The 275,157-nt window shown below is 33.2% G+C and overlaps 1 protein-coding gene and 1 pseudogene across 8 annotated transcripts; one reads left to right on the top strand and one right to left on the bottom strand.

The window, feature by feature from the left end:
- Positions 1-9,660: 9,660 nt before the first annotated feature.
- LOC117161884 (5S ribosomal RNA) lies at positions 9,661-9,771 on the top strand (annotated as a pseudogene).
- Positions 9,772-61,062: 51,291 nt separating this feature from the next.
- On the bottom strand, positions 61,063-255,968 carry LOC117161860 (octopamine receptor beta-2R). 8 transcript variants are annotated; one of them, XR_013059890.1, is made up of 7 exons: positions 255,368-255,968; positions 196,176-196,240; positions 142,139-142,179; positions 83,225-84,560; positions 80,904-81,134; positions 66,682-67,289; positions 61,063-66,186 (listed from the first exon to the last, which is right to left on the bottom strand). XR_013059890.1 is itself a non-coding variant. In XM_076623751.1 (7 exons), exons 5-7 carry the CDS (start codon positions 84,214-84,216, stop codon positions 67,199-67,201), a joined length of 1,314 nt encoding a protein of 437 aa, XP_076479866.1. In that variant the 5' UTR covers positions 84,217-84,560; positions 142,139-142,179; positions 196,176-196,240; positions 243,709-243,762; positions 255,368-255,968; the 3' UTR covers positions 61,063-67,198. The 8 variants fall into 8 exon arrangements, 7 of the variants coding, with proteins under 7 accessions (XP_076479866.1, XP_076479865.1, XP_076479867.1 ...); XM_076623751.1 differs by adding an exon at positions 243,709-243,762 and having other exon boundaries at positions 61,063-67,289; XM_076623750.1 differs by adding an exon at positions 198,387-198,487 and having other exon boundaries at positions 61,063-67,289.
- Positions 255,969-275,157: the final 19,189 nt, after the last annotated feature.

Genomic DNA, 275,157 nt, shown 5'->3' with positions numbered 1-275,157 from the left:
ACGCCGATGATGTTCGTTTGAACATCAGCTACCACGAAATGCCCGTCTTAGGGACATGTTTAGATTAATCACAATGGTGCCGTATGTTGCGATTCGCGTCCCGTTGGCCGCGAACAGTAGCCTTGGGTAGTAACGCACTCACGATCCTGATGCCAAAGATGGGACCGTCAGGATAAGTTCCCGGGTACTTTGTACCTTGAGGCCCCCGCTTACGTGAGTCCCATCTGGAACTGCCGAGCACGGTTAGCAGGTCGCCGGCCGGTAGTGACCTGGCCGTACATCTACACGATATGATGATGGCAATGACTTCGTATGGTACCATGGATGTCGAACGTAAGCCAAGAAGGCGCGGGTGGTGCTGCAACCTCTGAGGACGCAAAAGCCGGAGGGATCAACGCCGGAGAAACAGAGCACAGAAATGAAAGAAAGGAAAAGGATTGAGGAAGAAGAGAAGGAAACAAAATAGGAATCCCGACCAGCACCTGATACAACCAGGCCGATACCTGATATAAGTGAGCAAGCAGTGGACATAGTAAGAAAGGTCCTAACGTTCTGTCTTGACCCAAGCAAGAAGATAAATAAGGATCAGGCCGCAACAATTATCAGGACGGGCCGCAGGGACTCCGAGGAGACCAATTGGATAATAGAAGTAGCCCCCCCCCCTCCCAGGTAAGAGAAAAGCTATTAAAGGGAAAGGTGTATATCTCGTAGAATGCATGCAAGGTCCGCGATTTTATTGCCGTCAGCCGCTGCTATAAATGCCAAGGCTATGGGCACGTGCCAAAATATTGCCGCGTCGATTACGAAATCTGCAATAATAGCCAGAACTGACTATGAAAAAAAAGCATAAACAAGAACAGAACAGGACATGGGAGAAAAAGGGGAATATGGATCCTGCAGGATAACATGCAGCGATCCAAAACTGTCCCCTACGAGATCAGGACGCAGATGAAAGCTGATGGCGATGAAATCTTGCTGATGCAAGAGCCATACAGCATCGACGAAAAGATACCTGGACTCGGACCAGGAGTCGCGATCGCCTGTCGAGGATCGAAATACGACCCGCCAACTGCAAAATCACCGTTGTGGTGCAGCAAGAATATAGACGACAGAGCAGAAGCCCTAGAGGCCATTAAAGCTCAATACGGCCTCCACGTCCTTAATCTGCCAGGGCAGGCCTATACATTCGAGACAACTCAAGGGCGATCGAACAGGTAACAAAGAACCCTGGGGTATCAAATGTAGAACGGTCACGGGTAAACTCAGGAGAGAAGAAACAGTATCGACCCTACGGACGCCACAAGGGGATACTTCCAACTGGCGAACGATCGCAGCGGCGATGTTGTCCGCCCTCCTACCCGACGACCAAGAAGAAACAGATACGCCGGAGCACGCAGAGATCAGGCGTAGCACGACAACCCCTCCGAATGTCGAAGACACCTCAGAGTTTCGGCTTGAAGAACTCAGCGGCGCTGTGAAACGGCTGACGAAGGGGAAATTGTCCTGGTCACGACCTAATCGAAGCGGAGACAATACAACGCGCCTGGAGGGGGGATCCATCAAGATCTCCTTAGGTTCATGAATGGCTGCCTCACCTGGGGGGGTCTTCCCGAGAAGATGGAAAGTGGGGAATGTTATCACCATCCCGAAGGGATCGGATCGGGGCAGAAGTAGTCCGAAGTCCTACAGGCCAATCTGCCTGCTTTCTATAGTGGGAAAATTGCTGTAAAGACTGATGGCTACTAGAACGGCGACCATTTTCCACGAGCACGTGATGTTCTCGGATCGGATTCAGCAGCCTCGCAAGAGTGGCCAAGGCGAACACTCAGCCATGCGTATGTCACGTAATTTTTAGGGTTGGTTGGTGAAAATAAAATATAGTTGAGTCGTAACACAACTATTAACTTTGTTTTAATCAACCTTTATTATGAATTCAGCAATCACAATGTAACACGCACTGAATTAACATAAATCACAATTCACTCCAACCACGTTATGTAAGACTTAGTTACAACAATACATTAAGTACGCGACTTATAAGGGTAGAGACCGATATAGATATGTTAACTATTCTAAGGATACAGAATAAGTGAAGTTTTACTGACGATACTGTGTCTGAGGAAAGCTAGGGGTGGGTGTGTCTAAGGACACGGGACTATCGGATTTGTTGATGACAATTTTGGTTAAGGAAGTGAGGGCAGTAGACACCGTCTCCGATTGGATAATAGGACGGTTGGTGGATCAGGAAGGGTTTTAGCCGCCCTCGCGAGAAAGTTGCCAACGGAACATACCAGATGTGGAGAAAACCAACTTTCTAAGCTAACACGTGGTAGACAATAAACGTAAAGGGAAATTTAAGACAGGAAATACTCGCTTGGTCCGAAGGACCTTAACTATAAAAATGCCAAGGCCCCTGGTGGGCACTTAAGACTATTGAGGGTGCGCGCCAAGGATATGCAGACATCTGGGTGCCATCCTGTCCGTGGTGTGTGGCCTGGTCTCTGATATGAATTGACGTTACACGTATCTTATACAAATGGGTGTTCGAGCCGATAACCACATATGCTGTAGCCTGCTGGAGCGACCTGTTGAATGGGAAAACGAGGAACATGCTGATAAGGTCACAGAGGATGGCACTCCCCCAAGTGACGAAGGCCTACAGAACAATGTTATAAGAAAATAAGAGGACAAGACGAAGCAAACAACGAGAGAGCAATCGTCAGAGAAGCCATTGAAAAGTGGCAAGAACGCTGGCAGGCTACACGGAAGGGTAGAACAACCTTCGAATACTTCAACAGTATCAAGGATAAGCTTGAGAACTATTCAGATCTTAAGAATATGATCAATTTGATTGATGAATGAGTAACAACGGGATCTGCTTAAATCATGCAAATTACAGAAAAGTTAAAATTTTTTAACAAATGTAACACATGTAATATTATGTAGATTCTTGAATATTATAGCGATAACTTCAATGATAACTCATAAATAAATATACTGTAAGAATAGTAAAGAATTTTAACTTAATTACAGGTATAAAATATATAATTCAACTATGCTCTTACAAAATAATTGTGCTTCAATTTAGATACTTACATTTAATTTTTCTGATCTGTTGTCATTTTTTTAGGGCTTTCGATGTTTGGGTCTCCAGAAACTTATATATGGACTTTATAAAATTCAGGTAAACCTATTCCTCAGTGAGGCACATCATCATAAATCTTCTTTTACTGGTATAGTGAGTCCATTTTTTTTATTTTTATTACAAAATGCATGTAATCATGCGTTTCCATTTTTATTAGTACAGATTTATTCAATAATGTACTATACTCTTTTATGAACGAATGCTTACAAACTGATAGCTTGATATGGTACTCGTCGTATTAAAAATGTAATCAAGATGATCGAGCCGAGATTTTTATTTATACGGGCAGTATGCGTGTAGGAAACGGTAAAAATCACTGCGTCTTTGCCTGCGATTGAACTGAAATTTGAAATATTTTGGGTCATACAACCTTTTTTTTCTTTTTTTTTTGTACGTGGAGAAATCCTCATGGACACTCCGCTGCTGGAATAATCGCGTAACAGCAGAGTAGTGTCGGACTCCTACCGACTAAAACTCCACGTTGACCATCCTACGCGTATGACAGGGGTGCTCCAGGAACCTCTTATGAATTAACTTCTGTTGCACCCCCTTCTCGCGTTCTCTTGTTCGAGCCGGCTATTGAGTAGGCGTTAGGGGGAGGTCGTTGCCCCTAGCGCTGTCACTTCTTCTGGTCGTAGTCCGTTGGGGTGGCAGTTGGCGGGGCGGCTCTGGGTCGTCTGACTGCCATCCTTCTCCAGCGTCTTACCCTGCAGGGGTGAGAGTTTTTCTTTCTCTCCCTTTCCGCTCGCTCCTTCGCGAGCATAACTCGCTCGCAGAAGAGGCGGACGGCCTCGTATTCCTGTGCCCCTCTCATTATCGCTTCCACGATAGCTGAGGGGGTCAGTATTTCGCCTATGGCGTGTCGCAGGGTGTAGCGGGGCAGCTCCACGCCGGGCAGAGCTCCAGGGTGTGTTGGGCTGTGTCCCTGCCCTCCCCGCAGTGGTGACAGATGTCCGTTGTCTCCCGTCCGATCTTCTTCAGGAACTCGCCGAACACGCCGTGTCCGGTGAGCACCTGTGTCATCCTGAATGTGAGTGGGAGGCCGTGGCGGCTCCTCCATACCTCCCAGTTTGGTAGGACCGCATCCGCGCCTCGGTGTTCGCTTCTCCCGTTGATCAGTTGGGATCGCCACAGGTTCCATGTGTCCCCCTCGGCGGTTCCTGTGTCGTTTGGAGCCGCCTGCTCGGTGGGGTCTTCTCCCGGGTGCCATTCCCTCCGGCGGGTGTGTCTCTTTTTGAGCGCCAGCGCCCGCAGCTCCTACGGGTGGGACGCGGCTAGGGTGGACGCCGACGCGTGAGACACCGTCCGGTATCCCCTAATGATTCTGATGGCGGTCACTCTGTGCAGCCTTCTCAGGAGCAGAATGCTGCGACGGCTTGCCATCAGGTCGTCCGCCCATACTGAGGCTCCGTACATCACTCGTGACCGAACGACGCTCTCGTAAAGTCGGTGCTGTTCGGTAGTAGGCCGCACAGGGCATTAGCAGCCGCTGACACTTTCGGGATCAGTGAGTCGAAGTGCGGCTCGAACGTCCACTGACTGTCGATGGTGAGTCCCAGGTACTACATCTGTGATCCCACCCGGACGGTTTCACCTGCCATGTTTATGCATAGGCCGGGCGGTGGTGTCCCTCGCCTCTTCTTGTCAAAGAACCAGGTGGCCTCCGACTTCGCAGGGGAGACTCTCAGGCCCAGTTCGTTCACGGCACGGGTCGTACAGGCCGTTGCAATTTCGCCAATGCGCAGCGTCTCGTGCCAGCCACGACCTTCGACCAGGATTAGGGTGTCGTCCGCATAGCATATCATGGCCGCGCCTGGGGATAGCGGGCATCGCAGTACCTCGTCGTACGCAACGTTCCATAGTATGGGGCCCAGCACCGAGCCCTGCGGGACGCCACGCCCGACGGATCGCTTTTCCTCTCCTTCCTTACTGGTGTAACACACCCACCTGTCGTCGAGGCAGGCTCGGATCAATCGGACGAGGTAGCTGGGAACCTCGAAGTGCTCCAGGGCCGTCACTATCCTGTCCCATGGCATGGTGTTGAACGCGTTGACGATGTCCAGGGAAACCGCCAGCGCCACCCCTTTCCGGGAGACCATGTCCTCCGCAATCGCTCGTACGCGTCTGACCGCGTTAATCGTCGAGCGCCCCTTCCGGAAGCCGTGCTGGCTTTCGTGCAAACTTGGCACTTGGCCCGCTATGTGTCGTTCCAAGCTGGCGGCGACTACCCTCTCGAGTAGTTTGCCGACCTCGTCCAGTAGGCATATCGGCCGGTACGCTGACGGCGAGGTCGTAGGTCGGCCCTCTTTATGGAGCAGGACCAGCCTCGCCGTCCGCCACGCCCGGGGGTGGACTCCCTCCCTCAGGCATCTTGTGAAGAGGTGCCGGAATCTGGGGGCCATGACTCCCATCACTTCCCCCCAGATCCGCCCAGGGATTCCGTCCGGGTCCAGTGCCACGTTGCGGGCGGTCATTCTTCTGGTTGCCTCCCATATCTCCTCCTCCGTGACTTCCCAGTCGTCCCTCCATTCCAGCGGTCGTGTCGTTTCCCGTAGCCATTCCACCACTCTGTTTTCTTGTGGGGGAAAGAGCGTTCCGGTGATCCGCGTCAGCAGCGCAGGTTCCATTTCTGCCGTTGTCAGGGGGCCCTTCGCGCGTAGTTTCTGTGCCTGTCACCTGTTCACCGTCCTGTATGGCCTCCCCCATGGGTCCGACTCGACTGTTTCGACCAGTTCGGACCAGGCACGGTCCTTCGCTTTTTTAATTTCCTTTTGTAGCGAGCGCCGTAGCGCGCGGTACGCCCGGTAGCGCAAGGAGACTTCTTCTTCGTCGCGTCGTCGCCAGCGGCGGGCCCTTAGGTACTGTTTTCGGGCCCGGACACATCTCGTCCTCAGTTCCGCGATGTCGGGGTTCCACCAGTAAACTGCTCTGCTTCGCACCGTGCCCGGTGTGGCCCGTGGCATGGATGCGTCGCAGATTGCTGTCATGGCTTGGCGGAGGTTCTCGGCCTCCTCTTCCACGTCTGCTTCGGTCGTCGTTGTCGAGGCCTCCCAGCTCCAAGCTGTTGCTATAGCAGCCGCTCGGAGTAGATCTTCATTCCTCTCCTTTATTTTCCATCTCGGCGATGGGCGCGCGCGTCTCCCCCTCGGCGGGCCTCGCCCGTCGTTTGTCGTAGGCATTCCAGGTCCAGGTGTGTCCACCTCCATGAATATGTAGAGGTGGTCCGACAGCGTCTCGACCCCTTCGGCCACTCTCCAGCCTGAGATCCGCCTGAATGCCTCGGGGGAGGCCCATGTTATGTCAACAATGGAGCTCCCTCTGCACGTCACGCAGGTACTGGTCGAGCCCCTGTTCATTAACAGAAGTCCAAGTCCCGCGGCCCAGTTTGATAGCGTGCGGCCGCGCGCGTTGGTCCTGGCGTTTCCCCATTCCGTGGAGTGCGCGTTGAAGTCTCCTAGGACGAGCACTTGTCGGGGGAGTCGTCGCCTGACGCAGTCGCCAACTCCGTCTAGGAATTCCTCGAACGCTGCCCGTCCGCTGTTAGGTGACACGTACACCCCCACCACCATCATCCCTGCCCACTCGACCGCGGCGTACCCGTTGCCGCGTTGCAGCAGGGCTCCGTGGGCGAACGCCCCGGGCGTTGATGTCCAGGTGACTGCACCCATTCCGTCCGTGTCTCCGACCCACTCCGGGGCATCCAGAACTCTGTATGGTTCCGCCACCACCGCTAGGGCGACCGTGCTCTCCCGGATGGTTTGGTGGAGCAGGTCTTGTGCTCGCCTTGACCTTCCCAGGTTGGTCTGGAGGATGCGCATTCTCAGTTCTTTGGTGTTCTTTCCTTGTTTGTGGCTTCCTCCGTGCCTACCTCCTTGTTCGTGGGCTTAGGGTCGCTTTGCGACGGGGAGCCTTTCTCGCTGCCTCTTGCAGCCGTGGATCCGCGGGCGGCTCCTTCCGTTCCTTTCTTCGAGGGGGCGCAGGCCGGTCCCCCCATCCTGTGCACCGACGGTGCTCCAAGCGCCTCGCAGAGCAGGCATTTCGGGCTCGCAGTAGTGCATGCTCTCGCCTGGTGCCCTGGTTCGCCGCATCTGAAGCACAGGTGCCCGTTGTCCTCCTTGGCGGTGCAGGTCTTCCCCGTGTGTCCTATCCCGAGGCACCTGTAGCACTGTAACGGTCTCCGTTCGATGGCTTCGACCTTCGCCGTCGACCAGCCTATGGCGACCTTTCCAGCCTGGGCCAGTTTCCTCACTGCACTGGCGGGGCCTCGTATCCACACGGTGCCAAGTCCGTTCCGGGCGGGGCGGATTTCTCCCAGCCGGATGTCCTCCGGCTTGCAGCCGCTCTCCCTCGCCAGGGTGTTCTGGATTTCCGCCTTGGTGGCCGCCATGTCTATCAGGGACACCCTTGCCTCCGCGGCTCGGAAGGGTGTCGCCACGCGGACCTCGTTCGGGTCCAGAGCCCGCGTCAGCTGTGCTGCGAGCGCTGCGGCCTTCTCCCTTCCCTGGTCCTCGGGGACCTCTAAGATGACGCCTCCGGCGATGGTCTTCCGCATCCTCATCGTGTTGATGCCGATCTCGGTCAGGGAGACACTGTCCTTGGCCGCAGCCAGCACCTCCGCGTAGGATTGGCTCGATTTGTCCGTCAGGGTGATTGTTACCGCTGACGTTCGCGGTGCGCGCGGGAGGGGCCCCCTGCCTCCCCCTCTTCATGCGTTCTCCAATCCACTCTCCGGAGTTTTCCTCTGGCTCTCCGCCCCTGTCTCGGGGATCAGCTTCGCCGGCTGCTTCTTCCCTGCCTCCTTCTTCTTTCCGCTTCTTTTCCTTCCGACGGTCTGCCATTCGGTGACAGCCGTTCGGCCTCCCTTGGGCGCTGGGTCGCTTGGAGCTCCAGGCTCCATCCCTCTCGTGTTCGCGGCAGGGGCAACCTCCTTTCCTTCTCCTTTTTTTGTTCTCTGTAGTTGTTCCTCCAGTCGGTGTAGCAAGGATCTCATCTTCTCTACATGGTGTTCGACTGCAGCGAGACGCGCCCTATAGCTGCTCTCATCCGCGGTGGAGCGCGAGGCCGGCTCTTTTCGGAGTGCCTCTACCGCCGCCTCCAGTGTTGCTATGCGTCCTTGCGCTATAGCGAGTGCGTCGGTGACAGGGTCCGTTCTCCTCACTATCTCTGTCACGCCCGCGGTGATGGTTCTCGCCGCCTCCTTCAGGGTTTTCCCCTGCGTACCCTTGTGGCTGCGGGGTGCCTCGGCAGCCTTGGCCACCTCGGCGGCCCGGCGAATCAGTTCGGTTCCTATGTCCGCCGTTGTGGCTGTCCTCATTTCTTCAGCCGGGTTCGCGGGGAGTACGGGGGATTCGTTGGCCTTCTTTCTCTTCGCTCGGGGTGCTTCTCTGGCGGGGGTTTCCTCCTCCTCTGTTGTTTCCTCAGTCCATATTCCCTCCTTGTCCAGCGTGAAGCGGGAGGGTCTCTCCTTTGGCGGCATTGCCTTCGTCATGCTCCTGGTGCTAACGTGTGGCGGCTCCGCAGCCAGTTCCGTTTCCCTCCGTCCCCTAGCGTTTTCCTCTACCTCCTTCTCTTTCGCCATGGTTGCGTCTGTTTCCCCGTTGGGCGGGAAATGTCGCTCGGTCAGCACTTGCCACTCTGCCAGTCGCTGTCACTTTCAAGTGGCCCGCGCCAATATGGCTGCGTCCGGGTAGTTCCTCGAGTAGCCCGTGTAGCGGCGCTGTTGCCACGCGTCCTAATATGGCTTCTCTACCGTCCTAACCTCACACTTGGTTGGTTTTGCTTTATCTCCTTGTCCGAGCCGGACTTCCCGTATCCACACCCGCTTTGCGTTCAGAGGCACTAGTCCTCCACTCTGGTTACCTCCCTTGCCCAGGCTCTCCAGTTTTCCGGAGATTTCGATTACGCTCGCAGCTCCGTCCTCTCTACGTCTGCCTCCCATATATCCCCACCCTGGGTCATACAACCTACCGCTTCTGAGGTCGATCGCGCCTTTACATTTTAGGTTTCCCTATATTTCCTCAGATAACTATTATCCAGTTTTCGTTTTTCTTCATGAGTACTTTCTTGGTGGATGCAGATTCGGATGAATTCACGTGTGACGGAATATATCAATCTAGTCAGGTTACATATCTATATGTATACATTTTTCTGAGTGTATTTGGACATTTCATTCGACAGAACGCAAATTCGTCCGAATACACACATCCACACTGTTTCGTCACGTATACATGTATTAATCCGATTAGAAGCGAGAGCAAAATGGATACACAGAAAACAGCCTTAGACTCTACTTTCACCTCTACTTTCAAACTATTCCACCAACTCATAGTCATAGATTCATGATATTCTGCTTAGTGTGGACATCATTTTTCAACTACCGAAATGTATTTGTTACGTCGCGTGATATAAACCGTGCGACGTCCCTCGTTATTTGACCGCTAAGGGTCCGCTGACCGTTAGTCAGACCGTCAATAAACCTAAGGACCCACCCAAAATACTGTAGTATCATGGATTGGGCCAACGCCCATGCCGCGCTGAGTGCACTCGTTCCGTCAGATCACGAAAGTTAAGCAGCGCCGGGCACGGATAGTACTTGGATGGCCTGGGAACTCCGTGTGGCGTTGGCGAAGCGTGCTGGGTCCGCCGCGCCCCCTGATAGGGTTCGGGCTTGGACGCTGGCGGCTCAGCGCCTCGGGGCCGCCAAGCAGTCCGGTAGGGAACCGGGCTCCCTGGCACAGCGGCTCCGGCGACGAGGCGCGGTGTAACATGGCCATACACCGCTCCATCAGCGGTGGCATTGAGCGTGGGGGGGGGGGGCGGTGTGTCGCTCACACCAGCTCTCGGGCCTCTCTCGATCGCAGCGGACGGTCATCGTGGAGGTTGTCACGTAAAGTTGGTACTTGGATGATAACAAGAAGGCTGAGTCGTAACCCAACTGCTAATTTTTCTTTATAAAACTACAAGGACTGTACAACAACTAGAAGGAGAACAAGTACTACTCGAGCTAGGTGAAGTCTCGGTTTATATACGCTTTGGATTTAGGATGTTGAGTAGGCTATGATGATAAGGTGACGTGTCCAAAGGAGTCCGAAGGTCGGGGGTCGAAGCCTTTATCTATGACGTGGACTGAGGTGTGTCATAGCTTCTGTGTAGCCGGAGATGCGTCGAAGGTCAGGAGTCGAAGCCTTTATCTATGATGTGGACTAAGATGCGTCGCGGCGTTGGCGTCCGACAGTCGGGAGTCGATGTCTTTTCTCTGAGAGATAATTGGTGTCACAAGGTCTTAGTCGGTTGGAGTCCGACACTACCACGCTGCTTTCCCCAGAAGCGGCCTGGCGTCCGTGCGGATTTCCTCCACGTACATATAAAAAAAAAAGTGTCGTAAACACCTTCAACCTCTTTAAAACTTATACAGAGTGGCTCGATGCAAATTCACAATACCTTAAAGTGAGAAAGTGACGGATGCTGCCGCCAAACCACCAGACTAAAACTGATATGTTTCGAGGGGGCTTTTCAAGCTTTTTGGGGAGCACGAGGCGGCTACGGGTTCTCAGGCCGTAGTATCAAGCCCTGGGACACCCCGATGAATCTGATATTCTCTTATATCCGTGTAGTGGCTGGTCGATGCCTTTGGCACCCGCTAGTTCGCCGATTCGGTGCGGAGAACTTCGGAGAAGTTGGTGGGCCCGTATCTGCCAAGACCACACACGTTCCCTTCTTGTGGGGCTCCCCGTCACCCTGCACCAGTCTTGACCGGGGCAGGCCGGGAAGATCGAAGCTCGGAAGGCTCCGGGTCCCGATGGAATCCCGGCCGGCCTGTGGAAGGATGTCGGCGGGGTCTTGGCCCTTCACTACAAAAAGTTACGTAAAAATACCGTATTACACCATATATGATACCAAGCATCCCTCAGGAAAAACACACGGGGGACGGCAGTAGTAATAAAAAATGACATTAAACATCACTTACACAGCCAAATTAGTAAGGAACATATACAACCAATCAGCGTTACTGTACAAACTAGCAGCAACTATTTACAGCTGTCAGCAGTATATGTACCGCCGCGACACAAAATTACATCACAAATGTGGGAAGAGTACTTTCAACACTTAGGTGAAAAGTATATCGCAGCTGGAGACTACAACTCAAAGCACACAGTATGGGGATCAAGAGTCACTACACCACGAGGTAGAATCTTGGAAAACTACATTAGAAACAATAACCTCAATATATTATCCACGGGAAGACCGACATAGTGGCCGACAAACATGAGCAAAATACCTACTTGATTTTGCAGTTACAAAGGGACTAAACGCAAATAAAATAAACGTAGCACCCAGCTTTGAGCTTACCTCTGATCATACACCTATAATAATTACATACAGAAACAAACCAATACTTTACTTTAATCAACTGCAACATCCCATTGAAAACACCTGAACACATCGATCAAGCAGTAACAACATTTACAGAAACTATTCAAGAAGCAGCATGGGCAACCACTATACCTGAATCAACCAACAGACAAACAAAAATAATTCCATTAGACATTCTCGAAAAAATTAGAGAAAAAAGAAAAGCGAAAGCAAAATGGCAAAAACATAGAACAAAAGAAAACAAAAAACACCTAAACAAACTTGCGAAGGAAATAAAAAACAAAATAAAAGAACACAACAACAACGAGTTCACAAAGTTCATTGAGTCACTATCTGCACACGAGAACTACAACTACTCCCTATGGAAAGCCACAAAAAAAAATAAAGAAGACAATAAAACTGGACCCAGCAATCAGAAGAGCAGATAACACATGGGTAAGAAGCAACAAAGAACAAGTTGAAGAATTTTCCAACCACCTATGCAACACATTTACACCGCATAATATCAACAACAGCAACCACAATAGTTATACGGACGAGGATGCGCTAACCACTAGTACATCAACTGACAAACACTACACCATACCTAAAACAACAGCACAAGAAAGTATAAACATAATCGAAAAAACAAAAAATAATAAAACACCAGGAATCGACCTAATCAATGTCAAAATCCTGGAAAACCTTCCGTCAAAAGCGATAAGACAAATCACAATAACATTTAACGCAATACTAAGAATTCAATACTTTCCTAAACGTTGGAAATTGGCACAGATCAGAATGTTACCTAAACCAGGCAAAGACCCACATCAAACTACATCATACAGTCCAATATCATTACTTCCTGTGTTCTCTAAAATACTAGAGAAAGTAATTTACGACCGCATAAAGCCAATAATATAGAAGGAAAAATTAATATCGGATCACCAATTCGGATTCAGAAACAAACACTCCACTATAGAGCAAATGTATAGACTGGTCAACGAAATAATACCAGCACTAGAAAACAAGCAATACTGTACAGGCCTCTTTATGGACATAGAGAAAGCATTCGACAAAATAAACCACGAAAGCCAGAAGGCTTTTGTAGAAACAAACAATCAGGAAACAATTCCCGGAGCAAATATACCAATTAATAAAATCCTACTTAAGCAGCAGAACCTTCGTAATAAAAATCAAGGACACATACTCCGAAGTCAAAGATATCAAGGCAGGGGTTCCGCAAGGAAGCGTCTTAGGACCAATTCTATACACACTATACACGGCTAACATACCAACAACTACCAATAGCAAAATACTGACATTCGCGGACGACACAGCGGTACTAGTCAGGCACACTAACCCTGTAGCAGCAGTCACATTACTACAAGAACATATCACAAAAATAGAAAAGTGGCTACAAGTTAAACAAATTAAAGCAAACCCCAGTAAATGCAACCATATTACATTCACACTGCGAAAACAGATACCACCAAACATCTTTCTTAACGGCACGCACATAATACAAACAAGGCAAGTCAAATACCTAGGTCTCCACATAGATACACAACTCACATGGAAACAGCATACTAAATCAATAATAGACAAAATACAGACAACAAGGAGACAAATGTATTGGCTAACAAGTCGAAAATCCAAACTAAGTATAGAAAATAAATTAAAAATATACAAAATGATCATAAAACCAATCTGGACGTACGGAATACCACTATGGGGAGCGGCAGTAATGAGCCATATAACCAAAATAGAGACAATGCAAGCAAAAATAATAATAGTAAACGTCCCGTGGTACGTTAGAAACGAGGACATTCGGAAAGACCTGGGAATACCAACGGTCAAGGAGGAGATTAGCAGATGTGTAAGAAGGTACAGAGAAAGAATAGCAACGCACTCGAACCGGCTGGCAACGGAAACGATCAACACATCAAGCATAGAAAGAAGACTGAAAAGCAAACATCCAACAGATCTCACAAAGGACATAACCTAACAAACACGAAGATGGTACCCCGCTGGGGGTAGCCACCCACATGATAATCAGACAGCCAAAAAATTCTACTAAATGTCCAAATCGGACAAATTGTGAATGTAAACAATTAAATAAAAAAAAAGCAATTATGAAAACTAGACAAGCCAAAGAAAAAGAAATCGAATAATAATTATTTAAACAAAATACATGAAAATTTTACATAATTAAACATCTATTTATTTATAAACGTAAATTGAGCAGAGGATTATCTGGGTATCTCATATCTCCGGCGCACTAGGTTCCACCAGAAAAGGGAATCCTCGTACTATTACTGGACGTGATTCTGTAAAGCTTTTTTTTTTATTCAATTTATTTTTATTTAGATAGTCAATTAAACGCATGTAACCCCCCCCCCCTCCCCAGACCATTCTTATCACATGCGACGTTATCGGTTTAATGTGGAATAAACTACTAGCGCCATTGGAACGGTAGGAATTATAATTAGGTTCAATGGTTGACAATTACAATCGGAATATTGCCGGTACGGCAGACTATTTGTACCTCAGCGGTATCTTTACGTCGTTAATTATATTTTTTATATAGATATAACAGTATGTAAATGTATGTGTGCGTATTTGTTGAATATTTTCCTTTGAAGGGTTTTGCTAGACGTTGAAATTTGAAATTTTCCAATCTCTTTACAACCATTGACTAAGTTGGTAGTAACTATTCTGTAAAGAGAACTAAAGCAGGAAACTAGACACACTTGTACGCAAGATTAGAATACTGTTTTATCGTCCATCGATAACATTTACTTATCTTAGTCAATGTTAATACACAATTAATAAGAAAATCCTATACCTTCTGATAATATTCCATATGAATTTTTAATTCCAATTAAATTCTTTACTTTTCATCTAAAAAGCAAGAAGAATTTTGTATTAGTTTATTCAATTACAAATGACTATAATATAACAATTATGTAATAATTTATTATATTGTAATCAAACTGTAGAAATTTTATTTGTATTTAAACTGTTACATTACATTCTTTTTCACACGTTCGAAATATTTCATCCTCTATTAATTTTAAATTACTTTTAATAAATAGTTACCAATAGAACACTGTACCCAGTAAACGAAAAATTAAATAAATAATACATTTTCACGTGTTTTAAAGACTAATAGTAAGAAACAAAATTTCAATCAATCAATATAATTTACAGCATTCTTAAATCTATTAGGTATAAAGACAAATGTTGTTGACAGCAACACGTAAGAAACAAAACGTACCTTTATTTTTAAAATATTGATATAATTTCAATTATTGAAATATTTTTCATTCATTTAATCGTTTCTCCTTATTTTTCGATCTTTTCGATTCTGTAATTATTCTAAGTATTGATTCTGTTAATCTTTAATTTTGAAGTTTTAGAGCTATTGATACGAGATTTATATTTATAACAATTGAACTGTTCGAGACCATTGAAACGGATAAGGATTTATGACACTGCTGAGTGGGTCCTCAGAGGGGTCTAGGCCTGAAAAAATTCTTGAAGAGACAACAATACCATAAACAACTCAGTAAGAGAAGCAAATTTTCACGTTTAACTTTCACACCCATCTTGAGCGACCAACTGCCGGGCAGATGCGAGCGCTTAGTCATTAATAGCTGTTATTTTCCGTCTTACGAGAATCAAGGATCAAGGCCTGGTCGCCACACAAGAAGGGCAGAGGTGCCAAGGAGTCATCAGAAACAGGGTTGTACCCGCGCCTTACGACATGTCCAGATGTTGATATGACCACCGGACACAGCGAGCCAGATTCATCGAGCAGCTACCAACAGTCAGTCGTAGAGTACGCTCTCCTCCCTCTCACGAGGTTCAACGGTCGCGGTCTGTCCGACTGACACGACACAACAGTTGATATTGATATTATATAAGTAAGATGTATATGAGGGGCAGTCCCTTGTTAGACACGTATCCAATAAATTTATAAAATCGAAAATCCAAAAAATTTATATAGTCCACTTTGTAATGTCTGTCTGGCCCGCAATTCTTTTCCTCCGTCAACCTGCTCACAACTGCGATCGTATTTCAACAATATTTACGTAAATACGTATTTTTATAAATAAAATCAGAAAAATGGAAGTTATGCAGTCAATTACGAAATATAATAATGAGTATTATATTTCTGCATTTTTATACTTCCGAATTTCTTATAAATGAATAAAAACCCGTTGTTTAGTAGCAAGTTTTTTATATGTATTATAAATTAAAGTATTAATGAGCAAGTAGAACAGATTATATCGATAATTTCAACATAATTTTTGCTTAGTTAAAACATAGTTGCCTACGAATTTTATTGCCTGTCATTATACTTACAATCATCTTTCGAATTAGGTATATCATAAGAAGTACAGATACGTCATAAAAGACACTAAAAGACGCCAATTGTAAGATAACTCAATTTAATTAAAATTTGCTGTAAATTGTACAACTAAAAATAGAAAATTCTTTCCTACATATTATAATATGTATATATATCACATATCTATATCCTAATATTATCCAATATGTATGTATATTACAATATGAGTAATAATATCTATTCTTAGTACCAATGATAATTTATCGAGAATAAAGATTCGCTCTCATAAATCGTACGAATCTTTTGTTCTTTACTTTATATTACCTACATCCTGCATAACTTATTATTCAGTGGGTTTTGTTAATGAAAAATGCTCTGCAATGTTATCGACTGCCTTCCTAATTTAATTGAATATATCTAGAATTATTACGGTACTGGATTATCAGAGAATAGTATATAGTTCTCTGATATAGGAAAAATGTAAAGCTCAATGATTTTTATGAAGATAAATTTCAGTTTTTATGAGAATTCTTACCCTCCCTATTTATTTTGTTCACCAACTATTAACTAAGAATTATTAAAGAAATATTCGTTTCAAAAATGTAAAAAACGTTCGCAGTGAATTAAATACGTAATTTTGTTTAATGGTTTCCTGAATTTTAGTTTTATTCCAATCCTAAAAGGCATCATTAAATTTGAAATACCCTGGAATTATTTACCTACGTAAAATAAAATATTGTCATATATGTATAACATATCAAAACTTTTTTTTATTTGGAAGTAGTTTACAATCAATTCTCATTGAGAATTATAAGTAAATCATATTGGCGTGGTACTATAACGTGAATAATAAATGATTATCGTATGTTTGATTCTAGCTGAATCTAATTTTTAAATCTAGAGGGTAATGTCTTTTTAGCCTGCGGATCTGATCCGTCGCGTCAAGTAATTGAGTAACTAGTGCGTTTTGGTGGTTGTTAACCCGTTCCCGTACCATTTAGTTGGACGAAACAGACCAGACTGATGCTCGTAAACAGGAACTAACATTCAGTTACTATCGTAAAGGGCAAAAAAACAGTCCGCGAGCTCGGCTTGTTATGTTTACGTTTGGCCCAAGTATCTGGTCGCGAGTCAGACTCGCGATATTCATGATTGGGCCAAAATCTTCATCGCGAGTCTAACTCGCTAAAGTACAGGAAGGGGTTCATTCTTATGTTATATCTATTACTGAATTTGGATAAATATCAAAACTTAAAAATAAATAAATATATATGGTATTTAAACAAACTTAATATCTAATACACTATGTATTATACGTAAGTATCCAAACTTTTTATATTTTTTTGCTGATAATATTTGAATTTTACTAAAATGTACAAATCAATACAATACTTACATTATATCCAGTCTGTTTTCGTTATATTCTCTTTTTCTCTAGCTTTTATTCTCTTATTTATATATCACTTTCCCTCTCCTACCCTGAATTATTTTTCCTACCCTAGATTCTATTAACACTGTTCTTATCATCTCCCTGTTCCCTCCGTTCTACTTTTCAACTATCTGATATTTCTTCTTTCCTGACCTGTTCTTCTCTTTTCCTTTTCCATATAATTTCATTTAATCTTGCCAGGTTTCTTTTCCAGTTTCGTTTACCATATCTACTCAATTTGAATCTTTACTTCCTGTCATTCTACCGTAATTTAGATGTAATACGTTTCTTTTATCAATATGGCATTAGCATTCTGATTTTAATTTACAATATTCTCCAATCAAATTCACAATTTAATTTCCTTCCCTTTAAAAAGTTTTGTTTAAACACACCTTATCTATCAAAAGTTTGCAGGTCCTTATTTGTGTGCATTTAATTTCTTTCCAACTCCTATACGTCGCTATACGCTTGAATAATTTTCAAAAAAGACGTAACGCGCTTGCACATTGCATCGAACAAGAACAAATTACATTCGTCCTGCGGCGGAAAAAGGAATTCCAAGAGGAAGGAAAGTATTTCGCTTAAACGAGAAAAAAAAATGATTCACGAGCGAAACTTGCCTACGCCGGCTATTTCTGAAGTAAAAAGGTAAAATTCATCGCACATATAAAAAAACAAGAACTTTGTATTCTATCACCGTTTCATGATCAGAAAATAAAAGGAAAAGGGAAATAGGGAAAATGTTAAAGAGAACAGAGAAACTTGCCACAAATGAATTCTAATTCTACCAAATGTCCAAATTGGACAAATTGTGTATGTAAAGAATTAAATAAAAAAAAAAGACAAATGAATTCTCAAATACCTTTTTTCTGTTCATGTTTAGAATCGCAATCGCAAAAATTCCAAAAGTCTGGTTTACATAACGAATCCTTCTATCTTCTTCGAGAGTGGTGAATCTTTCTAGGAAAAGTACAATCGTTAAACAAACGGTCCTGCCGTTTATTAAATTTACAAGTAAAATAAAGATTTGGTTTTAAATTCAAGTTTTATTTAGATAACAAATCGAAAAGACAGGATAAATAAAATTTGTTTGAGAGAAGAAAATAGCATTTTAAATTAAACTGTACTTTCCTTTATTACATTTATAAATAAAAATTTATATTACAAATAAATTTTTGAAATTGTTGCGTGAAATAGTAAATGTTTATATCTATTTGTATAGACGTTATTCTCTTAGTTTATTGTTTAAATGATATGGAAGTATGTTATTATTATTAACAATGGTTTTTCATAACATTCACTTATTAATCTCTTACTGTGCTCAAAAATAAAAAGAAAGAAACAAAGTTAAACTTAATATAAAAGATAATTAACTATGTAATAGATAATTTTGTACTCTTCTCTTGTAATTTTATCTAGATTTTTGTACCGACTTCAGAAAAGAAGGAAGGTATCCGTGATCAACACGTATACTTCTTTTTTTAACTATTCTTTTTAATACTAATATATTGTATGTGCTTTTCCAGGTTTTTACTCCTTTTTCTTTAAATTCTGTTACAAACACGTTTCAAGTTTCAAGCTTTAGCTTTTATTAATATGTTTAGTATTAATAAGATTATTTTTATAAACTCAACATTATTATTAAATATTCCATAAAAATACTTGACTTTCTTTAAACAACCTTCTTTGAGACATATTTTTCACTTTACCTCTGCGTATATTTTACTTTACTCTCAGGACAAATAGTGTGAAGATTTCTTGGACAGATATTTTATTAAATTCTTAGATGGCAAAGCTCCTGTATTATGAACTTTAAACAACAAACATTCATAATATAATCTGGTAAGGACAATATGTTTCTGATATTTTTGTGATTCTTGTAAATCACTAAATTATTAAGTGTTTCATATAATTTTTAAACTCTCTGCAATTTTCTGTGACAGGTATTTTAATTGAAACCCATATTTTATATCTTTAACGACAAATTTCTTATATCATTGTATACAACGCACACTTTCGATTTCACTTTAGTTCAAGTTTCTGAAATTTACCCAATTATACTTTCTAAGCTTTTTACGATCGTTTTTCTTTTAAAATCATATATTTCATTTCTTACATATGTACTTCTTTAATTTCGTAATTAATATGTAAATCTTTAATTTCGTAAGTCATTCTATGATTTTCTTTGTTGAATGTAATATTCTATAGAGATTTACCTCTTTTGTGATTTATGTGTGTGTGTATATGTGTCTTTGGAAATTATTAATCGCTAGATGCAGTAGAATATTCCGTATCCGAAGCTCCATTATTCGAAAATTTCGCTATCGGAACAGAGTGTCTGTTAATAGCAAATATCTTGTCCTGTTACAAACTCTAGTATTATACATTGTATAATATATTATTATACTTACCATTATTATACTTGTATTTTAGGTAGAAAATTATGAAGAAGTCGTACTGTAATGATTTTATCCTTTATAATGATAAATGCTGCGCGTAATGGTGTATTATAATTCGATTACATGTTAAGATCAATATGTACTAATAAAACCGGCATTTGTTATTGTCAAATCTTGTAGAATTATTTTATTATTAAATAAGCTCTTTGTTTTCAAATCCTCTGATTTCTGAATTATAAGATAGACGATGGATGAGCCTCGATCAGACCATTGAGCGAGTCAGATATATTTGTAAAATTCTTTTTCATGTACACATTTTTTATTTATTTAATTTGTACTTTACAATTTACGCAGTTAGATGTATTTGTAAAATGAACATCATCGTTCCGCTTCAGTGGTTTAGTGCACAAATGTTCGTGAAATAATTGTTTGGCTACATTTACGAATTAATTACAATTAAGGAAAGCAACGACATTTGCTGCGCACCAGGCGGGTCTCATCTGTAGATAACACAAGGAGCATCGATGCTTCTGACTACACAAGTGTTTAGTTAAACAAATCAGTCAATCCAGCGAAAGCTGTGGCAGAAGATGTATGCGTAACGTACGCGGCGTTTGTACCGTAGATTGTCTTATTCCCGATTAAGGAACAAGCAATTGTTATGGATACAATCGATGACGTTTTCATCAAGGAATGTACAATGGCAATCACTAAAGCAATTTCTCCGGTTAATATCAGATTAATGTCTGTAGAATCTGGAACGACAGAATTTGTACGTATCTTGTTAGCCAACAACACGCAAGTGATATAGTATGAATCTTTCCTAGACTAATTATTGGTTATATATGATTAGACCTTTCTAAGATGCAAATAGATAGTCTCGAAGTACAAATGCAATTATTTTATTCCGATTCTTTTTATTGTTTATTGTATATCATACAAGTCTTTTGATCGAAACGAAGTAAGTGAGATCTGCCCGAAATTGATCGATCAATTAGTTTTCCATCTATCATACACGTCATTCAATTCAAAAAGTTAGTATAAGTAATAAGAAGAATAGAAATGTAAAAAAATTACATACGTATTTCGAGACTATATTTACATCCAAAAGAGGTCTCATATAATTACTGTTGTTGAGGTAAAAAAAATTCATAAAAGTCTCTGCTTCTACTGTTGTTACACGAGAATCTCTCCTTAATGTAAATATCAATATTGATACTCACGTTTCACTGTTTCGTATTCGCTCATTTTCAAGGTTAACCACATTACAGATGTTATCAAATGTCTATCCAATTATTCACCATACTACGATCGGAAAAAAAATTTGACAGCTACGGGCATAAGGTACACCTCGCAAATAATATTTACAGGAGTAGGTATGAACGAAACGAATTTCTCCCATATTTTAAGTTCTTAACGACTAGCATAGAAATTAGTGATATAACTAAATTACCCAATTGTATACAAATTGATCGCGACAATGTTACTTATTGGATTTATATTTTAGCCGATAATCCAAAATGTTTCACTTGCAAAAAAGACAACAATTTAGCCAAACAATGTCCAAACGTTACTATAACCACAGAATACTCGTTACCCGTTAAGTCAGAAGATATTAGTTACGAAGAAACTGTAGCTATAGGTGACACTCTCGAAGTTGCTGAATTTGATGTCGACATTCACGGAGAAGATGACAAAAGTCCTCTGTCAAATACCGAGTCTTGTTCTACCAACATGAAAACTTCGTGCAATTTATATCTCTCATCAGACGATTCCGATACCAAGGTTAATCACGAATAGATTACTACAAGCAAACTTATAAATAGAAAAAAGACGATAAAAATCACGAACAAATGCAATTAGTAGCGATCAGGAACTAGATATTGAGTTATCTGAGGCTTTGTTTCAGTTAAAGACATTCTGACTCAACACGAAAATACTATTGTTTTGAATTACACCAACCAAAGCAATTTTCTTCTCAGCAATCTTAACCATCTTGACGTAGCTAGGAAGCTTATCGACGACATTAAAGTACTGAGCAACATGTTGCGGGTCGTCTATCCGTATCCCAAGCCTAACACATCATAATACATGATAGAATAGAGTAACTAGAATTATCAAAAAATGGGAAAATCGTACACTGACCAGGATACCACTCTTCAGCCAACTTAATTACCTGAACACTTCTATTATGAATTTTCTTATCGTCATTGACTCCCTAAGTGTAATTAGATCGCTACAGAAACAACTTTTCGTTATAGTCTGAATAGATAATTCATTGAAATAGCCAGGGTGTTGTTTAGGTTACGGAGTTGTTAATCAAGCGAATCCACTATTGTTAATTGCATTGGTTGCCGAATGAAATAGGCGCGAGGACAAACCAACGTATGGCTATTGAAGGGAGCCGCTAGAAACGTTTAGTAGTAGGCTTCGTAACATTCAGCTAATGAAACAAACACCTAGAGTGACAAAAGTATACTGTGGTAGCACTCGACCACGGAACTTTCCAACGGCTTCGTAACACAAAGCGCTATACCTTCAAAACATAAGGCCGACATGCCTAATGTACCATCGATATCCCTACGGTTCTTTCGCCGAATATTCGGAAGATTGCATACGTGGCAACCGTGGCGGACATCTAATAAACGCGTGCGTAGTGGGGATATCGAAGTGCAACAAAGAAAAGAATCCGTTTGGTTTCGAACCAAAGATTCATTCTGCCCCGAGCTGCAAAGCGCGAAAGGTTAAGCGTCATAGCGAAGCAAACACAATTAGAGAAACGGATTATTGACTCTTGATAGTTAATTGTTAATAGTTTAATAAACTTCATTGTTGAACATCAAGAGTATTTCTTGTGGGCACCTTCACCAACGACCACCTTACTACCGTTGTGGGTTTCATGGATTGGATATTACGATTGAGCAAAACGTTATATAGTAAAGAACAATATATATATATTCTATGAGTCGGGAAATAAAACTGCTGAGTGTAATAGTCGCGATATTTATGTTAGACTCTAAATCACAAAATAAGAAATTTCGAAAAGAATATTGCAACTTAAATTTAATAAAGTTTCGATTACGACAGAGCAAGAATCTAATCCTTCTCGTTTTTCACACAAACGAGAGAGCAGAAGACAAAGAATAACGTGAGATAATGCCTAACAGTAATTCGACGTACTACTATATGGTTGCTGAAGAAAATTCAACAGGGACTTCGATACCCTATCTCGCAGCAAAGTTCTTGTTCAATTAATCCGCTTAGCCCTTATCATTATCCTTTTTATGGACCTACAAATTGAGGAAAAGGAGTAGTGGGGGATAGGAGTCTGTGCTCTACGCGGAATTTTCGTAGGAAGGATTCTTAATTCGCGTTGATCCTGAATTTTTTAGAATCTAATCCGAGCGTATAATCTTCAAATAAAGAAATTATATGACGCGAATGTAATAATATGTTACCTATCTAGCAGTAATATCCAGATTTTTATTAAGTTCGTCTGCATACGAGCTCATATTGAAGTTACTGGCAATAAGAAGGTAGACTTGCTTGCAAAAGAAGCGACGAAGAAAATACCTATAGTAGACATCAGAGTTTCTCTTACCGACTTATTTACTGATCCCAAAATTCAGGCGACATCTTGACTATATAAACCATATCTTGTTTAAGGCAATTAATAGATAAATATAAGTTACATTAAAATAATTTTTCTAGATTGATAAAAATGCTTATGACGTTAACGGAATCAGTGATATTTAAATAATAAATTCATATGTAGTGGTATGTATACATATAATATATATATCTGAACTATTATATTTTGTGTAGCCTGCTGATTCCTGAGAAATATAATAAATGTGCTATTGTGATTTCAAAATGTTTTATATAACACATACGATACGAACATAAAAGTTTCTATGGGAAGTGATCAAATACTTTCGAATAATAATATATATTGTTACGAGTTGTTACAAGTTTTCTCATTTTAAAAATATTCCCGTGATTGATCCGTGGGAATTTGTCGTTGTTTGCATGTGGTGTCAACTAATAAAAACTACACGAAGGGCCATTTCGTACTGGAGACTATAACTAAAGCTAAAACTATGCTAAACTACAGTCTATGATTAACTAAACTTATTCTTAAAAACGGGCAACTTTCGGTTAACACCTTCCAGTATATCCGTAACGCGATGTCTTTACAATAGAAGTAAAGAAGTTGGTAGCTACTGGACGAAGACTCGATAATGGGGTAGAAAATCTCGTTAAGTTAAACAATCGATACTTCGAAGTACCGAGAACTGGTACTTAAGCATCGAACTACCGAAGTTGAGTACCCAAGTGCCATTAGGTTAGGTACCGAGTATTTGGTTTCCAAAAGATCCATATTTGGGAAACGATATTATGATACTTGTTAAACACAAACGCTTAAACCGAACGAAGTGTAACCTCAAATAAATGGAATTTCTCTAGATGCTATATATTGGCTGCAGGTCGACCTTCTAAAGCTATTGGTAAATGACGATGTAAAAATCCATTATATTTGACACTATCACGAATTCGGCCTATTGCGTTTTTTAATAACTATTTTAATAATATTCGGATTCAGCGCAATTTCTGCTGATTATTAATGTTGTTTATTACATTGTATAAGGAGGGATAATTTAAATAATTGAATTCTATGAATTCTTGCTCATGCCAAAAAGCAATTTAGTTTGGAGGATATTTTAATAAATTATACTTTTGAAGAAAAATAACAAAACTAATGAACATCTCCTGAGATAGTTTTTTGGCATGAACAACTAAGTACGTAGTTTCTTACATGAAATAATGAAAGTCGTGGATCACCGCATAAAAAATGTGATACTATTTAAAAAAACGCAGTTAACAGTCACATGTCTTCATGTGCCCTATGTAATTTTATAATAATGTAAAATCGCGGGATTAATTGTTTCATTTTGATTATGATTGGCTATTTCATGGTCTAAGGAATAATTTGCTGTTTCCTTATTAATATTGTGTTATTTACTCTCTACCTTTTTTCGACAGATCTCCACTGAACCGGAGGTGTAAAATTCGTTTGTACTGGCGAAGATAAAACATTTCTTTCCATCTTGTACAATTATACGATATTGTTACAAAGAAACTATTGACATATTTTCAAGCTGCACTAAATGGTTCATATGTATTTTCGAAGAATAAGCAACACGATATTTAAATCATTCCCTCTTACACAAAGTAACAAATACAGACATAGTGCTACGCCAGGATATTGATATAAGTAACAGTAGTCTTACTTGAAACCCGTATTCCCAGTTCTCTGATATGAATTGCTAAAATTGTTTCTTGGTACATTTCATCGAATATAATGTACGAAGATTACGAGGTACGTTTGAAACCTAAGATCTGAGACACGAAAATGATTCACAGAGAGATAAAGAGAGAGAGAGAGAGAGAGAGAAAATTTCAAGGAAGGTCTGTTCTTGTAGGAATTCGATGCAGCAATTACTCGCGAATGCCTCGGCTTCAATTTCTCCTCGAGATACCAACCACTCTGGAACTAACAAAAAATCGAAGAAGTTTGTTTACGCGTGGAAAGATGGGATAGCAATCTGATGACGAAGAAACGAAGAGATTTGATGGAACTTTGTGAAGCTTCTATCTAGTAAAAAATCTATGTATGTATGATGAATTTTCATTTGATAAAATGTACAAGTACTATACATATGTCCATGTATTCGTATAAATAGAAAAAAACGCAATCGAAATTCAGTGAAATAAATATCTCTACGATATTGGTACAACGTATAGAAACTTTAGGATTATAAGAGTTGGAAAATGACACGTGAAAAAACTGTTAGAACAGTATCTTATTTTTAATAAATCTCTAAATATTAGAAGCATTATAGATAATACAACTTTGCATTATATACAACACAACTGTTGTTTCATCAACTAGGATGAGATCACGAATGCGGAATCAGAAATGTCTTTTAGGTAACAATGAGGTGATTGTTTGAATGTTGAGTGAATAATAGGAGGAAGACGAGTGATCAATAGGACCGAGTGGCGAAAGAGAGAGAGAGGGAGAAAGTGAGAGAGAGAAAGAGAGAGTAACGAGAATATGACTAAAATTTGCGTTAGACATTTTTTTCTGCACTAAACACTTATCTATTATAAGGCATACACTTACAGTAAAGAACACTAGACACACACGGTCACTATTGTAATAAACAGTCGTAAAACCAACCGACACAAATCAAATTTATAAGATATACAGGTTGGTTGGTAACTGGTGGTACAAGCGGAAAGGGGGTGATTCTATGAGAAAAAAGAAGTCGAAAATATAGAGTAACAATTTTTTCTTTTAATTTTTTTCCTTTTTAAATTTTTCCATAGAGACAACGATCTACAGTGAGATCCGTTATAACGTACCGCACGCGTACCGAGCGAAAATTCAAAGTCGATTTTCTCGAAAACAAAGCCTCAAACGAAAAATTTTTATTGTATACTTTCGACTTCTTTTTTCGAGTAGAATCACCCCCTTTCCGCTTGTACCACCAGTTACCAACCATCCTGCATAGTGCTTTCTGACTTTCATGACTCGACTAGTATTTGTAAGGGTATCGATTTATTTTAATATCGAAGTATTTGTAAAGAGATTTTCGAAACGTTAGTATTCATTCGGAGATTTGAAAAGGGTTTCTGAAGATCGAATATTTCGTAAATACAATGATTCAAATCTTACAAAGTGAACCTTGGATATCGTGCTTGATTCGGATTTATAAGCACATATCGAACCTTGTCACTATCCTATTCTGTGCAAAAATAAATATATCCTTATAGAAAGTTCATTCAAATCAACAACAACAGTCAGTCAGTCAACAGGCAATCAGTTCCAACATTTTCCCCCACTTGGTCATTTTTCTACCGTTCCGTTAGCTCACAATCATGCCACTCTATTCATTGTTGATTACATATTCATCCTTCTTTCCTCTGCCACATCGTAGCATCGTAGCAATCGTCGCCGTCGTCTTCGTCTTCGTTGTCGTTGTCGCCGTTCGAAAATCAGATTTCTTCACGCGATCACGTCGCTTCATTCGCGGCTGTTACATTGGCTAGCCTGTACTTGCAAATATGGTATGAGATGGTCCGTGAAAATTCGATTACCGCGCCAGCTTTCCAGCTGCATAAACAAACTCGATTTACATATTTTCTTTTCTTCTCGCATGCCGTGTTCTGTCAGCTCACGTAAATTCGATGCGTCATGCCCGCACGCAACAAGAATGAACGAAAAAGGCGAAGAAAACCGGAAGAGACGGCGTCCATGCTACTCTATGTAATCCCTTGGCGAGTGAGAAATACCTGAACGCTGCAAGAATCCTAATGAGCTGCTCTTCATTCCGCGGCTGTCAAGGGTGGCTAAATGGAAAATAAATGATAACTAGGACGGGCGCCGTGACGCCTTCGAGAAGACTCTTGTTTCACGATAGTGTTTTCCATTTGATGTTCTTTGGGTGGATTTTTTAAACATTTCCTCTGTTACATATTAAACAGTGTCTGAAACACAAGTCATCAGTTATATTACAGGGAGCTATTCACATTTTATTTAGTAATATATTTAAAAATTTTCCATGTATATTAATATCATAAGTGACCTTTAATTTCACAATAAGCTTTTTTTAACGTGGTGTGAATCTTAAAATGACACTCTGGAGTTCATGGGAGCGTAGTGTGAGACTCTTAGACATAGTGAGGTAGGCATAGGTTATATTATAGTTGATTATTCAGAGAGAACTGGTTATTCCGATTGACTAGCTGAGAGAACAAAGCAAGCAAAACAAATGTGACATCACACAGAGAGACAGGTGACTAATCAGCTCGCGGCACTACTATTTTACTTTATCTCTTTACCTGCTTCATTGCTTAGGCTAAAAACATAGCGAGCCGGTTTAGGTCGTGGTGTATCGGATTATTCAGCTGACTGTCAAGTTAAGTCTGCGTAAAATTTACATAGCACGATTGTTCTGTGGCGGCACTCAACAGCAAATACCACCACTCGACACTAACTTCCACCGGACAACGGTAGCGCAGTGGTTAACACCTTAGGTTACGAAAATCCCGGCGCCCATAGTCCGATTTTTCTTCCGCGCATCTAAATTAGAAGAAAAATAGCAGCGACATCTACGGCCAGCAGCCTACAAGTATCACGGACAACATTATACCACCTCAGTTTCGTCGACTAGAATTTACTTCGATTCGAACGACAGGCTAGAATATACTTTTTACTTTTCAGTTAAGAATAAATCAGTTTTTTAATTGACGTGTTAGGAGGTAGTAAAGACAGTGAGAATAATAGTTCAGGAGTTAAATCATGGTTTTTAACAAATACTGTTTGAAAGAATCAATATAGAGGTCATTCAATTAACGCGGAAAGGTTGGATTTTAGCGAGTTTTACTACTTATACATGAGGTGGTGTTAGATGTAAGTGTCCAAGAAATACTCTCGATATTCAACAATATAATTTATTTAACAATCAACAGTCAACAACCAACAATCAACAATCCTCGCTTGTCGACTGTTTGCTTCGCTGTTACACTTAACCCTTCGCACTTCGCTGTTCAAATACGAATGAACCTTTGGATAGATTCTTTTCTTTTGTTGCTCCTTGATATTCCCACTACGCACGCATTCGTTAGACGTCCGCGACCGTTATCGCATACGCATTCCTCCGAATAATCGACGGAAGGACCGAAGGGATATAGATAGTACATCAGGCATATCGGCCTTACGCTTTGATGATATTACGCTTTGTGTCGCGAAGCCGTCCGAAAGTTCCGTCGTCGAGTGCCACCACATATAAGAAAATAAATTGTTCTGAAAAGTTTTATGAATATTTAAGAATGAACTCAGATACATTTAATTACATTGTGAAACTAACGGCTTCAAAAATGCAAAATCTAAAATATTTTTTCGTATTTTTAGATATTTACGGGTTGTGCGCCTTTCAGTTAGTCTTTTTTTTCGTGGAGGAAACCTTCATAGGCACCCCGCCCCTTCTAGGGAGAGGGCACCGGGTAGTGCCGGATTCGTACCAGCTAAAACATCCACGGTGATCGTCCTGACGATTGGTAGAAGAGCCCCGAGGCCATCTTTTCATATTGCTGCTGGGATACTCCTTCGTCTTCTCCCTGATGGTGTAATCGGGAGTCATCCTTGGTTTATTGGGCCATTAGGAGGGACCACTCCTCCTGACGCCAAGCTGCCTAGGCCGTCGTGCAAGTCCGAAGGAGAGACCAGACCCTCTTTGGCGTGACGGCACTCTCGGTGGGTGTTGTCCTCTCACCCTTTTTTTCTTAGCGCGCTCCTTCGCGAGCATGACTTGCTCGCAGTAGGAGCGGACGGCGATGTACTTCTGTTGCTCCCTCAGCATGGCTTCTACAATCGCCTCGAGGGCTAATCTCTCGCCGATTGCGAGTCGTAGGACACGGCGCGGTTCCTCCCACGCCGGGCAGAGCTCTAGCGTGTGCTGTGCCGTGTCTTCCTCTTTCTCGCAGTGGTGGCACGTACTAGTTACCTCCCGCCGAATCCTTAGCAGGAACTCCTCGAACGCATCGTGCCCGGTGAGCACCTGCATCATCCTGTATGTCAGTGGAAGCCCGTCGCGATCTCTCCAGGCCTCCCAGGTCGGTAGGACCGCTATAACAGCCCAATGAGACCGCACCGTATCCTCGGCGGCGAACTGACTACGCCACCGTTCCGAAGTCTCGAGCCTTGCCTTCCCCCGGACGTCGCGGACCGACTGACCGGCAGAGGGCGTATCCCCGCCCGAGCACAGGCCCTGCAGTTGATGGTATACCCGTCGGAGCGCTAGGGCCTGGAGGTCGAACGGAGGAGACGCCGCCAGGACAGTCGCCGACGTATATGATATTGTTCGGTATCCCCTTACGATCCTGATGGCGGTCGTTTTATGAAGCCTCCTCAATAAGAGTAGACTGCGTCGACTTTTCATCAAATCCTATGCCCATCCTTTCAGTTAGTCTGGAAATACTTTAATGACTTCTAACAAAAGCCAAGCTGTGTTTTTCCTGATTCATAATGTAAATTATCATTTCATTATGTATAATTATATGATTGTACATCAACCAGACAACTTTTTTACTTTTTTCATAATAACATTAATCAGCACAAAAATTTTCATTAATGCGAAAATAAGTGCAGCCCGTTTTGGAATCAACCCGAATTTTAAAAAATCGGGAACATCTAAGGAATGTTACCGGACTGCAGGTTCCATAATCGGAAATTAGCCAGACTGCTTCTTTCTGAGTTTTACGATAGTATTGATTAGTATGTCAAATTTCATCCTTGCGAAAAGAGATCCAACGCACTTATATTTTTGACCCATCGATTCCATCGGAAATGAATAGCCAGACTATTGATTTATTAACTAGCAACATTAACTATGTTTAGATAAATATAAATGGTGTTTGGCAAATAAGTGTTAAAAGATATTCATTGTCTCTTGCATTAGGATGAAACTACGTTTCCTTAATCCACGTACAGTGTAGAACACTACGCATATCACCTAATTACCAAACTGACGAAACAAGATTATTTGAGGTTAGTTAAAGCCACTAGTTAATTGAGTCTCCTCTCTGTGTGACGTTACATTTGTTTTACTTGATATGTTCTCTCAGTCAGCTGAATATTTAGCAATGACGTAGTATTCACTGTGACCTAAACCTGCTCGCTATGTTTTTATCCTTACCAATTAAAAACACCATTGTGGGGAATTCAATGATGGACACATCCGGTGTTCTCCCGCGCTACGGCCTCTTGCAATATCTCGCATCGCAGGAATTTCTCGAACTGGTCCAATGTATAAGCATTATACTTGCCAACATATTACAATCGTATTCCTTTACAGTTTAAAATATCCTCGCCGACTTCTCTCACTGCTCGAAAGCCTGACTCGTATGATAATAATCCCATAAACGTCACATTAAATAGTCCCTACAAATTTAAAAGTGGGTTAATCGAAAATTTTAGTGGGATTCGCGATTTTTCGTTTTAACTGCGACTGCCATTTACTTGCCATCGATTGCCATCTGCGGATTCTATTTCAAAAGAGTTTGTAACTAATGATAACAATCTGAATGATAATGATGACAATCTGAAGATCTGTACAGTTAATCTCGCGGTTCGCATATTGTGCAAGTTTTGTATTGAACTTTTTATTAGATGTTTAGTTTGTACACATAAGTGTTCTTTTTTTTCTTTTTATCAAGATTCCGAGTGGACGGAAGGGAAAATTGCAAGAATTAAGGATTAACCAATTAGAAGAACTATTACGTAAACCTGATTTGGTAGTGACTGGTAGTAAGGTTGAACTGACTGCGCGTTTGTTACAAGCTAATCCGAGTATTGTAAAATCTCTTCCGGCTGGTACAGAGGAAGTTTATGCAAGACCTTTGGAAGATGCAGCAGCCGAAAGTTCTATAAGTAACTTGGATATGTAAATTTTGGAAATGACGCGTGCGGAAATAACAGCCATGCAACGCAAGCAAGAGGCTCCATGCGCAAAAAAGCGAGAGTGAAATTCACAACATGGGCAAGAGTTGCAATTTACACAACCTACAGAGGGTGCTATTACTCTTTCCATGCTTCCGACGATCAGAATCAAGATGATTGCTAATCTTTTGGTTGAATTTCCTGGCGGACCTAAAGATAATTTTCGTAATTGGAAGTAACAGTTGAAATTACTGCGAGATACTTACCGCCTGGAAGACAATAGTGTCAGAATTTTAATGGATTTATGCTTACGTGGAAAAGCGGCAAAATGGTTTCATTCGATCATTTGAGAATGATGGTTGCGGATCTCCTTGACAAGTTGTACGCGTTTTTTATGATCGACCAAGTAAAGCAACGTTGCGCAAAGAATTCGAAAGACGAGTCTTTTTGCGAATATTATTTCGACAGAGTTATGCTGATGAATGAAGTCACCGTCCACCAAGAAGAACTCGTTGTTTTTATAATCGATGGATTCCCAGATATCTGGTTAAGAGATCAGGCAAGAACGCATCGTTTATACAGAAACATTTCGTTTGCCGAGTCACCTAGAAACAATCGAGGCCGCAAGGAGGTGACAAACCCGTGGATTTCGAAGACTTTGCAAAAGGAGGAAACGTTTACATCCACGAGGGAAGCACCTCTACGTGCAACGGATACACCAGCGTGTACAAGGAAAGTTGATTACTATAATTGTAACGAATTGAAATGAACTAATCTCTATGCGACACCGTGCATGCTCATGTGTGCTTCCGTAACCACCATGCTACGGCGCAACACGGCATCCGTCCTGCTCGACGGTTCCGTGATCTGAGCCGGCGCTAGGGGCTAGCCAATCCTGGATCCCACTTTGCTCTCTTTAACCTTTTTTCTGCACACAGAAGAAAAGACATACATGTAAGGACATTCATACCATGTACCATGATCGTACCCTTGATAGTTTTTTGGGCTATCAATTCCTGTAAGGAAAGGATTACTCCGAGCCGTCGTGGTCGTCACCTTGCATCGTGATCCACGGCTTGATCCGATCAGCAGCGACAACTGTCCAGTATCATCTTACCCCTTCCCGCATATCCTCTAGGTCATAGCGTTCATTCGGCAAAACGGTCCGAATCCGGGACGGTCCTTTGAATTTCGGAAGTAACTTTTGGCTTGCGCCCGTCACAAGTTCACTGATCCGCAGTACCAGCACTAATTCTCCTGCGGTACACGTCTGGGCATCTCCCCTACTCTTGTCATACCGTTCCTTCTGCGTCCGCTAGTTCTTCATGATATGCCGTGCAACATCTTTTTTGACAGTTGGTTTAATAAAAGGTGTAATATTTATCTTTTTTCTTCCACGCATCTAAATTAGAAGAAACACAGCAGTACCCCAGCAGCGACATCTACAACCAGCAGCTACAATTACCACGGACAACACTTACACCTCACGAGTATCAGGACTGGCCGAAATGTAGGTGATAAAACGTGAAAACCTCCCTTGAGGACCCGTGTCAGTCATCGGAGTTCGCGACGGACTGGACACCGATAATCTGATCACTCTCCATCATCGAACCGTTACTGATCGGTTTCGGTCAGTCGCCGAGCAAATGTCGAAAGGTCCAGATCCGGGATTCTTCAAATGAACGTGACTCTTCTTTTTTTGAAACCATTAAGCGCTCTCCCTATAATTTTGATATACGAGAAAATATGATGTTTTGACGTTATACTATATATTGAAAGATAAATTTTTGTTTTCTGAGAAATGCTTAGCATTAGAACTTGATATTCTCTCCTTTTCCCGTGCCCCTTCATTTAATTGTTTTGCAACCATATAGTGCATTTAGGAGTTATGCGGCTCAGAATAACAGGGCCTTTTAACAAAAGCTCAGTAAGGAACCCAAGATTGGCTTCTTTCTCCCTATTGTCCTCCAATTAATCAAAAATATCTCCGCTGCATTTCCTTACTGTCGTGCTGTTGTATGCTTTATCATGTTATAAATAATAATAAATTCTCCTTTGCTACAATTACCATTAATTCTTTCCATCTGTCTTGTACGTTCAGTATTCTTCTTAGCATATTCAATTCCCCAGGTCTTAACTTTTTGAATTCTAATGTCTTCAGGTAAATTGTACTTTGCGACGACTGAAACAATTCTGATCTTATGAGACCCACGCAGCGATTTCACAAAGATCATATAAGAGCGTTCCTGGAATTATGCATTCTGATTATTCCGAATTGATTTTTACTGATCGTATAAAATTCCAATCAGCATGCGTGTTAATTGTCACATACTTCCTTTTCTTGTGTCTTTTCCTGTAGCGGCTGTGATATACCTGCGCTGAATGATTAGGAAAAGGTTGCGAAATTTCGTTTCTTATTCGCTACGCCAATTAGTACCGATCAGTTTCTAAAGATCGAGTTTATGACACTTTCGACTATTGGAACGGGACAAATATTGAAAGTGTAAAAAGCATTGTAAGAAAGCGTTAGCAATAGCTAGAATTAAACTAGTGCTCTTACTCAAAAATGCCTCTTGTATTCGAATACGCGTGTCACAAAAATACTTACAAATATCTTCGCGTATGTTTCTTCGGATAGAACATTTATTAATGTTATATATGAACCTATGAACCATTGCAAGAATCTAGCAGGAGTTACTAAAAGAAAAAAAGTGTAGACGAAACATAATAATACATATAATACGTATATTTACAAGAAGCAGACAAATCAATCCATTTTACCATACTTTGATTTAAGAGTGAATCAAAGTGGTATATTTGCCTGGGATCTGTTTAAAACGATCCATTTTCGTCAAATTATTTCTGATATCGTGGCTTTGATTAATTCATTCATAATTTATTTTTCATCACAAGTAACTAATGAAGGAATATATTGAATCTACACACATCGATTTTGACGAAACTTACATACAAAGCAGTTCTCATAAATTTATATCTGCATTTAGTGACATTCTATAGTCAGAGATGTTTCGGGAAAAATCCTTACAAATCCGGAATTCATACACATACGTTAAATGGTTGAACGGTTACCATAACACAGAGTGAGAGAAAATTATGCGTTAAACAATTATCGTCGAATGCCAAAAAAACAAAGAAATCTAAAAACTATCTACCAAGTTGGTACATATTTTATACACACAAATTTACATGAATATGGAGTAATATCTAGCAAAAAAATTAACAAAAAGATGGGAATTTTTAATATCATATTTAAATAAATAATTTCTGGGAAATATTTTCTGTGTGGCTAGATTCTCCATTTCAAGAAGCACAATTTAAAAAAATCTTTTTTCTACGTCCTCAAGCGTCAGAGATATTCAAAAAAATATATATTCCACCCTCAACTTTCAGGAATATTATTATCCCTTTAATGTAGATGACAGCGGATGTAAAAAAAAAATGCGTGGAGAATACTTTTTCGAGATCTATTTTTCATATATTTAGATACGTTCCATCAAAATCGATATGTTCTAAATTCGAGATGTTCCCTTGTAAGTTAAGTCTAGATCAAAAAGATTATAATATTTCGAATATACCTATACAAATTTAGATTGATATATAGACTGTTATAGTTAATTCAAACAGTTATAAGAAAGTGATAATTGTTTCCAGAAATTTATTTCGAAATTTGCAATCTTTTTGTATCTTAATTGATTATTTATAATGGTGTCAATCATTACAATAAGTTCAATATTATAATGTTTAGAAAGAATTGATTTGTTTTAGAAATTTTTTGTAATTTGATTTGATTTTCTTAAATTATATACAATCGAAATCTCAATCGTATATTTCTGTGAATATCTATTACATCTTTTTTCTTACAGCCTTAAGGATTCGTTATTTTAAAGTGTTGCAGTTATACGGGACAATCTACCTGCTGATAGTTGGAAGTTTCATATATACAGTGAGAGACAAAAGTATTCGTACAGTTAGAATATAGAAATAAAGAAAGCAGTATTTCCTATATTATTATTTATAGTCGCCTATATAGTCCTACATTATATTTCTGTGAATAGACTATAGTAGCCCTATATTATATTTAATATAGCCGCAGACATTTACGATAACAAATATACATAAATAGAAGTCAATTACTATAGTTAAGTACTGCAATTACTGTTGTAAGTACTGCAAAGTTATTATTGTAAATATCTATGAATAACATATTGCTACATATATTTAAATACATTTAATATATAGAAAATATTTCTCTTTTTATTTCCACATTCCAATTGCACCAATACTTTTATTTCTCGCCGTATATACAAAACTTCAAACTACCAGTAGGTAAGTCGTCTCGTATAACTGCAATGTTTTAAAATAACGAATCGTTGAAACTGTAAGAAGAAAGATATGATATTCACATAAACAGATTGTAGAATATAAATAAGATCGAGAATTCGATCTCCTACGTAAACATAAAATGCAATTATCGTATACAATACATTCTCCAGAATTTCGTGCTTCTACCCGTTTTCAATAGCGTTATTTGGAACGTTGCTCGAAAATCGACTGACTTAGATTCATTCGTTTCCGTTTCCAATACGGAATTCTTTTCGTTTCTCTACATAGACGACCTGGTTTCAAACCAGAAGGATTCTCGCGGTTGCTGAGATGCCTTTTTTGTGTTTCCCGTGCGCAAATCTCCAGAATTCCGTCTACTCGCTACGAGTTATACCTTGGGAAGATAAACAGAAGATGAGATGGGAAAATTTTGACAAGATCTTTCACAGAATATTTACTCGAACAAGAATTTCGGTCATAACGATGCAACGCGTGTTTTATCCGCTTGTACTATTTGTTTGTTGAATAATTGATAATTACAATGCTCGTTTATTCTTCGTAACGCGTTCGACCTTTTATCTGTTGGAGAAATTTTTCAAGAGGAACACCTTTAGAAAATTCCTCGGGTATCGCGCAGCAAGATTGCTTCGATAAAGTTTAAGATCGTGTTGCTGAAAATAACTGTCATTTAACATTTTTCCATAGCGTTCGAGCTTGAAATGCGTTTTACGATATGTGCAACGAGACCTGCGCAGAAGAGGTAGTTTTGCATGCTAATCAGTGCGAAGAATCAACCCTCTCCGCTTCACCAAGGTCACATATTTCAGCCTCATCGGCTCTCTACTGACGTAAATGAGCTTCTTACTTAAGCATTCTGAGTTTTCGATATTCGGTATCGATCTGGCCAGTTTGTCTCTTCGAGCTTCGACGATTCTTCAAGTCATTTAATCGGGTCTTGACTTTCAATGTCGAGAAAATGGTGTTGAAATAACGCTTATCGATCTTTTGTATGAAAGGAGTAATAAAAGGTAACGTGTAAAAGGTGTTAAATAAGAATATTCAGGATTTTTATTGTTAAACTACATACGTTGAAATATGACACTGATGAAAAAATCATGAAAATATAAATTACGAATATCTGGATAGTCTTCTTTAATTCATTAATATTAATAATGAAATTTTATAAGTCACAAGTAACAAATTACTAGTGATACGAAGATTCTCTTACGTAATCAGGACAAGTTTGACCCCGCAACAAGTGAAATTTTAATTTCTCTATACTATCTAACGTAACGTTGTAAAATTATAACAGAGAAGCCTACAATTTATAACTCAACATTTGTCGATTCACTAATATTTGTTACATAATATGTGTTAGTAATATTTATATAATAACATTTATTCACATAATATTTGTTAGCAAATTATTATGCAAGAGGATCCTGATGTAACAATATTATCTAAGTTTAGTGCAATGAAGTTTCATTTTGCATTTCCTTCTTTTTTTAAAATTATAGTACCGTTAGAATAGTTATATTTTGTTTATGATGAAACGTGTTAACTGGTAACTGTTAGAAAGAATGTATTATATATAAGGTGTTTGACTAGAATCAAATCTATATCCTTTTTGTTTGTAATAATTATAAAACAACCCAAATGTGACTTTCTGACAACTTTTCAAGAATATCTACTGTTATTCTACATATGTACGAAATACATGTATACTCTTATTTACGATTATGTGAACACTTACAACGTAAGTAAATTATTAGCAAGTTATGAAGACCTTAACAAGCCTTAAAATCATTCTCTCGTATGAAATGATATAATATTATACTATATTATTATAACAGTCTCATCAATTTTTTTGATATGACACAATTAATTTCTGTCTTGCATATACTTATTTGTCGATAATAATTTTGACCAATATTGGCAATCGTATAATTATTATTATATTTGTTGCTATTCAGTTCTACGTATGTTACGAACAATTGTACAATACAGACATTGACCTTATAGACTACTTGAAGTTACAAAGAATTTAAATTAGAAAACCGTGGAGGTCGACACATATTACAAATTATTTCTATAATGAATATTAAATTTTCATCAATTAACGTTAAGTTTTTTAACGTGCAAAAGCATTCGCAATCTAGTTATGAAATTACAGCTAAAGGTCAGATGAGCATACATATTTTTCCACGGAGACGTACCCAGGAAAAAGTTTGTCCAAGGGAAATTTATTCTTTCATTTTGAAATATTTCGACTCGCAAAATTGCCCCTTTCACAGTTCCACCATTTAATTTCGAGCAACCCTGCATATTAACGAGAATCTCTATGGTCGAGAAATGTTCCTGAAAATAAAAATTAGCCGGCGGAGAAAGTTGGCTACCAAGGTACAAAGAGAATTGAGTTCATCCTTGGGCAACAAACAAACCAGTTGATGCTTTCTCATCAGACCACTTGGAACTTAATAACATTCAGCATTACCACTTAATACGATTACCTTCACGAAAACTGCATGTATCGGAGCCACGTAATTATACCAGTATTGTGAGCGAGCTGTTACAAGAGATGAATACTGTCTCTCTTGTTTGTTCATTAATCTTCTACCCCCTTCGTCTGTCTCACAACTTAACATTTTCCCATTACTATGTATTTGCTTGCCTCATCAAAGTTTCGCTAATCTTTCTCTCTCTCTCTCTCTCTCTCTCTCTCTCTCTTTCTATTTATCTATCTATCTTTAATTTGCTTCACATTCAGAAATGTAACGGAACTTTGACTAATAGTATCTTTGATGTATATCCCTTTTCTTATACTCCAAGGTATTTTATTAATAGCTCATCTTGTCAGCCATGCATACCATTGTATACTTTTGACTATTATATTTATTTTGTAGCAAAATTAAAACAAAAATTTCTATATATATGTCGGGTTGGTGCTGGGATTAGGGTTATGGGCGTTTGATGAATCTTCACTGGAATTAGCCATCGTTGTGGTACAATGAAGATAGAGTTTATTAACACAAATATGGATACAACCGATTTGACAATTAACTGCGGCGATTAGGCACTCGTAACACTAATGACAATGGCCTCAGGTTCGATAACGAATCCGCGGTCAACGTGATGGCTTATTTATTACTTTCGTCAAAGTCTAAGTTGGATTATATGTTAAGACGTGAAATTCACATCAATAACGTCAATTCACATCAGAGACCAGGCCACACACCGCGGGCAGGATGGCGCCCAGATGTCTACACATCCTTGGCGCGTACCCTCAATAGTCTTATGTCGATCTTGGAATTTTCATAGTTAAGGTCCTTCAGACCAAGCGAGTATCTCTTGTCTTAGGTTTCCTTTTACGTTTATTGTTTACTACGGGTTAACATGGAAAGTTGGTTTTCCTCACGTCTGGTATGTTCCGTTAGCAACTTCCTCACGAGGGCGGCTAAACCCTTCCTGGTCCACCAACCGTCTTATTATCCAATCGGAGACGGTGTCTACTGCCCTCACTTCCTTAACCAAAATTGTCATCAACAAATCCGATCTCAGTTCGCTGTGGAGTGCCGAAGTGTGCAAACGTGTCTCTAGTGCCCAGCGTAGTCCGAAAACAACACGTGTCGCCCAACCGTCGAAAGAGAACACAGCTAAGTGTCCCTTACCCTTTAGGGAGAAGAAAATCCCACGCACCTAACACCAACCCGAATACTAGCCTCACAGCCTCACGACTAGTTGTTCATTCCGAATTAACTAGCTCGATGATGGCCCAGCAACCGCGACCAGGCTCTCCGGAGCAGTCTCGCAGCTACCCCGTGCTACCCCCCCCGTGGCAGAAGTGTAGCAGAACTCTCCGCACTAACGACGCCAATACTACAAAGAAAAGGAAAATAGAAACAACAACGCAAATAAACACACACAACAGATTCGCCGTATTGGAATCCTCAAACGACGCCATGGAAATCGTAGAACCGCCACCAAACCAACACTCACAGAGAATCCCCCCTCCCCCACCAATATTTGTGGACGACGTCATCGACATACAGACAATGACCAAGTCCCTAGAGAGAGATATCAGCAAGGAGGAATATAACCTTAAGATAAGCAACAACAAAGTAAAAATACTGCCGACGAACACAGAAGCTTACAGAAAACTCACCAAGACACTCAGGACCCTGAACGCCAACTTCCACACCTACCAACTCAAACAGGAAAGGCCTTTCCGGGTGGTCCTACGAAACATACACCACTCAGCAGACATAGACGAACTCAAATACGAACTCTCAAAACTCGGCCACGAAGTCATCAACGTAAGTAATATAAGGCATAGAGTCTCGAAAGACCCGTTATCCTTATTCTTCCTAGACATTAAACAAAAGCCGAACAATAAGGAAATCTGCAACATCAGTCGCCTAATGAACGCGATAGTAAAGATCGAACCACCGCTCGTGAAAAAAGAAATAGTGCAATGCAAAAGGTGCCAAAGGTACGGTCATACGCAGAAATACTGCAACCATACTTTCCGCTGCGTTAAATGCGCAGGCACTCACTCCACTGACCAGTGCCCCAAATCACCGGAAACCCCAGCGAAATGCATCCACTGCCAAGGGGACCACCCTGCCAACTACAAAGGCTGCCCAGCATATAAAACACTATACACGAACAGGTACCCTAAGCTCAGAGCAAAAGAGGTATCCAACCAAACACCCAGCCCGCCGAAATTCACGACTACCCCAACCCCCTCAACCAACCAAACACCCAGTCCTACCAAATTCATCTCCACCTCAACCTCCTATGCCCAAGCAGTACAAGGCATCCAAAATAACCTGAACAGCCAAAGGAACCTTCCCCAAAACAGTGTCCCCAACCCACCTAACACAGACAACTCCTCAAGGCTTGAAAAGCTAATAGAGAAACAATCAGAGCAAATAAATCACTTGCTATTGCTACTAACACTCATCGTGGAAAAATTAGCACGCCCCGACTCAAAATAAAACCAAGGCGCATAGCACTCTGGAACGCCAACGGTCTAGCGCAACACAAACTTGAACTAGAACTCTTCTTAAAACACCAGCAAATCGACGCAATGCTCGTATCGGAAACCCACTTCACCGACAAGAGCTACCTGAAAATAAATGGTTACAAATTCTACCATACCCAACACCCCAGCGGAAAGGCCCACGGTGGCACCGGAATAATAATCAAAGCAAGTATTAAGCACTACGAACTTCCATCATTCCAGAAAGACTACCTCCAAGCAACAAACGTAGCAATAGAAGACTGTCATGGCTCAATCGCCACCTCAGCAGTATACTGCCCTCCCAGACACTCCATCGCCAAAGAAGACTTTGATAACTTCCTGGACACCCTGGGCAATAGATTCATAGTTGGAGGAGACTATAACGCCAAGCACATCCAATGGAGCAGCAGACTGGTTACAGCAAGAGGCAAAAACCTCTTAAACAGCATAATAAACAACAACCTCAACTACCTCACCACATACGAACCCACATACTGGCCCACTGACACCAACAAAATACCCGACCTTCTCGACTTCTTCATAACTAAAAATATCCCATCAAGACACGTCCAGATCAACTCCTCGGCTGATCTCTCCTCTGATCATTCTCCCGTGATAGCAACAGTCAGTTCAACAATCATCGAGAATACACCTAATGGCTCCATTCACAACCAACACACCAACTGGCAGCTCTTCAGAGAAGTCTTTACACACACAACCTCAGCCTTCACCCCACTAAAAACAAAGGAAGATATCGAAGCAGCCACGGAATACTTAAACACGAGCATAATAAACGCAATCCGCCTCTCCACACCGACAAAGCCATCTAACAGCAAACAAGAATATCCCCAATACATACTAAAAAAAATAGCAGAAAAACGTAGACTAAGAAGAGTATGGCAGACCCATAGAACACCGGAGGACAAACGCAAACTAAACAACGCAACTAGAAAGCTATCCAGAACCTTAAAAAACTATAAAAACGACTGTTTCCATAAATACCTCGCCAGCTTATCCCCCACAGCCGACGCCAACTACTCACTATGGAAGGCCTCCAGAAAACTCACACGCCCCCCACAAATAATCCCACCTATCCGCCGTCCGCAAGGTGGATGGGCGCGAAGCCCTATAGAAAAAGCCGACCTGTTTGCTAAACACTTGTCAAAAGTATTCAAACCCCATTCCCCCAAAGCCGCCGCGGACGTTACTGAATACCTGCACACCCCCTTCCAAATGTCCCCTCCTATCGAACCCTTCTCCTCTGCAGAGACTATAGAAACAATCAGTCGTCTAAACCCCAAGAAAGCAGCAGGACACGACCTAATAGGCAATAAAGCAATCAAGGAACTTCCCACAAAAGGGATAGCACTCATCACATCGATTTTTAATGCTATCCTTCACCTGGAACACTATCCTAAGGCCTGGAAAATCTCATTGATTACCCTCATCTCTAAACCCGGTAAACCGATATACGAAACCTGCTCTTATCGCCCAATTAGTCTTTTACCTACCCTGTCCAAACTATTCGAGAAGATGCTCACGAACTGACTCCTTCCAATCCTAGAGAACTTGAAAACACTCCCAGATCACCAATTCGGCTTCCGAAAACATCATTCTACAGTAGAGCAAATCCACCGCTTAACTCATACGATCAGCCAAACACTCGAAAAGAAAAAATATTGCTCAGCGGTTTTCTTAGACATCCAACAGGCATTCGACAAAGTATGGCATGAAGAGCTACTATACAAGCTTAAAAAGATCCTACCTCACCTCTACTACTCCATCCTAAAATCTTACCTAACCAATAGACAATTCATGGTCAAATGCCTAGACGCCACTTCCGCAACATTCCCAATAGAAGCCGGCATACCCCAAGGTAGTGTCCTCGGACCCCTACTGTACTTCATCTACACTGCCGACCTACCTATATCAAACGATATAACAATAGCGACATTTGCAGACGACACAGCGCTATTAGCTACCCACGCAGACCCGGTAATAGCCTCATCCACTCTCCAGCGAAGTCTCGATTCCATGGAAAAGTGGTTTCACAAATGGGGCTTCAAAGTCAACGAAAAGAAATCCTCACATGTAACCTTCACGCTCCGAAAACAAACCTGCCCCCAGGTCACCATCAACAATGCAACAGTTCCTAGCAGGGACACAGTCCGATACCTGGGCATGACCCTGGACAGGAGACTAACGTGGAAGACACACATCTCAGATAAAACGAAGCAACTAAAGAACAAACTAAAAAAACTCTATTGGCTCACGGGCCGACGCTCCAAACTAAACATACAGAATAAAATTACCCTCTACAAGACCGTAATAAAACCTGTCTGGACCTACGGAATCCAACTATGGGGAACAGCAAGTAACTCCAACATTGAAATACTCCAACGCTTTCAATCGAAAACGCTAAGATACCTAATTGACGCACCTTGGTATGTAACCAATGAAACAATACACCGCGACCTCAAGATTCCCACCGTCAAAGAGGAAATAGCAAAATATAGCGACAGATATAGCAAAAGAATCAACAAACACCGAAACCCCCTAATCACTGGACTACTCGATACGACGGACCAGATTCGCAGGCTGAAGAGGCACTACCCGCTAGACCTAAACGTTAGATTCATATAATTATCCAAATTAAGCATATGCACTTACTTATAATACTTATAAATTATACCTATCTATAATAAGTATTAACTTATTGTAAATAAACAGCCATGTCACTGCGCCACGCCAGAAAAATTACTGAAAATTCTCAACGCGAGAATTGATTGTAACTTCAACAAATAAATAAAAAAAAAAAAAAAACAAATCCGATAGTCCCGCGTCCTTAGACACACCTACCCCTAGCTTTCCTCAGACACAGTATCGTCAGTAAAACTTCACTTATTCTGTATCTTTAGAATAGTCAACATATCTTTACCGGTCTCTACCCTTATAACAGTCGCGTACTTAGCGTATCAGTGTAACTAAGTTTTACATAACGTGGTTGGAGTGAATTGTGATTTATGTTAATTCAGTGTGTATTCCATTGTGATTGCTGAATTCATAATAAAGTTTAATTAAAACAAAATTAATAGTTGTGTTACGACTCAGCTATTTTATTTTATCATCCAACCCTCAAGTTTACGTTACAAGACCGTACGCGAGAGAGTGTCTCTCCGTCACGGTGACACTGCAGAGGAAAACTATGATGAGGTATGTGTAAGGGCACGAGATCATCGGATTCGTGGAGAAAAGTCTTCGTTCGGAAAGTGAGGGAAATTGACGTTGCTGTTAATTGGTCAATTTCCATGTTGGTTGTTAGAGAAGGATGCCAGCCGCCCTTGAGGGAAAGTTGCTAGCGGGAAGCGTCTTTCGTGAGAAAAATAGATTTCCCCTATCTGTCCGTAGTTGGAACAAGGATTGTTTGTCTGTTCGAAGGACCTCAGTTAACAAAATTTTAAGATTTATAGCGAGTCCTCAAGCTAGCTGAACATGTACTGTTAGGATGCGTCGACATCTGGTAATCATCTCACCCGGAGAATAGGGTCTGCGTGTAGCGAGCCACGGTTGGAATGTTTACTGTGCCGCTACAACTATTTCTTTTAAGGAGAATTACTCCATACCTTTGTTAGACAAAACGTTCATCCCGTGACCACGGCTACGTTCGGCAACTGACTGTCGCCTCGAGCCCAAGCTCACTATCACAAATCTCGAACAAATACAATCGGATTGAATGATGACAATTGCTTAATTACGGCTATGGTAGAATCTAGATTAAAATGTTAAGGGACTTTCCCAAAATTCCAAAGGGATGGCTCCGGTGTCCTTTCATCTCCGACATATATATATATATAACTTGATTTTCCTACAAAACCAATATAGCGGTCAGGAGTATACCATGGCATAAATGAAAAAAAAGATGAGCTATTAATAGAGTACCTTAGATTGTTTAGAGTATAACGGAAAAGACAAATATATATAATAAATAATTATATATATTATATATATTATTATATGTAAACACTGTAACAACCTCTCACTTTCAGAAGCAACTTTCACCAGGGACCGCCAAGTTCTATTATGAATTTAAAAAATGTGAATATTTGTTAAAAATCACGTGACACCACAGTAATCACTGATCGTTATCGTGTTAAACTATTTGGGAAGTTCTTAGCTTTTCCAGAAGTGAAACGTGGTTATTTATTATAAACCTTGAAATATTTATTAACATTTATTTATTATTTATTTATTATTTTATATTTGTTAATTTAGTTGCAAAAGTAATGAATTGCTGAATTTAGCAAACTTTTCTAGACAAACGCTGGTTGTTTAATGAAAGGAGTGTTTTTTAATCAAAAAAGTTTCGTATCGATGAAAAGTACGCTAAGAATGTTGCACTTAGTTGATTAGAGAAAATGAAATGCTTCAAAATTCTGCAAAGAGCGCTTGAACAAATCAATTTCTAAAGAAAGACAAAAAATTCTTCAAGAGAACAATCGGGAAGTTACATAACGAGTTGTCACCATAGAAAATAGTGCATGAATTTCTGAATAGTGCATGAATGAATGAATAGTTCATGAATAAAAGTAAATTACTTTCATATTCTTCGCAATTTTGTAACGAACTTTTCAAAATATTCTACTCATACTTCTCTCTGTCTTTATTGTCAAATTTTAGTTAAACTTTAGTCATAGATTCTGAGAAATGCTTATCTTTTGAACACATTAAGCCGGTTTAATCTATAAATACTGATATATGTATGTACATGAAACTGTTTATTTTTTCTTTTTTTTTTTTATTTATTTGTTAAAATTACAATCAATTCTCGCGTTGAGAAATACTGTTTATTTAATGTTTCAAGACAGAGCAATATTATAGATTCAATTTTGTCTTATTAACAGTTGTTATCAGGCAATCCAACCTACAGCTGGTGAGATGATAACTATCAATACTTCAATACTTGTGATCATAAGATGTTGTTGAGAAACAGTGTTACTTAATTAATTCTTAAATAAATTAATAAATTCCATTTTATTTTGTTTCTTAAATCATCACATCTGTTGAGTGTTTGATAAGTTGTATGATGTCTTGTGGACTATATCATATTGTCTACTTTGACAAAATAATTACTGTTACGCCGGGCGACTCTCTACCTGGCCCAGGTCACACACCGCGGGCCAGACGGACACCAGATGTTCGCTCTTCCGTACGGCGTACCCTCAATAGCCTTAAGCATCCGTCATAAACCCGAGTCACTTGCCTGCAAAGGTCCTTTAAACAAAACAAACATCTGGTTCCGAGGAATTTCTAAACACTATTGTCTACCACGGCTGGACAAGGGAAAGTTGGTTTTTCTCACGCACGCTGCAACTTTCCTCCCACTAACCACTTTCTGTCGAGGGCAGTTAAGACCCTTCGTTTAACCAATTAAAAACGAAGCCTATTCCCTCACTCTCCTAAATAACATCGGTCCCGTGCGCTAGACACACTCATCCTTAGCTTTCCTCGGACACAGCATCGTCACTCAGCTTCACTTCTTCTACATCGTTGGAAAAGTCAACTACTAAGTATACGCTAATGCCCAACGGGGCAGTCTAAGCATAACGCGAGAGTCGGTCTCGGTATTGTCGAGCCTACATTTCCTCTCCTAAATCTCATAGTGCTACGTCCACTAATACACTAAATCTAATTATAAGAGCCCTGCTCTAACGCACATATCTATCTTAGCTTCGTGCGACAAGTTGTTAATTACTTATTTCTCTCCGTCAGTGTAATCTAAGTGCTGGAAACATATAATTTATAATTCTGTGAATCACAGGGTTATACAACCTCAATCACCCCTATTATCTCAACGGAAATCAGGGGATCGATCAACTCGTGGTGTCGATTGTTATAATCGTAACGGGGATTTACGACCCCCGTTGACGTCTCTCCTTGCGATTACGTCTCCCCGCGATTGGTCGAAATTACAATTATATCTAACAAATATTATTTAATAATACATTCAGTCACTAAATTCTGAATGATTTCACATATTTGTGAAATTGTGTATTTAACGTGTCAATCTAATACATATAATAATGAAAGGGAAGCACTTTGTAATATAATAATTTTCAGAATTTATTTGTCTAACTCCTGTCAATGATTAAATTCACTACTTTGGGGCAATTGTGCTCTACAAGTCTTCGAATTAAATCAAAGAACCGACTTAATTATGGTCCATTAAAATCCTCATGTATTACCCACTTAATCACTGCATACTTATAAAATATTCAATTTATCTTTCATCTACCTTGGGAAAATTCTTGTTAACAAGCATTGTACAACAAACCACATTCCCTTTACATAATTACATATCAAGTATGATCCAAATTGCGTGCATATTCCATAGTAAACGCCTTAATCTAATTGTAAAGTCTTAGCGATATTAATGTCGTAAAGTTAAATACTGTTTATTAATTATTCCTAAATTATATATAACTAGATGGTTTATGCTTAAACAAAGAATATGAATATTTTTCTGAATACAACTAAAGCAATTGAATCTAAACTGAGATTCTTGTGCATTCTATGTGTCTTTACATCTTTAAATCTCTCATAATTGTGCATAATTATATATGTATGTATAAGTAAAAAATAAAATTTTTTTAAATTTTCGTTTCTTCACAAATTTTACGACTAATGTTCTATATCATAAAAGAGAAAGAAAAATAATTAGCAAGTAAGTTATGATATCAAAAATAGATTCAAAATATTATTTAAAGAATTTTATTATTAAAAACTTTCATAGAATTTTGAATATTGCACATTAAACATACTTCATACCGCAAAAAAGGATAAAAAATCTTAGTTTCATTTCTACTGTTAGAAATTATTATAGCGATGAAAGAATTACAAAAAATGATACTTTTATCCTTTTACAAATCGTAAATCTTTTATTCACTTAAAAATTTTGCGCGCGGTAGCCTGAATTGCAGAAAAAGAGAGATACATATATTCTTTTAGCACGTAATACTTGACATGATTAATATTTCTTCGTAATTTACGAATAGCGTATAGGTATATTATCAATTTGTCCTTATTGTGCGCATAATCAATAATAATTATTTGAACTTGATCAATCTTATAATTAGTCACTTGTAGAAATTTTGCTACTTTTCTAGTTTTCACTAGAACAACGAAAACACGAGATTTTCAGAAAGTTTTATACATAAATAAAATCTTGAATAAATTTATTTGTAAATTTATTTGCTGAGCAAAAAATAAGAAATAAAAATGGACATGCTTAAAATAGCAGCCTGGAACTCTAACGGCCTACAACAAAGGGCCCTAGAAACTAAAACATTCCTGTACAACAATAATATCGACATACTATTCGTATCAGAAACACACTTCACTACAAAACGTTTCATAAAGATACCGTACTACACCATATATGATACCAAGCATCCCTCGGGAAAAGCACACGGAGGGACCGCAGTAGAAATAAAAAATGACATTAAACATCACTTACACAGCCAAATTAGTAAGGAACATATACAAGCAACCACCGTTACCGTACAGACTAACAGCAACCAACTGCAGTTGTCAGCAGTATACGTACCGCCGCGACACAAAATCACAACGCAAATGTGGGAAGACTACTTCCGACACTTAGGTGAGAAGTATATCGCAGCTGGAGACTACAACTCAAAGTACACAGTATGGGGATCAAGAATCACTACACCATGAGGTAGAACCTTGGAAAACTACATTAGAAACAATAACTGGCCGACAGACATGAGCAAAATACCTGACCTACTTGATTTTGCAGTTACAAAGGGACTAAACGCAAATAAACTAAACGTAGCATTCAGCTTTGAGCTTACCTCTGATCATACACCTATAATAATTACATACAGAAACAAACCAATACTTTACAGGAATTCAGAGACACTATGCAGTAAAACCACCAAATGGCAAACATTTAAAGAAATAATTGAGAGCAAAATCAACTGCAACATCCCATTGAAAACACCTGAACACATCGATCAAGCAGTAACAACATTTACAGAAACTATTCAAGAAGCAGCATGGGCAACCACTATACCTGAATCAACCAACAGACAAACAAAAATAATTCCATTAGACATTCTCGAAAAAATTAGAGAAAAAAGAAAAGCGAAAGCAAAATGGCAAAAACATAGAACAAAAGAAAACAAAAAACACCTAAACAAACTTGCGAAGGAAATAAAAAACAAAATAAAAGAACACAACAACAACGAGTTCACAAAGTTCATTGAGTCACTATCTGCACACGAGAACTACAACTACTCCCTATGGAAAGCCACAAAAAAAAATAAAGAAGACAATAAAACTGGACCCAGCAATCAGAAGAGCAGATAACACATGGGTAAGAAGCAACAAAGAACAAGTTGAAGAATTTTCCAACCACCTATGCAACACATTTACACCGCATAATATCAACAACAGCAACCACAATAGTTATACGGACGAGGATGCGCTAACCACTAGTACATCAACTGACAAACACTACACCATACCTAAAACAACAGCACAAGAAATTAGAAACATAATCGAAAAAACAAAAATAATAAAGCACCAGGAATCGACCTAATCAATGGCAAAATCCTGAAAAACCGTCCGCCAAAAGCGATAAGACAAATCACAATAACATTTAACGCAATACTAAGAATTCAATACTTTCCTAAACGTTGGAAATTGGCACAGATCAGTATGTTACTTAAACCAGGCAAAGACCCACATCAAACTACATCATACAGTCCAATATCATTACTTCCTGTGTTCTCTAAAATACTAGAGAAAGTAATTTACGACCGCATAAAGCCAATAATATAGAAGGAAAAATTAATACCGGATCACCAATTCGGATTCAGAAACAAACACTCCACTATAGAGCAAATGCACAGACTGGTCAACGAAATAATACCAGCACTAGAAAACAAGCAATACTGTACAGCCCTCTTTATGGACATAGAGAAAGCATTCGACAAAATAAACCACGAAAGCCTTCTACAAACAACCAGGAAACAATTCCCGGAGCAAATATACCAATTAATAAAATCCTACTTAAGCAGCAGAACCTTCGTAATAAAAATCAAGGATACATACTCCGAAGTCAAAGATATCAAGGCAGGGGTTCCCCAAGGAAGCGTCTTAGGACCAATTCTATACACACTATACACGGCTAACATACCAACAACTACCAATAGCAAAATACTGACATTCGCGGACGACACAGCGGTACTAGTCAGGCACACTAACCCTGTAACAGCAATCACATTACTACAAGAACATATCACAAAAATAGAAAAGTGGCTACAAGTTAAACAAATTAAAGCAAACCCCAGTAAATGCAACCATATTACATTCACACTGCGAAAACAGATACCACCAAACATCTTTCTTAACGGCATGCACATAATACAAACAAGGCAAGTCAAATACCTAGGACTCCACATAGATACACAACTCACATGGAAACAGCATACTAAATCAATAATAGACAAAATACAGACAACAAGGAGACAAATATATTGGCTAACAAGTCGAAAATCCAAACTAAGTATAGAAAATAAATTAAAAATATACAAAATGATCATAAAACTAATCTGGACGTACGGAATACCACTATGGGGAACGGCAGCAATGAGCCATATAACCAAAATAGAGACAATGCAAGCAAAAATAATAATAGTAAACGCCCCATGGTACGTTAGAAACGAAGACATTCGGAAAGACCTGGGAATACCAACGGTCAAGGAGGAGATTAGCAGATGTGTAAGAAGGTACAGAGAAAGAATAGCAACGCACTCGAACCGGCTGGCAGTGGAAACGATCAACACATCAAGCATAGAAAGAAGACTAAAAAGGAAACACCCAACAGATCTCACAAAGGATATAACCTAACAAACACGAAGATGGTATCCAGCTGGGGGTAGCCACCCACATGATAATCAAACAGCCAAAAAATTCTACCAAATGTCCAAATCGGACAAATTGTGAATGTAAACAACTAAATATAAAAAAAAAAAACGTTTGCCCAGAATTCTTCTTTCAGAGCCTAATTTCAAATGTTCAACTCTTCTTTCTACCTTTTACACTCAGAATTACTTGAGATTATAAACATTCATGTATCCACATTCCAATTGCCATATTCTTTAATTCAATTCTCCTCTCTTTCTTTCCTTTTTATTGATATCTTACTTTTTCCCTTACTACTGCTATTTGATCCATTTTCTATCTGTTGAACCAAAATAAATAAATATTTTGAGAAGTTTCGTAAAACATCAATACATAGTACACTTAAATATGCTCTTTTTATTATTCTCTTTCATATTATGTTTTTCTCTTATTTCTTTTTGTATTTTGTTTTTCTCCTTTTAACTATTGATATATTATCCATTTTCTGCCTTTATAAGTTTTAGCCATAGATCTACCTCTAGAAACAGAAGTCAACAACTTCGGAAAATCTCGTAAAACACTAATAGTTCGCTCAAAAATATCCCCTTTTACTTAAATAATCAAATATACTCCATTCTATCGAAACATCACAGAATCTTTACACTCTTTCAAATTCAACATACCAGACGTAACTTATACCATAAAAGAACACCTAAAAACTCAGCCTACAACATCACAAATTCCTCGACACAACAACCAAACACAAGAAAAGGAACTCGTTTTTATCTCCTCGTCCGTAAAAAGTACTCGGCCCCGAAAAAATGGACGTAAAGGAGAAAAAATTGAGGCAAAAGGTAAAAAAGAATGCAGCTCGCAATTAAGTGTCCTCGGTACGGCCTGCAATCAAAGAGGCTGGCTTCGCGGAATTGTAACTGCACCGCATGCCAGCTGCTGCATTAGCTACATGCAGCTCGAAGCGGCTCGGCATCTGTAGTGGGGTTGCTGCAATGCGCAACGGCCACGCCAGGACCACACCGTTTTACCCAGCGTGTTTAGGAATTTCATTAAACGTTTCATATGACGAATTAGCCTCTTGAGATGAGGAGAATGGGAGAAAGGACGAGGGGTAGGTTGATAATTAAGACAGTTTTATAGCGAGTGTTCGAAATGAGGGAAAAGGTTTCTTATGATGCTATATCTCGACGAGTGAAAAAAGTAAATTTGAAGAAAAAAGGCCGAGGATGGAGAAGCCTGTGTTGTCCAAATTTTCATTCAGGATATTTTCTAGAAAAATGTGGACTTTTAAGATATAGCTTTCTTGCCTCTTAGTTTGAATTATTGAAAATAAAAATGTGATAGGAAAATTTTTGTAGATATATATATATATATATATATATATATATATATATATATACATATATATATATATACATATATATATATATGTATATATATATATATATATATATATATACATATATATATATATACATATATATATGTATATATATATATATATATATATATATATACACATATATATATATATACATATATATATATACATATATATATACATATATATTATAGTTTATACAATGAGGTGTGTAGTTGTATAAATAATCGGACATTTCATGAAAATCGATATCTGGTCGTCGTGTACAATTCTAGGTAATAGTAGGGCAGAGGTTTCTTACGGTACAAGTGGTAACGAGTAAAACGAGTGTATTTCCAGAAAAAATATTAGTGTATTGTGTACAAATATGAAGAAGAATTCTAATAACGGATATTTTTTAGTAGATAGTTTTCTTTATGACTGGGTTGAATTGTTGAAAATAATTTTGATTAAATTTTAAAAATGCATTTTGTTTTTTTTTTAGAAAAATATGAGCAAATTTTCAGCAATTTGTGTGTATTATGTAATGATTGGAAGTGTAATAACAGAAAAGAGACTATATAATCCACCATTTCCAAGATATATTTTGAGCGAATCTGCAAAATGGAATACAACATGATATGAAGATATTCTGTTTGTAACCTTAAGATTATATTACACGTTTAGTGGAGTGTAATGAAGCGTAGGAATTCTAGAACATTATCAAATGATATTAATTTATAACGAACAATAGATAGGCACACGAACATTCTGTTTTAATAAGACCAAAATTATTACGTTTATGGTTTTCGTATTATTGAATCATCTGATTCATTTTTTTAAACTTGATGCAGAGAAATGAGTTTTGTCGAACGAATATGTTACTATTCCATTAGATTATTCAGGGTCCTGTTGAATAATATATACAAGTGAGCATAAGGTGATTCCTTATAAGAAAAAAGGAAAAGTAAAAAAGGAAAAAGATACGTAATAAAATTTTTTCATTCCAGGAATGTTTCAGTTCACTTGATAAATTTTTAATCTCCATTTTTTTGGATACATATCCTATACAAAAATTTTGTTCCCCATTTTCTTCTTATTTTTTCATAACGAATCAACTCACGTCTGCTTGTACATGTTATTTGTCTGAATTCGGCATAGAGAATTACATACTTGCGACAAATAAAAATCGTCGTCCGCTCGCGGTAGATATATGTATACACATTTGTATACATTATTTTTTTTTAATTTATTAAAATTTACAATCAATTCTCGCAATGAGAATTTTCAGTAATTTTTTCTGCCGTATACATACACATATGGCATATACATTATATACAATTGTCGCACATCTGACAGTGATCGTTACTTTGTAATATGCATGTAAATATACAGGATTCGGCCGAATAACATGTAAAAGCGGACATGTGACTCCTTGTGGAAAAATAACAAATCATTCGAAAAAATATCATTCTATATATAAAATAAGAAACTAAGTAGGGAAGTGATATATAAATGTACATAAGGAGGAATTAATGTAAGGAATGATATACATATATGTATGTACAGTGCACACATAAAAGTTCACTTTCTAGAATTTTCAATCACAAGAATTATAATAAATTTTTAAGATAGTTTTACTGTTCGAATCGAATATGAGTAGGTTTTGATCATTCAATTAGATATCCGAAATATGTTAATACAATGCAATATTATTTCTACAGTTTTACGAACATATAAAGTTTCTAACAATTCCAAAATCAATAAACGTTTCGCCTACTGTAAATACAAAATTAAGAAATGCGCGAGAAAACGATAATAAAATAAGATAAAACAAGATTTACATTTATTTCAGAAAAAGAGATTTAATGAGTCTAGAAATCTGAACCAACAGTAACGGTTAAATCGTGACTGTGTCTGCGATGACGACTAGTTAAACAAATCTCTGGGGAAAAACGTCCAAAAATTGAGTCGTGACTAATTGTGTGAAATCAACATGGAAGACAACAAAGTTCGCGTTCGTGTGAGACAGAAAGAGATGAGTGGACTGTCTCTGTCTCTGTGGGAGACATTCGTAGTACGTTACGCACATGGAAAACGAGGATCTTGTTTCCCATGTTGATTTTTCCCGACTCAATCTTGAGGTGATTTTCTCTAGGCTTCGGTATATGAGCGTCGAGACCTGTTTATATGATCGCGTGCGCGATCGTGCGGCCAACGGGAAAAAGCGGCGGTCTTCGACTGGCACGCGAAGAGAAAGTCTATCTTATTATAACATTTTTCGATTAGACTATTCCTAAAGTTTTTTTGCTTGTTTTCTTTCTTCTGAAGAATCCCGATCCTTTTGACATAGTTTTTTAAAGTAATATCCGTATTTAAACCAAAACTTACTGTCCAGTAATCATAAACGTTGAAATGCTGCAATAACTTTCATCTAATAGTATTTGCAATTCTATATGCCCCTATATTGTTAAAAACACATAAGTTCTCTCTTCACAGCTCACTGGAATTTTATATATGTACGTACCTGTATTCCGAAAAACTGAAATTCGTTCAACCATTCGTTTCACTATATATGATAAAAATCGCAATCGAGTAGATTTCGAAGAAACAATTTTTATTTCGACTGATCTTCATTTAAATATGTTATAACAAAAAGAAGTAATGGACATTTAAAATACAATCGTATATCCAGCTACAATACCGTGATCGCTATACAATGACAATTTATACACTTACTATTTACATACAAGACATTCACATGTTTTTATTTTTTATATTATCTTCGTCCTTTCTTATCATTGATTTAGTCCTCGTTTTATTGCGATAATATTCATCGATCGTTACGACTATTATTATCAATTATCGTTACAATTATCATTATTATCTTTATATCGTAAACGTAGCACGTTGACGCTTGTACACACGAAATTGAACGACGCGATGCAGGCGAAATTCCGCAATGTGAAAATCGCACGTCACATGATCATGCTTTTTTTTGTTGTGTGACGCGCGTTTGATTGTCTATAGTATGTATTTCGTACGATTACATCTAAATTTCTTTCCTCCTATTATCATTTCAATCGCTTCTTTCACGCAGTATGGGCGAAAGCACGCAATTTTTTAAACATAGAGAAACTGCAAGATTTCAAAATTGCGAATTTTTTAAAGGAAATTATAAAATTCCGATGAGTAATAAAAATTTTATTTAAAATTTGGTGTCAGATAATATTTAAAATAAATATGATTGTTTGAATTAGTAAGAAATTATGAAATGTTGAATTTTGACATCAAAATAAGATTTATTTATTTGTTATGCTTTTCGTATTAAATATCTAGCGTAATAACGTCCAAAATATCAGCGTAATTTATTTCGATAAGAATTTATATGAGAACGAATGATTTTTGTATTGAGAGCTTGCAATTTCTGCAGTTTGATGTGCGTACTCTTTAATTACGTCACATGTCAAGAAGAATTATCTTCAGTGGTATGTAGTATGAGTATCCATGTAACATAAAAGGGAAAGAAACAGAAGAAAAATGTTCGAAATAATGTATCACAACTCTAAACATTATACATACAGTAAATATTTGCACAACTAAGAATTTAACAATATGTTTAAGAGCACGATATCAAACAATTTTATGGGCCATATAAAAAAATGCAACAATAATTCTTTACTAAACTAACTCCTTCATAACACTATATGACTCAAAAATACCCACATGTATCCTTCCTTTGAGTTTTAATACTCCTTCGTTTGTATAAGTACATCTGCATTAAACAATTTATATATCCTAGTAACAATTCAAAAGTTTCTAAGTTTCAAATTAAAAAACGTATAATCATCGGCGTGCGAAAGAAATATTTCAATTGCAGAAAGTTAAAAGTCCAATTAAAAGTAATCTTTCTTTAGCACAGAAAAAGAAGATAATTGAAAGATTCTACAGAAATAGTTGGCAAGAAATATTTTTATGTTTAAAAATTTATATAATTTCATAATTTAAAATTTATCCAGGCAATCACTTGTGAATTTTTCAACGCCACATATCGTAACAAATTAACACTTATTGGTCTCAACACGAAGTAAATTCATTAAATAACATAAATTAAATGACATTTTCCTATGATCCCCTTGAACTTTAATTCTGTATAAATTTAGTGGTGATAAAACTTCATTCTTCTCGACCCGTGACTCGTCTCTCCATCATTACAAAACTTTTAGCCACCATCTTGTAACTTTCTTGTCTCGTACAATGTATTTATTGTGACACATTTAAAATACCTATGCTAGAAAGTATGTTTCAGATTTCGAGATCTGGTCGACTGCCTCAAGGGAAAAAAAATTAAAACAAAAAGAATTACAGCCTGTCTCTGCATTTCTTTTTCGCGATACCGTACTCACCTTTTGTATATTAGCGAAAAGTCTGTTGTATTCGCGAAGCATTCTATTCTCTTCTCTCTTTTTACGATTTGTCGCACTCTTACCATACGAAGGAACAATTATGAACGATTACCTCGCGACGATTCGAAACATTTTATTTTATTTATCACACACAATTATCGCTTATTATTGCTTGCTCATCGTTCTGAATCATGAAGATTCAGCGTGAACGAGAAAATGGTTGCTATATACATGTATTACTTTGATGATAGCTACGGTGGAAGTTGGTAACTTGCTCTCTTATTTTCAGCTTTGCTTCATCTTTTAACACGTTGGTTTCCACGAAAATTTTATATATCTATGTATTTTACCCTGGGAGTTGCGATATATCGAAATATACTACGCCATAACATTTAATTTTTGTAAAATATTATATTGCCCTTGCGCACTTTTTCTGACAATGTTATCTATCTAAGTCAGTCACATCTTAGAAAATTCGTTAATCCATGAAGTTTATCTTATTTTAATCATTCTAATAAATTTAGTAACTTGGCAACCAACGTGTAAAAAATAGTTTATTTTAATACCTTTATTTTTTATGAACTACAAAAATTTATCAACATAATTTAGTTAAGGGTAATTAGATTTGAAAAATATAAAACAAGAATCTTTGTTCCTATATTTAGGTTCAGTTCTTTAAATGTTTCTTTCCAGCTTTGACGAAGTTTGTATTTATCAATATTTACATATTTAACCACGTTTTGTTTGAAATTCTGATTTCCCACTTTTGTAAATTTATAATAATTATTAATGCTAAAACTATCGATCTGCAATATGAATCGAAATATATAACAAATAGATGATATAGTATATAATAATATTTCCATTTCAATAAAAAACGGCGCTAATTGTGTCAAAATTACTTGTCTACTTTCAGTAATTGAAAAAATAAAAAAATCTAAAACTTATTTTGACGGATTTTTTAATTTGTGCGTTAAATAAATAAATCTCTATTATTTGATATCTCACATGTTTGGAATTCAACCCACGAAATGGGGTATTGGAAAGACCCTACAAAATACTAAAATACATTTTGTAGTAGAATTTTATTTGTCTTTCTCCTCTTCCAAAGTACAAATTTATGAGAAAATACAAAAAGATAAGGAAATTTCATACTATTCGTTTATTAAATTCCACAGAAGTATGCCGAGTAAAATCTGTGTTTTAATCTTGTGTCCATTTAAAAAAGCACGAGAAAAAATAAAAAAGTTTCATTCAGCTCATTCATTAAATTTTATAGTTCAATGCCCAATAAAAGCTCTTTGCTAAAGAACACTTAGAAGAGTACAAGAAAAAAAAAGAAAAAATTCATAAAACTTGCTCATCAAACAGTTTCCCAGTTGTCAAACGAAATCCATATTTGGTATCTGTACGTTTATAAAGATACAAAAGAAAACAGGAAAATTCTATGAAGCTCATTGAGCCAATTTTACATTCAGAGAAACGAAAGAAATAGAAAAATTCCATAAAATTGGTCCACTCAATTTTACAGTTAAAAAATTCTCTATTTGTTAAATCACATTTCGAGAAGCACGAGAAAAAATAAAAGAATTTTATAAAATTCGTTCGTTCTATCTCATGATAAATAATTCAACAAAATCTCTACGGTCTCCTTTTCATTTTTCAAATAAATTCAGACACGAAATAAAGAATACTCTATTCTGTTGAGGTTCCAAAGATTAATCAATCACCAAATTACTTTCCTTCCACCGCAACCGCGATTCTACCAACGTAATCACATTCCCATCAACACTCGCATTGTTACACCTACGTAGAAACCGGAAAGAGAAAACTTGAATTCGACGAACGCAGATGTACGTACGGCGAAATTAATCCACGCCTTCGTCAATTTACTCTATCAAGATATTACTTCACGCTTTACGCAATCTGCCGGTCGGGTTTCTGAAGAATTGAAGCGTACTTGTTTCTTTTTTTCTCAGCTCTTCAGCAATTGAATTTCGCCCGCACCAGTCCTCGTCGCCTAGATCCGACTGATGATTCTAATTAACACTTAGAATTATCTGTATTGGGGGCTTGTTGCGCTTATCGATCCGTTTAATCTTTCCTATCTTATGACCGTAAAAGAAAATTATGTCCAATTCATGTAACTTGATGATTTCTTTCTTTCTGATCTTTTAGAAATATTCGTGGACCGATCGAGTTCTGATTAATTTAATCCTCCCATTCCTAACGATGCCTATAGTCGCCGTTTATGCAAGGATCAGTGAATACGAATGTCAACTGTAGTCGATATTGCGTCTATATAATGAACCGTGAAGAGCTGGAAAAATGATTAATTCAGCTACGATTCTTGAATTTTCTATGTTTCAATTTCGCTTTTATTTCGATCGAAAAAAAGACTTTTAATGTTTTGAAACTATTTTTATTATAAAATTGAAACGAGAAATCACACATATTAATAAAAATTCATACTTAGTTTCCTCAAACTTAAGAAATTTTCTAGCCACGCAAAAAAAGTCAAAATTTATTCGAATAGCGAATAGCAAATAAAGATAAACAAAGTAATCATTACTCGCGAATCACGAATAATTGTATTCATTCACAGAATTTATTCGTCTTCACCAGTACTACGATTTATTTGTATCCGTGGAGCGAATAAAGATAACTCGCTGAACATAATTACTAAATTTGTAATCAATCTTTAGCAAACCAATGCATAGCAGAACAAAAGCGTGTAAACATAAATATTTGCGCTATTTACAGATAAATATACGGATAATAAATAACAATTAGCAAGCTTTAATAGCAAATAGCGAGGAATAAGATATTCGCGAATAAAAGTTTCGAATCATTTAATTAATTAATTAATTATTAATTTATTATTTACTCGAATAATTATCTAGATAAAGGTTTATTCGAACAATGCCTCGTTTTGTGTCTTATTTGTATATGTGACACTGTGACACTTTCGGTCAATAAGCATGCTTATCTTTATAATTGTATTAAGTCTATCAGAAATAACCAGCCAGACTCGCATTCCTTCTTTTAATCATTACCTAATCATCTTTTCAACTTTGTACTTATACTAATGTCGCCTGTAATAATCAGCATAAAGGTAATGACTTATTCTGTACTAATCAAACGACATCTGTACTTGTATTTTGATTTTGTGTTTAAGTACTAAAAATATGGTTCTTTGAGGTTAGGTTGGAGGAAATAAATTATTGGTGCATCTATTAATTTCTTTAAAGTTTGAGGTTAGTTCTTTGTTTAACTTTTTCATTGCGGAAAGTGTATATTTGTATTTTTTTGTATAGATAACTAGGACTTTTGATTAATTTTGCAATGGTTAAAATTACGTAACTTTTTCGTTACTTTTGTATTTATAAATATAAATAATTTATTAATATTTTAGGAATTATATACATGTTTGAAATACACGTGTACTTAATGGCAGATTTTCAAAGTGGTTTTTCTCGAAACTGAAGCCTCATAGACAGAAACTTTATTCTTTATTTTCTTACTTATTTTCTTATGACGAATCATCTTTTTCTCGGTTATGCCTTTAATTACTGGATATCCTGTGTATGTTTGCATGTTATGTGTATTACATGCAGTTTTTCACTTACACATTTGCCATAAATATTATATAAACATCCACAGTCTACTAATGTATTTTAATGTTGTGAACCATAGTTTTCTCATTGACAATTGAACTTTGTCAACAGTTTTCTCTAATGGAAGATTTTGTGAAAAGTAGTTGCTAAAAATAGTTTATTCACAAAAACATAGTCAATTCTTTGGCATATACGTATTGTAACGAATCTATTTTTGGTCGTTTACGTTGTTTTATTAGATCTTTTTACTAACTCCGAGGATTTTCACAGTTTGTCCAGAAGGGACATTCGGTAAATTGTTATAGCAGTAAGTATATTTATATCACGTACATGTTTCACCAATATGAAGTATGTGTACATTAGGTGCAACTTTACAGTTTTTACTTTTTACTTTACTTTTAAGTTGCAGTAGCAATAGATCGGAGAAGGTAGCTGAAGTATTTCTTATGTAGCCTTTAGTTATGTTAAACGGCGAATTTGGCCTTAAAAATTGTTATGGAATTAAAATTTCGAAATTAAATTAGAAAATTAGAAAATTATCCTTCATCGAGTTCTATATTTCTTTTTGAACAGACTTTCGAGAGAATTTTTTCAAGTCTAAAATAGTCGATATTTTTTTAGATTAAAATGTTAAACTAAAACGACTTAACATATTACAAGTAACTTACAAGTATCACATATATATTCTATTCTATACATTCTAAACTTTCTTTGGCCTTAAACAGTTGAAAAAATTAAGGTGAGAGTGAAACGAAATTAAAGTAAATCGAAATTAAATTGAAAAGTTGACAAATTATGTTTTATCGAATATTTTCAACTCTTTTTAAATTCAATAACATTTATTTCGACTAATTTTTCGAGCTTTTTTAATTCAAATGTTAAACTAAAAGGAATTTATAAAAACTTGCAAGTATACATTCGTTGTCCTTTCGATTATAAAAATTGGGAAAATTATCATAGAACTAAAATTTTGAAATAGAATTAAAAATTTTTAAAATAATTTTTTCATAAAATATTTATATATTAGGTACTGAAAACTTTAGATTAATTTTTTCAAACATTTAGTCGTTCTAAACAAATCTTTACTTAATTTAAAAAAAGATATATAATATATCGGAAAAATTATGATATAACAGAAAGTAAATGGAAAATTAAGACTTTACCGTCTAGAGAATATCGGTTATTTCGTTTGAAATTAAGTAAAATTTGAAAGAAATTTTCAAATCTGTAAAACTGAAAACTTCAATTAATGAACAGAGAGATATATGAATAATTAAAAAATATAGATATATTTGTTTTATATACACGAAATCACACTTCAACTGGTTAGTCGTTAATTTCAGACCAAAATAGTTTCGATCCAAATATTCAACAAACACGACTTGCAAATCTTTTCTTTCTTTCCGGTCAATCAGTAATCATATGAAATACTACAGTGTAAATTTTGTCCAATAACTGGTATAAAATGTGCAATATACAGTCGTAAAGAGCTCATAAAAGACGACGTCGTATTGCGTCTATTCGTTTATGAAGCCAGTCAGCGAACTTGATTGTTTGATCCGTAAGGGTACCCGTTTTTGTCACCCGTTTCATTAATATGTATTAAACAAGGAATCGCTGTAAGCTTATTATACGCACCACGATTTCAGGCAAAATAAATTTCAGGAGAAAGGTTTTAAAAATAAGAGAAACAAATCATATTAAAATTTTAAATAACCAGACGTTTTATTATACTAAATTTATAAATAAAAATTCTTGTATTTTAATTGATGAACAAAATGAGTGCTTGCAAGAATTGCTAGAAAGGAGAATGCTAAAAAAAGTTACATTTGTCGTGTGTTTTATTATCATAAATGAAAGAATATAAACCACCAAGACTTGAGTAACAAACTATATCAAAATTTTTAATAAAATTTTGTTTATTTCAAATTTATGATTAAAAAAAGAACAATAATAATCAAGTTACCAAAAAATTTATTTCTTTGAGAAATTAGATTCGTCGAGTATTTTATTACTGCGAATTAAACAATTTTTTAGCAGGTTTCAAAATATATAAAAAATTGTATAATGTTCTTTTATCCTTTTCGTTTCCTTTATCTCGCGAGTCTTTTACGAAAATGGAGATCGATGAATAGGTAATTAATTAAACATTTAAATGATTGTATTGAGGCAATCTCTCTCTTTTTATAAATTTCACTAATAAGGGAGTTAATCATTAATTAATGCATATTTGCGAGGCGTTCTCCAAATCGCTTTATTATTTTATGGAAGTAAGGCTATTTTTATATTCCGTTTCATATTACTTTTAAATATCTGTGTGTCTCATTCAACTGCGATTTTAATTCTTCATAGAAGTAGAATTGATTAAACTCCTGCAATTTTTACGGAATAAAGATTGCTATTAACATTGTCGAATAAAAGAACTGTATTCTGATTATAACAGAAATAATAACAGAATGTTCATTTTATTTATTAATTTAATAATTAATTAAAATTGTTCAAATCCTTATGAACAATTATTTTCTTTTTAGTTAATTTATTTTAATAATGAGCTGTATATCATTAAAATTGTCAACATTTCATTCATTTAAACTTTATATTTTTATCATAAAATATATGATGCGCGTTGACATATATTTGTTACGAATTGAAATTAATTAAAAAGGATTAAATTTAATTATATTACTTGTAATATTAATATTATCCTATTTAGATTAGTTCGTAAAATACATAGTATATTACTTTAATAAAAAGAAGGAAAACAATATTTGACAATTGAAATATAATCAAGTTTTATTTTTGGCAGGCTAATACAAGAAATGAATATGAAACTATAAAAAGGTTCCAGAACGTATTTTTTCAGAACACATTTTTTCTTTTCTTCACTAAAAATGATTTCACGTACATGTGAGATATGTATGCATAGGTATGCAGCAAATTTTTCTTTAATATTAAACCTTGCAGATATTTTAGAAACAAATGGTCATCAAAATTTACAAAAAATGCAACATGAGCATGTAAATTATCAAATTAAAAGTACTTAATAAAACAAATTGAAACTTCGTTCATAACGCAAATATTTAAATATTATATAATATTAAATTAAAATTAAATATTAAATATTATAATAAATTTCCTACTTCTTTTTATTAACTTTAATTGTTTCCAAGATTAACAAAACTAACAAGAAGCAAAGTAACAAAGTTTTCTTAATACATCGAAACATTATAAAAAAACGACAACTTATTATAAATTCATACATGAAATAAAATTAAATTATCTCGCGATCTTACAATTGAGAAATAATCATACCTGGAGCATTAACTCCATAACAAAAAATAAACGAAAACGCATTTCAACGTACTAAATTCGTGAATTAATATTAGATACAGAATTTTCTTCCGACACATTGTTCATCGCTGGTTTATTTTACATATGCAATTGTTGACACGTAGCCCATTTTTTTTACAAACTAAACACTAGTCGTTTATATGAGAGAAAAGCTTTTTTCTGGCTATCGATTATCGCGTTACTGAAACGATGTACATATATTTACAAATTATTTACAGCGGACGTTAATACGCGAATTCTATCACAGAGAAACGATGAATCAAAATTAAAAAAAAAAAAAAAAAGGAAGAAACATTAGAAGAGACAAAAGACAAAAAAGTCATACAATATCATAGATAAGATTATCAGACTTTGATTTATTGCTGATCAATCGACGTGACTATTAACGAAGCATAAATTAAACGAAATATTCCACTGACAATGAGTTAATATCAATTAACAACTAAAGGACACGCACATCGACGAATTAAAATATAATGAAATCTTACCTAACCATACTCTAATAAAAAAAGTTATTGCATTGTACAATATCTCTCGACTTTATCTTTATTTTTAAAAGCTCCTTTGATTATGTTAGTACGAGCTTTCGATAATTTCAAATCGACCTTTTTCTATCGATTAAATGGCACACTTTACTATCAATTTAATCGTTCAAGATTCCTTATTCAAACTGTTTTTCGGTACATCGAAATGGCGTAGATGCAGAATTTCGCGTGGGGATTTCAGGGTGCCTTCGCTAATTTACAGTGTGAATTATTCAGTCCACAACAGGGAATGGCTTTTTAATTGATTTGTGACTCGTTTTACGTCCTGCGTAAAAGTTGGGCCATTCTTCTCGAAAATTTCGAGAAACGAAAATTTTATTAAGATTCGAATGTTTATAACATAACGATTTGATCTATTTAGATATTGATAAACTCTTATTCTTTTAAAATTAACAGGAAATATTGATCACAGAGAGTTAAATATTAATGTTTTATAATATCAAAATGTTCGAATTGAAATGGCATTATGTTATTGGTGAATTTATTCTGGATAAAGCGCAATTTGTTTGCCTTTTATTAAATATTTAGAGTTTTATTAAACGTTTATAGGATTTCGCTGCTTTGGTTTACCAATAGATGGTCATATGTTTATTATTATTACTAATCTTTTAAATCCTATTCATGTTTTATCCTAAACGTCTTGAAACATAAATCGTTAGATTCGCCGAATGGAAATTTTATTATTTTCGAATGTGTGAATATTTTGATAGTTTAATATAATTGTAAAATTGTGCTGTTGCTATTTTTGAGATGACTAGGAGCTAAACAAATATTATTAACCGTACAAGAAAAATAAATAAATACTCCTGACAGAAAAACAAAGACTATAATCACATCATCTAATTAATTATCTACATAATACTTAATATTCAAATAAAATTTGCGACGATAAAAAATATATATTTTTTGTACATAAATATTCGTTATTTGAACTAACATTAAAACGAATTGCATTCATGGTCCGATTATACAGATGCTATTGCAGAAATTTGATTGTTAAGTCCAATATACACATAATTAAACAGGTCAATATTTTTTTCGAATAAGATTAAATAAATAATCGACGGGAAAGTTTAACGAGCTATAATTATTTCTGTATTGCATTTTAATTTTAAAAGCAGCCATTATACTTTCTTCGAAGGAAGACATATTTCAACTATAAAATGAAGAAAAAATAAAAATATCACAAAATCTATAAAAATCTTCGCAACATGTTATAAATTCTCTACATAAAATATCATAACAACAATGAACGATAAAATATACAATAAAATACAGAAAAGAATTAAAAAACAATTTTTCCGATGTTATCGGTTACCAACATTATCTCGATCATCTACTACCAACGATTTTAAAACACGGCGCCTTTCCAAAGCGTAAACAACAAAATAAATAGCTTTTCGACGATGAATAGCACTAATCAAACAATAACGATAACAATAACGACGATCACTTTGGAATTATATATCACATCATAATTTTCTTTTAAGAAAAAGAAAATACGCAATACCGTTGAAACGTCGGGATCATGTCATGCAACGTGTCATGTAATAACATTATCGGTGAGCAATAATACTAATTGCATTAAAAATAACAAAGACTACACTGTTCATTTCTTTTGTCTTTTCTTCGAATATAGGTCAGAAACGACACTAAAGTCGACTATTACTTAACATCGAACCTTGAATCTCATTATCGACCGCCTAACATCAGGCACAGCGAGCTCTCACTATTAAAAACGATTCTATTCACTTCGTCTTCGAATAAATGGTTATAAAACCGCGTAGTCGACTTCATTGGTTATCTAAATATATTACATATTAACTCTCGAGCTGCCAATCAAATCCATTACATTAATAAACATTTACTTGCTTCGAAGCTTCGATAATTCATTATTCTTTATAATTTATCTTTCTTGTAACTTCTTCAATCATATTGACAAACGATTTCAAGTGGAATTCGAGTTATCTACGAATCGAACAGCACACTTGGCCACCCAATACGACACAGAGTTTTTTTAAGAATTGAAAAAAAAGTTAGGCGAAGATGTCTTGAGGAGCTTAACGAATCGACAAGACATCTTTTTGAAGAAAATCTTCGTTCTTTCTTTCTTGCATGCCTTTCAAAACATGGTTTCTTGTAAGTTTCTCCAAGATCGTTCCCTGATCTATCGATCGATCGATTCCAGCGTGATACGCGTGCCTTTCTTTTCGCTAGAATGTCGCTTAAAAGTACAATAGTATCGATAGTATTGGCAATGCGATGTGACCTACGCGATTACCGCGCTTTTATCTGCCCTCAGTGTGCATCTCTGTGATCGTTTCGCGATGGTATATGATCTTCGTGCCTCTGTGTTCTCTGGCCACGCGTGCTACCGGTTTCTTCAGCCGTCTTGTATAATAATGTCTCCTTTCTGGCGTGATAAATATTTGAATTTAGTTTCTTCCTCTATCATTACTTTTTTAGGAAGTTTTGAGGTTTCGATGTTTCAAACGGTATCTGTGTTATTGTGACTCTTTCGAAGGAACTGACTACTATTTTCTGCATGGCTTCGGCATATTCTCATATATGACAAATTTTGAGGTAAATTAGAAAATAATGGAACCTAAGATGTGGCTAAAATATAAATATGTTAACGTTTCAATAAATAGTTTCATAGGAAACTTTAAGGTTTAAAAATGATAATATATACTGCCAGCCACAAATATCAGCTATAATAATATTAATTACTATATATAGGACACCTATGTCAGTATATCTATTGAAAAGCTCTATCAAATATTATTCTACTTTATATTAGAGGGCACACATAATATGAATAAAATAATAGATCTATAACAAAATATTTAGAATTTGTACTAAATATCAGTTGATGTCTTAATACTTATGGCCGGCGGTGTATACGCACCATTGCTAATTGCTGATTGACCGTGTTTGATTCACGTTTTTGATTATCCATTCCCATAATCCTTGCCAGATTTATTACATACAAATGTCTCTTTTGTGAATATATCTTTGAATGTTTCTTCAACTGACTGAATAAACATGCGTGCACCGGGCTTAAAGCAAACCTTTGAAAAGTCTTTTATCCATTACCAAGCAATCCAAAATGCACATGATTTAATATACGAGCACTGTGTTGAAACCGTAAGCACGCGAGGTAACCAAATATGTTTAAAAACGCGAGTTACTTGATGAGATTCGTCTTCCGTGAATTGTTGGCAAGATGGCGAAGAATCTCTCGATGCAGGCTACACGTTACGTATATAGTCGACGATTATACGCGTCGTTTTATTTGTTGCATGTGTAGGCGACAATGCGGATGTATAATTAGGTGGGTGTGTACGTATCTATGCGTGTCTTTTTGTTTTCTTCTTTTTGTTTTCCATTACGGATGCAGTTCACAGTATAAACTCGCTCTCCTCTCAGAGGCTGCTACCGTACTCGCTCGATCTTCGTCGGTCAATGTGCTTTATGTACGTCTCCGAGTATATGCTCTTAGTGCGGTCGTCGTACCTGCAAGCAAAAAAAGACAGTGGCACCAATACGTTTTGTTCGCTTCGACGATGTTCATGCGGTTCCAGGTTTGGGATAGTTTGTTTGCAAGTATTATTGTTTAGGATTTTGGGTTGACGGAATCAAGAGGATTTTAGTTGTTCTTTTTGTTTCTTTGTGACACAGACTAAATTTATATGAAGACCACAGGGGAAAATGTTATATTTTTCGCTTTTTATATAGGAGTTGTTAACCAATCTCAGTTTTCCTCTTACATGACTGAACTAACTTAGTAGATAAATTTTACATAAAATTGTAGCTAATACTTCATATAACAAAAATCTATGAACTATTAATATTATTAGCCTGTAAATTATTGCATAAATCCTTTTTTATTTGTTGACAGTTTTCCATAATTGTTGTATACAAAACTTTGTAGATTTATCGTTTAATTTTATATCTTCAGGCCTAAATGACTGTTCTCCTCTTTTTTAATTATATCATACAATAGTACTTCATTTGTTGGAATTTTAGTTAATGCTCGATTAACTGAATTTTTACTGGCTGAATTTAGTTATTTGAATATGAACCCCTATTATGTGACGGCAAAATATTAGGTAGTCGGCAAAATTGGTGAGCTCCTATTGTATAAATTCCAATTATATAAGTTGTTTGTTTCCCAACAAGTTCAAATAGATGAAGTACTACTGTATTAAAGCACTTCATTCAACCACCAAATAACATAAAAATTAGGAAATTTCCACAAAGAAAATTATATAATACATTTTATCTGTCGTCTTCATATATTATTAACTATATCTATAAGTTCCATTCTATATTAACTATTCTTTAATTTCATAAGAGAATATTGTATAAATATTTTGAAGAAAAATGATATTCTTTTCTAAAATACATTTTTGAGAGCTGGAACTTTTATGCGCATATAGAAACATTTGCAAAGAAAAGAAAACATGTTATTCTAGAAGGAGGAAAATATTGTAAGTTATTACACATACATACACATACATGCATATATCACATTGCTTTCGCTCTGTAATTTTTGCATCTTCAAAATTATATCGATGCATTATCCGAATTCACTATACTCAATTATCACATTCATATGTGAAACGAATTCAATTATTATTATGATCTATCATTATTGTCAACTAGGTATATAAATTGATAATGTTAATTGCATTATGTATTTATACTTTCATTACAATATTATGAAACTATTCCTATAATGTATATAAGATATAAATATTAAATATATGTAATATACAAATATAATATATGTATAATTATAGATGTTATAGTTATGTTTGTTATTTAAATTTGGCTGTGTGATTTCATTTACAAATTTGAATAGCATACAAATTATGCACATGTCATACAAAAAGACACATCACAGCATTAATGCTTTAAATTAGTATAAATTATGAAAATTATCATTTGTTGTCTTTTTATATATACGAATATGTTTCATTACATTAACTTGATTCTATCTAATTTAATTTGTCCTGATTATACGTATATTTATGTAGTAACATTGAGTGATAAAATGATAGGTTTGATAATATTCGACTCGTCTTATTTGTTCTTTATTTACATTACCGATCGTTATGTCTTTAATTACTAACTCTAAATTAAATTTAATCAAATATATTTAGAGATTGTATTAACTTCTAATCGATTCATTTATATAACATCTAGTACTTTTATAATTATTACCTCTTTATATCATAACCTTAAAAGAAGATACAATTTAGTTAGAAGGAAGATTTTACAATTCTAACAATGTTGGACTCAAACGCGATCTACTTCCGCCAATGCAAATTGCTGATATGTGTTCGCGTTATGCGCAGCTCCCGAATAATTCATTTTATACTGCAGTTGCTTTACAGTCGAATTTTCAATGGTCGTTAGAACCTAATGAAGTATTAGCCGTAAATATTTTATCATTAATATCGTTTCATTAATTTTACACCGAAGCACCTGTTTTAATTCGGTTATCTTAACAGTATTTAATACTATTCAATAATGTCAATTTGTAAATAATAATCTATCTTTTTGATTATGATTCCATTAACACTTATTTAAATCAGAATTGGCTATTCAATGCTGTAGTATCGTGACTGATGCAAAATGCTAAATCATTATATAACGTGAATGAAAAAGATCTACTATTACAGTTTCAAACATATTTTTAGGAAGATATTTTCAAGGTTGCCAGTATTAAAAATGGTTTGACGTAAGAAATTACACGTGTTAAACAAATTTAGCATTAGCACTGCGTAGAAACTTCTAAATATTACTTTTATGGAAATAAAAATCGAACGAATACATTAAATTTTATTTATATAAAACTAAATCTAATTTAGTTAGAAGTTTAAACTTTCAAATACATTAAGTACACGAAGTATATCTATCTGCATAACATTTAACAAAACCAGTTCATTCAAAAAAGCAGAATTGGTATTAAATGAAATTGATGATAAGGAACCGGCCAAGAAAAACCATTTCTATACAAGTATTCTTTTCTTTCATCACTTGTTTTAAACTGTAGATCGAAATTGTTTTAAACAATCTAATTACTAGACCGCGGATATTTATGTAAATTCGTATTTTCATGAATACAGTTAAAAGCAATGTTAACTATAGAAAAATTTGTTTCATCCATCAAATATTATAACAAATTATGTAAATGTTATACAGTTCTCTATCTTTAAATCCTCCGTAAATGTATAAACATCCGCTATTAATTATATTATTATAGTCTATTAATTATTATAGTCTATTAATTATTAATAGTATGTTTGGAACAAATATAATCTAAAATAAGAATAGATAAAAATGCTTCATCGAGAGTAAGGACAAAACAGAAAAATAAAATTCGAAGAATACACAGAAATGCAACGCTGAAATCGTGCGTTCGTTTCAAGGTTATTAAAATATCAAGCAAAAATTTCGTAATCGAGCCTTTAATGCTCGAAAAAGCTCGAGGCTGTCCTCATTTCTCTTTTCCTTTTCTTGTTTCGAGAAAATTCACTTTAGGAGAGGGTTAGAGAGATGCGCTAGATAGGAAAAAGTACGCGTTCCTTGAGTTACGCTCGCATTCGTGTGAAAAAGTCGAGCATCCGGTTCTCAACTCGTCCTACTTTCACCGCACGAAATTAAAAGTAATGTCCTTCTCTTTCTTCCCTGGCCGCATCTAATCATCCCATTTTATGGCGGCCCTTTGACTTGAACGGTGTTGAAGATTTCTGTAGTGATTTCCAAGCTCTAAATAATCCGGATGAATAGTTAAAAAAGGGTGAGACATCGACGAGACTGCTCTTCTTAGAAACGGGGTAGCCCGTCTATATTAAAGAAACTTTCTGTTTGAAGGCAGCACTTTTAGTCAATATTCCTTTCGTTTTACTATTTTAGATTATATATTATAATTTGGAAATATTTTTAGTTTATGCAACTTGGTCTTATTTCATAATTATATGAATAGCAGAGATGTATCGAGTAGAATTTTGGCCGACTAACCGACTAATCGAATGATCAGCTTTCAAGAAGCTGGCTTATCGGCCGACTACTTGTCTTTACCGATTATTTTCAAATAACACTACAAAACTCGTCAAGTTTATGATTGTTTAGTGTTACGCGCCCAAAGAAAAAATTTTCGAACATTTTTTACTATGGTTATTTTATTATGGCTTGTTTCTTCGTTTTAAAAAGTACTTGTTACGATAAAATGAAGAAATAATGACCAAAGTACCTAATTAATTGGTACTTATTTAATTTATTTCAATAAATACTCATTATTATTTTTAATCTTTTATGTAATAATTATGCTACACATAAATATGTGCCTATAAGTAAGTATACTACGTATTAAAAAATATAAAAATTATGTTAATGCCAGTAAAGACAGAACATTGTATTTTTTTTTCTATGACTTATCGAGTTATCAATAAATATGGTAAATTATTACTACAAGAAATATACTAAAAATTTAGGGCCGATTAATCGGCCTTTTTTGCCAGCTAGTCGTCGACCATAAAAGTAATCTGACAGTCGGTTTAACCGATACTAGTATATCCCTAATAAATAGAGAAAATTACATTTTTACGTGATTTAAAAAGTGTAGAGTCATTATAAAGTGGTTATAAAAAAGTACTTGCGCACGCCTTTGCTTTTTAATGAAGCATTTCTTTAGCAGATCCTACATTTCATTTTCGCAATATCAATTTTTTGTAGTTATATAAAAGTACTACTAAATAATATAGAATTTAATATAGCTTAATTATAATTTAATGGAGCTAATTAATTAATATAAAAATGATATGTAAATATATATGTATAATGGTTTACAAATACTTTTTGTAGTCTCTGTAGATACATATATATTTACACATATGTGTACTGCACAAAAGCATATAAACATATCATTCCACGTCGACGTTTGTAATTATCAAATTTTGGAGAATCAGTTTATTATTGGGCAATCTCTTTGTTTCCAGATTCTTCCATTTCTGAAATATAAAACTAATAGAAAGAGTTTCGAACTTAATACAAGTAATAATGTTTATAAACAGTAAAAATATGTAGTGGTATATATACTAAAGAGTTAAAATACATTAGTACCAATATCTTTTCAGAAGATAATTTAAGCTTATGGTTTATTAACTCTCTTGTGATATTTATGAGTGACGGTATATCAACATCAGTAATCAAACGCGTCAAAATGTTGAATTCCGAAGATTTTATGTTTGTTTTTCATTTTGGGATTAATAAAAAGTAGATGCTTTTGGAAAAACGAATGCTAACTTTTATTGAGATAAAAATATAATTATATATGAGTAAGTATATAATATATTATATATATTATAATTATATACATGTGGGTGATTTTACAGAAATGCAGATTTTCTGTGACTCTCACATATGAAAGCTTTTAAAAGCGTTAAAACGCATTATATTTGCATGACAGAGAAAGATAACAACTGTAAATTCATAGGCGAGCTATGAAGAATTATCAAATTAATTTATTTATATTAAAAAATTACCTTTTATGCGTGAAGTTCTCAGTTTCCTGCCATGTTTACATGGAAGTTCTATGCCTACAAAATTTACTCTACAATCTATCTCCAGAGCATGAATATCAAATGATTTATTAGTCTTTCCTTTTTATATATATTTTACAATAGTCGTATTTATCATTCACATGTATCTTTTACTTTAATTGACTTCATTTTATTGGAAAAAACATCTACAATCTTTTATGTCCCTGTTCCCTCTCCGTGAAATTTTTTTAAAAGAAACGGTATCTGTGGTATTAAGAAAGAAATCACGTGAAATAAGTCAAAACTAATCAAGCGAATTAGTGCTGCTCTATCGCTTCACAAGTGGCCATTTTTGATTACTTAATATTGTAAAATCGTTGGCAATCACCTGTTGCAATTAGCTTTTTAGTCCCCTGGTTCGTATTATATTCTAAGATTACTATTTTTACTAAATTTTATTTAACGTAACATAAATATAATATTGGCATTCAACTTCCTTTTTAATGAATGAAATAGTAAACCGCGCGAGAATTTTTAATATTTAACCTCAAAATTCTCAGTTCCCTGATTTCAGTCTCCTGTCAAAAAATATGATAGAGGACTAGAAGTATTCTAAGAGCACTAGAAGATAAAAGTCTGTGTCGATTGTATCTATGTCACATAGATATTTAAAGAATGCCTTGCATTATTTAGGTAAAGTTATAATTTAGTCCTAAAGGTTAGAAAATAAAATGTACTATTTATTTGTTTTAGTTTATAATAAAGAACGCAGGACTGATCACTTGTTTGTGTATGTAAGGAATAAATATTCGTTAGTTTTAAAAATTTAATGATTTTTGTTTTAAGTTTAACTGACATTTATCAAGACTGATAACTAAGTAATTTATGATTAATAAATATTAATTTTGTTTTACGTTTAATTACTTTTGTTTTCATTTTCAAGTTTAACTGGCCTAAATATATTCAATGGAGCAGCAGACTTACCACAGTAAGAGGCAAAAATCCCTTGAATAGCATAAACGCCAAACTAAATAACGCAACTAGGAATCTAACCAAAATCATTAAAAACTATAAAAATGACTGTTTCCAAAAATATCTCGCCAATCTGTCTCCTACAACTGACACCAACTATTCACTATGGAAGGCTTCCAGGAAACTGACGCGTCCCCCGCAAATAATCCTTCCTATCCGCAATCCGCAAGATGGCTGGGCGCATAGCCCTATAGAAAAAGCCAACCTGTTTGCTAATCACCTATCTAACGTATTTAAACCTTACTTCTCCAAAACTGCCGCGAAAATAACTGAATACCTGCACTCTCCCTTCCAAATGTCCCTTTCTATTGAACCCTTCACTTCTGTAGAAGTTACAGAATTAATCCGTCGCCTAAATCCCAGGAAAGCATCGCGGCATGACCAAATATGTAATAAAGCAATCAAGGAACTTCTTATAAAAGGGATTGCGTTCATCACATCAATTTTTAACGCAATTCTTCGCCTTCAACATTATCCTAATGGAAAATATCACTGATTACTCTTATCCCTAAGCCTGGTAAACTAATACACGAAACTAGCTCCTATCGCCCAATTAGTCTTCTACCTACTTTATTAAAACTATTCGAGATGCTGACGAATCCAATCCTTTCACTCTTAGAGGACTTGAAAACACTGTCAGATCATCAATTCGGTTTTCGGAAGCAACATTCGACAATAGAGCAAATCCATCGTATAACACATAATATCAGCCAAAATTTAGAAAAGAAAAAATATTGCTCAGCGGTATTCCTAGACATTCAACGGACATTCGACAAAGTATGGCATGAAGGGCTTCTATACAAACTCAAAAAAATACTACCACACACTTACTACTCCATCCTTAAGTCCTACCTAACTAATAGACAATTCATGGTTAAATACTTAGACGCCACAACCACAACATTTCCAATAGAAGCAGGCATACCCCAAGGTATTGTCCTTGGCCCCCTGCTGTTCTCCATCTACACTGCCGATTTACAGCGCTATTAGCATCTCACGTAGACCCGATAATCGCATCATCCACTCTCCAGCGATGTCTCGACTCTATGGAAAAGTGGTTTCACAAATGGGGCTTCAAAATTAACGAAAACAAATCCACATAACCTTTACGCTGTGGAAACAAACCTGCCCACAGGTGATCATTAACAATATAACAATTCCTAACAAGGATTCAGTCAGATACCTGGGCATGACTCTGGACAGGAGATTAACATGGAAATAACACATCACAGACAAATCGAAGCAACCCAAGGCTAAACTTAAAAAATTCTACTGGATCATTGGTCGACGTTCCAACCTAAACGCGCAGAACAAAATTACTCTCTACAAAACCATAATAAAACCTGTCTGGACTTACGGAATCCAACTATGGGATACGGCAAGTAATTTTAACATTGAAATACTTTAACGCTTCCAATCGAAAACACTAAGATCCCTAATAAATGCACCCTGGTATGTTACCAACGAAGCAATACATCGCGACCTCAAGGTACCCACAGTTAAAGAGGAAATAACAAAATGTAGTAGTAGATATACCAAAGGAGTTAACAAACATCGAAATCCCCTAATTACTAAATTACTTAATAGGTCGGACCAGATCCGCAGGCTAAGAAAACACTATCCGTTAGACCTAAGCACCAGATTCAGCTAGATATTTCTAATAAGTAATATTTACGTATTTATAATATTATTATTTATAAATTATATTTATTTATAAATTATACTTACTTATAATGAGTTAATAAGTTTATTAACTTATTATAAATAATTGGCCATGTCACTGCGCCACGCCAGAGAAACTTACTCAAAATTCTCAATGCGAGAATTGATTGTAAAGTACTTGTAAATAAAAAAAAAAAGAAAAAAAGAAGTTTAACTGGCAGATTATTATCAAGACCGATATTAGGACAAGATTGGAAGTTATTATGGAAATTATTAATGTATGATGTTAGATATAGAAATTTTATATATAATCCTTGAGAAAATTAATTATGTTTTATCTAATTCTTTGATAAAAATGAAGTTTTTTTTTATTAAAAGTTTTAGTCTGTTTTTGTAGCAATATCAATATATCCTCTACCATATCTGAAGCTTATTACAATTCATAAATTAAATGAAAAAATTTGTGGACAAAATCACTGTCAAATAGTTCTCACTTCTGTAGGATCACTCATATGTAATCTATTCCTCCATATATATTTATTATATTATTATAGTTATAATCAATACATATACAATATAGTATATCTAAATACACACTATAAGTTAATAGGTTTATTATTAAAAGAATGGTAAAGAACTTACGAGATTATATAGAGAATTTACGAGAAGAAGAATATAAATCAATAAAAATAAACTGTCTTGAGAAATTGTAGATCTAAACTTGTAGTACTAAGATTACAATGAATCGTGATGTTATACAAATATATTTACAGACAAATTATCAAATTTATAACCCATTACGCATAGCAAATGATTTGTACTATTCAAACATTTCTTTATTCAATCAATTCCTTCTTAATTCGAATACCGAAGATACTACTCTACACATATTATGTAAAAGAGAAAACACTAATTATAAATACTATTAAAAAAACAAAACAAAATTTTTTGGTATTTTTCATTATCTTTCAAAGTTATATTTTGATAAAAAAAGCTCCATTTTGAAAGAAATTGTAGAATTAAATAGAAACGATTGTTCATTTTGTCATCTTGCACTGCAATAACACGCAATAAATAATCAATTGAGTTAAATATCAAAATACATATTCTCCGAGTTGACAAATCAGACTCTATACACGAAGCGTAATAACGAACGTGTAATCTCATGATACTTTTGTAATTATCCTAATCACGCAATTAAATGCAATAAGTTACACGTGGGGTGTAATTTTCAACAAAGAATAAAATCACTATTGATCTCGTTACCAAACAGAAGGCGACTCGTATATGTATATGTCAGAGATGAAAGGACACCGGGGCCTTTCCTTTGGAATTCTTCGGAAAATCTCCAATATTTTAGTCTCTATAATTTAGCTCGATTATAATTGTCCGAGATTTGTGATAGTGAGCTTGGGTTTGAGGCGACAACAAGTCGCTGAACGTAGCCGCAGTCACGGGATGAACGTTCTTACCTAATAGAGGTATAGAGTAATTGTATAGCTCTCCTTAAAAGAAATAGTTGTAGCGGCACTCGACAGTAAACATTCCAACGGTTTCTGTCTCGCGGCTCACCACACACAGACCCTATTCTTCGGGCAAGATGATTACCAGATATCGATGCATTCTAACAGTACATGTTCAGCTAGCTTGAGGAGCCCCTATAAATCTTAAGATTTTGTTAATTAAGGTCCTTCAAACGGACAAACAGTCTTTATTCTAACAGTCATTAAATCTACAACCTACTACGGAAAGAGACGGGGAATCTGTTTTTTCCTTCCAGGTTAGTATCCTTCTTGAATCACCAACATAGAAATTAACCAATTAACAGGAACGTCCATTTCCCTCACTTTCCGAACTAAGATTTTTCTCGACGAATCCGATGATCTCGTGTCCTTAGACACACCCCATCATAGTTTTCCTCTGCAGTATCATCGTAACGGAAAGTCATTCTCTCGCGAGGTCTCATTAGCGAGTTACATAGCGTCTTTACGCTCGGTGGATATTCCACGTTTTAACAAAGAGTTAGTCCAGTAATACTTGTACCGTAGATAAGCAAGTTGAGTACAACTTGGACTTTGGAAGAAAGCGCATGTGTTGTCCCGTTGACCGCGGATTCGTTATTGAACCTAGGATCATTGTCATTAGCATCACGAGTATCTAATTACCACGGTTACTTGTCAAATTCTGTAATAATCATATTTTGCACTAGTCAATATCTTTTCTATTGCATAACAACAATGTCTAATCAAAATGAAGATTCGTTTCACGTCCCTAACCCTAATCATAATGTGAACCCGACATATACATACTAGGCAATATTAATTAAATCATGAACAATCGTCATCCGTGGAGAATTTCATTCCAAAACAAAGTGTTATAAGTTATGCTCATATATATATATAATTCTATTGCGACTACGGATGAACAAATTGTTTCTGCATTTTCAATAACTTTTACGACTCGACTACACTGATGAGGTCAAGTCTCACAGGATAATTATTAGGTCGATACATATAAAATGTTCTATTTCCAAAATTTGAAATTAACAGGTGAATGCTACGTAGATGTCCATATAGTAGCAATTTATTAATTCAAAATGTGTATCTTACTAACGATTGGCTAGATTTTGAGTCTTGAATGGAAGGTTATTTGAAGTTAGATTGTGAAAGGAATGTATATGCTTAGTACGTGAGACGTTAAAATATTTTGAATTCTATGTTTACATTTTAATGGTGTACGTTTTCAAAATCATTGGATTGTAGACAACATACAAAGTTACTGAAAATTATTTAAAGTACCTTATTTTGTATTTTGTATTATATGTGCTAAACACCACCGATCATGAGTAGTCAATATTATGGCTAGTCATAATAAAATTGATAGAACTTTACAGCGTTACAACTTTGCGATACTTAACATTAGAATATGAAGGGAATCTTTATATTTGTATCATTAGGTTTTTCATTACATTCAAATTTTTACAGACCTCGTTGAATTTTCTAACTAATCTATTTGCAATTTTCTGAATAAAATTTAGATCAAAGGTTATTGGCCTCAATATTATAGTCCTTAATCCACTATTTCTCTATATATATTAGAAACAACTTCTCAAATGTTTTATTACACATATGTCCCGAATCGTTATCTTGCATGAACTAAGTAATTCTGGTCGACTAATCGTTACATTGTTAATGTAGATCAGATATTACCTTTTGTATGAAACCAGTAGTGTTCTAATATTTATAGACGAGGTGTATAATGTGACTTTAGAAGGCGAATAAGACATTAGAATCGACTAAAATTCATCATCATCATAAGGAATATGAAATTTTATTCTTACAACGAAAACTTAAATGTTCCCTATCTGACAATAATATAAAATTAATTATTCGAGATATTACATTAAATTAATTATTTGAATTTCCCGTTTGTTCGTTTATAACGGAATCACCCTTGAAGTGATAATTTTAGTTTCCAGAATTTTGTTTCACGTTTATCGGATTGAATGTACCACAGATCTTTGAAAGTACATCAAATTATGACGTTAACAACACGCATCGCGTGATAAACTTCTTAGACACAAACAAGTTACGTACAGTTCTACTTCATCGCGAGTTTGACTGTGACTGGTTGAAATATAAACAAGGTCTGGAATGTTGTGTTGAATCAGTCGTCATCGGCATAAGATGCACGTAGACTCAAAAGAAATTCATTAAGCAAATGTTTGCATGAACTTTCCTTGCTATTTCAATTTTAGATTATATTTGTGTACTTAATTGATTTATGAGCCTTTTTACTGAAATTATTCTGCAAGATTCTAGCGAAAACGATTACGTTTATTTATTTATTTTATGAATGCGAAATGGTTTTGAAATATATACTTAAAGTTTTAAACAAGTTCTATAATTCACGACAACTCTTTTAGGAAGTAATATGTAGTAAAGATTGAATGTAGACTTAGAATTGGGTTGAGTAAATTTAGTAAATTGAATATTCAAATAGAGGTAGAAAAGTTTAACTACTATGGTTCCTTCCAACTTTGATGATAACTTTGGAAATGATTCACTCTTTACCGCCCTTAATCTGTTCTAGATTTTCAATTATGTTCTAAATCTTCGTTTACTATTAACGTACACTTAACAATTAGTAGTTAACACTGTGGATGTTGATCTATCGGATACATGAGAAATATTCTTATAAATACTTTTAGACGGGCAAACAACACAGCTTGCTGATATATATAATATGATATATTAATATTCCATAACTCGCTAGTTTAAATTTAATATGAAATTTGGAAAGTTGTAATTGCTATTGATAAAGAAACCATTTGAATTTAATACATTCATACATTAAGAGATACATACTCATTTACATAAATATATTATTACATGTATAACAAAATAGCTGTTAGCACTGTTTTATAAATTCTACAGTTATTATTTAATGCACGTTCCGTATAGAGTCTTACAAGATACTCATTTAATAAATCAATATTTGTGGTCAGCAGTTACAGACATTCTTCTACTTTTACCCAAGTGCGGAGTTAATTTCTGCGCGAAATCTATTTAAAGTTCCTCTTTCATGATAGAGAAATTGACAAATGATATAAATGCCAAAAGATTTTCAAGAGGAATTCAATGAGGAATTCAATTGTCTCAATTTTATAATTTGCATCTTTTATTACTTGAAAGCCATTACTTGTTTAACACCTTTACAGATTTAAAGAATAACTGATAAAAAGTGTATCAGATTAGTTACATTTATTAACTTGTATATTCAATTTTTATATTTTCAATCATAGTTTATGTCATTACATTTTGTTTAACGGCTAATTTTTTTAAACAGAATACTTTACTCCAATTTAGCACTAAATCAATGCTGAAATGTTCATAAGTATTTAAAAGTAAAAAGGATCTTATTCCAGACTATTTTAAAGTTACCGTCTCTTTTCACAAGTGGATTTCTCATATAAACAATAATTTTGTACTTTTCTCAGGGTCTTTTTATGAATATATTATATGTATTATACGAAAATTTTTTAAATTTCGTTAGCACTGTAGTAGGATACGATAATATGTGAAATAATATATGATATATAATATAATATATAGCGAACTGAAAATGTAGAATATGTCACAGGATATTTATTGTGAACATACACTTACTGAAAAATTAATGATTGTCATGAATACTAGGATATTCAATTTCAAACACTGAACCTTCAATTCAAACATCAACAACAATTAAACAAAAGATAATCTCGCTATATACAGGGTGGTTGGTAACTGGTGGTACAAGCAGAAAGGGGGTGATTCTACTCGAAAAAAGAAGTCAAAAACATATAATAAAAATTTTTTCTTTTTTTTTTTAATTTTTCCATCGAGACAACGATCTACGGTGAGATCCGTTATAACGTACCGCACGCGTACCGAGCGAAAATCCAAAGTCGATTTTCTCGAAAACAAAGCCTCAAACGAAAAATTTTTATTCTATATTTTCGACTTCTTTTTTCGCGTAGAATCACCCTCTTTCCGCTTGTACCACCAGTTACCAACCACCCTGTATATGTACATTTTCAGATCTGTTTCAAATTTTACCAATAGAATCACGATGGTTGTATTTCGTTAAGGTGTTTATAAAATTTTGAAATGTTTTATATAATGTATACATAAAAAGTTCCTAGAAGTGATCGAATACTTTCGTGAGTCTCTGTTCTTTCGTAAATCACTCGTCAAATCATCCAGACAATCTATCTCATTCGTACAAAAATAAAGGCTCGAAAAGGTTTTATTCGATTAAGGATTAAATAGACGAAAAAGGGGAAAGGGGAAAAAAGCGATAGAATATAGTGCGTACCTCGACGTGTCAGACCAGATCGTACCTTAGGGACGGCCGACGGAAATCGAGCGCCTCGAGGTCGGACGGCTCTCGTCTGCAGAGCGAACAGAACGCGCACTGCAGCGTATTTTTGAACGCTTCTCGGAAGTCGCGATTGAAATACGCGTAGATCAGCGGGTTCAATGCTGAGTTTGTGTACCCGATCCAGAAAAGTATTGCGATAACGATATCGGGACATGGGCAGGATTTTCCGCACAGTGTCGTAATAACGTACCTGTGAACAAAGATTTCAGGATTCAGCGAAGATTTCGTTCGTAACGATTGAATTAACATGTTCGGTGAACCTCGAACAAACTTGAAAATTGAGACACTAGAAACAGAAATAATATATTAACCCTACTGCGAGCCTCGAATTTCTCAATTTGGATTTCATTTCAATCGAAAAAAGAATTTTTTTTCCAGAATAATGTTTTCAATTTGGACTAAACGACTTAACGTTTTTTTTTGTTCGAGAAATTAAAAGAGTTAGTTTATTAGATAAAAAGTAGTAAGTATGTTGAAACAATTCCAATCAGTTGGAATCGCGAAGAAAATAATAAAGATCGCTTTTTACAATTTTTTGGTCTCAATCTGTACCTAATGGAGATTTAAACAATACATTTTGTAGATTTATGTAAGTTATATAAGGTTGAGTCAAAATTCAGAATAACGATATCGTTCAATATTTAAAACTTGTAATATGGAGTTTATGTGTGGAAGATAACATTCTTCAAATGCCTTCCACTTATTGCCTAGGAAAGTCAGGCTCTTTCGACAGCATATTTCATAACAATAGTTAATGTCTAACGTTCTAATGTTCGAATTTCTGCACGAACGTTTTTCTTCAGCTATTCACGTTTCCCTGGTTTATTCTAATACACTCGCTGTTTTACATGGCCCCACACGAAGTAATCAGAGATCGAAAGAGAAAGAAAGAGACGTGGCAGCTAATAATGGACTTATTACTTTGATAACAAAACTCAATTTTTACGCGTTGATCCTTTCTGTAACTCATCATAATCCATATCCTAAGCCTCAGTTCTAACATATGTATGAACTTATAACATGAAATCAAACAAGCATGAAAGTTATTTCTTTCCCAAATCCTATTCTGAAGTTTGACCCAACATAGTACATATGTACATACTGAAAACTTTATCGAAATCGGTTGATGCAGAAACAAGCGATAGGCATCGAAAGATGTAGGTAAGAATTTTTAGATTTATTACGTATATAGGCCGAATGAAAAACTGCGATTTTCATAATTTTAACCATTTGTTTTTTATAGTAACGTTAGCCGATTAACTGTTTGTCTTTACCTGATTTCAATTTTTCATCTGAACTAAAAGTACTGCTAAAACGATTTTTCTGTTATCGTGGAACGTGTTATTTGATAACTTTTAAAGAATTGAATGGAAAATATACAGAGGGGGTGAAGAATGAAAAAACCTAAATAGTTCCTTCGATTCTATATTATTTTCTAGTTTTTCAATATTTTAACAACTGTGAAATCTAATCTCAATGATCTCGAAAGAGAAGCACAATGTAATACAAATTTTTATTTTTTAAAAGTATATCTTTTTTATTCTTTACTGCTAACATAGTATTATGGTTTTAACATGATTTTCAAAGATGAAAAGATAATCCTTGCAATCTAATAATATATACTTTTAGAAAAAGATATCAGATTATCTTGTTTAATTTGATAAAGCAAAGTGATTCTAAAAACTAACAGTAAGATGAAGTAAATGAAAATAAAAATATTCATTATCAGACTACTAACAAAACGGAAAAAAAACTTTGTTTCACCTAGATCTGTCACTCCTACTGTATTCAATTAGTTGTGTTTTCTTATTCTAACAAGAGTAATTAAACCCATTAATTGAGCGCGATGCGCGTCACTATCTTTCTCAGTTTGCACGATATAATTAAATCAATAAACCGTACAAAAATATAACCAATTTAACAGAAACCAACAATTCCGTGAACTCTTAAGATCGCTCTAAGTGCTTCTGCCCAAAGGAAACAAAAGAAAAATACAAAATAATAAAGATTAAATTTTAACCCTGCATAATTTCACTCATGAAAATTTTCCCGGAGCAAGTTTTAAACAGTTGACCTAAAACTGATTATACGATATAGCAAAAATTTGAATACGTATTCCAATATTTTCTCACATTTTTTAAAAATCTAGAACATTGAAAAGATTAAGGACATAAATAACTCAGCTTTCCTATGGGCAGTATGAAAATTTGTTCGCCCATAGAAGATTAAGAAATAGGGTTATCCTTTAGAAATTCTGGATTCCTGAATTCTTACACGCACCACAAGAAGAACGGCAACCAGCAAATTATGAAGGTACCCATGATGATGCCTAACGTTCTGGCAGCCTTGTGCTCTCTTTTCATCTTCATGATATTCTTATCTTTGGTGGGAGTATGCAGATGATCGGTGCTGATCTCGTTCAATGTCAGCGTCTTTGAGGAACCAGCACTATTTAGTTCCCCGTTCAAATTATTCAAATCTTTACTCGGCCTGTGACTCAACAGCATCACGTTGCCCATACGGCTGTGCATCTGTTTTTCTTGCCTACTCGCCTCCTTGAACACGGCGAAGTATGTAAGGGTCATAATAGTGCATGGTATCCAGAACGAGATACTCGACGAGAATATTACGTACACCTTGTTCACTTTGAACTCGCATAATTCAGGATGCTTCTGTCGATGCATCTTGTTCTCTTCTGTGGTATACCAGCCCATAAAGATAGGCATGAACGAGATGAACGCGGGCATAATCCAACAAGCGAGCAGCATGTAAGCAGCTAGCCTCTTGGTCATGATGATAGGGTATTTGAGCGGCTTGACGATCGCCCAGTAACGATCGACCGAGATGCACATCAAATGGAGGATGGAACTGGTGCTAAAGTACACGTCCAACGAATTCCAGACATCACACATGAAATAGCTGAACATCCATTTGCCGGTTATTTGAACGCTCGCGTTGAACGTCATGGCGAACATCGCAACTAACATGTCGGCCAAGGCTAACGAAACTACGAAGTAGTTGGTGATAATTCGTAGCTTCCGGTGCCGCATCACGGACACCATCACCAGCAGGTTGCCAAATACCGCGGTTACGATGATGGAGCCTAAGACGCAGCCTTTTGCGATCGTTATAGGTACGGACCACTTTTGATAGTTCGAGTAGCTGCTGTTCGCGAATTGGTTGTCCTCAGTCGAGATGGCGTTCAAGATGGTCGTCACGTCCATCGAGGACACCACCTCCGTCGACTCGGAGCTCGTCACGATCGTCGTCATACTCGACCGCCGCACGAAACCGTACGTTTTCCCTTGACCTTGTTCCTTCTTCTTCTGGCCGGAAGAGACTCGACGGGTGGCCTTAGGTCACGGACGTGCCAACGAGCCGACGTACCAGGCTAGCCTTCATCTTCCCGACGGGGAAAGGGCGATGCCTCTTGCCAAGTTCCTTGTACCCTGGGACGCTTGCCAGCGTTAATCGCTGATACGCGGGTGCACCGTTTGCTTCTTCCAAGGTTTTTGCTCGAATAGTTTGGCTTCGAGAGTTAATCAGAATCGTGTGCGGTGACCTAAGAGCTTGGTACCTCGGTTTTACATTCCACGAGGCTTCTGTTAGCGGTTACCTGGAAAATTGAGATTAAATACAGAATTAGCGATGACTTTGATAAGTTTTATATTCAATGAATGTTCGATAGTAATTATTAGATTGCGGATTTTTATGCATTTATAGAAGATGAAAAGTTGCAAAAACGTACAATGTTCATATTATGAAAAAATATATAAAATATCCAAGGTATAGTGCTTTCTATGATACTTAGTAAGTAGAATAATTTTCTACCGCGAGGTTCTACTTTTTAAATTATATTCTCAATAAAATATAAAAAATTATATTTCTCAAGAATCCGCAATCTAGTAATCACTCTATTAGTAATAATATGGGGACGGTAATAGTGGGAGATCAAACATTAGAAATTACTTGAAATATATCTAATACCGTTTAATAGACAAATTTTAATTATATTATTTTGATAAATTTTTCAGATCGTAATATTGTTAAGAAAAATTCTCGTTCCATATTGAATTTTTTTCAAAATATTCTCAAGTATTCTTATTTACTTTATGTATTATTATTATTTATGAAAAATTTAATTTTGATTTAATTTTTAATTTAATAGCTAAATTATTGTATTAAACACGACTTCAGATTTTACATTATGTAAAACCGCCTTCTTGATTCACTTGGAGTCTTGAAAATAGTGTGATTAAAAGTTAGGAGTTTAAAGCCTTGTAATATTCACGAAAGAAGATGATATATGTTTAATTAACATAGATTTTAAGATTAATACTTTTATTAAAATATATTATAATAAAATGTGTTTAAAATTGTTAATTGTTAATTAATGAGTTTAATAAAATTCAAAAGTTCATAATTTACTATTATTTCTACGATTTCTTCTGATATTGGTGATAGATTACGAATGTTTAAGCAGTTATGAGGAACTTAAATACGCAAAAATTCGAGCGATATAGAATATATAAAATGGATAAGTATATAGAATGTACATAAAGTACATGAAATATCTAGAATGAAATACTCGTCCAAATATTTAAAGAATGAAGCAAATCTCTATTTAATACTTAGATTCTTCCGTAGTGTTTATAAATGTTGATGATTAATGACTGTATTTTCACATTTACTTCATTTACACCTTATGCGTTGTTATCAGACTTACATAAAATGCTTTCAAAGCAATAAAATTAAATTTTATTGTAAAAAAAATTGATTTTAGTTTCAATGTTAGATAATTAAGATTGCAAAGAAATTGGTTTTAAATTCGATGTTAACTAAGAACTTTTCATTCCACTCAGAGAGCATTCTAATCGTAAGATCTTAATATGTCAGACCTTACTTTTTAATATTCTGTATACGTGACTACAACAAATTTCTAAAGTTTAATACATCAAACATGAGTAATTCTCATTTCTGTCTCCAATTATTTCAAATCGCATCGATTATTCGTATGTATCGGCATTTTTATGGTTTTACAAATATTATGAATAAAAATCTTCTATCCTTTCAATCCTTTCAATCATCTATCCAATTGATTGAATTGCATTTTTACACAGAAGAAATTTTGATTAAAGTAATCGTTTTTTAGGATTTATATGTACATAGCTCTCACGACTTCCGTAACACGAATAGCGAATTGAATGGGACGGTTTCACGGTATTTTAACGTGATATTGAAGTTCTTGTCGACTCAATTGAGGCATTCGACACAAGAGAGATATCAAGCACACTAGACGACCCACTTTATTCGATTTGTTTGTACTACTTGCTTAATCTACTCAATCCATTACAATCATTCGGACTATTCAATTTATTCATCTATATGGCACTAATACAGTGCCAGCAGATCTATTTGCTCCAAGTTCTGTATTCTTCGAGCTCTATGACGGTGTTCGATAAAATTGCTTGCATTGTTTCGAATGTTTTCACGAAATATCGTCCCTGTAAAATTGTTGATAGAAATTTAAATTTTGAAAACTTTTCACTTCAGAAATATTTGGTATTATTCGATAGGAAATTTTTAATTATATTATTTTGTTACATCTTTACACAATAGTAGATATCCTCAAAAATGTGTTGTTTTCCATAGAAGCCTTTTTTTAAAGCGTCGCGTTTGGAAGACGTCCGAGTTTTATATATTGCTATTTACTTACTTTAACTTTATATATTGTTATTAAATCGATATATATGAAATATTATTATCAAATTTTGTTCTATCCTCAATTATCAATCAGGTGCATTAATATTAAAATTTAATTATTGGCATGAATGTGAATCGCAGAATATGTGAATCGCTTTTTCCTATAGCTTTTAGTTTAAGTAACATTTAGGAAAAATTAAAAATGTTCTTTATTTTACTTAAACAATTCTATTTCAAGAATTTATTCTTATAAAATCTAATATAATGAAATAGATAGATATTCAAAATGTTTATCGGTCAACACGTGAAAATTACATTCATTAAATATATAATACTCTATAAAAATTACGTATGGATTAAAACTTTTTTATAGATACATTTGACGTCATTTAATTTCCAATTATACTATTTTTCTATGTTTTGCAAAATTGTTACATTACCAAAAGAGCTTCTCGTTTACAATTGAATCTTTTCTTAAAACATGATGAGGTCAAAGAATTTGGGTTTCATGTACATATATTTATTAAATTTTTTTAAATTTAGTAAGAAAATTATGAAATGGAAGATTTTATAGCATATAAAACATTCAAATTAACTATTATCGACGATCAAATCATAAATTAATGCTATTTTAAAATATTACTACCTATAAATCGAAATATATGAAATTATTTGAATATAATGTACCATTATGTTGTTTAGTTCAACAATCACTTTTACCTATATCGAAGAATAAGTGGACGAATGAATGTCCTAAATTCTTAATTAGTGGTACTGATTTTAGCAAAACAATAAATCGTCACTGTATTGAGGTAAATCAAACATATTGAAATTATCAAATATGGATTCCCAGAGTGTTTTATAATTAACAGCAAGAATACAGATTAATGAATAATTAGACACAAAAATCTATAAAACTATAAAACTATTATAATACCTAAACCAATCATAAATTATATTTAATATAAAAACTGACTCACTTTTTTCTTAGAACAGCATATGTATTGATTTGAATAAACGACCTTCGAATTATTACAGAGTGGGTTTTATTACAATTTAGTAGTTCCTTCTAATTTTCAGTAAGAGTAAACTTTCTACGTACATAATGTTATTATGTTATGGAATCAATAATAATTCAAAAGAATTCATCAATCGTTAAATGTTTATTTCATTGTTAAGAGGTGCCACACCTTTTATTAAAAGGTTCCTAAATTACTCAATTAGATACTCTCCACTGATATGTAATCAACAGAAGATAAACAACCATTCTCTCTATTTAAAAACGAATATGAGAAGAGCTTCAAAATTTCACGAATTATGAACACAAATAAGTTTTAATATATAAGAAAGAAAAGATATTTTAATTTATTCAATTTATTAAAGTCGTAAAAAAAACACTTTGATTTATTATATTAATCCGAAATGATACTCGAAGGGCATCGTGATAACTAGATTGCAAATTTTTATGCAAATTCATATTTCTGAAAATGAATGTAATTAAGAATACAGTATCAAATATTATATAAAGCACTATATTTTGAATATTTTGTATATCTTTTAATATCATGTGCATTCTGTGCAATTTTCCAGTTTCAAATTTCCTATAAATGTATAAAAATCTGCAATCTAATGGTATCTAAAAAATGTAAACATATTCACTTTATCAGATGATGAAAACCATTCCGAATCATAGCAACAACGGAAACTTTCTTGAACAGCAACATTAAACTGGTAAAAAGCGGGTGACAATAAGATTATAATATGCTAAACAATCGATCACGTAACTTAAAACTTTAATTTATCTTCAAAAACGACGATAATTTTTCTAAGTTTCTGAATTGCTGCCTGAAAATCCTTGAAGACGCAATCGATAAAGAATCAACAACCATTTCCCCAATTTTCCCCTTGCATCCATTGCGGCGCTAGTTTCCCGACTGTCACCACTTGAAACGAGGACGCGCCGGAAGAATGAGTAACCTTGAATGGGACCCTCTTTTTCTGCTGCCGTCGTCTGTCGTCTCCGGCTTCGTTGACTGTGTCGCGACAGGGCCGTGTCAAGTGCACTCCCGTTCCGTCCATGTAATTTATGATCCGCTATTTTTGCGGTATATTTGGGTCAATTATTCCGACAGTGGCCGTGCTAGCGCCGTGAAGCCGGCACTACCGATGATAAACAACACCCTCCTCCTGCCCAACCACCGTCATTACGCCGAAAGCCTGGAGAACGCCACTTTTATTCCTCCGCGAAATCGACAACCCCTCCAGGGATTCGCGACCAACAGCTTCGATTACGGTTTTGACCTTCGATGCGACATCCTGTCTGTTGGCCTTCTACCGGGTCACGTTTCTCGCGAGTTTTACGATAGTTTTGAGCAAGGATCCTCGCGTAATAGGTCGCTGGATAGTGATCAGGGGTGATGAGTAAGAACTGAAGTAATGGTGACATGATTTTCGTGATACGATTGCCGTTGCTTATTTTAGAATAAAGATAAAGATGACTGGAGCACCTTGTTACATACAGGGTGTCCCATTTCAATCCATATAATTAGTTTCTCTGTAAATGGATACGTAAAAGTCATATGATAGTGACACACGTTTCCTTAAATGTATTAATCGTACAGTTTTTAATATATTAATCGTTTCATCTTAGCATTCCATTAAAAAAATTATTAGCCTATACAAAATTATTAATCTATTTAAGCGAAAAAATATTAGATTATACCAGATATTTTAACTTTCATTTTGTAAAACCTATGATATAAATTACAAGGAAAATGTCTTTCGATACGATAGATTAATAATTTTTTATAGGGATTGCGAAAACGGATCAATTAGTACATTAAAATTTACATGATTGTGTTTGAACGTATGTCACCATCATATGACCTTTATTTTTCCAGAAAAATTATACCATATTATGTCTCCTTCGAAACCATTTAATGCCTGCCTGAACATCTTTTTTATACAGCAGGTAGTTTGCCAACAATTTGCACTTATGTATTAAAATGGGACATCCTTTTCAAAGAAAATTATGTTTAGTAATGAGAGTAAAGATGTTTAGGAATATTAATTCCTCCTGTATAGTAATTTTCTTAATAATAGTATATAATTAGTAAAATAACTAAATATATATCTTTCTATTACTATGTTACAATTACCAAAATAGTATAGTAAAGTGATATAATAATAATTATTATTACTAAATCACTGATTTTTATACATACAAAATATACAAAGTATGTCAGCAATGTGTTTGATATAAGGTTTAAAAGTTGAATATTTTCTACGATACGATATACGATATACAATAGCAAATATTTAATAATACTTTTGTGGTCACTCTGACACTTTTTAATTTGCATTATAATGAATTATAATCTTCCTGCACACTTTTATTTTTCATATAAATTGTTATATAATAAGTTAATACTTATATTATATTATATATATTATATATATTATATATATTATATATATGTTGGGTTAACATTAGAATTTAAGGCGCGTAACGATCCTTCGTCTGAATTAGCCATCGTTTTACGAAGCAGGGATTATATTTACACGTATATACAAGACTTTTACAAAGTATAATGAATATTGAGTTTAACGAATAATAAGTTTGACAAATAATAAGATTAACGAATAATATGTTTTACGAATAATAAGTTTAACGAATAATGAGTTTAATGAACGCTATTAACAATGTTCTTGGGTTCAAACGAATCCACGGTCAACGGGATAACTCTTTACTATGCGTAGAATAATTTTAGGCACAAAATACGATTGCTGAGACGCTCGGTATAAACTGTTCGATGTGTTACTCTCCAAGGCGATCGCACGAATAATAAACTGATGGAAATTTTCCTCGCTGTACGATTGCATTTGTTTGTTATATACTCGTTGGAAGCGTCGAGAAAGTTCCAATCGCCGTTGCTAAGCAGTTTCTGCCTGGAGTTTGATTATTAATACAACATGTGTCCTATTGTATTGTACCTCCTATTGTACCTCCGAGGTACAATCCCATGTGGTTAGGCCCGTTCTTGAGGCCGTATGCCGCCACAACCACGTTTCTAGGGAGAACCATACAACCACTCCACACCTCCGTCAGGCAAAACGTCCATCCCGTGACCGTGGCTACGTTCGGCGACCAGTTGTCACCTCGAGCCCAATTTCGCTATCACAAATCTCGAACAATTACAATCAGATTGGATGACAACAATTGCTTAATTACAGCTATGATAAAATCTAGATTACAATGTTGCGGGATTATCCAAAGTTCCAAAGGCTCCGGTGTTCTTTCATCTCCGACATATATATTATATTATATATTATACTTATAATAAGTATTTAATAAATAAATATGTATACTTATGGATATTTATTTATTAAAATATAACATAATGTACTTGTCGGCCTTTTCAGATATTTACCATTCCTAAACAAAAAGAAACGTTCCATACCAAATAATTTATAAACTTAACGCCACTATTACAATTACCTTAATTCTTTATTTTTATTACAATTACCTTAAACATTATTACAATTATATATTAAAATAATCCGCAATTTAATAATTATTAGTACTGTTGTGTTAATATTATCAGTACTGTTGCAAAAACAGTTTTTACGATTTTATATAATTTTTACACTAAATAAAGTGATTATTTGAATTATAATTTGTAAAATTTTCTATATAGACTACCCCAAAAATCATGGTGTAATCGGTCGGCTGGTGATTTTACACGCAGAACTAAGTCCAAAGAAGAAGAATAACATTTTTTCATTTAGGCCTTTGTTTTCGAAGAACATGAGTTTAAAAACCCATCAGGTATCCGTGTTTTGACAGGAAGTCTCGAATTACAAAACTTCGATTTCTGCTCGTGTCTGTATTATTAAATAAGGAAAATATCATAATTTGCTTTTTGATTAATAAAATGAATCTTAAAAAGTACTAATCTTATCCTTATTTATAAAACCATTCAAATTAAATGCAGAATAAAAGAAAGCAATAATTGATATCTCGCAAATAAGATAAAAGCAAGAACAGGAAGCAAATTGTGGCATTGTTCATGTTTAATGATATGAGAATGACACGAGTAGAAACAAAAGTTTCATATTTTGGAACATTCAGTTAATACACGGTTACCTAATGGGTTTTCAAAAGCAAAGCCTTAAATGGAAAAATGGTACTCTTCCTTTTCGACCTATTTTGCATATAGGATCACCACCTGATTTTGTTGTTGTACCGCGATTTTTGGGACACCCTGTATACGTATATATATCTATAACACATACCAGTGAAATTAGATCATGAACTTTAATCGTAGATCCCAACTTCAGTTTATATAACATAAAATACTTTATGATATATAACATAGTTTAAACATTTATGTGTAACTAACTTATATGTAACTTATATGTAAATAAATAGCTTAAACATTTAGTAGTTGTTTATCGTAATAACATTGTTATATTAATCTATTGCAATTACATACATATCTGACATATCGGATATCCTATAACATTTTCTTTTATTCACTTTATTTATATCAGATTAGTAATATTAGTACTATGATATTATTGCATTAGCGCATTAATAGAATGCAATAATAGAAACAAATGTTGTAAGATGTACTAAATAATATCGTCGCATACTTTCACATATTACGCACCATGACAAAGTATTTATAAGTAAGTACACCTTACATATGTAAGCCTTACATATTGTTCGTATTGTTGTAGACAATGTTATATAATGGAAATTGGCTATCATCCAAATACTTAAGTTGTATGGTTTATTGTAGTTATAGTAGTTTTATTACTGCATTGATTGTCTTCAATCGTTTTCATGACATTTAAGAATCGAAGATCAACTGTGATTCAAGTGTATATTTAATTGTTAAACATACATTTAATGCATTTAATGTATGTTACTAAAATTTCCAAAATTGATATTTTTAAAGGTCTGTCTAAATAATTTGTATTTTTTGATCTTATCTGAATAAACGAAAAGTTATTTAGTTTGGTAAATTTCTTTAAATTTATATCAACATACCTAAAACATATTATTATCTTATTATCATTAATTAATCTTATGTTATTTTAACCGAAATTAAAATATACAAATATTAAACTAAACAGCAATATATAAGTTTCTTTCTTTATCAATATTAAAATCAGATTCGAAATCATATTATCAAAAATAAAATATATTAACCAGTATCTGTTATAAGCTCTTTAAAGATAAAAATTAAATAATCAAAACAATTAATCGCTTAAGATTTTTGAAAATTTATAGTAGATAAATTAAACATCCGAATTAAATAATGGAAATAATGAATCACCCAAAATTTCCGGAATCTTATAATATATAAATGCAAAGATTTAAGTTACTATTGCGTACTAATACAAATATCCTACTAAAATATTCCACACATAAATGTCCAAATAAAAGCAGATAAATTATCAACTACTCGTGTACATACACATAACAAGGATCGAGTAACGTTTCTCTGTATATTATTTGCTTCTCAAACTGGATAGCTGTTCTCGACGTAATCTACTGAAACGAAAACAGAGAAACGGAGTGTCGCTCGAGTGTCCATTTATCTTCTCCAAGACGTGCCATCAAGCCGCCATATTCCCCACGAAGTCTCTTTCTTCCGGCGGTCCAAGAAATAACGCTGACAGTCATTCTAATACGGTGACCGTAATACGCGCCACCTGGGGCGACATTGGACAACGTGGCCTTGACAAGATGTCGACGAAAACGAAGCTTGAGGATGCCACCTCTCTTCGTATGCTGCACACGAGGAAAATCATAACCCTCATTTAGAACGATTAAAAGAGCATCGAGCTAAGATTAGACCACGTATCAGACAGTGCTAGGTCTAAGCTAGGTTTGCTTGCCGACATTTCTGTTCTCGCTGTTTCTATCGTAGTTAGATAAATTGAAGATTGAATAAGACAAAATTTTAACTGTAGTAGAAAAAATTTAATAAATTGGAGAAAATCGGAGATTAGCGAGAAATTGAGAGGAATAGAGAAAATTGGAGAGTTTACCTATGGAAAGAAATAGAAGGAAGGAAATTTTTAGGCATTCAGCTCTTTATTTGATAATGAAAAATATTTGGTAAAGGATCTTTACCGTAGCTACAAGATGTATTAGCAAACTGTACATATTTGTTATAGCATTGTACATATTTGTTACAGTATTATACATATCTCGTATGAAATATTTACATCCTAATTGATTTAATTGAAGTATATTAGATTTCATACCATTTACTAAGTAGCTCTCTCATATGACTACCAAAGATCAATACTATGAAAATGAGATGAATAGAATCTGATAAAAAGACGCTTCATTGAGAATTAACGATACGTGCCAATAATATGGCTGCACGTTTGGCAAGAAACAAGATAGTGATTTCCTATTGTGGAATTTGATGCAATACCGAGTGATCTTTAAATACCTGTTTTATTCAGGAGATTTAGCTTCGTAGCTTTAATGAAGTTGCAGTAGTCACACATTTGATAATCAAAAATAGTGATTGCAACAATAGAACAATCAATATTTTGAAACTTTAGGACACTGTGTTTCTTAATTTCGGTTAGAAAATTTTAATCATCTGATTATTTGTCTCAAATTAGCTTTTAACTAACTTTTTAAGTACTAGTAATAATGATAATATTTATAATGTATAAATAACTTTTCCTACTACCATTTTTTATCCATTCCATTGACATGACAGAATCTCTCTTTCCAAATCCCAATATGCATACTCATTCCAACTTTGCTGGTTTTCATGTTCTGTTTTCATTTCCTGTAAGGGAAAGCACTCTCGCTTTAAAGGACATATGAAACACACTTATCTCTATCCAAACTCCTACTATTTCTATTACTATACTACTGTTTCGATTCAGAGTTTTCTTCTTTGCTTGTTATTTCTGTTCGAATTTTCACTCTCTATCATTTTATCTTTTACAAGCTTACTTTGGACTTAACACAATACAATATTATCATATATCTAAAGCAGTATTTTACACTTTTAAACGGAATATTGCACCATGCATTTCATAATATGTAACATTGATATAAGTATTATCGATATTTAATGCCAACATTAATTGAAATCACGTATTGTATAATATTCTCTTACAATCAATAGATTAAAATATAAAATATATATTTATTCAATAAGTGGAGTTCTCTCGTATATCATCCGTTATCTCTCATTCTATTCATTTTAAAAATTAATTGGGCCGTGGAGAACAACTCAGAAAAAGAGAAAGAAAAATTATACCCCAAAGGACTGAGTTTGCAACTAGGTGTAAACCAACTAGGTGTGACATATATACATGACAGTGACAATAACAATACTCTTAACAATAAAGCTATTTCTATAAATCAATAGAAAATCGTTGCATCTTTATAAAAAAAGTGTAGAACCGTTTAAGAAGGTCGTATTAATCTTTGTTACACACGGGTTTGATTGGTTTAAAAAGGAATTACTATTATAATTCTCATGTTTCTTCTATTCATTCAAAAGTCTGTTCCTGTCCAAATTTTTGTTATACTACACATTAAACATTGTATTTCATTTATAACAAATATACGAATATCTTTTTCTTTAGTTTTTAATATTAATTTCCTTCCTTTTATCATTCCTTAATTATTTTATGGCATTCTTTAATTACTAATGACCTAACATAAAATGTATATAATGCTGTTGACGCAATTGCTGCATTTTTCTTAAATCTAATCGAAAATTGATATGTAACTTCTTAGTAATTATGCAAATTCATATTTCTGTTAAAATATTTAAAGAAATCTGATACAATTGAAAATTTATTTCCATCATTCAATATTATGGTACAGTTTTTACATGTTTTACATATTTCCGTTTACTATATGCATTATCAGTTCGCTGTGGAGTGCCGAAGTGTGCAGACGTGTCTCTAGTGCCCAGCGTAGTCCGAAAACAACACGTGTCGCCCAACCGTCGAAAGAGAACACAGCTAAGTGTCCCTTACCCTTTAGGGAGAAGAAAATCCCACGTACCTAACACCAACCCGAATACTAGCCTCACAGCCTCACGACTAGTTGTTCATTCCGAATTAACTAGCTCGATGATGGCCCAGCAACCGCGACCAGGCTCTCCGGAGCAGTCTCGCAGCTACCCCGTGCTACCCCCCCCCCGTGGCAGAAGTGTAGCAGAACTCTCCGCACTAACGACGCCAATACTACAAAGAAAAGGAAAATAGAAACAACAACGCAAATAAACACACACAACAGATTCGCCGTATTGGAATCCTCAAACGACGCCATGGAAATCGTAGAACCGCCACCAAACCAACACTCATAGAGAATCCCCCCTCCCCCACCAATATTTGTGGACGACGTCATCGACATACAGACAATGACCAAATCCCTAGAGAGAGATATCAGCAAGGAGGAATATAACCTTAAGATAAGCAACAACAAAGTAAAAATACTGCCGACGAACACAGAAGCTTACAGAAAACTCACCAAGACACTCAGGACCCTGAACGCCAACTTCCACACCTACCAACTCAAACAGGAAAGGCCTTTCCGGGTGGTCCTACGAAACATACACCACTCAGCAGACATAGACGAGCTCAAATACGAACTCTCAAAACTCGGCCACGAAGTCATCAACGTAAGTAATATAAGGCATAGAGTCTCGAAAGACCCGTTATCCTTATTCTTCCTAGACATTAAACAAAAGCCGAACAATAAGGAAATCTACAACATCAGTCGCCTAATGAACGCGATAGTAAAGATCGAACCACCGCTCGTGAAAAAAGAAATAGTGCAATGCAAAAGGTGCCAAAGGTACGGTCATACGCAGAAATACTGCAACCATACTTTCCGCTGCGTTAAATGCGCAGGCACTCACTCCACTGACCAGTGCCCCAAATCACCGGAAACCCCAGCGAAATGCATCCACTGCCAAGGGGACCACCCTGCCAACTACAAAGGCTGCCCAGCATATAAAACACTATACACGAACAGGTACCCTAAGCTCAGAGCAAAAGAGGTATCCAACCAAACACCCAGCCCGCCGAAATTCACGACTACCCCAACCCCCTCAACCAACCAAACACCCAGTCCTACCAAATTCATCTCCACCTCAACCTCCTATGCCCAAGCAGTACAAGGCATCCAAAATAACCCGAACAGCCAAAGGAACCTTCCCCAAAACAGTGTCCCCAACCCACCTAACACAGAGAACTCCTCAAGGCTTGAAAAGCTAATAGAGAAACAATCAGAGCAAATAAATCACTTGCTATCGCTATTAACACTCATCGTGGAAAAATGAGCACGCCCCGACTCAAAATAAAACCAAAGCGCATAGCACTCTGGAACGCCAACGGTCTAGCGCAACACAAACTTGAACTAGAACTCTTCTTAAAACACCAGCAAATCGACGTAATGCTCGTATCGGAAACCCACTTCACCGACAAGAGCTACCTGAAAATAAATGGTTACAAATTCTACCATACCCAACACCCCAGCGGAAAGGCCCACGGTGGCACCGGAATAATAATCAAAGCAAGTATTAAGCACTACGAACTTCCATCATTCCAGAAAGACTACCTCCAAGCAACAAACGTAGCAATAGAAGACTGTCATGGCTCAATCACGACCTCAGCAGTATACTGCCCTCCCAGACACTCCATCGCCAAAGAAGACTTTGATAACTTCCTGGACACCCTGGGCAATAGATTCATAGTTGGAGGAGACTATAACGCCAAGCACATCCAATGGGGCAGCAGACTGGTTACAGCAAGAGGCAAAAACCTCTTAAACAGCATAATAAACAACAACCTCAACTACCTCACCACATACGAACCCACATACTGGCCCACTGACACCAACAAAATACCCGACCTTCTCGACTTCTTCATAACTAAAAATATCCCATCAAGACACGTCCAGATCAACTCCTCGGCTGATCTCTCCTCTGATCATTCTCCCGTGATAGCAACAGTCAGTTCAACAATCATCGAGAATACACCTAATGGCTCCATTCACAACCAACACACCAACTGGCAGCTCTTCAGAGAAGTCTTTACACACTCAACCTCAGCCTTCACCCCACTAAAAACAAAGGAAGAAATCGAAGCAGCCACGGAATACTTAAACACGAGCATAATAAACGCAATCTACCTCTCCACACCGACAAAGCCATCTAACAGCAAACAAGAATATCCCCAATACATACTAAAAAAAATAGCAGAAAAACGTAGACTAAGAAGAGTATGGCAGACCCATAGAACACCGGAGGACAAACGCAAACTAAACAACGCAACTAGAAAGCTATCTAGAACCTTAAAAAACTATAAAAACGACTGTTTCCATAAATACCTCGCCAGCTTATCCCCCACAGCCGACTCCAACTACTCACTATGGAAGGCCTCCAGGAAACTCACACGCCCCCCACAGATAATCCCACCTATCCGCCGTCCGCAAGGTGGATGGGCGCGAAGCCCTATAGAAAAAGCCGACCTGTTTGCTAAACACTTGTCAAAAGTATTCAAACCCCATTCCCCCAAAGCCGCCGCGGACGTTACTGAATACCTGCACACCCCCTTCCAAATGTCCCCTCCTATCGAACCCTTCTCCTCTGCAGAGACTATAGAAACAATCAGTCGCCTAAACCCCAAGAAAGCAGCAGGACACGACCTAATAGGCAATAAGGCAATCAAGGAACTTCCCACAAAAGGGATAGCACTCATCACATCGATTTTTAATGCTATCCTTCGCCTGGAACACTATCCTAAGGCCTGGAAAATCTCATTGATTACCCTCATCCCTAAACCCGGTAAACCGATATACGAAACCTGCTCCTATCGCCCAATCAGTCTTTTACTTACCCTGTCCAAACTATTCGAGAAGATGCTCACGAACCGACTCCTTCCAATCCTAGAGAACTTGGAAACACTCCCAGATCACCAATTCGGCTTCCGAAAACATCATTCTACAGTAGAGCAAATCCACCGCTTAACTCATACGATCAGCCAAACACTCGAAAAGAAAAAATATTACTCAGCGGTTTTCCTAGACATCCAACAGGCATTCGACAAAGTATGGCATGAAGGGCTACTATACAAGCTTAAAAAGATCCTACCTCACCCCTACTACTGCATCCTAAAATCTTACCTAACCAATAGACAATTCATGGTCAAATGCCTAGACGCCACTTCCGCAACATTCCCAATAGAAGCCGGCATACCCCAAGGTAGTGTCCTCGGACCCCTACTGTACTCCATCTACACTGCCGACCTACCTATATCAAACGATATAACAATAGCGACATTTGCAGACGACACAGCGCTATTAGCTACCCACGCAGACCCGGTAATATCCTCATCCACTCTCCAGCGAAGTCTCGACTCCATGGATAAGTGGTTTCACAAATGGGGCTTCAAAGTCAACGAAAAGAAATCCTCACATGTAACCTTCACGCTCTGAAAACAAACCTGCCCCCAGGTCACCATCAACAATGCAACAGTTCCTAGCAGGGACACAGTCCGATACCTGGGCATGACCCTGGACAGGAGACTAACGTGGAAGACACACATCTCAGATAAAACGAAGCAACTAAAGGACAAACTAAAAAAACTCTATTGGCTCACGGGCCGACGCTCCAAACTAAACATACAGAATAAAATTACCCTCTACAAGATCGTAATAAAACCTGTCTGGACCTACGGAATCCAACTATGGGGAACAGCAAATAACTCCAACATTGAAATACTCCAACGCTTTCAATCGAAAACGCTAAGATCCCTAATTGACGCACCTTGGTATGTAACCAATGAAACAATACACCGCGACCTCAAGATTCCCACCGTCAAAGAGGAAATAGCAAAATATAGCGACAGATATAGCAAAAGAATCAACAAACACCGAAACCCCCTAATCACTGGACTACTCGATACGACGGACCAGATTCGCAGGCTGAAGAGGCACTACCCGCTAGACCTAAACGTTAGATTCATATAATTATCCAAATTAAGCATATGCACTTACTTATAATACTTATAAATTATACCTATCTATAATAAGTATTAACTTATTGTAAATAAACAGCCATGTCACTGCGCCACGCCAGAAAAATTACTGAAAATTCTCAACGCGAGAATTGATTGTAATTTCAACAAATAGATAAAAAAAAAATTTATATATCTTCTGCCATAAATCTATAAAAATCTGCAGTCTTTAATAAGGCACTTGGTCTCACGTCCCATTTCAGATTGTAATTACGACAATATATTTGTAACATATTTATGACATAACGGTATATTCCAGAACCCCACGGAATTGGTTGTACTATCAAAATATCTGATTGTTTTTTTATTCGAAACAGTTGCGTTACAAAAATTTGGTGCACTCTAGATCAAATCAATATCGAATCGAACTGAAGTGGATCGAACTGAAGCGAATCGAACAAGGGAAAACAGTACACGTTTCACTGTAATATTTCTCCAATTGATCCGCCATTGGTTTCGATTCCCGCGATGGACCGATAAACCGCTAACGCTACCGGTGCCGAGGAAAAAAAAGGATCGTTTGCTACGGACAGGAAAAATTTGATAATGTCACCCTGCGGGAAAGGCCGCGATCGATACCAATTTATCTTCCGATTGAAACGCGATTCATTGCTGCAATTGCAGGATGCAACGTCCGCAACACGTGATCCGTTTGCTCCATTTCGCGCGGCGTGCAATTCGATTTTCTCGAAACGTACCTAATCGCCTGGCTGCGTCTCTCTAAATCTGATTCTTTCTCGCATTCTCATTTATCGTTTCTCCAGAAACAACTACACACAACTAGAACCAGCTAGACAATCGTGTTTTGCTTATGATACACGCGTCCAGTCATTCATAACATTCATATTGTCGAGAATTTTTTAGGTATGTCCGTTGCTTGTAACATAACGCTATGCAAGTTGGAAGTTTACATGGTTATTATTGTACATTTAACTGGGTCAAGTCATAACTTTGGAACGATAACAAGTAAAACAAAATTATATTAAAAAAATGCAACGCAATATCTGTATCTATGCCTTCATTCTTTTTTTTTTTTTTTTTTTTTTGTCATAGTTTTCATATGTCGGGTTAGCGTTAGGTTTATGGGCGTGTAACGAATCTTCATTCGGACTAGCCATCGTTGTTGTACAATAGAGATTATATTTACTGGTATAAATATTGATTTTTACAAAGTTTGATAAATAACCGTGGTGATTAAATACTCGAGATGTTAGTGATAATGTTCTTAGGTTCAATAACGAATTCACGGTTAACGGGGTAACTCTTTGTTAAACGTAGGATATATTTTGAAGTACAAAGTAACGTTTGTTGTGACGCTCTGCATAATACTGCACGTAAAGAGAATGTGCAAACTCTCCACGGTGATCGCAAGAATAAAAGACTGATGGAAATTTTCATCAAATTCATTACGATCGGGTTTGTTCGTTGCATATTGGCCGGGGATACCAACAAAATTCCAGCCACCGTTGCTAGACAGACCCCCGCGTAGAGCTGACATTGCTCCTGCTCGGAGTTTGATTGTTAACACGTGTGTCCCACAATATTGGCACTTTTCTGTTAGGTAAAAACGTTCATCCCGTGACCGTGGCTACGTTCGGCGACCAGTTGTGTCACCTCGAGCTCAAGCCCACCGTCACAAATCTCGGGCAAACATAATTGGATTGAATCATAACAACTATTTCTAAGTTTTATCATTTAAGTACAGCTATAGTAAATAGTCTAGACTAAAGTATTAGGGATCTTCCCAAAAATTCCAAAAGAAAGACCCCGATGTCCCGTCATCTCCGACATATATATTGAATATTGCAGAATTAAAATTAAACTATATTTGAAAATATTTGTTTCCATATGACATATAAATGCGTTAATGCTTTCCTTATATGTACAGGGTACAATTGCATTAATTAGTACATTGAGAATATACATATGGTATCTTATGGAATTTCTAAATCAGTATGTATACTTTTATTGAAATTAAACGCAATGAACGCAATTTAAAAATGAAAAATATTAGCCCTTTGCGCTCTCAGTCGCCACGTTCCGTCCTGCAAGTCCAGTACCGAGTAAGAGCTGACAGTCCCTGTTTATGCTAGATTTCGATATCTACAATTAATATTGGTTCGTAAATAAATTCCTTGACTTTTTATATTCTTTGTTAGGAAATGTAAAATGTTAGACTTTAAAATGAAGATAAAATATTTGATCCTAAATCCTTCCGAAACTATGGTTCTGACAACGTCTCCGACGTTAGTTCAGATTCGACGATCATGGCAAGAGTATTATAGCTTGGAAACTCTAAAAAAATGATTTTCGGAAATTAAATTAACTCAAATAAAGATGAACTTGATTTTGAACCGTTGAGAAATGAGATCAATTATATTCAAGTATGCATCTTGGCGAATGCTTTATAAATTACCATATCAAAAAATACAGAAATTAATATTACGAAATCATATCTTCAAAGATGTAAATATAGATAAATTATTAGAATGTAATGTTTTTGTGAGTTAATTTGTATCTAAAATCATTTTACGCTACCTATAATACACGCGTCACATATACGTTGAATCATCTGGAGTTGCTACGCCCGACCGAAAAAGTCCTCCAGCGCAAAGGATTCGTATAAGGCTTATTCGCCTCTTCATGTTATATTTTGAGTATTATTAAATCATTGCATATGTTAGCTCCAATAGACAATATAGGATAAATAACATACATAAATAATGGGTAGATATTGCTTATAAGCATCATTTAATAATGGCACTGGAGGAAAAAGAAAAGAACTATTTATTACGCTATACATATGAGATTACAGATTTCTTTTATGACACAGCAAAGATAGATGTTTAAGATTTTCGATATACCTACATTTCAGATTATTGGAATATTTGCCGTGATGCAAATGTTGGAGTACATAGTAATTATTTTTTAACGAATAATCATTAAATAATTGAAAGCGTGTAAAAATATATATATCTGAATTTTTTAATATAAATACAAAAGTTATGGAGTGATAGAATAAATAAGTTACTTAATTCCTTGCAAAAGGTTAACAGAATAAAAAAAATACGTACATTGTTGACTAAATAAATCTTATATAAAAGTAACAAACTTTGACGGTCTTTTTTCAAGAAATGCCAATGAATTTATTATACAATCTAATATTATTATGTAATGAGTACTTTACGTTAGATATTGTATATATATATGTACTTTTCTATATTATGTATATACGATGCTTCATGAAACTATTTGAATACGTGAAAATTTTGTATAAATATACAAACAATTTGTGTATATAAAGCATTTTGAAATTTCTGTAGCATCTGTTATCATGATTGTATTGGTAAACTGTGAAACAAATAGGAAAATGTACATAAAAGCTACAAACAATTTAAAACTTTAAGACTAATTATACATTCAAGGCTATGTACTCGTGTTGTATATTAGTTTTTTACTAAAGGTATATTCGCTAAATACAAGTATATAACTAGTAACTTCTATAAGTACACATATTTTCAGACTAGATTCAAATTTTACCAAACAATCATGACCTCATCTCATTTCAATGGCCATGAAATTTCAAAAAGGTTTATGTAACACGTATCATAAATTCATGAAAGCTTTCTACAGAAAGTATTCAAATACATATTTTACATTTTTGCACATTTAAATTTTTCGCAAGCAGACAAGTATTCTCAGTCAACATACAATTTTCACTATGTATATTCTGTTTCATTTTCAAGCTTTCTCCTAGCTTGGTTGCTTGCCATGTATTTATCTATTTTACTTTGTTCATTCTAGTCGTGAAAATACATTCCAAGTCCACAATGATCCACGCGAAGATTACACGGAATGCTCATAACACGAAAATCAGCGACGTTTACAATCTAATTTTATTTGACAAAGTACATACATTGACGTGATAAATTCGCAGTGTCTGGTTCGTAACGCCACCCAATTTATTCAAGTTTCGCTATATCCAGACTTGTAGCTTACTACGCTTCGTACAACATAAGTCGCGGGACTTGTTCATAAAAAATGATCGCACTTCAGCTACGCCGACCTGTCCAACATTCATTCAGCCCCTTTTATATTCCTTCTTGTGACTCTCTATCTTCCATATCAACTATGTCCTCCAAGATTTGAAAAAAGTTTGGGATACCTTAGGCGTTTCGGGAAATGTATTTGGAATATTTTGAGTGATTTGATTGCATCTTGTTTAAAAATGTATAGCATGTGTCTGATGACACTGTTTTTCACACCCTCTTTTTAAATAAGCTTTTACCGCCACAAAATTTTATATGGATTATTAATACATACAGTGAAAGACAAAAATAAGCGAACAAAGTTTCATGAAATACAGCCTGTTTACGCAAACATATAAATATTAATTTCAATCATTTACTAGATAATTTATGTATTAGAAAGATATATAATAACTAAAACATTCGCACTTGTTTGATTAAATTTTATTAATATGTACTTACTTCTGTTACTTGTCCACTTATTTTTGTTCCTTATATTTCTTAAACTTATAGAATTTAGATTCTCTATGGAGCTTTCCTAGTTAACGCGATGAGTTTCTTATTCGTTACTTAGTTAATGATAACTTTATCTTATTCACCCTAATTATAATTGGGCTTTATTAGTTCTTAAGTACAAAAAAGTAAAACAAAAAGTGACAATAAATAAAAATAAATACTAATAACAGGAACGTGATTAAGAAAATAAAGAAAATTAATTTACTAAAAGGAATGAGAAGGGGGGAGAAGGAAGTTAAAGTTATGTAATAGAAATAAAATTTGAACCTATACATATCTAGACTTTCAGTATGCTATTATAGTGCAAGAACATTTATATGTGCGTGAATCTTGTATAATAACGCAAGGTCGTAAAATGGGATACATATCAAGGAATTAAAACTTTAGGGACAGTTGCAGGTAAAGATAGATGAAACAACATTATGGTTTTTTATATAAGTTTCATGATAGTGTGGTGTAACATATGCTAATATTTCTTTATTGTACTTCTTTTAGTATATCACACATTGAGAGTTGACAAATAAATCAAGTTAGAAAGTTACATTTCTAAATTGTTCAAAATTAGTTCAAGTTACTATGAGAAGAACATTATTAGTTTACGTACATGTACTATCACGTGTTTCTTGCCTTTTCTTAGCAAATACATATTTATTTCTCAATTTTATCTTAAAAAGTGTGATACTTGAATTTTTCACCTTATTCTGTTTAGAATTTTCTTTAATAAAAGTACTCATGAAACTCTTTATTTCTTACATTATTGTTACAATTTAAATCTATCCTATTAGAATTAGAATAAATTGATATGTTGTGTACATTATTTATGAATATATTATGGAGTTTTATGTATTTGTGGAAAATTTAAAGATGTAAAACTTTGCAGAATAATTTATAATATGCAAAAATATCTAAAATGGAATATTTGTTACAATATACATATTTAGTATAGTAGATTTCGTTTTCGACCGGTAATTTAAAATAATTTTTCAATTTTTCTATATTTCGTTTAAATATTGCTCTGTTTAAAAAAATTAAAGTAACATCTTAGCAATAAAATTTAGTGGATGATATTCTAGTAACTTGCAAGAGAATTTTGGGATTTTGCGGGATTTTTTAAAACGCAAAAGCATAAAAAGACTGCATGGACTTAAACGACAGTCATTATACAGACAACGTCAATAAAAGGAGGGTTAGGTTACATTTGTTTAAATATATTAATAAAAGTACGAATTTAACGCAAAATTATGGAAAAATATATCAAACCAAAAAGAAAATTTTTTCGAAGTGCTTCGCTATACGTTTACATTATAGAAGACTTTACGAAGAAGCGTCGTAAAAGTTATATGGATCATAAAAGACAGACATATGTGTACCAGCACTGTCTGTTTTAAAAGATGTACTCTGAAAGAAAAAGCCATTAGTTTACATACATGAACTATCAGCCACTTCTTATCTTTTCTCGTCAAATATAGGGAGTGGTTGGTAACTGGTAGTACAAGCGGAAAGGGGGTGATTCTACGCGAAAAAAGAAGTCGAAAATATTGAATGAAAATTTTTTTCTTTTAATTTTTTCTTTTCTTTTTTTAATTTTTCCATCGAGACAACGATCTACAGTGAGATCCGTTATAACGAGAAGTGATAAAGTGCACGCGTACCGAGCAAAAATTCACAGTTGATTTTCTCGAAAACAAAGCCTCAAACGAAAAATTTTTATTCTATATTTTCGACTTCTTTTTTCGCGTAGAATCACCCTCTTTCCACTTGTACCACCAGCTACCAACCACCCTGTATATCCTCATGCTATAATATTATTTCTAATTCAAAGTGAAATAAAATTTCATATACAACAACACATTCATGTAATATTTCATCTTTTAACAAATAGATCTTTTTATTTTTAACAGAATCAACCGAATAACTTCTATTTCCTCGTTTTCTAAAAAAAAAGAAAAGAAAAAGATAGAATTCCGGGCTAAATGTGGAAATCTCATTTTCTCCCATTAAATAACATCGTCCTCATGGCTCATCAAACTTTTCCGAAGTGTACCTTCTACGAAGAATCTTATCAGTGTTCGTGATGGCGACAAACTTTTATCATGCCGAAATTCATCCGGTCGATTATGGAAAACTGTTATTTGAATTTTAAACGCGTTTCAAGTTATACGCAGGCCTGCTTCGCGTATATCTTTATCAAAGTTTATATTACACACTGCAACTCGATTTAGATATAAATAATGAGAGTGCTCGCGTATACACCACTGGAATACCGTGTTTAGTATAACGCAAATTGCGAACTCGTTACGTAGCATACCACGCATGCTACGTTAAAAATATAAACTCTGATTTTATCGATTTCATATAGCTGTAGAGAACATTTTCACAATACTACGCGAGTCAAAGAGAATAGGGAACAAGTTTCCATTAAAATCGATATGCGCCCTCCGCTCGAAATCGTTCCAAAGTTACAAAAGGAAGATGAAAATTATTGTTATATGTATGATAAAGTTAATCGATATGTAAGTAGGTTAGAGCGAAATTTATTGTAACTTTAATGTTTGCAAATACTTCCATACTCCGATACGTATATAAATTTCAATGTGTTATTTATGTGTTAAATGTTTATATAAAATGACTAGACGGTATTATTATGCTATAACTGGACTGCGGTTTTCTACGTATTTATGATAAAATTACAGATGCGGAACCTAACTCCACAGAGCATATAATGTACAAAAATATAAGATAAATTATCGAAATTAGACTACTCGTCATGATCTTTAGTAGCCGAAACAAATAATGTAGGTTCCATTTCTTTAGTTCTCTTCATAAAAATATGAAACTGTATAAAAATTCGTGGATTAATTATGATTAGTATTAAAATTTATTGTGAGTGTTTCAATACCTTTATTACAATAAAATCTTCTTTTTCTATAATGACATGTAATAATATAATTATTATATAAAACTTATTTGTTTATATCATTATTTGTAATTAAGAGATTATGGTGTTATCACAAATTTGTATATTTCACTCTACAACAGCAATTACGAGTGATGTATAAGCTTTACGTGCCTATATCTTTCTTTCATGTTGCAATACCATTTCTCTTCAGAGTTGAATATGTCAGTATTTCTTTCAGTTAACGAAAATGTACGTGTATATCTTTCCCACTATGTTGCGTAGACTCTTTACTTTTTACGTTGATTGAATGTTCCTTAACATGCATAGTATAAGTACAATTAATTAATTATATTAGCGTAACCGATTTGTTCTCTTAGAAAAAATTCTAAGAAATATGGAATATTAATTAACACATTTATAATATATTAAGTTGCACATAATATATCGATGAACCAATAGAGCTAATATTTGAATATAATAATTTATTAAACTGAATCTTGGATCTTTGTATAGTGAGATATTAGCCAATAATGAAAGGCTTTTTTATCATAATTTAATTTCTTTTAATTATGAATCTAATAGAAATCAACGTAATTCATATTTTTTTTAGAGTGAATCAAACTTATTACTCATAATATTAAATTTATTAATCGTAATGTGTAACTTGTAAAATATAACTACAAAACAATAAATTGTATGCTCTATTCTTTACACCAATCTCAATTACTATTTACCACAAGTTGTAATGTATATTTTTTAACGTAGTGTAATCCTATTTCTAATCTCAACCCACAATAATAGATGATTACACAGTAATCGATTGAAAAGAGTTATATATTGAATCGAAATCGATCTACCATTGATCTGAAAAATTATACAATTCCATATCGTTTAAGGGTTTACTCAGCTGCGTGGATAACCGCACCGGACAGGCTATTTATTAATGAATCGACATCGCACCAAACAAATTGATCGCACGGATTAGCGACGAGTCAACCTGACAATAACCGGTGGCGATTTCAGTTAATAATTGCATCAATGGATTCGATGTATATCTCGTGATTGATCGCACTCTAAAATCGTTTATTGAACGCATAGTAGATCGGTAGATTGAATACGTTCCTATTTCATGTATTAGTAAAACGGTTAACGATTTTGTTACTATTCCCGTCATTTTGATAACAAATATTTTTCCTTAAAATTAAGATTTTTTGCATAATCCTTTTACGTTTACCATAAATAAAGTTATGTATTTACAAGGTATCTAAATGTACAAAATATAAAATATATTCAGTGTTTAATATAATATTTAGGGAACGAAGCAAATATTTTTCTGTTTCTTTATTGTGTTCATAAAAGTATGAATTTGCATAAATATTTGTGAACTAATAATACAAGTCAAGAATATTTTCCCATCGCCATTTGAACACATTTGTTTTCGCATTATCAATTCTTGACATTAATAAAAGGAAGTTAACAAGATTTTTATAACACACAGTACATAAACTTCATTTTAGAAATAAAATTAATATTATTAATGTAGTATCGTGGACGAAAGGCCTAAGAAATATCGGGCGAACTATGAACAATGTCGCGAGAGCCGAGGCGCCGTCGGACCCATCAATGTGTCATCGGTCTTTTCAAGTGCATAGTTTCGTGGAAAAGACCTACGTGACCCTGGCTACGAGCGTCTGCAGAACACGTGTGCGGTGGGCCTAGGAAAAAGACAGCAGAATGCGACAACGGCCAGAGAGGGAGTCGAGAAACAGAGTGTGATTCGAAAAGCAGAGTGTGAGCGGAGAAGCGGAGTTTGCGAGTGGCGTTGCCGAGAGAGTGTTGATTGCGTTTTGGTAAAAGTCGAGTCGCTATCTAGCTATTTAGTTGCGCTGTTTTCTGTACGTTTGGTGTGAATAGTTCAGGTTGAACAACAATCGTCTTTTTCTGTCTGATTAACATCTCTATTGTCCACTCCTTGTAAATATACTATATCACGATATTACATTAATATCAGAACAATATTAGAATAAGATATGAGAAAATATGAATAAAATCATCTTTAATTCGTAAACAAGTTTTACATATTTCATTTCGTAATGTGTAATATATGTGTAAATACTTTTAAAAATAGCTTTTCCTTCATTCATCTTGTACTAAAAACATATAATTCTACTTGCCTTTTCTAAAAATTCTCGAAATTTACGATGCAGAAGTATTGCAGAAGTATCATTCACGTATATTACATTCACGTAGGTATTTAACAATATCTATATTAAAATTCATCAGTGAATTCATCAGTCCAGTGTTTAAAATATAAGTAGAATTTATTGTTTTGGTCGAAAATAGATATACAAAATAGATAAAATATTAAATATACGTAAATGTATAGAGAGAAAATGAATAAAAAAAATAAATAAATTACCAAATGGGTGAATGTAAATAGATAAACAGTCAATAGATAAATAGTAGATAAAAAGTCACAACAAATGTAATATTCGGAACAGATTTTCCCTCGTTTATCCTTCCTTTGCCTATTCATTTCTATGTATTTAATAATTTATATTTAACATTTTATCTGTTTGTCTGTTTATTTATCAAAATGTTAATGGTAAATTCATTTACAAAATCTTACTCTAAACAATGGAGGGTAAATTTTAATATAGATAATGTGCCTTACGTGATGATATTCAATAATGGTATTGTTAAAGTGTTGGCAATCGATAGTTTTGTACCTCAATTTCCTGTTTCATCAGAATAAATTAATACAAATCATCGTGTTAGAAAGTTCTCGAAATTCAAAAGAAACTCAAAAGAAGTCAATCACAACCGTAAATCGCATCACGTAAGATGCAGTAACCGTATACTTACGAAAGTCTGACCTCGAGGTGTCTTAAGTATAAGTAGAATTCTCATAGAGTCTAAGAAGTTAGAGGGTGAGGAAAAAGGCAAGGACAGTGAAAAGACTCGCGGAATTTGCAAGATCAATGACGAAGCCTTGGCTTCGTGCCGTCTTGTTCGGCGACGCTTAATGAGAATTTCTCGCATTTTCGATCGTCTACGAGTCGACCGCTTTTGTATCGTCGCTAATTCTCCTACCATCACGACCCCCATAAATCCATTTAGCCGATGCGCAACGGAATGGAGACGAGGGAATTCTGGCTGTCGGTTCCCGGTCTCCGAATGGAATTCCGACGACACTTCTTGTTGGCTGCGTCGCGCTTCCGGACGTTGATTTCTTTTCGTGGAATATCTTCTCGTGTGCTTAGCTTTTTCTTCTCTTCGTTTATTTTTAGCAAATTATGAGCGTATTGTCTCCTCCGTTTCATACCATTTTACACGCTTCTATTTAGCTTTACTTGTATGTAAAAAAAATCTTGTGATTCAATTTTCACTTATTTCCACATATACGATCAACTTGAAAATTTTTATACTGCTCTTTTAAAGATTATGTAGTATGTCTGGTGGCTTGGGATGGATTTCATCAACCTTCTAGTCCACTTTCTGGTTACATCCGTGAGATAATAGTAGCTATTTTTGACAAATAGTGATATATTACTATTTAATGAAATACACATGAATAGCAAAGAATAGAAGTTCAGTAGTTTTGAAGAAACTACAGCAACGACTATAAATGAATCAAATGCATACTGTGGGCTTAATGTGTTCGTTACATTTCGTTTGAACTCGAAGATATAGATCTCTTCAGTTCGAAACGAAGGACTAATGTTTGAATCAGTACACATGACATTCGAAGCTATACATATTTTTTTATTATATGTAGCAGTAATTACAAAACTTAATAGAATTAAGATTTTATAAATCATTTCAAAGACATAAGTAATGTTAGTATATTTGATGACTTTAACAAAGAATTAAACAAAACTAAATATCTTTTCTTTATTTCTATTAAACTTTTCTTTTGTGCTCATAATTCACGATAATTCTTCTTCAACATTCTGAAGCTCTCCTCATACTTATTTCCTTTCCTTGTTTTATTCGTTTATAATACAGTTGAACCTTGGTAACTCGAATCTGAAGGGGATAAAAATCTTCGTATTGCGAAGGTTCTATCATATAAAAGTGCGATAAATGAAAATGACATAAAAAGACCTTGTATAAGGATTAATATGTTTTGAATTATGTTACAATTATTTATTTACATTTCTTCTTTCTTCTTCTTTTCTTTCTTTCCTTTTTTTAGAAGCTTCGCGTCTGTTTTTCTTAATTTTTTCTTTATACTTTTATTGTTGTCACGCTATTATTATGCACTGACTATTTGTATTTTAATAAGGATTCTCTCCCGCACAGGAAATAAATAGATGAATATAAATACAAATAAATTAATATTAATACAAAAATATTAACACAAAAAAATTATGTCAAATTATAGAGAAAACGGCGATCAAACTTTGAGTTATAAAGAAACTTTGATCAACAGAAATTGGACTTCTTTGTGTGAATTCGACTTTCAGAGATGAAATAACACACCTACAATAAATATGCCATCAATATTTCGAAGCAAAGTAAGTCTATTATTTCGATTTGTAGTGATTTCTACGGAGGAGTATTAAAGATTGAACAAAATTATAGACTTATGGAAGTTTTCGAATTATGTATGTATAATACATAGAGGTTCGAATTGTCGAAATGTGATTCCATAATGAAAATGTATTACGTTAATAATACTTATATAACGGCCGTAAACCTTCGTTCAAATTTGTCAAGTTATTTGGGTTCAGTAATTAATTTTGAGTAACTTGAAACTTCTTCAGCATAAAGTTATCAGTTACTCGACTTGAAATATCCTTTCAAGTTTCTACGCTTATCTTCATTAATCAAGTCACTTAATTTCAAATAACTTGAAATATTTTACTGTTTGAACTATTAGATAAAAACTAGCATCAAATACGAATAAAATATCTTCAGCAAATATGTAACAATCTCTTATATTTTCTATTTTTATTTTCCAATCTTTCCTACAAGGGATCATACTTAAATTTTCTACTAATCGATGTTCCGTTAATTGATCGTTCCGTTAACTGTTCTGATAATCGAAACTTGGCGCTATTTGCAACAGAAAAATACACCTGTTGTTAGCAGATATTTTATTCTGGTAACAGGCGGTTTAAGCATTGTATAACATTCAGATATTAAGGTATTTGATAATAAGGGTTCAGATACAGCAGAGCAGAATTAATCTTTTCTAGTCATTCTTATTAATCCCAACATTTTCTCAATACCATTCATTCTCACGTCGTGTTAATTTTGTACAAAGTTCATTTCAATTTTATATAATTATATGTATAAATTTTTACAATTTTATTTTATATAAATATAAATATAAAATTTATATAAATATTGGCCACCCTTTTTAACAATTATGAATGTGTAACAGGAAGATTTGAATTTAATATCATCAAAGCGCGATTCACTGAAAATTTTAAGGTTTCTTAAACAAACAACTATTTCAATGATGCTCCATTACTCTCTAATAATCAAAAATTCTTCCTTTAGAACATTTTATGTTATAAAGTGTTTGTTTTGTAGTATTTTATTCTGTAAACAATAAAACGAAAATATGAAAATTAGTTTCTGTTTTTAGATAATATAATTATATTTATTCTATGCGAAATCTTTCTGATTAAATGCATATATTCCTTAAAATTCGAAATTTCATTTAAAATAATTGAAAAGTTATCTATTTAAAAAAATATATTTATATAACTGTAGTTAATCCCTAATAATTTCTAGTAATAATTTTTATGAATGACCCCGATAAACATTTAAATTTCTAATAATTAAAATAACATTCAATATTTCTTCTGTAACGTTAAATTAAATCAGTTTAAATTCCTATTGATGATTAAAAAATAACTCAAAGTTGCTGTGTACTTTGAAGAACTAGAAATTTCTTTCTCAACGATCAATGTACTGCGAATCCATGAGAACGCCAAGTACAGAAACTACGGGATTGTGGGCAGGTTTACCTACTCAAGTGGCGTATACTATGTCCTATATATCACATACCTTCATGTTCTGTGCAGTAGATTTTGGCAGGCAATCCGCACGATGCCTTTAATTGTTACAGTAACGTTCAATTCTAATTCTCCTGCATGTAGAATGAAATTAGCAAGCAACTTTAGACTAAAATTGTTATAATGTCGTTATAAATCTTTTTTTGTATTGTAATAACATATATTCAGAATAATTTTATGGAAAAGTAAAATAAACAGTATCTTCTACATTTTCTTCTTCCTTTTGCTTTTATTGTCATAATGTTAAATACAATTATTCTAAATCATATGTCTATATCAAGAATATAAAAAAAAATCTTCTACTATTAGCCTTTATTGTATATAGCTCTATAATTACAATTTCTTACTATATAATTTCTTACGAGATTTATTTGTTAATATATTGAATATTTTTTACATTTTGCGACGAATCAGAGGTATTATTACAGTTGAAACAAACAAGAAGTCGATGGAAAGGTATTACACTAGAACTAAAAGAATCTTAAAGAAAGTGACTTCTTCGATATCAAATTAACGATGAAGATTAAAATTATCAATTTTTTCCTTTCTAGTAAGGTATCTCTGTGATGGTTAGTCGTTATATCCTTAAACAAGGATTTGTGTAAGTTTCTAATTATCCTAGGACACAAGCTTAAGGATTGACTAGATTGCTCTCATTTACACCTTGATCTTGTTTGCATAATTTCTAACGCTTGTTGACCTACAAGACAGAATAACAAGATTGCAAACAATCTACATGAGGCCATAGTATGCCACTGGGTTCATAAATCTAAATGGCCAAACGTCGTGCTAAATGAAATATGACTTGCAAATGGAAAGCTCGGTAAAATATATCTTTTGATGTCCTTTGTCTCCATTTTTGACTTGTAAAAAAGTACAGAAAGTAGTACAAAGCAAATTAAACAGCATTTTTTAAAATTTATATTGCTTTCTCCAAGTAATAATTTTCCAGACCTCTTATGGATAAAAGCCGCCAAAACTTTTGTATTTGCCCAGTAATAAATAACAACGATTGTAAAAACTCGAATGAATTATTCATAGCAGAATCTTCTGAAAATAGGTCATTTTAATCGCCATATGAAAATAACAAATCACTCAATTAAAATTTCATAGAGGCAATCTAAAAAAAGAATGTTGAGAAATGGAGGTATAAAAAGTGAATCATGAGAAGAACAAGAACCCTCCTCTTCCATCGACGTTATCACTGTTGATCCTCCCTTTCACCTTAATCGCGTGTACCTCGATTGTTCGAAGGAAAAAATTGACTAGGGGTGCCTTTATCGAAATTGAACGAAGCACTACGAGACGTAGCGAAATGACGCTGTCTATCTTTATCTCTTACGGATTAGAAATGGCGCGATTTATTGTCCTTTGTAGAACTTTCGGCTTGTATCGTTCAATTCATTGTATTGGATAAATCACAATGCGAAGAAGACGCCCGTCTTCTGGTTCGACGTGAAACACAATTTTACGATTCCTCGACATGCGAGCACGTTGATGTTTGTTTGATGGTCCTCGATTTTCATGAAAACGAGATAGAAATTGTGGACAGATACGAGATGAAAAATTGAATACGGAGGCAATTTATGATTCTTGTTGTTTGCTTGAGGAATCGTCAGTTGTAGTAAGTTACAATGGCATCGAATTTAATTGATAATTATTAAATTCTCCAATAGGAGCACCAATAAGTTGTCAGAGGAATTAATGACGCTATTTCAAAGTCTTGAATAATTTTGTAGAGATTCTACTTGTACATTTATGGGAAATATAAATATGGAAATATGCATAGAAATTGTACAAATGATATATATACCTATTATATATATAGTATATTGGATATATATGTATATATGTCGGGTTCATATTATAATTAGGGCTAGGGGCATGAAACGAATCTTCATTTTGATTAGACATTGTTGTTATGTAACAGAGAAGATATTGACGAATGCAAATATGATTATTACAGAATTTGACAAGTAACCGTGGTAATTAGATACTCGAGATGCTAATGATAATGATCCTAGGTTCAATAACGAATCCGCGGTCAACGAGACAACAAAATGCGTTTTCCAAGTTGTACTCAACTTGTTTATCTACGGTACAAGTATTACTGGACTAACTCTTTGTTAAAACGTAGAATATCTACCGAGCGTAAAGACGCTATGTCACTCGCTAATGAGACCTCACGAGAGAATGACTTTCCGTCACGATGATACTGCAGAGGAAAACTATGATGAGGTGTGTTTAAGGATACGAGATCATCGGATTCGTCGAGAAAAGTCTTAGTTCGGAAAGTGAGGAAAATGGACGTTAATTGGTTACTTTCTATGTTGGTGGTTGAAGAAGGAAGCTAGCCGCCCTTGAGAACAGCCTTGAGCCGCCGTTTGTAAGAAAAGCAGATTTCCCGTATCTTCCCGTAGTAGGTGGTAGATTTAGGGACTGTTAGGATAAAGACTGTTTATCCGTTGGAAGGACCTTAGTTAACTAAATCCTAAGATTTATAGTGGGTCCTCAGGCTAGCTGAACATGTACTGTGGAGATGCATCGACACCTGGTAATCATCTTGCCCGAAGAATAGGGTCTGTGTGTAGCGAGCCATAGGACAGAAACCGTTGGAATGTTTACTGTCGCGTGCCGCTACAACTATTTCTTTTAAGGAGAATTACTCTATATCTCTGTTAGGTAAAAACGTTCATACCTTGACCGCGGCTACGTTCGGCGACTGGTTGTCGCCTCGAGCCTAAGCTTATTATCACAAATCTCGAACAAATACAATCGAATTGAATGACGACAATTGCTTAATTACGGCTATGGTAGAATAGGCTAGATTAAAGTGTTAAGGGATTTTCCCAAAATTCCAAAGCGAAGGCTCCGGTGTTCTTTCATCTCCGACGTATATATATATATGTCTATATAAGGACTATATAAGGGCAGTTCCACTTGGACTGGAGGAGAGTCTATTCAAAGCAGTTCATTCAGATAAGTTTTACTTGTACGTTGAGTCATACGTGTATCACATCGCCTTCGTCATCCTGTTGACCGTGGATTCGTTATTGAACCTAAATTCATTATTATCAACATCTCGACTCTTATAATAAACACAATTGTACTAATAAACATCAGTTATAACCGCGATGGCAAATTTGAGTGAAGATTCGTCAAACGCCCAAAATTTCAACATTAACCGGACATATATATATATATATATATATATATATATATATATATATAGCAAATTTAGTTAAGATAAAAGAAGTCACTATATAGGTTCTATTTTTCTAGTTGTATTTCAGAAAATATGAATTTATACAAACATTCGTAACCTAATTATAAAAATACCCTATGATTTGTCTTCCACCTATTCATACCTGTAGGTAGCATATGCGTTAAACATACTAGCGTAAATTAGACCACGAATACATTTTGATATAGTTTCACAGCAATAGAATATTTATACAGTTTTATATAATAATATAATAATTTATATAATTATGATACTTTTGGATAAGAATATTTACTATCAGCAATGGTATAATAACGTTCTTTGAGCTATTTGGAATTGGAACAATTCCTATTATATTATAAGATGGTCGAAATGAAACAGATTAATTCATAAAATAAAAAAAAACATCGGAAGGGAGGATAGTTGTACTGCTCAGATGGTCATTATAGTTAGCATAAATAGACTGAAGGTAAATATCGCTGATCTATTCTTAGATTGTATTTCAGTATCTAACCTCAAATCCATCACTCTTCCCTTCGCATGCCATATTTTTGTCATAATTTTTCAATAAACTTTTTTATTGAAACCCTGTGTTTATACAATACCTTTTTGCTACTTAAACAAAATTTCACTATTAAAATCTGTGACACCGCGTATATTACAATTTTTTATGCTCATAATTCAAATATTAAGCTTCAATATTCTGTAGCCCTTGTCATATTTGTTTCTCAATATTTATGTTAATTGTCTCAATATGGAACTTATTTTTAATAAACTTACAGTGTACTTTCCAGCGCTTTGCTTGAATAAAAGTAGCCGTTTGATATACTGTAATGAAAATTTTTGTAGGCAACTAAAGCTAAACGACATTCACATACTGCTCTTGGTAAAACAGTAATATTTGGAACTGTTAATTAATAGACTATATTACTCAAATATTCCGCTGCACATTGAAACGCATAAAATAACCGGTCTTTAACCATTAATATACTTCAATACTGCAACTAATCAACTGAAATCACGTAATACACCGAAATATTAATTACTGAATATTAACCACTGAAAATGTCTGCAGAGATATTAAAATTCGTTGTATCGTAATGGACCAATATTTGTATATCAATTTCGTGTTTCATCGTGCTCGGGAGATTATAATTTTATCGAGTGTTATGAAACAAATCGCTCCTAGGAGATTGCCGGGTGATCGTCCAATATGTCTTCGGAAATCGAAAAAAATATCCAATCACAGACGACTTGGTTCTCTTCCTCACCCCTGCTGATTTCGAGTAATTCCTTTTTCACGGTCAACAGTCGACGATTGGAGCTGGATGGAACCTCCCCACCACCATTCGTTGATAAGAGCACAATAAATCAACCCAGATCTCGAATGAATGAAACGTACACCGACAGTGCGGCGATTCGTTTAATAAATGGACCTATTGCCTCGTATCACGAAAATTTATCGGAATATACGATTTTGTTTGCTCGTTATACTGTTTATTTCGAAATGAATATTATCTCTTCGCATATTATAAAATTGTTATAATTACAATTATAGTTTTATAATTATAAATCATTCGTGTGAACCTGTGACGATGTTGGATACTTGTATGCTACAACGAGACCTTGTTGCGACGAACATATAACGAAAAAAAGAATGATAAAAATGGACAATCAAACCCCAATAATCTCAAGAAAAAAATACCATCCAAGGTTAAATTTAATTAAAAAAAATTTTTGTTTGTATTTTCTGATAGTACTTGATGAATAGAGATAAAATACATATAACGGTTTGCTAAAAATGGATTGTCGAATGCTGACAAATCTCCTTTAAAATATCACAACGAACCAACGAACCACGTTTATAACACACACTCAACAAGAGTGACCATCAAACTTCTTCATCGACTTCACAGAAGAACACTGCTTTATATGTATAAGCGTCTAAAAGTGTGACAACTGAGAATCGCGAGGATCGCGTAAATAACAATAATTGGAATGCGAACTACCGAAAGTGTGTAATGTGTAACGACATCCGATAAAGAACAAAACTTATTGTAAGATATAGAGCATCCGCTGGCATCTACGAGTGTGTAATTTTCCTCACATTTCCTTACCTAAGTATACAACACACACATATATTATACAAACTCTATGTAACAGCGACATCACTGTATATCAAACTGAGAAACAGTAACTCATGCCAGCATAGACTTTATGCATACATGCTAGGTTTCTCGAATCCAATAAATTCTCGAAACTTATAAGGTCGATACAGACCTTGATAGCGAGCTTATAGCGTGCAGAATTTACAACAATTGTTTGAATTCCTCGTTTCGATCGTATTTCGTTTCGTCCAAAGGTGCAGTTTTAAACCCAAGAAACGATATATGATTCACAACTTTTATGGCTCATGTCTCCGCCGGTAATGTAAACGGGCTAAGCGTAACGCGCGATAACACGCTATGAGCTCACCTTCATGTACAAGTACGCGACCTGCGGCAACCGTGAGTTGATTCGAGACCTCGAGCTTATCTTCGTTGTGTACGATAACAAACCTAGCATTCAGCGATTAAAATCGAACGAAGACATCGCTTCATCGTGCAGTTTCGCTAAAAGGAGGTTACGGGTTTTTGCAAATTGATCCAAATGTAAAGATTAAGGCAGAAGCCTAATGTGTTGGCTGATCGAGATTATTTGTCATCCACTATCACGATGCATACCATGCATTAAATTAGTACATATGGAATATCTAGACTACGGACTTTTATGTAAACATATATTTTTATGGAGATAATTAAAGAAATAGAACCAACATAGAGATTTGAATCACCATCTAGACCTTAGAGTGGATTACTTTACTTCAAATATTTTTTATACTTTTACATATTACGTGTATTTTGGAAATTTTTGTATTTTTATCTCTTTCGTAGATGCATAAAAATCTGCAGAATAGAAATATAGCTTTTATGGAGCTTTAATGTGAAGGGCTAATGTATATTTATAATAGTTAATAGGAACGCTAAATACATATAGAGACATTGAAGTAATAGATATGTAATAGATATACAGGATGGTTGGTCCGCTTGTACCGCCAGTTACCAACCTGCATAATAGATAATAAATAGGAATAGATAATGTAGAGAAATATGATATAGAAATATGTATATGAAATATGAAAAATGGGTATGAAGAACTTCAATGATTAGAATAGGTATTTTAATATTTAGACAATTCTTTATAAATAAATCGTTCCGGAATGATTAAATCGTACATATAGTATGTAGAATATATTATACACTGTATAATATACAGTGTGTGATATATATTATACAATGTACGATGACATATTATATAGTATATATTATATAGTATAGAGTATACATTAATACATAAAGAATCATTGATTCTAAAGTAGTTCTGAAGTATAGTAACTTTTGTGAATCCACTAGTGATGGCCTTAGTTGACTTTTCAATTTTAAACTTTTACTATGTATATTAGGTGATTTATTTACGTTTCTGCCGATTTCAATCGTGTTTTTAGTAGTTTTGCACTTTGTTCCATCGTTTCGTGAACATTCTACCTCACTTCTGCAGAGTAAACCTGGAACTGAAACTGGAACTACAACAGAGCTCATAATACTATTAAAAACACGACTTAGATTCGAGGACTGACAAATATCTCATTAGTTCACTGTATTTGGAAATAATATTTGAAAACAATTTGTATATATAATCATGTAGAAATTATTTTAACTGAATTACGTGTGTTTGAAGTTTCATTTGAGAAAACGACATTTCATGTATATGAACCTAATATTTAATGTTTACTCATATGTATACATTCCTCATCCTCAATCATAACCATTTATATGTATTAGAGCAGGTTATGGTCCCATACAAAACGTGATAATTGACCCAGATTATCAATAAAATAATTAATCGACCATAGCTTTTTATTGTGCATATCTATTGTGGGTGTGACAGGGATGCAGAGCCACAGTTAAGTATAAAAGGTCAAGAGATGAAAAAGAGGGACAAAGAGAGATAGACAGATGGAAAAATAAAAAATTTTGAAAGAATCCAAAGTAATAATCGTTGTATCGTTAAAATGTTATTATTACTATTATTTAATTATTAAGTATATGTTACATATTTTATTTCACGAACATCATTTCCGTACTATTACTTAATGCCTAGTTTATTTTGTTACAATACTAAAAAGAATTCGTAGAAATCTCAGAGGTTGTTAAAAAAAATTATTTAGAAAGCTGCTGTCACCTTAAATTTCGATGATTTCTCAATATATCGTCGACGGCATAATTTTGAACAATTTTTTTCCTATACATGTAACCGTTGCTCAGTTTTAGTTTCCGAGATATTCGCAAAAAACTATTGGTATTAGTACAGTGAGTTCTGCCTACATTTGTACGTTTGTAGCAACGTAGGTATGCGTCAGTATTGGTTGCCGTCCGCCCCATGGAGGCCGGATTTAATAAGCTAATCCACACGTAACTCTTACCTGTTGTTTAAATATGGTACATGTATATAAACGAAGGCTGGGCGGGCTTGGGTATTTCACGGATCTTTCGGATTACAGTCCCATGCACAATTGCATATTAAAAATGATTACCATTAAATCGTCTGGCCTAGGTTTGGATTAATCTCTCTAAATGCAGCCGCCGCGAGGCGGCCGGTCATGGGTTTAGATAATAAACAATAACAATTGTAATACATATTAAGCTTTATATTTTATTTCTATAATTAAAATTAAAAACATAACAGCCATGATATCAAAGAATTTAACTATTCGACTATTAAAATTGTGATGTCATCGGAACAAATTTTTGAAGACTTTTTTGCAGTCTCGCATGTGCAGTTGTGAATGATTATTTAGATTCGTAAAGTATATAGCGCAGGGATAAAGAGATCAATTGTTGATGAATCTAAACAGATCGCTAAGCGGCGAACAAAGAGGTAGCGAACGTGGGACTGCGTCAGACATACATAGGTATAGCCAAAATTCACTGCAGCGGTACCAACAGCTTTTTGCATATATCTCGCAAACTAACAGTCCGCAAACAAACACGATGTAATTTGTACCATATTTGCTGATTCAGTTCCGTCTATTATATATACATTTAAATGCGATTTAAACTATATCCTGTTTGGCTTCATTGCAGAACTTTTACAAATTCGTTGGTAAAAGTTTAATTTAAAAAAAATTAGAAATAGGAAAGTTTAATCATTGCCTCATGGTTAATTAGTATTTTTTCATGTATAATTGAATTCGAATCAGGTTACACCATTCAGCCGACGAACATTACCGATTACTAATGTCAACCGATCAATTATGAAGAGCATAATGGCAATCAATTATAGAGAAAATACTATAATTACCAATCTAAAATTAGAACGGAGATTTAACCTGAATATATTGCCTATTTTATGGTATTTTAAGTATAATACTATTATAAGACAAGGGATTAAACAAGACCGGAGAACCAATAAAATTATCTAAATGGAACAGAAACGATAACCTAAGGAATAATTAAAAAGAAAATTTAATACCTTAATAACAGAATAAATCAAAAGTATAGGACGAATATCTCTCAACAGAAGTAACTGAAACCGTGGAAAACCATATCGAGCTCTCAGGCGATCCATGATTAATCGAAGAAACCTGAGAACGGTTGAAACGATTCGAGCTTCGAAACTTAACTTTCAAGTGATGGACTCGGTTAAGTCGTCAATTACGAGGTCTCGATGGCGGAACGCGCTAATTCCCGACAAAGTGAATATTAATTAGCCCATTCGAAGGCCGGAGCTGATTCCTGGCCGGAGTTAATATCGACTCTGCGGCTCTCCCTCGACTCGATTACGGGCACGCGTTCATGAATAAGTAATCGAAAGCTCGTAGCGCCGCTCCTTCACGGGGATAAAAATACTATGGCAGAAGCTGATGCACTTTTATTACAGCCGTTCTTGTATTATCGTTATCTCTAAGCCGCGAAGCTTCTATACGTAAACTAGCGATATACATACTATTAGTCGGCCAAGAAGTTCAAATCATTTTTAAAAAATTGTATTTATCATTGATACATCTTTTCATTTAAGTTACCCAGATTAATGACATGGATGCCTGATACAACTATCCTTTTAAATTTTATAGAAACTTTATACTGTTTGTTTACATTGTAAACTGTTTGAGCCACATCAGTTTCATGCAAATCTTCGATTTAATATGTAGCATTAACTTTGTTCAATACACTTATTAGTGTAAAATAGTTAAAAATATGTGAGAATTATTATTGTATGTGTTATTAGCGTATATTGTACTTGATAGTGTTCGACAAACAGAACTATTTTTTATGTATAAAAAAGAAAAATAACGGTAAATTGATTATAACACTGCTTCCTTAGATACCATGCAACTTTTGTTTGAAGCATCTTTTTCGTATTGCAAATAATTTGCGAGTTATTTCGTCATTATGTAACGAAAGTCACACTATATACGTAGCTTCATAAACTGCATTTTGGGAGTTCATATTTGTATTTTTCTTGTTGAAATGGTTTTTTGAATTTTTCTGTAGTAAACATATAACATGGAAAGTTTCGAACGATCATCGGATCATTCGTAGATATTAATCCACTAACCTACACTTTCTATTAGTAAAATTGTTTCTTGATCATAATAATACATTTTTTTGTAATATCGTATCTTATATTTTTAATACATTAAGATGATAGCAAGTCATAAAGCATCTGATTAATACTGATACACATCACTTGACGTATGCCAATGAGATTGATGTATGTCAATTACAGGGGAAATCAGAATAGAAAATATCATTTTGAAATTAAACCAGGATTTCACAAAGATAGATATAAAATCTTATTAAAGTTACGCAAAGAAATATTTACATCTCAAGGTTATATGTATATCTATTATACCTATCTTACATTATTGAAATCATAATTTAACATTATAATAGATAATACCAATTATCAATCAAAATAATGTAATAAAACATGTAGTATTGTGTAAAATGAAATTAATTGTGATAGAAAATTTGCTAAGAACGCAGTCTCGTTAAATCAATTTCAAATATAATTATAACAGTGGTATAAACTTTGAAAAGTTGCGGAAGGTACGAAAAATTAAAATTAATTGACTTTTATCACTAGATTGCGTATTTTTATGCAAAACCATATGTTTATGAACTCAATTATAATAATGACAGAATCCAGTAAATATTATAAGAACACTTTACTTTAGATATTTTATATATTTTTGTATATTAAATATATTCTGTACATTTTTGCATGTTTGCATAAAAATCCGCAGGCTAGTGAGCGTTAATCATTTACTATTATTAAATGACTATTATTTTTAAACGAAAGTAAAGTTCTAAAACAGGGACATTTAAAACCGCGTGTAAGATTTTCAAGGATGATTAACAGCTAAGTAGAAGGTGAGACTAAAAATAACACGGACATCGTTAATTATTAAACGCATTATAAATACTTGGATAAACTCCTTTCGAAACTTTAAAGTGATGTTAATTCCTATTCCTCCGTATCGATAAAACTTAAGTGGACCTCCGGCATTGCGCAGACGAGGTACAGTGGACCGTAACTCGGCTTTAGAGGGTTCAAAGTAACCATTACGTAGAAACGTAAGTACATAATAAATACCAGAAAGGGATCCTAAGAGAAAATTTGCTGTAGCTTTCTCTGATTTGTGTAAATAAATGTACTAATAAATATCCGACTAACTTTAGGTTGAAAGTTTCTACGTGATTATATTTTTGATTTGTAACTCAGCCCTCTATAGGCAATCATTAAATTCTTTTAGAATTTTTATTAAATGAAATTTCAAATATCTAACTTAATAAATGATTTTATGGAATGATTTAATGCAATGAAGAATTTGATACGCATCTCAACTTTTTCTTACATTTTGGAAACCCTAGACTAATAAACGAATTACATAAGCTTGAATACGGCTTGGTTTATCTACCGTGCGTGTAAAATATCTTTTCCTTCAGGAAAGGTTAATTAGTCGAGATTGTTAACTAAAGAAATAAATTCTTATTTATCTCTAAATATAATAGTTTAGATCTTTTTAACTTAGGAACTCTCATTTTCTAGTTCTCTGAAAAAGCTTTTTTTCTTAAAAATTAGTTTTCATAACCAAAGTTTTAATGTTTCTGTGTTGCATAGTGTTGAATGAAATTTTATTTTCGAAAATTCAAAATGACATCATTCAATCTTTTAAAACATCTTTACCGAAATACTTTTATAAAATATTTTTGAAAAATTTGGAAATTTTATAATTTTAACGTGCAACAAGATATTCCTTTCATTCCAAAGAAAATACAAAGCAGAAAAGATTTATTGAATCCAATTTACTTTACCATTATAAATTACCATTATAAATTTACAACAAATGTATTGTATGTTGAACATATGAAACAAAAATAATTGGTAAAAATAAAGTTAGATCTAATTAAAAGATAAAATGTCAACTTTGTTTGGAAATGGGGATCTTTAAAAATTACAAATTAAATTTTCCATTCATTTTTCCATATTTACATCAATAGAATAATAGAATAATACTTCCTTAATAATTAAATTACGATCCTGTGATTATACGTTTCGTGTTAGAATTAATCGTGTTAAAACTAGCCAAGGAAATTTCTTTACATATATTCTAATATTTATTATACTATACTTTCATTCTCTGATCCATTTCAAGAAGATGCTTCGTTCTTAATATCTTTCCCTCGTGATCTTTTCATGTGACGTACGGAAGCTTGGTGATCGTGGATTTAAATCTGATATTATTGACTGTTATTGAGCATGACACAAGCGAAGCCTTTCAGAAATTTTTCAAGTTGCCTTTAATCGCGATGGATCCGCGATAACGAAAAAAGAGGATGTCGTTCCGAGGGAAACCATCCTCGAGCGATCTTAGGGGAGTTTACAGCTGTTCGAGAATAGATCCTGTTGTGTTTCTATCAGAAACGTGCCTTGTTTTCTCAACAACTATTTTCTAGCGACCTGGTTAGTATCGACAAGAACACAAGATATGGGTGGTTTAGGCATTTGCAATTTAACAAAGCACAACATAGGGTCAGATAGTCACTGTATTTTTATTCACAGTTAAAATTACATTCGTGAAAATTACATTCTTGGCTTGTGTATAATTTATACAAGTATATCTACATACTTAAACCAAACTATGTGATTTTAATGATAACATTAATTATTGATAGCTATTAATAAGTAGCTAGAAATCCAAAGACAGTTTTCTAAATATCTTATAAAACGATTTTCAACTTGAAAACTTTTATTCTATTATCACTTGGCGTTCCATGCAAAATAGGATAAAAATGTTTAAAATAAGTGTTATTAAATTCAATTCAACTAAATTCATGGCTCTAACAAGATTAACATTTATTACAATGGTTTTAGAGGAAACAGCTTTACTTGACCCATTTTATATATTCTTTAAATCTTATTTTGTTTTGTTGTGATATTTTGTTAGTATACTGTCGCGAAATTTTCTGTAACAATCGAGATGGTCTATGTTAAACTATGAACAAAAAATCTGTATGCTTTCAAATACAATACAACAATAAACACATTATTGTACGTAATAATATAAGCTTAGAGATTCACTGAAAAATATCCTACATAAATATGGTATATACTGATTCTTTTTGCGATAAAATATTCATTTGATTTCTTGCTGTATGAGAATGAGGTTCTTAATTATTGGTCTCCAGATTTTAGATTAAAACAAAAAATTGTACTTTTAAATCAAATTGTGTCTAAAATTTTATTTTATATATTTCAAAACAATTTAAAAAATTCTAAAAACGAGGTCAAACTATTTTTAAACTTATGCTTAGTCTTTCCAACGAATCAGTGAACCCATTTATTTCTAACATAATAACAGTGTATTGCACAATTTTAGGAAATTCATTTAAATTGATATTTAAATTAAAAAACAAATTAAACATTAATAAATTATTAAAAATTCTATTGAATTGGAATAACCATCCAATTTTCTCTTTTTCACGCTGCAATGTACAGTATAACGCATCAGTTAATCTAAAAACACATATAAAACACAAAAACCTGAATCTCTATGTTTTAAAACTTTAATTAAAAAAAACTTGGAAGCCAATTAAAAACACGAAGAATAAAATGGCAAAGAAAGAAAGAAGAAAAACCACCATTCATATTTTTTTCCAATCTCGCGCAGTGCACAATTTTTCTACATCATATTTTTGTTGCTATTTCAACGCCGCTGACAACCCCGCTTTCTTTGGGACACCGATATGAAAAATCGCGGTTTACGCGAAAACATTTGTACGTTTTACGCACTCCCCTCCCGCGAAGGGAATCCGATATCTGTATTTCAAATTCGAATGGCTCTTGAAATCTGCTTGACGATCGTTTGAAATATGCACAGCGCCATGTGCGCGTAGTTTTCGAAATGGCGCGATGCCGCGGTATCGATCGGATGGAAATTCGGCTTCTCCCGCTCGTGCATCGCGTACAACTTCTGCGTTGGTTTGTTAGGAAGTGTGTCAACAGTCCGATAGCGAAGATCGATAGGTAATTACACGACTGTACGAAAATGAAATTTGAAGGAATGTCGGAAAAGGTTTGTAAAAAAACTAACCCTTTCCAATCTAAGTTATTTCTCTGAAATGAAAACTATTTTTTTTTTCTTTTTTGCATATAAGTCAGTCGATCACAAAGGTTTATATACACGCTTTAAGTATAAGTTATTATGGGTAAAGATATTAGGCCGACGAATTTTGTTAACTCATCAAGATATATATTGTCAAGATGTGACACAATTTATTCATCTTTCTTGAGAACAAAGAAGCAAAAAAAAAAATAAAATAAAATACAGTGTTGTAAAAATTACATACACCTGTTATATCTGCATGAAATCATAAAAATAGTAGATTTAATATTATAATAATATCGAATAGCTCCGTTCCCCTTCGTTACGTAAACACCAATAATATAATACTCTGCTATCTCCTTTGCGTTGAAAAAGTTATAGTTTTATCATTTCTGATGTAATTTTATGGCAATATTTTTATGAGATTGTTTAAATTTTTTAAATTCCTTTTAGTGATACATTAATAATAATGCAAGTATGAATAATTTTGTGAAAAAGTGCATTTTTAGTTTATTTGGTACGTCAGATACAGAAAATCCGATATGTAGATTTTCATAATTGATTATGGTTGTCCCTTGCATTTAGAAAATTAATTATAGCATTTTCTGATTTGTGAAAATAAATTTAATTTATTTTATCAAATGATAAGATTATATTAAATACCATTGAGTGGGAGATTATACTACTATTTCTGATGTGACACTATTTCTAGTGAATGAATATATGAACATATATTAATAAATGTATTGTCTAGAATAATAAATAATTTGAAACTTTTAAATGTTATTAAAATTAACGACCAAATATTTGTACTCCTTTTTGAAATTGTTGGAAAATTCTATTTTCTGATTCTGTTATACGGTATATCTTTCATATTTTATACAATAATATCCCCTATTCAGTTTGGTACTAATTGAGTTATAATGAATACCTCGTTGCAAAATCATTCTGATGTATGAATATTCTATTATATAAATGCCTATATTCTATCTGTTTCTCAAACAGAAATATTCTATGCGGATTTCAATGGGTTGCAATGCCTATTATATCATCAGCATGTGTATATTTACTATGAAGATAGCTATAACGGTTCATATGTTATAACATGTTGAATCTAACTATTGATTTAATTAAAGGGATTGGAAATGTAAATTGCTATGCTCACGAATCAGTAATTACACAAAATATCAAAATAGAAATACATATTCTGTTAAAATATGGCGTACGACAAGTGCCTTCATTTCAAGTTTTATTAAATACTTCATATTTTATTCTCTTTTGCAATATAAACAGAAAAATATACGAAAGTTATGATCCCAATGAATATGTGTAGCTGATGAAGTCAATTAAAATAATAGTTGAAAATTGTTACGTAATATTATTATAAGAAAAATTTATTGTCAAAAATAATAAAAAATAGATATGTACATATAAAAGAAAGTTTTGAAAATCTATTATTTATAATATCCCTTTATAAAAATATTATATTAAAATAAAATACTTTACATAAACATCGAATAATATTCGAAGCATCATCTTTTAGATAAAAATCGAATGATATTCAAAATAGCATCCAAGCTTCAATCAAGTAACATTTTAAACATTCGCTACTAAGTACAAAATTAATTTTCAAAAATTGTCGGGTTAAAATAGTTTTCACGTACCACATCGAAATTCATAAATCTATCTAAAAACTTCTCGTTTCGTCATACATAGCCTGTTTTCCCATGAGACTATTTTATGACAAGAACTCTGATCAATGTATGTTTGTGGTTTATCGTTCCACACGCCCTATTCGAATTAACTGCGCTATCCACGCAGCCCTGTCAAAATTTCGGTGATTTTGTCGCACCTGCAACGGGCAACCAACGGCGGAACCTCAAATTCCAAGTGAAACGACTCCATAATGAGCACGAACCGGCGAACAATAACGGCTCTAATGAGCGAACCACGGCACCGTTTCGACTTTGTCCTAAAAACGTGGCTCTCGCGGTTAATAGCCAGCGATAAGGCGGAATTATTTCACTTTGCCGTTTTCCACCGTTTAAATGCACGTTTCCCCGCCGAATTCGCGATAGGCAGACACTAAGTTTGTTTTTCTTTCGTTTTTTCGTCATTAGAATGAAGTTCATTGGCATTAAGGATAAAAAAAGTTGCTTTGAAATGCGTATCTGAATAATTGTTACCTGAATAACACGTTTTCTTCGTTATTTTAGTTAGAAAATTGCATGTGTTAACAACTTCCATATAGTAGCGTTAAGCAATAATGAGATTTAAAATTTTGTTACGCTCCTTTGCCTTGAGAATTCTTTTTCTTTTCTTAATTGATTGTTTACAAAAGCGTGGAAACCTATAATGGATTATTAACTCCGAATATTCGAGCATTTATAGGATATTTAAATGTACAAAAATGTGTAGGATGTGTATCATATCTAAAAAGATGTAAAGTATTCAAAGTGCTTGTAATATTTAGATGATGAAACAAGTCTCTGTTTAGGTCTTATTTCTTTTGCTACGTACATAAAAATATACAGTATAGTTGAAATCGTGGCTGAAATCATCATTTGAATTTCGTAGTTTTTGGAAAAGATTATTAAGCACAAAAATTTTTTTTGCGCTACTGTAACGAATATCTAAGTTCGATAATATTTTTTATACAACTTGGATTATATCTTCTTGGAGAGTGATTATTATTTTATTTTAATTTATATTCTATGCTATTATTACCATTACTATCATCATTCTGTACTATTATCAGTATTATCAGTATCTTTTGTTCTGCAAAATATAGATAAATGTTAATTGCACTAGAATGAGGTAATGTAGCTTAAAATATTTCAAATTGGCTAGCCACTCTTACCATTCAGTAATATGAATTAATTGAAAAAAGATAAAGATTCAATATTTAATGTTTCCAGGAAAGCTTTTATCAGGGCCTCTAAATAGAACAATGATCGTAAAAGCATTAAACTTTATTAAATATTTATCAGCATAAAATATTAACATTCTAACACGTCACACTACCATTTAGAACTACAAATGTCGATGACTTAAGTATAGAACTTGCGAAATAAAAATGGCATGTACAATCGATCACATTACACATTACACACATAGATATGTACATAAAACAGAAATCAGAAGTACAAAAATTATTTTTGATTAATATGGAAGAAGGTGACATTTCTAGAAATCCATAATTGTTATATAGCAAAAAATGAAATGAGATATTGTAATGTGTTGAAAAGGTTGAGTATGGTAGGTGGACGAATATTTATACGGCCGACTGCATAAACGAATATATAGTTCAAGGGAAAAGATATTTATTCATGTACTTTATTATATTTAAATTCCACATAATGTATCGTATATGTATGTCATATATATGTATTGTAAGTCCATAAAATTATTATTTGTTCATTTTGATAATTTTCTAGTAATATTCTAGTTAGGAAATTCCACTACGTTCTTCATTAACCTTCTCAATCCTGAACCAAATTTTTTCTCCTCTAGTTCTAAATACATTAAATTACGTTGCATCATTGGGCTGTCACATTCCAGCAACTTCTAACAAACGTTACTCGTAAATTGTTTATAGATAATAAACCATGGAATACAAATTACTAAATACTCGGAAAATTAAACACTCTAAAATAAAGTCACCTCACTCAAAATAGGATATTTAATATTTCACGGGGAGAATTTTGTACACAATGAATACCACGCGACTGAAATAAAATATAACTTGGAAACGATTGAAGATAGAAAAAAATTTTACTAGACAAAATTAAAAGATTTCATATGCCGCATCGTGATCATTTGGGCAATAACAGCGTTTTAAAGATCTTCATTTTTTTAAATAGAACTATAAATCTTTTTATGCACCAATCGATACGTATTTTAATTCTCTATATTAAGATAGTTACTTGTATGAAAATGTTTAGTTCAAAAGATATCTTAATTTCAATTTCATTAAATTGAATATACGAAAGGTAAAGAAAATATGAATACGAGAGATTTTACAAAATTAAAGTTAAAATATCTTTCAAATTAATCAATCTTTTATTTAACCGCCTTAATACTTTTTTGTACAGAATACAGAGGTTCATTGATTGTATGCGTAAGCAATTCATAGTTCAAAAATATTCAAAACGCTTTCGGAGTAGACACCTACATTAGATTATACCTATATCATTCGGAACTATTTAATTTTGCCTAATAAAATTATGTTGTCCTCTACCGTTACAGAGCTACGGCTTTCCCCGAGTAAATCAGAATCCAGACCAATAAAGTAAAAAATTAGATTAGATACAAAGTTCCGATATTTTACAATATCATTTAAATTAACGTATCGTACCTTTTATCATTTTTTAGGTGCAGCTCAATTGTTCTCAACCCTTGTTTTAAACATATTAAATTATATTATACCGGGAGACTGTGTATTTACGCAACTTTTAACGAACGTTCCACTCAAATTGTTTATGAAAACTGGACAACGGACGGGGAAAATCCAATCCGGCGAATTCATTAACAGGTTGTAGGTATCGTTTTAAAGTTTTCGGTTTCGCCTATATTGGCAAACCGTTAGTTGTGCATAACACCAAACTCTGTTGCAATATTGAAGTTGTAACGTAACTCCAATATTAGTTTGTGCCCGTAGCCATTTAATAATTACGTAATAAGACGAACTTAATACGAGAAAACATGAGCGGCGTATTAACAACGAGGGTTGAATATCATCTTCGTCCGCCATACTAAAACCGGAATCTTATTACGGTAGAGTCGTGCGAACGACAGTGAGGGTAAAATGCGCGTGCAGAATTATCCTGTAACTGTTTTGCGAGTTACGCATGCTTTGCGCTCTGTAATCTCTTTACTCTTTATGTGAAACTGTAGGTGGTGATTAATGTGGAAGGATTATTTAAGTAAGAATTTCTTCGACAAAGGCCCTTTCCCTGACAGGAATCGATAAAGGTTTCATTATTCTCTTTAATATTTGGTGATTTTATTATTATACATTCTATTATGATGATATTTTAATTCACTTCTATAAATGGGTATATCAACAATATCAAGATGAAATGTATTAAATATTCAAATCTAATTTATAAATTATTTTAATTTTTTATTTCATATTAAATTTTATATTTTTTAATATGTGAATTAATTTTGTTAACATATGCATACGATACTATTGAATATTAAAAAATAATCGAATGAAGCACTTTCCTATTATCTAGAATGATGCCACTCATATGATATAATGATACTAACGGTGTCACTAAATTTATCAAGTTTATTTCTTCCCAGCACGAGAAATCTCTCCAATACTTCAAGATTAATACTGCAATAAGGGCATACTTAGCAGTTCACCTGTTAATTGAATCTTTCAGAACCTAAATCAGAAACTCCCCTTAGGGAGTTTAATAACTAGAGAATAATAAAGGCGAATTAATTCACTTTACCTCATGCAAATACGACAATGTATTTCTCATGCAGACAATGATATTCTGTGACGATACCATGTAATCACGCGTTGAAAAATCTACCTAATCTAAATTTATGTCAATCTATGTAAGAAGATAATCAAATTCAGAATATTATCAATTTGCATAATGATTTAGTTTGTTCGTGCTTCAGTTACAATTTTACATATAGGTAGCATCAAAATAAATCTTATGATAATTCGTTCTCAATATACTATTGATATTTCTGCATTTACGTGAAATTGAAACGTGTAAAAATACACAGAATGTGCTTAATATAAAAAAATACCTAAACAAAGTGTTCGTTATAATATTTACGGAGCGGCACGAAGTTTGTTTACAATTGTTTAAAAAGATATGAATTTGCATAGACATTCCCAGATTAGCCGTAAGTTATCGTGCATATCATTTTAACATAATACGAAACACTAAAAAGTCATCCGTCAAACCTTATATACTGTAATATAGTACTATTAGACCAAATACATTGACATTTTACTAATAGAAGCTAAATACAACTACTACAATAGAATTTTCTGAACACCTTTTATCCAAATATTGTTTTGTTTGAACATTTGATTATCCGAACAATATCAGTTCAGTAAAAGAAAACAGCTATTCCAACCATACTGAACTATATCATATGTACTCTCTGCACATTTCTCGATCAAGTTATCGTTTTGTATTCATCATAAGACACGTAAGTGACGAAGAAATTAGTCAAAGTATTAGAGAAAAGTTGAACGATACCGAAAACAGCGCTGATTTGTGAATCAAAAGCATTCGTAGCAACAGAAACAACCAGTAGATGGTATGAAATACAGAATAGAAGGAAAGTAATCCCATAAAAGAGAAGTTTGTAATTTGTCGTTTCAAAGAGACTGGGAAGCTCATTAGAAGATCAAAAAGAAAATGATTAGAGGCTTCCAAATTAAAGCAAATATATAAAATATACGTACTTCAAATACAGAATTTTTATCTACCTTTTCATCTTTGATCTTATCTCAGGCAATCATATATAGTTGGTAAATATTGATAGTATATATAATAAATAAAAAAAAATATATACATTGAATTTACTCTCAATACGAAAAATTGATTGCATACATACAATTGCTTGCAAAAGTTGTATACTTTTTACGAACATAATAAATATGTGTGTTATGTAAAATATTTTTTAATTTTATCAGTGCTGTAATGACTCTCAACTTGTTGTTCATCATTACTGTAACTGGTAAAAATGTTAACGATTCTGAAAATGTATATACAAGTTGCAAGATATTTAATCCGTACATGTTTTGCAGAGATTGCAGAAAACAGGCAGTCATCCAATGATATCAGTGTTCAGTGGGACCATTTCTAATATTACATGCTTATAGTTGACGACTATTCATACTGTATATCTACTAAGTTTTTACTAAATATAAGTTTACAGTAAATATCTTGCAATTTTTGTATATATCATCACATTGGGTTTAAATTTTGTCAACATAATCATTGCAATCGCATTTCATTACAATGTTAATACAATTCCAAAATATTTTACGTAACATGCACAATATAGACATAAGAGTTTCCCGTGGCAAGTGTACGAATTCTTTTTCGAACCAGTATATGTTCATTATATTACGTTTGCGTTTACACAAAGTTCTACAGCACTTCTATAAGATTTTTCTTAAAGTTTCAAGAATTTTTCCAAAAAGAAATATATTGAATCATGCATTTATGGACAATAAGAAAAGGAAGATAGTTGTCCATAACTTAGCTTCAGATAGACTTATTACATGTAGACTGATAGACCAATATTTCGGCCTTTTTCCGCCATTCGAGCTACACGTCCAACTTACTTGCGACCGGTGAACGCAGGACATCCGGCAGATATGAAGTTTGTCATGGACACTCGTGGTGTGATATTATTCTTCGGTGATAGAACTCGCCAGAGTCCGTTCGCGATATTTTCAAAGGGAAATGCGGTGGCGGAAGTGTCGCTCGTGAAACATGGACACTTTATTCCACAACTTCGAGACGTTGAACGAGGAAAATATTCGAGTCGTCGTTGAATTTAGAAATAAGGGTGAAGGAATGAAATATACAAATCTTTGGTGAATTTAGAAACAAGTTTCAAGGAGGAAGACAATTTAAATCTTCACTAAATTTGAAAATCGAGAACGGAAAGATTATTTGATCCATTGTTGAGTCTGGAAATGAAGTTAGACATTGAATTGCCATTGGATTTAAAGAGAAAGTTGAATACAGAAGATATACGAATTTTGAAAGTCGAAATTTGGACGAAGGATATGTTCGTCGCTAAATTTAATGATGAAGTTAGTTAAAAAATAGTTGAATCGTCGCTAAATTTAAATATAGGGATCACGGACAAAAATATTTGAATCATCGTTGAATCTGAGAATATGTGAGGATGAAAAATGAAAAAATTCGAGTCATCTAAATCGCTAGATTTGGACAAATACTAGTTAAATCTTTCCGCGTTATTAAGAGGGGACGCAATCACGTCTGCTTCAAAAGCTGAAATTTCTTTTTTTAGTTTTTTTCTCAAAGCTTTATGTGTATGGAATATTGTTGTAAAAGGGTATTTTCAAATTCTAAAAAATGGCGAGATTACAACACTGAATACGAGTATATTGTTTTATTTTAGAGAAAGATTAACTTGAAACTTTAAGCGCATTTTTCTCACAACTATGTTTTTCGACTTTGCACCCAGTAGATCTCTGAAACCCTTAATTCGATTAACTTGACATTTTTACACATTATTTTGCGTTACATTACCTACAACGTAGGTAAGATTTGTTTGATATCTTAATCTGTTGAATTTTTATAAATGTTTAAAGCTAACTTTTTTCGGCAAAAAATAAAATTAACAAACTGCCATTTCCTTATTTTTCAAAATTAGAAAGATCGCACGTTACATTGAAAATAATATATTTTTGTATAAGCTTGCACAAACATCTTTTACTTTTTGCAATCCACATTTGCCGCTGGTTATACGTAAACAAGGTACCGCTGGATATAGTCAGTTAACGTTGCACCACTCCGTCATGTTGTAATTTTACGTACGAAAAAGTATATGAGCACAGAGTTAAAATACTCTTTAAAGTTTCTTATAAAAATCTTGATTCTTTAGCAAATACTTGTAGGCGAAAAAAAATTACTATTTTTTTTAAGCCTCCAGGGTTGCATACTCCTTTTAAATGGAGAAATTGAATTGATAATAACTTTGGAAGCAAGAAATGAAAATATTTAAATAGATATAGAATTCGAAAGTTGGAGAAAGAGAATATCTGTATTAGGAACTAAATAAGAACAAAACAATATTTGAAATTTGAAATGGTTCTAAATTGGAAGATACGATTGAATGGCGAAAATATTGGAATTGTCGCTTTAAAGATGAAGTTAAAGAAAGTAAATGTTTTACTCGTCTCTCAATTTAGAAGTAAAAATTAAAAATGGAAATGTATGAATGGCCACTGAATTTCAAATTACGAAAAATTCAAATATTTGAATCATCGTTGAATTTAGAAGTAAGGGGGAAGAATTTAAATATTTGAATCGATCTCAAAGAGTGATCTAAAAATGTGAGGAGTTTTCGCCCGTTTCTGCTTTCACCATTTTGCAACTAAATTTTGTGCTAAAGGATACCTTATAGCGAGGCATCAGGCACCACAAATTTTCAAGTTGAATTAGTTTTAAAATTGATTAATTTTTAAGTTATAGGATGTCCAAAATGTAAAAATTCATTAATGCTCATACATACGATGTACAGATTTGTACGTCAGTCTGATTATTTAAAACATTGTTCCCAGAGATTTTTCCAACTGCTAGCAGTGCATTTGAACTTAGATTTTCAAAATTCACAATGGTCGATTCAATATGTTGAATGATATTATAGGAAATATGAATATATTGTATTATTGTATACGTTGCAATGTGTATGTCATTTGTTGATTGTCGTCGAAACCATGGAGATACATATAAAGATAGAGCACGCAAGTATATGTTACCATGTAGGTGAAGGCGATATGGGAATAGAAAGAGAACGCTGCATAGAGGCGTCTTTCTATCCTTGTTTAATGAGGAATACACACTCACGCCTCTCATTGATCGTTGTTACACTAACATACTTACTATACGAATGCGGGCGCATCGTTAAACAAGAACACAAGTGGCCTCTGTGCAGCGTTTTCTTTTTATTCCTATATTATTTTCTTATCTCGCTCACGCGCTCTATTTTTGTATGTCCTATGGCGGAAACGTATATCTTGACCCACGGTGCGAGCGCCGGCCTCTACAGCGGACTGGAATCTTCCCAACAAGAGAAGGTCCGAAGAGATAACGAGTGGAGCAAAAAAGAATTCTGCGACATTCTATGGACAATTCGCTTGGCGATTAGACGCATCCAGCAATTCCATAATAAAATTGCATTTTATACTTTCTCACAATATATTTAAAAGACACCTACTACAACGATATTTGTCTTTCCTGGTTCTGATCCTTAGAGATAGATGGATACATTACGATATTAGGATTCGAAATAAGAATCCCATATCCAAAGATTCATGACAACTGTCATGATTTGTACGCGATGTGACTATAACAGCTAACAGTTCGCACACCACTTCCGTATGAGCAGTAATATGTACTCTCCGATTGATCCTTGTCGGTTTTAACCATATTGCAAGCATGAAAATGTGCTGATAACTTCCACTATAATAAAACAATTATTATTCAATAAAATAAATTATTATTAAAGCAATAGATATTACTTATTAATATTAATATTATTAATAATATTATACTAATATTGAATACAAAATTTACTTTATAAATTTTTACTTTACAAATAATTAAATGAAAGTATTATGAAAATTAGAACATTTTTTGACATATGGATTGCTGCAGTGAATCTGCCGTTGCAGATTTTGAAAATATAAGCTTAAATTTGTTGTTAGTCGCGATCTAGTTGCTGTAGCATACAGACATGTGCTCTGCGAGTTTATAAATAGCGAATATATGTATATTACCATTAGATAAGGATAACTGCAACTGTATTGGGAATCGAAAATTGAACAAGATACTGCATTGAGTTACTCGATGAGGTGTAGCGATTTTTCTCTTTAATCGGTCATACCTAGATGGCTTAAACAAGACATTCCCCAATTTTTCATCCAAGCGGCATGCCACCGTTTAAGAATAAACAAAAAGAAGTCCTGAACACACAGGAAGGTATGGAGGGCCCAGAGATGATCCTGCAATAGATGCGATAACAATTCCCAATAAATTTGCATTATTAAACACATCAGATCGAAAGACCACCATTGAAAGAAACTTTAGCTCCTCTAATCTATTTTGATGGCGTCATTGACGTACAAACGATGATGTAAACTCTAGAAAATGTCAACAACAAAGACGATTTCAAATAGAGGGCCAGGTCAAGATAATACCAGTCAACTCTGGTCCATGCCGAAAAATAACAAAACTTCTAAAAATGCAGAATGCAAACTTTTGCACGTTTTAACTAAAACAGGGGAGATCCTTTCGTGCAGCTTTATTCAACTTACAACATTCATCAAATGTGAAAGAACTAAAGGAAGAATTACTGTAGCATAGATTTGAAGCAACTGATATTAGCAATATAGAAAAAAGAATTACACAAAATACTTTGTTCTTGTTTTTTATAGATCTGAAGCAGGAGCCAGATAACAAAACTGATTATGACATTGACCGACTTATGCACTCCATGGTTAATATCGAATCACCGCATAAAAATAATTCAGTGGTGTTAAAGATACAGGTATAATCAGAAATACTGTAATCATCAATTTCTCTATGTAAAATGCACAACCCTACACCTAACAACTGAATACACAAAACCAGGAGATACTCCTGCAAAACGCATTCGTTGTGGAAGTGACAATTTGGTAAATTGCGAAGGCTGCCCAGCACACAAATAATTTCATAGAAAAATGTTCCTTAAAGTCGGAATTAAACACAGCTTAAATCTCAGGTTTTGTCTCTCCTTTTGCTTCCTACTCATAGGTAGCTCTAGGAAATATAAAATATAAATTTTACATGATGGTACTAACGATATTCATACAACTAATATGCAAAATACAGGAAATTTCAACAGACTAGAGATTACGCTAACGGATTAGCTCAGCATAAAACTCTAACGGACTATTTTTACTTTACAGAATTTCGATAATGTTGAACTTTTAACATATCACATTAATATGAAGACTTAATGTTTCAATAATGGCATTAGTATCTTTAAAATCGAACGAAGATATAGTTGCTGCAATGTTGAGATCCGTTCTTCTATTCCTAAACTAGAATATGTAATCTGACATGAATACCCAAATGTTATGGAGAAAAGAGTCGAAGAAAAAAGAAAATTACGTAAGTTATGGAAAAATAGTAGATATCCTGAAGACAAGTAGAAACAGAACAGGACAATCAGAAAACTCAAAAGATTTCTCCAAAATTTAAAAAATGATTGTTTCCAAAGATGCTCGGAGAATCTGTCTTCTACATTTGATGCAAATTACTCCCTTTGGAGAGTTGCCAAGAGACTCATTTGACCTCAACAAATAATTCATCCTGTTCGTTCTCCGCATGGTGGTTGGGCAATGAGTCCCACAGATAAGAACAACCTATTCGCTTTTTACCTAGCTACTGTATCCAAACCATTTCCTCCCAAATCCATTTCTCGTGAAACCAAAACATTTACATATTTCCAATCGCCATGTCAAACCTCTTCTATTAAACTATTATTCCTCCAAGAAATCAAAGCAACGATTGACAAAAACCTAAATCGGAAGGAGGTTTCAGGACACGATTTGGTAAGTGATGAAGTGATCAAAGAGTTACCAAAGAGGGGGTTACTTGTTACATGCATATTTAATATAATACTATTCTTCGTATTGGATATTATCCGTTCTTACGCGAACTGTCAATTATCACACGCATTCACAGACCAGGAAAATCTGTACTTCAAGGAAATAGAATCATACTAATCAATTAACTTATTGCCAATTCTATCTAACCTTCTTGCAGAAATGTTAAACAAACGCTTACATACTCTACTGGAAGAGGCAATGATGACTCATCATCAGTTCGGATTTTGGAAATGACATTCAACAATAGAATAAGTACATCGAATTACACCTAACTGGCGAAGAAAGAATATCGTGCAGCAGTATTTCTGAACATCAAACAATTGTTCGACAAGGTATAACATGTTGGATTATTATACAAGCTCAAAAAGATGTTACCTCGTTGCCTTACTATTTAACCCTTTCGCTACGGCAGTGTGCTCGGTCGGAGTGACACCGCTGTACGGGCCACCATGCCACCGGAATAGCGGTACTGAACGGAGCACTGCGACGGAAAGTGTTCATATGTTGCGCGGGGCTCATGGTTAAGTGGTATCCCGCGGACGTCGTCTATAAACGACACTCGTACACACAGGTCATTGCGCAGACGTCGCCTATAGACGACACCCGTCCGCACAGATCGTCACGCGGATGCCGCCAATAGGCGACGTACGTAGCGAAAGGGTTAATCATACATTCCTACTTAAACAATAGACAATTTAAGACTTCCCTATTGACACTGGTGTATCACAGGACAGTGCCCTTGGACCACTCTTATACTTCTAAACTATATATCTATAGGGCAGACTTACCCACTATAACTAACACTATCACAGCCACATGTATTGGTGACAAATAAAGATATATGATAATGGAGACGATGACAAAAATGATAATAAAGTTCATGAAAATCCCTAAGTACCTTCTACAGTTCTTCAAAAAGCATCTAAACAATATCGAGAAGTGGTTCCATAAATGCCGCATCAAATGGAAGCAAATTTACGGATATTACTTTCACCTTATGTAAACGCGCGTGTCTACCGGTAACATTGAATAACACAGAAATCCCTGCTAAACACGCGATAAAGTACCTGAGAATGCCACTACACAGAAGATTAACTTGGAAATAGCACATCAAGACCAAAAGCACCTTCTTAAAAGGAAGAGTGAGACAGTTCTATGGCCCCTACGTAAGCGTTTAAAGTGATCCCTAGAAAGCATCTCATCTTATATAAAGTCACTCTAAGATGTGTATGGATCTATGGGACTCAATTGTAGAACACAGTCAGCAATTTTAACATTGAGTTCGTCTAGCGATTTTAGCCAAAAGCATTGAGGTTTATCAGCAATGCCCCTTGATACGCAATCAATGAAACTATACTACAAAGATTTAAAAATACCTACAGTTAAAGAAGAAATTTCGAAATTCAATAACGTTCATTGGTCAACGCACGCTTATACCAATTTTCTAGTCCCAGTTGCTTAATAGAGCAAAATCGAAGACTAGAAAGACGCTACACATTGTATCTACACAACAAATTAAACTAACAAAGGATTCTATATCTACTAAAGATACTAAGATATATATTAAAATGAAGTAGAATGAAGAAATGTTTTGAAGTTACATCTCATGCTAAAATAACACGATATCATAATTACTAAAAATTATCTGTGAGAATTGACTGTAATATCTTTCCTGTTTAGAAAGAAAATTCGTTTTTAACTGTTGGCAAAACCACTGCCAACAATTTCTAAAGTTATTAAACTGACTTCAAAGTTCGTACATCCAAGCGTATGATCTAAGTTAATGAATCTTCACATTTTTGACCACCTATATCTAAGAAACTAATTGTCAGCTCAACCTGAAAATTAGTGATGATTGATGTCTCATCATAAGGTATTATTTGGCACAAAATTCAGTTTCAAAATCGTAGAACTAAAACAGGCGACTTGTCACTCTTTAGAAATAAAGATAGAAAATGCAAATATTTAAATTGACATTGAATTTGGAAATAGAACTGAAAAGGATGGGAATTTTAATATGCAAAGAAAAATGGAAAAAGAAAATTTTTAGATCTTCCCTAAATTTAAAAACAAATTTTGATAAAGAAAACATCCTAATACCTTTAAATTAAGAAAAGATTGCATTAATCTAAAGTTTAAAGATAGGATAGTACGGATAAACAGAATAAGGTGAAGAAGGGATGTGGTTCGAGGAATGGGAAGTTAGAGTTACTTCTTTATAGTGTTGGTTCCTTAATTTATGGCGGATGTTTGCTGGTGTTACGGAAGTAAGAAAGTGGTTAGGTTGAGAAATTAACGAGATGATTCAGATCAGGAAGTTTAGAAAGGGCGGACTTAGAAAGTTAGAAGAGATCACGATGTTGGAAACGCAAATAAGTCACATGTTAGATGAAATTAAGATATATTTTATGAAAAAATAAAAAAACAAAGACAAAAAATTGTAAATTTATCGAATTGATAAGTAAGGGTTCAAAAAGTAACAGAATTACAAAAAATAGAAAGTTAAATGTTTAGATAAATGAAGAAATAGGATTTCATAATTATGTAAATAATAAATGGAAAATTAGGAAAATATTCAGAATTATCAAAATCAACTTACATTAAACGCTGTGAGTGTATAATGAAATCCCAGAGTGAATCCTAAAAATAAAAATATGAAACATTAAAAACTTAGAAAATTATATGACTAAAATATTGAAGAATAGGAAACGGAGAAAATTATGTAAAGTTAAATATATTTTTCTCTAATAGTTTGCAGTTGCATGAATGTTGTATTATATGTATAGGTTATTCAGTTAAAATCGTAAGTCGAATTTTAAAATTTTTAAAAAGATTGTTCTGTTTCACAAATTTTAGCAATTACGATATTTTATTAATTTTAGTTGAATTATGTAAAAGAGAAATTAAGATTAAAGTATGATCTGGTAAAGTGCTTAATCGGAAATAAGAGAATTTAGGTCATCAAAAACGTAAGAATGGAACATACAATTAGAGAGAAAGAAATTTAAAATTCCACCGGAAATTAAGATTAAAGTAGTTGAAACTGAAGCATTAATATAATACAAAATTTGGAAGTTGCTTAAAAACAAATTAAAAAATTGAGAACATATCAAATTCATAAGAGAGGTTTTCAATTTTACACCAAAGACGCATTCACCCTAAAATAATATTGACTGCCTTCTAGAAATAACCGTACTATGGAAAACAAAGATTGAGGTACTGATTAGCCAAATATAGATGGAAAAAATATTGACATAGAACGTGATTTCCATCCGATAAGTGATGCAACGATCAGCACCTTGAACCGTGACAATGAACCAGTCATATGGTCTCTTGGCAGCGACACAATACGCTTGTTAAGTTACGCTTAATTAATGCCGCACATCACGCTGTTATTTATCTATCCATAGATCAGTGATTCCGCATATGTTGTCGAGGCCACGCAAATAGCATTCAGCGCACGGAAAAATTATAACCGTGTCATGTTTCTGTGTAAACAAATATAGTTAAGATGAAGATAAATCACATTTATCAAGAAGTGTAGTTTTCTAAGTCTTAGAATAATTAAGGATTTATTTTAAAAAATTTGGTTAGTAATAACAATTACGATACAAGCAGGAATTAAGAAATTGAAGACAAATATTTACTTACACTTCCTTAATGTTACGTTTTTTAATTATTATTTTAATTTGTATTTTTTCGTAGATAGATTTCTAATTTGTAGATTTATTTTTTGAAAAAATAAGAAGGTAGCAAAATGCAAACAAATATAAGAATAAATACAGTTTTTAAAAACAGAATAGTTACATAATATTGTTTGTTATTAATCTATTGGCATATTTGATTATCGATTATTGAATGTAATTGAATTGAGTTTGCATAAGTCAGCGTGTTGTTGCAATAGCGAGGATGTGATGATTGAAAAGCAAAAACAGAATGATTTGAGATTTCGAAGATAAATTACCGATAGAAAAAATACTATATACAGGGTGGTTGTCAACTGGTGGTACAAGCGAAAAGGGGGTGATTCCACGCGAAAAAAGAAGTCGAAAATATAGAATAAGAATTTTTTTTTTAATTTTTTTTTTTAATTTTTCCATCGAGACAAGGATCCGTTATAACGAAATGTGATAAATTGCTCGCGTACCGAGCGAAAATTCAAAGTCGATTTTCTCGAAAACAAAGCCTCAAACGAAAAATTTTTATCCTATATTTTCGACTTCTTTTTTCGCATAGAATCAACCCCTTTCCGCTTGTACCACCAGTTACCAACCACCCTGTATATGTACATATACATATATGTTTATGTACGATATGTTGTCTTATGTTATGTGTATTGTAACAGTTTATTCCAAGAAGATGTTTTCGCAAATATTCTTACGCAAATGAATTTGTGATTCGACTTAATAGAACACTACTATGGAATATAAATGTATACTTCTAAACGTAAGTATAATATGTTGTTTATAACGTTTATATAATTACAAGATCATGCATAAATAATTTCGATTCTAAAAAATTGTGAACGATCAAGGTTTTGTCCGAAAAACCTGAATTAAAAGTACAGATATTTCTTATAAATTTATAGCATCAGATATATGGAACACATAATAAACATAACTACATAAAAATTACAAAAACATTTTCCTATTTTTATATTTTTTTCCATTGTTTTGACCTGAATCATTTAATACATAACAGTAAATTATTTTCAATCCATAAATTGCAAACTTTCTTTGATTTCTGACATAATTTTATAAAGTTTAATTGTTTCTCAGAGAATGAGGACATATTTCCAGAATATTGTATATGCAACCGCATATATCATTTTTTATTGTATATCCAACTGCATATATTTTTTATATCTAAGAACATTCTCGTTTAGATTTTATGGTTGTCGATATGAAATTTATGTTTTGTGCTTAAAATTCCCAAATGACGACAATAAAACAGCTAATGTTTAATAATGATTAGTTTAATATCTATATTATTTTAATTCTTCCCGATTTTTTTCAATTTTCTACTTTTCGGTAATAATTAACATAAGATTGAAACTAAAAAGTATCATTTAATTAGTAAGAAAGTCAAAGATTTTCAGACATTATTTTATTTGTAATTTTTAATTGGGTTTTAATTGGGTTACATTTTGGAGTGTATATGCTTGTTTCTTTAATATAGTTTATTGTATTCCTTATGTGATCCTGTGATGTTAGAATTGTGTGCATTAATCATCAATTTTCACCTGTTTGTGAATAATTTTATATATCGCTTGCAACTAAGAATATTTTCTATCATATATGATATTTATTTCTGAACTTGGTTAATTTGAAATTTGTTAAATATCAGATATTTCATATGTTACATAACTAGACTTTGGATATTTATTCAAATTAATATCTTCGCGAATATAATAAACCAAGGAATTAATTCTAGACTGTATTTTTCTCATCATATTATGGACATATAATAATTGTCTACTAGTATTATAAATAATCACGTGTTATATTATAATAAAACAATCGTATCATATTATAATACTATAAGCAAATATGTTAAATGTTCTATATAGTTTTGCATACTATGTTCATTCTACGCATTTCTTTTCATTTTCTTCATTTTGTTTCATTTTCTTCATTGTACGCAATTTACTTCAAATTTCCCACAAATGCATAAAAATTTTTTAGTTATACTCAAATAACTTTAATTCTTTAACATTTTTACATCTTTCACCTGTAACATTTCGGAATTTCAATTCGGAAGAAAACCTTTACTCGACAAAAAATAGTTGTACTGATAGGAATCTTTCAATTTGTGCGGTTTCGTGACGCAAGGCTCCATGAGAACGGGCCAGAACTTCGGTGGCCAGCAATTAAATCTTCCTGAGAACGAAATTAACGATCGCGAGACAGAAAGTGGCACTGGTTCGCCCATTGGTACATGGGAAAAAGTCACCATTACGGTTTCGTGTTAAATGAGCTGGGAATAAACGGTTAATTAGACTTCGATTAATTCTTCGCTCGCTGGTTTACAAAGTTCTGCCGGGCAAGTTACTTAATCACGTCACGTTACGTGAATAAAGCGTGTTTTACGTGGAATTATGATGAGAATCTGACTTTGTTGAAACAATGACGAGCGAGGAAAAATTCCAGCACGTGGGATGGTGAATAATTGCTGTATCTTTAGTGGAAAATCCGACGGAGTGGTGTGAAGTAAAGAAGAAAAATATGTACATATGTATGAGTCATAGGAAGTGAAAAGCAGACTAAAAAATTGTGATAAAATGTCAGTAGTAGGAAAGAAGAATGTGTACATGCAACATACATTGGCAAATACATTGTCAGGTTTTCGTAATACTTTCTAAACATTTCACTGTAAAAATATATCTTTCGTTACTCTACTACAAATATGACATAATTTAAGGTGTAATAACAATCAACATTATACTAATCTGATGTCACATCAGTATTTAAATTTATCTTCGTCAATGCTTAACTTATTCATTTTTTTAATTTTTATGTATTTTAATGTGTAATTAGTTTTTACACTGACTAGTTTAATATAATCACAAACTAATTAATTATTATTAACTATATATACATGTGTGTTTAATATTTTATGTATTTATATCTTAATTATTAAAACTTAATAGACATTGAAAGATAATGGACGTTAAACGATAAGAAGTAAGCCATATTTTATAATAATTAATATAATGTTTCCAAACAAAACTGTATGTTCTTTTATATATCGTGCCTTCTTTTATCCTCCAAAAAGTATTTTTGCCTAAAATGTAAATGCAAAATATTTCATTTCAAAATATTTTAATTCAGTTTTGTAATATAATTTATGTTATATTATATGAAATTTGTATTTGTCTTTCAGCATTATAAAACTATTTCATTCAATTTAAGTGAACCATCCTCTTTATTAAAAGAATATTTAACTAAACAATAATAAAGTATCTAAATATACATATATTGTCAATGTTTAGAATTACTATATATATCATGAAATTCAGGAATTTAAAGAAGCTTAGAATTCTGTTATCTTAGAGAATTCTTTTGAAAAAAGAATAGTTTGAAAGTTCTGAGAACATTAATAGGAGATTCAGCATAACCAAAATTGCGAAAATCATTCCAAATTTTTGATCGGCGGTATGTTTCCCAATTAAAATAAATGGGTATTAAATGAGGAGTAAAAGTATTCTCTCTCTCTCTCTCTCCCTCTGGTAAGCTAACATTTATTAAAGCACACAAGCCAATTGGACTCGAGAGTTGAGTAGAAATGAAAATTCGTGGAAGAGCTGGGTGTTGTCTATTTTCTCGGCCGATGCAATCGACAATTTCGTAATTGAAGACTACCACGACACTCACTTTTAGAATGTCCCAGAGTTTCCGCAAATAATGCAGCTTGCTGCAACGTGTGATTGCGACATTGACCTTCGATCAGCCGTATCCACAGACAAGGCTGAGGAAGCTTTCAAATGATATGCCAATTCTTAAACTGCTAGTAAATTCTGCCTCTCATGCTTTCGCGTGCAAAGCAGCTGTTCAGCCTAGTTTTTGAACGTAAATTTTGCTATTTGGAAAACTTAGAATTAAAACTCGTTTCTATCGTACTAGTTTATCTGAAAATCGCAATGTGAAAATCTTAAAATTTCAAGAGTTGAAAAATTTGAAGCTTGAAAAGTTAAAAGTGCGGAGATTTTGAGCGTTGAAAAATTCAAAGATTGGAAATTTCGAGAGTAAAGGTATTTACAGTTTGAAAAGCTAGGATTTGGAAATTTCGATAGCGAAAATTTGCAGAAAAAAAGAAACCAGAAATAGCAAAGCTGCGATTTTTAGAATGTTTTACGACCAAAGTGAAGAGAGCAATGTAATTCACACAAATTTCAAATATCGACGTTTCTAACACTCAAAATTAGAGATTCTAAAATAGAGAAGCAAATAAATGTTGAAACTGTTTACGAAACTGTTAGATAAACTGTTTCACTTGCGAATCTTCCGACTACAATCAACGACAAACTTGCGACGATCGAGTTGAAATCTATCAATTTTTAGCGCGACTCTACTCGAATGCAGCTGTTTGGGAACGACTGTCGTCAGTCGAAACGTTTCGCTGATTGGAAAACTTATGAACTCGGAACAGTAAAACTTTTTCAACTACTGCTCGCTCAATGCTCGTCATTAGACGATGTCTGTAACAATCTGATAAACAATCGTAAAAGTTCTAACAATCAGTAACCCCGACAAATATTCATGTTTCTGCGTTGATCAACGAAATTGTTACGTGTTGATGTGGTTCAAGGTCTATCTTCTTTCCTGTTTTAAAGAATTCCTCGAAAATTTATCATTGATGGTACAAGAAATAAGAAATTTGACACAGAAGTTTATTTCATAGATTATTGTTCATCATTGTTTGAGCAGTAGATGATTGTTTACGTTTGTAGCTAGTTCGATATATTTGTTTTAGTTTTAATAGCATTTTTAATTTCATTCCTATTTTTAATATATATTTTTTGCTAATTTTGCTAACAATTTATTAACTCCGAATGAAATGGATTTGATCTATTACTTGGTTTTAACATAAATAACATTTAATTCGAAAATGTTGAACATTTTCTTTACATAAGAAATTGTTTATTATCTATTTATACAAATCGTTTAATATCTTTTTTATAAAAATTATAATTAGTGCTTTTCTCATATTTATAGATAAAATAATGTTCCTTGATAATATAAAAATTTAGGAAGATGGTAAAGGAGTAACTTTAGATATAAGTAATTAGAATGAGAAACAAAAGCTTAGATTCATTTTAGAGGAATTTTAAATGCTCTAAAACTATAAGTTGGTGTATAAAATAAAACTTTATGACAAAAATAATATAGAATAAGATTTTATGATAAAAATAATGTCCAATCGAACGATATTTCAACAATAAAGAATGAAACAACAACAACTAGAGAAATGTCAAAGTCATTACTTCCTATTTAAGCTTTTCCTCGCTAATTTGTACAAAAGTATAAAATAAAATTTCATAACAATGATAGTAATGTCCAACGTACGTGTACGCTGAACAAGGTTCCAACAATAAAGAGCAGAAAAATACATCATAATTGATTGCAAAATATTAAAAAGAATACAAATTAATAAAATTTCACTATGTATATATTTTGATATATCGAATCACCATTCTTTATTTGAATTCTCCACCTACAATTTTCCATAAGAAAATATATAATACAATTTCATAACGATGGTAGTTATATTCAGTACACATTGAACGAAATTTCGTTAATAAATAATAATAAACAATAAATTTTAATAATAAAGAGCAAAAAATGTTATAAAAGTTCAATTAAGAAGTTACTATTGAAAAACTGTGTATCAGAAGTATTAGGTACATAATTGATAAAATATTGCTATATATCTTCCAAAATATCAAACTACTGTATTTTTCTTAAAGCAGACCCTTCTCCGAGATATACCTTATAGACATGTCTGTTACAGATTTTCCCATTGCTCCTTTCGTTTAATCCATTACCGTTTCAGTAACACTGGTTTGAAATATGTTTAGTTCCTCGAGATTTCAATTACCAATCACTGCGAGCTGTAGAAAGGACGTCATATTTTTCAATTAAACCTCCGTTGACGTTCTGTGACTAATCCTCTTCAATCAAAGTTAGTCAACGTTAAAAAAATAATTTTCTCTTAAGAAATACATCTAATACGTTTATAATCAATCATTTCTGGGACTTTTATTGCGTTTAGGTAGTTAATAAAAGAGTATTTTGATATTGTGAAATTAATTCGATCTTGAATATTAAGAAGCTACATATGAACAAACGAATTGTAAAGGGAGGAGAACTTCAATATTTTTCATGATTAATTATTGTATCTATAAATTAGTTATATAATTAGAAAGTAGTAATGTAAAGATATCAAAAAGATATAAAAAAAAGTACTAATATGAAACATTAATCGACTGTATATTCTAACGTAGCAGATATCAAATAAAATCACAAATAATTCCCGGTACCGCTAACTCGATTTTAATTTTATCCTTTCACGATCATAGAAACACAAGTTTACGTTTCGTTCGATGACGTTTTTCCATATTTTCGCATGCGACTCGTTAATCAACACGAGCCGGTAACGAACTTCATTACGTTGGATTAATCCGCTTCGTTCCAAAGCAACAGGATTGTGCAAGTTTGTTGACTTTTCAGCAGAAGCGAGTAGGCGAAAGAGGTAATTTTCCTGAGTGGCCGCGCCGCTATTGGATTCACTTCGACCAACTTCAAAAGAAGAAAAGGAATGCATACGCGCTTTTCGCGAAAAGAAACTGATATTTTATTTATTCAGCTAGGACGTTTGATTGCATCAAAGACGGAAGTTTCGCGAAGTTTAATGCAACGCCGCGAATTCGATTCTCCCTCGAGTTGCATTCCCACAGCACAGCAACTTCTTCTTCGAGACGTTGATTAAAATTATTTTGCTTTCTCCCCGTGTAGAAAGTGTGTACCTTGTAGAAAATGTGTTCGATGATGCTTGGTTTATGAATATTTTTGACAAGTTTTATCAATACTTTTAAAAAGAAATTTTTCTTTCTTTTTATCATTTTATGAATATTTCGCATAATAAATAATTTTTGTTATATATATTTTTGACAGGAAAGAGTTCCTGTTCTTTTTATTAATATTTTTGAAATGCCAGAGTTCTTCTAGTCTATATATTTTTAATAATGTTATCAAATTTACTTGGTTTGTTCATACTTCTAGTAAGGAAGGAGCAGAAATTAGTTTTTCCCTTCTTTTCGCGAGGTAAATATAAATGACGATAGCTGAAATTCTTTCTTTCTCGTGAATATCTTAGCTCCAGAATTTCTTCTTCTCTTTCGTTCTGAGCATAAATGATGATGACAAAAGTTCTTCGCTTTTTATGAGTAGATATTTTTAATGATGTTGGGAATTCTTCTTAAATATTTCTGATAACATTGATATATATATATATATATATATATATATATATATATATATATATATATATATATATATATATATATGTCGGAGATGAAAGGACGTCGAGGCCTCCCTTTCGGAATATTGGGAAAAAACCCCTAATACCCCAAGTCCAGACTTTTACTATAGCTACACTTAAGTAATAAAACTAAGAAATAGTTGTGCTCAAGGTTTATGACGATGGGCTTTAGCTCGAAGTGACATAACGAGTCACTGAACGTAGCCACGGTCACGGGAGGGACGTATACTTAACAGAGGTATGGAATAATTATATAGCTCTCCTTAAAAATAAAGATTAACTCGAGAGGTGGGGAGAGGACTATATAAGGGCAGTTCCACTTGGACTGAGGGAGAGTCTATTCAGAGCAGTTCATTCAGATAATTTTTACGTCGAGTCATACGTGTATCACATCGCATTCGTCATCCCGTTGACCGTGGATTCGTTATCGAACTTAAATTCATTGTCATCAACATCTCGACCATTCGATCGCCGCTATTACTTGTAGCCTCTTATAATAACCACATTTATATTAATAAACATCAGCTATAACAGCGATGGCAAATTCGAGTGAAGATTCGTCAAACGCCCAAAATTCCAACATTAATCCGACATATATATATATTTCTTTTTTCACATATATTAAAATGGCTGAAACTTTTCTTTTCCTGAAATTATCTACTTAAAACGAGTCTGTGAAATTTTGTTACGGATATTTCTGACAATGTTATGTTGAGATCTTTTCTTCTTGTTTTACAGTTAAATATAATTAGAGACGACGAAAATTTATTTCAACGAATTTAAAAACACCTGCCACGTCAATTTTCGTACACTAAATCATACTCTTTTGTCTTATATTCTACATATGTACGTTGCTTTCTTGGCACTTGTTCTCAGACGTTGATTTATTTATTCTATTTCTACAAACTAAACTCTTAGATAGTTTTTTAGGTTCAAAGCATGAGTGTTTGTCCTCCATTCTTAATACAGCTTTAAAGCTCCTACATGAATATATTGAAGACAATTATCTGCTAAATTTTCTGTCCAAACGATCTTGTAAACGTAAATTTCGCAGATTTATAAAGCAATAGTATAATACATATATGTATATAATTTATACACACGTGTACCATGATTGTATTAATTTAGATAAAAGAACGCTTTTATGTCTTTTACAACTATTAGTTTCCTTATGTGTATCAGAAATCCGTATTACGCTCTAAAAGAAATTATATGAATAATAAATATATAGTAAAGAAATGTATTTATTTCCAGTGCGTTATATCAAATTTAATCATCTTTGACTGATAAGTATTGTTCGCAATTTTTCATCATGTCACTGGGAATTTCAGTGGAAAGAAATTCTCTTGTATCCGCAGGTACATATTTTGCAATCGTAGTCTGTTGAAATTCATTCGATATTTTTCTACTCATGACATTAAAATATTCTGATCTGTCGTGATATTACAAAATACTGTTAAAATGACAAATTATAAAATCGAAAGCAAAATTAATGTTAACTTTCAACACGAGTGGAAGAAGATTATTTGTTCGCATACACCACCATAGCACATTAAATATAATTACTTGTTGATAGCATATTTCCATACATATCACTTCTTGGCTATTCTAGTGGAAGCTATGGATTTGTTTATATCATTATTACATCTATCTACATAAAAGTCTATAACGATTGTCATGTTTACCTTGAAACTAATATTTAAATATTAAATATTAAATATTAAATATCAAATGTTTAAATAATCTTAAAAAGGTATAAATATAATAAATGTCAATATAGACATACATATAGGTATACAATTGTATGTGGAATATCATTTAGTTTGATATTTTATACAAGGAAAGTAACTAACGTATTAAAACTCTTACTAGGAGATACGTGTATAGTAGAACATCCCTTACCCGAACTAATGGGGAGATAAAACTGCTCGACTAATGGAATTTTCAGGTAATAGAAACAGTCACTTGTTTGATATGAAATTTCATTTATCCAAATACAGATTAGTTGACAGTCTCTTTAAATATTTATGGATCCCATACCTTTTTCGCTGCTCAGTCACATAATTTTTTCAACATAAGTAACCGCATACAGTTACTTTCTTCACTTTGAACCATCCAAACCCTTTTCCAAAAGCGGCAAATGTGTCGCCGTGAGAGACACCTTTATTTCCGTTTTCACTTATATGAAGTCGTCATTATTATCGTCTTTATCGCAATGAAACCATTTCATTATATCAGTTGTAGAGGGTTTTCTATTGTTACCAGCATCACAGAAGTCTACGTGCTTTAGATAATTTGCAACATCATGTTTTTGTCTTTTAATGTCTATGATTGTGATTTTTTCAACGGCATGTATTTTTTTTTAATTCTGTTGCACTTTCGTCACTTTAGAGTTTTTCATTTATGTCATATTTTTATCTCTTTTTCTTTTTTTTTCTTCTTTGATAGTTAAAACGCTATTAATTTCATACTAAATTCTAATAATCAGAATTTACTCAGTGGAATAAGGGAAAGAATACATTATATGTGAACAGTAATAAAATATGTACATGTTTGGAATTGAAAAAGGCACTTGTTAGTGGGAAATATTATATTCGGATAACAGAACTGTAGTGTCAAACATTAGTTAATTAAGACAAAATTAATTTTAGTACAAAACCTTATCGTGTTTCACTTGCGAAACAACGATTGTGAAGGAACAATAATATATAATATATATATGATATAATAAATAATAGCCCAAATATTGAAAAGTCGTATTGTTGAAAATCTAAATTTCTTCTATAAATGCAGAAAACCGTTCTTAAGCAGAGTATTAAAAATAAAATCAAATCCTCATAACATTTTCAATGCTCATTATCGTCACTAATAGCGTAGCGTAATTGACGTGAGTTAAAACCTACTAAAAAGGAAAAAGAAAAAAACGAATAAATAAAAAATCCTCGACAGATATTCGGTTTGAATGCAGTCAGCAATTAAACGACTAAAATCACGGGCACGTTCGCCGTCGAATTCGAAATTGGAAATTTCAAACTCGGCCGCGACTTCGGCAGCTGCAATGCAGTTTCCTCTGTAGGGCCGCAATCGATCTAATGCGCGCGATGCATAAGGCCGTGCAGAACTCGTTCCGGTGCATCGATGGCTCTCGCTACCGAACCAATGATTTTCAACTGTGCCGGGACTTTTTCACGGGCCGGCAAATCGACTAGCTCGAACCCGTTGCCGTTATAAAGATACACGTATGTCTGGTCCCTCTATTCACTAGATCCGATCAGACATTTTCAACGAGCAACGTCACTTATTATCACGCGATCGCGCGTGATCGTGATCGTTAGTCTTTTCACAGGTAAGTGTGAGGTAGTCTTTTCCAAGGTAAGTTTTTCGTTACTGTTCAAATGCGTTAACAAAGAAATCGGAGTACTTGTGAATGATGGGATTTTCTTGGTATATTATAAAGTCGTTATATATATTCAATTATGTTAATCATAAATTATATATATGTATATTATTTATATAACTAACAATAAATAATTAGTTATGGCTTTGTCTGTTTCATATAACTAAGTTTGAAGATTAGTTGAACGTACATCTCTGTTCAAAGGTATTACAACATTTACTGGTCTCATACAGAATGTAATGATAATCTACATTATCAAAGGAACGATTATTCGATCAGAATTATTTAGTGTTTGTAGGATAAAGATTCGGAATATTCAATAATAGCTTGAAAGTCATTCGCAAGATTTATAGAGAAATAATAAAGATTGTATATTTGTATATTATATTTTGGTTTTGAAAAAAAATTGTATCGTGAAATCACTCGCAAAATCAGAAATAAAACGTGTGGTACCATGGAATGCCAATTATAACGGGAAACTTAATAATATAAATAACAATGTTAATTAAAACAGTGATTGCGAAAAATATATAAATAATGTTCCTGCCGGGTTCGAACATAATTCAAACCTAACTTGAATATCGCGCGAATAATGTCTGTTTTTACTGATTTTGGGTTAGGTGTTCATTTTAAATAACCTTGGAAGCAATAAAGAACCGAATGAAACTCCGTAAACTGAATATAGCAGGAATGAAATTTGAAAAGGACTATGAGAAAGGAGTTAATATTATTAATTATGAGATTCCTATTGGGTTGAGTAATAAATTCATTCGTTTTTCACAAGCGTATGGATTTAAAAAAATGCTATAAAAATTATTTGCAGAATGTAAAACTACACTTGTCTGAATTTTTTGATGGAAGATATGTATTTATAGAGAAAAGAGGTAAGTTACTCTTTGATTAGATACATCATATTTATTTAAAAAGATCTGAATGAACCGACATATGAATCAACCTAATACTATGATAAAATATGTATCATAGAATATATTGATTCTCCATAATCCATTGTTTCAAATGGAAATAATCATAAAGCTTACAAAAAGTCTCTATCGATATTTCAAATTTATCTCATTCTCTGTGAGCATCCTAATCTTCATGGAAAAGTATGTGGGTGCCGCTTATATTTATAAAATGTACTTTAATTACAAAATTGCAAATAACGAAACTCAATACGAATTCATCCTTTATTAAAGTTTTTGCAGAATATTATGATACAGATGTCAATCTTTTTACTGCATACTAATTTTTGAAATTAAACCTTATCATCTGTAAGTGTTAAACGATGTGTTATTTATAGATATCATTATTCTTGGTTGTTTGCCGAATTCTAAATAAAGTTGCAAAGGTTTTTCCAAACTGATAAAGAGAATATCGTGAATAATTCTGACAGTAATATTAAAAACCGGTCAACGTTTCAAGGACTTGTATATGGACTTACACTGCATTACTGATAAGGTTCTAAACAAACGATTTCAATATAATATACAGTGGTCATAAAAGGTATTTGTATACCACTGTATGTATTATTACATTTATCTACTAATTAATTAGAACCGACTATAATAAATTATAACCGACTATATCAAATTTCCTCAATAAACGATTCTATGGCCAAACAATCCATAATCCGAATGTTCAAAGTATCCAATATCCAAAGCAATGTTTGGTCTTTGTAATGTACAACAATTCTGAGATTCAACCATTCTGCGATACAACCATAGCGGTAATCTCTTGTCAGTTGCGATATCGTAGCGGAATCGCACGCCCGTGTGTATTGCATAATTAAAAAGAAGGACCCGCCGAATCGTACAGCGACACTGCTGCGAGATCGCGTCGCTGTTGTGCATTAGATCATATACATACTTATCTACTTAAGTTCCTATATTTACCTTAGCAACGACAATAAATGAGATTTAATTTGTTTTCCAGAAAATCACTTCCGTGGTCACTTTACATTGTCTTCACATGACGGTCGTACACATAGGCCTCTTGGTGGAGATAATTTCATAAGTCAGAAGTCATAAGATGTTATTTACAAATCGACTGCTAACCGTAGAACACTGTAAAAACATATTTGTTTGTCATATTCTGGTGACATTTGTATCTTGTTAATATAAATTGAAGAAAATGTCTATATATGCAGTGGATTGTGAAAGTATTCATGCACTTGTTTCGTCCTTTTATGAACATATTATGTGAATTATACAAAACATTTTGAAATTTCATTAGCGCCGTAATGTCACCCAACTGTTATGGTTATAATGTGTAAACTTTTTAGCGATTCTAGAAATGTATACAGAAGTTGCAACATATTTATAACTATATATTTTGCAAAAATGACAAAAGTATTTAAACAAACAATCATCCGCAATATTCATACTTTATATTACTATTCATAGTTTATATTATTATTCATATTATTATATTAATTTATATTTATATCATATTATTTATATTATACTTATATTATATTTAATTTATATTTATATTATTATTCATACTTTATGTTAACTTTTTTACTAGATATAAGATTGCAGAAAATATCTCGCTACTTGTCTATATATTCTCAGGTTAAGTTTAAATTTTGTAAATATAATCATAGCAATCGCGTCTCATTGTAATGGTAACGAAATTTTAAAAGATTTTATATAATACGCGCAATATACACATAAAATTTATACTTTTGCGAATCACTGTACCTAAAATGTACGTACGTAGCTAACACTCGTTAGGATCTTAAAACTATCTGATTATAATCCGCTTTCTATCCTACCCAAGCTACATAGATTTCAGAGGATTATTGAGACCCGAATCTAATTCGGGTTATGTTCTCGATTACTTTCTTGTATGTATTGCATTATGTTTTTCACAGCAAATTAATTAGATTGGAGTTGACCTATAGTGAAATAAGAAATCAAAGAAATTCAAAGAAATCTCTATGCTATTTCGAACTATTATATTGGTTATAAAGGTCAGCAGATTTCCTTGAACTCTCACAAATGAATAACTTCTCAGCCAAACGGTGGCTGAGAGATAGTCTTTGTGTGTAATAACTAATCACTAATTAACTATTGTTTTTGGATACGTGACAACTGGAGCCAATTATTTAATTTAATTTATGCGTATGATTTCCATCCCCAGAAACAAAATAATTATGAATGAAATGTGGTAGGGATCAAAAAAATGCAAATAATTAGTTGCATCGAGATTAATTGGTTGATTTGTGAGAAATCGGCACTATTAATATATTTTGATTTCTGATACTAAAATCACGGGTATGGAAATTTTATTTGTCTATCATTGATATTGGTAGAAAGGCGGATTTGAAAGATCGTTCTGCTGATATGTAGAACCAATCAAATAAGTTTAGTTCTCAGAAAAATCGAATTTCAAAATTTGTCACATATAACATATTTGAACTTGCACATGCGAAAACAAGTAAAAAACGTGGAATAAAATGTTTCCGTTCCGTTCATTTTTAGAAAGATAAAGTTAGGACATGTTTAGTTAAGAATTGCCTTAGTACGGGTGTATGATACATTTTCAGATTTATGTTTCTGAACACAAAGCATTTTGTTAGTAAATTTTATTCTACATTCTCTCAATCTGGAATTAGCCATATTCAAGTATACTTGATAAAGTTTCAAACACGATTTTCTCGAAGACGAAGTATCATATGGATAAATTTTATTTTATATTTTCTCCTTATTTTTTGCCAGCCCCTGTATATAATTATTAAAAACCATTATGATATTATTACTGGACACATAAAATGATATAGTAAGATCATTTAACAATTTATTCCACAAGCTTCGTTCGAATTAAACAAGTGAGATTGTTTCAATTTTACTTATTTGAAGTACTTATTTTTGATTAGATACTTTCTTAAAATGAGATTACATTACTTCAAATCATTCAACATCAAGTAACATAACTTTAAGAGAGTATCTAATGAAAGATAAGTACTAGAAATCAGATAAACTTCTGAACTTTCTTTAAACGCATAAGTCATGAATATTAACATAATATAAAACGTAAAAATGTTTAATTTTTCTGTGTATGTTGCCGTCTAATAAGCTTTTCTTGTTTAGCTTTGATTAATTAATAATTTTAACGTTTTATTCAAACGAAGTTTTAGTCGTTTAATTACAATTGCACCGAGACGAAATTTCAATAAATTGATGAACGCCAGGTAGAATAGAGAATGTGTTTTTGAGATTGTTACTGTATTGTTACCTACTTAATTGGTTCAATTCTGAGTTGTACGTATGGCACAGCTGTAATTATTGGAAACTTGTTACAGCTGTATAGATACAGGTCTTTCTGATTGCTTGCCGCTGATTTAGAGTTATATGTTTAAGAGCTACATACGTATCGAATGCAGTTCAGTCGTTTTATTATATCTTTGAAATAATTGGTTTATTGAATGATTAGTTGAATTTTATCTGTTGAAGATATATTGCAAATTTGCTCTTTCCAAAAACAACAAATCGAAGACAAAAATAAATTTTTCGTAAATGTATGAATATATTTGATCAAAGAATAGCTAATTACTTGTCTATAAAATTACGAAATCATTTTGAGTAAATAATACAATCCGGATATAGGTTTTATACATTTATCTTCAGAATATTACCTTTGATATTTTATATTCTTTTGACTTTTATTTTCTCGAAAGTTATATCATGTTAACTGTGTGATTTTGCTATATGTAGAATTTTTAACTATTGTGACTATTATATTAAATATTGAGCATAGAATGCATCCACAAGAGTTTTCACATTGAAATGAAGCAATCTCTTGAAGTATTTCACATTGTAAATAAAAATGAAGTGTAGAAACTTGATAGTCAATATTTCATAAGGAATATCTATAAAAGGGATTCTTGAAATTAATTCAAATTCCAAGCATTAAGCTTTACAAGAAACAATAGGCAATTTCAATTAGCAATTTAAAAATAGTCGAAAAACGCATTTCTTTTAATAAATGTTCTATTATAATTTTTTACAAATCACTCAGATAATGGATGGTAAAAAAGTAATATAATCTATATTTTGTAGCAATTAACAATCCATAACTTTTAGTGGTCGTTACTTTGTTCACAATACAAGGATACTGATTTCATTTGTTTATAATTATAAAAACAGAATCACCACGTACGCATTGAAAGGTGGTGATTGTAATTCCATGAATTGCATGGTACGACTGACGTTTATGTAAATACATATTTCTACGGATTTTGTATTTACAAGTCAGTGCAAATGATAGGACATAAAACATAAAGTAATAATAGTGTTTTGCAGCATCTGGTAAGCGACAATTTGCCGATTAATTGTACTTGCATGACTTCTTTTTCTCGTTGACTTGATTATTATTATTAATGGCGCAATTTATTACACTATACGTACCACTGTTCTGTACTTAGTCACCTTGGAGATTATGATTTTCAGGGGAGTTCAAATGTAAAGCGATGAATATTGTTTTCTGTTCAAGAAAAAAATGATGAAACTTAGAAATAGGAAATAATTACAATTGCGGACAAAAGAAAGTTCACAATTTTGTGTATTTTTTTTACAAAATTGTGCAGTTTACAAATGCATAAATCCTTCCAGTTTACTAACAACTGTTAATAACCATTATAAAAGAGACTAAGATCATTTCATTTTTAATGCACTTAATTCTGTATGTGGTTAAACATTCATCACGTAATTCCTTATCTAAAATTTTTTCACGATACATCAATTATTTCAATATTTACCTCTTCAGCTGACAATTAAACAAAAAATGCTTCAGTTTCCATTAAACGATAGAACCAAAAACGAACAAATGAATAAGATGTCAAAGAAAATCAAACGACTGTTGCAAATAAAAAAATTGCGAAATGGTGGCAAGCTAACACAGTGAGAAGAATTAGTCCCTGAAGGAATGGCAAAAGTGTGAAGTTACTTCAGAATAGAAAACAAGCATATAGCCAACAAGGGACGTTTAGGAGAATTTCCACGAAGAAGACGTTCCAAAGAGCAAAGGGAACGGCGCGGTGTGACACATACTTTTCCTTTCCACATCGTTGAAACACGTCTGCGGTCGATTTAATGATTGCCGTCAGCGTAATATTCTCTCCACTGATGATCAGGAAATGGATTCAGCGCGGAAACCTTGAGACGCTACAACGACGAGCAACGCCGTCGCCGGTTATGCAAGAAGCTACCGGAAGGATCGTCAGACCGGAAAACCTCGTTCCGAAACCGCGCACACCATCACCCCGCCGCCGTTTCTTCCGTATCAGTTTTGCGGTGGTCAGCGAAATCGCTGACGCTTATTGTCGGTACTGTCTATTTCTTTGTTGCAACTCTCGCATTTGTCGTATATTTAAATGTTTTCCTCATTTTTTTTGCTTCTTTTCTACTATTTTATTTTATTGTTTACTTTTTATTCAATTCGATATTTTATTTAGGAAACTGTTGTTGAATCTGTTTTGATACTGTCCCGACTCTCGAGTTTTTTATCTCTTGTATTCTTTACCTCTTTCTTACATTTTTTACATTTTTCTTTTATTCAAATATCTTTCCTTCATTTTTTCATTTATTCATGCTATTTTATTTTATCTTATGTTTTATTTGGGGAATGGCTGGATTTGCTTTAATTCTGCTCTGGTTTTCTTATATAAATATCTTATATAAGTACCTTCCGTATATCTTAATTTCTTTTTTATGGAAAAGAAAACTATTGGTGTTTTAATGAAACTTTAATACATAATTGAAATGAAAAATTTCGCATATTAGGAACAGTTCTTTCTTATCTTCCTCAAACTTGACAAATCTTCTAAGAATATAAAAATACGATTCGAATGGAAATACCTGAAGAGACACAGCACGGTTGATTAAAGGAAGAGAAGATCCTTTGCAAGGAGATCAGTCTTTTGTAGAAATATAATCTCAAAATGAAGATAAGATGGATTTAAGGATTATTGTTAGTACACTTAGAGCCATTAACGCATTTAGAAAGGAAGTATTATAAACCATAAGCGAACAAATCTTTAATTTAGCGTAATTTTTTCCTGCACTGAAATTAAAAATACTACATTATAATTGAGGGATTTATAATAGGAACGACATTTTTAATCTTTTCGACTACTTAAATAGAATTAACTTATAATGTAAAGAGAATGAAACACTTCTACAAAAACAATCTTTCTTAAGATTCCATAACTTCATGATTTAGTTAAGTACAGTCCATCTATAATATAATTATAGACGCATTTAAGAAACAATACTCTCCCTTTTAATTAAAATTATTACTAGATTACTTATAATATCGTACAAATGTATTACATGAGCGTTACGCCATATTCGAATTTTACTCTGTACTATAAAACTTGTATATTTAAAATGTAGAATATTATATATGAGAAGATTACGAATCATTTGGTTTATCCATTGAACAGACTTTCATTAAAATTCAACGCGTCGTTGTAGACGTTCCATTGGATTATAATTAATTCGGCCATCCTGCATGAAATCAAACGCCCTCCATGATCCAACATCGGCCTTTATCGTCATTTATTAAACTGAATACACGGCATTTCCTTCCGTTGTTTCACGTTCATACAACTGTTCCGACTTTTTTCCTCGTTGAATGCATTCCATTCTGGCTACTATGCGAGTTCGTGAAACTGAATCACGGAATTTATTGTTTTTGGCCATTCATTCTCGTCCAATTTCCCCTTTTGATCCGTTCTTTTGAGGGGAAATTAAATGTTTAGGTCGTTGTGAAAACGAGGTCCCGAAATTATTGGTTGGTTTACGATTACTTCGGAGTTTCTTTAACTTTCTTGCCTTACCTTCTCTATTTTATTTCATTTAAAGGTTACTTCGAATCGAAACGGTTATATAGCTTTATTGATTTATGAGGATTTAGGGTCAGTTCTTTATTTTCTAGGAGGAATAATGCCTATGTTTGTTCAGAAGAAGATAGATAGAAAATGTGGATATTTCTCAGAATTATTCTCCAATTGAAAAAGCTTTAGGAATTTGATCAAAATTGCTGGACTTCGAAGTTTTCTTAATAAAATTGTGTACTTTATAATAGCTCGTTTATAATACAAAGTGAATTTGATCTTCTGTTTATTTTATTTGTTATCATATTCATATATATATGTCGGGTTCACATTATGATTGGGGTTAGGGGCATGAAACGAATCTTCATTTGGATTACACATTGTCGTTATGCAATAGAGAAGACATTGACTAGTGCAAATATAATTATCAATACAAGTGTGGATATTCTAGAATTGACAAGTAACCGCGGTGATTAGACACTAGTGATAATGGTCTTAGAGTCGAAAACGAACCCGCGGTCAACGGGATAAGAAATGTACTTTCTTCCAAAGCCCAAGTTGTACTCGACTTGCTTGTCTACGGTACAAGTATTACTAAACTAACTCTTTGTTAAAACGTGGAATATCCACCGAGCGTAAAGACGCTAGGTAACTCGCTAATACGGCCTCACGAGAGAATGACTTTCCGTCACGATGATGCTGCAGAGGAAAACTATGATGGGGTGTGTCCAAGGACACGAGATCATCGGATTCGTCGAGTAAAACCTTCGCCCAGAAAGTGAGGAAAATTGACGTTGTTGTTAATTGGTCAATTTCTATGTTGGTAGTTAGAGAAGGATGCTAACCGCCCTTGAGAGAAAGTTGCTAGCGGGAAGCGTCGTTCGTGAGAAAAATAGATTTCCCCTATCTTCCCGTAGTTGGGATAAAGACTTTGTCTGTTTGAAGGACTTTAGTTAACTAAATCTTAAGATTTGTAATGGTTCCTCAGGTTAGCTGAACATGTACTGTTAGGATGCGTCGACATCTGGTGATCATCTTACCCGAAAAATAGGGTCTGTGTGTAGCGAGCCATAGGACAGAAACCGTTGGAATGTTTACTGTCGCGTGCCGCTACAACTATTTCTTTTAAGGAGAGCTATAGAATTACTCCATACCTTTGTTAGACAAAGCGTTCATCCCGTGACCGCGGCTACGTTCGGCGACTGACTGTCGCCTCGAACCCAAGCTCATTATCACAAATCTCGAACAAATACAATCGGATCGAATGACGACAATTGTTTAATTACGCCTATGATAGAATCTAGATTATGGTGTTAAGGGATTTTCCCGAAGTTCCAAAGGGAAGGCTCCGATGTCCTTTCATCTCCGACATATACATATAATTAGACAGAGTTCTTTTCGTAATATGATTCTTGAATTTTGTTTCCTTATTAGCTTCTGAAAGTTTAACTTAATATCTTTTCCAGTTGTAATATTTTCGAGTTCTATTATTTGCTTTCGTGCATACTGTAAATAATTCTATAAATCAGCTTCAGAGTTTGTTTTTGACATTCGAAATTTGTTAGATTTAAATCAGATTTACATTCGCCCGCCATTTTCGATTGTTTCCATTGTTTCAGTGGAACTTTTTGATCAGAGGAATTATTTTCCTATAATTCTTGCAAATTCAATGGATACAAAAAATATTTGTAAATATCTTTATTTTACAGTAAAGCGTTTTTTATTAGATTTTTAGCGTTCTTTATTAGATTAGATTTGTAAGATGTACTTGGATTTAATCAGTATAGAAAATTATTTATGATAAAATAATGGTATACAAATATTTTGTATAGCCACTATAATTTTTATAAACTTTACTACGTGCTTGAAATCGTTATCTTCTATGACTTTACATTTTATTTTACATTTTCATCAATTAATAATTTCCTCAATAATTTGTCTCAGTTATGTTATTTTCTATGATCTCAGCAGATATTGTATTGTATAAATACAGTATATAAATATTTTGTAATGTTCTATATGCATTAAATGAAATAAAAGCACTATGTGCAACCTTCCCAACCTTTGTTTCCATGTTTGCCAATTTTTTAAACCTTTTATTAATAGCAACTTCATGCTTTAATTAGATATAATTCTTCTGCGATATAATAGATATACTCATAAAAATTACAGAACATGATGAATATTTTGTTTAAAAAAATTGCTCTGTATTGAATAAAAATTAAAGGTACTGGATTACTATTCATATACTTTCTTGAAAACAAGCAACAAAGAAAACAAACTTTATTATATTATAAAATAACTTTACAAACTTTACTAAGGTCCTACAACTTCATGATTTAACTAAACATAACCTTTTCTATGATCTATATACCTGCAATGAATGAAGAATATTGCAACAGCGCGTTAGGAAATAATACATTATATACAAATTGTGGAAACAAATTATATTTATACATTCACAAAATGCATGTTGAATTAAAGAAAAATTCAACAACCTGTAAGCAAATTACATAACATTTATTACAATTAAGTACAAAATACATAACAGAAGTATTCGAATGCTATGTGTTCTAGCCAAAGCTAAATACATACATATAGAGAAATGATTTTCAGTACGATCCTCAAAGTACCTGAGAGTAAATGCAAGTGGAAATTTGACTTTTTTCTATATAATTGAGGATCACGAGCGAAAAGAAATTCATAACAAGTAAACCTAAATGAATTGCTGTTAAGTTACATACAGCGCTTAAAGGAAAATTGTATAAAGAAATTACGGCTCTTCTAAATAGTAATAAATCAACAATTTATTACATAATAAGAAAATATAACAGGAACAGAAATATTGTAAGTGAGTCACGATCTAGACGAAAGATGTTAACACAATGGACAAAAATGCACTGAAATTGCCATCAGTTGTTGCTACAGTTTTTGTTAAAAAAAAGTACTTGTACATATATTATGCCAAAATATTTTCTGGAAAAACAATATCCATAGTAGAGTTTTATGAAAGCCGTACGTTAGCAAGAAACATAAATTGTCGCTCGAATAATTTCATTACTGTATTTGCAATAATTTTGGACGTTCATAACTCACACTGTTGTGCATACGTACATATTTGATTGATGTATTATATTATTTTCTATCACGCCGCTCGAATAATTTCGTTGCCCACTGTAATTATTAGACTGCGTAGTTTTAAGCATTGATAGGAAATTTGGAAGCGCAAAATTGTACAAAATCCGCGTAATATGCAAAAATATATAAAATATGAAAAGTATAGTGCTTCCTTTATATTTTATGTTTAGTCATTTTCTACCGAGATCCTATCTTCTTAATTATACTCACAAAATTATAAATTTGCACAACAATCCAGTTTAGTAATTATAGCAATTGTGTTATATGCAATAATATTAAACAAAATTGAAACGTAGTAAACTGAAATTAAAGATGCGGGAGTATTTTTTCGTTTTCCTAGAAAACAAGCAAACAGAGGTCATTTTGTTATGATTTTTTCAATGGTTGTAAGTAATATTTTAAGTATATACATATACCTAATAAATAATAGATACCTGTTGATTTATTGATCGTTTTCATGGTACAAAGGCACAGTAAGCGCAGCGTGAAATTTCTTGAACGTGAATTTTCTGCTTCATGGAAATCCGCGACAAGATGTACGCGATGAGGTAACGATTAAACAAAGGTAAGTCGCAATAAAAGTTTGGAAGATCGATCCAACTATGCTGAAACGTTATTCGCGCTATAATAACGTTCCCCAACTTTGCCAACTTTTCCACTGGTGCAAACTCCTATCGATCGAATGAACACGCCACGAAGCTCAGAACTTATTACTTTCCCTCGATTTTACAATTCTCATCGTTGTATTCAGGATTGGTATTGTTCTTAGTGTATGATCTTACCGGCAACTTTTCCTTTATAAAGCGCTTAACAAGTTTCTTTCAAGTGCTCAAGCGACCGACACAGTAAAAGATAAAATTTTATTGATGGATCTCTTCAATTCGCGTTTTGAGATAATTGCTCATTTATGATAATCGGTATGATCAAATTTGGTTGATTCATTGTGAAATAATTATAATCGATAGTTCGATTATTAATTCTTTAGTGATATTGATGGGTCATAGGTAACCATACTGATCTGGGTTAAGATTAAAATAGATTTAGGTTATGTTACTTTATCTTAAGAGAAGATCATTTTTTATTAAAGAAAAACATATTCTTATTCTTGTCATTTATTACTATATTACACGTTGCGTTTCATAACTATGAAACTAACCTAAAATTATCAATTTTTATACACGTAGATACAAGGTACAAAATATATCACGACAATACTTGACTAAAAATCTGCAAAACCTGGCAGTTACACTTATATACGTTATTGTTAATATTCTATTTCACTATATTCTGAGTTCAATTTTTATTTAATGAAACATTCAATTACCTTAATAAAAGCAACATATAAGAGGTGAAGATTTTAAAGCGATTTTATAATTACAAGACGCTGTGTATTATATATTACTACAATGTGTAGGAATTCGAATATCTCAAGGAGTCTACCCCTAACATGCTATTTCACATCTTTTCGAAAATTTTTTGTTATTGTTAGAAGATATAAAAAATTGCCATTAATTTCAGAAATATGAAATATATTTATAAGCATATGAATTATCATGAAAACAACGACGCCTTAAAAAAGATAACTAGAAAATACATGGTATTTTTAATATAAATATTAATTTAATAATTTAATAATTAATTTAATATCTTAAAAGATAGCAATATAAAATATTGAAACAGTAGTAGTTAATAATAAAAATATAATATACTTGATCTAAGATTTTGTTTTAATTCATTTTTGGGAAAGGAAGGACCAAAAAAAGAAAGAGAAAGAAAGAAATGACAAACACTTTCTTTATAATACAAGAATATGTATGTAAATATTCCTTGGTTTAAATATTTTTAATCGTAACAAGTGGTGAATACATCTGGCGAAGGGACGGAAGAAATGAACCTATCAAACATTTAAGAGTGATCTTTCCACGGGAATCTTACATTGAATTGAAACTTCTACAGGTATCGCACGGGTGCTCCGTAAGAATGGTGCATCTATGAATGAAGTATGTCTAAAGGAAGTAAAAGTCACTCTTCAAAAAATAAGACATGTCCGAAGCGCGGAATAATATACTTATTAGCAACTGGTTTAATTGTGAATTTCAGTAGAGATATCTTCTTCTATTGAGGAATTTGAGATTCGCATTTTTTTCTTTTATGAAAATTATCGTTTTTGTGCTATTAGAATTCGAACTTTGATAAAATCGAAACGAATGTATACTTAATTAGATAATTGTCTATACATGAAAACAGATGCATTAAAGATATCAAAATAGATTCGAGAATCGAAATCAATGGATAATGACGGAATATTTTTATCATTTTCTAGTAATAGAATATTCTATTATTTTTTTTATTTACTGTATAGAGGTCTTCTATTATAATGTTTATTTATTTCTAATAAACTGAAAATTCGCACGTTCATATCTCTGAGTATACGATTAAAAAAAATACAGACTCGGTAGAAAATTATATTACCTACCAAATATTATGGAAAGTACCATACTTTTGATATTTTTCACATTATATGCATTCCATGCAATATTTTTTATTTCCAAATTTCCTGTAAAAGCATAAAAATGCTATTAATTACTATTATGCATTTGAAATGATTTTAGGAAGGGGAATGATTAAAAATCATTATATTTCGGTTTGAAACATTTATATAGAATAAGTGTATTCAGATCTATCATTGGTAATAAATTTCGAACTAGAAGTAGAAATGCTATTTTTCAAATAACGTTTTTTGTAATTTTCATTTCATGAAAATTTTCAGCTTTATACAATTGACATTGGTACAAACTTTAATAAACTGGACATACCAAATTGCCAATATTTATTATAATATAGAATAACTAAAACATGAAATTTTATAAGAATTATGATATATATGAAGAATAAAATAACGCATATCAAAAATGAAATAACGCAGTACTTGTCTGTAGGTACTGGTGGCGTGCTTGTTACAACAGATTCAGACATGTCAACTTCGTTTAAAAAAAACTTTTTCTGTTTTTCCCTTTTTTTTTTTATTAAGGTTTAATGTCGCATCATCAGCATGGCTATTAGCGACTCAGTAGAGAGGGTGATGAAGTGTAGAGTTTCACATTTAAATATTCTATTGGCTAACCCGCTTTCCTTGGTGAATTTTAATAAGTCGTGAATTTTTTCGTCCTCTAGATTTTCCTCAAGGGATAGCTTCGATGGATGTTTCTCACATGACTCTTTTAATACGAGTGGGTGACCTTTTTGAATTCGACTAATAAAACTAGCCACGCAGTAGTCGTTTTGTGTTTTTGGAAGAAGCTTTTGTCGATATCTATGGTGCGAAAAGATGCTGTTTGTTTCCATCCTATTTCCCATTCTAATCATAGTCTGTTTTTAACCGTATTTAACATGTCTTCTAGGTTTAATTTGTTATAGCAGTCGATAATCGGGGAATTAATAGCTTCTTTGGCAGCTTGATCAACGTTTTCGTTGCCAGGGATTCCTATGTGGCTCGGTATCCATATAATTTTAATTTTATTACCATGCAATATTATTCGTTGATGTGTTTGTAGGATTTATAGAATACTATTTGGGAGGCACGTTGCATGGTCATTAGTTCGCCTCAATAGATTGAGGTTTCAATCTGTGTTTCATTTGAAAGTTTGATTCTAAATGTGGAGTGAGGAAGGGGATAACGATCGAATATCCAGTACCCGTTCAGACTTTGAGCTAGCTCTGTAATGTGTCTATCATCTTTGTAGTTGTGGAATATTACTATTAGGCCGCGGTAAGTTCCTGGTCTAATCTTAGACTTGTGCTAGAGTGTTAGATTTATACTTAATTCGATTGGGGAATTTTCCAGAGTAGTATTTTTGGTAATCTTCTTGCTAATCTATTGGCATAGTGGAAAGTCATTTTAGACTTAATTCGTGCTCGCATTGATGTACTTTGTAGTGTAAAGATTGAGGTTTTGAATTAAGTATATTTGGTCACAGACTAATTTGTGGAGGTAGCTATATATGAGGGATGGTTCGTTTACTTCTTGAAGGATAACAGCAATGGGGTTGGTTTTGAACGTTCCTGTTGTAATTCTTAAGGTTGTGTTATGCATTATGTTTAGTTTCTTCAGGATGGTTTTCTGCGCTGACGCATAGATTATTGAGCCAAATTTGCATTTGAATGCTAATTAATTCATTTATTGTTGAGTGAAAGGATGTATAGCCCCACTTTGGTAGGGCGGTATTATATTATTAGTTCTGAATGTTCATTAAATCCTGTTATTTATCGTTTTTTCTATTAGCTTACACAAGATATTCGTAAGTAATATTGGTCGATAACTGTCTGATTTCATAGGATCTTTTTCCAGTTCAATGATTGAATCAATGATAATTTTCCTCAGCATGTCTGGAAATAAACCATTTCAAGTCGTAAACCCATGTCAAGTAGGTAATTGTTAGCAGTTTAATACCTACCATTTAATACCACTGTGGCGGATGAAAAGAGAGTTGTGCGTTTCGTCCCGGGACTACCGGTGGACTCGTCAGTAAGGCTATGCCCGGTAGTCCCTGCCTTAGACGTAGAGGGAGTCTCGCTAGGTGCGGTATTTGTATCAATCGCTCGTATATTCGACCGCTAGCGAGTTAGACAGACTCGTTGTCGTCGTAGCCCTCTAGTGTTGGCGGTTGGTACCAGCGGATCGCCCGGAGGTGTTGCGCCGCGTTGATGCCTCGACCTGTCAGCGTCCTGTTGATACCGATCCGCCACACCACTTTGGGGCGTTTTTGTTATAAGTATGTTCGGGATGCTATTGGCACCGAATGTTTTTGTATTTCTTTACTTTATCTGTTAGTTCTCCTATTGTAAAGGTTCGTTAGTTGAAGTAAGATCTTCTGTTCTAATCACTGTGGGTTGTTCCGTTGTAGAATTTATCTAGTTTTTTTTTCTATAATTTCTTCTTACATCGATTTTCTTTGAGCTCCAAAGCGTGTTATGGCTGTTGAAGTCTTCTGCTATAATAAATAGTTTATTTGGTTTTCCAAAAATGCTATTTAGTTCGATTTCATCTAGTTGATGACTGTTTGCTTTGTATCTGTTATAATTGTGTACGTTTGGTTGTAAGTCTATTTTAGTTAATATTAATTCCATGTTGGGTGTTATTTGGATATATTCGCCATGTACTGTGTCCTTAATTAATATAGCTATACTTCCGTTACGATTTGAGACTTACGGTTAGCAGTGTGTTGTAATTTTCGAGTTTTATGGTTTGTTGTATCTTGAAATTGCTTTCTTAGAGCCATACAATGTCAGGATCATATTGGTCTAGTAATAGTTGTAGGTGAGATAGTCGGGAAATGTAGCCGTTTAAAGTCCACTGTACGATTGTGTATGGCGTTACTTAAGTTCGTTTGTGATCTTCTAAAGTTATGCACAAGATATAGGTAGTTCTGTATATTCAAGATCTAAGTCGCAGTCTGTCGAGACTGGTACAAAATTAAAATTTCAGTCAACATTTCGATTAAAGCGGATTTGTCATGGATATAGTTTTGAGCTACTTCTGTAGGGTCATCAACTCCAATTGCATTTTCAAAGAAACTAACTAGTTATGTTCAGTTTAATGGAAAGTTTCATTTCAGGTTGTTTACTATATCTTCTGCGGTTTCAATCGAAGCCAGTGGTTTAGATTGAGTTTAGTGATATTTTTCTGCGTTAGGTCGTCTGTTTCGTTTCTTATATGTTTGTGTAGTTGTTTACTTGGTTGGATTAGTTTTGAATGGTATTGGAATTGGTGAGGCAATAGAGTTATTCTTTATTTTCGGATCTGCGGAGTTTTGTGTGCATGTATAGTATGTTCTTTTAGTAACTAAATTTGGATCGCTGATCTGTTTCATGATTTCTAATTTTGATTGAAATATAGGAGGCGGGGGACCACTTGCGGGTTTCGTGGGGATAGGTTATTGATTTTGTTTGTTTCTTTTGTTTCTGCGATGGTACTGGTGACATGTGAGACTTTTCTGTTGATGTTACATTCTTCATCTACATGTCCTTCCTTTTTACATATGATGCATCGAGGTTCTTTGTAGGCATAAATATGCGGTATTAGTGTTGTCGTAGATTATCTTGAGGGATCTTAGAACCTTTGATACGTCTTCTGGGCTTACGCACAGCCTCCTAAAAATCAAGACATGGCCGATCTTCGATTGCTGCTCTTAGATGGGTTAATTTGGAATTCATTTCAATGTTGTTTTCAGTAAAAAATATGTCTACGTGATCATTGGGAATGCACACGGTTATGTTAGATAATATTATACATTTAGACAGGGAGATGCATGACCTTATTACAGTACTGATATTCGCAACGGTGATCGAGTTTATGAGATGTCTGTTTACTATCAACGTATAGACAAATGCGATCGTTAGAGATTCGGGAAATAAAGCAGATAACTTGCCTTCCCATTAGTCTACCGATACCGGCAATGGCATAGTCCTTCGACACTGTCAGATAAGATGGCTGCTTCTTTTCTTGATTGCGTGACTGCGTGTTACTCATTCCTACTGTGCGTAGGAAAGTGCTAGACCAGACTTTTCTACGTTGCTGATAACATTAGCCTTCTGTTAAACCATACTGATCAAATGCTGAATTCTAAAACAATGTCACAAATGTCTACTTTCTCAAAGAATTCTTTAGCTATATATGCATATATATACCTCTTATGACTTTTCATTTCCCACTTTACACCATTGCAATTCTCATTAAATTTAACAGAATCGAATACAATACGTTACAATAGAACCTCCTTCATAAGGATCTATTTTACACGAACAAGTGAATGCCGAACCTGCTATTCGAACTACAATGGACCGTAATTTCGTACGTACAGTTATTCTTACATCGAATATATTAATATATCATTTGTTCTTGTTCAAAATTTAGTCTATGTATCAAAGAAGGAACAGTCGAGATCATAATACATAAACCATTGTAATTGAACTAACAAGAAAATCTGATCAGTATAATTATCTCTCGAACCTCTGTTATCAGAACTGCTCGGTTATCCGAATTGCCTTGTCCTACTGTAGAGATTCTACTGTATTAATATCTATCTATTATCAGAGCACAGAGCGATTATAAGGACACGGAGTATTGATGAATTACGTTGATAAGTATGGTATTGTAAGTTCGAATTCCAATACAAACGATACTCGTCCAAACAGTATGAGTGACATTCACGTAAACTGCAAAATATATCAATGATAGTTACAGGCTGGGCTAGTTGTCGCCATAAATTATCCGAACAAGTCACGAGTAAATGTCAATAATTCAGGACATGGATCTACAATTTATTGAAGATCAACTGATACGTAACTGTTTGTAATTAAAATTACAACATAGAGGCATTCGTTTTGGAAGATCGATACGAGCTTCTAGATAGGAAAATACTTACTCGTGAATTCATCCAAATATATTATCAAAAGTTTTATTTTTATTTTTGTTGCTATAATATAGAATTTAAAAATACGGTTATTACAGTTTGCAACGCTATGGATATAGGATAATTCCAAAATTTTTATTTTAAATAACAACTAGAAAGTAATTTATGTTGAATTTAGTACACGAGCCACTCCTTTGCCTTTATGTGACACAAAGATTATTTTAATGAGAAAAAGAATATCTTTAACAATAATAAAAATTAACGAAGTATTGTTAGGAAATCGCCTAAAATGACTGTATTGACAAGTTAAACGAAACATGCAATTTGTCGTGTTTATTACAGGATGAATGTAAATTATTTAGAAAGCTCTTGCCATCTTGGATTTTGATGATTGTTTAATATGTTGTAGATCAACATTTTGAGCAATTTTTTGCATTGCATGTTATCGCCGAACTCTTTTAATTTTTGAGATATTTGCAAAAAACTGTTGGTATCATTATAGCAAATTCTGCCTACAATTGTGCATTTATGATAGCGTATATATATTAGTATTGGTTGCCGGTCGCCTCACGCGGGCCGAATAAAATAGCACCTAACTCAAATCTATATGAGCTATAAAAAGATAAGAATTAAGTGTGGGTTAGGTGTCATTTTATCCGGTCCTTGTGAGGGGGCCGCCGGCCAATACTAACGCATACTCTGTCACAGACGCACAATTATAGGCAGAATTCACTGTGTGGTACCAGCAAGTCTTACAAGTATCTCGGAAACTAAGACCGAGCGATGGTTATGTATATAGAAATAGTTGCTCAAAATCATGTTTCTAATAACATATTTTAAATAATTACTGAATGGATATGTACATTAAAATAATTGAGTGACATTATGGATACCTTAAACTTCCAGAAATGTATAGAATATATATAAATTATGTGCTATGATATAAAAAATATCCAAGAAAATATTCCTTATAATATTTAGAGAATGAAAATGAATTTTTCTTTAAATCCCATTTCTTTAATCATGTTTATAAAAATATGACTTTGTATAAAAATCTGCACTCTACTTATAATGAAAGTAAACTCTTATGCATAAGTAAGTATAGGGGATCACAAATATCCAATAACTATTTTAAGCTAATTCGTGACATTCATTATTTCTCTTTGTATAAAAGCAATAAAACTTGTTTTAAATTTTATTGCGTTATGTATTCTGCACAAAACTTAAAAATATGCGTTTCTACTATTAATCACTAGTAAATTATGCATGTTTACGCAAAACCACATTTTTGGTAATATGGCTAAAGAAGTGAAATTTGACTAAATATTTGTTTCATTCACTGAATATTATTATAAGAAGTACTTTAATTTCTCGTAAATGCAAAAATGTCCAAAGTCTAATATGTAGTTACAGAAAAAAACAAGCTTACCTTCACGACTAAGAAAATTCTTCGCTTCTAAAAGCATTAAAAGCGAGAGCAAAATCTGCAAAAGTAGTGATGAGCTCTGAGGATAACGACAATCATTCAATTTGGAACCACTAAGATTTCATTGGATCTCAGTCATTTTAACTGATTGAACACCAAGTTCCATTCACCGATTGGTCATGATTAGAACGACTAATGGAAGAAGAAACCATGTGTCCGATTTTGCAGTGTGAAGCATTCTATGACAATGACCCTGTAATGCAAGATTGCACCTAGAAGCATCTTGATGGAGTAAGAGCTAGATTGAATTACTTTCTGGGTAGTTGTTCATTGTCGCTAGTGCAGCTACCAATTTAGTTCAGGAAATTAACGAATTTTCGTACATCTTTCTGTCCCGATCGGTGATAAGAGTCTACGAAACTTTAGTCCAGATGTCCATGTCTATATAATAACGAGGTTGTAATTGTTATTATAAAATTAAAATAAATTTGAGAAAAGTTTCCTTAAGTCATTATTATATTTATTATATAATATATTATTACTATTATATAGGCGAGTTTCATTAGATTTCTTTGATTTGTTATGTTAGACGAATTGTTTTGTAATTTCTTATGCTTTCTTTCCTGTATACGCATGTATTAAGAAAAATGAAATAAATTTGTGTTAATTTTAATTTGTCATGTCTATAAATTATTAGGTAAAATTAGTTCTTTCAATATTTCCTTTTTATTTTGTGGTTGAATTTGTAGCAATATTATGTTAGATCTTTTAGTAATACTTTTAGATTTCAAATTTTCTAATTTACTTTATAATTTATGTGAACTTTTTCATATATTAAAGAAATTTTTATATTTCTTTGTCGTTCTTGATATTTTGCTTCCGTTACTTAGACAATATTCCTACATTCCTATTCGAAATATTTTATTTTCGTTCTCTGTCTAGGTCCGTCAAGATAATGTGTTGAATATCTATAACTTTCATTTGAACTCTAAATGTATGAAATGATGAAAATGTAATATATTAATAAATAAAAAAGTTAAAAGAACGGAATAGCTGTGAACATATTACAATTTCCAATTTAGATTTTGGTTAGGAGAATTAAAAAGTTGTAATTTTAACTTACAATTTTTTCTTGGCAAATTGATTAACACTGAAAAATCAACACTTGTGCCTAGAATTTTATTCACAAAGACGCCTTTTGAACAAAAACTTACAAAATATACATATATATTCCAAAAATGTTTTCTCTTATCACAGAAATATATAGAAGTGATAGGAGATAAAAATAAAAGACCTACACCATTCTACTTTGAAAACAATTGTTATTAAATTAATCTTAAGACACCTCTGTTCCACGAAAACGTTACACCCATGCAAATTTTCAAATTATTCGTCGGATATAAATTCTTCTAAATATCATCCTTTCCTTCATGGAAGCGATTCTTTAATGCAAACAAAGTTACATCAACTCCATTACCGTGAACGTTTCCTTTCTCTAACCGTCCGTTCCCCTTCTTTTCTCCTTCTCCCTCTGTTCCTCTGGTTTTAAAAAATCGTTAAACGCGATTCCAAAGTTCCATGCATAAATCGCGATAAGAATCATGATTCGTTCCACTTTCTCACTGAAACTAAACCTACGTAAACGCAGCTTTTTATGAGATTGTCTTCCTCGAAGGCATAATATTTTATTGTTATTGCCTCTTTCGAGGGTTCTAAACGGAACGGTCCGTCGTTTTTTATTACATTATCATGGCTGTTCCCTCTGGCACCAAAGATAACGGTAATTATTCGTGAATTACCTACGCCAGCACTATTCTTTTAATCCGTTTTCTCGTTAACCCCCTGCAACAAATCGCGAGTTTTCATTAAAGTATGCAAGATTGTAACAGCTACGATATCATCGTCATGCCCTTGCTAGTACGTTTCTAAAAATATTTGTTTTCCTTTTGTGCTGTTTTTGGTATTTGTTTTCTTTCTTACCTTGTGTTGTTCAGATCTATCTATAGTTTCTTCACGAAAGTACTTGCACACTTGTCGACATTTTTTACGAACATGTTAGGTATGTTATACGAAACATTTTGAGATTTCATTAGCACTGCAATGATACTCAATTATTACAATTACATTAGTAAAAATTTAAGCGACTCTGAAAATGTATAAAAAAAGTTACAAGTTATTTAGTGCAAGTATATATGTATTTTGCAGAGATCATAAAGGCATTTAAACAGACAATTATCCACGATGTTAATGAATCATAGTGTTCAGTGAGTCTATCTTTGACACTTATTACAAGCTTAAAGTGATTATTCATACGGTACATCAATTGATCACATAAGTTTGCAGTAAATATCTTGCAATTTCTAAACGTATTTTCAGATGTGTTGAAGTCAACTTTATTTGTGTAATTTATACTTTTTTTCTTTGCGAATCATTAAAAGAATTGAATTAGGAAACTGGTGTAACGTTAAAAAGGATTTTAACTTCCATAGATGAAATCACAAGCAAACTTTAATGGGTTAATTTATTTATCTGAAAACGGTAAGAAGGAAAAGAAAGAACTCTAATCGTGCAGAAAAGGAGCGTAGATTGATGAAGTGAATTTGGTGAAACAATACCATGGGCTTGGAATCGAATCATCGAACGATTCGTTGGGAAGCAGTTAACGCGGAAAATCAATTCGCAGGCGAAACAATCGGTGTTCGCCCTGAATTGCTCTGAATATCGATTTCTAGCGAATCGACCACGTCGTACACGCAACTCTCGAAGCCCGATTTAAAAGTGTAATTTCGGGGTGTTGCTTCGAGGAAATTGAAGGATATCTTCGAATGTATGAATCATTGTGTTCTGAAAAAAAATCGAAAATTTAACGACGATTTGTACTTTGTAACTCATAATTATATGATCATGTAACCTTCACCTTGCAATTAGAAAAAAATTTGCAATAAAAGATCTATATATAGCATATTTTGGTTAAAAGGATTATGCTACAATTTGGCTAAAAATACTAATCTCACAGAATTGCCATAAAAATTCTCACATCATACATTCTATATATTTTAGATATACATATTTATATAGTCTTTAATATATTTATTGAACAAATAAATACACTCATCTAAAAAATTAGTTATGAATCACTTCCAATTAAAATCTGTTCTTGCTAAATAAAAGATTGTAAACAGAGAACTGTGTACGAAGAACGAAAGAAAAGTAGCTTATCGGTAATAATAATAATTTATTACGGTTATTGCGATTATTTTCCTAAATAGATTGATAGAGTATTCGCAAAGACAGACATCGCATTGTAGTAAAATTTTTTATTAAATACATATCTCTGTTACGTGGTTATGTCTACTTTAAATTCACACACTGAACTAGCAACTTCTAAATATTTGAACGCTATCAGTCACGAGGATTCCGTAAATAGGCGATTGACTGAATGAGTATATATACAAGATGGGCTATAAGAACGTTTTATAAAAAGTACTACCTTGACCTTCTGTAGTTATTATAGGAACTCCTATCCAATGAAAAATCAAAGTAGCCTTCACGAACAGTTGTAAACATTGGAACATGTTTTATTGAAAGAGCTGATAAAATGACTGAGAAGGTACACTACAATAAAGAAATATTCGTTTGTCTTATAATATCCACTATAGGTAAATAGATTGAAAGTAATATTTAAAGTACAAATACAGTATTCTATGTGGAAGGAAAATTTTCAATCATGAGTTCGTTAATTATGCTTTTTCAATGCGTAATTTTCAGTGAGGACAAAATTGCATAGTTCAATGAGATAATTTTCACGGCAGTTTAGTTTAATTTAAATTTGTTGATCTTAATTATCGTTGACTGAAATTTAGTTTCAGATCGAAATAAAGGACATTGGAATTATTTCCAGTATACATTGTAAATAATTAACCCTTTGCACTCAGGACCTTTTTCGCGCAGCGCACCAGCAACTCGAGACGTTTCGCAGTCTTTTTGACGCATTTCTTACTAGTAACTTAAAATCATTACACACACAAATTAATGTATAAAATTTTTATATTTTAACACTTTATATATCTTTACACCTTTATAAACATAATTTCTTAAATATTAGTCTCTGTAATTTTTCTGTGTATGATATTTCATGTAACAATTCCCAAGATGCATGCCCGGCTTGTCGGGGCAAGTATTAGAATAATATGTCGTTTAATCCCTTTTTCCGGTTTTATTTCTCTGAAAACAGACTTTGCAGTCCTTCGTAACTCCTGTTAGAATATCGTGTAGCTTTCCATCCAAGCGGATATGTTCGAAATCTGAGGTTGAAGTCGAGGCTCGATCGTGTGGCTGGCGAAAATCTCCAGTTAATTGGTGGACTAATGTTTTTAAATATCGCAAGTGATTAAGCGGCTGTTCGCTTCTCTGCTGGCTTTATATAAAATATACGAATTTATTGAACAAATTTCTAAACCCCCAAAAACAGTTTACGCCACCATTTTACCGCAGTAAACAAAGTGGTGAGCGAGACTCACCTCTTGAGTTGCGGCATCACACAACATGATGAGTGAGACTCACCTCTCGAGTTGCGGCATCACACCACATATTATGATTGTCACGATTAAATTATATGTTAATTACAATTATCTAAGAAGTGAATAGTTATAAGAATAAAAGTTTTTAAACCATTTTTCATTCTGTACATATTCACGTTATAAGATGTTTAAAATGAAACTTATTTTTCCAAATAATTGTTCTGTTTGTTACAGATAAATATTTAGTAATATTTGGTTTATATTCAAAAAGTATGTTAACTATAACTCTTTTATAATTACATTAAATTTCTTAAAAGCATTTTGCGCTATATATATATAACGTTAGTGTGTTTGAACAGTGCAACTAGATGATTAGAATAAAAGACACTAGACTCACATTCCTAGAAGATTATTATCATGATTGTTAGGATTAAAGAATATGTTAATTGTAATTCTTCAACAATCCTTCATTAAGCATCAGGTATGAAGAATAATATGTCAAAAGGCTCATACTGGCAAAAATTTCATTCCAATCAAATTAATATTGAAAGAAAATTAATTTATGATGATGATTTTCCAATATTATTCAAAAACCTTTAAGATATGGATGACTTTAATTGTCTGAAGAAATGTGAAAAGTCTAACTGAATAAGAAAGAAAGAGGTTTGAATATAATGTAATCAAGAAATTCGCTTGTTGAGAAATTTCTACAGACGTGGAATGTAAAATGAACTTTAATTATTCAAATTAATTATACCATACGCTGTTTCAATAATCGAATAATTTTCTGAATTATTTTATAAATATCAAAGCTAAACGAAAAATGGTTAAATCGAAATATAATAATTTTTGCAGGTTCTATTTTTCTTTTTTAACACTTCTTACAGTAGGCAATCCCCAGTTTGGTTGATCGATGTTCCAATAATCAATTCTCTGATATCATTGAAATTGTACTGTAACTGTAATTCAGATTTAAGGAATTGTAGTTCGATAAATGTGTATGTTTTGCTTGCGATTAAATTGCTATCTTTGTAGATAAAGTGCAGTGATGAAATAAAGTTCGGAATAGAAATGACCCGGAAGACACGTGGGGAAATAGCATTCTTGGAATTGAACGCAGTGTAGTCTCGCGACTTCCTCGTTTCTTCCCCTTTCGTTCGCAATGAAATTCTCCCAGCGAACGGTATTAAATTTTTTTCTACGTCAAGGACACATATTTCACCAACGAAACGACAATAATAAGGCTGGAAATTCCACTGTGTTATGGTCGGACGCTTTCATTGATTGGTGTTGTTTCTTGACCCTGAGAAATCATACGCGTCAAAACGAAAAATTGTGGACTCTTTTCAATTGACGAGTGGTATCAATTGATTTGGGAAATTCACTCCTTAAAAGTACTGGTCAATTAATTGAGTATTACTGCCAACCATTTTTGGTATGATTTTTTGAATCGTAAATATCCCCAATCAGTCTTCGTACATAGCATTGAAAATTTTATTCAACATTTTATAGTCTCAATAAACTAGCTCAACAGACTAGATAAAGAATATTTAAATATTTTATTTTATTTAGGAGTGTAGCATTTATTATTAATACAAAACAAAATAATGTATTAATTTGTTAGTAACGCCAAATTAGTTAAATATTGTATCACTAATACAATATTTTAGGTTTTGGTTCTTACTTATTTTTAACAATGTATTTTTTGAGAAGCATATCTTTTGACAGATCTGTAAAATTGTTTTTGCTTTAACATTAAAACTCGTAATTATTTGTGCTTTAAAAGTAAAATTTCATACAGAATACTTTAAGATTTAGAAAAGTGAAGGTAAAAGCAGTCAATGTATAATGATAGAATACCAATAAAAAAAAAATATCAATGTAGCATATCCTGATCTAAATTCATTGAAAAATTTTGAAGCAAAATTAAGATGAAGACTCTACCTAAAATTTGAATCTGATTTATGGAATCATTCACAGTATTCACCAAACTAAATAACAAAGAAATCTATGGGAACGTTTATGATACGAATCTTAAGATTGTTTGAAACAGTTATCAAAAGAATCAATGAATACAGATGTGGAAGAAATTTAATAATACATAACTAATGGATTTATTATGGTAATATGTATAGAATTTATGGGTTCTTTAGGCTAGAAATTCAAATAAAACAGCAGTTATAAATAATATTAATAATTTCTTAATGATCTGTCATCTAATTTTTTACATTTATGAAATTGAACACTTTCTAACATATATCTAACAAATTTTCGAGCTTTTAACTATTCATGAAAATCTTCCAAATTGTGCGTGCTTTAAACCTATCATGGAACAATGCTAATAACAGCCCTAGTATTATTCTCATTAAAACTGTTATTATTCCCTAATAACAACTACAGATTGACTAACAAATGGGAGCTTATTTAAAATCTCGTTAGGATATTCCATTAAGAATGCTGAAGGACTCCGTCGATGAATTCCGAAGGAGAAATAAACCTCGGTGGAGGTCGACTCGTCAAAGGACGCGGACTCGACGCTACGATGGAAAAATCGATTAACGGCGATGACAGGCTCATAACACGCGAGTAATCCGCTCGCGCGATGTTTACACGCGATCCGTCCATCGGAAGGACGCATTTGCATGTGAACGCGCAGAAAACCCGAGCTTCCGACTTGATTTCAAAGACATTACAACGACCATTGCAGCTCCTGAACACCTGTTGTGATTCCCCCAGACTCCCTCGATAATTTTGTCCACACAAGAAGTTTCAATGTTCGCTAATGCATTTTGATCTTTGTTATCTACAATCTGCAACGAGCTCTACATGTTTTGGAGCTGTTCTTTTTTGTCTAATGTTTGACGAGTTTGAACATTTTTTTTCTAAATTTATATAATACAGATGTGAATTACTATGCTGATTCTATACATGCGAAAGTATCAGTACACGAGGTAATCTACCCAATTGCTGAAACTGAAACGCTAAAAGATGAAAAATAATTTTAGGTTAGGTTAGGTAAAATGGAAAGGTTTCGAATGATGTATGATCTAGCGTAGGTGCTTACTCCGAAAGCGGATGCGTTTTGAATATTTTAAAATAACCTCTGTTTTTTCAGACAGAGTCATACACTTTTTTACACATCAATCGATACGTTTCTCGATACAAAAATATTAGGATATTTCTACCTGAAAATATTTATTTTTAGTTCAAAAAATATCTCAATCTTAATTTCATCAAATTGGATGCAACACTGTTCCAGAGTTATAGCTTGTCCTAATTGCCTGAGTCATGTTGTATACATATGCTATACAATCCAATAATTTAATCCTCTAACAAAAATTTAATTTCGAATTCTTCTCGTATCTAGGTACGAGGTATAGTAAACTTTTTTATAATGGAACACAACAGTAAAAATCAGTTTTATAAGATATGTAGATATTTTAGCATATGAAGTTGTATGTTGTGTTCACAAAAATCAAGAACTGAAATAAGTGATTAAACTAAACAAATTACAGTACTTACATACAGGTTGAATCAATAAAAAATACTTTCTAGAATAATTCGTTAACTATTGGTTTTATCGAAAAACGTCTTAGATAAAGTATGTTGCATTTCAAACGTCTGATCGGAAGAATGTAATTTTATTTTTTAAGATATTAGTGATTTTGAGTTTTTTAAATGGCATCGCTTTTATTGTTAATCGATCCAGCTGGATATTTTCTATAAAAAAGTATTAATTTATTTACACTAAAAAAAACCATTAGTTTGGCAGATATTTTAACTTTAATTTGTCAAGTATAACGCACGTAAAACAAAGATAATATAAGCACAAGAATACCGCTTTACGTCTTTCCTTGTCTCTCGTACATTACATTTTGACAAATTAAAGTTAAAATATCTTCTAAACTAATAGTTTTTCGGTATAAATAGGTTAATACTCTTTTGTAGCAAATGTCCAGCTGGATAGATTAACAATAAATTCGGTGCCATTTAAAAAATGCAAACTCACTTTGACATCGTAGAAAATATAAGATATTAAAAATGAATTTATATTCATCCAATGAGTCCCTTGAAATGCAATATAATTCATTTAATACATTTTTCGATAAAGCCAATATGTAACGAGTTATATTAGACAGATATTTTAGATACTTCTTACTGATTTACCTTGTATGTGCAATAGATGTTTAAAAACGTTAAAAAGCTCTTTTACGATATTTGGCCAAATGGGAGAAATTCTTACTGATATTTGCTGTATTTGTTTTAATTTTGTATAAGTCCAACTGCAAAAGTGAGTCCAAATTCTTGACCAGCAATGTACATTCAAATATCGAGAAATAAGTTTTAGCGAAAACGTACGAAATCTCTCAAAGCAACATCACTCATCGTTGCTATCAGAAGTCGCCAATACCATCGGAGTTTTCACGTTGAACAAACTATCGATCCAGAAACGGATCCTTTCTAGTCGTTGCCACTTTTAAAGGGTCTCTTTGTAGCGATTCGAATCCCAACTACGATTCGTTAGCAATCGATCGATTAATACGAAAGACCGATACATTGAGAAAACGTTGGGTTTTGAACGATCGTTAAGCTTGCTTTCATGGTGAACGATGCGACAGCGTGGCGTCCAAGCGCGTGCAAAAGTGGTTTTTGCTTCAAAGCTTCAAAGCGCGAATGCAAACACACGTATGATGGTTTCGTTGGAAATTTTGTATAACTAACGTTGCAGAGCAAACGTCTCCATTTGGATTTCTAGAATTTTCTCCCAGTGCTTGTTTCCATGATTTTATAGAACAGTGGTGACAACTACGTTACAGATATTAATTAGACAGCTTATTTGTAATAAAATAACACCCACAATTTATTAGATATTGTAGAACGATAAAGTAATATTATTATTGTATTATATTACAGTGCATATGCTTTTTAGTGCCATTTTTATTTACATTAATCTTTATCCTAATTTGATTAAATTATTATAATTATCATATTTTCAATATTAATTTTATTACAATTATAAATACCTCAGTCTTAATTATTCGTTGGACAAATATTTAATAATAACCAGAAAACGATAAAACAAATATTAGATACATACAGGAAACATTCGATAATTGCACGAAAATCGGGGCTCAAGTGTTACAATTATGGAGATATAGAAACGATTCTATTCCTCGAAACTGAGATCTTAGACGTGCCAAACGTAGAAAAGGACGACGCGGGTGAAAGAGAAAGAAAGTATCAAACACGATATAATTTGGAGCATATTTGCTTACCTAATAAATGATAACTAAATACGTATCAATAAGTAAATATAATGAAAATTATACCGTGTTTGAACTCATTTTAATCGGAAAAATTATACAAATACATCAATAGAAGTTTAATTTAGATAAAGACAAAAATAAAAATGTTTTATTTTTAAATTACTATCTGCATACGTATTTTCTTAGCGATACTTGACATTGGATCATGTTACACAACTCGATCGAGACGGATCGGCAAGTTTCGTGGTGCGTCAGGGAAACCTCTCTCTGTGGTAGGGATAACAACTATGCAAAAAACAGCAAATCTTTTTGTGCAATTATCGAATGTTTCTGTACACGTATTCTTTTTATAATTTCAGTTCCTATACAAATTATACAAACGAAACTTCATTTAAAAGCATCGCCAAAACCACTACTTTGTTCCGTGTAAAAATTTGAAAATTTATTAACACAATCTCTTTCCATTCACAATCCTCAATCTTCACACAAGTACCACCATATTATTTTTCCCTAATATTTAACTGAATATCTTTTCTAAAAACAAAATTAGTGTCTTTGCGTTAGATCAAAGACAGAAAATGAAACATTAATTCTTGGTATTTAATCAAGCAAACAAAGGAAACGAATTAAGTAAACTGTTACAATCGGAAAATAAATTAAATATAAGTCAAACCAATTTTTATAATTCAAAAAGCGGTTACTACAAGTCCGTGACGTTTGCTGTTTCCACGGACAATGGATCCATGTTAGAAACGAAGTGGTAATTACTTTAGGCATCACGCAAGTCAGATCCATTATCGTCCGCAGGAGATGTAGACAAATCAAGTTAGTCGACAAAGGGATACGGATAAGAATATAATCACGCTGTTGAAGGTCTCTGACCTTGTCTATTTCTACGTCTATTTGCCACACAGAAGGAAAATTCAATTCTGAAGATCAAAACTTGTCTGACTGCTCAAATGACCACGAAATCTATCAATTCACCGTGACGAACTTCCATATGTTACGTTAAGCTTTCTTGATTAGAGTTACTTGTAACAAGTTCTGTGACAAGCACAGAGTCTGAGTTTAGTAGGTTAATTTAGAATTTGAAGGTACCACTGTTTCTTGGTAATTTCAGAAATTTGCGTTATATATGTTTTACATAAATGTTGAATATAAAAGTAATTAAATAATTACTAAAATTGTAAACAAATTTTTGGAGTTGCAGTTCTTTGTTAAGTTTTTTGTGCGATATGAAAAAGTTTTTAATTCTCTGATGATGAGAAAATAATATTTGATATGCGAGAAATCTATAAATGGTATTTGATATGCGTAGATCTATAAATGGAAAGAGAAATATCAATATTTAAAAATATTATTAATACAGTTATTATCAAAATATTAATATATTGTATTATTATTATATTCATTATAAAGTACGTAATATCATCTTTATATACTATTCGAAGTACTATAATTTACATTACATTAACACTATAAATCCACTATAATAATATCGTGGAAACTAAAGTTTCCAACTTCTGGGATCATCCAACAGTTACAACAATATGAACATAAATTTCATTATACTCATTATATTTGGGAAATAATTTCATTTCTAACCAATTTTGAAACGAATAATTTTCACAGCATGATTTGGAGCAACCAATCTACATATTTTCGTGGAACAGAAATATTTGTATGTATGTCTGAGTTAGAAAAATTCAAATATTCCCATGGAGCGTCACGAAACAAGTGAAGATAGTAGTACAAGTAATAGCTTTGCTCTCTGATGAAAAGATGATTTACGTGATAAAAAAAATAGAACGGTTTGAAATTTTTTGATTCGCGCCACTGTCAATTCCAAACAGAAAAACATTCTCACCTGTTTAAAAAAGTTCCTATTTTCTTCTCCAATACACAACAAACATCGAAGTTGATAATATACAAACTGTCAGCAAACTGCACTCGTTCGAAACAGCATTTCCGATGAAAAGAAAACCGAACTTCGAACTTAAACATCTCCTTACCCACTTGCATATTGGAAATTTTCAGTTCGCAATAACTTTCAAAATGAATAACTTCCAGCACATCACACATAAAGTTGATCTATTAGCCAATTTATTTACAAAATTTTTGATAAAAACGTCAAATTTACAAATTATAAAAATTCGGGAAAGATAATGAAACAATGTAATCATCTTAACAGTTTTCCTTAACGCTATTGCGGTCCTTGGATTTTTATATTTCCCGTAAACAAAGCAAGTTTCTAATATTTTAAGAAAATATTTAATTAATTTATTTAATGTAAATAGAGTGATAAATCATATAGGATTTTTGCTGTTGTGACACATTAAACGTATACGTTCATATTAAAAATTATTTTCTAGGCCTGGTATCTTGTTTCTCCAGTGAGTAAATAATCTTTTCCTATTATATATATCTCGTATATACAATTTATTAGGTGTAATCACCAGTTTCAGTTTTGCAATTTTTTTTGTATATTGTATATATTATCACGTACATGTTCTTTGTGTTCCCATGTGTTTGTCATCCACTACCACCTATCAGTCGTGGCTTGGTATAGACTAAATTTTTTTTTATTTGTAAATTAAATCTGTTTACTCACAATTGCAATTAAATTAAGAGATATTCATTTAATCTTTCTTTTACCTTTTTTTGTAGAAAAATGTCAAAAATCCCAAAGCAAAGAGAAGGAAAATGGACAGAGAACATAAGTGCAAAATAAAACCACCTTAAAAAATAAAATAACCAAAGCCCGCTGAGGCTTTCAACGTTCCAAAAACCAACTATGTAAAGACTGCGTACGCATTGAATACACAAATCAAGAAAATAGTAATTATTCTACTTGTAATATAATATAGAAATAAAAATCGAATAAAAATGTGTATTCCATCTAAATGTTCTTTTTTTAACATTATTGACCATTTAGACTGAAAAGTTTACTAATTAAATATCTGTCGGTACTGAATGACAATTTTTCGTGTTCAACAAATTACAACATCTGTACTCTTGCAAATTACAATTTATACTATAAACTAATTAAAAAAAGGTTGATTTTTAACGACTCTAGCTTAAGCTATAACAAAAATACTTAGATTGATCGATACTGCACGATTCGCTCCTATACAGATAATTTTTCCATATTTTGCTCAAATTTGAGATATTTTATAATATTAGAAGAATTTAATTGAACTGAAAATGATCGGAAGAACGCAACAGAGTTAAGAAAATTCAAATCTCTTGTTCCGTATAATGTGGAAATTGACAACGTAAAGATTGTCAACGAAAGGGTCACAATTCCAATCCGAGTGACGAAGCGTGCAGATGTGTGTCTAGTTCCCTGTGAAGTTCACAAAACAACACGTGACGCCCATCCATCGAGAGTGAATCGAAGCAAACATAATCCAAGTGTTTCCTATCTTATTAGTGAAAAATTCCAACGCTCCAAAGCTCTACCCGAAGTTCTGACTGAACTAAACTGAAGTTCGAACTCCTTAAACTTGAAGTCATGAAGTAATTAACATCAGCAACATAATACATAAAGTCTAAAAAAACCCGGTATCCCTATTCTTCATCGACTTAAAAAAACCAAATAACAAACAAATCTATAACATAACTCGACTAATGAACTCGGTAGTAAAAATCGAACCTCCTTTAATAAAGAAAGAGATAGTGCAATGTAAACGGTGCCAAAGGTACGATCATACACAGAAATACTGCAATCATAATTTTCGTTGCGTCAAATGCGCAGGTACACCTCCCACTGAGCAGTGCACTAAATCACCAGAAATCCCAACGAAGTGCATCCACTGCCAAGGAGACCATCCTGCTAACTACAAAGGTTGCTCAGCCTACAAAACCCTATACATAAGAAAGTATCCTAAATTCAGAGCCAAAGAGACAACCAATCAAATACCTCCAAAATTCACTACTACTTCAATCTCCTATGCCCAAGCAGTACAAGGAAATCAAAATAATCCGAAAACCCATAGGGACCATTCTCAAAATAGTGTTCCCAATCCACAAAACACAGACAACTTCTCTAGACCCGAAAAATTAATCGAAAAACAATTAGAATAAATAAGTAACTTACTATCGTTATTATCACTCATCATGGTAAAATTAATACGCCCCGTCGCAAAATAAAACCAAGACGCATAGCTCTTTGGAATGCCAACGGTCTAGCTCAACACAAATTCGAACTAGAACTCTTCCTAAAACAACAGCAAATCGACGTAATGCTCGTATCTGAAACTCACTTCACCGACAAAAACTATCTGAAAATAAACGGTTATAACTTCTACCATACCCAACATCCCAGTGAAAAGGCCCACGACGGCACCGAAATCATTATCAAATCCAGCATTAAGCATTACGACCTTCCATCATTCCAGAAAGACTATTTCCAAGCTACAAACGTAGCAATAGAAGACTGCCATAGCACAATCACCACCTCAGCAGTATATTGTCCTCCCAGACACTCCATTGCTAAAGAAGACTTCGATAACTTCCTTGATGCTCTGGGCAACAGATTCATAGCTGGAGGAAACTATAACGCCGAACATACACAATGGGGCAGCAGACCTGTCACAGTAAGAGGCAAAAATCTCTTGAATAGCATAAACACCAACAGTCTCAACTACCTCAACACATATGAACCCACATACTGGCCCACTGATACTAACAAAATACCTGACTTGACTTCTTCATAACTAAAGATATCTCGCCAAGATATGTCCAAATCAATTTCTCGGCGGATCTCTCTTCTGACCATTCCACCTAATGGCTTTATCCATAACCAACTCACCAATTGGCAGCTCTTTAGAGAAGTCTTTAATCACTCAACTTCGCCTCAATTTCACTAAAAATAAATGAAGATATCGAAACAGCCACGGAATACTTAAACATGAGCATAATAAACGCTATCCGCTCCTCCACACCTACTAAGACTTCTATTAGCAAACATGAATATCCCCATTACATATTTAAAAAAATCGCAGAAAAGCGTAGATTAAGAAGAGTATGGCAGACCCTTAGAACACCGGATAACAAACGCAAACTAAACAACCCAACTAGGAAGTTAACCAAAATCATCAAAAAATATAAAAACGACTGTTTTCAAAAATATCTCGCCAATCTGTCTTCCACAGCTGACTCCAACTACTCACTATGGAAGGCTTCCAGGAAACTCTCGCGTCCCCCGCAAATAATCCCTCCAATCTGTTGTCCGCAAGGTGGATGGGCACGTAGCCCTAAAGAAAAAGTCAACCTGTCGCTAAACACCTATCCAACGTATTTAAACCTCATTCCTCCAATATTGCCCCCGAAATAACGGAATACCTGCACTCTCCCTTCCAAATGTCTCCTCCTATTAAACCTTTCACTTCTCTAGAGGTTACAGAATTAATCCGTCACCTAAATCCCAGGAAAGCATCGGGGCATGACCAAATAAGTAATAAAGCAATCAAGGAACTTCCTATAAAAGGGATTTCACTCATCACATCAATTTTCAATGCAATCCTTCGTCTTGAATATGATCCGAAGCCCTGGAAAATATTAATGATAACTGTCATCCCTAAACCCGGAAAACCAATACACGGAACTAGCTCCTATCACCCAATTAGCCTTCTACCCACTTTGTCAAAACTATTCGGAAAGATGCTCATGAATCGACTCCTTCCACTCTTAGAGGAATTGAAAACACTGCCAGATCACCAATTCGGTTTTCGGTTTTAAAGAGCGCAGCGACGTGTGCTAAAGAGGCGCTAATACCGCCACGACCAACTGCTTGTTTTATTATGACCTATGACTATTCGATTGGCTATTATTCACTTGAGAGGAATACTAACTCTGTTCTATGTATATACGACACTTGAATCGAAACGATGCGACGTGACGTTGCGTTTTGATGCTTCGAAGACGTTACCTCCGATGCTGACTTGTCCCAGAGATTTAAATTTTGATGCTGAGTGAATAATAGAATGGAAAATGGGAAATCGGAGAATAACCGAAGATAGTCCGTTTTGGAATATTTCGAGAATAAAATTACGTAATTTTGCAACTCTAGAGTGCATGCTGATGTTATTTAATAACATATCTAGAGTGGCTCATAAAAATATTCGAACGTTGTCGAAAACTTGTTATGTATCTATACAGATTATCCCACAGACACATTTAATAGACAAACTTTGCCAGTGTGTTTTATAGGTAAAATTAAAAATAAAATGTCATATAGCAAAAAGTCGATAAATGCTTCATAGGAAGAAACAAGATACATAATGTTCATGATACGTGTTGATAGAAGATACACATGTTTAATATTTCTGTGCCTAATTCTATCGAGTTATACAACGATGAATGTACGCTGTAAAGAAGCAAGACATAATCGCTATGAAATTTGATATAAATCTTGCGTTAATAAAACCAAACGACACTTCAAAATGCACACATAAGTACAATATATATAGTGTTACGTTTTATGTTTTTATCATAACTTTTTAATAAAATATTTATGGACTTAGTTATATATCATTTTAGTCTTAATTTTATTTATAGAATATACTGGCAAAGTTTATAGACTAAATTGCGGGACACCTTGAATATTATATAAAACTTTTGAAACTTTATTAACACTATCACTATATCATAAAATATGGCTATCATAACTATATTGATAAAATTTGAAACGAATTTAAAAACATATATGGAAGTTATTAATTGGATATTATACATTTCACAGAGATCAGCAAAGTATTTGAACAGTCAACTATTCACTATATTATTTACCATATATATTCACTACATATTAAACCACAGTATATAGTGAAATTATATTTAGAATTAATTGTATGTTTAAGATACTGTTCCTGCTGCATATTACTTTTTCACTAAGTGCATATTTGCATTTTCGGATTGATTTCAAATTTTACTATCCTAATCATGATACTCGTATCTCATTACAGTGCTAATAAAATTTCATAAAGTTTCGAATAATGTACATAACATATTGATAAAAAGATTCTATAGTAAGTATCCGAATACTTACGTGTATCACTGTATGTTTCCTAATATAGCACAGTCACAACATTTATTGCGTGATATGTCGAATGCATTCATACTATTAATGTACAAAACGTTGGTGTAAGCGAATGTGGATCAACCCGCCATCCTCAAATAGGCAATAGGTTTTAAGTTACACGATAACCTGAATATCCTAATATTATTTATGCCTACATACATATTGTCCTTCTATATCTAAGATCATATTATATGAAAGTATTTTTAAAATTTTAGATTCCAAACTTCTACAATGTGTATTTAATGACACAGTTGTGGTTCTTCGGGTTTCGATGGTATTTCTAATAGTACGTTGCTCTCTATTTCGTGAACAGAAATGTTCACTTCTTCAGAGCAAACTTGAAACTGTCTAATTCAGTGTCCGGAACGTCTGGTCGGAATAGTTTCAGGTCTGCGTTCAAGAAGTGAACTGGTTTATTCGCGAAACGTCGGAACATAGTGCAATGCTATTAGAGATGCGATCGAAAATCGAAGAACGTCAAACTTTTTAAAAACTGTTTGTCATATAACGAATAAAAAAATTGTTGTGTTTTCACAATATTGTTTACGATCCGCTTATGTGTTTTACGCACGTCAGCCATGCAGTAGTAAATTCTATTCCTGAGTAGTAAATATGATAAAATAGGATACTCTTGGAATTATTTTAGTACAGTTTTATGGTACATAAATCATGCATTAATATGAAATTCGAGAATTTTTCAATTGAGGGTGCGATCATAAATGGATAGTGGCAGAAGGTGATAAATCATAACATATGGGAGATAATTAACACTAAACCTACCGACATTTTGTGTATACCTATTTCTACCGTGTGCGGTCAAAATGACCGGTGATTAAAGAAGTAATAGTTTTTATGATTTAACTTAGATAATGGTTAATTTATAACTAAATGTATATAAAATGATGAACTTTCATAAAATTTCGTCCAAATTTACTTTTGTTTAATTTCAATTATAGACTTAAATAGAATTACACTTTTATTTATATAGAGATATATCTTATTCGACTTTGCTGCATTTTTTACAAATTATCTTATTATCAAATGTACATTTGCCGCATAAATATTTCCCGCATCTTAAACAAATTTTCATAATTTTGTAATCTTTACAATCTTCTACTTGACAAATTTCTTGCAGTAATGAAGCTGAACTTGTTGACAGTTTTATTGCATGGTTTTTCCCCGCGATTCCTTATATAAAAGTAATGTATGCACTAGATTTATAACAATTTTGTGAATTTTCTGTAAATTGGCCCCATACTGTAGATACCATTTCAAATTTATTGGTTCGTAAACGTTGGCTTCTTTCGTTCTTATCAAATTGTATAAACCTCATAATTTCAGCAAAGTCATTCCTGCTCATTTTGAAAAAAATGCAGGTCTCCAAATTTTATTCCACAAATATGAGATATCTAAATTTTTTGCCTGATATGCACCGCGGGCATATAGCAGAGCAATAAATGCATCTAGTTTTGTTGCATCTAGTTCCCTCTTAGTCCCCAATACTCTAAATGCTTCTTCTTCTGTACATTTTATTATATGATCCCTTATACGGTGATCAATGATAAGATAAAATGCCGTTTTTACTTGTTCTTTCATTATATGCCGTTTAGCATATTCGTAAAAATATTATGAACTGATGTCCTGTCAGGTTTGGGACTTGTATTTATTTCTTTCCAAATTGTTCCATCGGACTCAGTTTCACTCTCTGCTGTCAACGATAATTTCTTTCCTTTTTGCCCTTACGTAAACGCTTATTTATAATATTCAACTCTGATTTGGATATAAATAGCTTTTCATGTGTTTCCATGCTGTTTTTAGTTGCTGAGGTTTCTTGTTCATCGCACACTAAACAGTCTTCTTCTATGTCCGTTATTCTTTTTTTATAATTTCTTTTTTGAAAAATCTTAACATTTCTAGGGTAAATATTTATCACAGAATAATACCATGTATGGAATACAAAATTATTGTCAAATTTGATATGCTTTACTTTTTCTTTTATAACAACTTTACACAAAACGCTCTGAGATGCTTTCTGTCTGAGTTTTAGAGATAACAAGTTTAGATGTCGACTAATTGATTAACAAACCGAGATGTATTCTAGTCGAAAAGACGATAGCAAGTAAAAATATGATCTGTGACTGCAATATTTATACGAAAATATTGATGAATATTGACCGTTCTCCACCAACGGTTACTCGAGGATGGAGTTGGGAAAGCTTTCCCCGTGTTTTATAGCAATAAGCAGTAACCCCAAGAAACTTCTCGACTTTTAAAATGTTTGTAACAATGGACTGTAAAAAATGCTAAATTTTGTGGCGGTTCCTTAGGATTATTATGGGCTTGAGTTGATATGTTTTGACAGCTGGTGTCTGTCTTGATCGAGGGATAGATTGTTTTATGACAAGATTACGGGTGCAACAGCTGTTATTATCTGTTATTTCTGATTTTGTTTATATTGCATACATGTATATTGTATACATGTTTTAGGAAAAATCAGAAATTATGGAGCGATATGATAAAGTTTAAATATGGTTAAATTTGTGTAGATGTCGCATAGCGGTCAATTTGACTGCGCCGGTAGGTTTAGTGTTAAATATGTTTGACGTTTAAGATTTATCGAGATTACAGAAATTACAAAAGATACATTGAAAATATAAACTTTTTAATGTGAAGACTGATACTATTAAAATTGAGAGTACGTAACTGAGCGAATGACTGAGTCCTAACATATGGGGAATAATCGGAGGTAATTAGTTTTTAGCTTTTCGAGAACAAATTAAAAAAATTTTTCAATATGAATCATAGGAATTCTCTGTAGAGTTACATAATTTAAGTGAAAAATTATAACATACAAGTGAAACATACTAAGTGAAAAATTGTAACATACAAGGAACAATTGGATATAGCTCGTTTAAAAAAATGAACCGCAAGACATTGAAATTTCATGTGAAAAGTTTGGAAATTTCTTAATATAAAGTTGGAAATCTTCAAATTCAGGTTTTCTGAAATTGAATCGATGGTCATAGAAAATAATAATTTGTCATATATGTCACTTTCAGATTTTTGGAGAGTACAGAAAATTTAAATTGCGAAAATGCAGAAATTCGGATATTTTAAATCGGAAATTTTCAGGATACTTGGAAATCTAGAATTTCGTTATCACTGAATTGGGATTGTGATATTTTGAGAGAAAAGAGTTTGAAAACTACGAATTTGGAAATTTTAAATAACTATGTTTCGCGACCTTTAAAGCCACACATTTTTCAAATACGGATAATTTGAAATAATTTGAAATAACTGCATAATATCTTACTATTAAGACAAGCGAAATAAAAAGTTGTTTCGAAATTAAAGATAAATGCTAAGAAATATATCTGTATATAACAACAAATCTCCGAAAGTAGAAAAAACGTGTTTCTTGCGAACTAAACAATCTACAAATCGAGTAGTAATAAAAAATGTGAAAGTGGAAATTATGTAATTCTACATATTTTTTAAATTAAGATACATTTCCAGAAATCTGAAACGTGACGGACCTTAAAGAATGCAATCTTTTGATAAACTGAGATCTGTTCAAAAAGCCTAGGTAACTCGGAAAAATAGTAAATATTCAATATAGTGATTTTCAATCGTATAATATAATCAAATTTTTTCTTTAAATATATTTACATTCTTTATGCATATTTATAGAATATTATTTCCAAAATATATATTCTGCCAACTTTTTTATGGCTTCCATTAAAAGAAATTAATTCAGATATTAAAAGTCATTAAATCTTATTCACTACTTCTAATTTCAACTTAAAAATATATTTTGATTATAAAATACAGTGTACACTATAATTTACTATCAATATTAACAATTACCCTTAATTTTTTTCCAGTATGTATACATACAGAATATTATTTCCAAAATACTATCAACTTATTCTTACTAGATAATTTTATTACTTGTCTTTAATTTTTTCCCCATTTAAAAACACATGACATATAACATCTTAATAATCATTCATCGTTAATTCTTTAAGACTGCAACATTGTATCGTAGAACGTTAATTTCCCAGAATTCAATAACATCATGCTTCGAACAAATTCCCAAAGTATACTAATACTTCCGTTAAATCACGCAACATCGCATGAACGCCGCTGCACGATATTATTGAATAACATTTTCCTCGCAATAACGAACAGCGAAACATTAATTCCCTGTAACTTACTAACGAAAACATGTTTTCCCGAACGTTATTCGCCAACGTTTCTGATAAAACAACTAAACGTTGACTAGCATTATGTATGTATATAGTTAATTTAAAATCGCATAATCGCATATGTTATACCCGGATACTCAACACGTGCATTATTTCTTATCAGTTTTCTGTATTTCCATTGTTCGTTCGATACATTTGCTTTGTTACGATAACTTTCGCTCTGCTATTTAATTCAATTGTTCTCGAGAGATGAGTAACTTTATTGTAGACAGTAAAGTTTCCAATGATACCTTTTATTTGTGAATATCATAATATACACCTACTGCTTAAAAGTTTGGTATTGTATCCTCAGTGTATCAGAGAAACGAATTGGATTGTTTAATAGCAAATGTATAAATGAATATTCTTATATATGTGTTCTTATATTTGTAAATAGACAATTAAGTTTTATGTATTTTAAATTGGCATGTGTATATTATTAGAGTAAAATGTGTGGTTTACTGGCAATATTATAAATTCTTTATTTTCATATTTAACCTTCCGACTTTTAATATAATATTGTTAATTCTTTTATACTTTGTACCTGATTCTATTCATTTTATTTTGCTTTTTATTCTTGTTTATTTTGCTTTTTCGAAACATAATTCACCTCAATTTATTAAATTTTTTTATTTTAACATTTCATTATATTAGTAATCGATATTTTCGAGAATATTTTTAAACTTATTTTTAGAATTTTAATTTACTCTTGTCAAATAAAATATTTTCGAATAATATACAATAAATTTTAAATCGCCTTTTGTATATAAAATTTAACGCACTACAATTTACTAAGTTATTAAATTTTTAAAAATTTTTGATGCTTTTTTCCGAAAATAAGTTTCTTAAACTTTATCTCAAGATTCAAAAGCTTTAAACAAAATTAATACAAGATTTTCAATGATTTGTCGTAATTTATGTTTTGCTAACTCGTCGTAATCGTAATTTCTACGAGATAATTTACATATGCCTATGTTGAGACAATGAACTCGCATAATAGTAGGTACGACATATATCTTCCTCGTCTAAATACTATTTATCGAGGTTACGTTATCTTTTATACATTTTATTATTTTATTATTCTTGTATTTTTAATAACTCATAGAAACATCTATGCACAAAGTAAGATATGCAAGAATAAGAAAAAGATAGCAGCAATTTTTGCATGGAATAAAAATGTATAAAGTTTCATTCTTAGAAACTAATATGCATATTTGTTTTTATGAGAAAATATTTTTAATCATTTAACGAATTGATTAACTTACTAAAGCTGTAGAATGGTTATTATCCACCCATTATCCGATCTATCACCTGAGTATCCACATAGTACCTGAAAATACACAATAAAAAATATTAAACCAAATATTATTATCCGATTGAGAAGTAATTTAGCATTTTATATAATTATCGAAAAATTTCCGTCATTATATGGCATATTCGATTTGAACAAATATTTATTATTTAATAAATATATGTGATATAGAATAAAAGAATTAAAGAATAATGTTAATTCGAATAATTATCGAAATGAATTATTAATTAACGCTAAGAATTCTAATGAAATACTATAAACATTATAATATTCTGTTTTCATTATGAAATATAGTATGGAAGAAAACTATTCATCCGTGTAATCTTTTCATTATTGTTTATTATAATTAAAATAAAGTGGAAGATTCTATCTGTTCGGTATTAAAATCTAGCCATTCTATAAATCAATAAATTTAATATACTAGGGAAATGTTGTTGGAGCTATCAGATATTTTTGTGTTGTATTGATTATGTGTGAATCAAGGCTATTTATTCTTGTATAATATTAAGTTTGGAAAAATTTTTTGAAATTCCTTATGTAATTTTGCTAATTTCCGTATTATTTTCCTGTAATTTCTTTACTTTTATACCTTATGTGCTGCTCTACGATTTTGTCGCATAGAACAACATGTGTATTATTGGAGGTGTCAATAATAATAGTATATGATATATAATAAAACAATATTTTAGCCTCTATAACTTAACTCGATCATAATTGTTCGAGATTTGTGATAATGAGCTTGGGCTCGAGGCGACAGCCAGTCGCCGAAAGTAGCCGCGGTCACGGGATGAACGCTTTGTCTAACAAAGGTATGGAGTAATAGTATAGCTCTCCTTAAAAAGAAATAGTTGTAGGGACACTCGACTGTATACATTCCAACAGTTTCTGTTCCGTGGCTCGCCATACGCAGACCCTATTTTTCGGGTAAGATGATTACCAGATGTCGACGCATCCTAACAGTACATGTTCAGCTAACCTGAGGAACCATTACAAATCTTAAGATTTAGTTAACTAAAGTCTTTCAAACAGACAAAGTCTTTATCCCAACTACGGGAAGATAGGGGAAATCTATTTTTCTCACGAACGACGCTTCCCGCTAGCAACTTTCTCTCAAGGGCGGTTAGCATCCTTCTCTAACTACCAACATAGAAATTGACCAATTAACAACAACGTCAATTTTCCTCACTTTCTGGGCGAAGGTTTTACTCGACGAATCCGATGATCTCGTGTCCTTGGACACACCCCATCATAGTTTTCCTCTGCAGCATCATCGTGACGGAAAGTCATTCTCTCGTGAGGCCGTATTAGCGAGTTACCTAGCGTCTTTACGCTCGGTGGATATTCCACGTTTTAACAAAGAGTTAGTTTAGTAATACTTGTACCGTAGACAAGCAAGTCGAGTACAACTTGGGCTTTGGAAGAAAGCGCATTCTGTTATCCCGTTGACCGCAAATTCGTTATTGAACGTAGGATCATTGTCATTAGCTTTTCGAATATCTAATTACCACGGTTACTTGTCAAATTCTGTAATAATCATATTTGCACTAGTCAATACATTCTCTATTGCATAACAACAATGTATAATCCAAATGAAGAGTGGTTTTACGCCCCTAACCCTAATCATAATGTGTACCCGACATCAGAAGTGGGATCAGGGCTGGTGGTAGCAACAGCTCGTGACCATTGTGCGCGAGTTAACTCAGCCGAGAGAGCAAAAATCGAGTGTGGAACCTAAAGAATTATAACTACCGCGTTTTAATCCCGAAATCGCGGACGTCGACCCGGCTGTATGGTGTGCAATTGTCAGTCTACTCCTGGAGGGAAGGTCTGTACAAGACGGCGAGTTATTCACCACTATATGTCGTGCTCTAGAGGGTACTGCAGCACATTGGCTTACGCAAATCCCGGTTCGGGGAGGCCTTACTTGGTCAAGATTTATGAAACTTTTCCTCGCGCGTTTTGGTGGCAAAGAGACGGCAACATCAGCGCTGATGAAGATGCTTAATGATCCACCACTAAAGGATGAAACCACGGGAGCTTTCGGTATTCGTCTTCGTTCCTTGCAGGCGAGATGGGAAGATTTAACTATGGCTGAAGTAATCAATGCCTGCGTCCTTTTTCGACTGACTTCACATGACCAACGAGTTGAATGAATGGCACTTACGAGTGACATCAGGACCCAGAACCAATTCCGAACTGAAATGGGTGCTCTCTCTTAGGCGAGGAAGAGGCTGGCGTCTTCGTCAGAGAATCCATCGGCGGGTCCTGAAGCCAAACGAAGCAGGCCATCAGACCATCGGATTAAGTGCTACCGCTGCGGCATCCACGGACACAAAACATCGGAAATAGATCAACGCAAGAAAATAAAATTGGAGCCGCAGGAGGACATACGAAACCCAGAAGTAAACCGACTAGCCACATCGCCGACAGTATCCTGCTTCAAATGCCAGGAGAAGAGACATATTGCGCCAAATTGCCCGTTAAGACGGAAAAGAAAATATAATTCTAATAACGAACGTCGAGTCGACTCTTGCGTGGTGGTAGCTTCAACTGGTAAGTTAAGTCATCTGGGTGAGTCGTTCCCATTTTACTTCGATTCTGGAGCCGAATGCTAATTAAAGAAATTAAAGAATTAAATTATCCGAAATTAATAATTAAATTATTATACTAATTAAAGAATTTGTAGCCTCGAAATTTTCTGGCAAGAGAACGACTAATATAGTCGTAATGCGAGGAATAAGAAATACTTGTATTAAAAGTACATCTCAAATTTTGTCCACTGTACGTATTAATGGTTTTACCTTGGAAATAACTTTTCATATCCTTGCTGATAGTTACTTAAAATACGATATCATGATTGGTCGCGAAATTTTAAGCCAAGGTTTTGACGTAAATATTACACGAAATAGCCTCGTTATTTGTAAAACAAAAATAGTTAATGCCTGTAGTAAAACCGCGGAAGACGGGATCAATATTAATGACACTGATGTAATTGGTAACGATAAAAGTCGATTAATCTCTATTCTCGAAAAATTCAAAAATTCATTCATTACGAGTTTCCCAAGTACTCGCGTAAGTACGGGCCAGTTAGAAATACGATTAATTGACCCTAACGTCACCGTAACGGAGACGTACTCTCTCGTACGATCTCATCGACGAATTAAGGAACGAATTAATTAACGTTCTACAAGCAGTGATTACTCCACGTTTTAACATAAAGTCCAACTTAGAATTTGACGGAAAGTTAATTCGCTGTCCCGTTGACCGCGGATTCGTTTTCGAACCTGAGACCATTGTCCATTGTAATATCTCTGTTTGTGCCAATAAACTCTACCTTTGTTGTACCACACCGATGGCTAATTCCAGTGAAGATTCTTTAAACGCCCCTAACCTTAATCCTAATGTAAATCCGACATATATAATAACATACCGCTCACGTTGCGAAAAGGTGAAAATGTTTATTACCCTCAAATACTGTGTTTTTAATGAAAAAAATAGCTCTTTAATTATAAATAAAACAATACCAACAAAATCTTCGTGAAACACGAAGCTTTTGCTGATATTAGGCAATTGAGGACGAATAATTGTTAATACATTTTTCTTAACTCCATGTTAATAATTCCATGATCTTCATCTGCATTAAAAATATTGTAAACCGTTATTGATACCTACAAAAGAAATCCACATGCCTAGAAGACATTAACATAAGACGTTAACATATTAGTGTAATGTGTTGATATGTAATATTAAATTTATCTTCTTCCTACGATTTCTTTTAGGTATAACAGAATATCTTTTCTGATATTGCATTTTGTTTTCTTTCATTTTTCCTTTATAAAAATATAATAGATTGTTGTCTTTTTAAACGTATGTGACAATTCAATGAATATGAAATTTGATGCTAAAAGGATTACTAGATCTAACGTCTTTGTTATAATTTATCTAATTTAAAAAGTGTATAAATGTATGTAGGTTTTCGTGGCTGACTGTATATTGCATTGTATTTTCCCCGAGATGCTGCAATTTTTGTGTAAAATTTATCAATCAACACATAATTTAGAAATTTTTCAAATACATAGATAGAATGATTGACCTTGTAAATCTTCGTTTCTTAATCCTGTTACGTTCATTCGGTCATTTTCGATTCGGTTACATTTTTGTAACATTACAGAGTATCTCAAATTTGAGCAAAGTATGATAAAATTGCTGTTGGTACTGTGACGGCAATGATTTTGCAATTCGATTTCGTGAAATATCGCAATATCGCAAAATAAACGAAATCATTTCTTCTCTAATTAGAGATATAAGATACATACATCTTTCAACGTTGTTCGTGTCCATGATCAGGATATCAATAAAACAAACACGTATCTATACTAGGTCCTATCCTATAGGAAGACTACAACTTTATTACAGGAGTCCTTTTGTTTATGTTTAGTGAATTTGATGTCGTACTTTTCTCATACTATACATAGAACAGATGATTAGAATATGACTGATCAAGTCTTTTATGTTTGCTAATATATGAACTAACATAAAAATTGAAATATAAAAATTTGAAAATCGCAGCAAAGTTAATGTCTTCCGTCTAAATTCAAATAAAAAACTATGCCTATTAGCAGCATTATGAAAGAAACTACCAAATATTTTTAATGTTTTTGTATTGAAACTCCCGTTTCAATTCTATTTCACGTTTATGTTTCCAATGGAACGTCGAATAAAATCCTCTTGTCTACCGAAATGCACCGCGCAGCTCTAACATCGAGAATCGCTCTTCAATCATGGACGAGCCGGCACTGTGCGCCATTGTTAATAGCCTATCTGGCATTCCAGTACCTGACACACGATGTTCAAATTAATTACCGGAATCCATTACGCGTTCCCTCAGTCGGTACACCTTTCGTCATTGCTGTACTTTTACTTTTGGCATTCGAGCAGCTGTTTCCAGGTAATAGGCGATACTCTTAGTTATCATCTGTATGTTTTGCTTGCTAAGAAATCCTTAGTATTTTCAAATATTATTTTCTAGAAATAAACTGCTGTTATTACTCATCGTTGGAATGAGGAAAAGAAAAGAAATCATCCTTGTAAACTGTAATAAATATGGAACTAAACGAACATAAGACTTTTCTTTCGTCCAATTCATTGGATATTTTACAAAAAGAGAACTACTCTAAAAAAAATGTTGGCGTTCCTGAAAATTATTGCACTTTCTACCTAATATAATGTAACATGTTACGTACTGATAATGTAAAACAATCACTAATAAGCTTTAAATGCCGAAAATTTGAAATAGAAGAAACACAGGACCATTGATGAGATAAACGAAAACATAAATATAATTTTTCGATTTTTATACAGTTGTAGGAAATTTAAAATTGCAAAAGTGCACAAACTGCACATAAGATGCAAAACTACATAAAATATCAAAAGTATAGAACTTATTATAATATTCAGTGAATAAAATACATTTCTACATCTCGTATCTGTAATTAGCTGTATAAAAATACGAATCCGCAGTTTGTTGATAATACTATCACGAAAATATTCGAATACTTACGGATCATTTTTCTGAATATACTATGTGTAATATATACGAAACATTACGAAATTTCTATACATATATGAATGAATAATTGAAAATATACAGCGGCTATTTGATGATTACTTTCCGTAACATTGAAGTGCCCATCTGTCAACAGAGATGTTGAATTAGGAAAAATAGTCTATAGAATAATACTAATTTATGGAATAAACGGATAAAATCAAGTTTAATATGTACGTATTGGCTTCATATATTCAAATGAATAAAGCTCACATCATACGGTTTTTATTACAAAAAATAAAATGTCATTCGCTCTATTTGTAGAATATTCGATCTGTATAGACTTCAATTGCTTGTCTCTTTCATTCTTTGTACTCAATTTAAAAATGGGGAACACAAATACGATGATTTCCATTAGATGAAATGGTGAATCGAGTAGAACACATCGTTTTAGCTCTAATTTCTTCACATCACTTACATTTGTATTTTTGACTATAGCAGTTCTTAAGAAAATGTTTTTTTTATATTTATAAAATAATTGTAAATTTCAAAGTAATTTAATTATTTGTCTATAAAATACACTCAACGTCTACGTATTTACCGAAGACCTATGCGGAAGTAATAAATGTAGTAAATAGTGTAAGAAATAGTTTAATGCACTGACCTTTAATTGTGAAAAAACAATGGCCAGGAATAAAAATCTACTGAGTTCCAAAATTTTCAAATTGTAACTGTAAACTAAAAATATTGAAATTTAAATTTTAAAGTTTCGTACTTAAACATGTTGATCTTCGAATTTTTCAATCTCGTGGTTTCTAATTGAGAATACCCAAAACATTAACATTTTTTCCTCATAATTTCCAGAACTACTCCGAGATCCTCTCTTCCGTAGAAAATTGATTTTCGTTTACTATCCAACTTTTTCCAGCTATAGTAGAAATTCCATTATCCGTGCTCCTATGGTCCTAATACGATTTTATCTCTGCTATTCAAACGTATTATTATTTGAACGTATTTTATTTTACAACGGTATGTCTCCCTAAAGATTCAATTCCATTATAAAAAATAGACATTAGAAATTTAGAAAGATTTAGAAAGAAATATTTAGAAAGATTCATATTTTCAAAATTGATGACAAAAAAATGTTTTTTGAAGTCTTTTCAATTACAGGATATAGATGTTTTAAGAAAAAACTAAGTAAGGGTATTAAATAATTTTTATAACAGAAACATAAATAATAATTCATAATACTAGATAGTAGTTACCTTATAAATAATATAATGATATTTACTATCCTTTTTGAAATATATAATAAATATTTTAGCAAAATATTCTATTTATCATACTCTAAACATTTATTTTGCATCAGATTTGAAGAGAAGGTTTTATTTCCATCAGATTTTCTATCGCCTTTACCATCCATTTTCGAATTTTGCGTTATTTAATGCCCTTCTTTTCAACATGCATCCTTTGAACAAATACTTCTCCAGTTTCCATTTCCTACAAAATTCTCCATCCCGAACGATGGAGCCAACTTAGCCTGCATGATTCCTCAGAGACTCTTTCCATCACTTCAGACACCACTCTTTCATGTAATATTCAAAGCTACGATCATCAACAAGCTTGTGATTTTACTGAAATGAAATAGTTGAAATATTACGTCAAACGGAACTCAAGATTTATCAAAGAAATTTCTCTACGCATTTTCGTTTACTTTATATCATTAATTTTCTAACACTTTATGATTTAACTTAAATGGTTCTCAAATTGTACAACAATTGCACAACAAGAAATAAAATAATTCTTTATATAAGAGTAAATTAAAAATACGGAATAAAATTTTGTCATATGCGCCTACGACTTAAAAAGATTATTCTTTACTGTATACTGTACTGCTATTGAAGGACAGACAGTACAGTGCATAAGTATTTAAACGCCTGATGCATCGACATCAAAATCTTGATATTTTTGTACGTTTTTGTTCAAAATTATAATTTAACAATACTTTTTCTATAGTCCATTCCTTACTTCCAATCATAATTGAAATAAAATACTTAATAAAATTTAATCTGAAACAATCTGCGTCACGCAAGTTACATATTCGTATGTAATGAGTAACTCACATTTCAGTAAATTCATATGAATTTTCAGAATGCATATAGAAACACGTATTTTAGTTGCTTTAACATCACGATTCACTTAACTTAGATTTTCCTGTAGGAGTAATTTTCATCCATTTTTAAGTATTGCCTTTTCATTTATACTAATTGATATTAACTATTGTTTTCATCGATATCTACTGACTATATATAGTTGCTTAAAGAATAGCATCCAAATTAGATCGAAGAGTTTGATTTGAAATAAATTTCGTATATTTGAAAAATTTCGCTCATATATATTAACAAATGTTACTTATGATATTTAATAATAAGTGTTTGTAAGAGTGAACAATGTAAGCATAGATTACTGATTTAATAAATAAATGTTGCATGAATGTATAGTGAGTGAACTTATCAGTTCCTGAATGTGGTTACGAGGAGGAAAGTAATCGAGGGTTGGGTTAGGATCGAGGGGAGTATATAATTGTCAGAAATTATAATTGTGATTGGAGAAAGTGAAACATTGTACACAAAATTGCATTGATTAAATCTAATTATCACCTGTATCTATCTCATTATTCTATTACAATGTTAAAATGTAATAATTGACCAAGATCTTCGGGGAAACGATTAATTAGAAAATTCTGTTCGTGTAAGAGTACGACTTCAAAATTTTTTAAAAGCCATTTACATACATAAAAAGTTATAGATTGGTAATGAATTAATATTTGTGTATTAACACATAATGCTTTGCTTTGAGAAGATTTTAGATGAATTAGTTAGAATATTCCGAAAATTCTGCTAAGGATTGACACATTGCATGGAATTAGAAAATAGTAAAAATAATGATGGTATATATGTGATGCAGAGAAAAATAAATAGATATAGGAAAGAATTTAATTTTATTATTCAGAAGAACTTTATTTAACTAATGAATTTTGTATTAGAATATAAAACATCTATGGATTTTTTGCAGCTTAATATATAAAATGAAATGATAATTTTTTAATATATTCCTGATAATTTTTCAGGTCATTTCTTCTAATTTTCTACAAAATTGAATGAAATTATGAAACTGGAATGTATTTGTTTATAGACAATGTCAGCATGAATTTGGTACAATTTTTAATAATGTAATAATTTCTATCATTTTATCTTTCTCTCTTCTTATTTTCTAAGGTTGCATAGATACATATAGAATAGAATTGCTCGAATAATTTACAGAGTATTGAAAACATCACCCTTGATGTCGCAGATAGATTCGTGTTCAGTGAAATAAAGAAGCGTGGTATTACTGTCTTATTCATTCTTCCTACAGCACAGAAATAGTTCAGGCTAAAAATACTCAAAATTATCATAAATTAATGGATACGGGCACTCGAGGGAGCGAAGAATTTAAGTACATCAATTATTCGTCCAGCAAAAATCTGTCTGCGACATCAGGGCCGACATTTTCAGCATTTTGTAAATTATTAAAGCGAATAAATTATTGAAACTACTGAATTCTTGAAAATCGTACCAAGCTTTGATTCGCATTGTTTGTAGGTACAATTAGAAATAGTGTCCACTAGCCAGATTTGTCAAAGAGAAAGATTAAATATGTGCATGAAGGTTATTGTTATTTAAATACGTGCTTATTTAACGAATATTCAAAATCGATTTTCTTGAAAGTAAAGCCTTATATGGAAAAATATACTAGTTGTATATCTACTTTTACGTGAAAAAACATTTTTTTCCTCCAATACCTACAACTAAACTGAATTTTTATATTCTTATTTCAATTAGCTTACTTCCTATATTTCATATTCTTGTGAAAATAATTTTAAAAGTAGGACTCAGGCAGAGATTTTATTTTATTATACAAAGTGGCAAGCAAATAGGTGATCAAACTTTGGTCCCACATTCTGTTGTTGCTAAAGATGAAAAAAGTTCATATGAAGATGAGCCTAAGAACTCTTCTTTTCTGAGATATTGATACTTTTTGATTATGATGAAGTATTTTAGAAATGTTTAAAATTACTTAAGAAATTTAAATTTATCATCTTACATTTTATTTCTTACATTTATAAAATCATCCTAAAATCTTCAATTTCTCTATAGCAAGATTGAATAGCCTTATGAACTTTCGCTCAAATACTCAATAGTTCAACTTACTGAAAATAGAGGAACATTACTAACTACATAACTGTTACAATTACATTTTCTTGTATCCGGAATTCAATTGTTGGGTAATCAAATATTCTATTATGTTGGTTCTACAATTATGAAACAAGAAATAAGCTTGTTTTCAATCGAATGCATCCTTTCCTCAATGAATGCAATTCATTCTTTTCGAGGAAGATATTGTTTTTCGATATGATTTCAAACATGGCATACTTCATTCCTTATGTGTTCATGATAACGATAATATAACATTTTACGATCATTTCATATTATTAATATGTGGTATAAGGTTTCTCCAACGGACTACATTTGTTTGAACCAAAGAACTGCTTCGCTCAACAAATTTTTAAGTAATTTCTTCTAGTCTTCAACATTGCATAATATGTGTTGCCTCTTCCCGAAGGACTACCCAATTTACGTTATTTGGAACGTTGTGTTAATTGGGCCTTCTGACTGAACTCACTGAACTTTGAAATTTAGTGAGCTTTACTGAATTGATTGGTATCTGAATACTACTCTGACTTGCGAGAACTATTTGCTTCTGCTCTTGATGGTGGTTTCTTCGCTTCTCTAACGATGGTTCTTTCTACTCTGGCACAACGCAACTCTAAACTGCGACAACTAAACTCTCCTCTCAGTGACCCTCGCCCTCTCCAGGAATCATCCTAGCCTCAAACTCTGATCAAGAACCCTCAAGGCCACTGATTGGCCTACTTCTCTAAAAACAACGGCCAATCAGCATCTCTACGAAACTTCACGATTTTCTTCCAGAAATCCGACCTTTATGCAGCGAACGTGAAGTGATTCCAGGAATCATCGAAAATGGTCTCTAAACTCTAAGAAATTCCCTCCAAATTCCGACAACTGATGCCAGTGCTTAACGCCAGTCAAGACCCTTCGGATTTATACTGTGGCTGTGTGTGGCATGCGACTTTTCTAAGTTTCAAGTGCTCTCTCATTCAAGTCTCTAAGAGACTCGAAATACCATGGTCGTGTTCCAAACTGTGATAGCGGTGATGGCTAACATCAGTTCTTTGTGTTGTATATCGAGGACGGCGCTTCGAAAAAGAACTGCTTCCCCTTATCCGACGAATTATAACCTAAATAAGACGCAGTGTAATTGCAAATTTATGGATTTAATTTTGCAGAGGTTACAATGTTTATCATTATAATCACTGTCCCTTTTTGAAACGTTCATAAAACAGAACTGTTCAAATTTAAACTAACAATTGTTAAACGTAAATCATGGAAATTAATTTACGCGTGTAATTCATGTGAAAACATAAGTTTTATTTCACAGTGGAATCATAACGAATAAATTTGTATATCCGCACCAAATTTGACGCGCTGCGAAAACAAATTTTAAATATGCAATAGATATGTTTTTTGGTTCATTGACGTATTTTTATATCGAAGAAATTTAATTATAATAAAACTCAATCATACGATTAAGAGAATAAAAATCTGACAGATCGTGGAAGCATATTTTAAGTTGGTGCAGAGCAACCAGGTTTCTGGACGTCAGCCATGCATCATTTTAATGACACGAGTGTCTCTGAACGCTGTGGCCGGACTTTAATGCGATTTTGGCAGCAGTCGCACGCGAAAATTGCTGCTGGTCGTGATTTGAAAATAAATTCGATCTTTAAATATTCCGGATCGTCTGAAAAAAGAATTGCTCGATATAAAAAGACGATGTGTTTATTAAAAGCGAACAAACTTACTAAAGTTAGTTATCAAACTCTTGTATTATTAATCAAATGAATGCTCTGTACGACTTTGAATTTATTTTATCATTATAAGTACGGTATTAATAAATATTGTTATACCAAGGAATATATTATATAAATATTATATAATATTATATAATAGTATATATAATATATAGCAATATATATATTATATATAGTAATATATATAATATATAGTAATATATATATTATATATAGTAATATATATATAATATATAGTAAAGATACATATAATAAATTTAGTACAGGAAGACGTAAGTAGATTCACTGCATCTTCGTACAATTCCGAGTACAAAGAGGATAAAGACTTCTGTTATATAAAAGCGAAAGGATATACAGAAATAAATATTCCAATTAAATGCGAAAGGACATTGGTAAACTATGCAACAAAAACAGACCTGAAACGATTGAACATTCCTAACAAGGAACTGTTCTATATGTGAAAATTTTAGGGCAAGAGAGTGTAGGAACACACATAATCTACATACTCAAAATCAATAAAGATGTTATACTGCTACACAAATTTACACAAAAAGTAATGGAAATATGAAGAATTTTCTTGGATCTATGAGAAGTCAAAGATATCAACCCAAAAATCGGTATCCTAATCTAAGTTAGTTCCAAAAAGTGAAAATTATATAGAAGCTTCGAAATATGTTAATACTAGTTAAGTAAATCTGCAAGATTTGTATTTAAATGAGAAATTAACATAGAGTTAGGCTATGCAAATTTATTATGAATATATTTCATATGATTATTATGAATATCTATTATAAAGTTAAAACATGCATATATAATACAATAAATATATATATAAGAAGATGTAATCTACTTACATATTCTTTTATTACATTCGAAATTGCAATAGCCGAAAATCTCATGCAACAAATAAATAAACACACACACACATTATTTTTTATTTATTTAAATTGCTTAAATTATAGTATAGTGATGAAAATTACAGGAAAGATTCTCTTTTTCGTTCATTGTATTTTAAAACGAGTATAATGTATTCAAATATTCAGTACTGCTCTTCTTTTTCAAATATTGAGATGTAGGATAAACTTAACGAAATACTTAAACAAAATCTTAAAGAAAGTTCAGATAATATCAAAAGATTATCTGTGAAATTCGATCTATGAAGTCGAGGAGTTACTAATGTTTTCCGTTTATTTTTTACACCATCTTCGCAGCGTAACTGAGAATATAAGATTTCTAAAGGTAATTTGATTTCTTAGCTTTGGTATTGTTAAGTCGTAGTAACGTTGTCACGCTTAATTTTCCTATTAATAGAATCATGCACTTGCTTGTTACATATAAATGCATCTAAAGACATAATTTCGAATCATCGAAGGAGAACCTATGTAATCAAGTCTTTACCGTCATGAACGAAGAATGTCATGTACTTCATTGAACCCTATTTTGCATCGAGACGTCGTAATTATGATAAATTTCACGGTTGCACACTCACACAATAACTCATTCTTACAACGTGACTGGTTTTTTAAAATGATATGTGTCGTGTTAAATGTGAATACGTCAAATCCCATCAAAAAATACAATTTTTAAATGAATTTTATTGAATTTCACATGGTTTATAACATGCTATCAAGTTTCAAATGGTTCGTTTTGGATTAAGCTAGATTATTTTCGAATAATATATCTTAATTTATATTGTGTTTTATATGAAAAAAATCATCGATCATGAAAAGTACACTGGGTGCATAAATTATTATAAAGAAAAAATATTCTATTTAAAGAATTCTAAAATCGATAATTCTTATAAATTATTCATAATATTTACCGTAAAAAATATAAATACAAATTGAAATAAAAGTTGCATATTTAAAATTAGATAACTTATCTCAAATTTAATTTACATTCTTGTGATCGCGCATAACCAAACCATCATAATAGGGCGAAAAAAGTAAAAATACAAAATTTATAAAAAGCCATAAAATATAATGTTTAACAAAGAACATTACGAAAACTATTTTCTATCTTAGAATTTCTATGCTAAAAATAATTTTTTAAATGTTATGATTTTTCGTTTTTAAAGGAAATTGTGCAAAGTTATATGATACCATTTTATAAGATATTTACTGTGAATCATTTGTATTTGTTCTCCAATTAAATGATATAGACAGTGCGAAGTCATTTCTTATGAAACAAGTTACGCAACAATATTTTACTAATTCAATTGAATTTATAATAAACAAGTCTTCGATTACAATACACGTGTTTCAAGTGAAAGCAACAAATTAAATGCTGACCTAAAGATCTTGCAAAGAATTCAATAAAATATTTTGAAAACCTATAAACTTTCTCATAAAGAACATAATATCTATATTAAAGAGCAAAGACATAAAATTCAAATAAGGGTCTTTAAAATATGTGTCGAATTTTGTTTGATCTAAACTATACAATAACCATTTATGCATATTTCGACGACCCTTCATATTTTTTAAAAATAATTCCCCCAATACAAAATAACGCTGATAGATCATTATATTATAATTATAGATTAATAATTCATACAATTAGACATTTAACAAATCTGTGCAATCATGAAAATTAGCAAGTAGTGTCACAGAAGAAATAGTAAAAGGTTCTATTAACAACCATTTTCAAGCAGAATTTTAAAATAGGGCAATAAATAATTTCATGTTTTTACTAGCGACAATCGTAAAATTTATCGAAAGCGCATAAGAATTTAGATGATTTTAATGCGACGCAAAAATTGAATTCCCGAAAAATTTCACAATTTTTCCATTTCATATATATAATATTTTCAAGCAATTCTGGATAAAATTGGGGAGATCATGCACGATTGCGGAACAAATTCGCTACGTCCGTAAATACATCGAAAACTGGAAATTTCAGTAAGTAAATAACGATTATGAAAATATTCGTACGCCAACATAAAATAAGCTTTCGTGATTATTCAACGAAATTAATCACATTGAACGTATAAATTTATTGTACAAAATGCTTATCTCATTCGTGATTAATTAATCCTTAAAGTGTCAGACGATTTTATGAACAAACGCATATATATAATTGTCTAATGTTAAGAACATTCTTCCATAAGTTAATAAAATATATGTATATTTTATTATATATTATAATCACAACCATAAAAATATATAATTGCATATCACAATACAATAGAACCTCTATTGTCGGAGTACTTGTTATTCTAACATCATTTAAATATTTTATTATTTTCTTCCTGTTTTTAGTATAAAAGTTGATATTATATGTGTTATAATGATATTTATAGTTGTATTATAGTTATATATATATATATATGTATGTGTATATACATGATATATATTATACATAGATATATGTATACATAGATATATATACATATATATACATATACATATATATACATATACATATATATACATATACATATATATACATATATACATATATATACATATATATATAGATATATACAGGGTGGTTGGTAACTGGTGGTACAAGCGGAAAGGGTGATTCTACGCAAAAAATATAGAATAAAAATTTTTAATTAAAAAAAATTTTTTTTTTGATTTTTCCATCGAGACAACGATCTACAGTGAGATCTGTTATAACGTATCGCACGCGTACCGAGCGAAAATTCAAAGTCGATTTTCTTGGAAACAAAGCCTCAAACGAAAAATTTTTATTCTATATTTTCGCGTAGAATCACCCCCTTTGCGCTTGTACCACCAGTTACCAACCACCCTGTATATATATATACTAATTTAGGAGGGTTTTTATATGGAGGTTTTAGTCCCTTTGGAGGGGTTGTCACAGATGAAATCCGACTAAACAAAGCGATAAGATAGCGAAATTCCAAGCGCCTTATCATGAGTGACCATCGGAATAACATCCGGTCACTCTATTCGTTCCCAGAAATATATGATCGAAGTTTTTTCCCACTCCCACGAATAAAAGAATTTAATACTCCTAAAATAATCCAAGTCAGTCTTGAACAGTCACGCCTAGAGCTCGGAAGTATATTGTAAACCAAAAAAAAACAAAGTTTCTTTTTTTCTTAAATTTCTTTTTATTTTACGTGACATTTTTGGCGATCCGTGCCAGGATCCATTCGCTTCAGTGTAAACGAAATCACGATTTCGACGTACGTGCATCATTGAAGATTGAAGGATCAGCGAACCAATGCGAATCTTTGCTACTACAAAGCCCTGCAGCAACTTCCAACGTTCCACTACGGTGAAACTAGACGAGAGGACTATGGTCAGCGCAGAGCAAGCCTACGAATAAGATTCGGAATCTAGAACCAACCAGAGAGGAAACATCCCAGAGACTCCTCAACGGCCATAGCTACTACGGTAAGCTGGAAATTTGGATTCATTTTTACGTTACCGTGTGAGAAAACCAAGTTTCTCAAGCGTTTCGAGTTCAAATAGCAACGATAGTTCAGACTCAATAAGCTCGATTAGAATCATGTCCACATCACGAAAAGACAAAACCGAAACTATTGATATCGCTTCTACAACCGGAGCTATGGATAAGTCGACTCGTGCCATACTCGAGCAAATCGAACTTCTTGCGCGACGTATAGAAGAAACGCAACGAATAGCCGATAGTGAAAACAAAAAACGTGCAGCAGAGATAGAACTATTAGAAAAACATATCTCTAAAATAAATTTAGGACATGACGCTACTACTGAATTAAGCTCCTTTATTACCATGGACGAAAACTTAAAGAAATACACTGCTTTCTCAACACCTCAAGGACATTTCCAATTTAACAGAATGCCTTTTGGACTCAAAAACGCATCAGCAACATTTCAAAGAATGATGGATACAGCATTACGAGGATTAATTAATAAACATTGCTTTGAATATTTAGACGACATTATTATATTTGGAAGCACTATTCAAAAACATAATGAAAACTTAGTCATAGTATTACAAAGACTAAGAGAATTAGGACTAAAAATCCAACCAGACAAATGTGAATTTCTAAAACCAGAACTCGAATATTTAGGACACATAGTAACATCAGAAGGAGTAAAATCTAATCCGCAGAAAATAGAAGCAGCTGAAAATTTTAGAATTCCTAAAAACCTTACCGAAGTCAAATCATTCTTAGGACTCGTGGGATACTACCGGAAATTTATACGTAACTTCTCTGAAATAGCCAAACCCCTGACGGACCTAAACAAAAAAGACACTAACTTCCACTGGTCGGACAAACAACAGAACAGTTTCGATACACTCAAACAAAAACTTTGTCAAGCACCTTTTCTGTCATGCCCAGATTTCTCTAAAACATTCATATTAACGACAAACGCTAGTTATGAAGGACTAGGAGCCGTATTATCACAAGACGGACACCCGTACTGTTACATCTCTCGAACGCTAAACCCTCCAGAGAAAAATTATACGACTACAGAAAAAGAATTATTAGCTATCGTATGGGCATTGAAACGACTACGGCAATACTTGTTAGGACGAAAATTTATTATTAGAACAGATCATCAAGCTTTGAAATGGTTAAATAATTGCAAAGACCCATCGTCTAGATTAATGCGGTGGAGACTAAAGTTAGAAGAATATGAATACACAATCGAACATGTTAAAGGCAAAGAAAACCCAGTCGCAGATAGCTTATCTAATATTCACGCGATTCAAAAAGTAGAAACCCCTGAAGGAACAGTAGTCTCAGATTTCTTACAACATTTTACGAAATGGAAAAAGAAATCAGAAATCCCAAAACGATTAGAAATGAAACCTACCAATCAATCTTTCTACCAATTAACTAAAACAGAATTAGGAGAGTTCGACGAGGCAAAATGGTTACGGAAAATCGACAACATATTACGAAATAACAAGAAAGTAGGTATAGGAGAATTTGCGTTTGCAGAATTAGAAAAGAACCAGATCAAACTTATGCTTCTATATTTTAATGATACCCGATACCCTGTCACTTTCGCGTGGGACCCAATCCAAGAATCAACCGAGGAAGAGATAAAGAAAATAATTCAGGAAAATCATAACGGTACGATAGGACATTTAGAGATCCAAAAGACATACCAAAGAATAAAAGAACGATATAAAGAGTTTATAAAGAGATGAGAAGCTTGTCAAAAGGAGAAATTAACGCGGATTAGACCAAAAGAAGAACCAATAATATCTGACACACCATTACAACCTAACGACAAAATTGCTATGGACATTATAGGACCTATGACCAAAACTAAGAAAGGAAATCAATTTATACTCTCAATACATGACGAACTGACAAAATAATTGGTCCTAGTGCCACTAAAAACACAACAGACAGAATCTATAATAAATACACTCTTAGAACACTACATTTACATATTTTGTGCGCCCAAAACAATTCTAACAGACCAGAGACAAAACTTCATTAGCGAACTCATGTTAAAATTCGAAGAGGCATTTAAGATTAAACACAACACATTAAGACCACTAACTTCCGCCCTCAGTCAAATGGATCTCTAGAAAGAACACATGCCGTAGTAAAAGATTTCATCCGTACAAGTCTGCATGATAATAATAATAAAGAATGGGATGAAATATTAAACTTCATATGTTTGGGTTATAACACAACTGTACACGGAGGTACCGGATTTTCACCTTTTAAACTAACATTCGGTAGAGACGCAAACCTATCATCAGCAACCGTGAAAACTTCGAATTTAACTTACAATGATATGTTTTCACTCTGGCAAAAACAATTAAATAAATATTTAGATATCGCGAGAAAACATTAATAAACGGCAAGAAACGATACCTTTGAGACCAGAAAAGAAAGATAGTTCGAACTCAAACGATATTTAAAGAAGGAGATTTTGTATTAATCCATAATGATCACAAAAGAGACAAATTAGACACTGAATGGTTAGGACCATACAGAATCCACTCTGTCAAAACCCCTTATTATGAAATCTTAATTGATAATATTATAAAGAAAATACACAGTAATCGTCTAAAACCTTACTTTTCAGGTCGACACTCCTCTGTGCCGGAATAATATCCACGCAAATAAATATTACACCATTAGAAGGAAACTCTGTATTCATAGAAAACATAAGAAAAGGATATTTGTATAGCGATACTGCCAATATTATTGTAGGATTAGATACTAGCGACATATACGAGCAAATAAGCACGATAGAATTATATAAATCGACAATAAACTTACGCGCAATCAGCAAAGAATACGCTGAAGAGTTAGACGGATTACAAAACCGTATCAACAACCTGAAACAACTCGCAAAACACTTAAAAACGTTAATACACACCCGAAGCAAACGAGGTTTATAGCTAATCAAACAGCACTTATTAGGAAAATTGTAAACTCGGAAAACTTAAACCACCTAGAGAAATCATATAACGATGTATTAAAACAACAACAGCAAGCAAATATCGATAGATTTATGCTTAAAATGATTATGAAACTCAACACCGCTATGCAAACTTTACACTTTCAGTTAGACGAGATACTTAACGTCATAATATTAGGCAAACAGGGAATAATTAGCCCACAAATACTCGACCCCGATTAATTTATAGAAAACTACGCCAAAGCGATAGGCAACCAGATGTACAACACCGCGATCTCTGCCAAAACCGAACATTTTCAGTTTATACTCGATATCAGTGATCTTAAAATCTTTACAATGGGTGACAAAATATTTTTTAAAATCATAGTACCTTTAGTCTCTAATGGAATATATTACAGGTATATCCCATCCCGAGTAAGACAAATGGAGTATTTTTGGCTCCAGTAGTCCAACATCAGATATATTTAACTTCAGGACTTTCATTTATGAACACTGATATCGAATATCTCGACACTTTGTAAGAATCGAGCCGGAACCACTATATGCAAACAAACAACACCAATCCATGACAGAAACTCGAGAACCGATTGTCACAGCGAAATAATAAACTTCAAACCTCATATCGAACATTACCAAATAACTGTGTTTAAGATTGAAGACATTAGCTTTATACCGCTCAAAACTAGCAACAGCTACATTGCGATACCGGCAAACCCGATAGAAATAGACACAATTTGCCAAACGAAACACACCTTGCAAAAACTTGACAAGCCCTCCATCATAAGAGCCAACACTTCCTGCGATATACTGTGCAAAGATGAACACATGCGTATAGGCGAGACAAAAAACGAAGTCAAATACGAAATCAAAACTAAAACCCTAACGCTCAAAACAAACGATAGCTTCACTCATCTGTTAGACAAACTCCAGCGAGCACCAAAGATAATAGATAATTTACAAGGTTATAAGACCACGATCGATAAAATAGGCGACGAGATAGAAACTCTTAATTTCGAACATAGAATCAAAAATATACAGTATTGGGGGCTAACCACGCTCCAGATATTAGGGTACATAGCATTAGGCATGCTAGGTATATACGGATTAAACAAGATAGGAATATTCAAATGCATCAAAAAATGTATACCGAATAGTTTATGTATCAATTTATTTTGCTGTCGAAATGAAACCGTAATCAACGGCCATAATGCGACATCCCCACCAGCACCAAGCACTCCGGCCGCAACATCCAACATCTATATCCCGACCAACTCATACAACCTCGAGGAAGAAGAGGAATCAGCTGTAATTTTCAAGCCACGCCGAGTCCGATTCCACAAAAGTCTTCTGAAGAAAACTTGAGGGACGTTCAATCTAAGAAGGGGGGAATGTCACAAATGAAATCCGACTAAACAAAGCGATAAGATAGCGAAATTCCAAGCACCTTAGTATGAGTGACCATCGGGATAACATCCGGTCATTCTATCCGTTCTCAGAAATATATGATCGAAGCCTTTTCCCACTCCCACGAATAAAAGAATTTAAATACTCCCCCTAAAATAATCCAAGTCAGTCTTGAACAGTTACGCCTAGAGCTCGGAAGCAAATTGTAAAACCAAGTGTTAGAAAAAAAAATAAAGTTCCTTTTTTATTTTTCATCTTAAATTTGTTTTTTTATTTTTTTGTGTTATTTTACGTGACACTAGCGTTGTGTGGTCCGCGTGACAGAGAGAGCGTTGGATCCGTGGTGACGAGAGTTGCAAATTAACTATTGAGTTGTCTAAATTATAGTCCGTTATTGTGATTAGTTCACCAAACAACCATCGTTCTTCTGTTTAATTAACATCTGTACAATCCATTTATTGCAAATAAATCATCATCAATAATATTTTATTTCCGATATTACATAACTATAATATAATTATAATATATGTGTGCGTGTGTACGGCGTGCGTGTATCATGTATAATAATACGGTTAAATTTATTATAATGTAATTGTTAAACCAATTCAGAAAATAGAAAATCTAGACAGGAGATAGACAATATAGAAAATGGTAATAATGTAGCAAAAAGATATAGAAATATATAGGATGAAGTCGAATAACAAAGAGAATTAGCATAACATGTAACATAAGGCGATTCCTTATCAAAGTGAGAATAAAATATTTCGTTTTCCAGAAAATCGAAATAAAAAATCTATCTATTATACATGAGTACACCTGAACGTAATTGCGGACTGAATAGAAGTAAAGGAACGAAGAATAAGTGCAAAAATGTAGAATGAAATTTTTTCACAAGACGCCTTTTTCCGATGGAAAAATAAATCTGAAAATTTCGCACGCGAGTATACTATGCCAATCCTTAACTAAACACGTTCAAACTCTATTTTCTTGAAAATGAAGCCTTGAACGGATAAATTTTATTTTTTACTTATCGCATGTAATAATCTTCTGCTGATTGTTTACTCATACCCAGTCGGTAATTAGCTAAGTTCAAGTATACTTCACAAATTTTCAAAGTCGATTATCTCAAAGACTAATTATAAGCGTCGAACGATAAAGTGTTGTTCTCACATGTATTTTCTTCTTATTTTTTCATAAGGTGTCACCTCATGCCCGCTTGTACATGTTATTTTGAACCTTGCATAATATTGAAGGTATTCTCCTTCCAAATAAGTTTAATACTAGATCAACTTGCAATATATAGCAAAACATGTTATACTATATACATAGCATGAATTTATAATTCAAGTGATACTATGAAACTAACAATAAGTACGCTTAACAATAACAACAATGAACATTAACAATAACAACAACAAGCACGCTCCCGTGCACCGAGCATTATAACATACTGTGCATCTGTACACAAAACAGCAGCAAGTTTTTATTGCTACGCGTTTTCGTCATGACGACTGCCATTAACATTGTCAGTAACGAGACATACAGCGTATCGTTGCAAGTATAAACGAATGTAGTGATATAGGATGAAAGCGTTTTCCTCATAGCTTGATATTTTAATAATCAGGCAAATCTTATCTTTCTGTACCTTACTGATTGTAGACCAAACGTAAACGTATTGTCATATGTAATAGACTACGCTTACGGTTCCATGAAGCGACGTTTCGTGGACAATGAGCCTCAATAAAGTGTACATTAATTTTGCCAAAATCATCTGTATGTACAAATATATTTTGTATATTTCCTTTATAAATTCTAATTCCTAATTGTTCGGAACAATTAGTTACATCTTTTTTAATTGAATTTTATTGGGCGTGTCAATTTCGGTACATTTACAGGCAATCACTAGAATCCATCAGTGTTTTGATTATATTCGTAAGAAAATCAATCGTGTGCTTTCTTCTAAGTCTTCTGGGGATGTTCGAATAGTAGTGTTCGCTAATGGGTTCGTGTGATTTTTCATTCTGTTTGGTTGAGTATTGGCATGGTTTGAATTTCCCTCTTGAACGGTGGGTGAGATATTGTGGATAGTTTCGGGAATATTCACGGGGATCAATTTAAATGGGACATTGTATATTCTCGCTTCTATTAGAGAGTACTGCTAGCAATGTAATGTCTTCTTTTGACATAATCATTATGACCCTCGCGTATAAGGTTCTAGTACTCAAGGCGCCAGGGATATTATATTGTTACACTAAGGTGTTAGTAATCTCATATGCCAGTAGTTACATGCAGAATAAGTAACACGGCATAGTCAAATATGAGGAATCTACAGTTTTAAATAATCGTAATTCCGACCACGAGAATCGCGCTAAAGCACAATACAATTAGAAATAAACCGAGTCACACAGGTGCCGGTCGAAAATTAACTGAGACTCGAACTGTAGGCTCTTCGACCACAAATACGATATCATCAATTATGAAGAGAAAAAATTTCAAATTCATCATTTTAATGGATTTTATATGTAGCTCTAGTGTAACATACTGTAGAGGATAGATTGAAAAGTTTCCAGAAACGCAGCTAGGAGTTGTTTTATTCGTTATTGTTATTGTCATTTCGGAAACTTTTTAATTTGTTCTCGTACAAGCAGATTCTAATTCAACGTAACAACATATTGAAATAATTGAATTTCACTTATTAAAAAAGTTTGCATTATTTCAGCTGCAGTGGCATCTTGAAATTCATAAGCAAATACGAATATATGACATTTTTATCATAAACAATTCTTTATCTCTATTGTTATTATTGCTCTTTCTGAAGTACCTCTGTTATCGATGTTATCGTCGAATAATTTTTACAAGTAAAGATAAGTGTTCTGCAATGAAAAAGTTCTCTTATCAAAATTATCGATTTGTATACTGATTTTATTGTACTTTAGTGTAAACGAGATAAAAAATAAATATAAAAGATACTGTAGAAAATAGAATTGCAATAATAAAAAGAGTAGGAATTTCTATCTAGAAATGCCAAATTTATTTGGTAAAATCTTTTGGTAAAATCAATTCAACTTTACTCATTTTTTAAGTAAATTCCTGTAAGAAGGTAACGTTCACGTTACGAAAATACCGTAGCGAATTTCCAGATGTGAGATCAACGAAATTTTCGTTGCTGGGCGGCAGGCTTTTAATCACGAAATTCGTCGCGAATATGCAATCGAAATTGTAGCGAAATTAGAACCGCGACAATTTTCCACGTCGGATCAATAACAGTTTCGAACAAAAATTGAATTTTTCTAGATGCTCCAGGAAAATTAGTAAATGAATATTTAAATTGCATCATAAAAATATAACGATTTTGGTTAAAAATTTTTATACATGACCACGTTTTTTTGCAAATATTTTGGTAGATGTCATGGTAATTCTTATATTTTCGTTTCCTTTCTTTCTTCTTTCTATGTCATTTTAAAATAATTATGCGTTCTTTTATTTAAATAAGCCAATGATCTTTCTAATTTTTTTATTATGTGATTGTTAAAGGAGCTAATTTTTCATTCTATTTAGTATTTTGTATTTGAATAATGTTCCTTGAAATAATTTCTGGAATAGTTTCTAATTCTATTGTCAATATTGTGAACTGCATAAATAAAAATTTCATTAAGATAAATTTTGCATACAAGCTCAGATACGTATTGTACATAAGAATAACTGGAATTAAAATCAGTTCTCGTGGGAAATACCGTTATATTGTAAAATAATTCTACTATGTTGTTGATGACGTAAATGTATTCAAAATATAATAATCCCATTCTTATTTTATTCAGAAGAATTAACTAATACAAAATTATTTAAAAATAATCTCACTAATTAAAACACATTGACTTAATAAAACACATAAGACTCACTATCGAAAATTGGTTATCTCTTTTTCTTTCAAATAAAGCCCACGCTTACTCTAAAACTATCTCTAAATTATAAACTGCACTGTATTTCCTGTTAGTTACTAGTCTATTCCTCGATTGGTATCGAAGTCAATTGCTTATCAACATAACGTTATATTGGAAGTTATGCAATATGTGTTGGAACTGAAGGTTTTAATACATATTGTCGTTCCGAGAGATTTTTATTATTTTGCTACGAGAGTTCTATTATTTTTAAAAACAAAAGATTAGGACTGACAGCACTGACTAGCTAACGAATGTTAAGTGACTAGGTAACGAGTGTATCTAGCGCAAGTAGACGTAATGCGACAGCAGATAAGTCAGCGAAAGTTAAAAGCGTAATGCGACGTAAGAATAGAATTAAATATAGAATTTGTTAATAATTAATTAATTAAGATTATTTGATTACTTAACTTTGATTATTTGTGTTTTGGAGCACAACATCCTTTGAAACCAAAACTTCCAAACATCTTGTAGGAAAATACGCTAAAATTTCTTTGATATTCGATCCTTCGCAATTTCGATCAGCATCATTTCAATTTTTCGACTAAATTTTGCGGGCAACGAGAAACCGACTAAAACTAGTAAATAGCCTGAAAGAAGCTGACAAAATGATTAAAAACTGGATCGTTCTTATTTGGATATTGCCGTGCCCGAGTTGGCTGAAAAATTGACTTACAAGAAATGCAAAATCAGCATATCTCGAGAACAAACCGAATCATAAATTTAAATAGCGAAAGAGAAAAAGATAGAGAGAGAGAGAGAGAGAGATAAATGGAGATAACGGGTAGACGAGATCATAGTAGCGCTATTTGAATTTTCCGCCGCGAATATGCATGGTAAACTGGCCTGCGAAATCTATTTTTGTTAGTTATTTTCAGCTGGCTGAATCGCCATGAACGAGCCACTCGTTGTTTATAATAATTCCTTTATTACTGACTGCTTTTCAAAACAAACAATCGCCGACTGAGTTAGGAACGATCGGTTGTTCATAGTACGTTTTGAAAGCACTTAAAAATGAACGATGTTCATTTATGAAATAAAGCTTTGTTTCCTGTTTTCTTTTTACAAATACGGGAAAATGCCGTGCTATTCTATTTAATCGAACTTTAATTCATACTATAATCTATAGTAGTTATAATACAATAAGATTTTTATTACATATTAATAACTGGATTGCGCACCAGATTATGCATCTGTAGGAAATTTGGACGTACAATATTGCACAAAATGCACATAATATGAGAAAATGTCTAAAATATCTAAAGTATAGTGCTTTTTATAATATTTGGTAGGTAAAACAATCTTTTGCCGAAGTTCTATTTTATTAATTACGTAATCATAAATATGAATTTTCATAAAAATACGTAGTCTATTAATAACGGTTAAAAGAAATATTTCAAGAAGTGTATTCGAGAGCAATAGATAAAAAGTCACAAAGTACGAGTATATGGGTACAGGTGAATCCTTATCAAGTATAGTTCTATTGCATACTGAAAATAGCAAGGATAAAAGCGAATGAAAACAAATATGGATAAATATATTTCATAAAAGTAAATAAACAATGACGAAATATATTCTAAGCAAATACTTTATATTCGCCTTATTCAAAATTCATCCGCAGTATCTCATTTTTATTCCACATTCTGTTACAGAAATCTTGCAGTAGAGGATCATATATTTCAAATCTATTTACTATAATAAGGATAAAAATTCAATACATTTCAAATAAATATCAAACAGAATACTTCAAAATTCATCCCCAATGTCATACTACATATTTTCTACCATTTTAAAGCAAGGACTTAAGTGGAATTCCATAAAAATTTTTCAGCGAATGTTATATCTCTAAATGTACCTGCCACAACAAAAATACAAATTTCTCAATTTTCTCAAAATTGATCCTCTTATACAGAAACCTGCCTCTAGTCCCAATTCTATTCTAAAATGAATTTAACCGAACGGAAATTTAATAGAAGTCTTTCAGCAGTAAACTCTACATTTACAAATCCACTAACCAAGCAACACAAAAATTTCCATAGATAAATTCAATAAATTCCAAGTAAACATAAAGTAAAATATGTTTTACTGATTTTTTCAAACTTCATTCCCGCAGTCACGCTTCCATTCCAAATTCCATTCCAGAAGAAATTCAACTGAAACGAAATTTGATAGAGATCTTCCAATTATTCCATTTTTCAACCTACCTATCATAACAAAGATAAAAATTTCGACAAATTAACTCGATGAATTCTAAGCAAATATCAAAACAATATCGCACATTTCCAAAAATTTCATCTCCTCGATTTTCTCAAAACTCGTCCCCAAAATCATACTTTCATTTCAGCTTTCATTCTAAAATAAATTTAACCGGAACGAAATTTTATAGAAGTCTTTTGGTAGCGAATTCTACATTTCCAAATCCTCTTATCATAATAATAAATAATAATGAACAGCGATATCCAAGGCGAACATGTTTAATAAAGGGAAATGAGGAAAGAGGAGCAAGAGAAATCCTCAATTCTTCGGTGTTCGCCGAATTTCTCCGGTTCTTCGTGGTTGCACGAGATAAACCGAGTTCTGCCGTTAAGCTGGAACAGGCTGTGCATCCGCGAGCCTTAACCCCTAACTCCAACACCTTTAATCCAACCCTAATCCGCGCCAGGAAGGCAACGGTAATAACACGGCCACAGCCTGCCAGAATCGGATGGAATTGAATTTCATGCTTCCTACAAAGGTGGCGGAACCCTCGTGCAAAATCGCTGATACGGTCAGGGAATAAATTTTTAGACCATATCAAAGAACTAACCGTTAGAAGAATGAAAACAGAAGCTTTATGGGGCTGGTAAAGGGAACAATGACGATTTTATTACAATGATCGGTATTCGGGATTGAAAGTGAATAAAAGGTAAGGTTGATATCTGGATATCGAGAAAAATTTGAAGTTTTTTTAAAAAATAGATTTTAACGTCGCATCAAATGCACATACGTAGTTATTAGCGACGATATTCAGTAGATTTTTATGCATTTACGGGAAACTTAAAAGTGCAAGAATGTACCCAATGCATGTAATATACAGAAATATAAAAAATAGTAGAATATTTATTACGATGTTTAGTAGGTAAAATGTATTTCTTTACATACGTTCCTGAAGATCCAGGAATACAGTTTAATAATGAGAATTGAAAATATTATAGGGAATATTATATAATATCGTATTTTTCGAAAGAAAGAGATCTTTTGAAATTTGTTTTCTGTTACTAGGATCTTTAATCTGAAATGTAAAAGCAGACCCTGTATATTTAAGGCAGTCCAAAAAGATGAGTTTAACAGTTATTTAGTAATTAGAAATATTACAAGTGGTTACACCAACTGTTATATGTAAATGTAAATGTAAATTAAATGTATGTTATATGTAAATTAAATTAGATATGCATGTGTGAATCAATTCTATGTCTATCTAATGTTATTTGTTATTTATAATCAAGACTTGCAGTCGTAGATCTTTGTTGAAAAATTCTTCTTCTTCTTCTGGAATGCCACTTGGGGAAAATAATATTGTCATTAATATGAACAATGTAGCAATTAATACGTTTTTATTGAAGAAACCTTAATGGAAGAGATTAACAAATTTTGTAACTACTGTTGAGTTTTAGTGGTAATAAGCAATGGATTTAAGAATGAAGAAAGAAGGTTGATATTTAAATATTGCAAGGGCAATTGAATTTTGATTGTAATATAATGATTGTGGTTAACATGAACAATATACAAGGTTAAAGTTAATTGATGAATCTTGTAATTGGTATTGAATTTTAGTGGTAGTGTAGTGAATTGTGATAGTTGAAGTTTGATTGAGAATATATGACGAGAGAAACTCGAGATACTGATTTGTATTATTTGGGGTTAGTATTAAATTGTAGTTGAAATGTAATGCTACGTTATGATTAGTTTGAGCAATAAAGCAGGTCGATACTTATTGCTAAATCTTACAATCGTAATAATTATAATATTATTGAACCCTAGAGGTAATATAATACTATTTTGAAATAAGTTTAAGAATGTAATAATGAAAAAAAGGTATAACATCTTTCGTTTTGTTTTTGATTCCTAAATTTAAAACTGATTGTTTTTCTTAAATTTTATCAGAAGTATAATGTTTTATTACAAATAAAGACATAAATTGTGATACTGATTTGCAAATGTTGGGATTGATATTGAATTTTGATTGCAATATAATACTCCAATTAATATAAATAATATAGACAGAAAGTTGTGACATTGATTGACAAATGACATTGATTCGCAAATTTTGGGATTAATATTGAATTCTGGCAATGATATGATACTGTGATTAGTGCAAAAGAAAGTTTTGACACTAATTTGCAAATTTTGCCATTATCATTACATTTTAATGATAATATGATACAGAAGTTAATATGAACAATATGGAGACTTCTATTAAAAGCATGGCTATTCGATTGAACATAACATCATACGCGTCAATCTTGTAATTAATATCAAATTTTCGTTACAGTATAATATCATGGTTGATACATGAGAGTATATTGTATTAGAGGTGTTGAAAATGAATGGCGATATTCATTCGTAAATCTCAAGATTAATATTGAATATTAATGACGGTGTAACGTTGGGATTAGCATGAATAATTAGAATTATCTCTTATACTACTATATTATCAATTATGCTATTGACCCTCAAATATATCGTGTTGTCATTTGTCAATAAATCTATATTTCTTACTGTATATGTATATAGTAAACACATAATTCCCATCGTATAATATTTCCAAACATATTTTTATATGTTTATTAAAGTTTAATAAACTTAATAATAATACTATCTTTTACTTTATTGTCTTATTATTTTTGTAACTCGAATATTTTAATTTTATTCGCAAATATTGCTCTTTTTGTATATTTCTAACATATCTATTATTATGTTGAAAGTTTTTAGAAATTATGTTATATAACTATAATAATAAGATAAGTAGCTATTGTGTTTGCATAATATTTAAGTATTAAGTGTATTTAACTTATTTATATGTTGCGTGTATATTATAGCTTCCTCTTTCAATTAGAAAGATACAGGACATACAAACATAATAGAATAAACATAACAACAACGCAATAAGATAGATTTAAAATACCATTTTTCTCCGACTTTGTGATACTAAATTGACAATTTCAAAATGTTCAATTATGTTTAAGAAATGTTGCATGAATTAAAATACATGTTAAACTACAGAATCTTTTTAATGTATGGAAGATTCATTGCACTGCAATTCCAAGAATAAATTTTTATTAAAAGAGAAAGTAATTACTACAGAACAACTTTTTGCAATGAATAGTGATTATTATCGCGATATTCGTTCTAAGGTACGTCTGACTAATGATGATCCTGTTTCACTTACTAGCTTGCCTTTATTATAAGATGTAGTTATAGTTGCATATAAATATATACACTTATTATCAAGCTAATAAACTATCATATTACATACCCACTAAGCTCCAGTATCCTCAAATACTATTTAAAATCACTATGGGTAATCAGTTGATGGCTCATTAGACGTGAATATAAATCACAGTATCATATTAACATTAACAATTTTCAGAAATCAATACCAATAGATGTCGGTATATCTACCTCCATTAAGCATCAACTTCTTCTCCTCTAATATAATAGTTAATTCTAATTAATCAAATTAATTATTGCTTCACGTTCCATACTTTTGTGTATGTTTTTAAGACAATGATGAGTCAAGTATATATTATTACATAACATAATTAATGTTCGACATAAATATTATTCTAAAATTCATGTTGTCAAAAATTGTTTTAAAAATATACTTCATAACGAAATAACATGCTTCAGTTGTGAAAGGTATAACTTTGATAAATTCATATAAAGTCTCTATACATTAATTATTTAAAAGCATTCGGTGCCTTTGGTTCGTTATTTCGGATTATAAAGCTTCGTCAGAAATCCAGTTTAAACCGATTGATGTTAATTAAACGACTAAATTCGAAGAAAAATCTTTTATTTACATATATATTTTTGCGTAAAAACTTCTTGACGCTCTTCGCAACTGAGCGATATATACAAAGAGGGTTAAAACACAAGATAACGAAAACATGTTTCTTGAATCCTAATAGAAATAACTTTAAACAATAAATCAACCGAAATTCATTTCGACGTGGTGGAGACTATTTCACGAATAACACGATTTAGATGTTACTAATAAATTAATCTCTAATTAATAAAATTATTACAACGGACAACTAATAAATCTCATGGAAGATGAGATTTATCATTCAGATATCGAAGTTAGAGAACAATCTTCCAGAGATATTTCCTTCACGATTCCCATTTATAGTCCACTTCTACTAAACGTTACCAGACTTCGTTGTTCCCATAATTTCCTGTCAAAGAATAAAACTTCATTACCATTATTGAATGGTAGCAAATGAAGGGTTAAAATAGTAAACGTTAGGTATGTAAGTGACAAAAGAATAAAAAATTATCTTTTCGCACGAATTGAATAAAAATATTCATTTTTGAAAATCGATAAATTTGTTTATGAAAAGCTTAACAGCTGTATTCAGAATGAAGATACATGATCCAAAAAAGATTCTATATTATATTTATAGGAGAGTCAGTTAAGATTTGGCTACGTATACGGCATGTAAATCCCATGTGTTACGTGGGAAAAATTTTATAAGTAGTGGTAAGTGGTTTACATAATATGTGAAAATGAACATGTATTAAATTGAAATACCCACGTTGACCATGTCGCACAAAAACATCAAATAGAATATTTCAGTTTTAGTTTATCAAATTTAAGGGCACTTCACATTTCGCTGTGCTATCCCGGAACGAACCACCAATCGCGATAGCTTTATCAGTAGCCCTTATTCACCATCATGATCCAGGATGCGCAGTTCAAACATATTCTCCCGTAACATGAAGGTGATCGGGGTTATTCATTTTTTACTACTTTTTGCAATTAATATAATGAACAAGTAATAAACACTTTGAGATCTTTACGAAAAGTATGTTTTCAATAAATATCCTACAGATCTTGAAAATATACAAATTTTGCTCGTGTAATTACGAAAGTCCTGTTATTTATAATGAGTCATTACAGTGCTAATGAAGTTAGAAAATTTCGTACCACACATAGAATGTATCTATAAAAACTTTCCGTAAGTGTTCAAATACTTTTGTGAACTGCGTGTACCTACTATATACATACATACTATTACTAAAATGTATAATATGTTAATTCTATAAGAAAGTGCTAAGTATTGCACATATTATATAACATGCTATCATTAATTCTCAATTAATTCATACATCTTGATAAAATTCATATACATAATATTATCATAAGTTCACTAAAATCTTCGAATAGTTGTGAATGGCACTATATATAATAAAGTCAGTAATACGCAATTAATACAAATCAATATGAATTTTGTAAAAAATATCTGTTTCCACTAACTGTAAGAACAAATGATTTAAAACTCATCTTGATTTTGAAAGTTTTAATGTTAATATACTTTTCACAACATATTATGAATTATCACCCAATAATTCATATTCAAGAAGAGTTTTTGTGGACGTTAATTCATAGTATCTATTTTTTAAATAATTACTATCATATTCGGTACAACTGTGAGAAGAAAATTACAGATAAACCACAATAAAATAGCAACATGATAAAATAGAGTTCACTGTATCACAGAAAATCTCCAATAAAATTGCGAAATGAAAATGAGGAATTTTTATGCAACAGAGAGAAATGAATGTATAAAAATTCGCATAAAAAGGTTGTAGAATCGGAGTAAAAACCTTTATTGAAAAACGAAAGTGATAGAACATACGGAAAATGGTATCTCTACGAACAGAGATTGGGGAACGAAAGTTAAAAAAGTTTCGATGGAAAATTGATAACTAGCGAACGTGAAAGGATTTGATAAAAGGGCGTAAAATTAACGTGTAAAAATTCGATGAAAATTGGAAAGTCGAAGCAGAAAATTCTATTGAAAGGGAGAAGAACGACGATGAGAAATTATGATGGAATTTCTAAGTAGACTCAGCGAAAAGTTGAGATTAAGAAATAAAAATGAAGAATTATGGCAGAATATAAAAAAACAATTAAAGTTAGAATTTTCAAACGGAAAATATGAAATAGAGGTAGAAAAGCTCATGGTTTAAGAATACAAATCCGATGCTGCATAAATAATTAAAAGACTAACTTAAGGATTCAATTATAGAGAATATCTACATACAAAAGCAGAGATAGAAAAAAAAACTTATGAACTATATTCATACATGAAAATCGAAGGTACCGCCAATAATTAAAAATTAAATCCAAAATATATCCTCGCTAAGAAAGAAAAGAGTGAAATGAAAGTCTGGTTTAAGAGAAAATAAGCTTTACCGTTGTAGAAAAATTTTGAAATTTGTACCACAAAGGAAAATTTTCTGATGGTTGAACGGTAATTCAATATAAAATTTGATAAATGAGAACATTCACCCTCCGACAAGGTATTTTCAAATTCTTTTATTCGACATAATTTTAAATTCTGAAGTAACGAATGGTAAATTCAATTTTGCAGAAGAATTGCTTATAAATCTTTCTTACATTGTTATTTGATTACAGATTGAATTAAGAATTCTTCATCATATGAACTTTGATTGAATTAATCTTTTCACATCCTAAGAGAGTAGTTCAAAACAGATAAACACAGAGTAACATTTCATTAATAAATAATTTATTCGTTAATGGAATTTAATTTTCAAAATATGCACTTACAATGTTACAAATTAGAAAAATTAATAACATCAAAAATTTGCTTGAAACTGCTCGTGTTTCACGAATTATGAATGAAGATAGATAATTTTTTTGAATTCTATTTAGCTTTGGGTTATACAAATTTACAGACGAAGTATCTCTCGTCCGGAAGAAAAATCAAACACGAAAGTCGTAAGTTTCTCTCTCGAAATGCTAGAGCTTAACGATGAAATAAGAGCGACAAAGTAAGATAATTTCAAGGCGGTGGAGAACGAAGCTAGGAAATCTTGATGAGGAATATTTCACGGAACATAGCGCCACAATTAAGCGAGCCGTGTCATCTTGTAGGAATTGATATCGAGCCACGAACGAGTTGGCAGCTTCCACTGTCCCGAGTTACTCATTTCTGGGCCATTTTATCTGCATACGACCGCGTACAGATAATTGAACACGGTTTATTTTAGAAATAACAAATTTACTAAGTGATTCGGCTGGTAAAAGTTGCGATACTACGATTCGTTAATTGACCATCAGGAAAAGGGGACACGGAAATATTTAGCTGTGAAGTCAGTCTGTTGGCAGTGGTAGCTATTCCTTGTTTTGTGATAAACGACGGTCGAGATTATTATTGGGCTGAGGATTATTTTTAGAGAGAAATGGTATTTTCGTGGCATTTGTTGGGGATTTGTAAAATTGATACCGAGGAACTCACGTGACGACCATCGTTTATCATTGACAGAAAGTTTGATTTATGTGAATTTCGTAGTTTTTTTATAGCAACTCTTCGTTGTAAAGCGTTATAAAATTTTTGAGATATTCCAAATGAATTATCAGATACGTATGAGATATTCAAAAACCGTAATGATCAACTCCATAAATAAAAAAGTGGAGAAACATAATGATATTGGAAATAATTCTCTTAAATTTACTTTGGAATTTGGGATTATTTATGCCTCATTTATTTCCGATAAATAACCTCCAGAAAGTAAGTAATTTGGTTTTTGTGAGACTGGACACTTATTGCATATGTGCACATATATGTATATATTGCACAACATTACTTACATATATCAGTACAACAAAATTTGTCTTCAATTTAATAATGTTAGAAATGTTATATTGTTATATTTTATATTGCATTTTTTATGCTTCATTAATAATGCTGGTATTAATATTAGTTTAAAGGTATATTTTTTCAATATAATCATATCAGCCTTACAAAAGCCTTTTTATACTTCATTTACGTTTTTTTCAATTCATATGATTTTTATAAGAAAATTTTTTTTAGTAAAGTCAGAGAACTCTGACCTTCATACAAAAATAGTAATACATACTGAGTGAAAACAATCATTTTCGTTAATAGACATACAACATGGCACTGTAGCATTGGTGAAGGATCATATATCATGATAACTGAGACGAAGTGTGGATAAGTTTTCAACTTAGCAATAACATACTTCATTGCTTTATTTCTTGTCTTTTGCTGTGTTTCAAGAACAGTGGGTAATTGACATTGGCTTATATTTTGGTATCAAAAGTCAAGAGTGAACATAGTTTAATAAACAAATTTTGTAATTTCATTTACGAGCCGCGTGAAATCAGAAAAGCATTGATATTCAACCAATAAGAATTAAAAAATGTTATTATTTTTCTAAAATCATACGTAAGCAAGTACAAGAAGAACTTCAGAATGTTAAAGCTTAAATATCGCGGATTATGAGTACGAAAAAAAGGAAAAAATATTTTGATTTAATTCTTTACTAAAATCACAAAAGAAACATGGATTTCTTTTGTCAATTTTAAAATGACGCTTGAAGTGCATCATGATAACTGAAGAGTGTATCTGATAAAAACCATCCGAAGCCATCAGAAACAATAAAGTTCTTCAAAACGTAATAATAATAAATATATAAAAGTGGTATGGAATGGGAAAGACAATAAGCTTTTAATTCGCTAAAGAAGTTAGCTATTAGTAAAAGCAAGGTAATAAATCTCATAAGAAAATTCCTTAAAAATTTGGGAATTTCAGAAAAAGGAAATGAAAAAGGTCGAGTGCTTAAATGCATAAAGAAAAAAATATGAAAAAGTTTGACAATTATGATAGAAAAGATGAAAGGAAAAGATTGATTGAAGATGAAAGGAAAAGATTGAAAGGAACAGAATTTCAAAATTCCACGAAAAAGTACAAAAAAATGCTGTAATTTATGAAAAATAGAAAAAATTGCAAATATGCATCAAAAGTTATATTATAGTTCAAAAATTCAAGTAGAACAAGGAATTTAGTAGTGCATTCTAAAGTTCATAGAATCTACTCATAATAACCTATTCAATCTACTGAATAATATTCTAAAATTTATAGAGGAAAATCATAAAAGAATAATTCACTTGACGCAACAATAAAGAGACATAAAATTCGTACAAATGAAATATAATCCTTTTGTCGAACTTTTCTTGAAAAAGACTTGTCAATCGAGTAATGAATTCAATCATCTGCAACAAAAGAAAGTAAAGCTTCCAACAAAACGTCAGAAATTACCCAATTACGTATGTTTTTCAAGACGAACTTCGAGACAAAGCTATTTAAACATCGCATCATTCAAAACACTCAATCTGTCTATCATCGCTCCCCTTTATCGCGTACAGAGAAAATTCAACCGGAAATTGTTGGAAACGTTTCACCGCTCTAGACCAGCTCCAAGCTCATAAACGAAGCTCCCGAATTAAATTCGCATGGCAATGTTTATTGATAGCACTCAGCTGTTTTTGTTTTGGCATGCATTGCGAAGACACACGGAGCACGCGAGGAAGAAGAAGTGTCGTCACTGCGTTATTGTTATTTTGAGCTTTGTCGAAGGTTGTGCATCGATGTCTAGCATCTAATGTGCCTGACACATCACAGATGACATACGTCGAAATTCGATGTTGGACCTTGATATATGAGAGGATGATGATAATATAGGCTTAAGAATATATTTCTTGAAAAGGTTTCGTCAAAAGATTTTTCCACACGGATTCCGATCACCTTTTCGACTGAGAATTAACAGATTTGATAAAACTGTACATTGGAAATGAAAATTGGCAAAAGATGGTATTAATGAAGATAAAACTTGTTAATGATATTATGGATGATCTACGATTTCAATATTTTCCGTTTTTTTCTTTCTGGTTCGTTCATTAAATAGGAGAAACCTAAAGCAAGATAAAATCTTGGAAACTTGGTCCTCAAAATCGTGGTACAACAGACCCGGTGATTTCATATAAAAATAAGTCGAAGGAAAGAATAACATTTTTTCATTTAAGGTTTCGTTTTCGAAAAAAAAGAGTTTGAAAATCTGTCGGGTAACCGTGTATTAACTGGAGGTTTCGAAGTAAGACATTTCTGTTTCTGTTCGTGTTTGTATTATTGAACACGAACAATGTCACGATGTGCTTCCTGTTATTGCTGTTATCGGACTGTAGGTAATATTACTTTCTTTTATTTTGTATTTAATTCGAATAATTCTATAAATAAGTATAAAATTAGTACTTTATAAGAATCATTCGACTAATATAACAAGTGTTCGAAATCTTGACCATGTTGTTGCACACACAGCTGTACTCTTTGAGCTAAATTGTTATACAGTTCTTGTAGTGTATTATGTATATCTTTAAATTTTCGAAAGCCAAAACAATGTTTGCTTCAATTCTTCTACATTATTATGCGTGAAGTATGATAATACTTTGGATTTAATAATACAAACCTGAACAGAAACAGAAATTTCATATCTCGAAACTTACAATTAATACACATCACTTTTTCCGAAAACGAAGACTTAGATGAAAAAATGTTATTCCTTCAAACAAATTAAGTGAAAAATCAATATATTTGTTTACAAGATTTAGGTCAGATTTGGACTAAAGTTACACAAGTTGAATAATTTCAACACCTGAAAATACATCCAAGTAAGTTCGATCCTTAAATAAAACATCAGCTCTGAGTGAATGGTATTTTGCGTCTTAATTTCCAACAAAAACTAAGAGCAGCGATAAATAGACGCTTCAGCCTGCTAAAAACTCACGTCAAGTACGGCGGCAAGGTTGTTCTTTACTTCCAACAACATTTCCTAAGTCGTGCAATATATCTAAATAGCTTCGGTTAGTAAATATATTAGACATCCATTCACCGAACACTAGCCAAAAACAGCGTCTTGATGGAAACTGGAGAACGGCGATAAATTCAATGCATTAACTATACGTTGTAGTGGATTGCGTTAGTCCAAAAATTTAAAGTTCGAGATGAACATACACTTTCTAATCTTCCTGTTTGCATTTACGCGTGAGCTGATTTAGCAGCAGCTAAGGTTATACGTATTTCACATGTATGCAGACACTTGTGGTCAATTTTGAAAATAAATTTACATCGTCGTTAGTAATTTAACAATAAGTTGTAAAATCGGAGCTTGCAGATTATAAGTTCGAAATGAGCTATAACTGGATTGCGGATTTTTATACGAATTCATATTTTTGAAAATATAAGTTAGAAAACAGAATTCCGAATAAAAAAAGATGTTTCATCTACTAAATATTGTAAAAAGCACTATATTTTGAATATTTTTTCATACTAACATCCTATACTAACTTTCTGTTTTCCTATAAATGCATAAAAATCCGCACTCTAGTTATTTGCCACTCTCAGTTAAAAAGAAACAAACTTTTTTAGATGTAGGTATTGCAAAAAAATATCGTGGTTTTATCATCTGTTTTCAAAAGCTTTGTATTATTCAACTATTTCAGATTAAAATACTTTCTTTCAGTCGGTAAGTACAAAAAGACATAAAATTCATTAAATCACCAAAAATGGGTTTGCCATGTTTATCCTATACAGTCTCTCATATCATAAATCTTATATGACGTGTTAATTATTATTTCTCAATTCAAGATCTTCATCTTTTAGTAAAGTAAAAGCGTGGGAAGGTTAATGGGCGATCTAACCTATTTTCTACACTTTACAAATTATAGTAATGTTACGAATATAATTGATAAAATTGATTGATATTAAATAATTTTAAAACATTTCAGGGAGCATCCAACTCAAGAATATAAATATCAATAATGTTACAAAATATTTAATCAATTTTTAGTTTAATTTCAGTTTTATAAATCCATCATCAATAAAAAGAGGGCAATTTTATCCCCAAGTAAATTTTCTTTTATGAAATTAAAAAAAAACTGTAGTAATCGATCGTTTAAAATATATTTCTTCGCAAATTAACAAATGAAAAATCAATTAAATATAATAATATCACAATTTTTTTAACACAAATGATCAATTGAACTTATGAGTATAAATAGTAGCATAATTTGACTACTCTCTCAGAATTCTATTATATCTACTGTGAAAATTCTTTTCGATTTATAACAATTTTGATAGATCCATAATTTCAACAAATTAAATCTCCCGACTACAGGCCAGTTCGAACGAAATCCATGTACCAAACTTCGATATTTCTACTTTGCCTCTATTCCCCAAAATGCAATATATTACTAAGAAAAGGAAAATTACACAAAAAGCGAAGTTAAAGGTCTAAGACACGTGCAGAGATCTCTTTATCACCATCTTTGCCAAAAGTAACGAAAACTTTCTCATTCCCTTCGAACATTTCAATTCCCCAGCCACCATCGTCGGTCTTCGGGAAAATTTAAGAAACTTACGGTTTGCACAACGCACAAGAAAACCTAAATAACATAAAATATAAAACATAAATGACAAAACTTCAAAAAAATGAAGAAACTTAAAAAAGCTTTAAGAACGCAAGAAAATTTCAAATTTCAGAAGTCTAAAACACTAAAAATCCAGAGTCAAAACAGCATGTTCAAAGAAATATACTCGCCCTCCAAAATCTCAAGAATTCATAAAACTTTTACGTAATTAAAAAAATAGTAAAAATTCGAAGCGTAATTCCAGAAATATCAACTGCTTAAAAGATAAAAAAGAACCTAGAAGATTCAAGAAACTTCTTAAGATCACGTAAGATGTAAGAAGTTTCATAAAAATCCAAAGAAACCTAAAGAATTCAAGAAAATAAAAAAAAAATTGAGCATTGGACGAAGCGGAAGACATCCTAAATACGGTAAAAATCCCGATAAACGCTAAAAAAATTTCAATCATCTTTTTCGCCTCAAAAGGTAAAGAAATCTTCAAAATTCAGAACGCTTCGGAAATCCAAATAAATTGTAAAAATTCAGAGGAATGCAAGAAATTTCATATACCTGAAAAATCTCAAAAAAGACAAGAAACTCTGTGGAGGCGCAACACCATAAAAGACCTGAAGAAAATCCAAAAGGCGTAAGATTCAGAAACTTTCAGAACATAAAAAATCATTGAGAATGATCGACGAAAATTTATAAATACAGCTAAAGAAATACTATACGAAATCAATATAAAAAGTATGACAAGGCTTCTTAAAGAATCCTAAAAATTCTAAAAATCTGGAAAACTCCAGAAATGTAAATTTTACAGAAATATATAAAGCCACGAAATCTATAAGATTTAGTTTTTATTTAATTGAATAGTTTAACTTAATCCAAATCCAGTAAAAATCTAAAGAATTCTAGCAACGCAAGTGACTCAATCTACTAAGGACTAACATTATGAGTTTTATTAAATTCGAGTTGTGATTATAAAAAGGAATTCTGAGAACTTTACTCGATACATTTTTACATTACTATTTTTTTCTTCCGCTTAAAGCCTATGATTTTATGAAGTTTAAAGAAATTGAAGTATCCTGTAACATAATGATAAACTGTTCTTTTTTCAAATCATAGAACTTCCTTTTTTGCCTCTAATTCATGACTCATTTTACTTACGTTTACTTAGTAAAGTTCAGCTTACGTAACTTTTACATATTATTTCGTTGCTTAATCCTTACTGGGTTAAGAAACGAGAAAAAAGCTCTTAAAACTCAAGAAATTGCAAAAATCTAAAACGTCATGGGTATCTAGAAAAACAAGGAATCCAGAGGATTAATATAAGAAATTCTAAGGACGCAAGAAACTCAAGAAATACAGAAAATTCTTAAAGCTAAAACAAAATGCGAAAACCGTAAAATATAGAAGTCCAAGAAATTAAAAATCCAAAGGATCTATAATATATCCTATCAGACTCGAAAATTTAATCCAACAAGAAATACAGGAAGACTTTGAACCTAAAACAAAATGCAAAGATATACAAGATGTCTCTGAAGAACCCTTTTTATTAGACTGGAAAATTCAAAGATCGGCAGAGAATGAGTCAAACGATTCGACACGTGTTTGCCGTTCGGTCAGCTTTGCCTGGCAACCGGCGATAAACCGCTGTTTTGCAAACTTATTATTCCGCAACGATCAGGGGCGGACTACTGGTCATGGAGAGTTTAAAAAGATTGCCGATGAGTCGGTAGAAATTTGCGGTCGCTTTATGTAGAATTTAATTTTAATACCAGAAACAGTGTGGATAAAATTATAGTCGTAAATTCTTTCTAATTGTTGTAAATAATGAAAAGACATATATGCTAGACATCAGGGGTGGACTGGTCATCGGAGAGTTTGGGAAAATTTCAGTTGAACCAATAGGAATTTGGGGCCATTCTACGTATAATTTAATTAATGAATTAAAAATGGAGGGCCGATCGTATCGCTCCAAGTAAAATCTCCAAGTAAAAATTTAAGCCGCAGTTCGCCCCTGGTAATGGCGCATAAAGTATGACTCACATATGTATGCAATGTCGGTTTCCACGAGCTCCACGAGTAATTATCCGATAACATGCAGTTCATTGAGTCGTTTTCGCGAAAACTTCTGCATCTTTTCGTTCTTTCTTCTTTTCCCAGTTTTTGTATCCTTTCATCGTGAGAACGGGAAATAATCTTGGGAATAATAAACTTTTGATTGACATATCGTTCCAGTTGAAATGTGGAGCTTGCTGGCAAATTGAATGAGCGAGAGCAGAACAGCGTGGAATCACGCGGATTAATTGGAAAGAGCAATGCTTCTCGCGATTAGCTTCCCAGTTTGAGATTGATAAAGGAAAGCTATGGATGATCTTCGAAATATATAGTAACTTATAATTTGGCGTAAATATTTGTTAGAAGTGCGTTAGAATCAATAATGAGACGAAGTTTAATATTTAAGTTTAATATTATATATCCGAATGAAATCCGATACCCAAGGTTCACTTCATAGAGTTCGAATATTACTCGTAACATATTTTTACTGTCTTTACTTTTTTCCGCAAAACGACACCAGTATATTCTACTAGAATAAAAAAAAATATATTTTTTGTATATGATTTATATATGTGTCTGTATGTGTGTGTAAACACATGTGTGAATCTAAGTTTATATTACAAATATATATATACAGGGTGGTTGGTAACTGGTGGTACAAGCGGAAAGGGGGTGATTCTACGCGAAAAAAGAAGTCGAAAATATAGAATAAAAATTTTTTCTTTTAATTTTTTCTTTTTTTTTTTAATTTTTCCATCGAGACAACGATCTACAGTGAGATCCGTTATAACGAGACGTGACAAAGTGCACGCGTACCGAGCGAAAATTCAAAGTCGATTTTCTCGAAAACAAAGCCTCAAACGAAAAATTCTTATTACTATAATACGTAATACTATATATATATATATATATTTTGATATATATATATATATATATATATATATATATATATATATATATATAATTCGCTGAAATTGAAAGAAATCAACAAGAAATTCGCAATGTAATGAATTAAATTTTTGACACATATCAGTCCCCTATTTGTAAGAATGGCCAATGGAACGTAGGTAAATATCGCCAATCTGTTTTTATACTGTATGGAACGAAAACCTCGTCGTTATTTTGAGTTTTTGTTATAAATTGTTAATCTTGTAGTTTATGATTATATGATTTATATGTCGGAGATGAAAGAACACCGGAGCCTTTGGAATTTTGGATAATCCCGCAACATTGTAACCTAGAGTTTACTATAGCTGTAATTGAACAATTGTAGTTATTCAACCGATTGTAATTGTTCGAGAGTTGTGATAATGAGCTTGGGTTCGAGGCGACAGTCAGTCGCCGAACGTAGCCGCGGTCACGGGATGAACGCTTTGTCTAACAAAGGTATGGAGTAATTCTATAGCTCTCCTTAAAAGAAATATTCGTGGCGACACGCGACAGTAAACATTCCAACGGTTTCTGTCCCGTGGCTCGCCACACGCAGACCCTATTCTTCGAGTAAGATGATTGCCAGATGTCGATGCGTCTCCGCAGTACATGTTCAGCTAGCTCGAGGGCCCGTTATAAATCTTAAGATTTAGTCAACTAAAGTCCTTCAAACAGACAAACGATCTTTGTCCCAACTACGGGAAGATAGGGGAGACCTATTTTTCAACGAGCGGCGTCTCCCACTAGCAACTTTCCCTCGAGGGCGGCTAGCATCTTTTTCTAACCACCGATATGGAGATTGACCAATTAGCAGCAACGCCAATTTCCCTTACTTTCTGAACGGAGGCTTTTCTCGACGAATCCGATGATCTCGTGTCCTTAGACACACCCCATTATAGTTTTCCTCCGTGGCATCATCGGGACGGGAAAGACATTCTCGCTCGCGATCTCATTGATGAAAGGAGTAACCCTTTACGACCAGTGAATATTACGCGTCCGACTTAGATTTTGTGAGTACGTTCATCTATCATCCCGTCGACCGCGGATTCGTTATTGAACCTAGGATCATTGTCATTAGTTTCTCGAGTACCTAACTACCACGGTTACTTGTCCGGTTCTATAATAATCGTATTTGCACTAGTCAATGTCTTCTCTATTGCATAACGACAACGTGTAACCCAAACGAAGATTCGTTTCACGCCCCTAACCCTAACTCTAATGTAAACCCGACATATATATATATATCATATCATATCATATACATCGTCTTTTTATCAAAGAAGCCTTATTAACAAATTATAGCAAAACTCAAAATAACAGCAAGGTATTCGTTCGATACAGTGTAAGAACAGATTGGCCATATTTACCTTCTTTTTTATTTACATGGGGAAATCCTCATGGAAACCCCGCGTCCCCCCGAGAAGGGTCCGACATGTAACAAAAATTTTTTTATGCCGTATTTGACGAAAACCAAACTATTATTATTTCGTACTTTTGTTATAATTTTCTAATGAAACATTTCTGAACCCATGTATCACAGTATTTTTTCTTATTTTTTACTCGTAAAATGTGCTGATATCGTTTTGCGAAATAAGTATAATGGTTCATTGCACTTGCGAAATATTCGACCGTCATACGCTGTTTCCGAACCTCAGAATGAGTACTTGTAAGTTCCAAAACTCTACTTACAAGTGCTTCGATATAAGAATGAATCAAAACTCTTGCAAGTATTAAACAAGTTATGACAATCAGAAAAGCACTACATATTTTTATTGCTTGCCCTCAGCTATTTAAAAATAATATTTAGTTTATATTTTATACACAATTGCAATAGTGGATGTCAATGATCACCAAGAAAAATTATTTGAAAGAAATGGAGAATTTCTGGTAAGTTGCTCATAAAATTTCTAACTTATTCGGCTAGTATTCGATTAAACTGAAAAAAAGGGCAATGTAGGGTATGACGGAACGTGAGGATAAAATGGAACATCAATGCTTCTCTTATAATTAGACACGAGCTGCAAATGAATTGCTGTCGTATGACATAATTCTCATCTGGTGAAAACGAAATGCCTACGTACGTAATGTCTTTTAACTTTTATTATTATTTCTTGCAATTATTAGATTGTAGAGTAAAATTTAAATGCTGTCATAGTTTCCCATAAAATTGAAACAATGCATGGAATGTCAAAGATGAGCCCGTAAGATTTCTACCAGAGCTGAGAAAGAAGATGATGTATTTATCTGTGACTTTTATTCGTAAAATAACAAAACTAAAACACGTATATATATAAATTAAGAACTTTTAATTGATAAGAATAAAGGTCTTGCACTTTTAAATGGTTTTAAATGAGTGTTCCATTTTGCCAGACTTGAGCGAAGCGGATATTGCTAGATTTCCGAAAAATCTTATTTCCCTTCGTAGCCAAATACTTTTCTTAACAAAGTGTTTAATTGTTCTAGCCTAAGGCCTACTTAAAACTCCTATTGAAACCCTATGGTTCTATTGCCTTCTGATTTTTTGTAATTACAATTCAAAGTTACGTGTTCCATTACACCCCACTTTGCCCTACTTCCTTCATTTCTTTCGTCAAAGTACTCATATAGGATTCGAATCTGTCGCATACATAAAAAGACCAATTAATTATCCCAAGCAGAATAACGAATAAATTTATTTGTGAATAACGTTATTTGCAAATAAATTATAGGATTCTATTTGAGAAATAGATTACCTTCAAATAATATATTTGCCAAATATTTAATTATTCCACGTAATAACAAAAGATAAACAAAAATAAATAATTGTTTTTCGTTTATGTGCAATATATTCATTGGCATGAAATGCTTACCTTAGGGACAACTGCGTATTGGAATATTTTATTAGATCAACCAACGTGAAAGATAAGAAATTCAAGAAAGAATATATACACTAGACTTTTATTATATCTACTAGTTCTATTATAATATTCGATTCAAATTCGAACGTTTTAATGTTTAATATAATTTAATTTAATGTTTCATCGTTCAAGTATTTCACTATCTGAATGTTTTACGATTCAAACATTTCTATATTAAACTCTTTCGCTTCTCAAACATTTTACTCTATTCGATCTATCATGTGCATGCTATATTGATATACGTTAGTAGCTTATGCATAATGCTAGAGATAATGCCAACTTTTTGCTTCTTAAAACAATCTCAGTTTTTCTCCGCTTTTTTCCATCGTTGAATCGTAGTTCACAGGAATTATGCAATTCATTGAATTACAGCATAACTTTCCGCATTCGAACATCTAACATCCCAATGTTCTATTATTTGAACAATGTTTCCTTTATCATTTTAGCATGACATTGGCTTTACGTTCCAATATCGCCACCTATTGTATAGTAGTATAAAAATAGAAATATACAATACTAATTACTAAAACAGAAAATATAATACTTCAGTAGCTAAAAAATGCTAAGTATATGGCAAGAGTCGCGAAAATATACGACGTTCGAGAAATATTCTCGCTTCAAAACATTTACGTTAGTAGAAGAGACACTTACATAACATAATCTAGTAATAAAATAGCATTCAACGCAAATGAATTATATTAAAATATTTACATTACTTTCATACAAAATTCATAATCTTCTTCAATTCATTAAAGGAATCAGAATAATTGACAAAATAACATTAACAGTATACAACATTCGATCCTGTTGCTAATAATCTTGCAATTGACCCGATGTTAGTATTTAATTAAATAAAAGGATTTCATAAATAAATGAAGAATATTACAGTTACGTTATGTCTAACTTATCTCATGTTAAAATCTCAAACTAAACACATATTAACTAATATTTAGAAAATTAAATTAAGATAAAAGAAAGAAAAGGAAAATACCACTGTAATAAATATTAACAATTTGTTATGCCTCTTTGAATTTTCCAAAGATTCTTTTTTATTAATCTTAAGATTTCATTATGGCAATAATAGAACATTTATGTGTTATTACGAAGGTAACTTGTTATTAGTACACCTGTTAGAAGTTTAAAATAGAACTTTAAAATATTATCGATCGATTATTCAATACACATATTGAAATATCCATAACATTTTTATCTGAAGTCAGTTAATTCACAGCAAGTATCTTCAATTTCTTACTTATAGCATGTACATATCGTTACACAATCGAAATTACGTTAACCTTGCACGGTGCATCAATCTTGGCTACGTCTTAGAATGTAAATTGCGTTTCTTCTATCCTAGAACATCCTCGAGGCTAATGGGAAAAAAGAACGGTACGAGACACTAAACCAGTCGGACTATCGTTGAGATCGAGAGATGTAAGACGAGTCGTTTAAAGCAATAGCTTCGAATTGTTCAGAAACCTTATAGAATATGGAAGATCATTAGATTTAAGTATGTTGCAGATCTTTTGGAAGTTATAATGAAGTATTTAATGCTAGAAGATTTGCGATTTTATTACAATATGGTGAGAATAACAAAAGACATTCATTACCTTATTTCTTCCTTCCTTACTTTTGTTTGGCTCAATATAATAAACCGTTTTTCTTGATTTGATAATTATCAGCGAATTATGAACTTATTGCCTCCCCCGTTACGTATCGCTTTAATATTACTCTTTGAAAATCTGTCTATTATATCTGATGGCTTAAGATGCATTTTATCAGTCTTTTAGTGCACTCGCTGGTTACATTATTAAGTTAAATAATTATTTTTTATAATAGTGATGAAACACACACGAACAGTAAAGTGTATAAATTTAATCATTTTCAAGAAGATCTATCAACAATCGAAGATACAAATATCTTTAATCAACAAACATCTGAAATTCGAATCAATACACGTAACATTCGAAGATATATTTATTTGTTATATGTATGTAGCTTTATTTATTATATGTGTCAGTAACTACAAAATTTAATGAAATTGAAGAATATTTCATATATTATTTTATAGACAATGTATTATAGAAATAACGTTAGTATCTATATTTGATAATTAAAAAATTTTTTAAAATTGAATAAACCAAAACGTATCTAATGGGATTCGAGTTCCATTTTGTACTATTCAACATCAATTTCAGTTTGTCGCATTGTGGAAAAGCACAATATAAGATATATAGTTCAGCAGTTGTAACTCTGAGTTAATTATATCCACACATATACTTAAGAAATTGGTATATTGCATTGTTCAGATTAATAAGATTTACAGAGGAAAGGAAAAGATCTGTGAATATACATTTTCTGAGACAGAAAACAATTCATAGAAAAGTACAAAAACTCAAAACCGAGACTACAATATATAAGCTATATAAAAATATTAATTTCAGGAATAAAACTGTATTATTAATTATAAAATCTGTATTTGTTTATAACATAATTTGCAATTATTTTCGTAAAAATGATCCCAAAATAGTTTAAAACAGTCGTAATATCTATTAGGTTGCCCGGAAAGTGTCTTTCTTTCGCACACGTGTTTTTTACAACAGTGCACCTTCATACAAACGTGAAACCAAGTCCGTGAAATGTTGCGGTATTTATCTCAACAGAACAAAATGGATCGTACGTACTCATAAAACGAAAGAAACTTTTCGGACAACCTAATACTTAAACCTAACTAACGTAACGCAAATTTTTTATCTAGTCTCACAAAAATGAAAGAAACATTGAATGTTATAAAAAAATACAAGTTGTAAATTTCCAAGTAACACTTTTTATTTACTGACAGTACAGTTAACACAAGATCCACTTACAATTCCCCATTCTACTCCTGCATCCACTGAACAGACTCAAAGGAACGACAGAGACTAAAAAAAGAAAGAAGAAAATAAAGGCATGGTGGCTTGTTATACGAGTAACAAAGGAGAACAATACCTTGCAATCGATGAAATACCCTCAAAGAAGTAATCTACATCGTCGCACTTGACTGAATGAAGCAAAGAACATTGAATTGTGCGCTTTATTTATTCCTTCTAGCGTGGAAAGCGCGAAATAAGTTGGTAATAGGGGCGAAGAAAAATGTCAGGTCGATTTAATCGAGCTTACACCAAATCGTCTATACGATCTTCCTTTAAATACCAAACGTTCAGTAATTTTAAGACGTGAAGGAGGTTCTCCAACGATGAATTCTTGATAAATCGACCACTTTAAAAAAGCACCATGTTTCTTACGAGGAAAACAATGTTCCAAGCTATCTAAACAGGTTCCGTAAAACGAATTTTCGTTAAATAAAAGTTACTATTATATTTTATTTCATGATAGTGCCAGACAAAGTGACAGACAAAAATATATATATAGCTGGAGTATACTATGTTATTAAATATATCCAAATATATATATCTAACTGTATATTATAGAGACTCTTTCGATAATGAATAAAAATAACAAATGTCAATTAAATTATTTGGTATTATAATTTATATTGTATTTATGTAGTATAATTATGAGACAAGATTCACATAATTGTAACATTGTGTTGAGACAGAACATCTGAACATATTTAGTAATATGGAAAATATTTCTCCTTTTATTCCTGCGATAAACGAATTGCACAGATATTTCTGTCCCTCGTTGTATGTGTATTCCATTAAACAGAAATAAAAGTATTTAATACGGTAAGGTTTATGCTTTGAGAAGCTTAGATATCCACAATGATTATAATATTGTTCAGAATACTAAACAGAATACTAAACTATACGGTATTACAAGAAAAAATAGGCAAAATTATATCTTTTTTGATTGTGAAATAAAAGCATTAATTATTCTAATTAATTAATTAATCTAAGTATTAGTCGAATGTGGAGAAATTTATTCTTTCCAAATCAAATTTAAATAATGTAGCGAAATCAGTCCTTGCACTGAATATTTTCTGTTCATCTATTTTAATCAACGAATAACTCAGTCTGCTGAATATTGGGGTTAATGCACTTTTGCTCTCAATGTGTCATATGTACAGTGACTCACAAAAATACTTGAACACTTACCACGAAAATTGTTATCAATATATTATGTGTAATGACACTTTTTGAAATTTCATTAGCGTGATGAAATGTGACTGTCATGATTATACTGGTAAAATTTGAAACCAATTCGAAAATATATGTAGGAAATGCATGCTATTTACTACATATATACGAATACTCGTCTCAGAAAAGATTAGTGCATAGTATGAACAGTTGTTGTAAACATACATTTATTTCTGAAAATACTCCCAAAAGATCCAAAATATCTTATTCATATAATGGATAATTGACTTTTTGAATAGACCGTATACGTGCAATGAATATCATGCTCATGTAAATTTTCAGCTTTCTTTAGAAATTGACTATTGACATTCATGTTATCTTATTACGATGTTAATAAAATTTCAAAATATCTCATATAATACACATAATATATTCGTAAAAGATGTCTATAGCGTAATATAAGCCGCACGTTTGGCACATGCAGGTACATTTGGAATATTTACAAAAATAATTAAGTTGCTAAAACTTGGAATTTACTTGGGAAGTTTTACCATTTGTCGCTACTACATCGTAACATAACTTGTTTATAGACTTCGAATAATAAATAACGTACATATGTAGATGCTAAAAGTAATATATTATGAGTAGTGTGTTACAAATAAACAAATTTAAGCAAATTTTATACATTTTTTATCATTTAATTTCCTCTTAGATTTATGAAGATAATTAAAAGTCCATAGCATTTTAGATAATAAACGATGTGAATATCAAAACATAACTAACCGTATTTGCTTATACTTAAAATTTTTACCTCTAACACTTATTATATAATATTTTCAGTCTTCAATAATTGAGAAAGTTGAAATTAATCCTAAGAAATATAGAATACGACACACAAACATTTTACTCATAAATCCTTCTCTTTCCAAATCAAAAGGTACCATATTAAACAAATTAGAGTCACATCAAAGCTATTTATTGCAGTAATTATTGTGGACAATATAATAGAACATATTGTTAGTATTCTATTTATTAGTATTTCAGTAGCAATTTTCGTAACATAATATTACCAATTAATTTTAGAAGCATTGTGTAAATTTTCATTGCAGACTCAGATAAAAAAGTAGTAAAAAGATACATTCACATTTTCCCTTGCGATTTCAACCAGTTGCAATATTTTCAAGACTCTGTTACGTGCCATCCAGTAAACTAATTCGTCTAATTTCTGAAAAGTACTCAGGTCGTTTAGTCCAATGTTAGAAAGTTTATTGTCTCAGAGAGTGTCCGAATATTAATGTCGATCACTGTATTCATAACGTGTTACATAATAAATTCAGAAGAGATTGGATCATTGTAAAAAATTCATTGTTTGTGCGGATCATCAAATGTGACGGGAAATTTAACAGCTCTAATGTACTTGATCGACTGATGCGCAAATATCGTGTCACACATGGAAAATAATTTCGATTTAGAGATGGTCACAGCTAAAAGGTTAACGATGATACGCAACAGGACACGTCGACTGCCGCATTACGGGCTGCAAAAGAAATATAGAACAGGTGCGCTCGAACAAATGGCCGAGAACGCTTATTCCAGTTGTCACGCGAAACAGTATCGCATCGTGTGATACGATCTTATTTGCTAAACAGAATTTTCCTGAGTCCACTCGGTAAACAAAATTGTTTGCCGACACGACACCGAATCAATGTCATCATTTTTCGCTATTAGGATGGCATCGGTCGACGATGTGACTTGTGAGATAGTCCGACGCCACCTGCTGACGTACGGAATATGAATGGGAAAAGGGATTATGGTACCATGAGATTACAGAATCATCAAACCAGGGAGACTACAATAAGGCATATTCTGAGATCATGAGATTATAACAGGGCTTCCCAACCATCTCATAAATGTATACCACTAAAACCAAAACCACAACAAATTTCAGTGTTACTAAGGAAGATATATCTTGTATGTAGGAATTGAAGACTATACATTTAATTGGGTTACCGTCATATATTTGTTACTCATGTCATATATTTTTATTTCGTTTCTAATAAAATAATTGAATACTTGAACTGAACTCTAACATAGTTATTTAATACTGAGACAACCGTACAATGAACATTCATAAACTTTTAGATAACATTTTTATAGCGTATATTTCATAAATTTTATTATCCACATATCACTCAACTATTTCTCATATGCATATCACAGCTTGAAAACTGCTGGTTTATAGGATTACGAGACTATGGGCCTTTTGAATTACAACACTGTAAGACTGTGGAACTTTGGAATTATAAAACTATAAAAAAATAAGGAACTGTAAAATTATGAGACGATGTTGAGCGTAATATTGTAGACTTATGTATGAAATTATACAATAGAACAATGAAATTACGAGATTATGAGATTCTAAAACGAAGCAATTATGGAACCATGAAACTGAAAACTATAAAACAATGGGGTCGTGAAGGTATGAAATTATGAAACCTTAAGGCTATGAGGCTATAAGAATTATGAAGTCATGAAACCGCGAGGCTATGGGGTTTAAGCACAAGATTATGAAATTATGAGATCATGCGTCATTACAATCATAAAGGCTATAAAATTATCGGATTGTGATCTGTAATTAGAATTTGACATTAAATATCCATTATGTAAATACTTAGATAGTAAACAACTTTGAAAAATTCTATACAATGTTTTCATTGTTTACTTGTTGACTCATGATAAAATTAAAATTATAATAATTTGATAATTTTTTGTCATATATTTATATTTTGCTACTCTATTAGTCCTATTTCTTATTTATCTCTGTATTATCATGTACTACCGTTATATACAATCAAAATATTATTTTCTTCCTATCGGGGGTTAAACTTGTTCAATCCCAAATACGCAATTGATATTTTATGAAGCAAATATTATAAAATAATTTTATATTTGAAATTATCAGAATCTCAACGATAAAATAAATTACTAAAATACTTCAGTATTTTTATCGGTAATCGAAACAGTCGTTTTAAAGTCATAAAAACTTAAATACCTCCACCACCAAGTCACAACAATATAATTTAATTTTATAATGGAATAAAAAATTACAGCTGAACATCCTTAATCGGGAACTGAGCAAACTCGTTAATTGAACCGGTAGTATCTCAACGATTTATACGACTCGATTTATATGACTAACCGTTGTATTGATTGAAGAGATTACCTTGATAAAAGAACGTTTGTCCTATTCAAACTGTAAAATATCTGCCATTTTGAATCTCACATTTTTGTTTATTCTACAACATTACTATGAGCTTTTTCTATTGCGAAAACGATTTTTAAAAAGATCCATACAGTATAATGCACAGTATAATAAAGAAATCAAGAATCTTCTATAAGTAATTGCTTCCTCGATTAAACGATTTAAATACCCTTTGCTAATTATTTCTTCACATTTCTATTACTATAAATCTTGACAAATATGACGTATCAATATTATATAATATTGGATCGAACTAGGAAAATAATGTATTAATAATATTAATAATATTGTACTTTTCCACCAACAATACTAGTCCAAAATCATTCCTAGAACACTCAAATATTTTTAAATGTCTTAAAATAATCAACAAGGCGTTTAAGACATATTATAGATGAAAATTTCTGTAGCTTCAATGTTTATTTAAACGATAAACCAAAGCATTTCTATATCAAATACACAATAAACTCTTCAAATTCACTGTTTCGATGACGGAAGATCTAGCGAATAATAGAAACAAATGGAAATCCTTCCCCATGGAACTGCGACATCTACGAAGCTCAAAGTGTAAATATAAACGACGTATACGGTTTCAATGTTCCATAGCAATTTTATTGTTCGAATTCTCGTCGCCCCATAATTTCAGAAGCACTGCGAGGAATGAATCCACGTTTCCAGGCTGAAAAATATGCGCGCGTATGGGTGAGGAACGGGAATTTCCTCTAAAAAGCAAATATCACTGGATTATTTCGAATAAAGCTTCACGCGATTCCGGTTGAACAAATTTCATGCGACTTATTTAGAATGGGATACAATTTGTTTCGTTTAATAACGGTAAAACACGATTCTGATAATGTATTCTACGTATAGAATATCAAACTGATTTTTATTATGCAGAAATATTGAAAAACAAAGGAATGAAACAATATATAAAATACGGTACTTACAACATATATTAACTGAGCTTTAATATTAATTTAACTCGTATTTCATTTTCTATCGATAAATTTATTTGTTAATAAATCATAGGTTTCTTGTATTCTCTAAAAATTACGTTTATTTATGTGAATTTTTTGGCGTATTTTATAATCCACTAATAAATATGTTCACCAATAAATTATAAATTTCTCGCATCTGTTGAAAGCTGTGTTTATTCATTCTCATTTTTTTTATATATTTTATTATTAGTCGATAAATTCGTACAATAATAAATATACACGTTAATTTCATTCTGTAAAAATTGTATTTAACTATTGTACTACTGTAACATACTTTGTTCCCATTGGGCGAATTGAATGCTTGCATGTCCAGTCGAATATTTTACAGTATATGTACTGTATATCACAAAAAATTCAGCTACTCTGTTCAAATATACAATCAATTTTTCTATCGTAATATAAGAAGAATAAATATATTTGATAAACAGGTATTTATTTATATTTAGCGGTGTCAATTATTAATTTTTCTTGCTTAATTATTAATTATTAATATTATTTGCAAATGAGATGGCCAAATTCTTAATTAAACCCCATAGACATTACTTCTTGGAAACTGTATTAAAATATGGTTGTAAAACAAATTTATAGTTATTACAATTAAAATCTTTCCTTGATCTATTGTCGATATAGATACTTCTAAATCTAAATCTGCTACACCAACAGCAGGTTATCTTTTCTCTTCATATAGCTTTTGGAATTCTATAAAAATGTCGAATGTGACGTTGATCCATGATTTGTTCTAATACACAATCCCTAATATCTTTTCATAATAAAGCAATTAACAAAATTCCGACCATAATGTACTGGGCAAATTTCAAATTTCAAATTGATATGTAATACAAATATTATTTAACGACACTTTATAATCATGAATTCTGAATGATTTACTTATATATTTCTGAAATTGAAAATTTCATATGCAACGAACGCAAAACTACGATGCGATGCGACGCTGTGAGAGGAATAGTAAATCTGCCGAACAATATGAATAGCCTATTAAATTGAGAGCGAATTCAGACAGAATTCAGATTAAAAACTTAATAAATTGTACACGATCTCTATTCACATCAGAAATGTACCAAAGGATGTAAATTGCAAAATTTTTAATTACCGATTTAGATACAAACGAATTTAAATCTTTGATGTTGAGGCAACATTAAAGCCAACTAAAAAATACAGTTGCAACGAAATAAAAATTAAAAAATGTCACCAGAATAACTATGTAAATATTACAAAAAGTGAGTGTAATTGAATAAATCGACATTATAAGAATTTATAATAATATTTCAACTACATGATAATAAAGCATTTCCTTTTCCTTATAAATATTTTTACGACATAATAGAAATCTCAATAGACATCACTTTGTAAATTTCTTGAATAAAAATGCAGATATCGCTTAGTGTCATCAGAAACGCTTCGAACATAGAATGGCAGAACTCGGTAAATCTGGGGAGATAATCGAGAATTAATTGCGTTTCGAAATCTGTCGACGTTGCGAATCCTTTTTCTCCAAGAAATAGAGCAAAATCGATTGCTTCTACTAATAAATCGAGCTTCATTCAATTTGACCTCGTTGAAATTGAACCATTGATCGAGTTTCATTCTCGTATAGTTCTTCCACTTGAAACGTGCGTATTCCTTCTAACTGCATTAACAACTTGAATCAATCTACTTAAAGTCATTGCAACTAGTACTAAAATTCTGTGATTCCAGTGAAATTATTCAGCTCCCTTCGAAATCAAATTCGTTTCATTTTTTAATTAAGAGGATTTTGAATTGACAAAATGAATGAAACTCGATTCTTTACAGAAATCTTGATTGACAACTTTTCATTGACGAAATATCCAATTTTTTCTCTTTTCTACAAAGCGCAGTCAGTAATTCGGTTATTAAATAAAATACGATCTATGGATTTTATTTTCATCGATCTTTTGATTGCAGATTTTCCATTTTTTCTAGAAATTGAATTCAGCTTATGTTTTTCATTTTATATCCTTCAACAAGTTTGTAAAAATGACTTTTCGTGCTTGGTACAAATTATATTTATATATAATAATTCCTCCATATTCTTTTCATACTTTTGTTCATAATTCGTATACACAAATTATTTAATATTCAAACTTCTACATTTAAAAATTTCAAATCTTATTCAACGGAATAAAATACATATCATATTTATATAATTAATAGTTCCATAATAAGATTTTATTATGTCAACGAAACAAATCGACATCGAAAATTAGCAACTTTACTTTGTACACCTTTGAAAGTGATATTTCTTTATTTATTAGCTTTAAATATTATATGTCTACATAATATTTTCTATTCAGAATCATTTTTCTTTATTGACGAATGTTTCTTCATTCCTGATAGAACATTATTTATATACCCATATATTTAATAAATCGATAGTGATGCATAAAAGCCCTTGGATGAGCATATCTTTGTCAAATGTAATAAAATTTATCAAATATTTATATATTTTCTTTGACACTTCTTTCATTTTCTAATTCTTCTTCCTTTACCTTTTTATTTCGTTTGTTTTATATTTATCGAAGAAGATGTGTGAATTCCCTTAGGCAGAATATTTTCGTATATCATTGCATATTTTTACTTTACATTATTTTTAGTACATCTATATTTACAATAGCAAGACGTCTCCCTCGATTCTCCCTCAATGAAGAGAAATAAATTAAACCTTCCACATTGACTAAGCGATTCGTCGAAGTACCCTCGAAATTTTGCCCTCGACGTGAAAGCATCTCTGCCAGTAGGCAAACCGTTGACCAAAAAGCGTTCGACCATTGGAAAACCGAATGAATGGTTCAGATTCATCGCTTTACCACCGAAACTTGTCTTCACTGTGAACCTATTCCTAAAACCAGCTGAATTCCACATCAGCGACTGAATTACTGGTCAGAACTCGATCACATTTCTCACGGAAAGCTTCCCTAAAACAGCCCAATTCCTCTAATCGGTGTCGATCGATCGAGCAACCTGCGTTCCTCCGTTCCTTAACGCGATAATTAAATCGTGTAAACGATCTCGTCCGTTCTTCATGCCGAATGTTCATAATTTTCGTGTTGAAATTAGCTGTTGGTGCAAACTCTATAAATATCAATACTTGGTAGTTTCAATTAATAATATTGACATTCGTAATTTATGTCAAAATTGCGGTTGATGGTATTTATTTCTGTTAATGTTGACAATTGTGATGAAGATTATAATGCCGTTAATTAGGAGCTAAGAAGACAAACAAAGTACATGCTAAAATAGAACGATTTTTTTAGTGGAATAAAATGCAAAAAAGTATAAGTGCTGTTATAATATATTCTAGCTTTTTAAGGTACTTATATTGTACGAAGGAATAAATATAGCTAAATTGATATATTTTTTAACATTTATATATGATATAATTTTTCCTCTAAAAATGATAGTATTGCTAAACAATACGTTTCACGATATAAGATTTTTTCTTCGTTTTAATTAACCTATAAGATGGATGGATGTACAAAATTAAGCATTAAACTTTAAATTTCGTTAGTTGAAATATTGATATTAGAATAATTATAGTTAGGAATAAATGGAGTAGTAATACTTGTTGAAATGTATATGTGTAAAATATACGAATATTTAACTGTGTATAACTTCTAGAAGGAAATATTTGAAATGTCGGTAAGGAAAATAAATTATAGAAATTTAATTCGTAAATACGTAATTTTGTTAAATATGATCAAATATTTTAAATATATCAAGTTATCCCCATGTATGTACTACAAAACAATTCATGCTATATTTCAAACATTTTTTTTATTCAGATACAATGTTACTTGCCCAATGGATGTCACAAACTACAATAAATACAATAATTTATTTTATATTATTGGTTGCACAATACAATTTTTAAAGAATTCTAACCGAATATTAAATATTTTATTTTTAAATATATCTAAAAGAAGTGTTACGAAGAACTACGAATAATAATAACACATGAAACGTTTGAGTTATAATACGCTAATGAAAGAAAAACTAATTTATTCGTGAACAAATAACTACTATCTACTTATTCACTCATATCCATACTTGATAAATGTCATACGCCTATTACATTAGAAAATATAAATGTTTCCAAACAGCAATATTATGTAATACATTTCGTTCTTCAAGCGATAATAACAAAATTCAAATATATCTAATATAATCGGATAAAAGATTTTAATAAATCACTAAAAAAAAAAACCATTGAATCATAAATTTCATGTAGTAGTCGAACAACTATAAAACAAAAAATACATACTTGTAATATATTACATACAAATTCTGAAATACAAAATACATGTAAAACCAAATGATTTTAAGTATATTTCAAGCTTAGATAAATTTGGATGAAACATTGAAAGCCTTGAAGGCAGTAGATTTTAGAAACAAGTTCAAAGTAAATAACGCAAGCTCTATGAATTTGAATGACCTCGTCACAACTTTGAACACAGCGACCGAATGAGGAGAAATTTAGCACGACGAAACTACACATATCTAAACTCTAAATAGTATTCATAATAGAAACGGAAACATCTGGGCTATAAATATCTCAAGCACAATTTTCAATGTCTATGGTATTTTTCGAACTGCACACATGGACAATAAACCACAAAGTTTCATATGATTAAAATGGTTATTTCGACTCTAACAATTCTAATAATATACAGAATGAATAACGAAAAGGATTTTAAACATTCTAAATAATTTAAGCAAATTAACTGTAAAAATGCTCTGAGTTCAAAATATCCTAATTTGAATATAAATGCTATAAAAATAATAGAGAAGCAATTTATATTATTTAAATTTTACATCAAATAGACAGTAAAACTCCTACTCAGTTAACATAAATCATCGAAGCACTAATAGAGTATGTATTCACAATAAATAACACAAAAGTTAAAATCTTTTGTGTTCTAATTACCATTCACAACATGCTTATTTAATATTTTTGGAATCTTAAGCACAATAACTGATACAAATTTGCCCTAATTAAATAAATCAATGGCCGATTCGTAATACATCACGTAGAAACCTGCAGTTACCCTTCCTGTAGCCAGATATTCTAATCACAACTCTGAACAAGCGCTTCAGCAACCTCTTGATAATAAACACTACACAAATCTAAATCCTAAAAGTCGTAGCTCAAACATCCATATAACATCCAACAACGGATTTTTTGATAATTCAGTTACTTATCAGATAAGAAAATCTCAGATTTTTAGATCATTCTTAACTTAATCTAATCTTTATTTTATCGATGTGATAATTGATTGTTTTTCATTTTTTCTTAGAAATTATGGGGCACTTAAAAAAAGAGATAGTGGTACATCTTTCTGCAAAAGAAAGCGAGATAAAATCAGTATCTACGCAAGATTCATAGATATTTAAAGTATTATGCCTTTTATAGTTATTTTATGGTTTATATATGAAATTAAAGTTTAACTCTATCCACAATTCGTTTCACTAAATATTTTATCACTTATATCACTTTTGCTCTAAGTAGCTCAATTAAACTGAATAAGCATGTACATATTATCTGTTTCCTATTTCAATCTTCTTCACTAAATCCGCGGAAATAGTTTCTTTTGCATGAATCAAATCATTTAGAAATTTCAAAATCTTTCGAGTGAAGGAAAAAAGGAGTCACGTCTGTATAATTATTAAGTACTTATATGGAAATAAAAATTCATTAATCGTGAAATTTATTCTGTTCATAATACTTATCACATTTTTAAATTTTTATTCATATAACGTAATATTATAAATTTCTTATTTCGTTAGTAGCTTAACATATAATTGGATAATCAATAATCAAATATATTATTTGTAGTACATGAAGAAAGCTTCATCGATAAAATTATAAACACGTATTCTAGAATTAAATTTATATGATAAATCAGTGAAAATAATAGTTTTATCGTTGACATTTTTCCTTTCGAAATTTCTAGATTAAATGATGAATGAAAATATTTATCGTTTCCCCCGGGGAATGTTTATATTTATGGATTTCCTTCATATTACTGAGGCGCCCCATAAAAAGTGCGAAAGCTTTCCAATCCGACAGGACTCTCTTGTAATAACATAAAACACTTCAAAACTGTAGTCGCACTACTGTTCTGTAGATAAACACGAGAATGAATTCACTTACTTTCTGATTCCCTTAGAAGAAGAGTAGAGAACACCGGAATGAATGAGAATTCACTTTGTTTCTACACCACTTCACACGCGTCGCTGGTTCACAAAATACCACCGTTCACGAATCCCTGCTTGTCGCGATGTCGGTCGAACATCGCAAACACCGTGGACACTGAACGTCTCATTTCACTACACTCATTCGTTCAAACACCCCTCGAAGACAGCTTCGTAAACCCTTATTATACCGCACCCAACAGATGTTCACCCTTTTTATTCCCCGAGCGAGACACCTGTTTTCCTTTTTCTGCACGGGTTAAAGATGCACGAGACTTGTGGACAGCATGCAGCGAATGTCAACTATATTTGAAACTTTATTTCACGATCTTATCAGAGGATGAAAACTCGAGAGAGTAAAATAAACACACCGATTATTCTTTTCTACGCTTTTTGGACAATTCTTTTGTTTAGATTTGTGTAAAGGGTAGTTTTAAATTGGGAAATTCTGTGGATCGATTTTAAAAGGGGGTTGAACACGAAGGAGACGTAACCGAGTGAAAGACGCGTCGAACGGAAGCACAAACACACACGTGATAGACAAAGCTCCCAGCGTGGCGGGTCGGCCGCGACTGAATCGAGCCAAGTTGACTCGGAACGCGTCGGGCTTGAATGAGCGTGGCTGAGCAACGGAGATGCCCGAAGTGCGCCTGAGAGAGACGAACAGTGCAGCGATTGGGGTTGGAGTGGGGCGACGAAGTGGGGATAGGGTAGTAGAAAGAGGGAGATGGATGGTGATAGAGGCGAGGGATGCAGAGAAAGAAGAAAAGAAAGAGAGGAAGAAAATTTGTAGTGCCGTGCTCATACAAACGAAATATTGTTCACTTATCGGAATCGTTTTACGCAATAACTTGGTAACTTTCGACGTGCGTAATCTTTGTATCAATTATCAGATGTTTGATTTAATGCTTCTAAATCTTATTCTCAATACAAAATTATGATTATTGAAATTTATAAAAAAGATGATGCTTCCTAACAAAATAAAATCTAGACATAATGAAGAGATAAATTCACGCGTAACTGTTTAGAATAACTATAATACGACGGTATTAGTAATATTTACGAATTAAGATGTTTGGAACATCTATCAATACCATAATTTAGAAAACACAGAGAAATAATGATATTAGAATCATTATTTTGTTCCAGATTTTCTTTCTCTGTTGCTTATGCCATCTTCTTATCATAAATAAATTTATAGAAGTCATTTGTTTTGTGAGAATTGGACATTTATTTATTTAATATACTCTCATATACTGTATTGCGTGTAATACTTGTAATTACATTTGCTTATTATATAATAAAATTGAGAAGTTTGTAAGAAATTGGATTAATTAGTTTAGTTCTCGAAAGGTTGTATTAAGAAGATTTAGGTTTTAGGTCATAGATTTCTATTACACAAATAATTCCTATAATTTAATAATTTTACAATTTTACATCGAATAGATCAAAATCCTCCTGCACTCGGTTGAACTAATATTATGAGTGAAATTTTGCAAGTCAAAAATTACCAGTAATAGTAAATTTTCTTATATAATACACGTTTGAGTACATTGTTTTGTACCAAAGTAGTGTCCACCTTCGTCAATGTAAACCCAATATTTATGTACTATTGAATATTCAACGAATGAGCTGCTAATTTATGTACCATTGAATATTCGACGAATGTACGATTAATTCAGTGAAACTAGCCTATGTCAAAACCCTTAAATCCTTTCTTTTAATTTAGGCATGATATCGAAAAATAATGATACAATAGCGACATAGGTACTTATTATTCAGAAATACCACTTTATTATTTTCGATCATATTTCTCCTTGAAATGTAAACTATCGATATTAAAATACGTCTTTTTTGCAAACTCTGTTGCTAATATATATTTCCAGTGTGCTTTATTTAAATAGATGTACATACAGTAGAAGTTCGGATGCTCGATTTAATCGAGGACCATGTGATTGATGTTCTGACAACGGAATATTCCGATAATAGAACAGTTATACATATGTTTATGTATTTTTAAAAACATAGACATTAATAATAACAATCACAAATAACAAAATTAAATATGATTTTGATAAAAATCTGTGGATGAAAATTTTTGAGTTTCTAAATCACATAATTCTTTCGGCAGATTTAATTCGGTAAAGTTGTATTCTTTTCGTACTTTGTACCATTTTAATCCTATTTCTAAAGAATTAAATGCTTTATAATGTTAAAATAGTCGCCATTACTATTCTATTTATGTTCCAATTTGTTATTTGAAGCACATATAATACTAGCATCATAGTCAATTAAAGAAGTTTTATTATATGGAAACCATTATATCGCGTTGGCGCTGCACGTTTAGCATTCTTAAGTTCTTTCATTAATTTGTGTTCTGTGCTCATAGTTAGCACCACACATTTTCGTCGCGACAATATTACGCTGTGTTGTAACTGGCTAATGTGCTAGGCTGAATCTTTACTGATTTGTACAATACATCGCGTTATGTATTTACGTTGGACTGTTTAACACATACGAGACGTGTTTGGATATTAGAGATTTCACATAATTGAGATTCTACTGTAATTTAATTATTTAAAGCTATAAAATATTACTGAATGTTTCACTCAAGAATTCTGATATTTGTGCATTTCTTATTCGTAATTGTATTGAGCTTATTTTAGCACAGTCTCTGGCAGTTCGGAATCTACCTAATATTGTAGGTCCCACTTGTCTCCAAATATTCCCGAAAATGATTGCTACTTACTCTGCATGTACGCATTCAGACATTAGAATACTGCTGTCTTAGTGTCGGAAACAGATGGCCGTGCGCCTTAGAATACTAGAACCTCGTGTACGAGTGCCACAAGATACAGATGAGTTTAACATATAGTAGTCGCTAATTACCTCGGCAGTTAATGCGATTTTAAATAATATTAATAACAATGACGATATATTTCCTTAAAATGCATATATATTTCATACATTGAGCAGAGAAATGAAACCTGCATAAAAATTTGTTATACGTTCCTCATTCTATACTTTTTGCATAATGCATAGATTATATATAATATAATATGTAATATATTATTATTATATGTTATATATACTGCTTTCTTTCTTTATTGCTTTCCTTACAGGATTCTAATATTTCACTTCAATACTTAGCATAAATTTCATATAATTATGTTTGAGAATATATACAGAAATATCTTACATATTTCATGCTTATGTGACATATTTACTAGGGTCCTCTGAAAAGTTTACAACTTTAAAATGAAAACATACTATTTCGAGACTTAAATTGCTTTCATTTTTTAGTCTTAGCAATTCGGTAATTTCCATTCATCGATCTTACAAAACAATATCGTGCATTTTTTTCACAATCCCTTCTATTGATGGAGTTTTCGGACGTCCACTACGCGGGTCACCTTCCAAACTGGTACGATCACGTTTAAATTCTGCCATCCATTTCTTTATTGCAATATGTAATGGTGTACTATCATCTAATACATTTTTCATTTCATTAAATTTCTATTGGCGTTGTCTTTTTTGACGATAAATTTAATTACGGTACGGTGCTCAAAGTTATTCACTTTACGGCAGGCAACAAGAAAGCTTTCTTTAAATTAATTTTTCCGAAAAACTTTACGATAGATCAATGTCAAACTTAAAAATTATGTATAAAATAGGTGCAACTTCGGTATGTGTAAATAGAATTGATACATTATCATAATATGGGGTAGGTAAAGCCGCGAATATTTCAAATAACTCACGTATCCTATCAAAATGATATAATTTATTATAATTATATAAAGAACTAAAAAACAATAATATGTTATCAATGTTAACTAATCACTGATTGTCAACTGTTAGGTTTACTAGCTAAAGTAGTTCAGTTTTGTTAAGCTTATCGTATCATTAACAGTATCATGATTTATGTGACTGACAAGCAAATATACGAAAAGTTTCCTTGAATATTAATAAGAATGTCAATACTTTCAAAAATTCTTATCATTTTTTTTTAAATATCACAAGGCAAATAAGTGTTATATTTTACATGTAAATATCAACAATAAACAACTGTAAATTTAGAAAACACTTAAAATTTATTGCGACGCAAATTATAATATATTAGAATGGTTACAAAATTATTCTTAAATAAGTAATGTATTATAGAAAATATTCGATTTTTAAAACTTATATCAAATATACTTTTGATATATTTTGCATAGGTTAGATGTATACATGTCATATGCTTCTTACATATTTAACATGCATAAATATCCATATTCTATTGGTAATTAATGCACAACCTGGTATATTCAAAACGTTGTAAATACATACTTAATGTACTGCACTGTTTTTTTAAGTATAATTTATTACTAGCATAAATAACTTTTTATGCATTGAATGAATACGAAGACGTGAGTATCAGAAAGACGATGCACTGCAAGAAATATGCAGAAAATTGTGGTAACAAAAAAGAGAATAGCTAAGTTAGAAACTCGTCTGTGAAGAAACCTATGATGATGTGATACTTGACAAATATGAGCTTAAAACGGCAGATAGAAAGAAACATATAAGAAGCCAATAAAAGCTTGGAGGAATACACCTAGTCTTACGAAAATACACGAAACAGAGTTATAACAGTAATAAAAAATAAATAACAGAAGTTCATCAAAAAAGTGTAAAATACATGAAAAAAATTAAACAAAATTGCAGGGGGAAAGAAATCTGTAAAAAATAAATGAAAGAAGCACTGTAAAGGATAGGAAAAAGAAATTTTGTAATATTCGAGAATAGCTTTGAAAAGAATAAACGAACAAAATAATATGAGAGAAAAGAGAAAGTAAAAATAATACTAATATGGTAATGAAAAATGGAACAAATAGTCTATTCTATAATCTGAAAGAAACCAAGACTATAATACAACAATAATAAAAAATATGGGAATATCCGCAGAGCCAAGAATGCGGTAAGGAAAACAGTGATGTCGGGCACGATAAGCTAAAGAAGAATCTAGAATGAAAGGCAAAAATTTAATGGAAACAAAGGAAAAAAAGTAACGTTTAACAGAAAAAGAATGACTATACTTTCAAAAGGTACAAGGGTAGAAGAAGAACAAGAAAGAAGGGGAATTGCGCGGATTTAGATACGGTAATAATATAAAGAAGCTAAAAGGAAAGGAAATAAAATGCAAAGAAGTGTTTCGATGAAAGCAATAAGTAGATAAGCGTGGCTAAATTGAAAAAAGCAATATCTTCGATGAACCTAGAAGAAATCTATAATTATAGATTATAAAAATTAGAATTGACTGTTAAGCGGTCAAAGGATATTTAAAAAATGATATTATATGAAATAAAGTAATATTTCGAAATTTCACATGTAGATCTTAATATTTAAATTTCTATATGTTATGGAAATTCTAAATTCTATGTGTTTTGTTATAACAATTTAAATGATCTAATTACTTTAAAAGCTCGAAATAACTCGAATCTTAAAAATTGGATTAGAAAAGTAACATGAAAGAAACAGCAAAGATAATTCTTTCTTTCATTCTTCTTGTTTTCAGTTTACGTTCAGCATTTACGGAAAATGATAGTGACAAAATTGAATCGGACTAAAAATAAAACTTATCCAATAATACATTTAATATTCTTATCAGGGATAACAGTTCTTCTCCTTTTTAATATGTCCCTAAGTGATTGAAGCAAGGAATGGAAATATATATTTACTAACTGTAAAAAATATCTTTATGAAAACAAATCCTTAAGCTTCTCTTCAACGCAGGACCCGGTTCTAATTATTTGCAGAATCAGAATAGATCATGCATCCTATATTAATTTTATTTCCTCTATTATGAAATTAAATTCAAACCAAATATTACATCTGCCAAAAATTTTAAAATATATCGATGAAATAATGAAACATATTGCAAATAGAAAGCTATTATACGGACTATTATTAACAGAATGTAATTACACTATATAGGAGATTTATTAATATATAGTTGAGTGAATTGAATCGATAAATACCCCAATCAAATCAATGTTATAAAAATACATGATTTAAACTAACGCATGAAAATATTTAGACATTTACCATAGAAAAAGTGAATCTGTACACATATATTGTATGTTATATAGAGCATTTCGAAATATCATTAATACCGTAATGAGACACGACTGTTATGATTATATTTATAAAATATGAAACTGAACTGAAACTGTATATGGAAATTACGAGATATTTATTGTAAACATATATTTAGTAAAAGCTTATTATACAACATAAATGGTCACCTTAAGCATATAATAAAGGCTAAAGATGGTCTCGCGGAATATTGAGAGTTGTCTATCTATTGATAAATCTGATGGTGAATCTCTTGATGAAGATGATCTATTTGAGAATAAGTTTTACAAAATAAAAGTTAAAATATTTACTAAACTAATAATTTTCTGGCATATCTATTCGACGAATAGGTTTATAATTTTGTATAGATAATTTCGAGCTGCATCGACTAATGTATTTAAGAAATATATAATTCCATTGAAAAAAACTAAATTGGCCTTCACACGATCTCTACACGCACACTTACAGAGAATCTAGTAATGTCAAAATGTGCCTTCCTTGAAGTCATTTAACTTTTATCCGAAACATTTTTCGATATAATTAATAGTATCTAAAATATTTCAGCTTCAACTCTTCTCAGGTGATTTACCGTGTATGTCGATTTTTAGAATCCTTGAAATTTTTACACATAAAATCATGGTAGTTGGATGTCATTACGAAGTCAATGAAATTTCAAAATGTTTCGTATCACACACATAATATATTCATAAAAGATATCTACAAGTATTCGAGCTCTGTATAAGAAATAAATACAGAAGAATCACAGATATTTTTTTACAAATTAACATGTAGTATGTCGAAAAAGCAAATAAAGAAACAAAAAAGACAATCTATGGAAAATAAATATCCATACAATATTCTATCCCAATTCTTATTCGATAATAATTTTTTAAATTCTCAGGTATTCCAAAGGATCGCAAGGAACACTAACCCCACAACTACGAAATGCTTCTAGAGTAGATCCAAAGGATTCGCCATTATTAATTGTTAGTACTTACGAGTCAATGGCTGACTGGAAACGTTCGGCGTTACTTATCCCGGGAAAACGTTCGATTATCGAGATTCCCATAATAGATGAACTCGTAACGATACTCGATCCCCATGAGGTGCATTATGTCACTGTTCGTGAAAGGCCATAAACGCCAACATACACGAACTCAGCATGGAAACCGATTGCACACAAGTTTTTCAAGCGACTTGCCCCTATTATACGCTGACAGAAAATTACAGACTGCCAAGGCGGACAGTCTGCTCGTGGATCCTCCTATCTGCACTACGTCTCATTTGTGCGCTTCATAGAAGTGAATACCAGGAACATTCCTATTTCTTCTTTCTTTCCTTCCCTATTTGGTTTTAAATATCCATGTGCTAACTATTCGTTATAGACGAGTCTATTGTCGAAAAAGAATGAATAGAAAGAATGTATAGATTAAACAAAGCATTACAAAATGTTTTTTACTTGCAAACGCATTAAAGAGAAGAAAATAATATTCTTAATTAGGTATTATTAAGTAATTGAGTTTAATAATAATATATGGGAAACCTATATATTTTGAGCACATGCAGTAATCATATAATAAGGTATCACTCAATTAATGAACTCATATTACTAAAAATAAAAACCTAACGGGCTCACTGCATTAATCTTGCGATGCATCTTCCATTTGACTAACACCTCTTCTGTTCTCTTGGACGAACTTCTCGAATGGACAAATTTCTAGTAAAGCCAAGGAAAACAATTCTTCAATGATTAGGAGGTAAAATTTGAAGAATATTTGATTCAAATCATAACTAGAGATTTATCTAATCAAACAGAGGGTCTCCGAAAACATTAAAATTCTGAAAATTTTGGAACTAATATGAGCTTGTCAGATTTGTATTTTTAGTAATATGAGTTAAAGTGTTATCTTATGATGACTGATATCTTATTATATTATTACCGTGTGTGCTCAACGTAAACAGGTTTCCCTGTAATTATATTACTATTATATTTAAGAAAATTGTTTTCTTCTTTTTAGCATACATTTAAATAAAAACCATCTTTTCTTACTTTTTCAATGTATATATTTCATTTTGTACTTCTTAGCTTTAACTATCATTCGATAATAAATAATTGAACCATATAGTTGCATAAAAAGATTTTTTCAGATTTCACCTTAGATAACCAGATTAATTATTTCTAATCAAAAAATGATCAATTTTTTTTATTTATATTGTAGCGTCATCGAAAATGAGCAAATGATCCAAATTTTAGCCGTTTAGTTGGGAAGCAAGTGAAATTTCGCTTACAAAATTCTACCCAGATAGACAGGCAAACAGAAAGGTAAGTTAAAAATCCATTAAAAATAGAGAACAGAAAGAGAGTGTGTACAAAATAATGTATAATTTCTTGAGTTTGTTTAGGTTATTTGGATTGTAAATGCAGAAGTAAAGTAAAATGAAAATCTTGGATTGTTTGGAAGCATCTTATAGCTTTTGAAGTTTATTGTGGAAACGGTGTGGTTACATTACAGTGTAAAAAAACATTTTACTTTATATAATAGCAATAGAATATTATAAATTATTACAATACACAAATGTAAATTTCTTCAGCTATCGTCATCTCTCGAACTTTGAAATTATTCTGTTTTTGCACAGAGTACATAATATGTCATACATAGCAAGCAATTTGTTTAATTTGTCAACAACATTTATTTGAGATATATAAAAAGAAGTTATATTTATATTACATATTATCTTTCGCTATTGTTACCAACATAATGATTTTTTATATCAAATATGTAGAAATTTGTATACTGTAATATACTATAAGAATAGTTTTTATATTATTAAGATATTATTAAGAGAGAGTTTTCGATACTATAATTATGAAGAAAGTTAATCATACCTTGAAGGTTTTTCTACAATATTAAATTGAATTATAGATAGGATGCCTCGACGTTTAACAACCAAACTTTGTTAGTAGGCACAACCATAAACATGTTATAATACAGACACAGATCATTTACAGCATCCGTGAAAAATTAGAGTAAAAATACGAAATATGAAGGGAAGAGTAACAAATGTACGCTATACTATATTACAAGACAAGAATAGATTTAACACATTTATTAGTTGTTAATACTCCGTTTCAAAATATTCATGTTTCTATTTGTGCAAAACTCATAACGAATTGAATTTCCTATTCTATGTAGCGCATCTTAGTTTCATTATATCTTAATCAAACAATCAATTCTTTTTACCAGTTAACCACGCGTACTAATGCTGCTCCTTTATTTTTGATAATTAACAATATATACAAGTCGGATAATGTTGACATTCGAGACGGCAGTGTTGTTTTCTTTGTATTTCATATTTTTATTTCACATTTGTTTCATATTTGTTTAACAAGGTTTTAAATGAACCATACGTGTATGTATAATATTTCTTGCTTAATTATATCCATAGAATATTACTGAATACCGCGTGTGGAAAAGAACTTTATTTATCCGAATGTCCGTTATCTGAACGTTGTATTATCCGAACAGCATATTTCCTGTTAGAATACTCTATGTAAATATATACATTGCATTTTTTCCTCCTAGAGAGTTCCTCACTTCGATAATAATTATAATAATCAAGCACATTCATCCGACGATGTTATATCGCAAAACACATTAAATTATAATAGCTAAGAAGTATTATGGATGAAACAAGCAATGGCAGTAGTGAGAAAGATGTACCACCTTATTTTCATGCATTTACAGCTTTGGAAATAGAGTTTAGATTATTTGAAGTTTAAGATGAATATAACATACTAATGGTATTGAAAAAATCATATGATTTACTGCTAAACAAAATTCATGATTCATAAGTTTGATCTGCTTCAAATTTCATGAAAAAATAAGTGGAATTGAGCAAAGCAGATGACTCCTGATTTTGTATTCAATTTATAAAGGCACACAAAACAATATTCATCTTTTTATCTTGACTATTGTATGTAAAACTCAATGCTAAACACTTCTTGTTTGACTATGCGGAAAATCTCTAATCCGAACTTTTTTATCTCTAAAATAGTTCATAAAAGTCAGGTTTCTTTTCTAATTATAAAACTATTATTTTTATATTACTATATCCCACTATATTGATGGAAAGTTTTCTTGGTTGAATACTTTCTCATTAATTTTGAATCAGAATACTGTAGATTCTACTATATCAACAATAATTACTCATATCATCAACCGCCCACGAATCGCAAATAATCTTGCAAAATGTAAACAAAAGAGAAAACACGGCAAAATTGAACAAGCTTCGAAATACGTTGAAACATACACCTCCATTTCCCTCAAAATGATTATATGTATAAACAACACGATCAGCACCACGCAACGAAAATCGACCTTATCGGAGGTCGTCGGAGCGATCTCGGCGAATTATCATACACGCAGCCAGCGTGAGCCGCGGCTACGTGTCAACGTCGGCAAATAGCTCGCGTATCTGCAGATTGTAATTAAGTTTCGCATAATTACATTTTGGTGCTAGTTGAATCGCGACGCGCGAGCACCGATCGTGATGCAATTCTCTCGTCTCCGTTCGACTGATTCCCATCCGACGAGAGAGCGAATTAACAAGCACACCGGACGATTTTTCTCCGTCGATAAACGATCGATCGAATCGGTCTCAACGAATTGATAATGGCATCGTCACGTGCTGTCCTGGTCCGGGATCAATAAAATAGTCTTGCTGTGATGCGAATGCGAAACATAGTCTGCATTGTTCGAATATTGTATAGGATGTTTCAGTATTAGATCCTGGGCAAGGAATGATAGTAAAATATGATCATTTTTGGATATTGTTACTTGTGCGAAATTTTTACAGAGTATATAGAACGTTTAATATGGCTGGACCAAGTACTAGATTAGGAAGGATACAAGGGAAATTTCAGGAAAGAATATTTCAATGGGTAGAATTTAATGACTTCGAGTGTCATGTCACGTGCTACATATATACTACGGCTCAAAAATATGTAAACTTTTGCTTATGTTTGATAGAATGTAATTTATTGTTAATATAGGTATATAGGTAAATAAGTCCATTTTCCTTTGTTTCGAAATATTGAAATGCTTACGTTTTCGTCGATTAAAAAATCAAGATTCATTTAGTATGTCCACGTCTCTATGTGGTTAAGTAGATATAAATTCATTATACAAATGATTGTTTTGAGAATTAACTAAGCTAATATCTTTTTTCAGAGTCATAAATGAACTTGCAATACATCCAAAATTAGTAAATTATACAATTCACTAAATATAAATTATTTATAATTTATGTTTATCCACTTTTGTTCATAAATATCTATAAGATATTTGAAAACATATATAATAAAGCTAAATAAACTAAAATTATTATAATATTATTATATTAGACTCCGTAAACATGTCTGTTTCACTATCAGATTTTAATATCATTCGTTTAATAAACAAACTAAGCAATGTAATTTATTATAATAATAATAATTTAATAAATGTAATAATAATTTACGGACATATCACTGAATCACATTTAAACTTGTTTACATCCGTACATGCAATATTATGCCAGAAGCAGAGATTAGGGTTACATTTGCTATCATCTGTGTTTGATTATTGGTGCCTCCCTCGACGGTTTGGACCATTGAGATATAAAGCAAAATAGAGTACGCGAATCATATATTACCGTGTAAGTGGATGCGACACGAGATTAGAACCAGAACACGCGTAGAAGCGTCCTTTCTGTCAGTTTAATCAAGCATTCACACTAACACCGCTCGTTAATCAACGTTACACTTCCATATTTACTATACGAATGTGCATGCGTTATTAGATAAGGACACAAGAGGTCTCTATGCAGCATTCTCTTTCTATTTCTATATTATTTTCTCAGCTATCGGTTCACGCATTCTATCTGTATATCTCTATGGTTTGAACAGAGTAAAGATTACAGGAAATGGACTTACACCACTTTCAAAATAAAAGATTATGCAATTCCATTTGTTAACGAAATTTCAATTCATTGAAACAAACAAATATTTTAAGATTTAAATCATACATTGTCTATAATTAAAAAGTTCATATTAAAGTATATGCAAATTTTAATTTTGTTTAAAAAATGGATTCGTACCACTATGAAACTAAAAGGTCCAATTATTAATGGAACGGTTCAGAATTATTTTATGCTTCAGTAATCCTTCATCCGATAAAATTTAATTTTAAATCTTAATATGTGATAAAATAATTGATATTTGTAAGATTTTATTATTTAAGAAATTTATTGGCATCAGTTCGTTTCATGATTGTTATTAATTCGAGCAATGGTATCTAAAACCGATTAATATCTCAACGAAGCGTGCATTGTTCTGATACATCATTGATGAGATTTTATATACAGGGTGGTTGGTAACTGGTGGTACAAGCGGAGAGGGGGTGATTCTACGCGAAAAAAGAAGTCGAAAATATAGAATAAAAATTTTTCGTTTGAGGCCTTGTTTTCGAGAAAATCGACTTTGAATTTTCGCTCGGTACGCGTGCACTTTATCACGTCTCGTTATGATGGATCTCACTGTAGATCGTTGTCTCGATGGAAAAATTAAAAAAAAAATTTTTTTTAATTTTTATTCTATATTTATTCTATTTTTATTCTATACTTCTCTATTCTTTTTTCGCGTAGAATCACTCCCTTTCCGCTTGTACCACCAGTTACCAACCACCCTGTATATAAATTTCATACGTTACACAGATGACAAATGGTCTATTTGAAGCATTATACGCATAATTATATTATCTGCTAAACTATTCATTATTCAAAGAAATGTTTTGAACCAAACTTATATCTTGCGATGGTCACAAATCTTATGTGGGTGGACATGTCCCTGCCATTTCACAACGACCTCTGTTCTTTTTAATTGAAGTTATATGTTACTAAATAAATGTGTAATTTATTCCATGATGAATTCATCGATCTGTAATATTGGTTTTTGAAGGCTATTCGAGATCACTTATTTATTCAAAACTTATCTCCGTTGAACGTCAACAAGATTTGGTATACCGGAATATATCATCGATTTAGCAATAAATATGAATCTAAGTCACACTAATGATGCGATTTATCGTCACCCTTGTTTGTGAACAATGGATACCTATAGTTAGGCTGGATTTCTGAATTCTTGGACAGAAAGAGGATGTAGGACCCGTCGCACGAAAACCTGACAACCTAGACTTTTCCTTGCAGCTTTATGAAAGATTAACTTGGTCGGGAGAAACAGACTACCCTTAGTAATATAAAGAATCGTATTAGAGTTGCTTGCTAACAAATAAACTTTATAGCTTTCAAGAGAATGGAACTATTATCTAGAATCTAGATTTCGGACTTACCTCAATGAAGGTAAGTTCTGAAAAACAATAGATGACCTTGAATGACATTGTAAGGTGAACATTGATGAATTTGTCATCGAACGGACTACACGTCTGCTGAAGTAAAAACATATAGCTCCATTTCAAAAAGTGAGGGTCACCTTGAAATATTGGAGACACGTCCACCTAGAACACAGTTGTGATCGTAACAAGATATTTCCCTTGAAACACGGTAAGATTTGCCTGAAACATTGTTTTGAGTAATGAACAGTCGTGAGATGATTGCGTTTACAACTTCAAAACTTCAATCTGTGTATATTATATATATCTTGTATATATATACAATTATTATACAATTATTGCTTTCAAAAGAATATACTAAGTATCGCTTTTGATCATTAGTTTGCCATTAATTCCTGTATTTTAATAACATTCACATATTATTAATATCTATTGAGCGAAGTCTCCATATTACGTAGATACAGCGGATTTAAGATTTTATTTCTATTTTGTAGCCATAGACGCTAAAATAAATTATTCTCCCAACTTTTACTATGTATTATATTATATATGTATTATATTATATGAAATGAATATATTCAGATGAAATAATGACGTAAACGCTAAAAAGATGAAAGATAATCTTTTTGCAACTCTTTAATGTATAAATTAAAAGTATTTTGAATCTTAAAAAAATTAAATGTTTTAATTAGTATTTTACTGAATGTAAAAAGATTTTATACATTTACATTTAAGAAACAGAAATCGACAAATTTTGGTAAGAGACAATTATGTTCAGTAATACGTATTTCTCACAGATGATATTAACTTTATGGCGTTCCTGTACCATGCTAACCCGGATAGAGAGGAGAAAGCTCTCTAAGCTTACGAGCTTAACCTGGACAGTGCTGTTATGCAAACGAGCAAAATCTGTGAGTAGCGACTTAGTTAATCTTACGCTCATCAACATTAAGTCTATTCTATTTATTTTTAAGTTTTGTCGTGCCATCAATTTACTACAAGAGCCACATAAATAAGATTTAGAGAAGAATTTAAAGTATTATAGAAAATTTCCAATTATTCCATAATTTAACAACGAAAAAATTTATTTTCTTTTATTTAACCTTTAATAGTCTGGGTTTTGATGGTCCAGAGTAAAATATTCTTTCTATATGCCATTATCTTTGTTATTCAGGTCCTGCATACCAAATCGATAATTAACCAAGTTCAAGAATACTTGACAACTTTTCAAACTCGATTTTCTCGAAAACAAAGAATTATATCGGGAAAGTGTATTCTACCTTTTCGACTTGTTTCTTCACATAGAATCACACTATTGCCGATTGTACTATAACTATTTGGATACTTTCTATAATATTCTTATTTCAATTGAAAATGATATAAATATCATTATAATTGAATAAATAATTTATTTTTAAACTTAATTTTTATAGACATCTAGAAATTGATGATTTTTTAAAAACGTAACTCATCTACCAAATTAATGGCATCAACAAAAGAAATTTTCTAGCCAGTTAGCTAGCTATCCAAATCGATTCCCCAAATCGGAAAGTTCAAATGAATATCCGCACTCACATGATTGTTATTCTTTAATGTCAATTTTCTCTATTTATCAATACAATTACACGTCTTACAAAATATACAGATAAACTTAATTTATTACCATAGTTTATTAAGTAAAGTTTATTAATTTAGCCTTTAATCTATCTTCCGTTTGATATTGTATCGAATATGAGACTGCTTAGTCAGTTTTACGTATACAATAAATCAATAGCAGCTATTATTAGAATAACTGGGAAACAACTTGTATTGCTGTTTCCATTTGCCAATAAGTATAAGATTCTTCGCTGGCACTAACTTGTCAATGGTTGCAATTTTTATCACCCAGTCTTATTAATGACAATGACCCACTAGTCACGACAAAAACCAGTAAGACAAGTTGTCGATTAACGTATTTTATATGAATTGTGTGTAATTAAGAGAATTATATGTATAAGTCTCATTGATGCAATCAAAGCATACGTACACGAAATTAACATATACAAGTTGAGGTGTTAGGATATCAGTATTTTTCTTACATGTAAATAAAATATAATAATTGTAATGCTGTATAATTAAAACGGATGTAAACATGTTATTTCCTTAAATATTAAAGAGGCCTTTTTTTATATTGTATACTTCTTCAAATTGTTATTCGTAGAGATTCCAATTTTAATATATCTTTTTAAATACTGTAAATATTACATATATTAATATAAATAATATATGAAGATCATACAAAACAAATTTTAACAAATATATTTTTGTCGATTTTCTGACTTCAATGTAATATTATGACTAGATGAAAATATTTTTAATATACAGTAGCTAAAGATGAAAGGAATTTGTTACGTTCAAAGAGATGGAGCAGACATAGAGAGGACGGAGCCGTGAGCGTGATCGAAATCTCCGGAAAACTGGAGAATTCGGACAAGGAAGGTAATCAGAGTGAAGGATTAATGCCTGTGAAAGAAAAGCGGGCGTAGGAGCTAACGAAATCTGGTCTGGAAAGACGTTAAAGGCGAAATTAAACCGAGTGTGAGGTTATGACGGTGAGGTAGCCATATTAGGACACGTGACAACAGCGCCGCTACATGAGCTACCCGAGGAACTACACGAACTCAGCCATATTGGCAAGCGCCGAAAGCGCGCCGCGAGGGCCATTCGAAAGTGGTAGTGACTGGTGGAGTGACAAGTGCGCAAGAGCAAGTGGCCATTTTTGCGTCCAATGGGGAAAAAGGACGTAACCGCGAGGAAAGATAAGGAGGTAGAGGAAACCGTGAGAGGAGGGGGTGAAGCGGAGTTGGCGGAGTTGGCTGCTGAGCCGAGACACGTCAGTCCCAGAAGCATGAAGAAGGCGGTCCCGCCTAAAGAGGGGTTCTCCTACTCCACACTGAACGCAGGGAACCTACGGACGGAAGAAACGACGGAGGAAGAGGAAACCCCCGCCGGCGAAGCGCCCCGTGCGAAGAAAAGGAAGGCCGGCGGATCCCCCGAGCTCCCCACGGACATAGCCGAAGAGATGCGAACATTTACTATGGCAGACATAGGAGCGGAACTGATCCGTCGAACCTCTGAGGTGACCGAGGTTGCCGAGACATCTCGCAACCTCAAGGGCACACAGGGAAAAGCGCTGCAAGAAGCGGCGAGGACGATTGCTGATGGCGCAACAGAGATGGTGAGAAGAATGGATCCCGCCTCTGGCGCCCTCGCTATAATGGAAAGATGCATAGCGACACTAGAGGCGGAGAACGAGGCGCTCCGAAAAGAGCTGGCCTCGCGCCCCACAGTAGAGAAGAGGAGTGAGACAGCGCGTCTCGCAGCAATCGAACGCAAGATAGAGGAACTAGGACCCTCGCTGCTCTGGTCGATGGAAGAACGCCTTCAAGACATAGAAAGAAGGAAAGAAAAGGAGGTCGTTCCCGACGAGAACACGAGAAGGATAGAGCCTGGAGTTCCAAATACTCCAGCGACCAAGGGAGATCAAGCGGCTGCCATGGAATGGCAGACCGTCGAAAGAAAAAATAGAAAGAAAAAGGAGGCAGAGAAGAAACAACCGGCGAAGCTAACTCCTGGAACAGGGGCGAAGAGCCGGAGGAAAGCCCCAGAGGGAGAAGGCGCGAAAAGGGGGAGACAAGCTGCCCCCTCACATACACCACGAACATCGGCGGTAACGATCACACTGAGGGATAAATTGGGCCAACCCTACTCGGAGATGTTGGCCGCGGCCAGGGACAGTGTCTCTCTGGCCGAGGTCGGCATCAACGCGGTGAAGATGCGCAAAACCATAACCGGAGGCGTCGTTCTGGAGGTCCCCGAGGGCCAGAAGAGGGAGAAGTCCGCAGCGCTCGCAGCACGGCTGACCTGGGCCTTGGATCCGAACAAGGTCGGCGTGGCGACACCCGTCCGAACTGCGGAAGCAAGTGTGACTAAGATAGACATATCGGCCACTAAGGAGGAAATCAAGAACACCCTGGCGAAGGAGAGCGGTTGCAAGCCGGAGGACGTCCGACTGGGAGAAATCCATCTAGCCCGAAACGGCCTTGGATCTGTATGGTTACGAGGCTCGGCCGGTGCAGTGAGGAAACTGGTCCAGGCTGGCAAGGTCGCCATAGGTTGGTCGACAGCGAAGGTCAAAGCCATCGAGCGAAGATCTTTGCAGTGTTACAGGTGCCTGGAGATTGGGCACGTAAACAAGACCAGCACCGCCAAGGAAGACAAGGGGCATCTATGCTTCAGATGCGGCAAACCAGGGCACCAAGTGAAAGCATGCACTGCCGCGAGCCCGAAATGCCTACTCTGCGAGGCGCTTGGAGCACCATCTGTAGACAGGATGGGTGGACCGGCCTGCGCCCCCCCCCTGAAGAAAGGTACAAAAGGAGCCACCCGCGGATCCACAGCTGCAAGCTGGAACGAAAAAGGCTCGCCGTCGTAAGGCGACCCTAAGCCTGTGAACAAGGAAGCTGGCACGGAGGAAGCCATAGAAGTGACGACACTAGGGGACTGAAAATGCGCATCCTCCAGACTAACCTGGGAAGGTTAAAACGAGCGCAAGACCTGCTCTACCAAACAATTCGGGAGAGCACGGTCGCAATAGCGGTGGTGGCCGAACCATACAGAGCTCTGGATGCTCCGGAATGGGCCGGAGATACGTCGGGGACGTTCGCCCACGGAGCCCTGCTGGAGCGTGGCAACGTATACGTCACGGTCGAGCGGGCAGGGATGGTGGTGGGTGTGTACGTGTCATCTAACAGCGGATGGGCTGCGTTGAAGGAGTTCCTGGACGGGTTTGGCGACTGCATCAGGCGACTTCCCCGGCAAGTGCTCGTCCTGGAAGACTTCAACGCGCGCTACACGAAATGGGGGAACCCCAGGAACAATGCGCGCGGCCGCGCGCTGTCAGACTGAGCCGCGGGACTCGGACTCCTGTTGGTGAACAGTGACTCGACCAGTACCTGCCTGGCGTGGAGAGGGAGCTCCATCGTCGACATCACATGGCCCTCCCCTGATGACTCCGGCGGATTTCAGGCTGCAGAGTGGCCAAGGGGGTCGAGACACTTTCGTACCACCTCTACATATTCATGGAGGTGGACACACCTGGACCTCGAACGGCGACTACGGGCGATGGTCGCGGCCCGCCGAGAAGAGGACGCGCGCGCCCACCGCTACGATGGAAGGTAAAGGAGAGGAACGAAGATCTACTCCAGGCGGTCGCTATAGCAACAGCTTGGAGCTGGGAAGACTCGACGACGACGACCGAAACAGGCGTGGAAGAGGAGGCCGAGAACCTTCGCCGAAGCACCCATGTTACGAGTCACACCGGGCACGATGCGAAGCATAGCAATCTACTAGTGGAACCCCGACAACGCGGAGCTGAGGGCGAGATGCGTCCGGGCCCTAAGACTGTACCCACGGGCCCGCCGCTAGCGACGACGCGACGAGGAAGAAGTCTCCTTGCGCTACCGTGCGTACCGCTTGCTACGGCGCTCGTTACAAAAGGAGATTAAGAACGCGAAGGACCGTGCCAGGTGAACTAGTTAAAGCAGTCGAGTCTGACCCATTAGAAAGGCCATACAGGACGGTGACGCGAAAAATTCGAGCGAAGAGCTCCCTGGCAACGATGGAGATGAAACCTGCGCTGCTGCTGCAGATCATCGAGACGCTTTTCCCCTCGCAAGAAGACAGTACGGCAGAACAGTCGCGGGAAGCGACACGGCCGATGGAATGGAGAGATGACTGGGAAGTCACGGAGGAAGAGATGTGGGAGGCGACCAGAAGAATGGCCTCCCGCGACGTGGCGTCGTGTCCGGGCGGAATCTCGGGGTCAGTGATGGGGGTCAGGGCTCCCAAACTTTGACGCTTCTACGCAAGATGCCTGAAAGAGGAAGTTTACCCCCGGGCATGGCAGACGGCGAGGCTGGTCTTGCCCCGTAAAGAGGGCCGACTGATGACTTCGCCGTCGGCTTACCGGCCGACATGCGTGCTAGACGAGGCCGGCAAACCCCTCGAGAGAGTGGTCGCCACCCACCTGGAGCGACATATGGCGGGACAGGTGCCAGGTTGGCACGAAAGCCAGTACGGCTTTCGGAAGGGACGTTCGACGATTGACGCGATCAGGCGCAGGCAGGCACTCACAGAGGACATGGTATCCCGGAACGGCGTGGCGCTGGCGATCTCTTTGGACATCGTCAACGTGTTCAAGTCC

This window comes from Bombus vancouverensis, chromosome 13 (genome assembly GCF_051014615.1).
Source record: "Bombus vancouverensis nearcticus chromosome 13, iyBomVanc1_principal, whole genome shotgun sequence".
In the NCBI taxonomy this organism is placed as follows: Eukaryota; Metazoa; Arthropoda; class Insecta; order Hymenoptera; family Apidae; genus Bombus; species Bombus vancouverensis.
Note: the sequence above shows the minus strand (reverse complement) of the source record. Positions and strands in the feature narration are given on the sequence as shown.

Excerpts from the sequence above, each read along its gene's own strand:
- LOC117161860 (XM_076623751.1), bottom strand. The coding sequence starts at position 84,216 with ATGACGACGATCGTGACGAGCTCCGAGTCGACGGAGGTGGTGTCCTCG. Across the intron at positions 81,135-83,224 it reads TGGTTGCCGTTCTTCTTGTG|GTACGTTATTACGACACTGT; the intron begins GTGCGTGTAAGA and ends CTTTGTTCACAG. Across the intron at positions 67,290-80,903 it reads TTCCGTCGGCCGTCCCTAAG|GTACGACGACCGCACTAAGA; the intron begins GTACGATCTGGT and ends TTTTGCTTGCAG.